General features: G+C 41.8%; 1 protein-coding gene across 4 annotated transcripts; it reads left to right on the forward strand.

Annotated features, from left to right (window-relative positions):
- Positions 1–40,055: 40,055 nt before the first annotated feature.
- Positions 40,056–235,836, forward strand: znf827 (zinc finger protein 827). 4 transcript variants are annotated; one of them, XR_004565337.1, is made up of 15 exons: positions 40,058–40,417; positions 113,377–114,648; positions 119,842–120,014; positions 123,641–124,130; positions 153,548–153,820; positions 190,653–190,895; positions 197,051–197,105; positions 197,282–197,382; positions 207,185–207,322; positions 209,290–209,461; positions 209,833–209,999; positions 214,826–215,035; positions 217,576–217,762; positions 231,711–231,761; positions 232,082–232,144. XR_004565337.1 is itself a non-coding variant. In XM_034188775.1 (15 exons), exons 1-14 carry the CDS (start codon positions 40,375–40,377, stop codon positions 231,757–231,759), a joined length of 3,564 nt encoding a protein of 1,187 aa, XP_034044666.1. In that variant the 5' UTR covers positions 40,059–40,374; the 3' UTR covers positions 231,760–231,761; positions 232,082–232,224. The 4 variants fall into 4 exon arrangements, 3 of the variants coding, with proteins under 3 accessions (XP_034044665.1, XP_034044664.1, XP_034044666.1); XM_034188775.1 differs by having other exon boundaries at positions 40,059–40,417; positions 217,576–217,753; positions 232,082–232,224; XM_034188774.1 differs by lacking the exon at positions 231,711–231,761 and having other exon boundaries at positions 40,056–40,417; positions 209,329–209,461; positions 217,576–217,753; positions 232,082–235,836.
- The last annotated feature ends 49,444 nt before the right edge of the window (positions 235,837–285,280 follow it).

The following is a 285,280-nucleotide window of genomic DNA, read 5'->3' on the forward strand; positions in this document are numbered from 1 at the left end:
TACATAGACCATTATGAAAAAATCAGGTGAAGACATGAAGAAAAATCACTGTAAGACATTTCAATGATACACTCAACAAAAATATAAACGCAACACTTTTGGTTTTGCTCCCATTTTGTATGAGATGAACTCAAAGATCTAAAACTTTTTCCACATACACAATATCACCATTTCCCTCAAATATTGTTCACAAACCAGTCTAAATCTGTGATAGTGAGCACTTCTCCTTTGCTGAGATAATCCATCCCACCTCACAGGTGTGCCATATCAAGATGCTGATTAGACACCATGATTAGTGCACAGGTGTGCCTTAGACTGCCCACAATAAAAGGCCACTCTGAAAGGTGCAGTTTTATCACACAGCACAATGCCACAGATGTCGCAAGATTTGAGGGAGCGTGCAATTGGCATGCTGACAGCAGGAATGTCAACCAGAGCTGTTGCTCGTGTATTGAATGTTCATTTCTCTACCATAAGCCGTCTCCAAAGGCGTTTCAGAGAATTTGGCAGTACATCGAACCAGCCTCACAACCGCAGACCACGTGTAACCACACCAGCCCAGGACCTCCACATCCAGCATGTTTACCTCCAAGATCGTCTGAGACCAGCCACTCGGACAGCTGCTGAAACAATCGGTTTGCATAACCAAAGAATTTCTGCACAAACTGTCAGAAACCGTCTCAAGGAAGCTCATCTGCATGCTCGTCGTCCTCATCAGGGTCTCAACCTGACTCCAGTTCGTCGTTGTAACCGACTTGAGTGGGCAAATGCTCACATTTGCTGGCGTTTGGCACGTTGGAGAGGTGTTCTCTTCATGGATGAATCCCGGTTCACATTGTTCAGGGCAGATGGCAGACAGCGTGTGTGGTGTCATGTGGGTGAGCAGTTTTCTGATGTCAATGTTGTGGATCGATTGGCCCATGGTGGCGGTGGGGTTATGGTATGGGCAGGCGTCTGTTATGGACGAAGAACACAGGTGCATTTTATTGATGGCATTTTGAATGCACAGAGATACCGTGACGAGATCCTGAGGCCCAATGTTGTGCCATACATCCAAGAACATCACCTCATGTTGCAGCAGGATAATGCACGGCCCCATGTTGCAAGGATCTGTACACAATTCTTGGAAGCTGAAAATGTCCCAGTTCTTGCATGGCCGGCATACTCACCGGACATGTCACCCATTGAGCATGTTTGGGATGCTCTGGACCGGCGTATACGACAGCGTGTACCAGTTCCTGCCAATATCCAGCAACTTCGCACAGCCATTGAAGAGGAGTGGACCAACATTCCACAGGCCACAACCTGATCAACTCTATGCGAAGGAGATGTGTTGCACTGCATAAGGCAAATGGTGGTCACACCAGATACTGACTGGTCTCCCCCCCCCCCCCCCCCCCAATAAAGCAAAAGTGCACCTTTCAGAGCGGCCTTTCATTGTGGGCAGTCTAAGGCACACATGTGCACTAATCATGGTGTCTAATCAGCATCTTGATATGGCACACCTGTGAGGTGGGATGGATTATCTCAGCAAAGGAGAAGTGTTCACTATCACAGATTTAGACTGGTTTGTGAACAATATTTGAGGGAAATGGTGATATTGTGTATGTGGAAAAAGTTTTAGATCTTTGAGTTCATCTCATACAAAATGGGAGCAAAACCAAAAGCGTTGCGTTTATATTTTTGTTGAGTGTATATTTATTGTGGTGGCCAAGTAATTTGTGCACTTGCATTCAAAACAGAAGGTTTCCAGTTCAAGACCACCCATGCACTCATATGCCATGTAAAGTGGAGTTGCATCAGTAAAGGCAGACGGTGTAAAACGTGTGCCAAAATCAACATGCAGACCCATATTGGATTTGCTGTGATGACTCAGAGCTGAAAGTTTGTCAACAAGAGATCCCCATAAAGATCCAGATTTCATGGCTCAAAATCTGAATTTTAAGGGGATGCATTTATACTGGGTTAGCGTAAGTTAAAAAATTTGGTTTGAAACCTGCAAGCTCTATTTTTTCACATATTCTGTGAGCACACAAACATAATATTTATTTCTGACAGATACTCAGGTTGCAGATTTGCAATACAATTTGTTAAGTTACGCTCACCCAACATAAGTGAGGAAGCCAGCCAGGATTTACTTCTTGTTAAGAAATATAAACAATATGGTACTATGTGGTAAAGCTCTCTGTTATAAGTGGTTCTCAGTAGCTGAGAGACTGTGAAAGAAAGAGACAAGTGAGGGACGCTACCAAGACACCAAGTCACACAAACATAACTCTGAAGGTATTTGCTGTGGACGAAATGCAAAACTGTACATGCCCGTATATAGAGGGGGTTCAGGGGGTTCAAACGACCCCCCCCCCCCCCCCCCGAGAATTCTGCTGATTTTTTCTGATCTGGATATCAACGTTATGTATTTTCTTTTCATTGATAATAAGCAACAAGCACTAACTGTTACACAGCTATTATCACACACCCTCATGTTTCAATTTCCTCTGCCAGAGTAATCCCTTAAGTGATGAAAGGGGAAACTGCTAGATAAACTTTTCCCATGGGGGTTGAGAATTTTTGCTCCCTGGTCCCTGTCCTCCTCTGATATCAATGTAGACACACAATTACACTTGTCTGGTTTGTAAAAAACATGTTTGTATGTATAAGCTGAGAAATAAAGGGAGCTTCTCCTTCCTGTTGCAAATACTGTAAAGGTGCAAATATTCGTGTGGGATTTATTATGCGAATTTCGCGAGTTAAACAAGGTCGCCAAATTAAATACCGCTATTTTAATACATAACGTACATATACATACATATTCATAATGTAAACGTGAATATTAGTACCGCTAAATACGAGGTCTGTTAGAAAACTATCCGACCTTTTTATTTTTTGCAAAAACTATATGGATTTGAATCATGTGCGCTTGCATCAGCCAAGTTTGAACTTTCGTGCGCATGCTTGAGTTTTTTCACGCCTGTCGGTTGCATCATTCGCAACTGACAGGCAGGTATAAAGTTTGCATTAATGTTATCTTGGTTCTTCCTGGGTGGTTCTTATGGCAACTGATCCAATCTCATGCAAGGACTATTTGTATATAAAAATGTATTTCCTGAAATGATACATTTTGGGTTTCAAATGAAATTTATGTAGCTTTTTACCCCTCGAAATCCTCAAAAAGCTTCTGCTTCGGGGGGCTTTGCCCCCCTGAGCCCCCCACAAAGGCGTTGCCACTCGACCCCACCGGGGGCCCTGCGGCCCACTGGACCCCCAACTCAAGGATTTGAACCCCCCCTTTCACATTCCTATATACGGCCCTGCTGTACATAGTGTAACTTTTGTTTGTTGCATCATCATTCATAGGTTCATGATAGTTTGGAACAGAGAAGAATTTTCTTACAAGAAACCAGATCAAATCTTAGCCAGAGTCTGTTATGTGCCTTCAGGCAAAATGTAGATGAGGCTTCTTTTTAAAGAAAATCATTCTCTTTGCCACTCCACCGTGAAGTTTTTTTGACTGTGTATCATAGCCACAGAAGCCTATAAGTCCTTCATTGGTGGCTTCTCTCACTTGTCTTCTTACTGTACAGTCACTCAGTGTTTTAGAATTGCTAACTGCAAACACATTTTCCATATTGTCTGTATTTCTTAATGATTGATGTCAATGAAAAAAAAAAAAAAAACCATAACAAAACCTGGCTGCAAAAATTCTGATTTATGTGAACATTAATACTTATATTTCGTTTGCCCTGTTACGTGTGGACCCTCCAACAGGAGTGTGTATAAACGTGGCTGTAATAATTCCTAAATGGTCAATGCAGTATTTTTGTTAAACCCCTTGAATTAAAGCTAAACATTTGCACCACAAACACATCTTGATTGTTTCATTTCAGCTCCAAATTCTAAAAAAATAAATAAATTGTATCACTGTCCAAATAATTATCAACATATAAAATTAACACACTATTGTCAACAACTCTAAAATTCTACACTCAAGTGCCAACTAGATAAGATTATTTAAGGGGTTCATGTTTCTGCATGACAGTTGGCATGACTGTAAAAAAAAGAAAAAAAAAGCATGTGCCAAGCAGAGCTGCCAATGCTCAGCATGGCCGGTTTTAATATTTTAAAGTAGTTCATTACAACAGTGTGGGCCAGATAGCCTTTCTGACGTCCAGACAATTGTCTGCAAATGAACAAGATTACATGACAAGCACTGAATGACAGAGCTACCCGTTGCTGCCTACCCTAGCCACTTATCTGATGGTAGCCTAGCAACAGATCCGTGACCTGGCTTTGACCTCCAGCCGATAAGGTCAACACCTGAAGGCTCTGCTATTGGAGGGTTGTCTGAAAGAAAGGCGGAGCTTGAGAGCACATAGAGACAAAGGACTGGCACAGCGAGGGGCGGCTTCCTTTGCATGTCTGCTGAGGAAAAAATAAATAAATTCACATTTAAATTTTTGTGTATAAATGCACGGCCTGTTTAACCGTGTGCATCTGAGGGAAAATAATCATAGAAAGTGATCACAATAAGAAAACGCTTGCTTGTGCCCAAACAGTTTAAGGCAACATTGCTTTATTTTGCTAAGGGGTCAAAACGTTTCCCCACCTTGACAAAGTGGCGGTGAGTTGGGGGGGGGGGTTGCAGCCATAACTGCTCATTATAAAAACTATTGTGGTGACAAATAGAAGAGTCACATTACGAAGGAGGCATTAAATGTGAAATTAATCGAGCAGAGCAGCTCACCCCTGACAGACGTCCTCACTTCTTTGCTATCATTCGTGCACACACACACACACATACACACATCCTCAGCCTCGGTGCAATCGCGGTAATATGCGCGTTAATCCAAATTTTGATAGCAGCAATATCCCACTGCAATAAAGTCAAGCTGAGACTGGTAACACATTAGAGATATCAGAGTATGTTCAGCACGCTCCATTACAATATAAGTTGACATTAATCAGCGGGGTTTCTGCATGCACACACAGACGCATAATAATAATAAAAGTAAGTCATACGCAGACATGTCACTCAGAGTGTTTGAATATTTAAATTGTCTTTGTATTTAAATGATTTTAAACTGCACACTGGGCTTTGCTTCATAAATTAAAATCTGTACAACAAATACTTGTGTATTGACCCCAAAGCACCATTTACATAACATTTTTTTAATTATGGCACAGATAAAAGTGGCTAATATTAGTGAGCGGTGATTCATAGTTGGATTAGAAACAGGTCATTCATTTTCTGAACAAATTAATATCAACCTTAAGCCATTTTAATTTATTTTATTCTCATTTGAGACTTCTCATTTGATTTCTTAAATTGTGACTGTAATTCTTTATGCACTCAGGTACCAGTAGTGGGCAGAACTAACCTAAAAGTTAGCTAATCCACTAACTGAAAAGCTAACTGTGATTATGCTAAACCAAAAAACATTTAAACTAACATTAACCACTAACATACAAATATACGTACATCTTCAACTGCTATTCTGGGATTGGATCGTGGGGGCAGCAGCTCCAGCACGGGACCACGAACTTCCCTTTTCTGGGCCACATTAACCACCTTTGACTGGGGGATACCGAGGTGTTCCCAGGCCTGTCTCTCCACCTTGTCCTGGGTCTTTCCCAGGATCTCCTCCCAGCTGGACGGGCCTGGAACACCTCCCTAGGAAGGCACCCAGGGGGCATCCTTACTAGATGCCCAAACCACCTCAGCTGGCTCCTTTCAACTCGAAGGAGCAGCGGCTCTACTCCAAGCTGCTCACGATAGATAGATAGATAGATAGATAGATAGATAGATAGATAGATAGATAGATAGATAGATAGATAGATAGATAGATAGATAGATAGATAGATAGATAGATAGATAGATAGATAGATAGATAGATAGATAGATAGATAGATAGATAGATAGATAGATAGATAGATAGATAGATAGATAGATAGATAGATCGATCGATCGATGGATCTCGTCATTATGCTTACACATAAAAAAATTCCTTTCGGAAGCTCTCGGCAATCGTCAAAAAAGGAAAACACAGGCAAACAAATATGTACAGAGGATGTATGTATAATATATAAATGCAAATGCAATACACAAATTAAGCATTGGGCATTGGTAAAAAGTGTAAAGTGCAGCATCGTGCCTGGGTGGTGGTGTGAGTGACTGTAGGAAAATGACGTGTGTGTAGAGGGGCAAGGAGCTTAACTGACTACAGAAAGTGATGTGTGTGTGGTGTATATAGGGGTATAGGGACGCTTGGTGACTACAGGAAGATGATATGTGGGAATGTGTGTGTATATACCCAGAAAGTAGGGTGCTTAGGTGACTGTAGGAGAATGATGTGTGGAAATGTGTGTGACTGTGCACAGGGGGAAGTTCTGGGGAAAAAGCAGTCTCTCAGTCTTGTGGTCCGTGTTCTTATGTTCCTGTACCGTTTCCCTGATGGAAGCGGTGCAAACAGTCTATTGCTTGGATGGGTGGGATTTGTTGCAATACGCCTAGCCCTACTCTGGATCTGAACAGCATATATTGAATCCAAATCTGGGAGAGGACCTCCCACAATCCCCTGAGATGTCCTCACCACCCGGGCCAAGTTCTTCCTGTCCTGTGCCGTGCAGCTCCCATGCCACACTGTGGCACTCTGGGAGAAGATGCGCTCTATTATAGCCCTATAAAAGTTTGTGAGCAGCCGAGAGGAAAGTCCAGCCCGTTTCAGTTTCCTGAGGAAAAAAGTCTTTGCTGGGCTTTTGTCACCAGGCAGGATGTGTGCAGAGATCAGGTCAGGTCAGATGTGATGTGGATGCCCAGGAATCTAATGCTGTCCACCTGCTCTACTGCCTCCTCATGGATAAAGAGAGGAGCATGTTCTGTCTTTCTGGATTTCCTGTAGTCCACAATGACTTCCTTGGTCTTACTGATGTTCAGAACCAAGTTATTGGCTGCACACCATCCTGTCAGATGCTGGGTCCCCTCTCGGTAGTGAGCCTCATCATTGTTCAGTATGAGGCCCACCACTGTGGTTTCATCTGCAAACCTGAGGACCAAGTTAGAGGGATGGAAGGATGAGCAGTCATGTGTAAAGAGGGTGACCAAGCTTCTCACCCTATCTCTAAGGGAGACACCAGCCACCCTCCTGAGGAACCCCATATCGTCCGCTTGTACCCGCGATTTACTTGTTTCGGTTATGACCCAACCCTCATGACCATAGGTAAGAGTAGGACTGAAGATTGACCGGTAGATCAAGAGCTTCACCTTTTGGCTCAGCTCCCTTTTCATCACAATAGTGCAGCAGAGTGAATGCTGTACTGCCCCTCCTGCGCCGATTCTCTGGCCAATCCCATGCTCCATTGTCTACTCACTTGTGAACAAGACCCCGAGGTACTTGAACTCTTTCACTTGGGGCAGGAATGCATTCACTACCCGCATTAGGCAATCCATTGATTTTCTGATGAGGACCATGGCTTCAGATTTAGAGGTGCTGATCCTCATCCCAACTGCTTCACACTCGGCTGTGAACCGACCCAGTGAGTGCTGGAGGTCACAGGCTGATGAAACCAACAGGACCTCATCATCTGCAAAAAGCAGTGATGAGACCCTGAGCCCAACAAACTGAACACTCTCCTCCCCCTGACTGCACCTCAATATCCTGTCCATGAATATCACAAACAAGATTGGTGACAAGGCGCAGCCCTCGCAGAGGCCAACCCCCACCGGAAACAAGTCTGACTTACTGCCGAGCAGTGTTGTGAAAAGTAACTTTGACAAGTTACTTTTATAGTTGCTTTATACAGTTGCTTTATGCAGTTACTTCATTAGCAGCATTATGCAATTACTTTATTAGAATCTGCCGAAAACTTGCAACTAAGTAATGTAACCAATAAGGTAACGAGTAATGTAACTTGGTTACTCGTAAGATTGAGCAATCAGCAAAGTAACTAATAGTTACTTTTCTGAGTACTAAATCTTAAAAATAACCAAATTAGATTATGAGTAACTTTATTAATTACATTCAGCAGCTGCTGACAAGGTGTCCGCAGCTGCTAATGAACTAACTGTATGAAGTAACTGTAAAATATAACTGTATAAATTAACTAATGAAGTAACTTTCCAAAGTTACTTTCCCCAACACTGCTGCTGAGTACCTGACCACAGCTCTCGCTTTGTGAGTACAGACATCTTCCACAGTATCTCCTGGGGTACCCGATCATACACCTTCTCCAAGTCCACAAAACAGATGTAGACTGGATGGGCATAATCCCAGGCACCCTCCAGGATCCTTGTGAGAGTGAAGAGCTGGTCTGTTGTTCTACAGCCAGGACAGAATTTGCATTGTTTGTCTTCAATCTGAGGTTCAAACCCTCCTATACTTTACCAGGAAGGCTGAGTTGTGTGATGTCAGTGTAATTGGCACACACTCTTTGGTCCATTAACATGAGCTTTAAGTGTTTACCAGCCTTGGCTAGGGGAAGTAACCTGTGGTGGACTGGTGTTCCACACAGGAATAGCTGTAGACTTTCATGCAATGATATGCAGGGTTAAGCACCAACCCAACGGGCTTCAGGGCCTGTGTAGGCTTTGACAATATTACCCCAGTTACCCCCATTTCATTGGTTACCTATTCTTCTCCGGTAAAATGTTTAAGGTTCTATTGTTAACATGTAAAATTCTGAATGGTCAAGCCCCCTCTAATCCTTTATATCCTTAATTTATATTATATTAATCCTTATATATCTTGCTGTACCAAAGGCAGGATTACTTTGTATTCCACATTCTTCAAATACACCTTTCAGTGCACTGAGATCCACAGTACTATTGCAGCTCACCCACCAACTTCAGCAGCCACACACCTCCTTCGGGGGGACCCTGAAATGTTACAGGGGTGCAGGCATAGAGTGCACCCCCCCCCCCCAATAGGTCAACATAGGTCATAGCTACTGAGAAGAAAATTTAAGTAAGCTATAGAGTCTTGACAGATACCACTATAGATACTGCCCAAACACATAATTGGCCTATTGGAGTGTATAATTAGTTGTCTTGAATTATTGGCTAGTGTTGGACAGTATGTCTCATGGCCATGTTCTCTGAATTGATAACTTCATATCTCCTCTGGAGTGCCATGATCCATACTGTTCTTTTGCTTACTTTTAATTTCAATTTATTTTCATTTATGTAGCACCAAATCACAACAAAGTTGCCTCAAGGTATTTCACACAATTAAGGTCTAACCTTACCAACGCTACACGGACAAAACACAGTTTTACTTTTACACATACCGGTTCAGATATACAACACGAGCAGTCAATGCATATATATATGTCAAATGCAACATTTTTCAACCAATCGCATAACTTTACTGATCCACGCTCAGGACAACGGCCCGCCCATCTGGGTGGGGTTCGAGTGCAGGTGGAAGTAGGGAGAGCGCTGGGTGAGGGCAGCTTGCAAGCTGTTGTAGTGAAGGCATCTTTTAATATGAAATCTAAAATTGAAGTCCGTTTCCTGTCAGTCTTTGAGTCTTGTGTTCTGAGTTCGCTCCCCACATTAAACAACTGGGACCGCCAACACTAGCATCTCACCTTAACTGTCACAATTAAGCCTAACCCTAACCCATGGAGAAAGATTCAGTCTCATCAAACTCTAATTTTGTGTAGTGTTAACGGAGTATAGGACTGTCCTGCCAACAAAGATATTAAATATTAATTCAATGTTAAAATAGTAACACTTTCTCACTGTCAACCCTGTTCTGTTTCTTTCTGTCCAAGCTATTGCCTGGGGGACCTGCTCTCTGCACCTTTTTGGCTGCCAACCAGAGTACAATCAAGCTACTGACACCTACCTTATGGCTGCGATGATGACCAGATCACCTCTTCTGTCTCCTACTCCCATATCTTCAATCTGCTTTGCCCACTCCATTTGGTTCCATGCATTTTGTCCTACTGTATTTGACACCAAGTGAGATTTCTGCTTTTCTCTTCTACCCCTGCTGTGCCCTGACATGGTGTCCAGCTGATCTCCAGTCTACCCCGGGCTGAAGCCCCTGGAAGGTTCAACCAAGTCAGATTAGCCTGGAAAGTGAGACCAGACAAGAGAGTGGCCTTAAGAATTAGTGGTTTTACAGAATATAAGATGAATACTGATAATAATGTAATGGCAAGAAATGCAATTTCCTCAAAGGGTCACAAAGCCGGTTTTAAAGTATGTTGATGTAAGAAATGGGGCACATCAGGGTACGTGGGGACAATAATGTGTTCCCTCTGTTTGGCTCTGTCTACTTTCAGGGAATTAAATAAAAATGGTCACACAAACAGTCACATAGGGAGAGACAGATGTGTTTTACTACATGCATTGTAAAGGAAGGTCAGCTATGACATGTTGGTCATGTGGTGCACGTCTCTGGCTATAATACAGCATGTAGGTACTTGAGTCTTGAGGACCCCAGCTACTGGAAAAGGGCAAAGGAATGCCCACATATCACCAGGCTGCAACAACATGGTTATTTTCAAGAGGTGGGGATGTACCAGTTGACTGTCTGATTGGTTCAGGACCCAATGCGGTTCTATGGTGTGGTCAGTGTGGTGACACATGGCACCATCGCATGCCCCCATATCTTACCTGATCTGCCACAGTTTGTCTGTATGTGTTAGACAAATTGTCCAGGATATATTTTGCTTGTTGCCAAATGTGGGCTTGAGACAACTCAGTCAGATAAATCAGGTACATGGATGGATGTAATGAAAAGAGATAATCAAATAGCCAGGGGCATAAATATGGCTAAATGAATAGCTATTCAGGCCACTTTGGTAATTATTTTTGCTCACCCTGGCCTGCTCCTAGAATAAACAAGCATTTCAGAGTCAGGTGTTATATTGCTTTGTAACATTGCTGTGTGACATATAGTGAGGCTTTTTTTTTTTTTTTTCACTTCGAGTTGGTGTATGTAAACAAACTGCAGTGACAAAAAGCTCTGATAGTTTTGTAAACCATCCCTCATTAGCGGCTGATTCCTTTCAGTTTACATTCGACCTGATTCAATGTAATATTTATGCGGCAGCACTGTGGGGGTGATCGCTCAGCTTGTAAGGATTGGCACTGCGAGCTAAAATAACTCCCTGAGTCAAAGGACCTTCGTTTCCCTACAGAGCCTTTTGAAAGACCTCTGCCCCAGTTCACCCTTGGCAACCTAGGCTCCTCCTCTGTATGTGTGTGTGTGTGCGTGTTGTCTCTTTACTTCAGGGAAACTGTTGAAGGTCAAAGGGCGGGAAGTTGGCTACCTGCCTCTGTCATACTAGTAAAAGTAGCAGAACACAGAGAGAAAGAGAGAAAGTGTGAAAGTCTGCTGCATGTGTGCACGCTTTCCTCCATCAGCTGAATTAACAATAAGGACTCTGGGGCCTAAGTGTAAAATACCAAAAATGATCCAAATGGTTGTCGTTTCATCCTGAGAATCACCCAGTGCTTATGATGGGTTTGTCACTGGTATTTTTGAAGTTTTTGGGAAGCTTTATCTCTTTCTTGGAGTTTGTGCCTGATTAAAGGCAATTATTGCGAAAGGCGTCCGTGTTGTCTCCGACCACAGCGGAATGAGCTGGTTCAGGGCTCTTTCCACTGGTATTTGCTGGAGGCGACAACTCTTCCCGCTCCCTGCATAAATGTGCCAGCCGACGACAAGAACATCGAAGGCCAGGGGGCAAAAAGTGAGTGAACCACCTGCTTCTGTCACGTTGTCAGGATGAAGGTGGACGAGTGCAAACAGGGTGAGGTGTGTGTATGTGCAGGGGTGCCGTTGGAGGGGAGAGATACGGTGTAGGAGGGGGACAGGTGGTAAGCTGGACAGCCCTGGCACAAGCCAACACAGGATTTATCACTCAGCGACAGTCACGGCCGGGCAGGGGACAGATGTTTCTGTTTACCCCGGGGCAACATTTGACTGGACAAGCCTTACATTAGCCCAAACAGCCTACGCAGGACGGGGCCCAAGAGGAGCTCAAGATGCAAAGTCGGAGAAAAGGAGGAGGATGATAAGTTCGCCCCTAAGGCACAAAAGCAAGTTTGCTCATTTCTCTCCAGTCTGCGCTGCACTGCACTAAAACTCATTTAGAACTTAGAACTGTTGTTCCACGGTTGGGCAAACTATTAATAAATAATGGAGAGCGACAACATGAGCAGTTTTTAAAGAAGGTGGCCAACACCATTTATTAGAACCTGAAACATAATACTTGTAATTGATCTCATGGATACACCGTATCTTCACCGTTAGAGAAGAGGTCACAAACACACAACACTTACTGTGGTGTTATTTATTGGCTCTTCTGTGTGTGTGTGTGTGTGTGTGTGTGTGTGTGTGTGTGTGTGTGTGTGTGTGTGTGTGTGTGTGTGTGTGTGTGTGTGTGTGTGTGTGTGTGTGTGTGTGTGTGTGTGTTGTAGCTGGGAGCAAGTGGAGTCAGCAGCAATGAGGAATGACCTTTAGGTTCAACCCTGCATGAGGTCATGTCAGTGACTATCTGCAGACAGTCCCGCTGCCAGCATTACTGCAGACACCTGGCATAGCCGGGGTCAGAGAACAGCATGTGACCTCCCCATGGTGACCAAACTCAACTGGGAGCAAAAACAAGTCAAAACAGCTCATTGCTGGAAATCAACACAGCTTATTCACCAGTTTTGTGGACCTTCTGGTCATTGGGAGAAAAAAAAAAATCTTATTTTTGACAACTCATTCAGAGAAAAAGATCAATTTTAAAGGAGTTGAGATGATGATGGTCTAGAGCAGTGGTGTCCAAATTATTCCAGAAAGGGCCAAAAGGGTGCAGGTTTTTTTTGCAGCCACTGACTTCAGCAGGTGATTTCACTGATTAACATCCCTTTGAACAGGTGGGATGAGTTCATCAGTGAAATCACCTGCTGGAGTCAGTGGCTGCAAAGAAAACCTGCACTCTCTCGGCCCTTTCTGGAATAGTTTGGACACCACTGGTCTAGAGGTTAGAACAGTGGGCTTTTGACCAGAGGATCATCATCTTAATTCCTGAAAGGACCTTAATCCCAACGTTGCTCCCAGTGTGCACTTGAGCTGATATCAGTGTGTGGGTGAATGTGAATCGTCATTATAAAGTGCTTTGAGCAGCTAAATCAGATGGAGAAGTGTTATAGATATGCTGTCCATAAAGTAGTTTGTGGAATGAGGGCTCGGGTTTCCTTTCTTTATACAGGATTGTCTTCATAACCCAGAAGTGAAAGAAAGTCCACAAAAAAAAAAAAAAAACAGCGCACATGACCAACATATGGCAGTTATGAATGAAGGTTTTTACACCCTTTGCCATGTGGGACACCAGTACCATTAGTCTAGGACCTAGATTAGACATGTATGCACATCATTTTGAGAGGATAACTTGACTGTTTGAGACTAATATGACCCCAGTGAGCAACTTGGGATATGTGCTAAAATGTCTATCCAGGACGAACAGCCCAAAAATGACCACATCCTTTTTTGTCCCAAGTGTTACTTCAAATATAGCTGTATTTTCTAAACTGCAGCAGCTACAGATTTTCCAAGGTACTCAAAATGTTCAGAATGACCAGTAAATGTTTAGAAAGTTCATAGAAGAGTGTAAAATTTGAAATTTTGATATTTTAAGAGAAAACCGCTAGAAAACATTAGGTCAATTGACCTACAGACAGTCCGGAATTGCCACATATTTAGAAACTTAAACTTTTTGGGCTTAAATTTCCCTGATAATCTTTAAAACATTTAAGATCTAGATACTGCTGTCTGCTAAAGAAACAAGTTTTATTTTGTTTCATTTTAAATCAAAATTCCATTGATAACAGTATGACTAAAAATAAAATTTCATTATATTTGGCAAATGTTCGTTTTCTTTTGATGTACAGCAATAAGTTGTCCCACTTATTTTAGTAAGTTTCTCTTAAAATATCAAAATAGAAATTTTACTCTTTTCTGTGACCCTCCCAAACATGTATTGGTCATTCTGAACATTTTGAATACCTTGAAAAATCTGTAGCTGCTACAGTTTATCTGTCTGGACTGGCATCTTGTCTAGGGTGTACCCTGCCTCACGCCCTATGAGTGCTGGGATAGGCTCCAGCCTCCCACGACCCGATCTAGGATAAGCAGTTGAAGGTGTGTGTGTGTGTGTGTGTGTGTGTGTGTGTGTGTGTGTGTGTGTGTGTGTGTGTGTGTGTGTGTGTGTGTGTGTGTGTGTGTGTGTGTGTGTGTGTGTGTGTGTGTGTGTGTGCAAACATCGTGTTAGCAAGCAGAAACGAACAATGCACAAAATGCAAATAATGACGTCTTTTGGCCACTGAAAAGATGATGATAGCTGAGGTAAATGTGTAATTAAACACTGGAAAATTCAGCACGTTACTTTTTAAAAATGCAAAAAAATAATTGTTAAAGATAATAATAGACTTACCTTACCTTAAATGAGTTGGCATTGCTGTTCTTGTTGTCTCACACAGTCAAAACAAGTGTTGCTCTGAGTTGTAAAAATGTTATTTCCTCTTTTTATTCCAGAGTGTGACCTTTCAGTTTGAGAGCATGATTTCTGAAATGTACTCATTTTCTAAGACAAAGAACATTTTTTGTCATTCAGAGCTTCTTCTTTTTCAGAGTGTGAATCACAGTAACTCCATTTGCTGTGTCCCATTTCAGCAGCTACATGCATCTAAGGCTGTATTTGAGAGCCACTTCCATGATAAGTGACATGACTATACCATTTTGAAAACTCCTTGGAATGCAGCTGACATGTGCAGCCTTCTTTCCCATGAAAACAAAGGATATTACAGGTCTTTTTTGTTCCAAACAATTCCATGAGTCCCCCCCACCAAAACAAAGACAAAACATGGGGACAAGAAAAGCAAAGACACAATAGTAAAATGTTCTGTAGTCTAGATTGTCTCATTTCAGAATGGTTTGTTTTGGCCTCAGCTGTGTCTAATGTCTGAAGAGTATCATGAGACACAGCTATTCAACGGGTGCAGACCCAGAGTGGGGCAGCACAGTCTCGTTTGAACCACTGCGTGATATCTCGAGATTTGACCACCTCTGAGGACAGACTGCACAAACACAGGATCACTTCTAACAGAAAAATGGTGTACTGTTTAGTTTTCGGTTACAATCACCGAAGCAGTCGCGAAAAGTGCAGTTTCCTTCGGTTACCCAGTGGAGAAGGGAAGACAAGGCAAATGGGAGAGGTTGTGTTGGTAAGTTTAAGCCTGCACACCTTGACAGAGTAGCTGTGTTCTCTCGCCTGCACAACCGCCTGGAAATGTTTGAGCTCCGGGTCATAAACAAACTGCAACACATGTCCACTTTCCGCCACATCTTCATTTTTTTCATTGCATTTTCAGTTTGTTTGCGGTGTAATTTGCCCAAAAACTCAGAGAACGTGCCATGTTTCTGATGGGGACAGACAAGGGCTGTCCACAGATGTAGGATTATTGCATCATATGGGTCATATTTTAACCCATTAGCGCCCACCCTCAAACGAGACTATGGTGCCCAACTGGGACACAGCCATTCAGTATGTAGAGCAGCTTGTTACACATTTTTATAGTGCCATCTTGTGACCATAGATGACATTGCAATTTTTTTTCCATATATAATTCACTTCAAAATATAAGTCACATGACCTCCCAAACTAGTAAAAACAAACAAATACTAGGACTGCAAGCAGTCATGGACAGGCTCTCATGTCCCCGTGCCAACGCCTCACCGGTCCAGCGCAAATTCTGTTCAGGGGCCAACCCTCATCACACATGTGATGTTTCAAGTTAATCAGACAAAGCATGAAGGAGTTATCATAACTTGATGTTCCAGAGCGAAGGGTCAAAATAGCGGCGCCATAGCAGCCACACCCTTCAACGTAGAATAAAGTTTTTATTAACTTTTGATCAGTATAGTCTGTGGATGATCTGAAAGAAATTTGAAGTGCATTGGACAAAATCCCTAGGAGGAGTTCATTCAAATACAACATGTGGAAATCACGCCAAAATGACATGAAAATTTAAAATGGCCAACTTTCTATTTGGAGTAGACCTGTCGTGGCTGCTTTGGTCCCTTGCTCTTGTCTGTCCTTTTTTGTGTGCTGTGTGTCTGTTTCCCCTCCAGGTGGCACGCAAGTAGAGCTGAGGCACCGTTCTCACATTTGAGATTCATCTGCTCCTCACCTGTGACTCATCTGTCTATGATGATCAGCGTTGTACTTAAACCCCGGCTTTCATTTCATCAGTGCCAGAATCTGAGATCAGCTTGAGACCAGATACCAGCCTGATACCAGAACCTACTGAGAGATTTCACTGAGACTTCCTCCGTGTGAATTCTGAGCTTCCCGCAGCTTCTCTTCAAGGTAACCTGGCTGCTATTTTCCGTAATAGAGTTCTCTGACCTTTGGTGTTTCCAGATGCCTTCCTGTGCTGGCGTCCATGCTGCAACGTCTGCTGGCTTCCATGCCACAATGTCCGCTCATTCCTGTATGCTGCCATGCCAATTTAGGAGCACTGCTTACGGAATGCCTATCACCTGGTCTGCGCCCGGGAGGGGGACGAGTGGAAAATGGCCTTCAATACTCTGTTAGGCCACTTCGAGTACCTAATCATGCCCGTCGGTCTCACCAATGCCCCTGCTACTTTCCAGCCATTGGTGAACGATGTCCTCCATGATTTTTTGTATCGGTTCATGTTCGTCTACCTCGACGATATTCTGCTTTTCTCTCCTGATCCTGCCACTCAGATTCAGCATGTTCGGTTAGTCCTCCAGTGACTCCTTGAGAACCGTCTTTTTGTAAAAGCTGAGAAATGTGAGTTTTACCATGATACCGTGTCCTTCCTCGGGTTCATTATTTCTCCGAACCGTATTGAACTAGATCCAGCCAAGGTCAAGGCTGTCACTGACTGATCCATTCCATCTACCAGAAAGCAGCTCCAACAGTTCCTAAGCTTCGCTAATTTCAACCGTCGTTTCATCTGCAAGTACAGTCAGGTCGCCACTCCTCTCACTGCACTCACTTCCTCAAAAGATCCCTTCCAATGGTCTCCTCAAGCTGATACTACTTTTTGCCTCCTTAAGCAGTGTTTCTCTTCTGCTCCTTTCCTTATTCAGCCAGACCTAGACCACCAATTCATAGTCGAAGTGGATGCATCAGATCTTGGGATGGGGGCTGTATTATCTCAAAAGGCAGAGGGGGACAACCGCCTGCACCCATGTGCCTTCTGCTCCCAGTATCTAACTCCCTCTGAGAGAAACTACAATGTCAGCAATGTCAACAGCTGTTGGCAGTCAAAGAAGCCCTGTCAGAGTGGAGACATTGGCTGGAGCTGCAGTGCCATTTAATGTGTGGACAAATCTCAGAAACCTAGAGTACATTCAGTCTGCAAAATGTCTCAACTCCGAGCAAGCCATGTGGTCACTGTTCTTTGGGAGGTTCAGATTCACTATCACTTACCACCCAGGGAAGAGAAATGGGAAACCTGACACCCTTTCGAGACAGTTTGTCTCACCTAACACCACAGGGACCTCGGATCTCATCCTTCCCCTTTCCACGGTTGTGGGGGCTCTTACTTGGGGCATGAAAACAGTCCTGGAGGCCCTGGCTCGCCACCCAGATCCCGGTGGGGGGACCACCAGGACGACTCTTCGGGCCACCAGAAGCCCGGTCTACTGTCATTCAGTTCTGTCATGCTTCCACGCTAGCCTGCCACCCTGGAGTCCACCGAACCTTGAACCTCATCCACCGGCACTTCTGGTGACCCTCTATCCAAGCTGATGTCTGCGAATTTGTTCAAGCCTGTTCCACATGTGCCAGAGGCAAGACTCCACATCATCCTCCTGCCAGACTCCTCCAGCCCCTTCCTACTCCGTGATGCCCGTTGTTCCATATTTGGTTGGATTTAATTTCCAGCCTCCCTCAATCCCAAGGGAACACCACTGTCCTCACGGCCCTGGACTGATTCACCAAGGCAGTCCACTTTGTGGCTCTACAGCTCCCCTCTGCTCAGGAGACTGCGGAGCTCCTCGTCCACCATATTGTCCGGCTGCATGGCATACCCCAGGAAATCATCTCCAACTGAATTCCCCAGTTTACCTCACAAGTCTGGAGAAGTTTCTGTGCTGCCAGTGGGGCCTTGGTCAGCCTGTCTTCCGGGTTCCATCCCCAGACCAATGGACAAGCGGAACGGACCGACCAGGACCTGGAATCTGTACTGAGATGTGTCTTCTTGTCACACCTGAGCCTCCATTTACCCTGGCTGGAATAGGCTCACAACAGTCAAGTCTCATCTGCAACCGAACTCACTCCATTCAAAGTCTGCCTAGGCTACCAATCAATCAATCAATCAACATTTATTTATAAAGTGCTTTACAGCACCGACTGGTGTCCAAAGTGCTTAACATTAAAAACACAAATTTACAAAAATAAAACACATATAAAATAAAATTTTAAAACAACACATAAAAAAGAACATAAAAATAACAGAACATGTCACCTCCCCACTAAGTGTTAAAAGCCAGTTTAAATAAATAAGGCTTTAACTTAGATTTAAAAAGTGCTAGGTCAGGAATAGTACGTAACTCAAGAGGTAGCTCATTCCACAGTCTCGGGCCAGCTACCGCGAAAGCATGATCACCCCAGCATTTATATCTTGACCTTGGAACATCTAAGTAAAGCTGGCCAGGCGCCCTTAATGTCCTACTGTAGGTGCGCAAAGTTAAAATTTCAGACAAGTAGGGAGGTGCAAGGCCATAAATAGCTTTAAAAACAAACATTAAAATTTTAAAATCAATTCTAAAACGAACTGGAAGCCAGTGGAGTGAGTACAGGACGGGCGTAATATGCTCACGTCTAAAAGTGTTTGTCAAAAGACGAGCAGCAGCATTCTGCACCAACTGGAGACGTGCAAGAGACAACTGATTAATACCCGAATAAAGTGCATTACAATAATCAAGTCTGGAGCTGATGAAAGCATGAATGGCCGTCTCAAGATCACGTCTACTGAGAAAGTGCTTTATTTTAGCCAAAAGGCAAAGTTGGAAAAAACTAGCTTTGACAACAGAATTTATCTGTTGATCGAACCTCAAACAGCTGTCAAATATCACTCCCAAATTCTTGACAGCTGGTTTTACATGGTTAGCCAAAGCACCAAAATTTGGTGTTACCACATTTGGTATGCCAGAGCACTCAAACACCATGATCTCAGTTTTACCATCATTCAGGTAAAGGAAGTTTTGGGACAGCCACTGCTTTACATCATGAATACAATTAAATAATGATGACAAAGCATCACTCTCATTAGTTCTCACAGGCAGATAGATTTTCAGATCATCTGCATAACAATGAAAGGACAGGTTGTACTGGGTTATAATTGACCCCAATGGCAGAATGTACAAAGAAAATAGAATCGGCCCAAGGACAGATCCCTGCGGCACTCCACAGCACAGAGGAGCAGTTGATGAGGAAAGGTCCCCAATCATGACAGAAAAGCTCCTTTCAGCCAAATATGATCTAAACCACTTAAGTGCAGTACCATGAATGCCAATAAAATGTTCCAACCGGGAAACAAGTACTGTGTGATCCATAGTATCAAAGGCTGCTGTGAGGTCCAACAGAACTAGCACAGCAGGATTCTCTGCATCCACAGAGTAATATCATTATGAACTTTTAAAAGTGCTGACTCAGTGCTGTGTCACGATCTAAACCCAGACTGGAATTTTTCAAGGATGAGATTGTCTTGTAAAAATGATTGTAACTGTAAAAAGACAACCTTTTCTAAAACCTTAGATAGAAATGGCAGATGAGACACAGGTCTAAAATTGGATAAAACTGATGAGTCCAGGTGAGGTTTTTTAAGAAGAGGTCGAACCACAGCATGTTTAAAAGCAGCTGGAACAGACCCTGATCTAAGACAAGCATTGATAAAAGTTAGGAGACCCGCCCCAACAGTATTAAAAACCTCCTTCAGCACCTTAGCTGGAACAACATCTAAAGGACAACTTGTAGATTTTATGTGTTTTACAACATCAGCGAGAGATGCAAAAGAAATGGGCTCAAACTGTTCGAGCACAGCAGAATGTGCACGAGGAGCAGACAACTCAACATTACAGCTCTGATCAGCGTTGTGTCTGACTGATGAAACCTTATCAATAAAAAACTGAAGAAACTCCTCACAGGTTGTGGTTGTAGCGTCCATCAAAACAGAGGTGTGTGGATTTACAACTGAGTTTATAGTCTGAAATAACACACTGGGACGATGACAACTGCTCGAAATAATATGAGACAGATATTGTGCTTTTGCCTCCTTCACAGCCTTCTGATAGTCAGTTAGACTGTCCCTCAGAAAACCCAGAGACACCTGTAGTTTGTCCTTTTTCCATTTTCTCTCCGCCCGTCTGCAGCGTTGACTGAGGGCACGGGTCGTGGCATTTAACCAGGGGTCGGATTTTGATTTCCTGGATTTGCAGCGCATCGGTGCAACAGAGTCCAAAATTACTGTGCATGTAGAGTGGAAAGAAGAGAGGATGTTATCTGGGAGTAATGGAGAAACCAGTCCATTCATGGCATAAAACTGAGAGTCCATGAAGGCAGCAGCAAAGTCCCCCGCTGTCGAGGAGGTGACCAAACGGCGGCGAGAGACAGGAACAAGTGGCTTACTAGCAGATGGAGGAGCAATAAATTCAAAAACCTCAACCATCCCAGGAAGAAGAAATCTCAGTTCCGTCTGTTCAGCTCCATCTTCAGAAGTGCCATCAGGTATGGAAAACAGTCTGTTCCACCCTGTTGAAGACCCAGGCCCAGACTCGTAGCCATGCAGACCAGCACAGACCAGCCTAGGCAGGAGGTTTGGTTGTCCTCCCGGGACATCCTATTACAGATCGAATCTCCAAAACTGACTCCCCGTTAAATTGGTCCTTTTGTTGTTGACCAGGTAATCAACCTGTGACTCATCGGTCTATGATGATCAGCGGTGTACTTAAACCCAGACTTTCAGTTCATCAGTGCCAGAATCTGAGATCAGCTTGAGACCAGCCTGATACCAGAACCTGCCGAGAGATTTCACAGAGGCTTCCTCAGCGTGAATTCTGTTTCCCGCAGCTTCTCTTCAAGGTAACCTGGCCGCTTTATTTCCTGTAATAGAGTTCTCTGACATTTGGTGTGTCCAGATGCCTTCCTGTGCTGGCTTCCATGCCACAACGTCTGCTGGCTTCCACGCTGCAATGTCAGCTCATTCCTATATGCTGCCACACCAGTTTAGGAGCACTTAGCTGTGGTTCACCTGCCATCTGCCTCCAGAGCACCCCGCTCTACCTCTGTCAGCTATGTTCCTGATCTTCTGCATTCCCGAGATCAAATTCTTATCAAACTCCTGCCTGTGAACTTCTTCTACTTATTCTTGAACTGTATTGAACTGAGTGCTGACCTAATAAGAACTTTCAAGTCATTCCTGAAGCGGAACTCCAGCTAAACTGAACTGCATCATAGTCGCGCTGCTGCTTTATTGCATTACTGACCTTTGAACATTCCTGAACTAAACAACAGTGCTGAGCCTCAGTAGAGAAGCTTGAATCTTCGACTGGATTGGGTTGTTTGACGCGAGGACGTTTCGCTTCAAATCGCAGAAGCTTCCTCAGCTAAAATTCTTGCTCTGGTAATCTGACATCTGTCTTGACTCTTGTAGAGAAGAAAATATTCTTTGTTTTGGAAGTGAAACACTTTCGGTCCCGGCTCTTATTGACACGGGAGCTGAGGGTGATTTCATCGATGCCGGTTTTGCATCCAAGGCTAGGATGTCACTTGAGGCTCTTCCTTCCCCACTGTCGGTGCATGCTTTAGATGGCACACCCCTACCAACCATTACTCACCGTACCGCTCCAGTCACTTTAGTGGTGTCAGGAAATCACCGAGAGATTATTCAGTTTTACGTTATCCCTTCTTCATCCCCCTTGGTTCTAGGCCATCCTTGGGTCTTCAAACACAATCCTGGATACATTGGCAGTCCGGGGTTATCATTCGATGGAGCGAAGCCTGTCTCAAGGGGTGTCTTAGTTCCTCAGTTCCTCAGTTTCAGTAAGGATCGTGCGCTCTCACTTCCTCCTCACCGTCCATATGACTGCGTCTTTGACTTGCTTTCTGGCGCTCCGCTACCTTCGGGTAGGCTGTACAACCTCTCCTGCCTGGAACACGAGTCAATGGAGACCTACATCCGGGACTCCTTGGCTGCTGGGCTGATCTGGCCTTCTTTGTTTCCCCTAGGGGCAGGCTTCTTCTTTGTTGGTAAGAAAGACGGTTCCCTTCGCCCCTGCATTGATTTCCGGGGGCTAAATGCCATAACTGTCCGTAATTGGTACCCACTTCCCCTTTTTGATTCGGCATTTAGCTCCTTGCATGGGGCGACCATATTCACTAAATTGGACCTCCGTAATGCCTACCATCTGGTGCGTGTCCGGGAGGGGGACGAATGGAAGACTGCCTTTAACACACCTTTGGGACATTTTGAGTACCTGGTCATGCCCTTCGGTCTCACTCACGTGCCAGCCACATTCCAGGCGGTGGTCAATGATGTTTTGCGGGACTTTGTGGATCACAACGGTTCGTCTCAGCACCCATTCTCACTCAACCAGACCCGGATCGCCAGCTCATTGTTGAGGTAGATGCCTCGGACTCCGGGCTAGGAGCAGTTTTATCCCAAAGATCCGATAAGGATAACTGAGTACATCCGTGTGCTTACTTTTCACAGCGTCTGACTCGTGCTGAGATAAACTATGACATGGGTAACCGGGAACTCCTAGCCATTAAAGAAGCACTACCCGAGTGGAGACATTGGCTGGGGGGGCCGCAGTCTCATTCATCGTTTGGACAGACCACCGCAATCTGGAATACATACAGTCTGCCAAGCGATTCAACTCCCGGCAAGCCAGGTGGTCAGTGTTCTTTAGTCGATTCAACTTCACTATCTCCTACTGCCCAGGTAGTAAGAACACCAAGCCGGACGCTCTTTCTCACCAGTTCGCTTCATCGACCAAAGCACCTCCAGAGACACCAGAGACCATCCTGCCCTGATCCATGGTTATGAGGGCGCTGACCTGGGATGTCGAGCAAGCCGTCCAGGAAGCCCTCACCCACCATCCAGACCCTGGGGGAGGGCCGCCCGGTCAGCTTTTTGTTCCACCTGAGGTCCGTTCCCAAGTGCTCCAGTTCTGTCACTCCTCTAAACTGTTGTGTCACCCCGGGGTCCACCGCACTCTAGAACTCCTCCATCAATGCTTTTGGTGGCCCTCGGTGCAAGCAGACATTAGGGAGTTTATTCAAGCCTGTTCAGTTTGTGTTCAGGGCAAGACTTCCGATCGACCTCCCTCTGGACTACTTCAACCACTCCCGATTCCAGGCCGCCCTTGGTCACACATTGGAATGGACTTCATCACCGGTCTTCCTTCCTCTTTGCGGGACATACCCCTCCAAATGGATTCGCCCAAACTGGCCCCTAGGTACATTGGACGCTTTGTGATCGACCGGGTGGTCAATCCAGCAGGTCTGGCTCCGGTTGCCCCACTCACTGCGGATCCACCCGGTCTTCCATGTTTCCCGATTGAAGTCAGTACACTCCAGTCTGCTGTGTCCTCCTGCTCCGCCGCCACCCCCTGCCCGGATGGTGGACAGTCATCCGGCATGGACCGTCCAGAAGATCCTGTATGTTCGTTATCGGGGACGGGGCTTCCAGTATCTGGTGGACTGGGAGGGCTACGGGCGAAGAATGCTCCTGGGTCAAGCGGGAGGTGATCCTGGACCCCTCCCTCATCCGGGACTTTTACCGGAATCATCCTGACCATCCTGGTAGGTCGCCTGTGGGCTCCCATTGGGGGGGGTACTGTTGTGGGCTGCCTGCTCTGTTCCTGCTGCTGCTGCTGTTTCTCTCTCTCCTCTGCACAGGTGGCGTGCCTCAAGCTGATCGACACTCCTGATTCACATATCATCAGCACCTGTATATGAACCCCGGCTCTTCATTCCATCCTCGCCAGAATCTCAGCTAATCTTCCATGGGAAGCTTGGCCTCTCTATTTTCCAAAATAGAATACTTTTTACTTTCTGGTGTTTCCACACACCTTCTGTCTGAGCCTCTGCTCAGAGCCAAAATCTTCCTAATTGCTCCTGCATCAAGACCAGATTCACCTGCAGCCTGTGCATGGAGCTCTCACACTCTGCATTTACCAGCTAAGTGTTTGCTCTCCTTTTGCTCATATGAGCTGCTGCTCACCGAACACTGCCTGGAATAATCATATGAACTGAACTGTGAACTTTTCCTGATAAGAACTACTAGCAGATACTGAACTGAATCATTCTGTCTAACTGCCTGCATATCTGGACCAGCTGTGATAGTTTGTCACTGATTGACTATGAGAATCACTTCTGGAAGTGACCGGCTCAGCACTCACTCATCTGTCTCTCCTCCCCAGCCACGTCGACAACTTGCAGGCGGCCACCTGGCTCTGGATCCATCTCATCAGAACTGAAGACATCTGGGCTGCGGTTCCCCTGGTTCCACTGCTGAGCGGGCCAGTCTCTACACGGCTAGATAGCCACACACACTGGCTCATTTTTCATCTTCTGTACTTAAGCTCCTTGTAATAAATCAGTTTTCTAACATACCGTTCTCTGCTCCCTGCTCTTGGGTTCGTCTTCCATCCACGCCGAACCATCACATTAATAAAGAAGTTTAAAGGGTCGCATTATACACTCCTGCAACAAGTCTCACAGGACATGTTGTGACATGCCCAGCTCTTCCACCATTCGGAAGATTCAGGCGGCTTTCAGTGGCTTTTCAGTCGTGTGACTATCCGAGAAATTGTGGAAGACTTCAACACGGTGGCGCTTTTGCTCTGCCATCAGCTTCGTGCCAAAGCCATCAGCATGAATTTCGCTGCAACTCTTTTCATGGCAAAATCTTCTGTCACAGTTGAATGTGTCGAAAAAGTGCTGATGTCCACCTCTTCTGCAATTTTTCGGATATTCACACGACGGTCCCACATCACCACAGCGTTCACTTTGGAATGATCCGGTCATTTCAGCATGTTGATGGCCGCCCGGAGCGTGGCTCGCTCTCCACCATTGTGCGGCCATCTTTAAACCGGTTGTACCGCTACTTAATCTGTGTGATGCCCATAGCATCGTCACTGAAAGCCGTCTGAATAATCTGAATGGTTTCCACCTGGCTGTCGCCCAGTTTCTGGCAAAATTTGATGCAGTCGTGCTGCTCCAGTTGTTCCGCCATTTCCTTGCAAAGAAAAAACGACAAGAGACAACACCCATCCTCACACAAAGGCTGCTTACAAGCAAATGATGCAATCGACAGGCGTGAAAAAACTCACGCATGCGCACGAAGGTTCAAGGTTGGCTCATGCAAGCACACGTGATTCAAATCCATCAGGTTTTTGAAAAAAATAAAAAGGTCTGATACTTTTCTAACAGACCTCGTATATGCACAGTGATAGAACTGTGAGACATTGACATGAAACCCTAACTGTATTTTACTGTAAAACATAAATCAATAAATTTTTCACAGTATGGCCCCTTTAAGTGTTCTGTGATGAGTTTGTCTGGAAAACATTTTGGTGAATTGCATTTATACTGTGAGCTGTTATCATTACAATTGACTAATGTGGTGATGTGACTGAACATGCACAAGGATTTTGTTTTTTTTTTTTGTTTTTTTTTACTGCTTTTTACTGTTTACATGTACTGATTAAACCAACCTGCATGAAAAAGCTGAAAAGGAGAATCCTGGAAAGCCTTTGCATGCTTTTAAAGGCATCATTTCCAACACATTCCCCTCTAATCTATGGTTACGTAACAGAGGCTAAGTTTAATTTATAGCTTTATGACAAAGTATACAATATTGTTCTAAGTGAATTACAGTACAGCTCATGTTATAAGCACGTGTTGGAATTATTCTACCAGTTATTCCAAATAATGATGATGTTTTAGCATGTTGTCAATGAAAATATGAACTATCTGTCAAAAATTAATGTAAGACCAACATGATCATCCCCATAAATGCAACCCCAAATACACAGTAGCGTCATGTCATACTGCAGATTCAGGACTGTACCTTCTTTCTATTTGTGGAACACTTGTCCATTGTCCTCCTGATAGGCCCTGTTTAATCATGTTGTTCTGTTTCCTAATTAGCAGAAATGCAAAGCATCTTTGTCACCTGTGGACAGCCAAGAGGGCTAATTTGGGTTTTTCACTAATTGCCACGGTAACGAGCCTCCTGCACCTCCACTGGGGGTGGGTGGAAGGCATGGCTGGAGGAGGACTGGAGGATGGCAGGATGGAGGGATGAAGACACAGCACTCCTCACACACAGCCGAGGTGTGAAAGAACGCGGCAGGCCAACAGAACGCAGCCTGGAGGAGTCCAACAGCAGGGAGCGGGGGGACAGCCTGCGCTGTGAAAAAGCCCCAACACCCAGCTGAGAGGGAGGAACATTCAGCTCGGGCCAGTTTTGGTCTTTTAACTTTGGTGAGAAGATAGACACACTGGATTGCACTGTTTTTTGTTTTTCTTTTACATCGACACCCATTACGGTTTCACCTGATTTGATGTTGGTTCCCTTTTATTGTTCTTTTAATAGATAGAATAACACAGAAGGCAGGTTTTAAATTAGTAGCTGAATGACACAGGAAGCTCTCAGAGGTGAGGTTAGAAATAAACCAAAGGAGGATGGACGGCGTTTGGTCATTCTCATTTATTGTACCAGCAACTATGTGACAAACCAAATAATAGACTTAGTTTAGATTTAAAAAGTATTTATTTGTAATTGTAAAAGAGCTTATTGATAAGAGGAGATGGTAACCAACCACAGGTGGCTTTAAGGTGGAGCTTGATGGAGCTGTACCCCCCCACTGCCAATAATCTCACCAACATTTATTGACAACTGAGATTCAGAATCCAATTTTCAGCCTCATATTTATCACGGCCATCACTATTCTTCAACGGATCTGGTCATATAGCACCCCCAGGTTCTATAGTACCCATGACATAGTGTTTATACTACATACTTACATACTTATGATCAACTCAGCAAGATCACGCTACTCACATGAAAGAAGTATTTTTTTCATTGCCTGGAGCCTATCCCAGTGGGATTGGGCAGGACGTGCTGTACACCCTGGACAGGTCGCCAGTCTACTCAACAGTATCCAAAAATATGCAAAATATAAAAGAACAATTTGAAATCGACCTTTGACTTTAACCTTCAACCACAGACAAGGTAAAGTCATTACCTGGGTGCACATCAAACATCAAGGCCAGAGGTCAGTTAGTTCACAGGTTAGACCACAAACAAAGAGGTGCTACTCACTGCTCTACCTTTGCTGTTAACCCAGGCCCCATTCAGACTGGGGTTGGCAATCCAGCTCATACTGGATTCAGTCCAGATTGCTTTCTAACCGATTAGCGTTCGGAACTGTTTTTCAAATTCGGCTCATCCTACGCATGCTTCCCAACTCAATCCAGCTCAAGCAGAAAGAGATGTGTCTGAAAGTGAGAGTTGGGGAGTGTGTGCATTTGGATCTGGACATGACAGCGCGGGTGTGTGATATGGACATGGAGTGCAGAAGATAACTGAAACAATACTGCAAATGGTGAGAGAAGCACCTAATTCAGCACAAATACTCCTTAGACATTACTCTTCTGAAAAAAACGATTGGCCACTTGAATTTTCAGTAGGTAGCCAGGTAGGGGTCAATTGAAGAATTACACAGGGGTCGAAATTAAAAGATGCTCCAATCATATTGAAAACTATACCACATTATTTGTCTGATCACAAAGGTTTGACTATCTGTGGACTATCTGTGACTGAATGTTACTGAATTATGGGGTAAAAACAGCAAGAACGGTGACAAAGGTCAATTTTATTTTGTACAGGGGTCAAAAGTTAAAGTTGCTCCAATTTTGATAAAGTGGCGCAAATTATTGGTTGAGCTGATATGATTAATAAATTGAATAGTTTTGACTGTGTTGAATGTTTGGTCAGCAAAGTAAAGGTCAAACAATGTCGACGTCCATTGGATTCCATGACGTGATATGTGGTACTTTGTAACGTGATAACTAAGTATGACACATGATGCAAACATGCACACCATGTGTTGGGGGAGCAGGGGGGGGAGTGGGGGGAGCGCGCAAAACACACACACACATGTTGTGGGGGGAGCCGACACTCTGGCACGCCACATGTGCACTTGGCAACTTCACACTCGTGGGGCACTTAGACACATTTCACATCCAGCTCGACAGTGATCGTCTGCTGACTGTTGTCGTGTTAACAGCATAAATGGCTCCACATTTTTAAGTGCCAAGCGAGCGGTGTTAGATGTCACCTGGAATTTGGCCGACACCTTCCCCAAGAGGGATTGAATGGCTCTTACAGCGCACACTCTGTCTTTCAGCCGCTGGTGTGCACAAATAGTTGTAGCAACAGGTGTACGAGGCCTTGGGGGCAGCTCCAATTTACATGTATTGCATACGATTCCTGCTTCATGCGCAATTTGGCCACATTCGTACTATGTGTGAAGGAGCCCTAAGGAATATTTGTGCCAAATTTGGTGCTTCTGTAGCCATTTGCAGTATTCCCCTGTAAATACTTTATTATCTACTGCACTAATGTGGATGTGTGTGTGTGTGTGTGTGTGTGTGTGTGTGTGTGTGTGTGTGTGTGTGTGTGTGTGTGTGTGTGTGTGTGTGTGTGTGTGTGTGTGTGTACCTGGATGTGACAGCACAGGCGTGTGATCTGCACATGTCACACAGAAGGGAACAATACACTCGATGGATTTTCTTGGCAAGAAGTTGCCACGGAGAAAGCAAGTTGTTCTGTCCTCACCATCCCAGCTGTACTGAACGCCGTCACAATGGTGAGGATGATGTTGGCACATGGCCATAATGAGGACGTTGGACATCATGATTGCTGAGCTAGCCAGATTCTAGCCACATTTGCGTTCAGACCTCGGCAAATCCCACTCAAATTTGGATCAGCACATCTATTGGACTTAAATTTAATTTGCGCCATTTAGATTCAGAAAAAAACCTATCCAGCTTGAGGTGGATTGCCAGCCCCAGTCTGGATAGAATTGTAGTTGGTAGCAACTCTGTCCAGGAACCAGTACCTGGTGAAACTGAACAACAAAAGGATGACAAACGAATGAACTCAATTCAATTTTGTGCAGGATTTACATCCAATAAATATTTGTCGCCCCAATTAAATTACATATTACACAGATGTACTTTGTTTGATGGAAATCGTGTACAAAACTGAATTGAGTTCATCCAATTCATCTTTTTTAGTGCATTTGACAGCAGCCTCTACCCCGACTGCATTTGTTGTTAGAAGTGTAGATTTCCTATTGCTGTACCTACAGGTTTTCAAAAATTTTGTAAATTTGCATTTGTGTCCTGTCACAAAGATGGTTAAGATTTTTTTAAACAATTGCTATTGTTATTTCCATTTGTTGTGTAATGTATGTGTTAATTACCAATGTTTATAGTCCCCATTTAATTTTAAAAAACATAACTACACATTTACTTCAAATTGTGTTATTCCAGCAGTAAAAAACTATGCCCCCATATGCCCACAAATAACCTCTGGAGCCGCCACTGTAGCTGAGTGAATTCTTGCTTTATCTCTGAACTACAACCCACTGTACCTCAAACAAGGCTTTTACTCAAGTGGAGCCGCTCACAGGCCATCAGATCAGACTGTGGTCAGACTGGACAGCTTCCATGTGTAAATGCGAACAGGGCGAGTTGATGTAAAGATCTCTTGGGTTTCAATTTATAAAAAGAAGGTAGAAATTGACCTGTCACAAGGACTGTTATTTAAATCTCAGTTCAAAGAAAAATATGTATTTTCAGAGAAATTACCATGTGGGAAAAATTTTCTACAACTGCTGATGTTTGAGGACTGAAATAAATGTGGCTGAACAGGAATGATTCTTTTAACATTTTATCAGTGAACTACAGGTGACCCCAGTCCAGGTCTGATGTTGAGCGTACGATAAATTGTACAAACTGCGCCGTCTGTAAATGTACATACTTTGATGTTTTCACAACTTAATCAAAGATTACATCATTTCCAGACACCGTGACATAAAGTGGAGCAAGCAGCTCTGTGATATAGAAGCTGAACTACCCATAAAAAAATGAGCTTCATAAAAATGAAGCTGATTGTTTGTTTGACTGTGCTGAATCACATAGTAATATATGAAGATTACAGTGTATTAAACATACAGCATCAACAACTAAGTGTGAGTGTTAATCGCAGAGCGACTGCTTATGCTAATACTAACCGCAGTTAACAGTTTGTGGTTGATGTTGTATGCTTAGCAGTTGTAATCTTCAAATACGACTGTGGGATAAACTACAGTGAAACTAACACTAACTGCTAATGTTAGCCGGGATGGAGCTTTCTACACTCACAGGCCACTTTATTAGGTACACCTGTTCATTTGCTTGTTAACACAATAGCTAGTCAGCCCATCATATGGCAAATCAATGTATTTAGGCATCTAAATGTGGTGAAGATGACTTGCTGAAGTTCAGTCGGAACATCAGAATGGTGAAAAAGGGGATTTAAGTGACTTTGAACGTGGTTGTTGTTGCCAGACGGGCTGGTCTGATTATTTCAGAAACTGCTGAACTACTGGGATTTTCGCAGACAACTATCTCTAGGGTTTACAGAGAATGGTCCAAAAAACAGAAGATATCCAATGAGCAGCAGATGTGTGGAAGAAAATGCCTTGTAGATATCAGAAATCACAGGAGAATGGGCAGACTGGTCGAATGGGCAACTGCATGATGTTTTTGTGTCAATATGGACCAACATCTCTGAGGAAACACCTTGTCGAATCTGTGCCACAAAGATTTAAGACAGTTCTGAAGGCAAAAGGGGGTCCAACCCAGTACTAGCAAGTTGTATCTAATAAAGTGGCTGGTGAGTGTCGTGGCTGTCTTGGTCCCTTGCCCTGTCTGTCATTTTTGCGTGTTGTTCGTCTGTTTCCCCTCCAGGTTTGCACAAGTAGAGCTGAGGTACCGTTCTCACACCTGAGATTCATCTGCTCCTTGCACCTGTGACTCATCTGTCTATGATGAACATTGGTGTACTTAAACCCCGGCTTTCAGCTCATCAGTGCCAGAAACTGACATCAGTTTCAGACCAGATGCCAGCCTGATACCAGAACCTACCGAGAGATTTCACAGAGGCTTCCTCAGCATGAATTCTGAGCTTCCCGCAGCTTCTCATCAAGGTGACCTGGCCGCTCTATTTCCCATAATAGAGTTCTCTGACCTTTGGTGTTTCCAGACGCCTTCCTGTGCTGGCTTCCATGCCGCAATGTCTGCTGGCTTCCACATCGTAACATCCGCTCATTCCTGTATGCTGCCATGCCAATGAAGGAACGCTCAGCTGTGCCACTGTTCACCTGCCGTCTGTCACCAGAGCACCCCGCTCTGGCTTCATCAGATAAGTTTCTGTTTATCTGCTTTCCTGAGATTCTGTTCTCATCAAGCCCCTGCCTGTGAACTTCTTCTGCTTATTCCTGAACTGTACTGAACTGAGTACTGACCTAATAAGAACTTTCAAGTCATTCCTGAAGCTGAACTCCAGCTAAGCTAAACTGCGTCATAGTCACACTGCCGCTTTATTGCATTACTGACCTCTGACCTCTGAACATTCCTGACCTATGAACATTCCTGAACTCAGTATTTTCTGCTATTGAGTCTCCTGTGTTATGAGTGCATTCACTCACCCTTGTCTCCTCGTCTCCTTAGAACGTACCTCCGTCAGCGGCTCTGTTTGCAGCCATCTGGCCCTGGTCCCTGTCCTGGATTCCAATCAGTTCTACTCCACAAGCCTGGTTCCATTTGCACTGGAGATCCCGGCTTCCAGCGCTCGGACCGAGCCCTGTCTTCACTCTCCAGGCTCCCTCATCCAGTTATTTACTTCTGGTGTACATTTATTGTAAATCAATCTTTTGTTCATTCCAGTTCTCATCATTGCTCCCAGCGTTTAGGGTCCTTGCCTGTTTGGTTCGGTTCCACCCGAACCCCTAACCATAACAGGTGAGTATATTGAGTACATTGTAATCACCCTGTCCAGCCATCCATCCTTGAATCTTGTAAGCACAAGTCCTCCTTAACAGTTTGGTGGATTTTAGTGAAAGTTCACACAATGGCAGCACACAATATTAAGACATGCAAGTAGGAAAATAATACTGGTCCAATATTATCAAAGAGAAATAATTAGAATTTTGTATTTATGCATCATATGGTATTAAGTTAATAGCAGCCAGTTTTATCTGTGTAAGCCTGATCCTGTCAGTTCTCAGAAGCTAAGGAGAGTGGGTCCTGGTTAGTACTTGGATGGGAGACCTTTTCAGAAGACCAGGGGCTGTGTGTGTGTTTCTCCAGGTAAAACTGGAGTTGTGTCAGTAGGGTATCTGGCATAGACATTGTGTTGTGTGTTGGGGGGTTTGGCTGGATGTTTTTGTGTTGTTTTCTTTTCTTTGCTCTCCAGGTGGTATGCAAACTGGTTTTTGTCTGTGGAGATGGTGCTGGCAGAAGAGTCCTTCACCCTCATCAGCATTATTAGCTGCACCTGTGGAGGATGTTCACGTGCAGACCTACTGACTCGCAGCACCTGTGGATGATGCTCACGTGTAAACTTAAAGACTTTCAGCTGAAGCAGATAATGAGATGGCATTCTGCATTTAAGCCATGAGTGGTTCAAGCAGAATTGCCGGGAACTCGACCTTGTGACGTTCGTTTGTGAGACGCTGAGGACCACGCCAGGGTTTGACACATCGTGCCTGTGAAGGAGGACGGGTGAGGGACACATGCTGTCAGCACACATCAGAGGTGATTATTGTCTGAATGATCGTTGATAGTAATTTGGCATTTTGTTACGCAGTGTGTTTGAACATTGATGAGAATTGTGCAGTTTGCTTCTCACTGCCGTGGCGTACGGACTGATGATCCTCCACCTGTTGTGAGAAGCTGCTCATTTACATAAAGCTTAAATTCAGACCTGAATGTATTGCTGATAGTGTGTGCCTTTGAAGGATATTTGTTGTAGCTCACCTCACCTTTTCCATCCTACACAGAGTCAGTTTGTCGTGTCCACCTGGGGGGTGTTTGGCGGTGAATCTGAGTCCAGAAGCGCCGAGGCTTCGATCCTTTTGGGCGCTGGAGAGCGCGCCGTCCTTCACTCCGCCAGACAAACCAAATATTTATGTTGTACACTAATTATTGCACTGGAGGGGAAATAAAATTGTTTTGTTTGTGGAACCACTTTCTGGTTATTTAGCGCTGGGTTCGGTCAGACGTTGGTCCGCTCCTCAACCTGCGTCTGCACATAACACATTGTGCCCAATCCCAATGCGGATCTGTACTGGATCCGCTGTGGCAACCCCATACAAATAGGAGCTAGATATTTAGATATACCTTAGTATACTAGCATAGTTCCACTTTAGAATTGAAATATAATATACGAGGTCTTGTTGATCCGGGACGTCGTCCTGTGAAGCTTCATCACGGTGTTGCTTTGCGCCATGCGGCACCGCCGCGACGCGCGGAATTCCTCCGCTCCTCTTTCCATGACAAAAACTCCTGTAACAGTGGAATGTGCCGTTCATTTCAAACTGGACGCTGTGTCCTCTAACTAGCACAGGAATTGCGGAAGACGTGGACATCAGCACTTTTTCGGCACATTGAGACAGACGTGCGGAGGAATTCCGTGCGTCGCAGTGGAGCCACATGGCGCAAAGCAATGCAGTGATGAAGCCTCACAGGACATGTTCTGGCATGTCCAGGCTCATCCACAATTTCTCAGTTAGTCACACGACTGAAAACCCACCGACAGCCATCTGAAAGCCTTCTCAAAGCCGTCCTGTGACACCAACACAAGGTGGTTTTGTGCCGCGCCATGAGCAGCATGGTGGCGCATCCATCCGCTTTTCTTTCCATGAAAAAACTCCTGTAACAGTGGAATGTGCGGAAAAAGTACTGATGTCCACGTCTCCTGTCATTTTTGTGTAAGTCAGACAATGTCCCGGATCAACAAAGCCTTCACATTGGAAATGATCTGGTTGTTTCAGCGGGGTTTCAGCCTGTTGATCGGCGCTCGGAGCACGGCGCACTCCCAGCAGCTGTGGGCGGTCTTTAAACCGGCTGGAGCACTCCTTAATCTGTGTAATCCCCATAAAATCGTCCCTCAAAGCCATTTGAATTTTCCGAATGGTGTCCACCTGGAGGTCTCTCACAGTTTCTGGAAAAAATTGATGCAGCAAAGCTCCAATTTGTTCAGACATTTATTCGCAATAAAAATTCGACGAGAGGGGTGGACCACTGTTCACACAAAGCCTGCTCACAGGTGAATGACGCAACTGACAGGCGTGAAAAAACTCACGCATGCGCACGAAGGTTCAAGCTTGGCTGATGCAATCACACGTGATTCAAATCCATATGGTTTTTGCAAAAAATAAAAAGGTCCTATACTTTTTGGACAGACCTCGTATACCTTACTGAATTTTCATGAAGGGAGATAAGTCTCATCTGATGTCTTCAAGGGGAGAAAATTAGACTTTTCTTGTTTCTAAATACATCATACTTGTCAATTACATTTGACAGACATTGATCACTTTGTTAATTCAAGTGTTTCAACATAGTAGATTTACTTGCATCAATACAGTGGCTTGCAAAAGTATTCAGCCTCTTGGTATTTCATGCAGTTTAATTTGTTTATGGCATTTCAAATACAAAAACTAAATCAGGCTTCTCAATATAAAAATGTCTAAAATTATCTTCCTTAGACTCAAATTGAAAGTAAATTTCTACAACTTGATATAAATTAATCAAAAATATAAAAGCCAAGATGATGGGTTGCATAAGTAATCAGCCCCTTTGGTATACCTGTAAATAATCAGTTTGTCAGTTTTCTTCAGACAAGTCAGGGGATGGATACATGAACATTTACAAGTCATTGAATATGCCTTGAACTTTGTTTACATCAGTTATGAAGAAATACAAACAATGTGGCACTTTATGGTAAATCTGTGTGGAGTAGAGGAGGTGATGGTCTCGTGGTTAAGTGTTGGGCTTGAGACCAGAGGATCCTCGGTTCAAATCCCAGCCTGACCGGAAAATCACTAGGGGCAATTGGGCAAGGTCCTTAATCCCCTAGTTGCTCCCGGTGTGTAGTGGGCGCCTTGCATGGCAGCAGCCTGACATCAGGGTGAATGTGAGGCATTGATGTGTAAAGCGCTTTGATCGTCTGATGCAGATGGAAAAGTGCTATATAAATGCAGTCCTCTTACCATTTACCATTTTATAGACAGTTCTCAAAAACTGAGTGACTGTGCAAAAAGATGAAGAGTGAGGAAAGCCACCAAGACACTCAGACAACCCAGACCTCTTCTGGTTGGTACAGGCTTCTGTGGCTGTGATTGGAGAAATTGCGCATAGTGCATGTTTGTATTTTGTATCATCAGTTTTACAGCTTCACGATGAAGTGGTACAGAGGAGGGTCTTCTTTCACCAAAACATTAAATCTGGGCTTGCATCTCGGATGTACCTTCTGGCAAATTGTAGATGAACTTTCAGGTCTTTTTTTTTTTTTTTTTTTTAATAAAATCCTCTTCTATACCACTTTTGTATTTGAAATGCCATAAACAAATTAAAATGTGTGAAATACCAAAGAGCTGAATATTTTTGCAAGCCACTGTATATAATACATGCAAGCAACAAGTGTGGCAGAGCCCAGGCTGTCACTTTGTGAACTTGATCATAGATCACTACTTTGCCTGGGTGTTTCCAATTTTTCAGTTTTACGGTCAACGAAAATATGTGTGTAATAAAATACAATTTACATGTGTACTGTGTCAAACAAGAAGTTTGTGAGGGAGACTTGGATGAGTATCACTTGCACTGTGACAACCTGGTCTCATAGCAAGTCGTGATTCAGCAGCACAAAATATACATTAATTTATTGGTTTGTGATATCGTGACGAAAAGCACCTCATTGTCGTCACGGCAGCACGAATTCATTCTAATTCATTCCGTGATGGCTGCACGAAATTAAAAGTGAAGCGGGGGAGGGGGGTCGGGGTGGTTATGGTTAGGGTGGGGGGAAAGAGCAAGATTAGGTTATGGTTAAGGTTAGGGTCGGGGTAGGAGTAGGGTTAGGAATAGTGAGTTTAAAAAAACACGTCATGAAAATTTGACTCATTTCGTCACGGGAGCACGAAAAAAAAAAACCAAAAACATGAGACTGGGCTGGCTGAGATGGAGCATCAGCTTCGACATTTTGGCCATGTGGCGCATCTCTGCATGATCCAGCGTGCAGGTACCTGAGTACTGAGAACCCCAGTAGCTGGAGAAGGAAAAGGGGATGCCAATGTTTCACCTGGCTGAGGCAGATAGATGGATGTGGGATGGATGTGCAACTGGACTGGTTGAAATATGCTAAGAAGGCAGCAGGCAAAAACAGAATTGAAATTGATTGTAAAGCATAGTCTCCTGGTATCCATCCGTCTGTGGGAGACGATGGTGTAGCGTCCAGTTTGTTTGTTTTTTGTTTGTTTTTATACACTTTTTCAATTAAATTTCAATTTATTTCATTTATATAGTGCCAAATCACAACAAAGCTGCCTCAAGGTGCTTCACACAAGTAAGGTCTACCTTACCAACCCCTAGAGCAAGCACATAGGTGACAGTTGTAAGGAAAAACTCCCTCCAATGATTTGAGGAAGAAACCTCAAGCAGACCAGGCTCAAAGAGGTGACCCCCTGCTTGGGCCATGCTACCAACACAGTTGACAGTACAAATATATAGGAAATTTTTGTCTTTGTTTCTATCTGCACCTGCTCAAATGACTTATCACTCCAAGGTGCGAATGACAATCTCTGCTGCATTTGTTGCACGTCCTGTGATGCCTACTGAGGCTGCCGCTGTCACTCCTTCCTCCTAGCTCGTTGCTCAGCAAGGCCTTTGTTCTTCTCCTGCTCAGCCCTCTGTGCACCTGTTTTGACAGTAAGGTGCCAGGCTGCATGGTCCTCTGCACACTGCTCCCACATGTTGACACCTATGCTGCACATTTTCATATCCTTCTTGCAGACATCCTTGAAGCACAGGCATGCTCAACCAGTCAATCAAGTGCCCTCTGCCAGATCACTGTACATTAGATCTTTAGGAACGTGTCCCGGATCCATTCTCCTGACATGGCCAAGCCAACAAAGGTGCCTTTCGCCAAGAATGGTGAACATGCTGCTCATGTTGGCACGTTCCAAGACCTCTGTGTTGGACACTTTGTCCTGCCATTTCATGTGCAGAATTTGTCTGAGGCACATCAGATGCTAGCTGTTGAGCTTTTTCTCATGTCTGGTGTAGGCTGTCCATGCCTCACTAGCGTAGAGGAGTGTGCTGAGCACGCAGGTCTGGTAGACGCGCAGTTTTATCTTCTCAATGAGGCTGGAGTTGTTCCAAACTCTCTGGCTTCATCTTGCCATAAGTGCTGCTGCCTTGACAATACTGCTGTTCATCTCTGCATCAATGGAGAGTGAGTTAGAGATGGTTGACCCAAAGTATGTGAAGTGCTCCACGACTTCCACGCTGTACCCATCAATGTCAATGTTCGGGGGAGCAACTGTGCCCTACGCCATGAAGCTTGTCTTCTCCAGACTGATGGTCAGTCCGAAATCCTTGCAGGCATGAGAGATGCGATTAACAAGCTGCTGCAGACCGTCTTGAGAGTGTGATGTCAAGGCTGCATCGTTGGCAAAGAGCATCTCACAGATGAGTACCTCCACAATCTTGGTCTTGGTGCGAAGTCGGGCAATGTTGAAGAGCTTTCTGTCGGCCCTGGTGTGAATGTACACTCCCTCACTGCAATCCTTCAAGACGTACTGGAGGAGCATGGACAAGAAGATTACGAAGAATGTTGGCGCAAGGACACAGCCCTGTTTCACTCCACTGCTAACTACGAAGGCTTCTGATGTTGTGCCATTGAAGCAAACTGTACTGTGCATTTTCTCATGGAATGAAGAGACCACTGCGAAGAGTTTGGGGGACAGCCGATCTTCTGCAGGAGCCTGAAGAGCCGCTTCGACTGACCAGATTGAAAGCCTTGGTCAGGTCAATGAAGGCCATGTAGAGTGGAATTTGCTGCTCTTGACACTTCTCCTGCAGCTGGCGTATTGAAAAGATCATGTCCACCGTAGACCTCCCAGGTCGAAAGCCGCACTGGGACTCTGGGCAAACACGCAAGGCCAAGGTCTGTAGATGTGCTAAGGCAACATGGACGAAGGCCTTCCCAACAGTGCTGTGATGATGCTCACATCTCATGTCCTGGGGACATGTGAGATGTAAGATTTGATTCACCTGACATTTGCCTGGTATTTTTCCAGGAGTTGGCAGAAAGTCCCAAATGTTCCCAAACAGTGGCAAGAGTGGCAAATAGTTGCTAATCATCACAAACATTGTCAATAACATATGAGGGGATACCAAAACGTTTTGAGCCTCAAAAAGAAAGAGCAAGATATTTGTATTTATAATGTTTTATTTTTCAACATAGTCCCCTTCCAACTCCATACACTCTGGTATCTGGTTTGCCAGTCATTGATACCCGATTGGTAGATCTCAACATCTTGGTCCCCTAACCAGCCCTCTGCTGCAGTAGTCAGCTCATCGTCATCCTCAAATCTCTGGCCCTGAAAGGTATTTTGTCAGCCTGGGTAAGAGGTGGAAGTCATTAGGGGCTAGGTCTGGAGAATTGGGTGAGTGAGGAAGAAGTTCATAGCGACACTCGCGCACAGTGTTCATGTCGACCCGGCTGGTGTGGACTGGTGCGTTGTCCTGGTGAAGCAGGATGCTTCGACTGACACTGGACAGTATGTCTCTTCCACACAGTGTTATGACTCAACCACTGAAGTGAGCAATATGATCCTACATGAAATAAGTAGCTAAGGCATTGATGTAGATCAGGTGTGATACATTGTAATATCCGACTGGGAAAAATGTGCGAGGCTCAAAATGTTTTGACATCCCCTCATATGCTAATAGTTGCTAATGTCCACCCATTGTTATTCACAAATATTTGCCCTCATAAATTGTCACTGAATGTCGCTAATGACAGAGGCGAACCCTGCGGGGTATCCAAAAATCGTTCATCATGTTTGTCATCATTCACTGCTCCATGAAATGCTAGCAAGAACATCTATCACGGGTGATGAATTATCTGACAGTGTCAGGCAGCTTTTGACTAGTCATGATCCTTATAATATATTCAATTTATTTAATTTATATAGTGCCAAATCACAACAAAGTTGCCTCAAGGCACTTCACACAAGTAAGGTCTAACCTTACCAACCCCAAGAGCAAGCACACAGGCAACATTGGTAAAGAAAAACTCTCTATGATGATTTGAGGAAGAAACCTCAAGCAGACCAGACATTTCTATACATCGTATAGATTTTAAACCTTTTAATTTATGTACTGCTATCTGTGACGTTTGAAATTTACATGTGATATATGTGTATGTTTATATCTTCTTTTGAAGGCAAAATAAAGAAATCAATTACAGCTGGATGCAGGCAGGCAGTCTGACCGATCATGCCTCCCCCCCATGCAAAATCCTCTCTACGCCCCTGTAAACCTCACAGTTGAAGCGTAAAATACGTGGAACCAGCTTTGGCAGAGGTGTGCACTCTCTTAGTGCTTTGTTGTTATCGTCATGTTTTATATATGTTTTTTAACAGAATTCTTATTTCATTGCTGTTTAGTAATGTGTCTCTATAAATACGTTCCGTTTAGATAAATTATAGTTGTTCTTTTCACAAACGTTAATTCTTGGGGGCACCTTGACCGCGCGCTGCTGCTGCTGCTGCTTCTACTGCTGCTTCTACTGCTGCTCCTGTCGGGCGCGAGCTCCTCCGCGCTGTGTGTGTATATGTTTGTGTGTGTGTGTGCGCGCGCGCAAGGCCCGCGTCTGAGGCGAGCGCGGGAGAGTGAGTGTGTGCGTGCGTGCGTGCGTGCGCCGCGCTGTGCTGTTGCTGCCCTTTGATCCCTGCATTAGTGTTAGTTAGGGGCTCGGAGACACACTTGCACCGAGAGAGCAGCCATAGTCAAGACAAGGCAACAACAACAGCGGCGGCGCCTCCTCCTCCGCCTGTGCTCCCGCTGCCCAACAATCCACTTTAAAGCGAGCAAAGCCAGGTGCACGACCGAGCCCCGGCCATCGCTGGCGCCTCCAGGCTCAATGGGGAAAAACCTTTTTTCTTCCTATCCCCAAACAAGAACGAGAATGTGATTAAAAACGGGGGGAAAATGCCAAGGAGGAAGCAGGAGCAACCCAAGCGCCTGCCTTCACGTAAGTCCCCCCGCTCCGTTTGCGCTATTTTAACCGCTCGAGCGCGTTTTGCGCAGTAGTTTAGGGTTAAAGAGGTGAAACAGACAAAAGCCTCGGCGTAGGTTATTTCTCCTTTTTTAGGTCCGAGCGAGGCAGCCATGTTGGCGGCGGTGGGTAACGTTAGCCAGGCGCCGAGACGTGGCTTTATTAAAAGAGTAGAGGATCGATAAAAGGTCCGGTTCCGCTAAAGGTTGCGGTCAGCCGTTTGCATATGTGTCGGAGTAACGGCTGGGGAGCGTTTTTGGCTCGTGTGTCCACCCTCAAGCTCGGCGGCTTTTCTGGTAGAAAAGGGGGAGGATCTGGGAGTGTGGCCGCAATAAAATGAAGGGTCAGCCGGATCAGACGAGCCGAAGTCTGGCTCCTCGAACCCCGCCGCTCCGCCGCGTTAGCAGTAGCTGCTACGTAGCTCGCTAAAACTGACAAACCCGTCTTTTTTTAAACTTTGCCGACGCCGAATTTGTTGGCGCATGTTTGGTGGTAGACTTTTGGAAAGTGTGGAGTAATTTTTGTCCGCGCTCTCTCTCTCTGTTGTATTTTTCGTTGCTCCCCCTCCCAGCGGCTGTATCAGAGCCATGGTCGGTCACCTGAAGTTCAGGGTTTTTCCCCTCTTTGCAGCCATTCATTGCAGACAAACTGCAATCATTAAAGCAACGTGACAACAATTCTTTAATTCGACGCTCAGATTCCGCCGTGCCGTTGCAGTCGTGTGTTATAAATCCAGCCGCAGTAAGTCAATTTGTGTTGGTTTACTTTTGTTCTTTTTTGACTCTCGTGCTCGTTTTGTGCCAGGCAAGGCAATGAGAAGCAGCAATGACGCTCTCCGGCCGCTAGAGGATTGCTTTTAGACGGTCGTGAGCAATGACAAACCATTATTAAAGGAATTATCACAGTGACAATTTATTTATTAATTAGTTTGTGGTCATTTTTGCTCTGCATACGTAAGTGAACAGCTCACTTAGTCATACTGGCATGCAAATGTATGAATAACTAGTGACTCATCTTTTAAAATCAAGGGTGTCTTAATAAATGTATTGTGGCACTGCTATTTATTTCTTAAATGTCAAATCATACCAACTGTTCAGCATAATCGGATGTGGTTTCAGGACTACTTTTTGTCAAGTATAGAGTAACAACATATGCATTCTTGAACATCACAGTTTGGACCATCCAAAGAGCCGACTTCGCACTTTTGTAAAGTGTACAGAAAGCACTGAAAACACTTTCATTCATTTTTTTAAAGTCTAAAACTCACTTCTTTTGTTTGCCCAGGATTTTTTCTTAAGATTTTTTTTTTCAAACTAGTTTGGGAAGTCCTGCAACTCACATTCAGTGGAGACTTATATGGAAAAAATACTGCATTGTCATCTGTGGCCACAAGATGACACTGTCTTCATGTATAGCAAGCTGCTCCTGTACACTGAATGAGGCATTGTGATTTACACTCCAGAGCAGAAGGTGGCGGTAACACACCATTAAGCTGTATGCCAACTGCTGTAAAGCAAGATCTGAATGAGAGAGATGTTATGTGGCTTAGAGAATGAGTAAATGTAAGAAATCATGTTCTCAAACTGAAAGACAATTACTCAGCACAACCTATGTTTGGATTGTTTGAGAGAATAGGAACAAAGGCAGGTCAGCAAGCCAAATCTAAGATAAGGCTATTTTGTAGTTAAGTTTTAAACATTTTTTACATATTTAGCTCACCTGTTCAGTGGTAAAAAGAAATAGTTTCCTCAAGTTTTACAATAACATTAGCTTCTGTTGGCACAGTGTTTGCCTTATAAATAAATGGGCTGTTTTCAAAATTTTAGTTACATGGCATGTTTACTTTACCTTTTGATTTTTTAAGAAGCCGTTTACTCGTGACAGGAAGCAGTTTGTGTTTTGTGCCTCATACAATAACAGTTAGCTGGAGAACTTCTGCTCACTGTTTCCTTTATAAAAAAAAAAAATTGCATGGATTAAAATAATTTTGCTTCTTGGTGCATGAAGCAGTAAGACCAGGTTTAAACAATGAATGCGAAGTAGTTACAATTTCACAAACATCTGAGAAATTGTAACCACTTTTGCCTTTGTTCCCTGATGTTGACAACTTTTATGTCAGTTGATTAATTGAATAAATATTTCAGTACTCGGCTTATATTTCATTTGTTCTTTTTTGTTTTTTAACACAACTTACACTTTGGGGTGTCATCTTTAAAATACAGCAACATTTGTCATTTCTAAGTTAGATTAAATTTTTTGTAGTTGTTAGGGATAAACCGATAAGTTGATTAACAGAAGTATAACCCTGTAATTTTTTGGGGGGGGGGGGGTCATTAATCAGTCAGCCATTAAGAATAAATAAATGTGTAGTGTACAGATGTCACTCTGTGCACACTTTGTCCTGTCAAATCTCAGAAGCAGAGTACGTTTTGATTAATACTTGGCTGGGAGACTATTCAAGAACACAGGAGCTTCACACGTGCTTCTCCGTGTACAACTGGAGTTGTCAGGAAGCGCATCTGGCATAAAACATTTGCCAAGGTATAGTGTGAATCGCTACTATAACCACTGGGGCAACACTGCAAATGGGGGCATCTGAAAGCAGAAAATTCTTATTTTTATTATTACTTTTATATTTTTAAATAAGTGAGCAACCCTTCACTATTTTGATAAATGTTTTTGATGGTTAGGAAAAATGTTAGACTTTACATAATTCATTTTAGTTTGTCATTTTTACCCGAGGCCATCAAGTATGGCCATTTGGTATTGCGAAGACTTTGTGTCCGTCTGTCTATTCAGCATAAATCTGGTCCTGTACTGCCAGTCTTCAAATTCACAGGGAACATTCTTGGCACACAGACCTTGGATAGTTCAAAGTTGGCTAACCTTGACCTATTTTAAGAGGTTAAAAAGTCACATTCTGTTTCAGTCTGTTCTGTTTTTTGTTTTGAGTGGTGGGGGTGACAGCCAGTCAGACTAGAGCAGCACTGTGTCGTCAGTGGCAGGTCTCATTAAGAATAGTTCATTTATGTGTTTACATAACATGTTTCTCATATATTGTATAAAAGCTCGAGAGAAATAAACACGTCTAAAAATGAAAACGCTGTTTTTGGAACCTAATGACACCTCTGAAGTGATTTACAAGACATTTAGCGGACATTAGCATGGTAATGTCGCAAGATGGTAGCTAGCTGCAAACGCTGTTTCATTTGTGTGTAAGTGTAATGTCTTTGTCATATATAATGTAAAAGCTAGCAAGAAATAATATGAAAGCTCATAAATGTAAGTATTGTTTATGATTGATTGATAGAGGAGCTTTGTTGAACATATACAAATTGTAAGACAGACAATGGGATCTTAATAATTAATGTAAATTACAATAATTGTGTGTTTGTGTGTGTGTGTGTGTGTATATATATACTCAACAAAAATATAAACGCAACACTTTTGGTTTTGCTCCCATTTTGTATGAGATGAACTCAAAGATCTAAAACTTTTTCCACATACACAATATCACCATTTCCCTCAAATATTGTTCACAAACCAGTCGAAATCTGTGATAGTGAGCACTTCTCCTTTGCTGAGATAATCCATCCCACCTCACAGGTGTGCCATACGAAGATGCTGATTAGACACCATGATTAGTGCACATGTGTGCCTTAGACTGCCCACAATAAAAGGCCACTCTGAAAGGTGCAGTTTTGTTTTATTGGGGGGGGATACCAGTCAGTATCTGGTGTGACCACCATATGCCTCATGCAGTGCAACACATCTCCTTCGCATCATCCGTGAAGAGAACACCTCTCCAACGTGCCAAACACCAGCGAATGTGAGCATTTGCCCACTCAAGTCGGTTACGACGACGAACTGGAGTCAGGTCGAGACCCCGATGAGGACCACGAGCATGCAGATGAGCTTCCCTGAGACGGTTTCTGACAGTTTGTGCAGAAATTCTTTGGTTATGCAAACCGATTGTTTCAGCAGCTGTCCGAGTGGCTGGTGTCAGACGATCTTGGAGGTGAACATGCTGGATGTGGAGGTCCTGGGCTGGTGTGGTTACACGTGGTCTGCGGTTGTGAGGCTGGTTGGATGTACTGCCAAATTCTCTGAAACGCCTTTGGAGATGGCTCATGGTAGAGAAATGAACATTCAATACACGAGCAACAGCTCTGGTTGACATTCCTGCTGTCAGCATGCCAATTGCACACTCCCTCAAATCTTGCGACATCTGTGGCATTGTGCTGTGTGATAAAACTGCAGCTTTCAGAGTGGCCTTTTATTGTGGGCAGTCTAAGGCACACCTGTGCACTAATCATGGTGTCTAATCAGCATCTTGGTATGGCACACCTGTGACGTGGGAAGGATTATCTTAGCAAAGGAGAAGTGCTCACTATCTCAGATTTAGACTGGTTTGTGAACAATATTTGAGGGAAATGGTGATATTGTGTATGTGGAAAAAGTTTTAGATCTTTGAGTTCATCTCATACAAAATGGGAGCAAAACCAAAAGTGTTGCGTTTATATTTTTGTTGAGTGTATATATATATGTATATTTAATTGCACAGAGATGCAATTACACAACTACAAATTGTATAGAAGACAGTGCTCATTTGACCAAGGGGAATTTTTAGCATTGCATTATATTTTATCCCAGAATCATGGCAATTTGTGGCGGCATTATGAAAAGTACATTAATCTATGGGCTTGTGACTGGGGCACAAAAATGGAGCACTTTTTGTGACGGGGGCACGAAATGTGGGGTGGCAGGGGGCTGTCTGGGGGATTATGGTTAGAGTTAGGAGAAGGGGAGGATTCTAAGTAGGGGAAAAAAAATTCACGAAATTGGGGAGTTTTTCGTGAGGGGGGCACAAAAAAATGTGAGACTGGGCTGTATATTTGCACTTGATTTGTTACTTATAAGTAATGTTAATCAGATGCAAGTAACGATCATTTTAGCTTCAGTTATATTTACAATTAATCATTTAGTGTATAAAATGTTTGAAGATGAAAGAGAAGTCAACCACTTTTTGACCATTTGTTTTTACTTTTTGTCTGACCCAATTCCCAAAGAAAGTAAATGTAATCAATTTACTCAAGCAGACAAGGATCATCGGCGTTTACGATGTTTATGTTTACGTATATGTAAGAATTAGGAACCAGTAAAGGTGTGCCGCATGACGTTGTTCCCGTCATAAATGACTTGAGCGATCAGTCATTTGTCAAATCTCACGTCAACCCATGTTATGCATGGATTTTTACCCAAGGCCAAAATATGGCCATCGGGAATTGAAAAGACTTTGCGTCCGTCCGACCGTCTGTCTGTGGTTGGCATAGGTCCAGTCCTTTTACTGCCAGGGCCTTCAAATTCACAGGGAACTAGGGATGGGTATCCGGAACCGTTTTTTTTTTCGGGTAACGTTAAGAAATGATACGATCCACCGACATCGATAGCCTTTTTGCGTAACAATTCCTCTATCAGTCCTTCAGAGTGGCTGTTTGTTTTGAGGGTGTTTGTTGGGAAAATGATCATTTATTTCCGTTGATTACAGACCCTCCAGCTCCGTTCTGTTGCTCCGTTGCTGAGTCGAGTCCGGTCAGAATCTATAACTTCAAAGCGAATCGCCATTTAAATCAAATGACACCTCTTTCCAAACGTTGTAATACAAATAATAAACTGCAATTGATCAATTTTTTTTTTTTTTTTCTCTCCCAAAGTGAGACGTCTTGCGCTGATATGCAGCAGCCCAAGACTGTATGGCTACAGACCTGCAGACTCCGGCAGCCAGCTGAGCTCAGCTCAGATGTATGGAGAGACAATCATGCCGTTAATGTCTGAAAGGAAATGCTTTCGACAAAAACTACAGATTTTATTTATTTCTATTTATGTCCAGAGATCAAGGATCCAGTGACCAATTTCATATTTATTTACTTTAAGACTCAGTAAAATGTTGTTGACATAGAAAACCTGTAAAGACTACTTGTACTACACAGAAAATTCACAGGAGGTATTGATAAGGAATAGGATCGATAAGCGAATCAATAATTGTATCGATTAAATCTTATCAATAGCCATCCCTACAAGGAACATTCTTGGGACACAGACCTTGGACAAGTTCATAGATGGCTAACCTTGACCTATTCTAAGAGGTCAAAGGGTCATATTTTGTTTTTCTGTTTCCTGTTTTTATGCTCATACTGCCATGGTTATTTTAGTATTGCGTTATATATATTTTTTGTTGTTACCATTGTCTTCAGTGTGATTAAATAGGCCAGAAACTACAGCGAGTTATCTCAGAAAGACTGACCTCTCAGTGTTGTTGTTGTTGTCACTGTCCATTTGGCTGCTCCCATTTTTGTTCGGGGTCGCCACAGTGGATAGAGCTGCATTCGTATTTGGCACAAGTTTTACGCCGGATGCCCTTCCTGACGCAACTCCAGTGTCACCTGGAGAAACGCACACAGCCGCTGGTGTTCCAAAGAGGTCTCCTATCCAAGTACTAACCAGATGCCGCACTGCTTAGCTTCTGAGATCTGACGGGATCAGGCTAACCCAGAGCAGACCGGTTGCATAAAAGACTGACCTCAGTGTCATTTAGTTATTTATTTATTTAGTTATCATATGCGGTAGGTTATTGAAAAGCCGCGCGCGGGTGTGCGTGCGCAGGAAGAAACTATTCCTGTGTCTCGTTTTGACATATAGAGCCCTGTAACATCGACCAAAGGGGAGGAGTTCAAACAGTGTTTCCAAGGTGTGAGGGGTCTGCAGAGATGTTACCGGCTCACTTCCTGGTCCTGGACCAGTATAAGTCCTGGATGGAGCACAGGCTGGCTCCAATTATTTATTTTTTTGCAGACCTGACAGTTCGTTGAAGGCTGTGCTTGTCATGTTTGGAGGCAGAGGAAAACCAGAAATGGAGATACACAGGACAGACTGGATGATGGTTGTGTCGAAGATGATGAGCAGTTCTTGGGGCAGGTTGAACTTCCTGAGCTGTCTGAGGAAGTAAATCCTCTGCTGTGCCTTTTTTTTTTTTTCTGGTGGAGTCTTATGTGGGAGGTCCACTACAGAGCTTGGGAGATGGTGGATCCCAGGGTTTGCACCTATGTCATTCTGATGCAAAATCAACAAGGTTGAACCCGTTTCATTTCAAAAGACCTGCTCCCATACTGAATTGTGGAGATTGAATACCTTTAGTCATAGATTTGCTTTGTTCACATTGCTTTTTTGAAATATAAAACTACATAATCTTAGACATTCTTTGGGCATAATTTGCCACCCCACCTTTTTAAGCACGCTGTTTGCAGCACACTTGAGTAGCTCCTAAAGTTAGCAGCTATATGTGCTGAATTTGGCACTCATGCAAGGTGGCTTTGCCACGTCAAGGTGCTGGGCCTTAGGAGTCACATTTTTAATTCCTATTGTGGCCCAGGACTAGGGGCCAAAAAATTCTAATGCAAACCCTGATATAAATAAACACAGTGGTCTAAACAATGAGCTGTATGCTCACACCTTTGTAAATGTCAATTTTTTTTATTTATTTTTATTTTTGCTTTCTTTCTCAAGTGACCAACCAGAAGGGTGCTCACAAAGCTTTTGTTTGTGTAATATGAAGATGTGAAATCCAAAACTTCTAACATGTGATAAATGTTTAGATGACAGTTTCTGTTTAGTGAGGCATGAACCAGAGCTGTATTTTACAAACTATTAACAGCAAACTCCCCCAAAGGATTCCCCAAGTGATCATATGCTGACTGTTTCAAAGCAATATTCTGCACAGTGGCAGAGGAGTGAGGAACCAAGACACAGTAAGAGCAGTGACGAAAGTTCTCTGGAAATTACTGGAAAACCAGGTTTTTACTTACGTGGTGAATGTTTCCGGGTTATTTTTGGCAACATATGCCAGAATCCATTCATTCAGTTCATTTCAGTTTCACGCCCAAACAGTTGGTGGCGGTAATGCACCATGTTGGTTTGCAAGCCGTCAATAATTTCCAAAGAAGAAGGGTTATTTTGTTTTGGTTTTGAAAGTTGCTTAAATCATGGTTTACTTTGTTGTGGACATTAAAAGATATGCGCTGTGTTTTTCCTCCAGTTCAGACATGAGTTTACCTCTGTCTGCGAGTCAAACCACAAGATTAATTAGTTTGAGCAACGGACAAAAAAAAATGTCTGAGGTGAGTGAGTGAAAATAATACGTGACATTCGTGCTCTGCTGAAGTTTATTAGCCACATTAGCTTTTTAGCTGCAGCTGATGTTGAATTAGGCACTGTCGAGCTGAGTGTTCAAGCTATTTTTATTTTTTACCAAATAAAGCTACAGTTTAATTATTACTGCTGTAACTACAATAAAACCCTCAAGTTTAAATATTTTTTTTTTCATTTAAAAAATTTTAACTATCAAGTAATCAAAGAAAATAGCACAGTGCTGTTTCATATTTTTTTTTATATTTTAAGAAATATATTTCTAGTCCCACATCAGAAATTTAAAGATTTGCTGAATGAATGAATGAATCTACCATTACTACTACATGTAAACATTACTTTCATGCTATTTCATTGGTCTAAAAATAAAGTTTCTAATCTAAGAAAAGTTTTTTTAACTTCAAAATGTACAGTAATCAGAAATGAATCTTGAAATAAAAACACATTTGTAAGGATTTTAAGGTGGCCAAGAATTTGAAAACAGATTATCGATAGTTCTAAAGCTCCTGTCAAAACTAGGAAAACTGAGTGAGTGAAGATTGAGCAAGTTTGTGCCATAAATACTCCTGTTATTCCATTTGAATTTATGCTGAGAATCATTATTATTTTTGAGTTCTTTTAGTTGTCAGTTCTTTTACGGTGTAGTTTGCTGAACCACAATGTATGATGTTATTATTATTATTAAAGGTCAGTAGCACAATACAAGCTGTGTGAAAAGACAAGAAAAGAAAATTGACCTGACCCCCCCCCCCCCCCAAAAAAATAAATAAATCAATAAATTGGAGCTTTTATTGGAGGGTAAACAGACCAGAAAATGCACCAGAATGTGTCTGACATCTCAAATTTTTGTTATTATTACTGGTTTAAGAATGTTTAATTTTCCACTGTTGCACTTTGTGTGAAATCATTGTCATATCTTATATCATATTGATATGACAATATTGCAGTATGGTAATTTTGCCATATTGAAGGCCTTTTAATTTGCAAAATGGTGCCAAATTCAGTGAGGTTTGAGATTTGAAGTCCTCAGCCAGGTTGAGGACGGAGCCATGTGGTTTAGAACAGTAGACCATGTGGATTCTGTTTGAATATACAGAGCAGTGCTGGTGAGTGATATCCTTTTCATTAAACTTCTTTGCAATTGGGTTGCACCAAAAATACCCTTCACCCACGTATCTGAAATCACGTACCCATGTGTTGGCGCTGATCTGAGGCGTTAGTGTGCCTTGTGAGTACATTTAAAATGAAAGCTTTTTTCTGATTTTAGGAATTGTTTACCTCTTCAGTCAGCAAACTGTCAGAGAAAAGTATGAATTTGTCAGAGGCTTTTTGCTCTTTGTTTTGGATCTTCCCATTGCAGAATGAAAGTGTCACCTCATGCCATTTGTTGTCCGTGTGTTTTCATTATTCAGCCAGCAACAGTCTGTTGGTGTGCCAGCCAAAAAGCACAGTATTGAGCTTCAAACCTCGTCATCTGTGGTGAAAAAGGGCAAACTAATACAGTGGCTTTAATGCTAGAGGTGCTTTATCTTAGTACAGACCCAGATATATGAGTTTTGTAGCCTGGTGCGAACTGTTGTCTGTGCCACAGCTTGTGAAAAGAATGTGTGTGTGTGTGTGTGTGTGCGCGCGTTTGTGCATATGAGAAGATGAACACAATGTACGTGTGTGTGGGTACGTAAGCTGGCTATGGAGGTCACAGTACAGTATGGTGCCTTCATTCTGACAAGTAAACATGACCTTTGGTGCCACAGTGAAAACTGCCATTCTTTATGACCTCGGTGTTATTGTTTGTGTAAATTTGTTGCCTTATTACTCACTCTTAAAAGTCTAGCTTTGTTAAAGTGCTCACAGATGAGTATTTTGTGTTACACGTGAATTGAAAAAAGTGATTTGTGGTGTTTGTCTGCGACTTGGTATTGATTTTGGTATTGCCCTGTCATATCAAATGATTGTCAGTTTTCAAAAATGTTTAATGTGCATAACTATGATTAAAAACAGACTGTCATGAAGATGATTACTGGAAGCATAGTTTGTCCAAAGCATGTATTCCGCCCCCTCCTCTGCTCTTTATTCACATTTTGAAATGGAAGGACTGAACATTTCTGCTCCACCTCATCTGCCAATGGCTGAATGTCTGGGTGGCTCTTTACCTTATTGTAATGGCGGGTCACTGGCTGCCTTCCACTTGCTATGATTATAATGACCTTGGTGGGGCTGGGGCTTGAAAACATTGGATTAAAGGGGAAAGGAAATGCGAGGTAGTTTCCATTTTGCTCATGGCATAAAACTTGTGGGGAATATCTGCCAAGAATCCCCCACCTCATGACTCAAGTTGATGAGGCTCGTGTTTTTGCGATGTCAACCGAATTGAGCTCAAACGAGTAATGATACACTTGCTCTAGAAATTAATTAAAGAGTAGACGTAAGGTGGGTGATTCCTCCCTTCCGTGGTCACAAAGAGGAGCGAAACATGCTTTCAGGAAACATTTATATTCATTGGTTTACCACCTGGATTTAGGAAATCTACCTGTCAGTTTGATCTGTGTCAATCTGTGTATTTAGATCTGTGTAAGATCTGTGTATTTAAAGCAGAATGTGAAATTGTTATGAAAGCATGCATCATGCCTCTGTGCTGAAGCAGCTGCAGTGACTGTTTGGTCCACCAGCTCCACACGTTTAAAGCCAGTCGGACACAATGCACGCACGCTTAGTTGATGACTGGTTTAATTTAACCAGTACAGATCAATCAAAAATGATACTTTGATCTGGCCATGTTTCCAAAAAAAGCCTCATGGTTCTCACTGTTGATGCAACTCAATGACATCATCAGCAAGTGCTATCAAACTTGGTTGGTATCATCAAACACCTACCGCTGAGCAAATTTATATATTCTCTACTCTTTATACCACCTACCCTGATTTCAGGGATTCCATCAAAACGAATGCTTTAATGCCATAGTTCTCAAACTGTGGTACCTCCAGTGGTACGCGGGCTCCCTCTGGTGGTATGCCGAGTCATCCGAACAAACTCATTTTTTGAGGTGTAATTAAGTCAGCTGCTTTATTTCAATTAAGGTTAAAGCTAACTCAACAACTCTTCATTGAATCAGTACAAACAAATGGAGCAGACTCTTAATAATGAAGGCTTTAGCGGCTTTCCAGCTTCGACCCTTAAACAAAACCAATTTGACACCGCTTTCTGCTGAAAGTGAAGGAAATGAAGCAGTGCTTCATAAGACTAATGCGTTCACACTGGGCGCGATCAGACGCTACAAATTCGCGGGGGTCCCGTGGCGATGGACGCGCCTCCTTCGCCCAGTGTGTCGCTCTGCTTGGGTGGACTTTCGCTGTGAAAATTCGCCCCGGTGCGTCATCAAATAGGAGGAGTTTCCATTCCGCTCGGCGTCAAATCATCATAACGGACCTTTCACACGGAGCGAGTTGTTGTGAAAAGCTCCCAATACAGGGAGTATCATTATTTGCTGCAGGAGCTGCGTCTGGATGACGGCCGCTTTCAGCGGTCCTTCTGCCTCTGCGGTACCCAGTTTGAGGACCAACTGTCCCGTTCACGCGCGCACATGTAAACAATAAAAAAAAAGAGAGAAACTCCGCTGCTTGCTGCCGCTCACTCTTCCCCCAAAAAACTGTCATAATTATGTTTAGAAACCAGTCACCATTTGTTTTATTATATATCTGTGTAGTCAATTAATAAAATATTCTCCACACAGACGATTCGCTCGCGCGCGCACGTAAAGAAAAAAAAAGGAAGAAACTCCGCGGCTTGCTGTGAGGCTGCTCCTCGCTCTTTCCCAAAAAAACTGTCATAATTGTCTTTAGAAACCAGTCACCATTTGCTTTATTATACATCTGTGTAGTTAATAAGTAAAATAATCTCCATGGACGATTCCCTCGCGGGCGCACGTAAAATAAAAAGAAAAAGAAACTCCACTCCCCCTGCTGTGGTGCTGCTGCTCGCTCCAAAAACTCTCATAATTGTGAAATAAAGGACAAAAGAGACATAAGTCCTGCTCACAGGCTGCTACCAGAGACAGGACATGTTCACATCTTCAGTCAAACTCCAGACATCTCCACGTCACTACATATCCAGTCCCTGATTGGTCATCGCGGCGCGAACAGACGAAAAAGTTCAGATTTTTCAACTTGGGGAGGAGGGCAACACGACATGACGTGACGCAATATTGCGCTACAAACGCGCAAAACGCTCAATCGCTTCACTTGCGTCACTTCACTCGCGTCCATCGTGTCGCACGGTTTGGCGCCAAAACGCGTCATTACATAGGAATTACTTGGCAACCTGTGGCTGCAGTCGCGCGTGTTGCGCCCGGTGTGAATGCAGCGTTAGAATTGGCTCTGCAGGTGAAGCGATGCTTCGTAAGCATCTGGCTCAGCCCATAGTTATAGAAATATGAGGTCTGTTAGAAAACTATCCGACTTTTTTGCAAAAACTATATGGATTTGAATCGTGCGCTTGCATCAGCCAAGCTTGAACCTTCGTGCGCATGCGTGAGTTTTTTTCACGCCTGTCGGTTGCGTCATTTGCCTGTGAGCACGCTTTGAGTGAGCAGTGGTCCACCCCCCTCGTCGGATTTTTGTGAGGAAAATGTCTGAACGATTTAGAGCTTTGCTGCATCAGATTTTTCCAGAAACTGCGAGAGACAGCCAGGTGGAAACCATTCGGAAGATTCAGATGGCTTTCAGGGATGATTCTATGGGGATCACACAGATTAAGGAGTGTTACAACCGGTTTAAAGACGGCGCACAATGGCGGAGGGTGCGCCGCGCTCCGAGCGGCGATCGACAGGCTGAAACGACCAGATCATTTCCAAACTGAACGCTGTGTTGATCCGGGACGTCGTCTGACTACTACAGAAATGGCAGAAGAGGTGGACATACCACTTTTTCGGCACATTCCACTGTTACAGGAGTTTTTGTCATGGAAAGAGGAGCGGAGGAATTCGCCACGGAGCCGCTAATGGCACGGGACAAAAGCACCTCCGTGTTGGTCTCATAGAACATGTTATAACATGCCCAGCTCTTGCACCATTCAGAAGATTCAGACGGCTTTCAGTGGCTTTTCAGTCGTGTGACTATCTGAGAAATTGTGGACGAGCTGGACATGCCACAACATGTCCTGTGAGGCTTCATCACGGCGTTGCATTTGTCCTGTGCCATTAGCGGCTCTGTCCTGACGCACAAATTCCTCTGCACGTCTTTTTATGACAAAAACTCCCGTAACAGTGGAATGTGCCGAAAAAGTGGTATGTCCACCTCTTCTGCCATTTCTGTAGTAGTCAGACGACGTCCCGGATCAACACAGCGTTCAGTTTGGAAATGATCTGGTCATTTCAGCCTGTCTATCGCCGCTCAGAGCGCGGCGCGCCCTCCGCCATTGTGCGCCGTCTTTAAACCGGTTGTAACACTCCTTAATCTGTGTGATTCCCATAGAATCGTACCTGAAAGCCGTCTGAATCTTACGAATGGTTTCCACTTGGCTGTCTCTCACAGTTTCTGGAAAAATTTGATGCAGCAAAGCTCCAAATCGTTCAGACATTTTCCTCACAATAAAAATCCAACGAGGGGGGTGGACCACTGCTCACTCAAAGCGTGCTCCCAGGCGAATGATGCAACCGACAGGCATGAAAAAACTCACGCATGCGCACGAAGGTTCAAGCTTGGCTGATGCAAGCGCACATGATTCAAATCGATATTGTTTTTGCAAAAAATAAAAAGGTCGGATAGTTTTCTAACAGACCTCGTATAAATGAGTTATATCTATAATGTAACTCTATGTGTTAATGTAACTAACTCTATAATGCCACAGTGTTATGGGCTCGGCTCTGTAAGCAAAGCGAAATGAAGCAATACTTTATAAGAATTGGACTCTGCTAGTACGCGCTTCAAGCCTGGGTCCCACCGAATAATGAAGGATGAATAATGAGCCACACATGGGTGTATCAGCGATTATTCGAAGAATGACCCACGTTTTCATCTGTCACGTATCTGCTATGAAGGTGCCTCTCTGTACCCCTCATGTGCCATGTAGCAGCCTCTAGTGAGCCATGACCGACCTGTCATTAGAGCCTTGAATGGCTCGCATCAGCCACACTAAGCCACGTAGTGCTGTGATAGCGCCATAAGGCCATGTTGGCGCATGTTTAGGCATGGGTTTGGTCCCAGCCTCCAGCCCTCACACAACCTGGTCCCTTTAAAGTGTGGGTTTTCAATTCACAGCAGCATTTAAAGATGTCACATTTTTTTAAATGCAGTCCAAAAATAGATGCTCCAGTACAGTCCCACGGTTGTGCACTGTGCGCCAGGCTGCTGTCCACCTGTAATACACCAGACCAGCTAGAGCCGAACCATGGGTTCCTGGAGAGCCGCCTTTGTGCTCCTCACTGGCTCCGCGGCTCACTGGCTTTATTTCTTCTGCGGCTTTAAACACACACTGTGATCCCACTATAAACTTTGTGTTTGTCTGTTTATTTCTGCAAAATCGCTCTTTTGCGTGCATGCCGCTGTTGTCCATTCCTGGAGAGCCGCCTCTGTGCTCCTTCTCACTGGCTTCCTTTCTGTCTGTGGCTTACTGTCTTTATTTATACCCTGGCTTTAAACACAATCATTTTTACACCGTGATCTGACTTTTAACTTTGTGTTCATCTGTTTATTTCTGCAACATTGCTCTTTTGCGCATGCTGCCGTTCTGCATACAGAATGAGGTGGCCGCTTTAATTATATACACCTGTGGATCACAAAAAAAAAATAAATAAATAATATATATATATATATATATATATATATATATATATATATACACACCCTGGCAAAAATTATGGAATCACCGGCCTCTGAGGATGTTCATTCAGTTGTTTAATTTTGTAGAAAAAGCAGATCACAGACATGACACAAAACTAAAGTCATTTCAAATGGCAACTTTCTGGCTTTAAGAAACACTATAAGAAATCAGGAAAAAAAATTGTGGCAGTCAGTAACGGTTACTTTTTTAGACCAAGCAGAGGGAAAAAAAATATGGAATCATGAAAAACAAAGAACGCTCCAACACATCACTAGTATTTTGTTGCACCACCTCTGGCTATTATAACAGCTTGCAGTCTCTGAGGCATGGACTTAATGAGTGACAAACAGTACTCTTCATCAATCTGGCCCCAACTTTCTCTGATTGCTGTTGCCAGATCAGCTTTGCAGGTTGGAGCCTTGTCATGGACCATTTTCTTCAACTTCCACCAAAGATTTTCAATTGGATTAAGATCCGGACTATTTGCAGGCCATGACATTGACCCTATGTGTCTTTTGCAAGGAATGTTTTCACAGTTTTTGCTCTATGGCAACATGCATTATCAGCTTGAAAAATGATTTCATCATCCCCAAACATCCTTTCAATTGATGGGATAAGAAAAGTGTCCAAAATATCAACGTAAACTTGTGCATTATTGATGATGTAATGACAGCCATCTCCCCAGTGCCTTTACCTGTCATGCAGCACCATATCATCAAAGACTGTGGAAATTTCATGTTATCTTCAGGCAGTCATCTTTATAATCTCATTGGAACGGCACCAAACAAAGTTCCAGCATCATCACCTTGCCCAATGCAGATCGAGATTCATCACTGAATATGACTTTCATCCAGTCATCCACAGTCCACGATTGCTTTTCCTTAGCCCATTGTAACCTTGTTTTTTTCTGTTTAGGTGTTAATGATGGCTTTTGTTTAGCTTTTCTGTATGTAAATCCCATTTCCTTTAGGCGGTTTCTTACAGTTCGGTCACAGACGTTGACTCCAGTTTCCTCCCATTCGTTCCTCATTTGTTTGGTTGTGCATTTTCAATTTTTGAGACATATTGCTTTAAGTTTTCTGTCTTGACGCTTTGATGTCTTCCTTGGTCTACCAGTATGTTTGCCTTTAACAACCTTCCCATGTTGTTTGTATTTGGTCCAGAGTTTAGACACAGCTGACTGTGAACAACCAACATCTTTTGCAGCATTGCGTGATGATTTGCCCTCTTTCAAGAGTTTGATAATCCTCTCCTTTGTTTCAATTGACATCTCTTGTGTTGGAGCCATGATTCATGTCAGTTCACTTGGTGCAACAGCTCTCCAAGGTGTGATCACTCCTTTTTAGATGCAGACTAATGAGCAGATCTGATTTGATGCAGGTGTTTGTTTTGGGGATGAAAATTTACAGGGTGATTCCATAATTTATTCCTCAGAATTGAGTGAGTCCATATTTTTTTTTCCCTCTGCTTGGTCTAAAAAAGTAACCATTACTGACTGCCACAATTTCTTTTCCTGATTTCTTATAGTGTTTCTTAAAGCCAGAAAGTTGCCATTTGAAATGACTTTAGTTTTGTGTCATGTCTGTGATCTGCTTTTTTTCTTCAAAATTAAACAACTGAAGGAACATCCTCAGAGGCTGGTGATTCCATAATTATTGCCAGGGGTTGTGTGTGTGTGTGTGTGTGTGTGTGTGTGTGTGTGTGTGTGTATGTATGTATGTATATATATATATATATATATGTGTATATATATATATATATGTATATATATATTACACGAGGTCTGTCAATAAAGTAACAGTCCTTTTTATTTTTTTCAAAAACTATGGATTTCATTCATATGTTTTTACGTCAGACATGCTTGAACCCTCATGCGCATGCGTGAGTTTTTCCACGCCTGTCGGTGACGTCATTCGCCTGTGAGCACGCCTTGGGAAGGAGTGGTCCTGCCCCCTCGTCGGATTTTCATTGTCTCGACATTGTCTGCTAGATTCTGACACGCCTCCATTTCGGCGTGTCAGAGGACAAGTTTGGACATGTCCAGCTCTACACAATTTCACTGATACTTACTGGACTGGTAAGCATTGAAAGCCGAGATAGACATGTCCAAACCTGTCCTCTGACACGCCGAAACGGAGGTGTTCCTTTGTCTCGCTTCCAAAGCGAATCAGTCTTTCCATGACAAAATCTCTTGTTAAAAGTGAAATCTGCCGGAAAATGGCTGATGTCCAGCTCTTGTGATAACCAGAGAAAGAGCACACGACGGTCTCGTATCCACAGAGCCATCCGTTTAGAAATGGTCCGGTGGCTTGTGCCGCATCGTCGCAGCTCGGAGCGCGGCGCGCCGAGCGTCCGTAAGGGGGTCCTTAAAGCTGTAGTAACAGACCTTATTCTCTGTGAAGCCCGTAAAAGTTTCACCAAAAGCCAGATAAATTTTTCGAATGGTTTCCAGGTGCCAGTCTCTAACAGCTTCTGAAAAAATTCTGATGAAAAAAAGTCCTTTTCATTCCGCCATTTCCAGACAATGAAAATCCGACAAGGGGGCGGGACCACTCCTTCCCAAGGCGTGCTCACAGGCGAATGACGTCACCGACAGGCGTGGAAAAACTCACGCATGCGCACGAGGGTTCAAGCATGTCTGACATAAAAACATATGAATGAAATCCATATAGTTTTTGAAAAAAAAAAAGACTGTTACTTTATTGACAGACCTCGTGTGTGTGTGTATGTATGTATATATATATATATATGTGTGTGTATGTGTGTATGTGTGTATGTATGTGTATATATATATATAATTTCTTCCGCAGCTTACAAGTCACCATGATACAACTTTTAACTTTGTGTTATGTCTTCAAAATCGGTCTTTTGCGTGCTTGTCCTTATGTGTTGCCGCACAGCTCAGCGCTGCTTTTAGTGGCATCACTGGAGTTAATTTCTTCCATGGCTTTAAACACTCATCCGCTTCAGAGTCATCCAAATTTTAACTTTGTGTTCATCCATTATTGACTGAAAAATCACTCTTTTGTGAGCTGGCGTTTTGCCTAAGTGCTCGTTTGGATCAGTGTGCAGTGCGCACACACACTGTTTTATCAAGCTATAAACAAACATTAAACATAGTTACCTTAAGCTGTTGAAAATACATTCCACAGAAGCTATTAGAGGTGTTTTCAGCATCCAAGGTTTGGCAGAAAATGATTAATCCGCTACAAAAGAATTATTTTATATACAGCGTCCAGCGCACAGAGCAGATGGAATTGTGTGCGCAAGAGGGCAGTCGCTCCAAAAATAGCCTCTCAGGTCCTGTGTAGCTGCCAGGCGCACGAATAATGGGCTTTTAGCCGCCTCGTAAGCACCACGCACATGCCTCTAAGTCATTGTGGTAACTCGTACACAAACTGTGCCACGCTGTTGTTGCTAAATTTTGAACTTCTTTGAAATTAGCACCACGCTCAGAGAGGAGCCTCGTTAACTGAAGATAATGCTTCGATAAGATAATGAAGATAAGAGCCACTCAGTCACTATTCTCCCACGATAGTTGAAGAAACCCTCTCGTAGCAAAAAAAAACATGCTGCATGGCTCATTATTCATCCTTCATTATTCGGTGGGACCCAGGCTTCAGATGCCGAGCTGCATATCAGTTTCTGCTGTAACAGACAAATGTGACGGAAAGCAATTATAAATTGATGAAAATCTCCCACATGCATGTAGGCTTATTATGATACATGTATGTGTGCATCAGTTAATTATTCTCAAGCTTTTAACACATGCTTCTTTGTTTATTCAATTTCCACAATAAGGATTTAAATTATTTCCAGACACCGTCTTCCAAAACAAGGGCGTTTTACGCGGGCAACAATTTCCGTCAGGATGTGATGATGAATCCTGATGCAACAGGTCACAATAAGGCTTTTTATTTACTCTGTGTGCTGGTACACATGATGCAAACATAATGCCAGCTGCCACATTTCAGCAATCTGCTCACGACGAAAATAAAATCTGATTAATGATCCAAAAAGACAAAAAAGTATATTGAATTACACTGTTCACAACAGTAACATATCATTAATTGAGTGGCTGAGGTTACAGAGGCAGGGCTATGGTATTGTTTCACCAAAGTTCTGTACATTCAGTGTCTTTGTGCTGATATGACCGAACCCAACCTAACCTGAGTTTCATTTCCAGTGGTGGGCACAGTTCCGCTAACCGTTAATTAGCAAAGCTTTTTTTTTTTTTTTTTTTTTTTTGTTATCGGATTAGCTTTTCAATTTTGAAAACCATCAGTGGATCACTCATGGTTTTACTCATCATCAACTAATTCCGGACAGTTCATCGATATTAACGGTGCCTCTGTCATTTTTACAGAGAAAATATCACACATATGACATATCTTTTAAAAGATTGCGCTAAATTCTAAAGGTTTGAGCTTTTAACAGACACACTTGCTGAAATCCCACAATAGTTTGGTCACAGACAAACTGGACAGCTGAGATTTTCCATTTGGTATGCTTATGTATTTTGGGTCAAGAATACTGCAAAAACAGAACGTTGATAGGACTGTTTCGTCTAAGCCTCGGCGTAATTAGAACAGCACTTGTCAATCATTCATGACAATCCTGATAGGACTAAATGGTCAGGGGACGGACACTACAAAAATTTGGCTTCACTTTTAAGGCTCAGTTCAAAAATTCACCGTGCGATATTGGTATTTTGTAGTAGGTTGGCTTTATCATTTACTATTCCCACTAGGCTTGGAGTCATCATGTAGCCTAGATATCTTATATTTCAATGTGATTTTCCCTGTTAGGGAACCACATAATTGACACAAAGCAAGAAAAAACAACAAAAAAAAATGTAAAAAATCATTTTTAAAATGTTTAATCATGTTTTCCATCTGCACTTTTCTTCTTGAGAACACCTGGAAATCAAAAGAAACATACACTCCTTGTGTTTACATACAATAATTTATTTAAGAATATAAATTTATTTTAGGTGTCAATAGAAGCTGTTAAAAATTGTGAATTTTTATTAGACTCCGTAACGCTCCAAACACAGCCTTTTTGAGACACAAAACGGTGATGTTTGATGAATTGATTTTTTTTTTTCCGGACAGTTTGGTAATCTCTTCCACATGTAACATATCTATCCTAATTACCTTATTATGTACCATTTCAAAGATACTAACCCATAAGAGGCCCCTTGATCTCGGAAAAGGCGCATGTTTTGTTAGGTCGTATCACCCACCCCTTCACAGTGGTGTTAATTAAAATCCTGGCGTCGTCATTGAACAAGACAAGCTATTTGAAAATATCAACATAACGTTTGTACGTGACAATCACATATGTAATTTACAAGTTCAGTTTTAAATGTTTAACAATATTAGCAACATGCTAATGTAGTTAATATCAGTGCATTTGTTGGGAAACTCCATCTTTCTTACCTGATGTCTTTTCTTTCTTACTCATCTGCTAGATTCCTTTTTTGTTAGACAAGCAGTTGTTTTTCCATCTTAAGTCACCAAAATCTTTTTGTAATCTACTACATTTTGGTCACTAACTCTGGTGGTATTTGGTGGCTTCACGGCAAAAGTTTGGGCAAAGAGATACTTCTTGCTGCTCAGGTTCAGTCTGTTTTTCTAAATAAATAAAAATCCTTTTAAGTGCCGGTAGTCACTGTCCACGTTGTAAAATCACTCAGCGTAATTTCTAGCTGCTCCATTTCCTTTCATATACCATGGTTTCTCACCCCCCCCCCCCCCCCAAAAAAAAACAACCAAAAACGTTGAGCTCTTACCAACTTTCCATTCAAATGTAAATCTTGAAAGACCTTGTGTCAGGGCTCCTGTGTTTAAAAAAAAAAAAAAATAGGGGAGATGATGGTTTAGTGGTTAAGCGCTGGGCTTGAGACCAGGGCATACTCTGTTCAAATCCCTGCCTGACCGGAAAAATCATTAAGGGCCCTTGGGCAAGGTCCTTAATGCTCCTGGTGTGTAGTGAGTACCTTGTATGGCAGCACCCTCACATCGGGGTGAATGTGAGGCATTATTTGTAAAGCACTTTGAGTGTCTAATGCAGATGGAAAAGCACTATATAAATGCAGTCCATTTATTATTCTTATTTATTGCACTTTAGGCAGTCATTTGTGTATTTTGTTGTGTATGCTTTTGTTGAGATAATAAAAAATGGTTAATCTTGCAGCCATGCCAATTTTGGCCTGTAGTAATTTAGTTCCAACTAAATAGCAATATTAATCAGATGCTAATATTGTTTGATGTCAGTTCATTGCAAAGTTTATGCTGGAAACTTTTTTTTTCTATTTAGTTGTACATGAAAGAAACACATCTTTTGAACAGAGGTTTATCATAACTATGCTGAGCGCTGAAATGCAGATGGTAAAAGTGTGTGTGTGTGTGTGTGTGTGTGTGTGTGTGTGTGTGTACAGTTACATGTAGCACTTCTAAAATTTGAACCAAAAGAAGAAATAATTGTACAATTTTTACAAGTATGCACTTGTAAATACGTAAAGAGCATTTAGGTATCAGATTAAGCCTGGGCGACTAAATAATCTGAAACGGAGATCGCAATTAAATTAGTGTCAGTTTCAGTGAAAAGCCTTGCACAGTTTCACTCGATCTAACAGCCTGTTGGCTCTAAGACCGCATAGGCTTTGGGGCATGGAAGCTGTCATCCACTTCTCATTTATTCTTGATGAGAACGGAGCATATATGAGCATATACAGCCACCTAGAGAAAAACCATCGCATCCAGCATTTTGTGTCTCCCCGCTCCTCCCCCAGTGCTACATATTTTCTGTGCGGCTGTTCCAAGAGTGAAAATCTCTTCAGAACAATGTTTGCAGTGTCATTGGGCAGCCAGTCAGACAGAGGAAAACTCTTCGCACACCCTCAGGGAAAGAGCAAAGAGCTGGCTTTACCATCCCTCTTTGCAGTTAGCTAATTTAGACAAAAAAAAAGTCATCTGTCCTAGCAGATTGGACAGACACTTTGCTTCTACAGACTGTGTGCTTTGATCACTGTGTGCATTATAAGGTAGTTGTTAGCTGTATGTTGTCATAGGAAAAATGCCCAGGAGGAGCGCTTTTTATTACTGAGGCGCAACCACAGCCAACCAGTCTGCTGTTTTTTGCTTGCATGTCACAGGACATGCACATTTCCTACTAAAAAACTTTTAGTTAATGACTGACAAAGAATTAGTAAAAAGAAAGTTAAAGAAATCATAGAAGCGCTGAATCATGGAACTGGTGAGAAACACAGTGAAGGTGAATGCAAACAAGTGTTCTTCTTTGGGTAGATTTTATTGGTGGTTGTCAAACCGAAGGTTACGTAACGCCCACCTATTGGATCAGAGTGCACAACCGCAGACTGATAGAGAGAGAGAGCGAGAGATGGAGTTAATGTGGAAGTGGTGAAAGCAAGGAAACGCAGAGAAGTTTTAATGGGTTGCAAGCCAAGTTAACTTGTTTCTTTTGTTGAGGTACATATTGTAGTTCAATGTTCTTTTTTTTCTTTAAATAAAATATTCTAAAGTTGAAATAATAAACCCTCTGGTTTCTTCAGATCTCAGTCATTATTCTCTTCAAACTGGCAGCATTACTGAATTATAAATTGTGATGATTCAGATCCTTTTCAGAAAGGTTCTGCATCATCACTGGAGTGCTTTTTTTCCAGGCAACCAATCAGATGGAGCAAAACTTGTCATCCTCACAGAGAAGCTAGTTTTTGCTCTCTCTGTCTAGAATCAGCTGATTTGTCATACAAAAGCTATCACAATAGAAACTATCAACCTTGTCTGTGATAGATTGTACAAAATGCTCTGTTCCTGCTGAGGGTAAGTGCTTTTATCAGTGTGTGCATTATAAACTAGTCATCAGTTGTCATTGCTGTCAATCAAATAATTTGTGATTATAGTCACAGCTTTTAATTTTTTATTTTTTTTGTTATATTTTTGTGGAAGTAAGTTCAAACAATAAATCTTGTGGTTTCTTTAGGCTTGGGTTGGTGATGGTCAAGTGGTTAAATGGTGGGCTTGTACCCCGAGGATCCTCAGTTCAGATCCCTGTCAGACCGAAAAATCACTAAGGGCCCTTGAGCAAGGTCCTTTTTCCCCAAATTGCACACAGTATGTAGTTGAGTCCATTGCATGGCAGAAAGCTGACATCAATGTGTGAATGGGTGAATATATGAGGTATCACTGTTAAGTGCTTTGATCATGAAATTGCTACATAAATGCAGTCCGTTTACCATTCAGTCATTATACTCTAAACTGACAGCACTGTCAAATCATATATATATATACACACACACACACAACCCCTGGCAATAATTATGGAATCACCGGCCTCGGAGGATGTTCCTTCAGTTGTTTAATTTTGTTGAAAAAAAGCAGATCACAGACATGACACAAAACTAAAGTCATTTCAAATGGCAACTTTCTGGCTTTAAGAAACACTATAAGAAATCAGGAAAAAAATTGTGGCAGTCAGTAACGGTTACTTTTTTAGACCAAGCAGAGGGAAAAAAACATATGGACTCACTCAATTCTGAGGAAAAAGTATGGAATCACCCTGTAAATTTTCATCCCCAAAACTAACACCTGCATCAAATCAGATCTGCTCATTAGTCTGCATCTAAAAAGGAGTGATTACACCTTGGAGAGCTGTTGCACCAAGTGGACTGACATGAATCATGGCTCCAACACGAGAGATGTCAATTGAAACAAAGGAGAGGATTATCAAACTCTTAAAAGAGGGTAAATCATCACGCAATGTTGCAAAAGATGTTGGTTGTTCACAGTCAGCTGTGTCTAAACTCTGGACCAAATACAATCAACATGGGAAGGTTGTTAAAGGCAAACATACTGGTAGACCAAGGAAGACATCAAAGCGTCAAGACAAACTTAAGGCAGTATGTCTCAAAAATTGAAAATGCACAACCAAACAAATGAGGAACAAATGGGAGGAAACTGGAGTCAACGTCTGTGACCGAACTGTAAAACTGCCTAAAGGAAATGGGATTTACATACAGAAAAGCTAAACGAAAGCCATCATTAACACCTAAACAGAAAAAACAAGGTTACAATGGGCTAAGGAAAAGCAATCGTGGACTGTGGATGACTGGATGAAAGTCATATTCAGTGATGAATCTCGAATCTGCATTGGGCAAGGTGATGATGCTGGAACTTTTATTTGGTGCTGTTCCAATGAGATTTATAATGATGACTGCCTGAAGAGAACATGTAAATTTCCACAGTCATTGATGATATGGGGCTGCATGTCAAGTAAAGGCACTGGGGAGATGGCTGTCATTATTACATCATCAATAAATGCACAAGTTTACGTTGATATTTTGGACACAGCCTTCACTTTGGAAATTATCTGGTCGTTTCAGCCTGTCGATCGCCGCTGGGAGTGCATCGCGCTCTCAGCCGCTGTGGGCGGTCTTTAAACCGGCTGTAACACTCCTTAATCTGTGTGATCCCCATAAAATCGTCCCTGAAAGCCATCTGAATTTTCCGAATGGTGTCCACCTGGCTGTCTCTCGCAGTTTCTGGAAAAATTTGATGCAGCAAAGCTCCAAATCGTTCAGACATTTTACTCGCAATAAAAATCCGACGAGGGGGGTGGACCACTGCTCACACAAAACCTGCTCACAGGCGAATGACGCAACCGACAGGCGTGAAAAAACTCACGCATGCGCACGAAGGTTCAAGCTTGGCCGATGCATTCACACGTGATTCAAATCCATATGGTTTTTGCAAAAAATAAAAAGGTCGGATAGTTTTCTAACAGACCTCGTGTATATATGTATATGTGTGTGTGTGTGTGTGTGTGTGTGTGTGTGTGTGTGTGTGTATATATATATATATATATATATATATGTATATGTGTATATGTATATGTATATGTGTATATGTGTATATATGTATGTGTATATGTGTATATATGTATATGTATATATATATATGTATATATATAAAAAAAAAAATAGGCACTTCTTGACAGTGTTGGAACAGCGTCTGTGAAGAAATGATGTTGCAGTTGGGCCGTTGCGCTGTTTCCAAGGGTGTGAAAACGATCATTTTTCTACATTCATTGTGGACCCGCTTGTTCTGATTAAGAAGCAGCACGTCCACAATTCAGGTCATCATGATCAACTTGACAGATGTTGATGAATAGACTCTTGTCTGTTGCGGGCAAGACAAGAGAATCGTCTGCTGTTTAATTCACACAGTAGTGTTTTTTTCTTTTCTTTCTTTCCTCATAACGTGCCTTTTCCGCGGAACTGCGCATGAAGGTTCTTTGGTGTGTACTGACTTTTCAGTCATTCTTTTCCACCGGCAGTCACTGCGTGGCTGTGGGAGAAGACTGACTGAAAAACATCAAACATTGAATGTGTTTTGTTTTATTATTTTTTTCAGTATTGTCAGTATGAGCTCAATTTAACACAAAAACTCTAAACTAACAAATGGTATCATCTTGTAACTCACCAAACTAAGAGAATATGCATTAGCAATACATATGGTACACATATGCAATAGGCATTGTGTACCAGATCAATCCAAAACCTTTTGTTTATGTAATATACCACAGACCCTGGCTGCTGCTTGCTCGTTACTGGGATTGTAGCAAGGAATAATCTTAATATCACGTGCAAGATGGGAATTAGGAGCTAATGCGATTGTAGTTCCATGCATGTTAAAATTAACATGTTTTTCAATTGCTTTCATTTCAGAAGCCTAGGTCTGATTGTCACCAAGGCAACTGCTGCTTGTTTTAGATTCTGTATTTAAACATCAGAGGTGCTGATAAGTCTGACCACGATTGTACCTTTTTATTTTTATTTTTTTATTTTTTTGACAGTTGCATTCATTAAGGTATTAAGTTAATTGAATTTAACTCTTTGAAACCTTGGCCCAAGCAAGGCTTGTTTTGAATGTGCTGTGTATAATCCTGGAATCCTGTGTATAAAAACTGGAAGTCAAGGAACTAGTTTTGACGCTACACCATGAGTCATCATTGATTCAATTCATTTCTTTATATATTTAATACACTTTCAGAATACCCTTCTACATGTTCAATTCAGGTACTGTGTCACCATTGGTTATCAATTTAGCAAACGGAAAATAACATTGACTCCCCTCTGCATTTTCAACTTTTTTTCCTTCTTTGTAGAGACTTTGTTTGCAATTTAAACTTTCTGCTGAATAATAAATGATTATTTTCACAGGTCAGAGCCTCAGTATTCAGAAGTGCAAGATACACATGGATAGTTTGATCATGGTTTGCTTGTGATAATAAAATGCTGCAAATTGGGTTAACACTATCACCAGTACCGTGAACATAAGTGAGCAAACAGTATTGAAGCTGGCTGTTGTCGTGCTTTAGCACCATTACAAGGCTCAGCCATACAGGAACGGACTTGTTCTTTCAGGAAAAAAAAAATACAACTGTCTGAGCAAAGAATTACTCGACAGCCTGTTGTAATACAGTTATCTGGAGATCTTTGTCAAGATTATCCCATTGTTAAAAAGGAGAACAATTAGATTTTTTTTGAGTGAAAATACTCCAGTAATTTCCTGAAAATACATCAAATAATAAGAAAAAATAAAAATAAAAAATTAATTAATAAAAAAATAGAAAAGCCAAGATGATGGGTTGCATAAATAATGGGCCCCTTTCATATCATACCTGTAAATAATAATTTTTTTGCCAGTTTTCTTCTGACAAGGCAGGGGATGGAGACATGCACATTTCCAAGTCACTGAATATGTCTTGGACTTTATTTACAACAGTTACGATGAAATGCAAACAGTATGGCACTCTATCGTAAATCTGTGTGGAGTAGACAGTTCTCAAAAACCGAGTGACTGTGCATGAATGAGAAGAGTGAGGAAAGCCACCAAGACACCCAAACAACCCAGAAGAAGTTGTAGGCTTCTGTGGCTGTGATCGGAGAAATTGTACATAGTGCATGTTTTGCATTTTGTATCACCAGTTATACAGCTTCCTGATGAAGTGGTATAGACGAGGGTTTTCTTTCACCAAAACATCAGATCTAGGCTTGCATCTCAGATGTACCTTCTGGCAAATTGTGGTTGAACTATCAGGTTTTCTTTTTAAGACGTCCTGAATTACAAGTACTGTCGGATTAAGAGCTGTCACGATTTTTCCCTGGACTGAAGAAAGCAGCTGGCAGTCTGTACACGCAGAAGTGAATGCTTGGCATCAGATACGGACTACATCGTCAGAATTGTTAGGGGTTATATAAAACAGTGAATGTTTTTTCATTCATGCAATGGATAGAATATTTCATGAAATATTCTTACCACTGCACTCAAACATTCACTATTACGTCCGCGAAGGATGTCAGAAAATCATCGGCATTTATTTATTTGTCTATTAGCAGGATTATGTCAAAACTACTGCACGGATTTTGACTAAAATTTCACCACAGATGCATATTAGGCTGTGGAAGACTCCATTAAGTTCTGGACTTGACCTGGGCTCTGGATCAGGTTTCACTTTATATAGGCTTTGAGGGATTACTGTTAGCAGGAATACGTCAAAACTACTGCAAAGATTTTGATGAACCTTTCACCACAGATACATATTAGGCCATGGAAGACTCCATTAAGGTTTGGAGGTGATCCGGATTCTGGATCAAGATTTCACTTTATATACAGTGCTGTGAAAAAGTTTGCTCCCTTGACCTTTTACATGTTAGATTTTTATTAGGACATCAAAAAACAAAACAAAAAAATCATGCCTTGTATATTAGAATTTCCAAAATCATGTTCTTTAAATTTCACAGTGAAAGTAAATCTCTACAGTTTGATATAAATTAATCAAAAATCTAAAAGCCAAAATGATGGTGTGAATAAGTAAGTGCCCCTTTTAGTATAGCACATGTAAACCATCACTTTTGCATAACATTTTCTTCAGACAAGTCAGGGGATGGATACGTGAACATTCCCAAGACACTGACTATGTCTTGGACATTATTTACATGAATTATGAAGAAATACAAACAGTATAGCACTCCATGGTAAATCTGTGTGGAGTAGATAGTTCTCAAAAACTGAGTGACTGTATAATAAGGTGAAGAGTGAGGAAAGACACCAGGACAACCCTGAAGAAGTGATATTTGTGGCTGTGATTGAAGAGATTGTGCATACTGCAAGTTTTGTATCACCACTCCTGCCTTCATAGTGGAGTTGCACAGAGAATTTTCTTCCAACAAAACACCAAATCTATTCTTGAATCTCCATTGTGCCTTCTGGCAAATTTTAGCTGAACTTTCAAGCATTTTTTTTCTTTTCTTTTTTTTATAGAAATCTTCTATATACCACTTCATCATGAAGCTGTATAACTGGTGATGCAACACTCACAGTTCAGAGCTCTGTTCTTCTCACTCACCTTTCCAATTGTTTGGGAAAACAAAAAGCTCTTGTGTTTTATTTGTGCCATAGTCAGGTATTTCTGCTGTTTACCTCTGCATTTACATTAAGATGTATTTTTTTGCTAGAGGTGTTTTTTTTTTTTTTTTTTTTTTTTTTTTGGTAGCATACATTCAGAAATAAAACTGATGAGTAACCAGAAATAGCTTCACACGTTTAGTTTTCACTGAGTGCAGCGAACTTGCTTCCATTGCAGTCCTCCAAAACAAAAACAACAACAAAAAAAGAAGGAAAAATGGAATGCATCCGGTTCACGGGCCTCGTCTTCATCCTCCACACGCAGGTGTCATCCAGCCTGCTGCACGGGAGGGTCGTTGCTGGCCCCACAGCATTAAATCCAATTCTGCTGTGGTCCTTCAAAAAAAAAAAAGGAAGAAAAATAGAAAAATGCAAAAATCAGGGTCATGTGCCTCCTTCGCCACTGCACAGGACTTGTTCAGTGCAGTGCATGGTGTGTCAGAACCAGCCGGCTGGAGGCTGCTAGACATGCTCGGCCCTTCCAAAAGTGCTGTTGCTCTCCAAATATATAAAAGGAAAAGTATGTTGTAAACCCCTAACAAGGTTCTCTCACATATTTCGCACGTTATGAGTTGTGCAGACAGCATTCACAGGGCTTCATGATGCTTGCGCAGCTGTGAGGGTTTGGCAAGGTTCTTTGTCGCCTAGTCAACTTTAAACTGTACAAACCCTGGTAATGTAACAATATAGCTAAACTGTTTTCAGTTGAAGTTACAGCAAAAACTTTTTTTGCAAGTTGGGATTTTCAGAGCAGCCTAGAATTCTTAGGGGCTGTCTTGTGTTGAACATACTTTCACATGGCACACATGTAGCACATTTGTGCATTTTTTTTTTTTTTTTTTTTTTTTTTTTTTAACCACCTTAGACAGTACTGGCATTTTGTCCTCCCTTTTTTTAAAAAAAAATAAATAAATAAAAGGTATTGAATATTCAAGATAATATACTTTAATTTTTCCGAAGTAACTCATTCATCTCTCCTGACCCAAACGACTGAGGAAAACAATGTGATTAATTCTTCACATTTTAGGTCACATTTTAACCTTCTTTTTTTGTTTTAATTAAGTTAACATATACTTCTGAATATACACCGTGGTTGTTCTCAGTGCAAGTGTGTCATGAGACAGCATAACACTGTTTTTACAAGGGGTGGGAGTCTTTCGACAACTCAAGATTCAATTAATTTATGATTTAGAGGGCTACGATATGATTATCGATGATTTAGATCAGTTTATTTATATAGTGCCAAATCACCACATAAGTTGCCCTAAAGTGCTTCACAGGGGTAAGGTCTAACCTGACCAACTTGCTGCATCATTTTTTTTTATGCCCCACGCTGTGCTTGCGCTACGAGGCAGGGCGTATAGCATCCGGGTTGTCCTTCCGTTAGTTCGTCTGTCCGTCCGTCTGTCTGTCCGGCCGCAATTCGTTCGCCGCAACGTAGCGCGGCACCTATTGCTCGTAAAAAACTTCATATTTGGTGGGTACATGCCTTGGAGGAGTACTTTGTGTGGGTTCGAAGGCCAGTGACTTTGACCTACTTTTGAATGTCACCAGTGGTCACAACTGTCAAATCCTTCGCCGCAAAGTAGCCCGGCACCTATTGCTCGCAGAAACTTCATATTTGGTGGGTACATGCCTTGGAGGAGTACTTCGCATGGGTTCGAAGGCCAGTGACCTTGACTTCCGTTTCAAGGTCACCAGTGGTTGCATTTTTTTTTTTTGAAGGCTGGTGACCGTGACCAACTTTTTATGGTCACTGTTTGTCACATCCTCTAAATAAATATCATGCCAATCTCCAATTTTTTCATTGTATATCCCAGTTTGCATTAAACACATAAGGCTTCAACCAAATACTCACCCCATACAAGTACATATTACTGCACTTTGCATGGAAAATAATACTGCGCTTGGAGCATTTTGTGATGAATGTCTCTTGTTCTATACAGGATTTGTTTTTTCAACTGTGTGATGACTTATTACTTTCCAAATCGTAGTATTTATAATGATATCCAATTAATTCTGTCACAGCTCAGCCATATTTGCCCTGTGTTGCTTTTTTCATTGATTTTAATTTTAAAATCCCAGGGGGGCTGTTGCCCATCCCACCTCCTAAAAGTCAGACACATCTGCAGCTTCTTTCTGCCTTAATGTTCACCTCATTGCGATGTGCATGCACACTGGCTGTGCTGTGCTAATGCACTTTGTACCTGTGTCAGAAAGATTAAAACAAGAATGCAAGCACATGCAGTGCACTGTCCAACATATAATGAAATGAAAATACTGGTGGAGACTATTTTAGAACATAAGACATGATATTCAGTAGCTAATCTATTTGAATTCTTTTTAGCCCTTTATGAAACAACAGAATGAGTCTGCTTTCAGCGGAGCAGTCAGCTGAGCCTTTAAATGTTGGCATAGGGTGAGGATAAAAGCAGAGATTTTCTTTTGTGGTAACTGTTTAGATTGTTCTTAGGTTTGAAATTAAAAACTGCTCAGATTTAGCTAGAACATGTTGCTAGAGGCTTTTTGTCCTGTGTTGTCACATATAATAAAAAAACAGGTGGTTTTTCAGTGTTTTTGTCAGTTACGCAGCATGGAAGCAGTAGCTACTCTGTACACTGTCTCCTCCAGTTTATACAAAGAGAGAAGTTGTAATGAAGCTGTCTGGTAAATGTACTTAAATAGAAAGTACATTATAGGTTCAAAAAGTGACCCAAGTGCTCATTAGCAGTGGCCAGCAGCCGTATACCTACCCCTATATTTAACATTTTGTAAAATTGATTATTGACATTTGTGAATCAATTCCCCCCGTCTTTACAGAAAATTATTGGAAGATCCATTTCTGGCAGTTACGCCATTACTTCTCATAGGTATATTTCCATTTTTGACTTGGTGTGTAAAGGACAGTGGTCAGTTCTGTTTGTCCCTCTCCAGGTGCATTTCCTCTGAGGCACTGTACTGCAGTGATTGGCTCTCTTACCTCACAGCAAGGAGGTTGTGGATTCTGTACCATAAAAGCCTTTCTGTGCAAAGACTGTGTGGCTTTCCTCCTGGCACTCCAGTTTCCTCGCACCTTCAAAGCGTCCATCTCCCAACAGGTGTTGGTGACAGGATCGGCACTCCAGTCACTCCAAAAACATTCACGCATTTGGAAAACACATGAGGTTAGAGACTAGTGTGGTAGTAATGTGTTGTCTTTATTGGGATTCAGCAATGCACACCTGGAAGCATGATTCCCTCAGTGTGAATATGCTGTGTTGTGACCAGCTCTGGTGTTGGTGTGGAAGGGCCCAGGTGTGTGAACTCTACAGGATCTCTCTGGAGCAGCCTTGCTGCTTTCCAAGGTTATAGACTGAATGCTCTGAGGACTTATTTGCTCCTTTTTATTTAAAAAACAAACGACAACAAAAAGGCTATTAGTGTTATGCTAACTAATGTGGGGTCACTTTTTCCATTAAAAGTATATATTTTAATTCTTAGGTAACCATTATTCATAAAAAACAGTTAATTGATTCAAATGAGATTATTGGTCCAATAAAATCAAAAGCGGATGAATGTCCTTATGAGCAGGGGGGAAAGCAGTGCGCGTTCATGTAAATAGCATGTTAAATCCTGACACCTTTTGCCAAATGGTGCTCAGATTGGCTGGAAGCAGGCTGGTGCAGGCTTGGCACAACTCAGGGTCCCAGTTCGGAAACACACTTCAAAATATCAGGAGTTGAGTACTGAGTATATGGAATGTGTTCCCTGCGTTGTCTTGGGCTCACAGAGCTGAACGTGGGAGGAGCCGAGGTGGACAGGAGCCCACTGAGCTCCAAGGGGAAAAAAGATATATTGTATTTTCTCAAGTCGCACCTGTCAAAAAAACATCCCTCTTTAAGAGGAGAAAAAAAAAAATAAAAGTAGCACTGGAGTATGAGTCTCATCTTTTTTCTGTATTATCAGTTTTTTAGTATGGAATTTTTGAGCATTATTGTATTGTACTAATAGTATTGGAATTCATTCTTTTATAATTGCATTTTATTTTGTTTAGTGCTTTAGTTCTTGGAAAAGCCCTGTATGAATAGTTATTATAATTATTCTTGAATGTGTGATTTTTCTTTTCAGTATATAAGTTGCACTGGAGTATAGGTTGGAGGACCCCCCCCCCCCACCAACTAGTAAAAAAAAAAAAAAAGTTATACTCCGGAAAGTACAGGTAACTTTTTATAGTTAAATAGATCTAGAGCTCAGCAAAGTAAGTTTTGTCATTTTTGTGGAAAATCAAAGGGGACTGGATCTTTTTAAAATTTTCAAATTTAGAAATGTTATGTATAAAGAAAACAGCAGAGTAAAGTGTCTTAAATACTCAGCATCACAGTAGAAGTTACTTTTATCAGTATCAGGAAGTCACTGTGCTGTCTGTTAACTTCTCTAAGAGCAGCATCCTCTGCAGGCAGCAGTAGTTGTCCTAGTACCTCCAGCACAGTACCTGCCTGTCTGCCTGATCTCAATCAGAAACCCTCTGTGTGGAATGGAAGTGTCTTAGCCTTGGTAACGATTTTTCCCGTGTTGACAAGTCACAACATGGAGATCTACAGCTCGGAGAGCAGCCCTTTGGCTACACAGAGCCCTGCTTGCACTGAGTAATAGCAATCTCACAGGAGTAGCAGGCTTTCAGCTGGCAGCAGTTCATACGGAACAGCTCGCCGGTGCAGCTGGGAAAGACTGAGGCGGGCGGAGAGGGAGAGAGGAGCTGGTGGTTGTTGCAGTGGAGATGGAGGGAGGGAGGAAATGGAGAGGAAGAGCTGTTAAGAGCTTTGGGCGGTTTCTCTGTTGTTGTACCACACAAGTGCATCCAGGCCCTGCAGGACAAGGCTTTAACAGACATGAGGGATGGAGAGCATGAGAGAAGAGGAGGAGGAGGAGGAGGCGGCGGCGGCAGCGAAGGAGGTGGTGGTCTAGGGAGCTGAAACCGACCAGTCGTGCCAGACGCCTGCACTAAACAGGGATGTGATTTATTGTTGGACTCTGTCTCAGACTTCACTCCTTAAAAAAGACACAAAAATTGCATTGTAGAGTCATGAAGAACTTCCTCAATTGTCTTAAAAAAGAACATGCCTGTGGGCTGTGAAGAAAGGTTTGTCCACGTGGAGCATGTTTAACTAATATGTGAAATCAGAAGAAATTTGAAACTTAAAGTGGTGTGTCTTAATTTTGTTCCATTTGCTGTGTGTTCCGTTGTAGGCTTTTGGCTTTTATTTATTTATTTTTTTCCCGTAAGCGGTGTTCATAAAGCTGCTGTTTTCTGAGATGTGGTGATTCAGTGCAGGTCATCAGTGTATGTGCAGTATATTTTGCTAGGGGGCTTAAAATGGCTTCTGGCCAGCATGTTGATCTTCGTCGCCCTCACTCGCTGCACTCTGTGCGGTGCAGTGCTATGAGATGACCTCACTTCCTGTGTGGGTAGAAGAGGGCAGGAGGCCTCTTACGCACACAGGCATTCACACTCAATCGCTGCCCGGCTCTCACTGGCCTTCAATGCACTAGCTAGCCAGGCCAAACCCTCTCTTCTCCCGGTGTGGAAATGTTTCCACATTGCACATTAGGCAGTCAAGATCAAGGCACAGGCTAATGTCTTTAACTAGCCTGGTTAAGAGCTGGGCATCTGCAGCTTTTTGGGACATAGATCCAGGTTTATGGGAAGATTTAATGTACAGGGAAGGAGGGGGCCGTTGCAGACACAGGATAGTAAGACCATAAGGCAGTGACAGCTCTCTCGGGAAACGATATATCACCTCTAACAGCAGAGTGCAAGCGTTTGGCTGCCGGACAAAAATCCAGAGAAGTTAAAACCATTGATGTGATGTAATCTCTGAGAAAGCCATTGTCAGTGCTGCGTGGGGTTATTTATGATGCTGAAAAATGCAGGTGAGCATCCCCGCTAATTCACCGTTGTAACTGAGGCTTCTGCATTTGCACAGTGTAGAGCTCACCTCTCTCAGTGATTTTAAAATAAAGATACAACTCGGGTCTCATCCTTTCATTGTTTACCAAGGCCTTTTTGGTCACCCAATGTTGCCCTTGTGATACTAATGAGATGTGCTAATATTTAATTCTGTGTGTAGTTCATTGTAACGAGGCAAAGTAACCATTAGGGGAAAAACAAATTAATTTGGACAAAATGGCAGAGGAACATAATTAGCGAGTGAATGCAGGTAGCAAGCGATTGTAAAAGAATCAGATGGCTGATGATTGCCTGTATGTTCTCGCGCCCCATGAGTGTTTTGAACTGAGGCCATGTTGGTTCACATTGCCATGTCATTAATCCCTTGTACTCTACAGGGGAGTGGTCAGCGGCAGATGTATTTGCACTTCCTCCAGAAGGTTTTCTAGATTAACACAAATCCTCTCAGAAAACCCATTTAAAAACCTCATTTGGCACGCATGGCCAGGCATGGTGCTTGTACTGTTGCTGGCCAAAGGCAGTCATCCCTCCCTGTGAATCCCATTCAGACCCCCCCAAAACACATTTTGTTGCTGCCCCCCTACCTAGGTTTTCAGAGTTTAGCCCTATGTTGAAGTGAACAAGGCAGCGTAATTGTTTGCAAACTCTGTTTTTGGTACATTTGCATGTAGCAAGCAGCCACTTTTCCAGTTTCAGTGGTTTGACCTTGTTGTACCTGCCAGCCAGAAATGAGATCATCAGAAGAGTAGACGAGTAGCTGACATCTCTCTTCCACCTACCCGTGGCTTTAAGTGATGGTTGTCATAGCAATCATTATGCCACAGAACAGACTCAGTGGGTGAAGAATGGCTTTGAATGCGGCAGCTCAGGTCACAACCTGGTTATGGTAGAACAGATTGACCACTGAGGGTCGGCTGCAGTACACAGTCTGCACAACGTAAACGGCTGCATACTCGGCATGCCAGGTTCATATAGATTTCATTTTGAGATTGAAATTACTGAGGCGGTGTCTCTTTTTATAGCTTGGGGAAAGCTAGGCAAGTATTGGTGTAACAGAGAGTGAAAGAGCAGCATGGGATGAACAATGCTTCTCATTCCCATCAGCTGCCCTGGCCAGCATTTAACATGGAGATTGGAAACAGAATAAGCTCTCCCCCATTCTCCCTGGACCTGCATGTAAATGAGGTTCGCGGTTAGCATTTCCTGCTGTGCCACGGCGATTCTTCTCCTTTTCTTGCTCCCTCTTTCTCTTTTGTTATTTGATAAAGATAAAGAAAGCACTCCTGCTTTCTTTGGGTATATGCACCTCAACCAATCCTGATTAGTATGCCTGTCCTAAGTGACAGACTGAAATCCAAGCAGGCATTGCCTTGGGCACCTCTGCCAAACCGCCATCAACTCAATACCACCATAAAAATGGCACCACCCCCAGTCTGTCTCCGCTCCTCAATGCTTTTTCCTTTGTCGTACATGCCGAGTGTCTGAAACAACCGGCCTCTTCTTTGCTCTTACACACTGCCCCCTTGCATACATGTGTACGCATATAAAATTACCTCTCGCTCCCCACCTCCCGTTGCGCCTTGGCTTTGTGTCCCTGGGTGGACCGAATGCTACAGTAGTGTCCCTTTGCCAGTAGGGTGATTTACAAACAATACATGGACACTGTACACACTCCCACCTTACATCTTCCTACTCTCTCTCACTTCTCTTCCACAGACACACAATCACCGCGGTGAATAGCTTCAGTATGCCAGAAAACTACACAGCAGGGTGATGGCCTGTTCTTTTCACATTTCTGCCCAAAACTGTACCTATTGTTGCTAATTTCATTAGCTGTTATGCTCTAGTCTTCTTTTTGAAAACGCGAGTGTGACATCCATGTCTTGGTTGAATGAGGATACTTTGCCAGACAGAAGAAAAGTTGATGGAATCAGAATAGTGTGTCGAGTATCTGATAATTAGTGGTTTTGAAAACCACATGAAAAAAAACCCCACATGAAATGATCGGCGTTGTAGTCATGTCATCAAGCACAGTGGGAACATTGGTAAAGAAAACCTCCCTTGGGTGTTCTTCCTTATAGGAAGAAACCTCAAGCAGACCAGACTCAGCGGGGTATGCATCTGCTTTGGCCATACTAACAATAACAAATAAAACAATAGCACAACAAAGAATTGTCAAATATGCAGAGACAAAAATATTTGTAGTTACGCAACCATACATACGTATATATACAGTGCATCTGAAAGGTATTGACACTTCACTTTTTCCACATTTTATCATACTGCCTTATTCCAAAATAAAGTAAATTCGTATTTTCCCTCAAAATTCTACTCACAACAATTTATTTATTTTATTTATTTTTTTAATCACATGTGCATAAGTAGTCACACCCTTTTCTTTATACTTTGTTGATGCACCTTTGGCAGCAATTACAGCCTCAAGACAGCAGGTGGATGATACAGACTGCTGTCAGACGGCCATAAAACACGCTGCAGGCTGTCAATGTCCAAATGTGTGGATGGCAAACATAGCACTGGAGTGCTGTGTTCCTCATGCATATGTGCACGTGCGCTTTGCGCACCTGTGTGGGGCTGCAATTATCACTCGGCCGTCAATTATCACTCAGCTGTGTGTGTGTGTGTGTGTGTGTGTGTGTGTGTGTGTGTGTGTGTGTGTGTGTGTGTGTGTGTGTGTGTGTGTGTGTGTGTGTGTGTGTGTGATAACCAGCTCTTAGCCAGAGAAATTGCACACGACGGTCCCGGCTCCACTGTTGTGTGGGCCGCTGAAGAGGAGGTACTGCTGGCCCACCACCACCAGAGGGCGCCCTGCCTGGAGTGCGGGCTCCAGGCACCAGAGGGCGCTGCCGCCTCACAGGAGCAGCCGGGGTGACAGCTGTCACTTATCACCGACGACAGCTGTCATCAATCATCAGATCTACAGTGGTATATCAGCAAGACGGCATCTCCACCTCATTGCCGAGATATCGTTCTACCTGAAAGGTAATATCCTCAGCCTGACTGCTTGATAGAAAGCCCTTTTTGTGATTTTTGTGAGTGATAACAGACTTTTTCTCCAACGAGAGGTGGAGGTAGCTTCCCTGCCGTGCAGATTGCTGGGTGCAGACGCACCCACGTTTAACTGTGTTTTTGTTCCTCGCCAGCAGTACCAGGTCCGACACGCGGAGGCAGTGGCCACCTGGGAGTTCGGGACTTGGCGGCTCCAGTATTCCCGGGGTCTGGTGGCGGAGGAAATCCTGTGGTTCCGGTTCTGCTTTGGACAGGCGTCTCCTATCCTCAAGCCTGCCCACACGACACCTTGTAATTTGACTTTTGATCTATTGTGTGATCTGTTGTGTTTGTTGTGCACGTTCGCAACAGTAAAGTGTTGTTATTTGACCTATTCCATTGTCCGTTCATTTGCGCCCCCTGTTGTGGGTCCGTGTACTTACACTTTCCCAACAGGATATCTCGGCCAGCGTCATGGATCCCGAGGGGCGTCAACCGGCTGTTGAACGGCCAATGGAAGAACAGGGCTCACAGGCGTCCGCAGGAGGGGTGATCGGTGAGTTGCAGCGGATCCTCACCGCTTTCACGACTCGGTTGGATTTGATGACCGAGCAGAACGTCCTCCTGAACCGCAGGGTGGAGGCTCTCGCCGCGCAGGTGGAAGCGTGCCCTCCGGGCGCCGCTGCGGCTATCCCTCCCGTCGACCCTGTGCGTAACAGTGACGTTCCACTGGTCGTTCAACGACCCCTCCCACCTTCCCCGGAAGCATACATAAGCCCCCCAGAGCCGTACGGAGGCTGTGTGGAGACGTGCGCGGATTTCCTTATGCAGTGTTCGCTCGTCTTCGCACTGCGTCCCGTCATGTACGCGACTGATGCTAGCAAAGTAGCTTATGTGATAAATCTGCTTCGTGGTGAGGCACGCGCTTGGGCCACAGCGCTCTGGGAGCAAAATTCACGGCTCCTTCAGACATATGATGGGTTTGTGAGGGAGTTCAGAACAGTGTTCGATCACCCAAATAGAGGAGAGACCGCTTCGGCCGTGCTACTGTCAATGAGACAGGGGCGCCAGAGCGCAGCTGCCTATGCAGTCGACTTCCGCATCGCGGCTGCGAGGTCAGGCTGGAATAGCACTGCCCTCCGCGCCGCCTTTGTAAACGGACTGTCATTGGTTCTAAAGGAGCACCTGGTGGCTAAGGATGAACCGCGGGATTTAGATGGGCTTATCGATCTCGTCATACGATTAGACAATCGGTTGGAAGAACGCCGTCGGGAACGAGACGAAGGGCGTGGCCGGGCACGCGCCGTCCCTCTCCCTTCCGGTTCCGATCGCGTTCTGCCCTCCCCACGCTCCACGGCCCCTGCGCCTCGTGTGGTTACAGCTCCCCCTGCTGACGAAGCTATGGACACGAGCAGGGCCACATTTAGAGCACCAAGTAGACAGAGGAGGCTGGACCGCGGGGCGTGTTTTGTTTGTGGCTCGATAGAGCATCAATTGAGAGACTGCCCCGAGCGGTTAAACACCAACGCCCGCCCCTAGAGACTGGGCTAGGGGTGGGCCGAGACATTCACGTGGGACACACCCACATTGCCACTCGACTCCCAGTTACAATCCTTTATGAGGATTTAACCCTGAAGGCCCCAGCACTGGTGGACACAGGCTCTGAAGGGAATTTGCTAGACAGCAAATGGGCCAGGGAGATAGGGCTCCCTCTGGTGGCGCTTACCTCGCCTGTGCAGGTGCGGGCACTAGATGGCTCCCTACTCCCTCCAATCACTCACAAGACACCACCAGTAACCCTGGTGGTGTCGGGAAATCACCGGGAGGAGATCGAGTTTTTTGTGACTCCGGCCACCTCCCGTGTGATTTTAGGGTTCCCCTGGATGTTGAAACACAATCCCCGGATCGATTGGCCGTCCGGGGTAGTGGTTCAGTGGAGCGAGACCTGCCATCGGGTATGTTTAGGTTCCTCGGTTCCTCCCGGTTCCCAGGCTAAGGAGGAGGTCAGAGTCCCGCCCAATCTGGGGACGGTGCCGGTGCAGTACCATGACCTTGCGGAGGTGTTTAGCAAGGATCTGGCGCTCACCCTTCCCCCGCACCGCCCGTATGATTGTGCCATTGATTTGGTTCCAGGCGTTGAGTTCCCGTCCAGTAGGCTGTACAACCTCTCACGACCTGAGCGCGAATCAATGGAGACCTACATCCGGGACTCCTTGGCTGCCGGGTTGATCCGGAATTCCACCTCCCCGATGGGTGCGGGTTTCTTTTTTGTGGGGAAAAAGGATGGCGGACTACGTCCATGCATCGATTACAGGGGGCTGAACGAAATCACGGTTCGTAACCGATACCCCTTACCCTTGTTGGATTCTGTGTTCATGCCCCTGCATGGAGCCAAGATATTCACCAAGCTAGATCTTAGGAATGCGTATCACCTGGTTCGGATCCGGAAGGGAGACGAGTGGAAGACGGCATTTAACACACCGTTAGGTCACTTTGAGTACCTGGTCATGCCGTTCGGTCTTACAAACGCTCCCGCGACGTTCCAAGCATTAGTTAATGACGTCTTGCGGGACTTCCTGCACCGATTCGTCTTCGTATATCTGGACGATATACTCATCTTTTCTCCGGATCCTGAGACTCATGTCCGGCATGTACGTCAGGTCCTGCAGCGGTTGTTGGAGAACCGGCTGTTTGTGAAGTGCGAGAAGTGCGAGTTTCACCGCACTTCTTTGTCCTTCCTGGGGTTTATCATTTCCCCTAACTCCGTCGCTCCTGATCCGGCCAAGGTTGCGGCGGTGAGAGACTGGCCCCAACCCACTAGCCGTAGGAAGCTGCAACAGTTCCTCGGCTTTGCTAATTTCTACAGGAGGTTTATCAAGGGCTATAGTCAGGTAGCTAGCCCCCTGACAGCCCTGACCTCACCAAAAGTCCCCTTCACCTGGTCGGATCGTTGCGATGCCGCGTTCAAGGAGTTGAAACGGCGCTTCTCATCTGCACCTGTTCTTGTGCAGCCCGATCCTAGTCGCCAGTTGGTGGTTGAAGTGGACGCCTCAGACTCAGGGATAGGATCTGTGCTCTCCCAGAGCGGGAGGACCGATAAGGTCCTTCACCCGTGTGCCTATTTTTCCCGCAGGTTGACCCCGGCCGAACGGAACTATGACGTCGGCAATCGAGAGCTCCTTGCTGTGAAAGAGGCCCTTGAAGAGTGGAGACATCTGTTGGAGGGAACGTCCGTGCCATTCACGGTTTTCACTGACCACCGGAACCTGGAGTATATCAGGACCGCCAAGCGGCTGAACCCCAGGCAAGCCCGCTGGTCACTGTTCTTCGGCCGTTTTGACTTCCGGATCACCTACCGTCCCGGGACCAAAAACCAGAGATCGGATGCTTTGTCCCGGGTACATGAAGACGAAGTCAAAACGGAGTTGTCGGATCCACCGGAACCCATCATCCCGGAGTCCACTATCGTGGCCACCCTCACCTGGGACGTAGAGAGAACCGTCCGGGAGGCCCTGGCACGAAGCCCGGACCCCGGAACCGGGCCGAAGAATAGACTTTACGTCCCACCAGAAGCTAGGGCTGCAGTCCTGGACTTCTGTCACGGCTCTAAGCTCTCCTGTCATCCAGGGGTGCGAAGAACCGTGGCAGTTGTCCGGCAGCGCTTCTGGTGGGCGTCCCTGGAGGCCGACGTCCGGGATTATATCCAGGCCTGTACCACCTGCGCCAGGGGCAAGGCCGACCATCGCAAGGTTTCGGGATTGCTACAGCCGCTGCCCGTGCCTCATCGCCCCTGGTCTCACATCGGCCTGGATTTTGTCACGTGCCTCCCGCCGTCCCAGGGCAACACCGTCATCCTCACGATAGTGGACCGATTCTCCAAGGCGTCCCACTTCGTGGCCCTCCCGAAGCTCCCAACGGCCCAGGAGACAGCGGACCTCCTGGTCCACCACGTCGTCCGGCTGCATGGGATCCCAACAGACATCGTCTCCGATCGCGGTCCCCAGTTCTCCTCGCACGTCTGGAGGAGCTTCTGCCGGGAACTGGGGGCCACGGTCAGTCTCTCATCCGGGTATCATCCCCAAACCAATGGTCAAGCAGAACGGGCCAACCAAGAGATGGAGCAGACCCTGCGTTGCGTGACAGCCGCGCACCAGGCGGCCTGGAGTACCCATCTGGCCTGGATCGAGTACGCCCACAACAGCCAAGTGTCGTCCGCCACCGGCCTCTCCCCTTTTGAGGTGTGTCTGGGGTATCAGCCCCCGTTGTTCCCGGTGGTTGAGGGAGAGGTCGGTGTGCCCTCGGTCCGGCCCACCTGCGGAAGTGCCGTCGGGTGTGGCGTGCCGCCCGTTCTGCTTTGCTGAGGGCCCGGGTGAGGACAAAGGCCCATGCAGACCGGCGGCGGACCCCGGCTCCTACGTATCGTCCTGGGCAGGAAGTGTGGTTGTCAACCAAGGGCATTCCACTGCAAGTGGCCTCCCCAAAATTACTGGAATGGTACATAGGTCCATTTAAGATTCTCAAGATCATCAGTCCCGCCGCAGTGAGGCTTCAGCTTCCGGCCTCACTGCGGATTCATCCCGTGTTCCACGTGTCCAGGATTAAACCGCATCACACCTCACCCCTCTGCACTCCGGGTCCGACACCACCTCCGGCCCGGATCATCGATGGCGAGCCGGCTTGGACAGTGCGCCGGCTTTTGGATGTCCGACGGATGGGCCGGGGCTTCCAGTCTTTGGTGGATTGGGAGGGGTACGGCCCCGAAGAACGCTCCTGGGTGAAGAAGAGCTTCATCCTGGACCCGGCCCTCCTGGCCGACTTCTACCGCCGCCACCCGGACAAGCCCGTTGAGGGGGGGGTCCTGTTGTGTGGGCCGCTGAAGAGGAGGTACTGCTGGCCCACCACCACCAGAGGGCGCCCTGCCTGGAGTGCGAGCTCCAGGCACCAGAGGGCGCTGCCGCCTCACAGGAGCAGCCAGGGTGACAGCTGTCACTTATCACCGACGACAGCTGTCATCAATCATCAGATCTACAGTGGTATATCAGCAAGACGGCATCTCCACCTCATTGCCGAGATATCGTTCTACCTGAAAGGTAATATCCTCAGCCTGACTGCTTGATAGAAAGCCCTTTTTGTGATTTTTGTGAGTGATAACAGACTTTTTCTCCAACGAGAGGTGGAGGTAGCTTCCCTGCCGTGCAGATTGCTGGGTGCAGATGCACCCACGTTTAACTGTGTTTTTGTTCCTCGCCAGCAGTACCAGGTCCGACACGCGGAGGCAGTGGCCACCTGGGAGTTCGGGACTTGGCGGCTCCAGTATTCCCGGGGTCTGGTGGCGGAGGAAATCGTGTGGTTCCGGTTCTGCTTTGGACAGGCGTCTGCTATCCTCGAGCCTGCCCACACGACACCTTGTAATTTGACCTGTGATCTGTTGTGTTTGTTGTGCACGTTCGCAACAGTAAAGTGTTGTTATTTGACCTATTCCATTGTCCGTTCATTTGCGCCCCCTGTTGTGGGTCCGTGTACTTACACTTTCCCAACATCCACACAGCGATCCGTTTAGAAATGATGTGGTGGTTTCTGCCTCTCGATGGAGGCTTGGAGCGCGGCGCGCCGTGCGCCATTGTGGGCAGTCCTTAAAGCTGTAGTAACACTCCTTATTCTCTGTGAAGCCCGTAAAATTTTCACCGAAAGCCAGATAAATTTTTCGAATGGTTTCCAGCTGCCTGTCTCTAACAGTTTCTGAAAAAAATTCTGATGGAAAAAAACCCAAATCATTCTGCCATTTCCTCGCTATGAAACGACGAGAGGGGTGGAGCAGTGCTCACTCAAAGCCTGCCCACAGGCGAATGACGCAACCGACAGGCGTGGAAAAACTCACGCATGCGCACGAAGGTTCAAGCTTGGCTGACGTAAAAACATATGAATCAAATCCATATATTTTTTGCATAAAATAAAAAGGTCGCATTCTTTTCTCACAGACCTCGTACATGTATTGTTCAGTGAAGTTTTTTGTTTGTTTGTTTTTAAATCTTTCTTTAAGCCACAAATGCAGGACTGAGACAGGATTACATAAATATTGAGCACATCACTTTTGCATTTCTGAGCACCTCACATTTTCCCACCCAACACACCTCACGATTTCCCAAGAGAGGGTTGGGGGGCGGGGTTCGATGAGGACCACTGGGTCTGGAAAATTTTTTTTTAGTGGCAACTGCGTGTATATAAGAGAACAGAGTCAAATATAATTCAGACTCAATTCCTTGTTGAAATGAAGTGGACATGCAATACCACTTTCATTCAGCAGAGGCTACAGTGCATTGCAGACCTCATCTGAGTATTACATAATGTCATCTCCATTTCAAGCAGTCATTTAGAGAAAATAATGATGGACCACAAGAATTTTCCTCAAGATCTAATTGAGCACTGACAAATATTTACTTGTAGTACAAAAATGAAGCATGGGGTGAGTCTTTACATTAATGTTAAGAGGTTGAGATGTGTGGCCAAACGTGTGGTTGCTCAGGCTTAATCCACTTGGTGTCAATCATGCACCACAATCTAATTTGCCAACAAATATTAATTCATAAGAATTCGTGCAAGGGAAAAAAAAAGTTTGTCATATCTTTCTCTTGTTATTGTAAAAACATGCTTTTCATGCTGTGAATGAATAAAAATCACAAGTAAATCAAAATTCTCTGCTTGTCCTTAATAAACTTACATCTGCTACCTAGTACGTACTCTATTTAGCTAATAGTGCCTGCTACTCAAGGGAGCTTGAGGTCCTTGACCAGCCAAATGGTTTAGACGTCTGCATGGTCTTGAACAGTAACTGCGATGCAAAGTGATCATTTGTAGATTCTTCAACAGATCTGTATAAATGAGGAAGAAAAGGGTTTTTTGTCCGATTGCGCATTTATAGTTGAGAAGTAGTCCTAATGTAGGCAGGGCTTGACATTAACGCTTGTCCACTTGACATTGGCGAGTGAGCACTGCTCTTGGACTAGTACTTCATGCTTGTGTCTTACCGATGTGGCAAGTTAATTTTCAGCTGCATTTAGAAAGAAAACTAGTAAAAAAAAAAATCTGTGTAATTCAGTGATGTTACAGGAGCGGCAGCAGCTTTTTTTTTTTTTTTTTTTTTCTCTGATCGACTGCGTGAACATACACATATACCTCAGTGCCTGGATTCAGAACAGAGCACAAATGTTTTAAAAGTACATTATCACACTGCTTCACATTAAATATGCAACATACCTTGATTTTACACACACACATACACACTCATCATCAGCAGCAGCAGCGTGTTTGCTGTTTCAGAACACAGTGCCCCTGGGGTGAAAAGTTTAAAGAAATATGGCTTTCGTTATACTGTCCTTCAAATACGCGTGACGTGTGTTTCTCTTGGATGGCACACGATGGAAAAACATCTTGCTGTAGTACTTTATACATAAGGGAACACGTTTATCCATGTGTTTTTCCCCTTTAAAGCATGGTAGAGCTGGTAAGTTTTCAAACATGCACAAAGGATTGATGTTCCTCTTTATTTAAACCACAGATGCAAATCTATCCTGCCTGGCATAGCGAGTGACCTCTGGAGCTAAATGTAGAGCTGGCCTCTCCAACCCTGCTCCTGGAGGGCACCTGCCCGCCATGTTTTACAGTTCTGTCTATTCCACCCACAGCTAATTAATACAGTCAGGTTTGCTGAGCCAATCAAGAGTAGAATGCCAATGTTAATTGACCAGGTATGACTAGAGCAGGTATGGCTTCGAGGAGCAGGGTGCTAGAGGCCTGGTGTAGAGCCCTGATAGGTCTTGAAGGCCATTGGTGCTGGTGCTTATTCAATATTTTAGGGTGGGTACACTTCCCCGCATAGTCATTCTTTTAAATGTTGAACCACTATTTTAACTATTTCAGACTGTATGTGCTGTAGAAGGTGGAGGCTGCATACATAACTGTCATATTGGCATTGGCAGGGTGTGCTTCAGTATTTGGAACATATTATCTAATTTTATTTTGAATGTACAAAACATTACCATAATCAACTGACTGAGGCAAGCAGACATTATGTCTTCACCTCTCTATGGACATGAAATGGTATCTATATCTATAAAAAGTGCATGGATTTCAGTGAGTAGTTGGACGTTATTAGCCCTGGCACACCTATGGACTCTGAGTGCCCTTCTGAGGCTTGCGATTAGATGGTCATTCCCTATGATCATATCTGATGGCTGATGGTGAGCCTGAGCTATATACGACTGACAAATTAGAGATGGGCCGATCCACATTCTTTTTTCAGTTCCAATCTGATTCTGATACAGAACTACTGATACGATACAATAACTCTTTTTGATCTTGTATGTGCCTTATCGTGCCTCGCAATCACAGGATGCGAATTCTCTCTGTGTTCCAGGGTTATGAGGTCAGCAATTTTTAGCGCCTTTGCCAGTCGTGCACCTACATTGTGGAACAGTTTGATTAATTTAGTTTTTACTGTCAGGCAATAGCATCTGTAATTAAACATTTGTTATATATAAGGCTGCCATGCGTGGTGACTTTGAATGACTTTGTATCACATTTTTACCTGAAGCCAAAATATGGCCATTGGGTATTGCAAACGCTTTGTCTCCGTCTGTCAGTCTGTCTGTCTGTCCAGTCCTGTTACTGCCAGAGTTTTCAAATTCACAGGGAACATTCTTGGGACACAGACTAACCTTGACCTATCTTAAGAGGTCTGAAGGTCACATTCTGTTTCCTGTTTTTATACTCATATGGCCAAGGGTATTTTAACATTGTTTTATTATCCTTTACAGCCTTTGACATTAATGGTTGTCCATTTGTCTGGGACAAGGAAAAATGTGAGCAGCAACACAGATACGCTACAATGTTTCCCAAGTTGGACAAGTCCAATTTGTCTTTCTAAAGTGGTCAAATTATTATTATTATTATTATTATTATTATCTCATTGGGAGATTCAGAGCTTTCCCAGACCATAAATACAGGCAGTCAGGGAAACTGCTGACAATAAGGACAGACCAAGCCCCTGACCAGTTCTGATGGAGGGAACTGAGGTGGAGGCTGTGGATTCCTACAAGAACCTCGGGTTGTGGCTGGATAGCAAACTGGACTGGACAACCACCAACCACCTGTACAGGAAGGTACAGAGCAGACTGTGCTTTCTGAGTATGTTGCGGTCGTTTAACATCTGCAGGAAACTCTTGTGAATGTTCTACCAGTCCGTAGTAGCCAGCATCCTCTTTCGCACCGTGGTGTGCTGGGTGGGCAGCACATACAAGGAGGACACATCCAGTCGTGACAAATTGATCAGGTGGGTTGGACTCTGTGGTTGACATGAAGCTGGACTCTCTGGTGACAGTGGCAGAGAAGAGAACACTGGACAAACTGCTGGGCATTATGGACGATGCCAGTCACCCTCTGCACACAGTCATCAGCAACTAGAGGAGCCTCTTCAGCCACAGACTGCTCCTTCCACAGTGCAGGACCAACAGACTGAAAAACTCCTTTGTCCTTCAGGACATCAGACTACGACTCCTCACTCAGGGAAAGAGGGAGTAACAGAAAGACAGAGGAAGGGAAGGAGATGAGCAGTAGTAGCCAGTAAACCAGTATTGATCAGTATGTCTGGTATTTATATTTGTGTATTTATTACTTTTTTACTTTCACTCTTGATCTTAACTCTACTTTGACCCTGTGTGCTGCTTATCTTGTGTTCTGCTATGCAGTGCTGCTGGAACTTCAGTTTCCCTGAGGGATTTCTTCCCAAGTGATCAATAAAGTTCTGTCTGATTTAATCCAATCTAATCTAGAGCCTGCTGGTTCTAAAATGACTGCATTAGTGACTGATCACATCTGATCCATGATCCGTAAGGACCATATCCCATGGATCGGCACACTGGTGAACCTTGGATTATTTGCAAAACTTATGTAAGTGTAATTTTTGTGTAATCATGACTTCTTTTTAAAGTGGTAACTTTGCTTTCAATGCATTTTCTGTAAAATTACTGCCAGTGGAGGGGCAGCGCATGCATGTCCTGAATGCAGCCTGTGAAAAACAGCCTTGTGTAGCACTGTGGAATGCAGCTTTTCTGCAGAAGCTATATATATATATATATATATATATATATATATATATATATATATATATGAGGTATAAAGTGTGCATCCTCTTGCTTCATCTGCAAGGTGGCGTGACCAGCTAGGGGATCAACACACAGTGCTGTGTGTGTTTTAAGACACAAACACAGCACTTCTTTAAATATGCAATGTCCTTTTTAGATTGAACCACATACATGTTTGATAAAGTGTACTCGATAACTACAGCCAGCGAACCCTGTTTCTCTGCATTTGCACACACACTCTGTGAGCCTCTCGTGCAGGGGCAACCCCCCCAACCCCTTAAAGGTCCACTTCTGTAGCCATTTTAAATACATTTTTTGCAAATAATTATAATGATGATAATAACCAGATTCTTAATCATGTAATACTATCAAATAAGTGCATCATAACCCAACAATTTTACTTGTTAATGGGAGTTAAGTTGTCTTTTAGATTATTTTTCATTAAGTTTAAGAGTGCACATGAATATGAGTACGTCTGTGCAGCCTTGTGGTTTACCTTAACTACTCAGAGGATTAACTCATGCTTCAGAAGGGGATTTGGTAAAAAAATGAAGACATAGCATAACCAGAAATTTTACAGCAAAGTGTGTGTCTGTTGTAATGATAAATCTTGGCACAGAAATTGGGTATTATACATACAGCTTCAACCGCTTATCTGGGATCGAGTCACGGGGCAACAGCTCCAGCAGGGCACCCCAGGCTTCCTTTTCTGGACCACCTTAGCCACCTCTGACTGGGGGATCCTGAGGTGTTCTCAGGCCAGTGCGGAGATATAATCTCTCCACCTAGCCCTGGGTCTTCCCCGGGGTCTCCTCCCAGCTGGACATGCCTGGAACACCTCCCTAGGGAGGCGCCCAGAGGCATCCTTACCAGATGCCTGAACCACCTCAGCTGGCTACTTTCAATGTGAAGGAGCAGCAGCTCTACTCCGAGCTCCCCACGGATGACCAAGCTTCTCACCCTATCTCTAAAGAAGACACCAGCCACCCTCCTGAGGAAACCCATTTCGGCCACTTGTACCTGCAATCTAGTTCTTTTGGTCATGACCCAACCCTCATGACCACAGGTGAGAGTAGGAACGAAGATTAACTGGTAGATCGCGAGCTTCGCCTTTTGGCTGCTTTTTTGTAATAACAGTACAGCAGAGCTAAAGCAATATTGCCCCTGCTGTGCCGATTCTCTGGCCAATCTCACACTCCATTGTCTGCTCACTCGTGAACAAGACTCCGAGATACTTAATTTCCTTCAGTTGGGGCAAGACCGCATTCCCAACCTGGAGGAGGCAATCCATCAGTTTCCTGCTGAGAACCATGGCCTCAGATTTAGAGGTGCTGATCCTCATCCCAGCTGCTTCACCCTCTACTGCGAACCGATCCAGTGAGTGCTGGAGGTCACAGGCTGATGAAGCCAACAGGACCACATCATCTGTTAAAAGCAGTGATGATACCCTGAGCTCACCAAACTGAAGACCTCCCCCTCAATATCCTGCCATGAATATCACAAACAGGATTGGTGACAAGAAGCAGCCCTGGTGGATGTCACCCCCCACTGGAAATGAGTCCGACTTACTGCCGAGCACCCAAACACAGCTCTCGCTTAGTGAGTACAGAGATTGGATGGCTCTAAGAAGGCACCCCCTCACTTCATACTCCCGCAGCACCTCCCACAGTATCTCTTCGGGTACCTGACCATACGCCTTCTCCAAGTCCACAAAACACATGTAGACTAGATGGGCATACTCCCAGGCACCCTCCAGGGTCCTTGTGAGAGTTTGCATTATTCCTCTTCAATCCAGAGTTCGACTATCGGCTGAACTTTACTTTCCAGCACCCTGGAGTAAACTTTACCAGGGAGGCTGAGTTGTGTGATGTACCTTTAATTGGCACACACTCTCTGGTCAAGAAATTGGTGATTTAAAAAAAAAAAAAAAATCTCATGGACCACTACTATGAAATAGTTGACTCTTTGCCAAAGTAATGTCCTTGGGAATACCATTGTGGTTGTTTTATTATTTTGTATTGTATAATTCTGCGTTAGACACAAGCACTGTCTTGTATGTTTTGCATTATTTTTTCCTGTTCAAGGAGATGACACCTTACAGTAAGTAGGTCAGGAAACTCAGCAAGTGGACAGTGTTCACATAACTGTAGGCAGGAGCCGGCATGACAGTTTCACATATAACCTTGGGTAAAAATCAAAAATACCATGGTAAATCATATTATATGGTATTGCACACCTATCGGACACATTAAGTGTAGATATGCACATCTTCGTCTGTCTATAGGTTGATGGGCAAACACCTATGCCACAGAGCCACCTGCTTGCCCATAGTAAGTAGTGGAGAACAAAATGCTCAGATATTTTGCTAATTAGCTGCAATATCTGTATTCTTAGCAAGGCCATAGTCTTTATTTCACCAATATTTCAGCTACCAACCTACCTTGAAGCCAAGAGCTGCAGTGGTCCACTCTTTTCCTCTGTCAGTCAGTCTTTTATAACACACTCTGCACATTAGGTGGCTTACTACCTCCTCTAGTCTGTGGTCATCTGTGTGTAAATGTGTTTTTTGCTGCGCTCATGACAACTAAACTTTGAAATCCGAAGTTGGTAACTTCTGAGCGCCAAAAGCCTACATTCATTTGATGAAGTAACATTTGTTATTGTCTTTATGAGGAACACATAAGTTATTACAGCTGCTTGCTGTGAGGAGTAGCAGTTTTTGAAAAAACTGCAATGCTGGCGACTATGCCAACATACGAGAATGTATAACGAATACAAAAATATCACATACAAAAGCAAATGATTTGTTAAAAGTAATAATGGAGCAATTGTAATACTATTGTCTCAACAGTCATAATTGAGGAGACTATGATTGCCTTTGTTATGATGTCAAGTCGGATAAATCGGCACTGAATATCTGCTGGGTTTCCGAGGGGAAAAAAAATCCAACATGACCTTATGTTTAAATAGTTTTTTCTGAGTTGGAGCTCCTAATTTCTGACTTCATGACATGCCGTAATGTGGCATGAATAACCAAAATATTACCATACTCCTTCAGCCATGCCTCTTGAGTCCATGTTTAATGATGTCGGGCTTGTTTATAGAGCTCATACTGTCATTATGTTTCTGTAGCATTTACGAATTGTGGTATATTGTGAAAGTGTGTTCTTAATTTGGCAGTTTTACTTTCTTCTCACACAGTACCCACACATTAGACAACTAGGCTAACTTTGATCATATGATGATGTAAGAAAATGTAGGACACTGTATCATGAGTCAAAACAAATGTCACTCACTTTGTGCACTTTTGTCAAGCAATTTTTGCTGTTGGTACCTTAGTGTTGCAATTTTCCCTATTTATACAGCAAACTATAGGACGGTGTTACATGAAAATGTTAAATCAGTCTGTATAAGTTGTTAAAGAGTATACCAATATTGTGTATTTGATTAATTGTACAGGCAGGTTCAACTGTAATTGTCTCGCCCCATGTACCCACATTGGTATCAGCATGTTGTTGCATTTGTCGTGGAAATTGAGTCAGTCTTTTCAGGAGTATGATGAAATTAGAGAATTGGCCGTTGCTGCAGGAACTGCAATGGGACTAATTTAATGTACTTTGCTACTTGCAGCCAATAAATCTGAAATAAGTAGGTATTTTTGCTGTTCTGAATCTTCGGGTATAATTTGCTTTGTATAATAAGGTCAGATGAAATTACAAGGTACATGCTGGGTGTGTGAGTGTAATATTTTTTAAAATTTGATCTATTTTCTTGGACAATTGTGAGTCTCGTATTTTGCCAATAAATTAATAAATAAAATATATTTGTGTGTATTAGCAGTGACTGTGCTTGAATGCATGCACGGTAATGAATATACTGGGTTTTTTCTCTCTCTCTCACTCTCTCTCTCTCTTGGGCAGTCAGTAGTTGTCTGCATACCAGGACACAGGCAGGTTTTGCCTGTGTCCTGGTATTTTAATGTAGTTGGTCTCAGCTCAGCATCTAATCAACAACAGAAAGAAATATTTTTGACTGCCTCGCCACTTTTTTAACGAAGGTTTTCCTGGGCCTTATTAAACCTGTCTCACACATACTTCCACTTTTGCATGTGCACAGTTACTTTTGTCTCATTCCACTGTCTGGTTGATTTTAGTTCTACAAGAGCTGGAACATCTCTGGCTGTTGTCATAGTCTTCTACAGGCAAACTGTGCAAATAGTGACAAATCTCTGCGCACAACCTCTCTTCCAGAAGGTCTGTGTAGTTTTTCTAGGACATGCACACATGCACAGGTGCACTTGTAGAATTGACTGTCAGCACAGAGGCCCGCGTGACATATAAATCCACATTACACATACTCTTGCAGACTGTTGGATACCTGTGGACTTATTACACACATTATATATGCAAAACTTGTGACTCCCATGTTCTGCTGTCTCCTTTGTCTTCACCCCTACAATGCAAAGTAAATAATATTCTAAATGATTTCATAGTTGTCATAACAAAATTAACGCCACATATCTGTTCATTAGATGTTTGTTCAAAGCACGTTCAGAAACAGGTTGGTGCAGGTCAGACCTGTAGTTGATTCATTTAAAGGCATGACAGTCAAGTGAGTGAGATTTAGTCATGATTAACACCTCAGCTTCTGCAGCAAAGCTGCAATAGTTAAACCACATCTCTGTTTACAGGAGTTTAGGTCTGTAGCTTTTATGACACATCTGAGGCTATGAGCAAGTATTTTTTTTTTTTTTTTCATGAGATGCTAAAAATATAAGGGAAAAATAAACCAAGGGGCAAAGTGCACTTCATCTCCGATGAGGAATTTTAGAGGTCTGGGGCTCTCAGTCGTCTCATTCTCTTCCAAGAACACTTCTCCTTCCTGTTTCACCTCTGGCAAGCTGCCCAAAGTACCCACAAACCACAGAGGCCAAGGCCAAAAATACGCAGATGGTAATTTGCACAACATTTCAATACAACTCAAACACCATTATATATAGCCCTGTTGCCTGCACCCTGATCCAAACTTTTGAGTATTACCTGACCTCAAATTCAAAGGAAAAGATGGGATTCATGTCATCTTTCTCACAAAGTGTCAGCTGCACAGGATAACTGATAGTTGGAATTGAAAGAACTCTTAATGGTATGCTTGTAAGTGCAGCTAACGTCACCAACTGCACAATGTGACTTGTCTCAGGGATCACTGAACTTTCCCACTTTGTTGTTTGGTGTCATGCATCGTTCGTAATATTTAGCATGAGTGTTGGTGCGTAAAAAAGGATTATTAACTGAGCACGAGGTCTGTACAGGAAAGTATCAGACCAAGATGTTTGCAGTATGTGCAAAAACAGGTGCTAACGAATTATCAAGGATGAACGCTGCGAAAAAGGAACATTGATACGGCTAATATTGTTGGAGACGCTACAGATATTACATAACACTGAACAATGAATGTTGCTAACTGCTTTCTGGACTTGCACACCATTCCAGCAGAGGGCGTAAATCATCTTCATATTATAAGTGTGCATGCATGCTTTTATTTAGTAAGTTCAATATAAGTACATAATATAATTGTAAATATGTTAAAGATACATGGTTGACACAAGAAAGTGAAAACACTTATTTCCGTTGCAGTCCATTTACAAATCAAATGACAGAATAGAAGTAATAATAATAGTATGTATATGATAACAAGAATGTCAACAACTTATAAATACATTAACACAGTAAATTAACATCAAAAAATTATGTAATTAACAGGAAATAAAAGGGTTGAGTAGCTCTTCTAACAATTGTTGAGTTCTAAGAACATTCTGGAATTACATGCCATTCCAACTCATTATATAAACTTTGCATCATTTGTTACTACTCTTGAAAAATATCAGCTACTTATTTTATAAACACTACTCAATCTAGAGCCCGTGGATCCCCACAGGCAACACACTAGTATTCTATTAACTCAAAGAGAACTTTAACCTGGATTTGTGCTGCACTCAACTGCTAAACAGAACCCTCCAATATACACAAGACATAAAATGACACTTTCAGAATTTGTACTTAATAACATCTCATACACTAAAAGTCATATTGCGGATAAACATTTTGCACTGAATTCTTACTCTAATTACACAATTCATGTGGTGTTGAAAAATGTGCATCTTCTGCCATGTGTCCCTGGATTTATTTGAAACCTGTTAACTTTTACGCCATATTTTTATATGCAAACTGCAGATGAGGGAAATGCTTGGAACGAAATGCATGTGCAAGATAACTGGTGTGGCGGAGGGAAGAAGTTCAAGTAAGTGAGAGATTATGGAAAGGGAAGGGATGAGATCCTGATCCAGAACATTCCAATTAATGGAATTACCTTCTTCCTCTGGAGTACTTAGTCATTTGCTGAGACATGAGCTCGCCAGTCAAGCGTCTCTCCCACCATATTGTCCAGCGAGTGCTAATAAGGCAGCCTTGACCGCCGGGCATGGTCATTAGCATAGCCCGCGGCCGTGGCAACCCCCACCGAGCCCCAGCCGGACACTTAATTACTGCTATGGTTCCTTCTTTAGTGTGCACACACTCATTGCCTTCCTTCCTGCATCCCTTCATTCTGCTCCAAGTCCATACCCCATCCCTAACGACACACACGCTCCACCGCCGCCATTCATCGCTCCCATTCATGGAGGGGAAGATGTAAGGATAATCATTTTGGTGGTCTGGATATAATGGCTTTCGTCTTGGTATATTGTGGTTCTCTTTAATGTTATCACACTTTTATGGCTTCGCGGTCAGCAGTCTGCAACTTTTACTGATTTTCTGACCCAAGCCACCCCACTCTCCTATATTCTCTCTGTCGCTCTCTCTCTCATTGCAATATTAGCTCATGGGCATGACTCTCCTTTTGACTTCGGCGCAGTATTGATGCACCCCACTCCAGTCTTAATCGGCTAATGGCCTCCTCTTCTTTCCTTCCCAGCCACATCAACCCCTCCATTATCCATCGCTCCATCCATCCCTTTCTATGCGTCTCCTTTTCCCTGTTCTGTTCGGGTCAGTCAGGCCAATTTTCATGCTTGGCTAAGTCACAGAATAGTTTTGTATGTGTGTCCATGCGAGGTAGAGGGAGGATTGAATAAATGTGGAAAAAGAGAGAGAGAAACTGTTTGTCAGCAGCCTTGAACTAGTCATGTGGTGGGTGACCTGCCGACCTACCTTTACTGCAGTCCCTTATTTTTCTCTCCTTGTTCCAGTACTCACTCCTCTCTTAACAAGAGCTCTTTCCCTGTGACAAGGTTAGCTGAGGTCTGACTGACTGTTGTTGTGAGCGTGTTTGGACGTGCATGCTCTCTCTCTCACTCACACACACATGCGCGCACACACACCCCCCTCTGTCACAGAAAAGCCAAGGCCTGAATAATTCTACCAAGTTCATAAGTGGAGGTTGATGACAGCACTGCATATGTGTGCTGTTTGTAATGTCTGCATATACATACATAGTTATATAGTGTATGGTAAATGGTTTTTAAGACACAGGTCGGATCAGAAAGAAAAAACACATACCACTTTGTTTTCCATTAAAAAAAAAAACAAAAAAAAACTAATAAGCAATAAAAGCAAGGACATTTTCCCTGTGGTCCTGAATGAAAAGTGCAAACAAGGTGTCCACTGTTATATAATATCCATCCATCCATCCATTTTATTCTGCTTTATCCGGAGTCGGGTCGCGGGGGCAGCAGCTCAAGCAAAGCCGCCCAGACCTCCCGATCCACACACACCTCCCCCAGCTCCTCCGGGGGGAACCCCAAGGTGTTCCCAAGCCAGCCGAGAGATGTAGTCCCTCCAGCGTGTCCTGGGTCTTCCCCGGGGCCTCCTCCCAATGGGACGTGCCCGGAACACCTCTCCAGCGAGGCGTCCAGGGGGCATCCGGAAAAGATGCCCGAGCCACCTCAACTGACTCCTTTCGATGTGGAGGAACAGCGGCTCGACTCCGAGCTCCTCCCGAGTGACCGAGCTCCTCACCCTATCTCTAAGGGAGCGCCCAGCCACCCTGCGGAGGAAACGCATCTCGGCCGCTTGTACTCGCGATCTCGTTCTTTCGGTCATGAGCCAAATCTCATGACCATAGGTGAGGATCGGAACGTAGATCGATCGGTAAATCAAGAGCTTTGCCCCCCTACTCAGCTCTCTCTTCACCACGACGGTCTGATACAGCGACCACATCATTGCAGATGCTGCACCGATCCGTCTATCGATCTCACGCTCCATCTGTCCCTCACTCGTGAACAAGACCCCGAGATACTTAAACTCCTCCACTTGAGGCAAGGACGCTCCACCTGCTGATTTTCATCCCGGACGCTTCACACTCGGTTGCAAACCGCCCCAGTGCACGCTGAAGGTCCTGATTTGACGAAGCCAACAGAACCACATCGTCCACAAACAGCAGAGACGAGATTCTGTGTTTACCAAACCAGACCCCCTCTACACCCTGGCTGTGCCTCGAAATTCTGTCCATAAAAATAATGAACTGAACCGGTGACAAAGGGCAGCCCTGGCGGAGGCCAACGTGCACTGGAAACAGGTTTGGCTTACTACCGGCAATGCGAACCAAGCTCCTGCTGCGGTCGTACAGGGACCGGATAGCCCTTAGCAAAGGACCCCGGACCCCGTACTCCCAGAGCACCCCCCACAGGGTGCCCCGAGGGACATGGTCGAACGCCTTCTCCAGATCCACAAAACACATGTGGACTGGTTGGGCGAACTCCCATGAACCCTCGAGCGCCCGATGGAGCGTGTAGAGCTGGTCCAGTGTGCCGCGACCAGGATGAAAACCACACTGCTCCTCCTGAATCTGAGGTTCGACCATTGGTCGAATTCTCCTCTCCAGTACTCTGGAATAGACCTTACCGGGGAGGCTGAGGACTGTGATCCCCCTATAGTTGGAACACACCCTCCAGTCCCCCTTCTTAAACAGAGGGACCACCACCCCGGTCTGTCAATCCAGAGGCACTGTCCCCGATCGCCACACGATGTTGCAGAGGCGTGTCAGCCAAGACAACATCCAGAAACTTAAGGTACTCAGGATGGATTTCATCCACCCCAGGAGCCCTGCCACTGAGGAGCTTTCTAACCACCTCGGTGACTTCGGCCTGGGTAATGGATGAGTCCGCCTCCAAGTCCCCAGTCTCTGCTTCCTCTTCGGAAGACGTGACGATGGGATTGAGGAGATCCTCGAAGTATTCCTTCCACCACCCGGCAACATCCCCAGTCAGGGTCAACAGGGTCAACATTATATAATATTTTAAAACAAAATACTCTAATTACTGTATTAAATTGCAGTATGAGCAGTATCGGTGAATAAAAATAGCCTCTGTCAAAATCATGAAAAAAATGAATAAATGGAGCAGAGCTGATTTTAAGTTTATACCTTCAAATTATTTTTCAAAAATATGAGGATGTCTGTATTGAGAGGGAGCAATAATAATTGTATTTACAATCCTTTCAGGGTAAATACATTCATCTTCTGATCTGATTGACTCAGATTAGTGGTGTTGCCTTGGACAAAGTTGGGAATACTTGTTTTCCGGTGCGGTGGATGTTCTGCCAGCTCAGCTGTGCATGAGCTTTGAGCATGATGCTTCATTGAACAAAGCATCATACTCAAAGCTCAGCTGTGCATGAGCTTTGAGCATGATGCTTTGTTCAATGAGCTCAAAACTGCACAGAGAAGAAACAATACACACTTTATCCTCAACGCATTAAATCTTTGAAAGTCTGCTGGTGTCGCAGACCGAATGGTCCGCCCCTAAAAATTGGTCCACCCTGCCTACTGCGCATGCGTCATTTCAGAGCTCAGCCGCTCGTCTAAGACAGTCTCTTCACCCAAAGCGATCAAATGGATTAATGTGATTATTGACCATCAGATGAAAAGGTAAAACCTCTTATATCATTCTAAAGTCAGTTTTAAGAAGAAACAAGGCCATTTTAAGCCACAACGAGGCGATACTCTGTGACGCTTTGAAATGACTGACGCACAGTGAACGCATCAGCTAGCAGCTTGTGTAGCCGCGGCGCTTTGATTGCTTCCTTAGTCTTTTATGATGAAATAATGCTGAATTTATGTGGAAATGATTGTTGTACAAAAGCTTCAGATATCTGTCACTGAGATGGATGATGACTGGAGTGCAGTTTGAAGCAGAAACGAGGTGATAATCCATGACACATGTGCAGTGAAGACAGGGTCGAGCAGTTTTTAGGGGGGAGCATTTGGTCTGCCACACCGGTTTTTGGATCAAGAACATCGTGAGCATGGAGCAAGCAGTATATGAGGCTGTTTTTAACAGGCTGCTTTCCCAAGTGCACAACATGCACGCGCAGCTGCTTTAACCTCCGCTCAGACTCAAAATTACCACAGTTATCACTTTAAAAACAAGTCACCATCACACAAAATCACACTTATGTAAACTTGGCAATTAATCTGTGGTTCACATGCATGTCAAATCATAGGGGGCAAAGTCCTAGGTTGGGCCTCCTCGTAGCTGGACATGCCTGGAAGACATCCCTAGGGAGCCGACCGGGCGGTATCCTCACCAGATGCCTGAACCACCTCAACTGGCTTCTTTCGATGCAAAGAAGCAACGGTTCTGCTCAGCCCTCCTCCGGGATATTCAAGCTCCTCACCTTGCCTCAGAGTGCAAGCCCAGCTACCCAGTGGAGGAATCTCATTTTTGCTGCTTGTATCCGCAACCTTGTTCTTTTGGTCGTTACCCATAACTCACGTCCGTTGCTAAGGATAGGAGCGTAAATCAGGAGTTTTGCCTTCTGGCTCAGCTCTTTCTTCACCATGACTGTTAGGTACAGTGTCTGTAAGACATCAGACACGTCTTCACTCCCATCTATTATTGATCTCACTCTCCAACTTACTCCCACTCATGAACAAATCCCAGACACACTTAAACTCCTCCACTTGGGACAATAACTGTCCCCTGGCCTAAAGGGGACAATGCACCCTTTTATGACATGAACTAATAAACTCTCAAACTCATTAATAAAAAAATGCGATTTTATACTTAAAATATGGTATCCCAACCCCTACAAAACATACAGCTGTGCCTAAAAATCTGATGGTACCACACATCTTTTTTGTGTGTGCGTGTGTTGACTGTGGACTGTGTAACTAGATGCATATTGAATTACTTGTCTCACTCAAACATCTGACAGATTTCTGGTCAATGATAATCACGGAAGAGCTTTCTCGCAGGCATTTGGGTCCTCTCAGTCCATGTCACTGGTCAGATTCTCAGTTCAAGGCATTGAAGTTTGCTAGTTTCAGCCTTCATGTGGCCTCTGTTCTCAAGATAACTTGCTGGGGCTTTGTTTTTGTCTGTAATGTTGTGACGCTGTACATCGCTGTGGCCTAGAGAGAAAATCCCCCGTTGCTGCACCACTGAATCACCCAAGTGTGAGTGATAACAGATCCAGACTGCTGAGCAGCCTGCAGCTGTTGGTTTCAACATGCAAGTCATCCCCGCCATTACACCGCTAAATGGTCCCCTTTCAGTGGCAGACGCTTGCCGCTTCAGCCCCTCTCTCTGCACTCACATCACTGAGAGAGTTGAATTTACTGTTGCAGAGTCAAACTTTATACCAGAGGCAAAGTAGCGGAATGTGACAGGAAAAATTCCTGATTCTGTATTTGTGATTAAAAGGTGTGCTCCCCATGTTTCTACTGTTGCTTGTCATGCTCATACAATAGTACTCTTAACTAGGGGAGCTAAAATGAAGTTCTCTTGCGTCCTGGACTGTAGACCATGACCTTGGAAAATGTCATGCTGCTTGTGGAGGTGGCTTGTCTGTGTCGCCCAAAGCTGCAGTTGTGCATCAGTGCATGGTAGCATTGTGGAACAAGCCTGGCAGTGGAGTGTTCAGTTATGTCCAACCCTGAGGTTTAAGAGTGAACCAAGGAAGCAAGAGTTCAGCCTCGAAGCTGAGACCTTGGGTCAGCAATCTAGTGATTTCCTTCTAACCACATTACAGCCATTAGTAGCTCTGACTACTTTTTGCATGTCACATTGAAATGGGTCAAGCTCTGCCCTGAATCACTCGATGGCTTTTTCCTATCTCTTCTTTCTTTCTGACCTTGCTCAGGTGGAACAGTAACTTCAGTGAGCATCAAAAATTAGGTTTACAATCAGGATCGTATGATGCTTTACTGTAGCTTTGTTAGATTCTTAAATGAGGAGGAATTTTATGCATGACCGTACTCATTATCTTCTTGTAGTTTGTAGTAGTTGTAAAAAAAAAAAAAAAGAGCTTTGATGAGTTGTATGAGATGCATGTGAGTTAGGGTTGGGAATCAAGAAACCAATTCCACTTGAGGACTGGTCTTTAAATTTTTCAATCCATTGGAATCATATGCCTGAGATGCTGTCAATTTGTCTTGTTAAAGCCTGCAGGGTTTTTTTTATCCCCCTGCTGGCCAAAGGCCCCGAAAGGGGGATTATTTTGTGACTCTGTCTGTCTGTCTGTCTGAACCAGTAATGGTATCAGTGTGCTGAAATCAACTCCTCTCACACTTTTAAGCGGAATTTGGTGAAACCTGATACAAGTCCTTGTTGTAGGTTAGTAATATGGAGTTATAGCACTTGGTTAATAAATCTAGACTGTCTGTTTTTAATGAGTGGGTGCCTGCATTCTTAAATGAACTATCACATACCTTGAAATGTTATCAGAATGTAGCAAGCAATTGTACCAAAGCAGCATTTGCCAGCGGGGGATATTGTGCTCTCAGAGGACTCTTGTCTGACAGTTCCACTTTGCAAAAACTCATGTTTGACATCACATCTGATGCCACGCTGCCAAACTCTTCATCTGGCAACAAGAACTTGAAAATTTGTGTAGGTGCACATTTTTGTAGAGAGAAAATGGAACAGGATAAAAGGATTAGGCATCGATAAGGGAATTAATAAATAACCACACCAGTAACTGGCATTGGTATTGATTAGTCTTATCCATTTTCATCTCTAACCTAAGTATGGATGTTCGGAACCTAGCAAAGCTATTTGAATCAAAGGTAATCAGACTTGTTTATGACTGTTCAACTCAAACTCTTAAAGTCTGCATTATGTCTGACCTTCTGTTTTTTACTCTTACTATCATAAGACAACTTGAAGTGTGCTGCTAAAACTCTGTTTCTGCATGTGATGTTGTGAGTGTATGACCAACTATGGAATTATCAGCTCATCACTGCAGCCTCCCTCAGTAAATACAGGGCTCTATGCTTAGTCCTAGAGGTCACTTGCCATACTGGGCAAATTGGGGGTGGGGTGGGGGGGTGTCCGAGCTGCTTGCAGCATAGCAAATAAACCAATTTAACCAAATATTCCAAAATTATATCATATTGTCTGCTGATATAGACTCCAATCTGATCATTGTATTTTTCTACATATTGCACTTGCACAGAAATATAATACAAGCACATTAAAAATCATTGTACATGTTTGACAAGGTAGCGTTTCTGCCATGCATTTTGGGGAGTCACCTTCAGTGTTGCCACAGTTACTTTGAAAAAGTAATCCATTTACTGATTACCAATTACTCCTTGAAAAAATAACTGTTGCTTTACTGATTACTCAGTTTTAAAAGTAACTAAGTTAGATTACCAGTTACTTTATTAGTTACTTTCAGCAGCTGCTGACAACAACCCCCCACCACCTCATCATGACAATGATAACCTGTTTTGCCAATACTCACTTTAGTCACCCTTTCTTGACTTCAATGAACATAAATACTTGTTTTATAATAATAAAATAGACATCTTTCTTCACCTCATATAACTATTAAATCCTTTTTAAACATTTTAGTTGTTGAAGTTATTAGTAGTAATAGTATGAAAAATGTTTTCAGAAGTGGACCTTTAATCTAGGCCTGGTGTGGGGAAAACGCCCCCTTCCTGCGTGGATTCGCCCCTGACTTGCTGTCTGATCAGAAGAATGGGTAACTTTTATTCATGCAGAAAACACGACCAGATTGACAGGTAAGAAATGTTTATCATCTTTTTTTACATCATGTCATCTTTGGAAAGAGACATTAGGCGCATTTGGGTGGGGGGGAAAAGTATTTAACACATTGCGAATCAGCTGTTTTTAGTGAGGAGACAGAGTGGCACAGAGTTTTAAATAAAAGGGAAAAAAGCTTAAAGATGGCTTTGTAAAGCCATAGCTCTGAGCACTTTGAGAGAAAACTGTTTTTCAACTCCACTGAGCACAGTGGAGGAAAAAAGATCGCGGCTTGCTGAAAGTGGACAGTTCAACGCTGTGCTCCCGACACCAGTGTGAGGTGCTCAGCACTCCCCTTCTGAGCACAGTTTTAATTCTATCGACCCACAATATAAAAATAATAGTAACGCACAGTGATTTGGAGAATTGTCTTTAATCCGAATACTGATTTAGTTAGTTTATCTTTAATCCGATTACTGATTTAGTTAGTTTACTTGTTACTGAAAAAAGTGGTTCGATTAGATTAACTTGTTACTAAGTAACGTGTTACCAGCATCACTGGTCACCTTTTAATAAAAGCTGCTCTTCAGCGTAATACTGATCATATGTTGTTAAAAATATATAAATTCATTTATTATTGCTATGTGCATAATGTCTTCAAAAGTGGATCTGTATTCTCTAAGGGTGGGGGGCTCTTCCCACCCATCACCCACCTGCCTGTGCCCATGTCACAGACAGTCACAGACTATGAGCAGGAGAAAAACCCACACATAGATAAACTTTCTCACTTACAGTAGTGTTCAGAATAATAGTGCTATGTGACTAAAAAGATTAATCCAGGTTTTGAGTATATTTCTTATTGTTACATGGGAAACAAGGTACCCGTAGATTCAGTAAATTCTCAAAAACCCAACAAGACCAAGCATTCATGATATGCACACTCTTAAGGCTATGAAATTGGGCTATTAGTAAAAAAAAAAAAAAAAAAAAAAAAAAAGTAGAAAAGGGGGTGTTCACAATAATAGTAGCATCTGCTGTTGACGCTACAAACTCAAAACTATTTTCAAACTGCTTTTTAGCAATCCTGTGAATCACTAAACTAGTATTTAGTTGTATAACCAGTTTTTCATGATTTCTTCATATCTGCGAGGCATTCATTTTGTTGGTTTGGAACCAAGATTTTGCTAGTTTACTAGTGTGCTTGGGGTCATTGTCTTGTTGAAACACCCATTTCAAGGGCATGTCCTCTTCAGCATAAGGCAGCATGACCTCTTCAAGTATTTTAACATATCCAAACCGATCCATGATACCTGGTATGCGATATATAGGCCCAGCACCATAGTAGGAGAAACATGCCCATATCATGATGCTTGCACCACCATGCTTCACTGTCTTCACTGTGAACTCTGGCTTGAATTCAGAGTTTGGGGGTCGTCTCACAAACTGTCTGCGGCCCTTGGACCCAAAAAGAACAATTTTACTCTCATCAGTCCACAAAATATTCCTCCATTTCTCTTTAGGCCAGTTGATGTGTTCTTTGGCAAATTGTAACCTCTTCTGCACGTCTTTTATTTAACAGAGGGACTTTGCGGGGGATTCTTGCAAATAAATTAGCTTCACACAGGCGTCTTCTAACTGTCACAGCACTTACAGGTAACTCCAGACTGTCTTTGATCATCCTGGAGCTGATCAATGGGTGAGCCTTTGGCATTCTGGTTATTCTTCTATCCATTTTGATGGTTGTTTTCCGTTTTCTTCCACGCGTCTCTGGTTTTTTGTCCATTTTAAAGCATTGGAGATCATTGTAGATGAACAGCCTATAATTCTTTGCGTCTGCATATAAGTTTTCCCCTCTCCAATCAACTTTTTAATCAAACTACGCTGTTCTTCTGAACAGTGTCTTGAACGTCCCATTTTCCTCAGGCTTTCAAAGAGAAAAGCATGTTCAACAGGTGCTGGCTTCATCCTTAAATTGGGGACACCTGATTCACACCTGTTTGTTCCACAAAATTGACGAACTCACTGACTGAATGCCACACTACTATTATTGTGAACACCCCCTTTTCTACTTTTTTTTTTACTAGTAGCCCAATTTCATAGCCTTAAGAGTGTGCATATCATGAATGCTTGGTCTTGTTGGATTTGTGAGAATCTACTGGTACCTTGTTTCCCATGTAACAATAAGAAATATACTCAAAACCTGGATTAATCTTTTTAGTCACATAGCAGTACTATTATTCTGAACACTGCTGTACATCTAAAGCATTATGGCAAGAAGTTTCCATCATGTACCATCCTTGCGAAACGCGTGTAGTACATATTTATGGGACTTCATTTATCCTAACAGTCAATCAGAAAAACGCTTCTTCGCTCCAGGAACATCACTGAAATATATTCATTTTTGACCAGATTTTGTTCTAAAAGGGCCTGAAAATAAACGTGCCATATAAGGCAAGAGAGGGGCATGGAGCACTAGTCTAATAGGACCGTTCACGCGTAAATATCAAGCAGTATTACTACTGAGCCCTGATAAAGACAAGCAGTAGATGTATGGTATCACAGTGGCTCAGTGGTTAGCACAGTAGCCTCACAGCAAGAAGGTCTTGGGTTTGATTTCAACTTCCTTTCTATGTGGGGTTTGCATGTTCCCCCTGTGTCTCTGTGGGTTTCCTCTGGGCTCTCCAGTTTCTTCCCACAATCAAAACATGCACATTGGGTTTTACTTCTTTCTCTGCCCTTGACAGAGGCAAGGCAACATCTGGACTATGGTTGCCCATTGCCCCTAGTGGTTGGATTGTGTTTAATTGTAATTATGATGGGCAACTTTCACATACATTTGCATGTAAACATTGCCTTTACAGTCATTTTACAAAGTTATTACATTGTCATTACCTACTCTCTAAACCCCAATAAAGACAACAAGCAGTGTAGCAGGTAAAAGGAGAAGGAACCCATAAATAATGCAACTTTTCCTTATTGTTTCATTAGTTGGGTTTCCATTAGATTTGTGCAAGTTACCGTATTTTCCGGACTATAAGTCGCACTTTTTTACATGTTTTGGCCGGGGGTGCGACCTATACTCCGGTGTGACTTATAAATGAAAAATATACCGGTAGGATCTCAATTAATTTACTGTAACAAAACAATTTTACGTGACAGAGTCGATCTATGTTTTAAAATGGCCACCAGAAAAGGAAATGCAATGCATCATGGACACTGTAGTATGGCGGCCGTCCTATAAGTCACGCTGGTCGCGATAACCAATCAGAGAACAGAACGTTGGACGCGTATTCCTCACCTCACCCACAGCGTGTGAAGCTGACGAATACGGTGCTTGCTGTTATTCCGGCATGGCGAACAAAACAGCTTCAACCCTTGGATATCAGTGTGAGCAGAGTGTTTAAGTTGACGCTGAGAGCTGCGTGGGAGCTGCGTGGGAGCACCGGGTGAGCGACGGCGGAGGATTAGTGTGTGCACTTGGAAGGAGCTGGCGTCGAAGATTGTGAATAGCGTTTGAAGCAGACGAACATGGTGTTTATTCCAGGACGGCTAACAAAACAGCTTCAACCCTTGGATATCAGTGTGAGCAGAGTTGACGCTGAGAGCTGCATGGGAGCACTGAGCGACGGCGGAGGATTAACATCTGCACTTGGAAGGAGCTGGATCGACAACGCTGGGTGGTCATGAGCTGCGCAGGTAGGTGCTGCATGGTTCGGCTCGCAATGTGGTCCGCAAAATACAAACATATCTGTAGGTAAAATGCAGCTCACGAGAGGGCACTCAAGGCTTGTGTGACTGTTCCTGCGACTTCTGACTACCATAGAAAAATAAAAATTTCAACGTTACTGATAACTTAACAAGACAACGGAGAAGGCCCGAAAAAATGCCACCAAAAAGAAAATCATACTCGGCAGATTGTAAGTTACGACTGGTGAAATATGCATCTGAAAACGGTAGTCGTCACAATATTATCATCTGAACTTTTCATGTTAAGTTAACATACCTATATGTCCATGGGACTTATAGTCTAGTGCAACTTATTTATGGTTTATTTTTCTTTATAATGATAAAGTGGCTGGTGCGACTTATACGCCGGTGCGACTTATTTATGGTTTATTTTTCTTTATAATGGATAAAGTGGCTGGTGCGACTTATACTCCGGTGCGACTTATAGTCCGGAAAATACGGTAAGCAATATATTCATAATTTTGACAAACTTTTGTGAAATAATGTATGTAATGTATCTGCTGGGCTTTGCAGTAACTGTCATTTGAATCTTCATGTGATGGATGTGCTAAATATTGAGATTTTGTTGTAGTTGTTTTCTTAATATTGCTGTAACATCATCTGTTATAAGCTTTAACAAGCTTTCTGACTCGTGCTCTATCCACACACAATTTGGAGGGTAATGGAAAACCAACTTTTATTACTTCCCATATTTTGTGGGGTATAAGTTGAACTGGAGTATTCACTTTTTTCCTGTATACTTTCAGCTCTTTAATTTAGGATTTTTGTGCATTGTTGGAGTGCGCTTTTATTATTCCCCAAAATGCGTCAGAAATTTGTCCAGCTCTTCATCCTCTTCATCCTAACAGCTCTTCATGACTCCAGATGGCTTACGGCGTAGTTGATTTGTTTTTTTTTTGGTGTTAGAATCATCGTCCGTCAGCAAAACAAACTCTGCCATGTTTAGCTAAACTCCATCCGTGCGCGTGCAAAGGTACAAAATAGATGGAACCAAATTAGCATGGTAAATGGTATGAATAATCCATGTCACATGACATACACAGCACCAATCAGATGACAAGGATCTACTCAACCGTTACATAACAAAAGAAGATGCACTGAGTTTGTTTTTAAACTAAATGTTGTCGCCGTGTCAAAGGTTGTGAGGGTGCTAGTGTGAACACGGTCCGTCAGTGTTTGATTGCTGCCTGCATGCAAATGCAGTACGTTGTTTTTATGTTAAGGTGGTCATGACATGCAATGGTACAAAAGGTATGGAACTAAAATTGCACTGTAAATGGAACAAAATTACAAATGGGACAAATGATCAATATCACGTGACATACAAACCACCAATCAAATGACAAGGATCTATCATTTCTTAATAACATTTACATTTACTCTGATGGACTACCCAGCTGTGGGGAATAAGTTTCGTTACAGTAGAAGTCTTTTAGAAAGTGCTGTAACTAGATTTAAGGATATGATTCCTTCTTTATGTTCTCCAATGCCATATACCAACACAGGGCAGAGTAGCTACCTAAACTCTGTGAGTGAGATAGATTATCTCGTCAATAGTTTTATATCCTCATTGAGGACAACTTTGAATGCTGTAGCTCCTCTGAAAAAGAGAGCCTTAAATCAGAAGTGCCTGACTCTGTGGTATAACTCACAAACTCGCAGCTTAAAGCAGATAACCCGTAAGTTGGAGAGGAAATGGCGTCTCACTAATTTAGAAGATCTTCACGTAGCCTGGAAAAAGAGTCTGTTGCTCTAAAAAAAAAAAAGGCCTCCGTAAAGCTAGGACATCTTACTACTCATCACTAATTGAAGAAAATAAGAACAATCCCAGGTTTCTTTTCAGCACTGTAGCCAGGCTGACAGAGTCAGAGCTCTATTGAGCCGAGTATTCCTTTAACTTTAACTAGTAATGACTTCATGACTTTCTTTGCGAATAAAATTTTAACTATTAGAGAAAAAATTACTCATAACCATCCCAAAGACATATCGTTGTCTTTGGCTGCTTTCAGTGATGCCGGTATTTGGTTAGACTCTTTCTCTCTGATTGTTCTGAGTTATTTTCATTAGTTACTTCCTCCAAACCATCAACATGTCTATTAGACCCCATTCCTACCAGGCTGCTCAAGGAAGCCCTACCATTAATTAATGCTTCGATCTTAAATATGATCAATCTATCTTTATTAGTTGGCTATGTACCACAGGCTTTTAAGGTGGCAGTAATTAAACCATTACTTAAAAAGCCATCACTTGACCCAGCTATCTTAGCTAATTATAGGCCAATCTCCAACCTTCCTTTTCTCTTAAAAATTCTTGAAAGGGTAGTTGTAAAACAGCTAACTGATCATCTGCAGAGGAATGATCTATTTGAAGAGTTTCAGTCAGGTTTCAGAATTCATCATAGTACAGAAACAGCATTAGTGAAGGTTACAAATGATCTTCTTATGGCCTCAGACAGTAGACTCATCTCTGTACTTGTTGTGTTAGACCTCAGTGCTGCTTTTGATACTGTTGACCATAAAATTTTATTACAGAAATTAGAGCATGCCATAGGTATTAAAGGCACTGCGCTGCAGTGGTTTGAATCATATTTATCTAATAGATTACAATTTGTTCATGTAAATGGGGAATCTTCTTCACAGACTAAAGTTAATTATGGAGTTCCACAAGGTTCTGTGCTAGGACCAATTTTATTCACTTTATACAGGCAGTATTATTAGACAGCATTGTTTAAATTTTCATTGTTACGCAGATGATACCCAGCTTTATCTATTCATGAAACCAGAGGACACACACCAATTAGCTAAACTGCAGGATTGTCTTACAGACATAAAGACATGGATGACCTCTAATTTCCTGCTTTTAAACTCAGATAAAACTGAAGTTATTGTACTTGGCCCTACAAATCTTAGAAACATGGTGTCTAACCAGATCCTTACTCTGGATGGCATTACCCTGACCTCTAGTAATACTGTGAGAAATCTTGGAGTCATTTTTGATCAGGATATGTCATTCAATGCGCATATTAAACAAATATGTAGGACTGCTTTTTTGCATTTGTGCAATATCTCTAAAATTAGAAAGGTCTTGTCTCAGAGTGATGCTGAAAAACTAATTCATGCATTTCCTCTAGGCTGGACTATTGTAATTCATTATTATCAGGTTGTCCTAAAAGTTCCCTGAAAAGCCTTCAGTTAATTCAAAATGCTGCAGCTAGAGTACTGACAGGGACTAGAAGGGGAGAGCATATCTCACCCATATTGGCCTCTCTTCATTGGCTTCCTGTTAATTCTAGAATAGAATTTAAAATTCTTCTTCTTACTTATAAGGTTTTGAATAATCAGGTCCCATCTTATCTTAGGGACCTCATAGTACCATATCACCCCAATAGAGCGCTTTGCTCTCAGACTGCAGGCTTACTTGTAGTTCCTAGGGTTTGTAAGAGTAGAATGGGAGGCAGAGCCTTCAGCTTTCAGGCTCCTCTCCTGTGGAACCAGCTCCCAATTCGGATCAGGGAGACGGACACCCTCTGTACTTTTAAGATTAGGCTTAAAACTTTCCTTTTTGCTAAAGCTTATAGTTAGGGCTGGATCAGGTGACCCTGAACCATCCCTTAGTTATGCTGCTATAGACTTAGACTGCTGGGGGGGTTCCCATGATGCACTGAGTGTTTCTTTCTCTTTTTGCTCTGTATGCACCACTCTGCATTTAATCATTAGTGATTGATCTCTGCTCCCCTCCACAGCATGTCTTTTTCCTGGTTCTCTCCCTCAGCCCCAACCAGTCCCAGCAGAAGACTGCCCCTCCCTGAGCCTGGTTTTGCTGGAGGTTTCTTCCTGTTAAAAGGGAGTTTTTCCTTCCCACTGTCGCCAAGTGCTTGCCCACAGGGGGTCATTTTGACCGTTGGGGTTTTTCCGTAATTATTGTATGGCTTTGCCTTACAATATAAAGCGCCTTGGGGCAACTGTTTGTTGTGATTTGGCGCTATATAAATAAAATTGATTTGATTTGATTTATTTAGGTGTTATATAGTAAATGAATACATGAACACATATTGATGAACAAACATAATTTCTAGCTTCTCCATTTCCCCTGATATACCACAGTTTGCCCAAAAACACAAATACTGAATGCCTACCAGCTTCATTGGGTATCAGTACTTTGAGGTCAAGTATTGCCTCACACTATGGTGTGTACAAATGAAATTTTTCTTTCTTATTCACAGTGCCTTAAGCAGTCTTTTGTGACGTGTTTATTGTGCATGTTCATATCGCAACTGCAGTTTTTTTTTTTTTAAGTATAAAGTGGGTACATTCTTTATTTTTGCCATGCGATTAACACTGACATTGACGGGAACTGTGGGTATGACTTTGTAGGCATTTTTAAGACACGTGGTATTGACAGATGCTTAATACTAGAGGACTCGACTCCAGTTCCATAGAGCATTAAGTGTCTTTGTTTTTAGTGCACGTGTTGTCAAGATGTGGCAAATATAATTTGTGAGCAAATTGGAGACCGCAGTCTTGTTTGAACCCTCTGTGATATTGAGATTTGACCACTTACGGGGACCCCCATTTATTATATACAAAGCATAACTTCACACGGATAAATGGTGTACTGTTTTGTTTTCTGCTGCAATCGTGGAAAGTTTTTTTTTTTTTTTTTCGGTTCCCAGTGGAGAAGAAAAGATGAAGCAAGTGGGAGACGTCGTGTTGGTAAGTGTTAGCCTACACAGCTAACCAGAGTAGCTCTGTTCTCTCACCTGCAAAACCACCTCGACACATTTGAGCTCTGGTGTCGCAGGCCGAACGGTCCGCCCCTAAAAAAAAAAAAAAAAAAAAAAAAAAAGTCTGCCCGCCTTTTGCATCTGCGCATGCATCATTTCGGATCACAGCTGCACGTCTGAGACGGAGTCTCTTCATCCAAAGCAATCAAGTGGATTAATGGGATTATTACCCATCAGATGCTAAAGGTAAACCCCCTTAAATCATTCTAAAGTCAGTTTTAAGAAGAAACAAGGCCATTTTAAGCAGCAACGAGGCGATACTCTGACGCTTTGAAATGACTGACGCGCAGTGAACGCATCAGCTAGCAGCTTGTGTAGCCGCGGCGCTCTGATTGCTTCCTTCGTCTTTTATGATGAAATAATGCTAAATTTATGTGGAAATGATTGTTGTACAGAAGCTTCGGATATCTGTCACTGAGATAGATGATGACTGGAGTGCAGTATGAAGCAGAAACGAGGTGTTGATTCGTGAACCGCACTATCAGGGGGGACCGATTTTTTGGGGGACCGTTCGGTTGGCAACACGGATCATAAACAAACTGCAACATATGTCCACTTCCCCATGGCATTGTCACTTTTTCTTTGCATTTTCACTTTGTTTATGTGTAATTTGCCCAAAAACCCATTGAAAATGCAGTGGGTGGTAACCCGGAAGTAGAGAAATTACATCATATGCTTCATATTTTACACCTTTAGCACCCACTCCCAAATGAGACTGCCGTGACCTATTCCAGTTCATGTTAGAATTGGTTTGATACCTGTTGCTGCAGGAGAGAGAGGTTTACGGTAGGTTGAGACTGTGGTCACCTTTGTGGACCATGGTGAGCCACATGGCCAGATGTCGGCCAACTATAACAAGCCCAACAGAGTGCTGTGCTGCGTTGCCTGGCAACCATTTTACCTTTTCCTGTAAACAGAGAGCAGCCCCATCAGTCCTCTGTCGCGGTTGTAAGGGTGAAGACGGCTTTCTTGTGTTTGTTGTGTACACATATGTTTAGTTTGCATATTGTGGTATTTGAAATAACTCATTGTTTCACAGTTTTTCTGAATGCCCAGTTTCCCCAGAAATGGGAGTTATCTTATTTATAGTTGCATTTTGAGAAGATTGTGTACAGTCCCCCCCCCCCCCCCCCCCCCCCCCCCCCCCACCTACACACACACACACACACACACACTCCCCCACCCCAAGAAAAGAAAAGGGAAAAAGAAACAAATGAATAATGGCATTTTGTTTGGCTCGGCCTGGTCTATTTGACATATCGTTATGGAGGTTTGTTAAGATGTAACTAGAATATTTGCTTTTCTTTGTTCACCCTTGTCTGGCAAGCTGTAATGTTTTGCTTATGAATATTGATACATGAAGTGTATATTAATGACCCTTGGTGACTTTAACCCTATCCTTATTGGCTCCCCAGTGGTATCTGCAGGCTCATGAATATTAATCTAGTTCTGTAACCTCCATTACCCTAATCTTTGCTGTCTAGCCTCCCAGAAGGACCTGTTGTCATGGTAACCCTTTTGCTAGACTCTTCCAGACCAAGAATGGGGAAAAATATGGTTAAAAAAAAGGACTGAAAAATCCAAATTACTCAAACATCTTGTATGCACCTTGTAGAAAACTGCCGTTAGTGTTGTTTTTTTCTCCTTTTTTTCAAAAAATGTTTAAGTGAATTTTGTTTTTGGAGCTGATGTCTTTGATTTGTGTGTGGCTAGATAATTGAGAATGTTGGGAGCAGTCAAAATCTGAGCCTTCCATGAGCTTATAAGAGGTATAATGCAGTGGTTGTCAGACCATCTAACCTACACATTTCCCACCTCTCCCTGGTCTGCTACAAGCTCATGAGCAATTTCAGGTGTCTGTTAGTACTTCATTCTTTGCACACCTGCACGTTGCAGGTGCACTTTTTTTGCACATCACATGCATTTGCATTCAGGAATGCCCTCAATTAACCATATATGTAACAGAACATCTGTTTGTTGCTTGTGTTCCTCACTGGAACAACTACCATGAAGCTGAAGAAAATTGTTTGTAAAACAGGGATCAAAGTGCTCGTGTGTGGCCACAGCAGGGAGAGACAATGTCTAAAATAAATAAATAAATTGAATAAATGGGCCACAAGGTGGCGACTACCTGTTTACCAGTAGTATTGAATCCATGGTGTCATGTTTCTTAGTTTAGACATAAATATCATTAATGGACTTTATTTTTAAAAAACTTTTAGAGGCTTTAACACGCTTGCTACAAATGATTTATCTTTACAGGTGCCCCAGAATCTTTTGCGCTCCTGTGACATTACTGCACTGCTGTCTTTATGAAGATAAAATCTCTCCTGATAAAATTTGAGAAGCGAAAATAACATTGGGTCTTACTGCAGGAGGAAAGCTATTTTCTTTATGCCCTGTCATAACAGATGGACATTGACATGCTTATTGATGGTCAAAAGCTGCTGTTCACACAGGTGTCTTTTGTAGGTTTTGACACAGTGAGTACAATTGTATACTGACTGACTTCAGGAAATAAAGAACATACTATGTGGATGAGGTTGCATGCTTGTGACATAAACAATGATTTCTACTTGCAGTTCCCCTGTGTAGACATGGCCAGAGTTGTGCTTATATTTACATGCAATTTAAATGTTAAAGTTGACAAATTCCAGTTTGTGTAGAAATGTTCATACACATTGTTTGTTTAAATCTCTGTTGATTAAATGAGGCTCCACTTCTGCAATTCAGATATATCAGTTATGTCCCTTCACTGGTTGAAACCTGTTTATTTTCCCACTGAGTAAATAGCGTTTATTTGCTATTGTTCCAGATGTGGACAGCAATGAAGAAGGAGGGCCTGACGGTGGTCCTGTGGAGGAGGAAGGCTGGTTTGGGAATGCTTCTGATACACGTTCAGAGTCATCATCTTATGGAGACGCCCAAGATGACATCCTCCTGGCTCGATGCTCCTCTCCTGATGAACGACCTGGAGTCGGCATTGGGTCTGGTGACCATGATGTTTGTGGAGGTGAGAGCTCACTTGGTTGCCCTACACCCGTCCATCGTGCCTCTTTGGAACTTCTTGGATTGGATGGAGGTACATTCTCGGCCCAGGACACGCTCTCCTCTGTAGTATCATCACTATATGGAGAGGCAGCATCTCGTGCTCTGGGAAAACCCCTCAGCAGCAACCTCCGGCGTCTCCTAGAGGCTGGCTCGCTTAAACTTGATACTGGGGATCTCCTTGTTCGGTCATCCAGGGGAGGTGCTGAGGGAGAGTCACCTCCAATAGGACTAGCTCCAACGTTGACCCTCTCTCCATCTTCCCATCATGCCCAGCAGTTAAGTGCTCTTGCCCGAAAACTGGCTAATAACAGCAACAGTGGCTCAGCCTCACCAGCCTCCTTGGCACCCTCAATCACCAATATCAAGCAAGAACCTCTTGACCCCTTTAACTCAGTCGCACCTAGCAATGGCAGTGGCTTTGTGTGGGCAGGTGTTGCAGATAAGTGGCCACCAGCTAGCTGCTCAACACCATGTGGCTCCAGTCTATCCCCGGACTCTGCAATCCAAAAATTAAAAGCTGCAGCAAATGCTGTACTTCAAGACAAGAATGCAGTGGCCTCCTCATCAGCAACTTCTTCCACCTCCTCCACCTCTGCCTCATCTGCAGTACCCACTCTTGGTGGGGGTGGTAGGGGAGATGATGTGGTACGCTTTGATGCCTTCAACTCTCCATTTAGCCCTCAGTCGGCGAGCTCCACCCTCGCTGCACTTTCCAAGAAAGTCAGTGAGCGGAGCCAAGCCTCATCAACAGCCAGTGCTGCTAACGACCACCAGACCTCAGCTAGTTCCTTTCTCTCACTTGTGTCAATGACCTCCTCTGCGGCCTTGCTTAAAGAGGTGGCAGCTCGGGCGGCGGGAAACCTGCTTGCAGAGAAGGAGGGTTCTCCCCTGGCCAATGCTGGAATCCTCCAAGAGGATGTAAAACCCCTGTTGGACAAGAACCAGAAGGCGTCCACGCCCTCTACACCCACTCAGACGCTAGAAATGCTGTTGCCATCAACTCCAAAGGGCAGAGGCAAACCCAGCAGCCAAGCAGGTAACCGAAACAAACACTGAACCAATCCAGTAAAACTGTATCACTGTAATAGAGCATCATGTCAGAGATATAATGCCAAGGACACATTTAATAATCCATTCACCATTTATCAGCAAATAACACTACTTGTATTATGAAAGACAGATTAAATGTGTTGTCTGATTACTTTGAGGCAAATACTCTAAAGAAACTGCAATTCCCTGTCAGTAGAATTTCTGTGTTCTCAAGCTGTGCTGGAGAAGCAGGTTTGCTCTTCACCAAAATACAATTACCACAAAAAGTATTGTGGAACTGCTGTGATTTGTTGTCTCTAGATTTGTAATGGTTTTGTTCTCACCTCAGTGGTGCTGAAATTGTGAGTGGTGTAGCCTCAGCTTAACTGACAGCAGAGCGGAGAACATAGCCGAGAGAAAACAGCCCTGGCTGGCCTTCTAGTCTGGGAAATGGTCTGTGGGCTCAACGGGAGGTTCTGACTGAGACCTCACTGCCTTCCCAGACCAGCTCGTTTGTGCTCGGATGTGCACGCTGCCAAAAGGGGGCCGTCAGTATGTGCTCGGCACAGTGGGGATCCCTGGAGTCCATATCCATCTCGGCAATCTCCTCCTGGTTTCGGCCCCCACTAACCAGAGGCCTCTGTACTGATCAGCACACCAGACTTAAGGCCAAACACATCATAGTTTCCACTGACTGGATGCAGATGCATGCACGCACGCTATCTTGCTCACTTTCCCTCTCTCCAATACACACACGGTGTCTCTCTCTCTCTCTCTCTCTCTCTGTTAGCCACAAATGGCCATGCAGTATATTCTGTGTGTACTCAGATGTAGTCGTATAACTGAAGCTAAAAGTGAACAACAATTCTTGCATAGGGAGAGGGAAAGCTTGGGAGTAGCTGCGAACTAAGTAGCCTTTAGGGACAGTGGAAACGGTTTTCTGAGAGATGGATGGGCACTTTTGAGGGATTGTGTCACAACCCCGCCAAATCTAAAATGGCTGGATCAAATTGACTTCAGATGGATGAGGCAGTCGATGTAATATTCTGTGATCTGCATGCTAAAAAGGGGGTCTGCCCGAACCCAAAGCTGTCAAGGTCGAACACTGCTGTAAAAATGCAGGTAGTTGTTTGGTCGCCAGACTGAAAAATGTGACCTTGGTAATTGACTGTGATGCCTCCCCCCCATCCCTTGTGCATTTCACAATGAAACCATAGTCCATTGGTATAAACTATGTCTCATGGATGAGATAGAAATGCTATACATCTCTTAAAAAACAGCAATTTTAATTTCAGTCTGTACAAACCCTAAGACACTAAACATCTTTCTACTCTCATGCTTTATTTCTCCTGTACTCAGCTCAACTTGGAGTAAGCAGAAGTTGTTTTTGCATTGTGGCCGCTGCTGTTCTTGGAGAGGTTGGGCCGCAGATGGCGGTTTATTGTTGCAAATAGGCAGTCTCGAGGTTTTACACCTCAGGTCAATGAATGGCTGAGCACAGTAATTTCACCAAACACTGATTACCAGATGTTTTCAAGGAACAGCACTGGAATACTTATGAAGCCATCCTGACAGGCTCTTGTAGAATTTGTAATGCAATCATGCCTCTTTCTAATAAGACCAATTAAACAGTAATGGATGCCCGATATGAAGCCAACAACAATAATCGAGATACTAAAACATGTCTGAGATTTTACTTCCATTGCTCTATTGCTTCCATCTGGCATTTCTTTTGATAGCTTTCACTCTTAGCCATCTCATTCTAAGCTTTCTCACAAATCTGAGGATAGTCTGAGGTAACACAGCCCACTGTATTCCATTAAGGGCTTTCTGATGACTGAGCCCAATATAAGCAATTAGCATACACATTAACATGGAGCCATTTAACCAAAACAGAAAACCATATCTTTATTTTGCAAAATCGTTTGATATTTCTTGACCAAACCTTAGGTGATAGACACATCTTAAATTTTTATTTTTTTATCTAAGACTTAGATAATATAAATTTAGGGTGTAACAAAAACAGTGAAATCAAAAAATCGTAGTATGTTACAAGTACTGAACTATGTGCTGTGTATCCTTAAAAACCATGAGGTCTTCAACCAATTTTTTCAATTTATATTTTAAATTCATGAATGAAATCATCTTCACAAACTGCACTGATTATGTGCTGCACTATAGTCACAGAGTACAGCATTATTAAAATGCAGACTTTCCTCCTCCATGGGATGATGTGGACTTCATACATGTTTGGTGTTGATTTCACTGACTTTTTTTTGTTGTTGTTGTTGTTGCTGCTGCCTTTTTTTTAAATGAACACAGGATGGGTTAACACTTATGTCTGCCCCCCCCCCCCCCCCCCCCCAAAAAAAAAAAACTATGACAAGAAAACAACTGTGATCCTTGTCAGAACAGCTGACTTTTGCTTTAAAGACTTGTTTGAGCACCGGAGCACCTTAACTAGTTTAAATGAGCTTCAGTACACAGACAGATGTTTGCTAAAAACAGAAAAGTGTGTGTGTGTGGGGGGGGGGGAGACAATGATTCTGGAAGTTTTTCATCCAGGTTTTATCCTTTGATCAGATTTGAAATTGAAATCAGTCCAGGTTCAACTTTTGTTCAGATAAGTTTTGCAGAGGTCATATGGTACGAAGTCAGTTTTTACCTTTTATGCTGCCGTGTATTTAAGGTTTAATCCTTCGGAGTCCACTGTTTTTGACTACTTTTGGGTTTTACCTTCATAATTTACCTTTAATTTACCTTGTTTGGTGTTTTTTTTTTTTTTTATCAGCTTCACCTGTGTGACTTTTCTTTCATTATGACATACTCCATTAACACAGTGAACCTAAATTCACACTAAAACATAAAATTTGAATAGGATTTTTGTTAAACCAGACATGTTTAACAAACCATTTTTATAATGCAAGTATAAATTGTAAATTTAAAAAACATATGCACAAATGTAGCAAACAGCAAAGTTATATACAGCTATTTACATTAATGTTAAATATGTCAAAGTCCCCACAATTCTATTAGCATTTCCAGGCTTACCTGCTACAATCATCATTTAGGACTGACGTAGCTTGTTTTAGACCCCTGTGACATATATAATGGATATACCCCTCAATATTCAAAATTTTTTAAATGAATCTGTATTATAGCTACATCATCAGCTACTATCTGTTTAGCACAACAGCTGAGGCTCCTGTTGATTAAGTGATTTAGTTGCCCTGACCCTTTTTTCCACTTTGTTACATAAAAAAAGTTTAATAATTCTCTTTGTAAGAGGTGTTGTCTTTTGAATTAGAATTATTTTTCAAGAGGCTTGCCTTACACTGTGACTACTATGTTGACATACTGTACCATCAACACAGACTTTGATGGACAGGAGTAACAGGCTCCAGACCCCTGAGACCTTTAACTGGAATAAGTGGGTTTAGAAAATGGACAGATGGATGGATTACATTCATCATTACATTGTCAAAAATGTGTAATGTGTCATCATCTAAACCATTATTTCCCTTTTTTTTCTGAGTTCATGTTAAGGTGGCCATGCATTGTATGTTGCAGCTCTGCTCCATCTACATTATTGTATGTTTCACAGATGGACCACGAGCGCAACACACAGTATGTGGGGTTTGCACTGTGTTCTGCAGATGTTTATAGGTGAATGCAGTGCAATGCAAAGTTTCAAAGTTCTGAAATGATCATACAAATACAGTACAGATGTAGTGTTTTTGCCTGGATTACGGGTCTTTGTATGTGCATACATATAAATGTGTCCTGACAACACAGAATGAAGTAACTGTCAATACTGAGAGATAATAATTTACGAGATTAACCTCAAATGTCTGGATTATTTGCCATCTGCACTCATGTGCACCATTATTCAGCCAAAAGTAAAGCTTTTATCTCACCTTTGGCAGGAACCTCTGGGTTAGTGCCAGTCTCACAGTGTTCTGACACACTGTATATGCAGCATTAAAAAAATTAATTAATTCCAGAATAAGTCTCTCAAAAGTGTCATACAGCAGAAAACTTTGGTGCCCAGGGTCGGGTCCACCTTCTGCTTTTTCTCCTCCTGTGTCAGGCACATCTCTTGGTCCATGACCAACAGCAAAGCTGCACTGCACAACACAAAGCACCATCTCCATATCCACTGCTGCATTGTAGTCAAATTGGTGGAGAAGACCATTATTGAATTGCAGGAAAACTTTGTGTGCACAAAACGCAGAATGATGTCCTGCAAAATGTATGGGGTTTCTCTGAGGTATAATTGGTTCTGTGGCGGCATTGCATCTGCTTCACTTGCAGTAGCGTAAGCAAGGCAGGCACAGCAGTTACCAACCCTGGTCCTCAGGTCACCCTAACCTGCGCATTTTTTTATCTCTCCCTGCTTTGTCATGATCTTATCATATTCAGATGCACTCAGCCAGTCAAGAGCTAAACAGACTCTTGAATGAGCTAATCAGCTTGTGGCAGAACAGGTAGAGATGGAAAAGCTGCAGAGTGGTGGTGGTGGTGGTGGTGGTGGTGGTGGGGGGGGCAGGGTTGGGAACCACTAGTGTATGACTGGCTTTAGACATTTGTTTTTGCTTCTATGATCAAGTTAGTAGCATGATTATAAATACAGCTGAATGTAAAATCATGACCAGTTCTTTCACAGAGCACAAAGGCTAAACCAGGAATGATTTTCAGATCACACCACACTAAACCTGAAACAACACTAAAACTGTAAAATTTTGTGAATTAAAAAAAAAAAAAAACTATAACAGACTCAGGATGACTGCAATACGTTGTGGCTTCAGCTTTTTTGTTTGATATTTTTATTTCAAAATAAATTTAACTAAATATAAATAAATATAAACAAGTCATTCCCTGTGATGGATGGATTATATATGTCAGGAATGTTTAATTCTATAAAAAAGTTGAAATGTAATTTTTTTTTTCTCACTGCTTTTGTGAAGTCATCATTCCAGTTGTACGTTATGGAAAATGGCTGGCAGTTGTATAACATGCACTAATTTTATGAATTTAACTCTATTTGGGTGTAAGATCACATCACAACAACATAATGTATTTTCCACTTCAATAAAAGACATAAGTCTAGCTTCTGAATCTCATTGAGTATTCAATTATGAGCTGTGTTTGAGATAGGTTTATACTTTATAAATGGTAACTGACCTGTGGTTCTCTCAAGGCTCTCCTGAGGATGGTGGCAAACCATTCCAGTGTCCCGTGTGTGGACTGGTCATCAAACGCAAGAGCTACTGGAAAAGACACATGGTCATCCACACAGGCTTGAAAAGTCACCAGTGTCCTTTGTGTCCATTCCGCTGTGCTCGCAAAGACAATCTTAAATCCCACATGAAGGTGAGATTACAGGAATTATAATGCAACTCTACTCCTTACATATCAGATGTAATCAGGGGTTATTATGGCTGTTAAGGTGCCTTGACACTTGCATGAATTTGGTCCCTGCACTGGCACGCAATCTGGCATGACAGTGAGTAAACTTGTTGTAAACTGTACACAGCTGTGTGACAGTGTGCAAAGAAATTTTTAAATGTTCAAAACTTCTGGCACGCATTAATTTTGTGAACTACTTGTGAACATTGCACAACCTCTTCGAAAACACTGTGTGTCATAGCGTGTCAATGCATCTCATTGCAGCAGAGCATCTGAATGAATGAGATGTTAAATCTATAATTAATATAATTTTACAGATACATTATCTAACTCATAAGAATAAATGAAAATGCAACTTTCACCAATCCATTACAATATGTATATTATAAATAATTACCTTTGAGACTATTCCATATGCGTTCTTCACTGCAGCGCGCGCATGAGACAAGCTGCAGCTGTAGATAATTTCTCTGTGCTTCTTGGAGCAGTGAGAGATGGTTTCATCAGCCAAATTCTAAGAGCAAATGTGTTATCGGCTATGAAATGATTATTTTATTTTGTTTTAATATAGTGTGGTGTCAAGTGGGACAAAAGCTGGTCTCACTGGCATGTCGAATTGTGCAGCAGTGCGGGGATCAAATTTGTGCAAGTGTCAAGATGGCTTTAGAATAGAATTATTTCTACAGAATATGCATACCTTGATTACACTTTTAATGTTCACTGGTGTGCAAAAGTTTGTAAAAAAAAAAAAAAAAAAGTGATTTGTCATTCATTTTCTTGTGACATCAAATAATGAAGAATCGAAGCATCTGTATTATAATAGCCAAGTGGCATCTCTGTGCGTGTGTGTGTGTACGCGTGTATGGCTTTGATCACACAAAAACTGGGGAGAGCTGACATTTGCTGTTTGGTATGCTTATGCATTTTGGGTCAAGGATGAACGCAGCTAAAACGGTGATAGGACTAATATTTTTGGAGAAATAAGCAATTTTAGCTAACCATTAAACAATAGATGTTGTGCTGCAATGCACCATGGGAGGTTGGGGTTTTAGGGTTTTAAATGTTATTATTGTGGGTCATGTTAGTTTAACAGTGTTGTTAGTGTTGTTGATTTATTGTGATTTTGTAGTTTTAGGTTTAGTCACTTTAGTTAACCCTCTGGGGTCCGAGGGCATTTTTTTGACAGTTCACTCACCTGGCATAAATGTTTTTTGTTATTGCTGTTAACAGCTCTCCCTGCATCCCACAATCAACTTTTATGTCTCTTTTTTTCAGGGCACTGTACTTTCAGAATATATATGATATAGTTGTATTTTATCAGTGTAATAAAGGTTTACAATCAGAAATAAAGGAAAAGTAAAGGGGAAAATAATTTTCCACACACATTTATTCAAAACACACAGTAAACTATAATAAACAACTGTTTTGACACTTTATAAAGGTAATTTGGGCTCTTGTGTGAAAGACTGTACAACAAAAAGGTTGAAACAATAAACACAAATACATATTTTGAACTATATACAAAATGGTCTATGCGTTTTATTTGTCTTCATCTCAAAGCAATTTCTGTCTACTATTACACAAAGGTCACATCACAAACTTCTACTACTGTGTTTTGGAGTGTTCTGTCCTGCTCTGAAAGCAGCTTTGACACTTTGGCCCATTTACACTCTGAGGAGCGGCCCCTCCCCCCTCGCTCTATTGATATGGTAAACAGTGCTTTACGCCGGAGCGAGAGAGCTTGCCACAGGCTTATTCATTAACATTCACAGGTAATGAGGAGTGGAACATCTCTAAAACTCACACACTCTGTGTTTGAGCATGTGAGATTGTCATCAGAGGCCCTCCATCTGCTCACTTTCACTGATCGCTGTGTGTAATAGTGCAGGGCGCATTGGAGCAAGCAGCCAGATGGGGATTCAGATGGGCCAACTAGTAATAGATGAGTGCTAAAAACGATCTTTGGTTTATCACGTGAGGTAAATCTGCCCTACGATTGGATTTTGGAAAACCATGTGACAGTGAACCAATTCCAATTGGACACTCACATTGCGCACGTCATCACACAGCTTCTGTGAGGAGTACAAAGATGGCCGACGGCTGGCTCGAAAGTCCACGGAGTTACTTTTTTTGCTGAAAAGTTAAGTTTCTATCTCATATCATTAAGTTATTTAGAATTTAGTAAAGCTCGGTCTCAGCCGTCGTATACGACGGCGTCGGCCCCAAAGAGTTATGTTGCCGTTACCATGACTGAGTTCAGGCTCATGTTGCTCACACGAGTGAAATGTATGTTGTGTTTGATCTCTATCCTGTTTGTAGCTGAAATTAGAAGCACCTGCATGCATTATAGACAAAACGGCTGTGTGTGTGTGTGTGTGTGTGTGTGTGTGTGTGTGTGTGTGTGTGTGTGTGTGTGTGTGTGTGTGTGTGTGTGTGCAGCTTCGATCAGGGACAAACAGAGCACATAGTTGCTGTTTGGCATGCTTAGGTTTCTTCCTCAAATCATCAGATGGAGTTTTTCCTGACCAATGTCGCCTATGTGCTTGCTCTAGGGGTTGGTAAGGTTAGATCTTACTTGTGTGAAGTGCCTTGAGGCAGCCTTGTTATGATTTGGCTCTATATAAATGAAATAAATTGAATTGAAATTGAATGATGTATTTTGGGTGAAGGATGCACGCCACCAAAACATAATGCTGATAGGCCTAATAGTTTTGGAGAAGCTCCGAATATTATTGAACATTGCTAATTATATTTTGGACTTGCACGTCTTTCCAGTAGAGGGCAGTAAATCATCTTTATTTTAAAAGCGCAAGTGTAAGTACATATAATTGCAAATATGTAAAAAATAAATAAATAAAATACATATATGACACAAGAAAGTGAAAACACTTATTTCCATTGTGGTTCATTTAAAAATCTAATGGCAAAGAAGAGGTAATAATAAAATAATAATGATAATAACAATAATAATGATAATAGCAATACTGTGTATATGATATCAACAACCTAAACAATTTATAAATACATTAAGACAATAACAGGAAATAATAGGGTTGCATTCCCTTTATAAAAATTGAGGTCTAAGGTTCTAAAAACATTCTGCAGTTCTTAAAAACTGGGTGAATTGTGCAAAATCGAAATTGAGTGCAGCCACCAAAACACCCATTACAACTCTGAAAGTGTTAAAGGCTCATGTGGCTGTGACTGGAGAAATTGTGCATATTGCAACTTTTGTGTCTCCAGAGTAGGGAAACAGAGGATTTCCGAAAAAGAGAGATGTTAGATTTCAGCTAGTTTGCCAGAAGGCATATTGGAGACTAGAACCCAGACTTTATCTGTTGTCTTGTAACAAAACCTTCATCTGTTCCATTCCACCATGATGCTGTGACCAGTGAACACCAGTTTAATATTTTTATTTGTCATGTTGTAGAAAGTCATTTTCACCGAAAGTCTGATGACCATAATTTTAAAACTCCTGCATGAAATTATATGCACTACATGGAAGCTCAGTGATGAATATTTTAGAAAGCAGTGCCTCGTGTTGTCCTGCAGAGATTAGTAGCAATTTGACACCTGCCCTCCTTTTCTAGGTACATCAGCATCAGGACCGAGGTGAGACATTTCAGTGCGAACTTTGCCCTTTCACTTCTTCGCGTCACTTTAGCTTGAAGCTTCACATGCGTTGCCACCAGCACTTTCCCCGCACAGACATCAAGGTGAAAGAGGAGCACACCACCGACACAGAGGGTGAGGGCTCCCTGGTGGGTGACAGCAGCTCTGCAGACCTGAGAGGGACTGAGGCCTCTCCGCTGCACACAGATGCTCAGCAACAGACTTCCTCTCCAGTTGAGGCTTCATCTAACCATGTCCACATCAAGGAGGAGCCACAAGAAAGAGACCTGTCTGTGCTTTCGCCTTTCACCATGTGTAGGGAGCGACCCAGCAGTAGTGCCAACTCATTGGACCTGTCTGGAGTTGGAGTGGGAGTCATATCCAGTCCTAGCGGTCCAACCGCCTCCTCGCTCTTCAGCCCCGATATCACTACCAAGACAGCCACTGACCTGCTGATGAAGTTGTCAGGTGAGCATAAATTGTTTGGAAATTTATGAATGCAATCCAGAAAATTTGTGAATACATACTATACGGCTTTGAGAATGGGTGTATCTATATGCCATCACTGATGATGAAAACTGTTAACCACTGTACTTTTTGTGCTGCAGCTAAGTGTGATTATGTCTACCGGATATGTTGACATTAGCTCCATCAAATAGTATTCCCTTGAGAAACATAACACTGCCTTCCAGGTTATGTGGGAGGTCAGAATTTCCCAGCCTTTGTCCTCAAGGTGTCCCAGCTTTCTGGTACAAAATGTAAACAAGTGGCTGAATGAGCGTTACTACTTTAGTTATCAATGTTTGTGCATAAATGTTAATATACTGACATTAGATACACCTACACTGACTTCATTAGGTAGATGGGTGTCACTATGGTGTTCATAAACTGAGTATTGATGCTGCAAACAAGTAACCTGCTACCATCTGTACACCTTAATTTGTCTGTTAGCTGATTATTTATATCAACACCACACATGCTGCCATATTCAGTGTTATCAAACAAACAAGCACAGGGAATAAATTAGGTATACGTTTCTCAGTCAGATCTTGGACTTAAGTGCTTCTCCAATGCACTTGATTAAGTAAGATGTCAGAAATTTTAAGTTTGTGATATTTGTGTAATGCAGCTTAAGAAACTGGAGGACAATCTGAGCGTGTACCTCTGCCAAGGTCCATCAGTCATCTGTTTACATCCTCATCTCAATAGATGTTACTGAATCCATTACAGATGCATGATAATTTATCATGTCATGTCTGAGGGCTTGGACCTCATGTGCATTCAAGAGTTGTATTTTGTTTGTCCTGTACACACAGAAATTTGACCAGGTTTCTTGATTACCAAATTCCTTTTGATTTGTGTTGGGCGAAACAATGATCTATGCAGGAGCATTTTCATAATCTTCTCTTCAGTTTCTTAATTCCCATGTGCCATGCCAGATTTGGAAAATGCTCATAAATCCAGAAAATTACATAAATTACATATGTAAATGTGCTGATTGGTGTATGTGTGTTCATGAGAAGAGTGAATTACCATAAGTAACATCCTAAAATACCATATAAGGGCATGTGCTCCATACATGTGCTAGATGTGTTCAGTCAACACTGGGATCAGTGACAATGAAGAGGAACTTCACTAATTGGAGAATGATTTCCTGTTACAGAGAAACACAAACCAAAATCTGGATTTTTTTTTTTTTTTAATCATCATAAAAATTCTTGTTTTGAGATGCTACTGTTTTAGGTGCAATAACACAGCCAAAGAATGTGCACAGACTTTGAAAGAAATGCAAAGGGTAGCTGTGTTTGTGGAATTTGGTACAGATGTGCTGCTCTTGTTTGTTGTTGAGAGAAGATGTAAACTGTTGGAGCTGAACTCTGAGCTGCTATAGGAACAGTGGAGTAACAGCTCGCCACATACAGCGTCGATACTGTGCATCCAGAAAGTACTTACTCACAGAGCTTTATTTTTTCGACATTTTATGTTAGTCTTATTCCAAAATGGAGTAAATACATTTTTCTCCTCAACATTCTACTCACAACACCCGATAATGACACCATGAAAAAGGTTCTTTTTTTTTTTTTTTTTTTTTTTTTTTTGCTAATTTACAATTCCAATGACATTGGGACGTTGTGTGAAAATGTAAATAAAAACAAAACACAATGATTTGCAAATCATCTTCAACCTATATTCAATTGAATACACTACAAAAACAAGATATTTAGTGTTCAAACTGATAAACTTTATTGTTTAGTGCAAATATTTGCTCATTTTGAAATGGATGCCTGCAACACGTTTCAAAAAAGCTGGGACAGTGGTATGTTTACCACTGTGTTACATCACCTTTCCTTCTAACAACACTCAATAAGACTACACACAGTCTTACACATCTGTGATGGCACCATCAATGCTGAAAGGTACATCCAGGTTTTGGAGCAACACATGCTGCCATCCAAGCAGCGTCTTTTTCAGGGACGTCCCTGCTTATTTCAGCAAGACAATGCCAAGCCACATTCTGCACATGTTACAACAGCGTGGCTTTGTAGTAAAAGAGTGCGGGTACTAGACTGGCCTGCCTGCAGTCCAGACCTGTCGCACATTGAAAATGTGTGGCGCATTATGAAGCACAAAATACGACAGCAGAGACCCTGGACTGTTGAACAACTGATTCGTACATCAAGCAAGAATGGGAAAGAATTCCACCTACAAAGCTTCAAAGGTGATGTAACACAGTGGTAAACATACCACTGTCCCAGCTTTTTTGAAACGTCTTACAGGCATCCATTTCAAAATGAGCAAATATTTGCACAAAAACAATACACTTTATCAGTTTGAACATTAAAGATCTTGTCTTCGTGGTGTATTCAATTCAATATAGGTTGAAGAGGATTTACAAATCATTGTATTCTGTTTTTTTTACATTTTACACAATGTCCCAATTTCACTGGAATTGGGGTTGTATAAATAAAATGAAAAACTAAGGGCCCGGTCCCACTGGGGAGAGGATTATTTGCGCATGAATTGAGTATACAAATTACGGGCGTTCGTTGTCGTACGTAACGAAAGTGGCCAAAAATGACAAATGTCCCAGGATGAATCACAGATATATTCATAATTTATAGCGAAGATATGATGAACAATCACGGATATATAACGCATGTATTGATGAAACTGATTAGATGCATTGCGATTATCACGGCAGTATTACGGATGTGTTGTGAGTGCATTGTGCACGTGTTGTACGTGCACGGCATCTGCATTGCGGTCATAAAAGAAGCGCACTCAGGTCTTTCGGCATCACTATTCACAACAACACCACAGCCAAAAAATCTCCTTTAACAGTGGAATATCCGGATAAAATGCTGAAACCGACTTCTTCTGAAACTTCTCTGTTCTCTCACGACGTCCTGGATCAATAGAGCCTGAAATGTTGAGGTTTTCAGCTTGAAACAGGCTGACGACGGCGCCTGGGAGTGCTGCACGACGTCTCGCTCCGTGGGAAGTCCTTAAAGCGACAGTATCACCTCAAAATCTCTCATCAGCCGTTAAAATTTTCACCGAAAACCAGCTTAATTTTTCGAACCGTGTCCGCTTCGATGTGTCTCACAGGTTTAGAAAAAATTTTGATCAAACAAAGCGCCAGTCTCAGCAACTTATCAGACAAAGGAATTCCGACGAGGGGCTGGATGACTCCTCCCACAAGGAGTGCTCACAGGCGAATGACGTCACCGACAGGCGTGGAAAAACTCACGCATGCGCACGAGGGTTCAAGCATGTCTGACGTTAAAACATATGAATGAAATCCATATAGTTTTTGAAAAAAATAAAAAGGACCTATGCTTTATTGACAGACCTCGTATAGTACTTTGGGTTTACGTGACATGTTTGTTATGCATTCGCAGATTGTCCACAAATCAGATGTAATACAAATACTTTATTTGTGGCCAATCTGTATGCATTCGCTACAACTTATTTTAGTTTGTGATGTGGACGTGATAGGCACGCTCTATATCTGTTTTACACACTGTCCCAGTCACTGCCAAGCTGCAAATCCCCGTCAGTTACGGATATTAGAGGATAATGGCAGATATACAGCGCATAGATTGAGTATGTATTGAGTATCCGCAACCAAAGTTTTCTGCAGCTCAAAAATCCTGGCAACGGACAAACGTGCCTCTGTGGATAATTGCAGACGTGTGCGGGTGTCGGCCGACTCATACAAGCATGTTTCACTCATATTGTGACTGTTTAGCAAATATGAGCCAATTTTGTGCGCAATCCATACGCAAATCTTCGTAAACGCCAGTGGGACCGGGCCCTAAGAAATCACGCATACGTAAGTATTCACACCCTTTGCTCAGTACTTTGTTGATGCACCTTTGACAGCAATTACAGCCTCAAGTCTTCTTGAATATCATGCGCACCTATCTTTGGGCAGTTTTGCCCATTCCTCTTTGCAGCACCTCTCAAGCGCCATCAGATTGGATGGGGAACATCAGTGCACAGCCATTTTCAGATCTCTCCAGAGATGTTCATTGGGATTCAGGTCTAAGCTCTGGCTAGGCCACTCAAGGACTTTCACAGAGTTGTCCTGAAGCCACTCCTTTGATATCTTGGCTGTGTACTTCGGGTCATTGTCCTGCTGAAAGATGAACTGTCACCCCAGACTTTTTTCATATTGTCATTATTGGTATTGTATGTAGAATTTTGAGGGGAAAATGAATTTCATCCATTTTGGAATAAGGCTGTAATATAAAAAAAAATGTGGAAAACGTGCTGCGCTGTGAATACTTTATGGATGGACCGTATATCAGAATACAGGGACAGGATTACCGGTATGCATATTAAACATCTTATGACAGTACTTCGATAATATCCTGAATATAAAGTGCATACAGGCAGTGTATCAGAAAAGGATTAGGCAACATTTGGGCAGCATGGTGGCTTAGTGGTTAGCACTGTTGCTTCACAGCATGAAGGTCATGGGATCGATTCCCACCTGTGGCCTTTCTGTGTGGAGTTTGTATGTTCTCCCCGTCTTTGCGTGGGTTCCCTCCGGGTGCTTCGGCTTCCTCCCACATCTAAAGACATGCAAGTTAGGTGAATTGGAAACTGTTAATTTTTCAGGTCTCCCTTGTAAAGGAAATCTCTATCTCAGTGGGCGTAACCTCGTTAAATAAAACAATTTGGAGGTCAGAGATCATTTTGATTAGGTGAGGTCAGGTTACAGTGAATGGTGACATAATTGCTTTTACACATGCTGATTCAGCATTTAACGATCAGCCATGTAAGGTGTGAGGGTGCACGACTCTGTTTATATTCATAATTAACATGTCATTCCTTTGGAAAAAAAAAACCAAATGATGTAGATTTTCTGTCATTGTCGAAGTTATAGTATGACATTTTTATAAGCTAATGTAATGATGCAGCATTTTTTTTAATGAACTTAACAAGCTGCTCTAAGGCATGCTGAAGCCAAACCATGTTTAGATGCACTCCCTCACGCTGCTGAATATCAAAGGATGAGCTCTGAGATGATGCCAAGATTGATGGGAAAAGGTTGACCAGGGTTCAGCACTGGGGTCGAGGATATAGCTGCCACTGTTCCACTTAATGCTGTGTAATTAGATTGAGATCTTGAGCAAGGATGAGAGGGGCGGGTGAAAAATCCTCGGAACATTAGATTAATTAAAAATTTATGCATAATTCATAATTAAAAAGGAATTCATAATTTGAGATGATTAGTGCCCTCGGCACCGTCCTGTCACCCTGTCAGGATGCACAGGGACTGGCCTGCCTTAGTTAACTCCCTCTCGATCTCGCATGCCCCAGCTCCACATGGATGCCCCCTGGGTGCCAGTTGTACTCAACTCCCAGACTGCACAATCAAGCATAGGCAAGTCCCAGATGAGCCAATATGGCTCCTTGCAATGTCAGTCCAGTGTCAAGTGGTGGACATTTACTTCAGGGCATCTTTCAAGGGGAGTGAGGGAGGATATAAAAAGAGAGGATGAGACGATAGTGAACTTGAATGTCTGTTGATAGGTTTTAATGAATATTGGTTCCTTGATCACAAAAGTTCTTCCTTTGTTGGAGGATAGAGGGTTATGAAACTTAAAAGAACTGGGCCCAGATCTTTGTGAGACTTAGCCATGCCACAGTGCAGCCAGGGAGAGAGAGGTGAGGAAGTTCCTCCTGGGACCTCTAGACTCTATTTCTTTTGACCTCCCTGCCAACCCAGATTGAGTGTATACACGGGCAGCTCAATCCCTCCTGCTTTTACACTGCTGTCTCTGTGTCTCGATCCCATAAGGCCTGTGAGAGGGGAGGAAGATGTATGAAAAGCTGTAGCAGGAAAGATAAAGAGATAGTGACAGCAAGTCATGGGGGGGGTTGGGGGTGTACGGTAAAGAGGGAGTTGCAGCACTTTCCCCACGCTTTAAAAAAAAACTGTGAACTTTTCCTGACCTCTAACATAATAAGCATATCTTTCTTTTTTTTTTGGTTTGGGGGGGGGGGGGGGGGTGGAGGAGTTGGCAGTCCTGCTTTCCATTGAATGTTATAGTGATACCCTTTGATTCTTATCCTTGCATGCTGACACAACCGTTAGCTATCTAGTGTGATCCACATTTTGATTCAGAGATGAAAGCTACCGAGGCACTTTGAAATGCACAGCCCCTACCCTATGCCCAGTGGACCCTGAGTTAATAATGACAGTGGGCACTGCACACCCTCCAAACACCACCCCGCCCCCCACTGTGGTGACACAGGCACAACGAGTTTGACCCAGGCTTGGTGTGAATAATTGGCATGCAGGAGGCTGTGGGGAGGTGTTGCATCTGTCATGATGCCTCTGCAGTTGTCTTATTTATCTTATTCCTTGGAGAGGATCTTCCATGCTGTGTTTTGTGACAATGCACAGGCAGAATTGAAAATAGTTTACATGGATTACTGTCTAGAAGGGTACCATTCAGAAGTGAGAAGACTTTTTTTTTACGTTGGGAGGTGTTTGCATTGGAATCACAATGTCTAAGCTAGAACCCAGTGGTATTTTAGGTTATAGTTATGGTGATGTTTATTAATGAGTGTACTCAGTACTACGGTCTCCGTGGAAAATATGAGACCAAGACAAGACCTAAGTATTACTTCTAGGAGAAAATACATTTCCAAGTTTCATGACATGTCACACAATGGTAGTGTATTGTGTGAAATATGTGCAAGAAAATAATTCCACTCTAGCGTTTTCAAGGAGAGATAATTGGAATTTTGTGTGCAATTGATACATCGTATGATATTGATTTCATTAGCACAACTTCTGAGATCCTTCTTTTTTTATACATTATGTTCATCAATTACATGTACAAAGGTAGACCCATTCTTAGTTTAGGTTTATTATTTATTAAGCATTGTATAAACTGAGGAAAACTACTGGGCTCAATTCAGTGGTCCACTGCATACCCCCATGTCTGATTCAACAAGGTGGTGCAATTCTTGAACAAATGCTGCAAATCAAAGTTTGCAGCATTTTGAGCCATTTTTCTTTTTCATCTTGTTAAACACTTGTAAGTGTATTTCATACATGCAGTTTTTAAATGACTTCCTTTCAGTTGCTGTTGATATTTCTTGGTCTGCTCTTGGAAAAACATCAGCTAACTTGCTATAGGGTTTAATTTACAAAAGCTAGTGTGTGATAATTTGATTTGTTAATTTGATGATTTGTTTTGCAGAAAAACCTCTCTATGCCATTGCTTCTATATTAAAATGGTTTTAATGTGAAGTACATTTGTTAAAGTTAGTTGGCAGCTGTAGCATTACACATTTAACTTTACAGCCTGCAGCAACAGTAATGACTGTTCATAGCAGCTCTCAATTAATTAGTATTTAAAAAGTACCTTCAGAAAATGCCAGATGCGGTGGACTCCAGCTTTACCCCAGTGGCTTGCCAGGTGGTTGTAACTGTTTGACAGGGAAACCCTGTGCAGGAGGTTGGCTTGTAGAAATACTTGGACTTTCGCTGCACCATTTTTCATCAATCCATGCAAGCCCAAAATATTTTGAAATGTGAGTTTTATCTTTTGTCTTTTTGTGAACATCTTGAATTAATCTGTGCTCCTTGCTTTCCAGCTCTGCATGAGCAGACACAGATGGGCCTTTTGTGTGCGACCTCTGGTCCATACATCCTCACTGCAGCCGTCCGTATCAGTATCCAGTGTCTAGCACACTGTCAGCTATCATTGAGTTCTCAACCTACCCCACGTAGTCTTCTGTATTTTTATTTTTTTTTTCCCTCCGGGAGAAAACAGTTACCAATTGTCAGAGGGGGAGCAGGCCAGTGTGACAGAGGTGGAAAGCTAATGAAGTTATCTGACGGCAGCCATGCCCACAGAGTGAGAGGTGAGGTGGACTGGACAAGCGTCTGGCAGTGAGACGGATGAGGTCTGAGAGGGAGAGAAACGAGAAAGATTGGCAATGGAAGTAACGTTGGTGGCAGGTGTCAGAAGGGTGTGATAACACAGAGACAAACAGATAGCAATGAGAACCAGCTTTACAGTACCATGAACATGGAGCTGACATTGTCCTGGGTCATTTAAAGGCAGGAATATCACTACAGAAAAGCGCAGTCACCTAGAGAAGTCCATTTTCCCCTCAGATCTGTTTTCTCCTCACAAGATGATGTGTCAGAGTGGATTTTGTATTATGATTGGAATATCCTGTAGATGAAAACTGAATGTGTCTGCTTGGCATCTGGGATTTTATTGTTCCTATTGCTACAGTACTCTTGTTATTGAACCATTGGCTTGGAGGGATTAGACTACTTAATAATTCATTGGTCTCTGTAACGGATTCTAAGTGAAAATGCACTCTATTTTTAGTGATAATTCAAAAGGTCAGTGTGAGTGCACATCCCGAGATGTTTTTTGTGGCAGTGAGGCTACAGAGAAGAATTTGAGAATCTAATTTTGTTGGAGTTCGTCTTTACACTCAATTATGTTGGGCACAGCTTCTGTTTTTTGATGCAGTGTAGTTGGACAATTCCATCATCCACCACTGATGGTTGACAGACATCACCATGTGGAGCCACAGTCATGATGCTAAGCCCACCACCTTGCCACACACAAACACACAGTAATTCTATTGTCCCTGTGATAATGTAAATGTTTTGTGAGTATATGTATTTGAAGTTTCAGCCAGAGAGTGCACAAATGAATGATGATGATGTCTTTATTTCTGTAGGAAATAGCTGGGATGTGTTGTGGCAGTCTGTGAACCATGGGCAAGCTGAAACGAGCCAAACAGTCCGTGAGCCATGCACAGGCCAAGTGTCCTGTGGCGAGATACTGTGTTGCTTGGTGCGCAAAGAAATGTCCAATTTTTACTCCGCGCACAGAAAAAATGAACTTGAAGCATCACGAAGAGTTCCACTTTCTGTATAGAAACGTGGCTGGGCACGGGCTGAAATGAGGCATGTGCTTCTGCCAAATGTCTTGATTTTTTTTTTTTTTTTATTATTCCATTTATTTTGGAAGACCAGCATTTCCATAGAATGTAAACCACACAGTTCACATTCCAGCTTGAATCATTCAGAGAGGATGATGTAAAATAAAAAACTTGCGGCCCATGTCCCGTGCTGCAGCCCCTCTTTGCGATGTAAAGTAGACACTGTGGTTTTTCCAGTTAGGTTGACACTGCCCAGCCCCAATGTAATATGACATAGAGTCAGACAGTTGTGGTCATTTGTTTACATACATTGCTCATGGACATGAGTGGCATGGTAATATTGGGCTTTCAGTGATTTCTAGGAGCTGTTCTTTTTCTTGGGCAGGCAGTTTATAATAGAAAATTACCCATGAATTTGGTGCACTAACTTATTTAGTTTGTGATTGGATTTCAGATATCAACACAGGATCAACATTATATATACAGGATATGTTTGCATCACACCCTAATATTTGATTGAATGTTTCACCTTGACAAGATGCTTGTGATCGTAACTGGTCTAGAATTTCTGGTTCAGATATTTGAACTCCTTTTTGGCATAACTGGTAGAGTTTTTTATGTCTGCCAAGGATGTAATGATCTGCATTTATTTATTTGTCTGTTATTAGGATTATGCCAAAACTACTGCACAGATTGTGATTAAGTTGTCAGCACAGATAGATATTAGGCCATGGAAGACTCCACTGAATATTGGCGGTGATCCAGATTCTGGATCAGGAATTCAATTTTTATGATTCACTTCCAATAAATGCAGGCCTATGCCTTGGTGGTTCTTGGGTTGTTTCTAACCATCTGAAAAAATGTCCCGTCAGCTGATGGTGACATTTTTCTTTCTGACTTTGGCAAGTGGCTATACCTCCTTATAACTTTTATTTGCATGAATCTGTGAAGGCTCTCAGTTGTCCAGGTGGTTTCCATAGTAGAGAAGCTTGAATCTTCGACTGGACTAGGTTGCTTGACGCGAGGACATTTCACTTCAAGACAAAAGTCAGACTACCAGAGCAAGAATTTAGCTGAGGAAGCTTCTGCAATTTGAAGCGAAACATCCTCGCATCAAGCAACCCAGTCCAGTCGAAGATTCAAGCTTCTCTACTTTTATTTGCATGAAGTTGTTTGAACTGAAGACCTTGGAATCTGCAGTTGTTTAGAAATGAGTCCAAAGGACGTGCGTTGCGTGCGTGCGTGCGTGCGTGTGTGTGTGTGTGTGTGTGTGTGTGAGAGATTCTCTTTCTCAAATCTGGACAAAGCTCTTAGGTGTTTCTCGTGTAGTGTGTGTGGGTAGTCCAGAAAAGCTACTAACTATTATACATCACTAGGGTTGGGTATCGAGAACCGGTTCTTTTCGGGTATCGTTAAGAAATGATTCAATCCACTGACATCAGTAGCCTTTTTGCTTAACGATTCCCTATTGGTCCTTCAGAGTGGCCGTTGTTTTTGAGGGTGTTTGTCTGGAAAATGATCACGTCTCTATGTTCATTGCAGAACCCCTGCAGGGTCTGTAATCAACCGTTTCTGCAGCATGGCTCTCCTTTGAAGCTTGAAGCAATGAAGCATTGATCCAACCCACTGCTTTGTTTGTTCTTTGTTTCATTTTATGTAAATTTTTCCCTGCTAAAACCCCAAACAGCATATGTCTGTGAGTAATATTTACCTTTTTTATGTTAAACCGACCTGTTATGGTCTTCTGAAACAATTGATAGATGTATTTTATAACTTAAAAACGGGACCAATGCTAACAAGTTAGCATGTCTATGGCGTTTTCAATTTTAAAGTTAGCATTAAGCTGTTTGCATTGCAGCACCTTTGTGTGCATTTGTTTTCTGTATAATTGTCGTAAGAGTCAAATGTATTACAGATCGTAATATTTTTTACATTTATTTTTGTTTATATATTAATAATAATAATAGCAACAACAACAATAGTAATAATAACTAATGCTACAATACAATTTTAGAGAGAGACAAAAAGAACCTGATTAAAAACACAACAGAAAATATAAAACCAACTTAATAATAACTATCCATCCATCCATTTTCTTCCGCTTTATCCAGAGTCGGGTCGCGGGGGCAGCAGCTCAAGCAAACCCGCCCAAACCTCCCGATTCTCACACACACCTCCCCCAGCTCCTCCGGGGGAACCCCAAGGCGTTCCCAAGCCAGCCGAGAGATGTAGTCCCTCCAGCGTGGCCTGCGTCTTCCCCGGGGCCTCCTCCAAGTGGGACGTGCCCGGAACACCTTTCCAGCGAGGCGTCCAGGGGGCATCCGGAAAAGATGCCCGAGCCACCTCAACTGACTCTTTTCGACGTGGAGGAGCAGCGGCTCGACTCGAGCTCCTCTACTTGAGGCAAGGACACTCCACCGACCTGAAGAGGGCAAAGCACCTTTTTCTTGTTCGAGAACCATGGCCTAGGATTTGGAGGTGCTGATTTTCATCCCGGATGCCTCACACTTGGCTGCAAACCGCCCCAGTGCACGCTGAAGGTCCTGATTTGACGAAGCCAACAGAACCACATCACTCGCAAACAGCAGAGACAAGATTCTGTGGTTCCCAAACCAGACCCCCTCTACACCATGGCTGCGCCTAGAAATTCTTTCCATAAAAATAATGAACAGAACCGGTGACAAAGGGCAGCCCTGGCGGAGGCCAACGTGCACTGGAAACAGGTTTGACTTACTACCGGCAATGCGAACCAAGCTCCTGCTGCGGTCGTACAGGGACCGGATAGCCCTTAGCAAAGGACCCCGGACCCCGTACTCCCAGAGCACCCCCCCACAGGGTGCCCCGAGGGACATGGTCGAACGCCTTCTCCAGATCCACAAAACACATGTGGACTGGTTGGGCGAACTCCCATGAACCCTCGAGCACCCAATGGAGCGTGTAGAGCTGGTCCAGTGTGCCATGACCAGAATGAAAACCACACTGCTCCTCCTGAATCCGAGGTTCGACCATCGGTCGAATTCTCCTTTCCAGTACTCTGGAATAGACCTTACCGGGGAGGCTGAGGAGTGTGATCCCCCTATAGTTGGAACACACCCTCCGGTCTCCCTTCTCAAACAGAGGGACCACCACCCCGGTCTGCCAATCCAGAGGCACTGTCCCCGATCGCCACGGGATGTTGCAGAGGCGTGTCAGCCAAGACAGTCCCACAACATCCAGAGACTTAAGGTACTCAGGACGGACTTCATCCACCCCAGGAGCCCTGCTACTGAGGAGCTTTCTAACCACCTCGGTGACTTCGGCCTGGGTAATGGATGAGTCCGCCTCCGAGTCCCCAGTCTCTGCTTCCTCTTCGGAAAACGTGACGATGGGATTGAGGAGATCTCGAAGTATTCCTTCCACCGCCCGACAACATCCCCAGTCAGGGTCAACAGCTCCCCACCCGCACCGTAAACAGTTCTGGTGGAGAGCTGCTTCCTCCTCCTGAGGCATTGGACGGTTTGCCAGAATCTCTTCGAGACTGACCGATAGTCCTCCTCCATGGCCTCCCCGAATTCCTCCCAGACCCAAGTTTTTGCCTCTGCAACCACCTGTCAGCTGCCTCCAGAGTCCCACCTACCAACAAAGATAAGTAGGACTCCTTCTTCAGCTTGATGGCATCCCTTACTTCCGGCGTCCACCACCGGGTTCGGGGATTGCCACTGCAACAGGCACCAGAGACCTTGTGACCACATCTACGAGCGGCCGCATCGACAATGGAGGTGGAGAACATGGTCCACTTGGACTCCATGTCTCTAACCTCCCCCGGGATCTGGGAGCAGCTCTCCTGGAGGTGGGAGTTGAAGACCTCGCTGACAGAGGGTTCCACCAGTCGTTCCCAGCAGACCCTCACGATACGTTTGGGCCTGCCAGTTCTGACCGGCTTCCTCCCCTCCCAGTGGATCCAACTCATCACCAGGTGGTGATCGGTCGACAGCTCTGCCCCTCTCTTCACTCGAGTGTCCGAGACACGTGGCCGAAGGTCAGATGATATGACTACAAAGTCAATCATCGACCTCCTGTTCAGGGTGTCCTGGTGCCACGTGCACTTATGGACACCCTTGTGCTCGAACATGGTGTTCGTGATGGACAAACTGTCACTAGCACAGAAGTCCAACAACTGAACACCACTCGGGTTCAGATTGGGTAGGCCGTGCTTCCCGATCACCCCCCTCCAGGTCTCACTGTCGCTGCCCACGTGGGCGTTGAAATTCTCCAGGAGAACAATGGTGTCCCCAGTCAGAGCGCTATCTAGTACCCCTCCCAAGGACTCCAAGAAGGTTGGGTACTCTGCACTGCCCCTCGGCCCGTAGGCCGAGACAACAGTGAGAGACCTGTCCCCGACCCGAAGGCGTAGGGACGCGACCCTCTCGTTCAATGGAGTGAACTCCAACACATGGTGACTGAGCTGGGGAGCAATAAGCAATGCACCCCCAGCTCTCCGCCTCTCCCCATGGGCAATGCTAGAAAAATGAAGCGTCCAGCTCCTCTCCAGGAGTTGGGTACCAGAGCCCAAGCTGTGCGTGGAGGTGAGCCCGACTGTCTCTAGTCGGTATCTCTCAACCTCCCCTCACAAGCTCAGGCTCCTCCCCCCCCAGCAAGGTGACATTCCACGTCCTAACAGCCAGGGGCTGTGAGCATGGACCGGGCCGCCGGGCCACCCGCCCTCGACCGCCACCCAATTCTCTCTGCACCCGACCCTCATGGCCCCCTCTGCAGGTGGTGGACCCACAGGAGGGCGGACCCACGTTGCTCTTTCAGGCTGAGCCCGGCCGCGCCCCATGGGCTAAGGCCCGACCACCAGGCGCTCGCGCGCGAGCCCCAGCCCCAAGCCTGGCTCCAGGGTGGGGCCCCGGCTCCGCCATACCGGGCGACATCTCGGTCCTTGATTTTTTACTAGTCATGGAGGTTCTGACCTGCCCTTAGTCTGACCCGTCACCTAGGACCTGTTTGCCCCTGGAGACCCTACAAGGGGCACAAAGCCCCCGACAACATAGCTCCTAGGATCATCCGGGTACGCAAACTCCCCCACCACGATAAGGTGGCAGCTAGAGGGGGAGTAATAATAATAACAATAATATATATACACTCAACAAAAATATAAACGCAACACTTTTGGTTTTGCTCCCATTTTGTATGAGATGGACTCAAAGATCTAAAACTTTTTCCACATACACAATATCACCATTTCTCTCAAATATTGTTCACAAACCAGTCTAAATCTGTGATAGTGAGCACTTCTCCTTTGCTGAGATAATCCATCTCACCTCACAGGTGTGCCATACCAAGATGCTGATTAGACACCATGATTAGTGCACAGGTGTGCCTTAGACTGCCCACAATAAAAGGCCACTCTGAAAGGTGCAGTTTTATCACACAGCACAATGCCACAGATGTCGCAAGATTTGAGGGAGCGTGCAATTGGCATGCTGACAGCAGGAATGTCAACCAGAGTTGTTGCTTGTGTATTGAATGTTCATGTCTCTACCATAAGCCGTCTCCAAAGTCGTTTCAGAGAATTTGGCAGTACATCCAACCAGCCTCACAACCGCAGACCACGTGTAACCACACCAGCCCAGGACCTCCACATCCAGCATGTTCACCTCCAAGATCGTCTGACACCAGCCACTCTGACAGCTGCTGAAACAATCGGTTTGCATAACCAAAGAATTTCTGCACAAACTGTCAGAAACCGTCTCAGGGAAGCTCATCTGCATGCTCGTGGTCCTCATCGGGGTCTCGACCTGACTCCAGTTCGTCGTCGTAACCGACTTGAGTGGGCAAATGCTCACATTCGCTGGTGTTTGGCACGTTGGAGAGGTGTTCTCTTCACGGATGATGCGAAGGAGATGTGTTGCACTGCATGAGGCAAATGGTGGTCACACCAGATACTGACTGGTATCCCCCCCCAATAAAACAAAACTGCACCTTTCAGAGTGGCCTTTTATTGTGGGCAGTCTAAGGCACACCTGTGCACTAATCATGGTGTCTAATCAGCATCTTGGTATGGCACACCTGTGAGGTGGGATGGATTATCTCAGCAATGGAGAAGTGCTCACTATCACAGATTTCGACTGGTTTGTGAACAATATTTGAGGGAAATGGTGATATTGTGTATGTGGAAAAAGTTTTAGATCTTTGAGTTCATCTCATACAAAATGGGAGCAAAACCAAAAGTGTTGCATTTATATTTTTGTTGAGTATATATATAAAGAACCTGATTAAAAACACAACAGAAAATATAAAACCAACTAACAATGAACATAAATAAATAACTGTTTCCTGTGAACACTTAGTGACTCTTACACCTCCACTTCATCCCTGTTTCATTTAAGTTTAATGACATTTTGTTTTGGACAAACCATATTTTCAGTTTGTTAATTTCTTCAGTGATTTCCTCCAGAACTATCTGCCAAGCTAGAAAACTGCTGCATCCTAGTAAGAGCAGAATACTACTGGAATGAATTTGAATAAGGAAAGTTGGGGGGGGGGGTTCCTCACCAAAATGGATGCTGCACTCACTGCAGTTTATTGTCTGGAATAGTCCCAGATTGCATTTCGAAGCTTCTGGAATTCAAACATTTGGTGGCGTTGGGGAGTTAATTTTGGGTTACAGCTTTTTTTGTTTTGTTTTTCACCACTTTCATCCCTGAATATGTCGATCGTGAGTCACTTTTGTGCGATTTAAAGTCACTAACTGGGACTCCTGTCTTGTTGCGAGAAAGAAAAGAGAATCGTCCTCTGTTCTGTTCACATAGCTCAAAATGCTGCGCAGCTCCCTGCCGAGGCAAGTTAGAATGATAGAGTCCAGTCGGAATTAATAACTTCAAAGCGAAACACCGTTTAAATCAGTTGACACCTCTTTCCAAATGTTGTAATACAAACAAACTGCAATCGATGAAAATGTTTTTTCCTCCCAAAATGAGACGTCCTGCGCTGACGTGCAGCAGCCAGCAGAGCTCAGCTCAGAGGTATGGAGAGACATTCATGCCAAAATGTCTGAAAGGAAATGCTTTTGACAAAAACTGCAGATTTTGTTTATTTTTATTTATGTCCAGAGATCAAGGATACAGTGACCAATTTCATATTTATTTACTTGAAGACTCAATATAATGTTGTTGACATAGAAAACCTGTAAAGCCTACTTTTAGTACACAGAAAATTCACAAGAGGTATTGATAAGGGAATTGATAAAGAATCGGATCGATAAGCAGAATCGATAATGACATTGATATCGATAAAATTTTATCAATACCCATCCCTATAAGTCACAATCACTAATGGGAATTTAAGAGGTTCTCACACCAAGGAATTTTTAATCTAGGTGTATGTCTGTATAATTTTGACCATGCTGGTTTTGGGGAAATGCTAAATAAATTAAAACGTGTTCCCAGTTGTTGGTGGGGTCTCTTCTCCCCCCCCCTTACAGTTGTATGTTGTCAATCATTCTGCCCCGGCAAAAGAACATTTCAACAAAATCACTGACCAATAATGCCATAGCATTCATGCCTATGATGACTGCATGCAAACATGTTACTACGCACGTGTGATGCTATATGAAGAAAATATGTCTCTAAAGATTTGGATATGTATGTGTTTGTGTGTTGAAAATTAGTGTATTTTTCTGTGTGTTTGTGAGACTGTGACCAAGTGTGCTGTCCCTGTCTGATCCAACATGGCCCAACATGCTTCTAATTAGAGGACGTCCTTCCAGGTGCCGAGCAGGTTATACTTAGCCTGCCCGCTGACATCTGACGGTGTGACATTTCCAGCTGGTGCCATGTGCGACCCTGCACCGCTGCCTCTGAACTTGAAGGTCACCGCCCCCTCTCCCCCTCCTTTACAGCAAAACCCCGGCCTTCTCCTCCTCTCGTAGCGTAGCCTTAGCCCGCCATAGTGTGGCACTGTGACCGCATGGTACCGCACGGGTGGTCAAAACACAAGCACTATCATCTGCTCTTCCTGCCCTATATCCCCTGCCCATGAGCCCTCTATCCCTCTGCCATGGCTCATCATTAATCAGAAGAGCCATACCCAGCACAGATTGATGATGCGGCCAGGGGGTGGCAGGCCTGTGGCAGCTAAAGATGTTAGGTGAGACAGCCGGGTGAGGAGTGGCGCAGATCTCTGCCTGGGCCAGAGGAGACTGGACAGCAGTCGTCCCAAGAGTGATAGCCTCTCTTATGTTTGTGCCCCGTGTGTGTTTGTCAGCTTAGCAGAGAGAGACAACACACATGTTAAGGTGAACAAATTGTTCAAAAACTGTAAAGGTGTCAGGGGTTGTATTGATCGATGTTTTTGATGGTGGGTGCGTGTAGAGCAGACAAATGTAATTTCTCAGCCTTTTTTTTCAGCATTGAACCAAGTTAAAATAGGATTTATTAAACTGGTGTTACAAAATTTCAATGAAGCAGAGACAAGAGCACTCATTTTAAAAAAAAAGTTAAAAATGAGAGCGATTAGCTTAGGAGAGCACTCTCTTTTCTGTATAAAGTCTATACTTTTTATTCACAAGCTGCTCTTTCTCTTTTCTCCACTTCCAAGAATCCAACTTATGAACTGAAATCATTGTAAACCAGATGTTTCTGATTATCAAACTACTGAAGGTGCATGTAAATGTAAGAGATCAGATTATTAGTTGTTTGATTACTGACAGTTATCTGATTATTGTGATCGTTTTAAACGTGCTTACTTACTGGGAGCTCAACTCGACAGAACACCGGGCACCAGTAATAATAGCCCATTGTCCGTTATCTGGCTGTGAAAAAAAACAAGCACACCCTGTCACAAAAATTGTGTACGAGTTCGTGTACCATTTTGAGGACAGTGGCATTTCCAAAATGCCAAAAGAAACAACCAAAAATAAATAAAAAGTGCTTAATTCTTTCATCAAAGCATCAGATCTAGGCTTGCATCTTAGATGTACCTTTCCTGGCCAGTGGTGGGCACAGTTAACCAAAAAGTTGGCTTTGATACTGCTAATCAGCTAACTGAAAAGTTATCTTTTATACATGCTAAACCGATGAACCACCAAAAATTTTATCGGAAGTTACAGCTAACCGCTGTTAACTTTAGGTATCATATCATATCATTAAGTACACTCTCAGCTACTAACAAGCCGATTTTGAGTTTTATCAAATCAAATCAATTTTATTTATATAGCGCCAAATCACAACAAACAGTTGCCCCAAGGTGCTTTATATTGTAAGGCAAAAGCCATACAACAACTACAGAAAAACCCCAACGGTCAAAACGACCCCCTGTGAGCAAGCACTTGGCGACAGTGAGAAGGAAAAACTCCCTTTTAACAGGAAGAAACCTCCAGCAGAACCAGGCTCAGGGAGGGATAGTCTTCTGCTGGGACTGGTTGGGGCTGAGGGGAGAGAATCAGGAAAAAGACATGCTGTGGAAGAGAGCAGAGATCAATCACTAATGATTAAATGCAGAGTGGTGCATACAGAGCAAAAAGAGAAACACTCAGTGCATCATGGGAACCCCCCAGGAGTCTAAGTCTATAGCAGCATAACTAAGGGATGGTTCAGGGTCACCTGATCCAGCCCTAACTATAAGCTTTAGCAAAAAGGAAAGTTTTAAGCCTAATCTTAAAAGTAGAGAGGGTGTCTGTCTCCCTGATCCGAATTGGGAGCTGGTTCCACAGGAGAGGAGCCTGAAAGCTGAAGACTCTGCCTTCCATTCTACTCTTAAAAACCTTAGGAACTACAAGTAAGCCTGCAGTCTGAGAGCGAAGCGCTCTATTGGGGTGATATGGTACTATGAGGTCCCTAAGATAAGATGGGACCTGATTATTCAAAACCTTATAAGTAAGAAGAAGAATTTTAAATTCTATTCTAGAATTAACAGGAAGCCAATGAAGAGAGGCCAATATGGGTGAAATATGCTCTCTCTTTCTAGTCCCCGTCAGTACTCTAGCTGCAGCATTTTGAATTAACTAAAGGCTTTCTCGGGGGAAACTTTTAGGACAACCTGATAATAATGAATTACAATAGTCCAGCCTAGAGGAAATAAATGCATGAATTAGTTTTTCAGCATCACTCTGAGACAAGACCTTTCTGATTTTAGAGATATTGCGCAAATGCAAAAAAGCAGTCCTACATATTTGCTTAATATGCGCATTGAAGGACACAATGACATATTTTACAAAAGCACATTTATTTGTAAACACCAACACACATTACATTAACTTGTGTTGGTTTTTACATAGAATTAACGAATCAACCAATGTGAGCTCAGTTTACCCATAATCCCTTTGGGCATCTGTCTGTGTCAGTGCATTCCTAGTTCACTCAGCTGTAATTGATTTTCTTCAGCAGTGTGGCAACAACAACGACAACAACAAAAAAAAAATCATATTTTAAATTTCCAAATGCTTCTATTCCAAATCCAAAATTATTATTAATATGTATATGTCGCAGACATGAGCAAGCGAAGCTCTTCAGCATCTCGCCATGTCACTTAGGTCCTTCAGACTTTTTTGAGTAAATGCTTCAGGGGAACATTAGCATGGCTAAAACCAATTAGCTTCTGGGTCCCCAGGCTCCTCGCCTTTTTAAGCATTTTCTTTATTTGCCTCTCACATGCCTGGAAGCTCCTCACCATCTAACCATGTCATTGAGGTCCTTCAGACTTCTTTTCAAGAAAATGGTTCTTGGGAGCATGAGCATGGCTAAAACCTTTCAGCTTCTGGGGGGGCAGAGCCCCCCAGACTCCTCGCCTTTTTAAGCATTTTTCACTTTTGCCTTTCAGCTTCTGGGAGAGCGCCACCTCACAGGCTCCCTTATTTACAGCCCTCTTAACCCCCTGCAACTTTAAGCATTTTTTTTTTTCTGTAGATATAAATTAATATTCAAAGTTTCAGCTAATTGACAGTAAGGCTGCACACTGGGGCCAAATTATCATGTCTCAATATTGTTATATCTGTATGATATATGATATGAATATGATTTCACACAAAGTGCAGTAAAAGTGAAAATTAAACATTCTTAAACTTAACAGTTATAATACCACACTCATTTTGCACTCATCATAAGGTTAGGATACAGTGCCCTCTAAAAGTATTGGAACACTTGGTATTTAACACATTTTAATTTGTTTATGCCATTTCAAACAGAAGAAATACAAAATATAAAGAATAAAAATGTTTAAAATTATCTTACTCAAACTGAAAGGCAAATCTCTAAAACTTGATAATACCTGTAAATAATAATCGGTTTTATTGCCAGTTTTCTTCAGACAAGTCAGGGGATGGAAACATGAACATTTCCAAATCACTGAATATGTCTTGGACTTTATTTACATCAATTATGAAGAAATACAAAGGCTTCTTTCACCAAAACATCAAATTTAGGCTTGCATCTCAGATGTACTTTCTGGCAAATTGTAGCTGAACGGTCAAGTCTTCATTTTATGAAAATCTTCCTCTACACCACTTCATCAGGAAGCCTGATTTTTTTTAGTTTTAATTATTTTATGAGGTTGTAGACATTTGCTTTCAGTTTGAGTTTAAGGAAGATAACTTTAGATTTATGTATTTATTTGTATTTGAAATGGCATAAACAAATTAAAATGTGTGAAATGCCAAGTATTCCAATACTTTGGACTACAGTTGGGAAACACTCCGTGGCATGTCTGTTTTTAAGTGAAATGCATCATCCTGGTGTCACTCAGAGATCAAAATTTAGAGGTTATTTAAGTCCTTCAGACAGTAACATTAAGATTTTATTTAATCAGTAGCTGCCTGCTCATTTAAAAATCATTGGAGAAACACGTGTATATATATATATATAAGGCAACCCGAATTAAAGGGGAAATGCCGCTTTTAACAACCTAGACCTCATTTCTGGCATAAAATACAGTCGTTTATACAATACAACAATATAACTTTGGTGTCATTATTAGTCCATGGTTCAAACGATGTGTTCAGTTAAAAGCTGATGCAAACATTTTTCTTCTCCTAAGGTGGATTAGAACTTTTTGTGGTACACAGCACCAGCTACTTGACAGGAAGAACCTAGCAGTCAATATGACTCACTGATTTCAAAGTGCATCTCTTTTCAACCAGATGTGAAGTACTGTGACATGTCAATCATCTGTGTCCAGTCAGATTTCAGGGGAGTCCAGTGCAACCCTGACTTCTGCTGTAGCTCTGTTCATGCCAGGAAGTGTTCAACATTTGACATTTCCTGTTTCACTGTGGACTCAAAATTTGGCACTTCCTGTTTCAGTGCAAACTTTCCACTGAGTTCCCGCGAGATTCCATGGGATCTCATCTGTCAATCCAGGAAGTGTTTGACATTTGTCATTTCCTGTTGAACTGTGGAGTCAAAATTTGGCACTTCCTATTTGGGACTCCTTGTACTATGAGCGAGCTTTGTGGTGCTTTTCTTGTATTTTTTTTTTTTTTTTTTTTTTTTTTTTTTTTTTTAAAGAAACCAATCCCTTATCAAGACAATAATCCAGTTGTGAGGATTCACAGTGCATCACCAGTGGTCTCTTGCAAGGGGCACTTCTGTGGCAAATGAGTGATTATTTAGGAAGACTAAAATGATTATCATTTGCATTGTGAGGGAGCGCCTGTTTTGACATTTTTCGCCACGTGGTGTGTTTCTCTGTGCCTGATCTAGCACATAGGTGCCTGAGTGTTGAGGACCGCACTATGTGGAAGCCAAGGGGGTGCCCACATTTCACATGGCTGCAGCAGATACATGCTTACATGGTAAGAGGTTGGGGTGGACTAGTTTGCTGCCTGGGTAGTTGCCATCCAGGACCCAGGGAAGTTCCTTTGTGTCGCACATGCAAGTTTGGGGGAAGAACAAAAAAACCTGTCATGTTGTAACTGTCATCAGTCAGTCCTCATCATGATGTAGTGATTATTTAAGTTTCTTGTGAAAAAGCTTTCTTATAAATCAGGTCACAGTAGTGTGACACTCTTCTTCAAACCTTCCTCACATTCCCTCAGAGAAGACATTGGAACTAAGAGCTCACATGGCTTTATGCAGACATGTACCACTTATTTTTAAAGTTATCTTTGCAGCTTCTCTGGTGCTTAATGACGTTTAAGTTTTTTTTTTTTCCCCCCTAACATTCAGTGAGCTATGTTTTTTGTAAACCTTATCTTTAGTGATATAGTAGTGTTGCTGGAGATGCTGAGAGACATAACGAAGAGGCGCTTGCTCTGCTGTTCTTTTCTTGGCAGCTATCTGATGTTGCTCTATGTCTAATTATTAATTATTCATCTGAGGCGGATTAGATGTGGCCCAGTTTCTCTTGAAAATGACTTTAGAGCAAATGGATCCATGTGACAGTTTTCTGCTTAACCTATGCTACATACTGCAAAGATCGCAGATGAGGCTTCAGCCGATTGTTGTCACACTGCAGAAGGACAGAAATTGTTTCATGTCGTTGTATCTAACAATAATTCAGATGACACAGACAAAGAAGAACTTCATCCAGACTCTTAAGTGGAATGGAGTTGAGAATAAAGTGTGCAGACATTAAGTGGGTAGAAGGACTCTATGAAAGGCAAAAGAGGAAGGACGGGAAATTAGGATTTATTGTGGAAGTGATGGAGGCCTGAAGCAAAGGACAACACCTCACCTGTGGTGTCTGTTAAAGCAATGGAAGTGTAAAAATGGGTTTCAACTCTCTTTTAATAAACTTGCATCATCTTCCATTTGATTTGAATTGTCATATCTCATAGGTTATGATGGACCGTCTTCCTCACTCCTATTAAGATACTGTGCGGAAGAAATGATATGTTGTCTTTCGATAGTTGACATTGCATGTCTTTGTTAGTTTGCATATGTTAGCAAAACATTACATTTAAGATGGTTGCTTTTCTTGACATGAAGGACCAGTATTATACAGTTCCACACTTAACCTTTTGATGCATGCAAATGTTTATTTTTCATTCAACATTTTACAACAGATGTTGCAACAGAAAAGATGCAGAGGATGTGTATCTTGTTATCACTGGGTTCACGTTATAAATTAGCGGTCAAAAAAACTCAAAGCCTCCCAAGTGTATTTGAGGTAACAGAGTTGGCAATAGGGCTCTATATTTTCTCAAAACTCCATGCAGTACGTTGGACTCCATATGCATCACGATATCAGTGCATTTATGTGCTTAATACTGCTTCTATAAATATCTAAATGCATTAATAAATTAGTGTTTGCAGCGTATGTGTAACCCAGCATTTTAATACTTTAGTTATATTGATGTATGTATGTTGTATTAGTGTTGTATGTGTGTGTGCGCGTGTTTGGTTTTGAACATTTCCCCTTTTCTTTGCCTTTGCCCTGTCCCAAATTGACATCACAGCCTACATGTTTGTTTGACCCGATTACTCACCCCAAGAGCCTTAATCATTTTCATATTTTTATGGCTTTCTTAACCGTAACTGGCCTGATGTTAAAGCCTGAACCCCAAACAGACCCAGTTATGCCCTTGCTTAGATATTGTTTTTTTAAAGGTATTGCTTCACATCCCAATTTACTGTAGTTATGCAGAAAAGTTAAAGTAGACCTGCATTGAAATAAATGTGGTCAGATTTCAGAAAGAAATAGCTGATATGTATTTATAAGACCCTTGTGAATGCAGTAAAGTAAATCTGTAAGCCCAAATTTGTAATTCAGCGGAGAAATCTTCGTTTGAAAATGACAAATTTGCAGCTAAAATTTAGCCCTCCGCAAAAACAGTTTGTACATCCGGATCATTTCCATGACGTCGGGGACAAGACGACGTACTCCCGCCTTCAGTCCGATCCCGCATTGAAATTGATTTTATCTGTTAGTAATGTTACTGTTATACACATCCTGGTTTCAACATCCAAAAGTAAGCTGCAATGAATGTGAGATACAGCTCTGCATGCTCAGATCAGCGGCGACATCGACAGCGGGCGCCGTTCTTCCCAGACGCCTTGCTCTCACTGCCTCTGATGCGCTTACCGAGTGGATGCGCTCGTTAAATGCCGCCGTGGGCCACTCACACCCCCGTGTCTGCTGTGCAGCCGCAGACACGGCTCTGTCTACTGAATGGAGGTGCAGCTAACTTGGCACAAGTCCAGAGACTGCGCTCGCCGTTTTGATGCGGAGTGGCCGGTGACACCTGTTGCTGCAAGGACAGACATCTTGAGGCAAAATACGCAGCGCCGCACGTCTCGGTAATCAGAGCTGCAGAGCTCCGTGGCCACTGAGAGAGGTTTATATCTTTTTAATGACTTGAATTCTTTGTGGGTCTCGCCTCCGTACCCCGCGACGGTAACATCGGAGGCGAAAGACAGTAGATTTTCAATGCAACACCACTCAATCAAACGGGCGAATAATTTTCAAGCACAAATAAAGGAAATGTGTACTCACCAAGCGTACCGCAAGACAATATGAAGTTTTAAAAAAGTATATCCTTCTGTATAAGACAATAAAAAGGTGCAGATGCAAACTGACGTAAATCCACAAATTACAGTTGGCGCGCGCAATGCATGCTGGGATAGGGTCTTCTCCCTGACGTCTCGGCAACATCCCGAATGTGATGACAGTTTTGCGGAGGGCTAAATTTTAGCTGTAAATTTCTCATTTTTAAATGATTTCTCCGTTGAATGACAGATCTGGGCTTGCAGATTTACTTTACTACATTCAGAAGGATCTTATGTGTAAATATAAGTCATTTTTGGTCCAACGATCTGACTGCATTTATTTCAATGCAGGTCTACTTTAAGTAAACATGTTTTTAAATAGCTCATCAATGCAAATTAGTGCAGAATTGTAGTAAAATTTAGGTATAGAGTAATGTTGATTAAACATTTTAGTTGTGAAAAATATTAGTAGTAGTAGTAGTAGTAGTAGTAGCAGTAGTAGTAGTAGCAGCAGCAGCATGAGAAAATGTCTTCAAAAGTGGACTTTTACTCCATACCCCTGGGTTATACATGCTGTGAGAAGGAAAACTGGGAAAATGCGTGTATTTATGTGGAAAGCACAACCTGACTGATAAGGTTTTATCCATGCTTTTATCTCATACCATCCTCAGAAACAGACATTGGGTGTATTATGCATTAGTTTTTTATTTATTTTTTTTACAACCCCAGTTCCAGTGAAGTTGGGATGTTTTGTGAAATGTAAATAAAAACAGAATACAATGATTTGCAAATCCTCTTCAGCCTATATTCAATTGAATACACCACAAAGACAAGATATTTAATGTTCAAACTGATAGACTTTTTTGTTTTTGTGCAAATATTTGCTCATTTTGAAATGGATGCCTGCAACACCCTTCAAAAAAGCTGGGACAGGGGCAACAAAAGACTGGGAAAGTTGATGAATGCTCAAAGAACACCTATTTGGAACATTCCACCTGTGATTGGGTTAATTGGAAAAAGGTGACTGTCATGATTGGGTATAAAAAGAGCATCCCCAAAAGGCTCAGCCATTCACAAGCAAAGATGGGGCGAGGATCACCACTTTGTGAACAACTGCATGGAAAAAATAGTCCAACAGTTTAAGAACAACGTTTCTTAACGTTTAATTGCAAGGAATTTAGGGATTCCATCATCTGCAGTCCATAATATAGTCAGATGATTCAGAGAATCTGGAGAACTTTGTACGCGTAAGCGGTACAAAGAGAGGCGCTTCACTGTTGGTTTTCAGCCGAAAACCAACATTGAACTCCTGTGACCTTCGATCCCTCAGGCGGCACTGCATTAAAAACCGACATCATTGTGTAAAGGATCTTACCGTGTGGGCTCAGGAACACTTCAGAGAACCATTGTCAGTTAACACAGTTCGTCGCAACATCTACAAGTGCAAGTCAAAACTCTACCATGCAAAGCGAATGCCATACATCAACAACATCCAGAAACGCCGCCGCCTGCTCTGAGCCCGAGCTCATTTGAAATGGACAGATGCAAAGTGGAAAAGTGTGCTGTGGTCTGATGAGTCCACATTTCAAATTGTTTTTGGAAATCATGGATGTCGTGTCCTCCAGACAAAAGAGGAAGAAGACCATCCAGATTGTTACCAGCGCAAAGTTCAGAAGCCAGCATCTGTGATGATATGGGGTGTGTTAGTGCCCATGGCATGGACAACTTACACATCTGTGATGGCACCATCAATGCTGAAAGGTACATCCAGGTTTTGGAGCAACACATGCTGCCATCCAAGCAACGTCTTTTTCAGGGACATCTCTGCTTATTTCAGCAAGACAGTGCTAAGCCACATTCTGCATGTGATACAACAGCGTGGCTTTGTAGTAAAAGAATGTGGGTACTAGACTGGCCTGCCTGCAGTCCAGACCTGTCGCCCATTGAAAATGTGTGGCGCATTATGAAGCGCAAAATATGACAGCGGAGACCCCGGACTGTTGAACAACTGAAGTCGTACATCAAGCAAGAATGGGAAAGAATTCCACCTACAAAGCTTCAACAATTAGTGTCCTCGGTTCCCAAACACTTATTGAGTGTTGTTAGAAGGAAAGGTGATGTAACACAGTGGTAAACATACCACTGTCCCAGCTTTTTTGAAACGTGTTGCAGGCATCCATTTCAAAAGAGCAAATATTCGCACAAAAACAAGTTTATCAGTTTGAGCATTAAATATCTTGTCTTTGTGGTGTATTCAATTGAATATAGGTTAAAGAGGATTTGCAAATCATTGTATTCTGTTTTTATTTACATTTTACCAAACGTTCCAACTTAATTGGAATTGTGATTGTAACTCTCTGCAGGTGTGCGGCTTTATTTTTAGCTTCTGCTTTAGCCGTGCTTACACTGGCAGAGGATACGCATAGACTTTGAAAGAAAAGCAGTGTCAGTATGGTTGTAAAACAAACCATGGATGTGCTGCTCATTGAGTCACCACCGTGCTGTGAGACACAACAAGACCATGCAAAGTTTTTTTTTTTTTTCTTTCCACTCTGAACTGCTGCAAAAACAGTGGACTGGCTGCTCTCCATATCCAGGACTGACATATCGAAATTATGGGGACAGGATTTCTTGTGCACGTACCGAACATCTTAAACCAATATTTTGATATCGTGATCCAGTGTCGCAGACCAAACAGTTCCCCCTTAAAATCGGTCTGCCCTGCTTTCACTGCGCATGCATCATTTCTGGGCGTCACCAGCATTTCGCAGATTACCACCTCATTTCTGCTTAAAGTTTCACTCCAGTCATCATCGGTCTCAGCGACAGATATCTGAAGCTTTTGTACAATCACTCATCTTCAACTGCTTATCCGGGATCCTCCCAGATGGATGTGCCTGGAACACCTCCCTAGGGCGGCACACATGGCGCATCCTTACAGATGCCCAAACCACCTCAGCTGGCTCTTTTTCAACGTGAAAGAGCAATGGCTTTACTCCGAGCTCCCCACAGATGCCAAGCTTCTCACTTTATCTCTAAGGGAGATACCAGCCACTCTCCTAAAGAATCCCATTTCGGCCGTTGTACCTGCGATTTAGTTCTTTCGGTCATGACCCAACCCTCATGGCCATAGGTGAGAGTACAAATGAAGATTGACCAGTAGGTCGAGAGCTTCACCTTTTGCCTCTGCTACCTTTTCGTCACAACGGTACGGCAGAGCGCATGCAATACCACCCATGCTGTGCCAATTTTCCAGCCAATCTCACGCTCCATTGTCCCCTCACTTGTGAACAAGACCCTGAGGTACTTGAACTCCTTCACTTGGGGTAAGAACTCATTCCCTACCCGGAGTAGGTCATCCATCGGTTTTCTGCTGAGAACCATTGCCTCAGATTTAGAGGTGCAGAGCCTCATCCCAAACACTTCACACTCAGCTGCGAACAGATCCAGTGACTGTTGGAGGTCACAAGCCGATGAAGCAAACAGTACCTGCAAAAAGCAGTGATGAGACCCTAAGCCCACCAAACTGGAAATCCTCCTCCCCCTGTCTATGAATATCACAAACAGGACTGTTGACAAAGCGCAGCCCTGGCGGAGGCCAACCCCCACTGGAAAAGAGTCAGACTTACTGCCGAGCATCCAAACACATCTCTCACTTTGTGCGTACAGAGACTGGATGGCCCTGAAAAGGGACCCCCTCACTCCATGGTCCTACAGCACCTTTTCCAAGTCCACAAAACGCATGTAGACTGGATGAGCATACTCCCAGGCACCCTCCAGGATCCTTGTGAGAGTGAACAGCTGGTCAGGTGTTCCATGACCAGGACAGAAACCCGCATTGTACCTCTTCAGTCAGAGGTTGATTATCAGCCGAACTCTCTTTTCCAGCACCCTGGAGTAGACTTTACTAGGGAGGCCGAGTAGTGTGATGCCCCTGTAATTGTCACACACTCTCTGGTCCCCCTTTTTAAATATGGGGACCACCACCCCAGTTTGCACTCCTTAGACACTGTCCCAAACCTAAATGCAATGTTGAAGAGACGTGTCATCCAAGACAGGGAAATTGATGAAAATCCTCCATCAGCTTCCGGCTTTGCCCCTGCTATAGAGGGCGCTCCGGTCTGATGCAGGAGTTCTCAGTGTTCCTTCCAGCGACATATTGCATCCTCAGTTGAGGTCAACACAGTCCCATCCTTACTGTAGACACTGGATGGATCCCTGTTTTCCCTCCTGAGGTGCCTCACGGTTTGCCAGAAGCACCTTGGTGCCGACCGAAAGTCCTTCTCCATGGTGCTCCGAACTTCCTTCCACACCTGCTGCTTTCCCTCCCCACAGCAGAGTCTGCTGCCCTTCAGGCCTGTTGGTACCTTGCAACTGCCTCCGGAGTCCTCCAACATAGCATATCCCGGAAGGACTCCTTAAGTTGGACGGCTTCCCTGACCACCAGTGTTCACCACGGTGTTCGAGGGTTGCCATCCCTTGAGGCACCTAAGACCTTCAGGCTGCAGCTCCCCGCTACAACAATCATTTCCACATAAATTCAGCATTATTGTGTAATATAAGAAGAGGAAGCGATCCGAGTGCCGCAGCAACACAAGCTGCTAGCTGCTGCGTTGACTGTGCCTCCGTCATTTTAAAGCGTCACCGATTATTGGCTTGTTTCTGCTTAAAGCGGCCTTGTTTCTGCTTAAAACTGACTTTAGAATGATTTAAGAGGTTTTACCTTATCTGATAGTTGAATAATCCCATTATTCCATTTGATCGCTTTGGGTGAAGAGATTCCATCTCAGACAAGCTGCTGTGGTCTCAAATGACGCATGAGCAGTAGAGGCAGGGGGGACCCATTTTTAGGGGGGACGGTTCGGTCTGCGACACCAGTATAAACCTCTACTTGGCAACTTATCCAACAAACTGTACTTGTTTGAATACATAAAGGATTTAATCACATGCTATGTCCAACCTTCCTCCCCCTAAAAACAAAAAAACATCATCATCAAAAAACAAACTTCTCAACTAATATCTGATTCTGTGTTTTGACTGTAGCAGCCAACCAGAGAGAGACAATGAAATCTCCATTCCACCTGAAGGAGGAGCCCAAGACAGAGGAAGTACTGAGTCCTAGACCGGCTTCCCAGAACCAGGTTCAATCAAGCTTCCCAGCAGCTTTCTGCCAGGATGGACTGCCGGGAGCTGCAGGAGCCACAGAGCACCCGGGGCCTCACAAACCAAGAGAGGGAAGCCCCGTGGCCAAAAAGAGTTTGCTGAGCCAGGATATCAACATTAAGGTGGCTTCTGAGCTGCTGATTAAGCTTTCAGGTAGATGTTTGTGTTTATTTGTGTGCATGTGTGTGATGAGAATTTGCAAATGGGCTTTATAGAGTAAGCTATACAGGAATGGTTTACATACAAATGCACCCACCCAAAGTCAATGCATCCTCCAAATCTGCAGACAGCAGTTCATTCTGTTTAAGCAGTATGTATTGGATTTACACTGTTTTTTTCTTTATATAATTGCTTTATATGTGCAGATATGCTTAAAGTTAAACCAGAATTTTATTGCAGTTCTGTTTCCTGCTACAGCTTACAGACTTGATCTATAAATGGAATACCTCTTTACTGAAAGATAGGAAAAAAGTAGTCCTTAATTTGAGAAATTTTGTTGATGTATTAAGTTTTTTTGAGCACCACCTGTCTTTGCATATGGTGTCTTGATTCTGTATCCATGTAGATGGGAACTTTGTTCTCTTTAGAGTTAGGGATGACCATAACCCTGGATGATGCTGCCAGCCAGACGATGGCATGCAGCGTGAACAACTCAGTTTGAATCACAACAAGCTGTGTATTGCTTATGATACTGAACAAATGCCAGAACTAAAGTTTTTAGCGGACTAAATGATCCAAGTGTTCTGTCAAAGATTTGTCTCTTTATGTACATGGCACTTCAACCACTGTGATGAACAAACCATTCCTGTTGGTTTAATGAGTCAGCGTCCATCTGATTTACTGACATGATCAAATCTTGGCAGCTTTTTACAACCTCAAATCAGGAAAAAGTTGGGTCAATAGGGGAGGGGTGAACCAAAAATAAATAAATAAATAAATTAAGCAATGATTTTTACATTTACTTGGACTTGCATTCCATTGCAGACACTATGAACCCAACAGATTTCATTTTGGGGTTTTTTTTCTGGTCAACTTAATTTCATTTGCTAATATAATCCAACTCTCCATTTAAGGCCTGCAGCACACAGCAAAAAAAACAAAAAACAAGTTGGGACACAAAAGCATTTGCCACATTGTAGTCTTGCCATTTCTTCTCATGAATGAATGAATGAATTTATTCAGCACGCACATAAACAAAACAAAATACCAACATAAACTCTTACTAACATACATAAAAAACAAACAAAAGAAAAATACAACAATAACTCAGTTTCTCAAATTAGGTGCAGCTGAAAGGGCATGGGCTGAAGCAAAAGCTTGTAAACGCCCACCCCGTACACCGTACACCCGTTACCATCCACAGTTAAATACACTCAAATAAGATAGAAATCAGAAAATAACATAACTAAACAGAATAGAACAATTTCATATTTACATTTTACATTTACATTTTATATCTACATTAGAATATAGTTAGGTACTAACAATTGCATCAATGGCATTCCATTATTTTCAATTCATTTAAAGTTTAACACATTTTTACCTTCTAAGCAATTACAAATAGTCTTGCACCCTGATCATTACTGACATAATGTCATACACCAAGTACTGTTCAATGTCTATGCAATCGTCTACACTTCTTACTAACTCTAACATTTTTACTCGTTTGTGTACTGTGCTAACATAATTTCTTTATATTTCTTTTTGAACTTATAAATGTTTCCACACAATTTAATGTGGTTATCCAAATGATTCCATAATTTAACTCCACATACCGACACACACCAACTTTTCAGAGTAGTTCTTACATAATTTACTATAAAGTTACCACATTCCCTCAATCCATACTGTCCTTCTCTCTTACAGAACAGTTTCTGTATATTACATGGCAGTTCATTTTTATTGGCTTTAAACATTAGTAATGCAGTATGAAACTTTACCAGATCAGTCATTTTTAATAATTTTGACCTGATAAACAATTAATTTGTGTGGTCTAGATATCCTACTTTATGCAAAATTCTAACTGCGCGTTTTTGTAATATAACGAGGGGATGAAGTGAACTCTTATAGTTGTTACCCCATACTTCTATACAGTAAGTTAAATAAGGTAAAATCAATGTACAATATAACACTCGAAGGGCATCATGCTCCAACAAATATTTAACTTTATTAATAACTGCGAGACTTTTGGAAACTTTACTCTGTATATATCTAATGTGCTTTTTCCAACTTATTTTTTCATCTATTATTACACCAAGAAATTTACATTCTGATACTCTTTCAATTTGGACACCATTTATACATATCTTTATCTCAGAGTTTACTTTGTAATTTCCGAAAAACATTATTTTAGTTTTATCTAGATTTAAAGATAATTTATTTGTGTCCATCCAACTTTTTAGTTTATTCAATTCCTCATTAATAATACGGGTAAGTTCACTATAATTTTCATTTGCATAAAATATGTTTGTGTCATCCGCAAATAAAATCATTCTCATCACTTTGGATATATTAAATGTCATTTATATATAAATTAAATAACTTTGCTCCCAAAATTAAACCTTGGGGTACTCCGCATAAAATCTCTAAGTTATTTGATGTAAACTCACCCATTTTCACAAACTGCTTTCTCTCCGTTAAGTAACTGTGTATCCATTGCAGTGCAACTCCCCTAACACCATACATTTCTAATTTTTTAATCAAAATTGAATGATTAAGAGTATCAAAAGCTTTCTTTAAGTCTATAAAAATGCCAACTGCATATTTCTTTCTCTCTATAGTATTGGTTATCTCCTCTATGGTTTCAATTACTGCCATTGAAGTGGACCGCGTACTCCTAAAACCATATTGGCATTCATTAAGAATTTCATACTTTCCAATAAATGACGCTAATCTATTATCATATAGCTTTTCCAAAATTTTAGAGAATTGTGGGAGTAAAGAAACTGGTCTATAGTTTGTAAAAGTGTTTATCTCCACTTTTAAATAGAAGGACAACTTTAGCCATTTTCATTTTGCTTGGAAATTTTCCCGTTATAAAAGATAAATTACAAATATATACAAGTGGTTTGACAATACTTTCTATTACTTTTTTAACCAGTATCATATTAATATCTTGAAAATCAGTTGAAGATTTACTTTTAAATTTTCTAACAATAGTAATAATTTCAAGTTCATCTACAGGAGAGAGGAAAAAATGAATTTCTATTTCTCTTAATAAGTATTGGAGAATCAGGACCTTTACCAGAAATTTTATTGGCCAAATCCGGGCCAATATTAACAAAAAAATCATTAAAATGATTTACAGTTTCACTCATCTCATAGTTATCTTTATCCTTCTCAATAAAATAATCTGGATATATCGTTTTTCTCCTTCCATGCTGCATAAGATCTTTTAATATTCCCCAAACCTTTTTTGTATCACATTTATTCCTTTCCAGTTGTTTTCTATAATATAATTTTTTACTAGTTCTTAATAGCTCTGTTAGTTTATTCTTATATAACTTATATTTTCTTTCAGCTTCCTTAGTTTTCAATTTAATAAATATTTTGTAAAGACTATTTTTCATTCTACAAGCATTCTGTAGACTTTTGGTCATCCAAGGACATTCCACAAATCTTTTTTTACAACTATATTTCTTAATTGGACAGTGTGTGTCATATAATTCCATAAATATCTCCATAAACATACTATAAGCCCTGTCCACCTCTTTCTCACAATAAATTAAGTTCCAATCCTGGGAATTTAAATCATTGTTCAGGGATTTAATTGCTTCCTCCGAACAAACCCGTTTATAGATGTGTTTTTTCCCTCTACAATCTGTAATTTTGTTGTTATATATAATAAACACTGGTAAATGGTCCGATATATCACAGACCATTAGGCCGCCTGTAATGTCATTCATAGTGCTATTTGTGAAGATGTTATCAATTAAAGTGGAACTGTGATCTGTTACCCTGCTAGGTCTAGTTATAGTCGGATAAAGGCTCATGCCAAACATCATATTAAGAAAATCATTAGTCCATTTGTGCTTTGTGTGATTTAGTATATCTATATTAAAATCTCCACATATAAACATAGTTTTATTTTCCTTCTTTGAAAATATTTTTCCTACACAGTCAATGAATAATTCTACATCAGTTCCTGGAGGCCGATACAAACAACTCACAATTACATTTCTCTCCGTATCATTATGGATTTCAATTGTAACAACTTCTAAAACATTATCTATAGCCAGAGTCATATCCTCTACTAATTTAAACCTAATGCTATTATGAATATATAGTGCCACTCCTCCACCTATTTTATTTTTCCTATTAACATACTTAAGTTCATATTCTTCTATTTCAAAGTCAATACCTTTGTCCTCATTAAACCACGTTTCTGACAAAGCAATTATACTAAATGGATGTGCAAACTGCTGTATATATTCTTTGATAACATTAAAATTAGCATACATACTTCTACAGTTAAAGTGGATAATTGACAGTTTTTCCTTCATTGTCATAGCATGTAGAAAATCATCAACAGTATAATATTTAGAATCAACATTAAATGTAGAGTAAAAAGTATTACCTGGATCTAGTTCATTTTCTAAGTCTTGAAAATTATAATCAGTATATGAAAATAGATTCAGTTGCTCCAAATGCATTGTCCTTTGATATAATTCTGAATCTGTACTCATCTTTTTTTTTAATAAAAATGAATTCTACACTATTAGTAATAATCGATCAAGAAATTACCATCTCTTGATTCATCTTTGTCTTTGTGTTCATCAAAGGCTCAAAATTCACCAGTAACTAAATCTCTAGTAGTAGTAGTAGTAGTAGTAGTAGTAGCAGTAGTAGTAGACGTCCCCTCATAAATATCTAAGTCACTGAGGTTCTTAACCACCAACACCTTAGCCTCCTCCGGTGACCCATTGAGCTTAATAAAGACTTTACAGTTATTTACCCAAGTGCTTTGGATCTTTTTTAGTTTCCTCAGGTGTCTGGCTTTTCTGGCAATTTCGGCATTTTTCCATGTCAGGTGATTGTTCATATAGACATTAGTACCTTTCAGTTTTCTTCCTTGTTTAATTAAGGTAATCTTTTTCTTGAGATTTGCAAAACGTAATATCATTGCTGGCACGTCCTCTCGTCTTCTTCTCGGTAATGTGTGACGGCTTCCAAATCACTTACATCCAGTGACATATCGTGCACATTAAGAAAGGCTGCTACCTGTTGCTCAATAGAGCTTGACTCTTCCTCACTGGGCTCATTCTGTTTGTTATTCGCAATCACCGCATGAGCATACGACCTGGGTTTGATCTTAAACCCCGTGATCATGGGTGTTCAGTAGCCTTGCCTGGTGCCCTTGCCCTTTATGCAGTGAAATTCCTCCCGATTCCTTGAATTGTTTAGTGATATCATGCACTGTAAAGGGAGAAATATCCAAATACTTTTGACTCTTTCTTTGAGGATCATTGTTTTAAACATTCAGTTATTTTCTCATGCATTTGTTGACAAACTGGAGAGCCTCCGCTCATCTTTTCTCCCCAACGGCTCTGTCTTTCATGAATACTGCTTTTGTACCCGATCATAATTATCATCACCTTTTGACGTCATCTGTTTGAAATAACATATTGTTGTTTTTTTATTATTATAACACATTATATAACACATTACTAGCTCTAAATTGCCCCCGCCCCATCTTTTTTTAAATGCAGGAATTGCAGAACTTAAATGCAGGAATAGATGTATATTATTAAATAAAATAAATTTGACTGCACAAAACATGAAATATCTTTGGTTCATACAGTCTGTAATGCAACAGAAGTCAAAGTAAATGTCAGTTTTTATTTATTTATTTATTTATTAAATTCACATTTTCCATACTGTCATGTCTTTTTCTGATTTGGGGTTGTATCAGTAAGATCAAGGAACTGAGCCAAGAGCAAGGAATGAACAACAAACAGTATGAACTGCTCCAAGGACAAAGAAGATGAGATGAACAGAATAAAATCAAATTTAGCCAAATGAGCCAAAAAGCATTTTGTTCCTTCAGGGTGTAGCTGTGGGACTGAGTTATGAGCCAGTGATGGATATAAATAACCTGGAAATCTTACAGAATAGAGAGATAATTGAATAACTTGTAATTGAACTAATCCTAAAGGAGCAGCTCTATAAAACAACTTTGTCATTACAACGTACACTGGGCCCTGCTTCCAGCCTGCACAAAGTGGCATACAACGGAACACAAGTGTTATTTGTAGTCTCCACACAACGTGCTTATGGTTTTTACGCCCATTGCACACATGTTCTAAATCACCCTGAATTAATCCACTTGTGCCCATCTGGGGGTGTTTGTCTAAAACTAAGGTGTGGTCAAGCACAGAACTCATATTATCTGCCACCGGAAAGCATTTGCAACATAGACCAGGAAAAAAAAAATTGGTTTAAAATCCAGCACAGGATATTTCAGCTGTTAAAAGAAAGCAACAGCCAGAAAAGCTCACAGGGCAGGTTCACCACATGTGCACACTCTGGACACAGGGATATGCATAATAAAACAAAAACACAAAAAATGAGCAACAAAATAAAAGTAATAACGAATGGAAAAAATCCTAAACTTTAATAACTCTGTTCCTCATCTTCATGCTGATTTTCTCTTCCCTCATGGCTGGAGCTGTGTGGAAATCTATTGGATGAACAGAGGAGATTGTTTTTACAGAGGGTCCAGACTTTAATCATGGAAATAAATATGAATAGGAATCAAGAACCTGTTCCAAATTTTTCAGTTTATCAAAATCTTATGCTGCAGACATCATCAATTCCTCTCATCAATGCTGGCATGTTTTTCTGACAGTTCAGTTGTGCAAAAACTCATGCATTTGTGATATCAGTTGTGACTTTGTGATGCGAAATTCTGTATCTGGCAACAAGAGAACTGCTATACTGATGCTGATCTACATTTTTCCACACGGCAAGTTCATCAGTAATCAGTAAGGCCCCATTTAAAAAAAAAAAAAACACACACACACATTAGTTTATCATCCCTGCCCACATGCTGAAATCGGCCTGCTTAGTTTTTATTTATTTATTTTTTAATTATTATTTTTTGCGAAGTTCATTGAGGGCAGTACAGCTGATACAAGAACTGGCACATCCGCTAGGTGGCGAGTATGCTTTGGCCAAAGATGGCCGAAGTTTACCGAGCCAGGCCTGGAACATGCCAGTTGTCATTGACAACCACACAGTCAGTTGCGCTGTGTCACTCACACAGTATGATGTTTATCACGCAACTAGCGTGCGGTACACAGACTGTATTCAACATGGAAACAAGATTTGTTTTAAAAATATCTGATATTTTCAGTTTCTCACTTGGTATGCAGGTGCTGTAAGTGTTTTTCAGGTTTGAAATGACATTGTGTGTACCTGTTTCGAAGAAAAAAAATTAATATATAAAATAAAATCTGCCTGTCCTCACCACTTTTTCTGACGTAAAGGATGATGAACTGTTTTTTGTTTTTTTTTTGTTTTTTTATGGGGCCTAAAGAAATTGATAAAGAATAGGACTGATAGAATTCTAGTTTAACACAAGAACATAGGCTGCTTTTATATATATATATATATATATATATATATATATATATATATGCACAGCAACTTGCGCTTTGATGCAAAAGCACAAACATCAATTATACTTTTCAGCTTTTACAGAAAGGCAGCTCACATCTTTCCTAAAGTGCACAGCATGCAGGGTGGCAAATGTCCCCTTAAAGACAGACTGAACAGTTTTTCATTTACCTTAATAAGTATTGCAGGCAACAGGTTTCTGTACTTCCACTTGTTCAGGAATTTCCATGTGACATCTCTCACAAAGGCTGAAACAGCTTCACTTTGGTTAGTGAACACAGCAGTGGATGCCAGTGGGGTTATTCCAGCTGTCACAGAAGTCCAGTGTTATGTCTCTTCTGCCTGCAGATTCCACATGCTGTGCACTCGAACCTGTTTCCTCCACAGAAAACCACTCACTTGTTTTTCCTCTGAATAGCACACTACGTCTGAGCACATCCCAGCCTTTAACCCTCAAGCGACCAAGCTGTTTTAACGACTAGTATGACCGATTGGGATTATTTATGACCTCATTGACATTATATTGGAATACTTCTATATAAAAGATTGTTTTAGGGTTCTTCATATTTAATCCACTCTCTAATATATTTGTCCGTCGTCCTTTTCATCCTCACTCTGCGCATCAAGAATCAGTCTCAATACTTGTGCAGCTGTAAGTCTTGCTGTTCTAGGTCTGTTGGCCATGCTTCCTTGCAAAACAGTAAAATATAATGAATAGAGTTGTCAAATTGCAATACCATCTGAAGCTATAATGTCGAAAATCTCATAGATCTTCCCACAAGTTTGGATTATATTTGCCACACAGATCGGCCAATCCTTGCAAAATTCTATGAACAAATGCAGGACAAATACGATTGATTACGTAGATTGAGAAATTCATGGTAGGCAGCTTTTTCTGTTAAAAAAAAAAAAATTAACAAAAAAAAAACTGATGAACAAAAAGATATGCCTGGAGTCATAAATGGTAAATGCACTGCATTTATATAGCGCTTTTCCTAGCGCTTTTCCTTCTGCATCAGACGCTTAAAGCGCTTTACACATCAGTGCCTCACATTCACCCGATGTCAGGCTGCTGGCCTGCAAGGTGCCCATTACACACCGGGAGCAACTAGGTTAGTGATTTTCCAGTCAGGCTGGGATTTGAACCGAGGATCCTCTGGTCTCAAGCCCAACCCTTTAACCACTAGACCATCACCTCCCCATAAATCACCCCACTCGGTCACTTGAGGGTTAAAGAAAATGAATTCCTTGCCTATAAGTAATGTGGAACATTAATTCGGTGCCCTTGTGCCCAGCACTGTGTTTTGTGTTGATATTTCCCCTGGTTAAATAGCAGTGTGGGCGGACACACCATAGATCTTCTTGTTCAAAACTCGTGGACAGTGTGCCATAGTTTGTCAAGACAAGACCCAATGGCTTTCTTAAACATGGACTTTTTATAAATGAGCTACAAAGCAGTGAGTAGTGTTAGCAGCACAGCTTCTTCGTGTGCTAGCTTGTTAGCTTTTCAGTTGTGCCAGCATCTCTTTAAAGGACTATCTTTTCACTGCTGCTGTTACAGTCAGGGCATGCTTGGGAGCATGCCGTGGTACTACATATTGTCTCATCCACCACATTTCGGTATTGTCTTGGGTCCTGTTTGGTAACCACCCAGGCGCATCACCTGTCCGTCCCCACCTCCTGAAACTAACCGTCTAGCTGCTGTAGACAGGTGATACGTGGGCGACAACTTGGCCTTTTCCACTTGCTGGGGTCCTTGGCATCATGCTCAGGGAAGCGCACCACATGGACAAAGTGTTGCAGCTGATGTTCCCTCACAATGCAAGTAGTTTTGCTTCATCTATGTTTCCCTAAGTAACTGCAAATTTAACACAGCCATTCCAAAAAAAAAAAAGCTGTCTTGGTGGTTTATAGGATCCTGTTACTAGTGTTGCTTTGTTTACATTGGGTCTCTGTGCACCTGCTGGGTCAGCTGTCAGTCAGATGGAGATGCCAAGTCTCTGTCGCAGGCAGTGTTTCTGGTATGACTCCAAAAACAGGTTTCCTCCTTTTCAGTAATAATATAATTTATGTCAAAACAACAACGTGGACAAGTTTTGTGTGTGTGTGTGTGTGTGTGTGTGAAAAAGATTTTTATTTATTTTCTTTTGAGCTTTCAGTATGTAAATGGTCACCACTAAACAGAAAGACTTCATGTCTTGGTATTTGTTGTGTTTCCGATTAGCCAGTGGCACCCCAGAAAGCTATGTGTGGGCAGAGTGTTGTATCACTGACTGCCTTAAAAATAAAAAACTAAGAAATCACATAAGTGTACATAAGTATGTATGTACATAAGTAATCACACCCTTTGCTCAATACATTCTTGGTGCACCTTTGGCAGTAATTACAGCCTCTAGTCTTCTTAAATATCATGCCACAATCTTGACGCACCTATCTTTGGGCAGTTTTGCTCATTCCTCTTTGTAGCACCTCTTAAGCTCCAATCAGGTTGGCTGGGGAGTGTCAGTGATTTTCAGATCTCTCCACAGATGTGCAGTCAGATTCAGGTCTGGGCTCTGGCCTGGCCACTCAAGGACATTCACAGAGTTGCCTTGAAGCCACTTCTTTGATATCTTGGCTGTGTGTTTAGGGTCATTGTCCTGCTGAAAGATGAACCGTTGCCCCAGCCTGAGGTCAAGAGCGCCCTGGTGCAGGTTCTCATCCAGGATGTCTCTGTACATTGCTGCATTCATCTTTCCCTCAATCCTGATGAGTCTCCCAGTTCCTGCTGCTGAAAAACATCCCCACAGCATGATGCTGCCACCACCATGCTTCCCTGTAGGGATGGTGCCTGGTTTCTCATGGTCTGAGAGTCCTTCAGGTGCCTTTTGGCAAACTTCAGGTGGGCTGTCATGTGCCTTTTACTCAGGAGTGGCTTCCATCTGGCCACTCTACCATACAGGGCTGATTGATAGATTGCTGTAGAGATTGTTGTCCTTTTCCTCTCTCCACAGAGGAATACTAGCACTCTGACAGAGTGAACATCGGGTTCTTGGTCACCTCCCTGACTAAGGATCTTCTCACCTGATTGTTCAGTTTAAGCCCCGTTTACACAGTGCCGGTAAGAGCTCCCGGAAGCGTCCCGGAAGAGTTTTTGGCTCCTCCGGGCCTTCTTAAGGTTCACACGCCGTTGTTAACACCGGCGCTAGGGGGCGTGGCTTAGTTCACCGGGAATCACCTTAGTTTACGGGGAATTGTCGAAAAAATTATTCAACATGTTGAATAATTCCGGGAGCGCTCCTGGAGAAGACCGGAGAATTCATGTGACGACGGAGACAACGCGAACAACGGAGTTTGATACTTTTTAATCGCTGTTTCATCCTGTAGTGCCGCAGTTTACGCCGCCGTTATTCGGCGGCCGGCGTTGTATCCATAATCAGCGGCGTTTAGAACGGCGACAGAGGCGGTCAAAATGGCGGCGCTAGAGGACAGTACGCCGTTCTATATGCCACCTCCCGGTTAAAACGGCGTTCCAGTATAAAAAGTATAGTATAAAAAAGAAGAAACAGAAGAAGAAGAAGAAAAAACAGAAGAAGAAACAGAAGAAGAAGAAGAAAAATAGAAGAAGAAACAGAAGAAGAAGAAGAAAAAATAGAAGAAGAAACAGATAATAATAATAATAGTAATAAAAAAAATATGATCCTGGAGTAACGCAGGATTTACCCTGTTTGCCTGGGTAAAAACCTGGGTATTAACCAGTGGTATACAGGGCTTTATCAGCATCAGCAGAACACTGCCGTTCTCACCCGCGTCTTAACCTGCGATTGTAAGGGATAGAACTGGGTATTAACCCCCGTTGCCTGACGTGTGCCGGATGCTACGGCGTCAAAACATCACTTTATTTGGCGGATTTAGCTGCGTTTTATCCGCCTATTTGCAGATAGTACAGTGGTCAAAACGCCGGCAAAGTGCTCCACCCCTTTCCACCGCGAAAACAGCCGAAACTACCGCGAACTTCAGTCTACGTACTACCCGCCGACTAAACCGTCTGTGTGTAAACGGGGCTTTAGAGGGGTGGCCAGCTGTAGGATGAGTCCTGGTGCAGCCAAACGTCTTCCATTTACCGATGATGGAGGCCACTGTACTCAATGGGGACCTTCAAAGCAGCAGACGTGGTTCTGTACCCTTCCCCAGATTTGTGCCTCGAGACAATCATGTCTCTGAGGTCCACAGACAATTCCTTTGACTTCATGCTTTGTTTGTGCTCTGACATGCACTGTCAACTGTGGGACCTCATATGTAGACAGGTGTGTCTTTCCAAATCATGCCCAATCAACTGAATTTACCCCAGGTGGACTCCAGTTAAGCTGTATAAACATCTCAAGGATGACCTGTGGAAATAGGATGTACCTGAGCTCAATTTTGAGCTTTCTGGCAAAGGCTATGGATACTTCTGTACATGTGATTTCTTAATGTTTTTATTTTTAATCATTTGCAAAAACTATAAAAAGAAAAACCTGAAAAAAGTGAAAGCACTGTGAATACTTTACGGATGCACCATACTTTTTCATGCTGAAACTGAGGCTTCTCCAAGGTTAGCAAAGTGCGCCTGAGTGGAAAAAGCTGAGTGGAAAAGCTTATCTGGAGCAAGTCTTTGTTTCTCTGAAGCCTCTGTTTGTTTGTCTTGAGCCTTCATTTAATTTCTGCCACCCGAAATGTGGATGACTCAGTCAGTGTCACTTCTGCTGTATTATGTACAGAGACTTGTTGTTTCTTCTCAAGGTTCTTCTGCAAAATGTTGTCAAGACTGGGTGGTACTTAAAACTCAGCTGGCAGACTGGTAACGGCCTTTGCTGGGAAGTAACCTGTGTCGGACTGGTGTCCAGTCCAGGGGGAGTCGTGGGCTCTTATCTGCTTCACACTGTGGAATCCGGGGATAAGCACCGGCACCAATGCGCCTTAAGGCGCAGGCCTTATTGGACTTAATTCTCTCTCTCTCTCTCTTTTGTCCATTAGAGAATGATTTATCCTACACAGCCTCTGGTTTGATGATCATATTGACCAGTTTTAAGGCAGACACTGTAAACCATAGATTACTGTATTATGTACCACTTTACTCAGAATTATGTAAATGGTAATTGGTATTTTTCAATCACTACACACTTTGTGTAGCTGTTTAATGAAATTTGAAGCTGCTGTTTATTTTATCCTCAATCTGCAATTGCCATTGAATGCCCGCTCTAGTTCAAGTGTGTTATGGACAGCTGTTTGTCTGCTGTGTGTGTGTCTCCTCACTTCAGATGGATGGAGCGTGTCCCAGCAGTCCTAGGGTGTGAGGCAGGGTACACCCTGGACAGGATGGCAATGTTTTACAGGGCCACATAGATAGAGACAAATGCATTCACAGGCACACTTCCAGTCAATTTAAAGGTCACAGTTCACATTACATGCATGTGCTTGGACCCAGAGCACCTGAAGGAAACTCACGCAAACACGGGGAGAACATGCAAACTCCACACAGAAAGGACCAGGTGGGAAACAATCCTGCGACCTTCTTGCTGTGAGGCAACAGTGCTAACCACTAAGTCACTGTGCCGCCCACATACAAATTAGATACACTCAACAGAAATACTGGAGAACCGACTTTTTAGATGGTCATTTGTACAATTAGCTGCACAACAAGCTATATTATCTCAAATATTTGTAACAAAATGCTTAGAAAGGATAAACGTAGTTGGTCCTAGAGAGGTTGTGCAGATGGCCCGCTGAGTCACACTACCTGTTACTAAATGCAACCACGGCAATTCTTCATAGCATTACAGCTTAAAATATCTTGAATTGATGAGTTATATAATTCACTCGCCCACATGGTTCATGAAGGAGTAAACTAGCTATCGAGACCTTAACAGTTTTTGTAAACATGTTTAAGTCTGCTGTAAATTTGGTGATTTTTTTGTTTTTTGTTTTTTTTTTTACATGGGGGTCTACGGACAGTGTCTCACTTTTGGAGCCGGCCTCAAGTGGCCATTCAAGGAACTGAAACATTTGCCACTTCTGCATTTGCTTCATTCAACAGGGTGGGAAGTTGTGGCCTGCTCCACAGGCAACAACCGTGAACCAGGCAAAATGAAGATAACTTTCTACTCAATGCTTATAGGTGTTTCCTGCATAATTTGAGCCAGAAACCTTGCATGATTAAATCCAGATTACAACCCCCAATTCCAATGAAGTTGGAATGTTGTGTAAAATGTAAATTAAAAACAGATTGCAATGATTTGCAAATCCTCTTCAACCTATATTCAATTGAATACACCATAAAGACAAGATATTTAATGTTTAAACTGGTAAACTTTATCATTTTTGTGCAAATATTTGCTCATTTTGAAATGGATGCCTGCAACATGTTTCAAAAAAGTTGGGACGGTAACAAAAGACTGGGAAAGTTGATGAATGCTCAAAGAACACCAAATTGGAAACAGGTGAGTGTCATGATTGGATATAAAAGGAGAATCCCCAAAAGGCTCAGCCGTTCATAAGCAAAGATGGGGCGAGGATCACCATTTTGTGAACAACTGCGTGAAAAAATAGTCCAGCAGTTTAAGAACAATGTTTCTCAATGTTCAATTTCAAGGAATTTAGGGATTCCATCATCTACAGTCCATAATATAATCAGTAGATTCAGAGAATCTGGGGAACTTTCTACGCGTAAGCGGCAAGGCTGAAAACCAACATTGAATGCCTGTGACCTTTGATCCCTCAGGCGGCACTGCATTAAAACCCAACATCATTGTGTAAAGGATCTTACCATGTGGGCTCAGGAACACTTCAGAAAACCATTGTCAGTTAACACAGTTCGTCGCTACATCTACAAGTGCAAGTTAAAACTCTACCATGGAAAGCAAAAGCCATACATCAACAACATCCAGAAACACCGCCACCTTCCCTGGGCCCGAGCTCATTTGAAATTGACAGATGTAAAGTGGAAAGGTTTGCTGTGGTCTGATGAGTCCACATTTCAAATTGTTTTTGGAAATCATGGATGTCGTGTCCTCTGGACAAAAGAGGAAAAAAAAAATCCAGATTATTACCAGCGCCAAGTTCAAAGGCCAGCATCTGTGATGGTATGGAGGTGTGTTAGTGCCCATGGCATGGACAACTTACACATCTGTGATGGTACATCAATGCTGAAAGGTACATCCAGGTTTTGGAGCAACACATGCTGCCATCCAAGCAACGTCTTTTTCAGGGACGTCCCTGCTCATTTGAGCAAGACAGTGCCAAGCCACATTCTACACGTGTTACAACAGCGTGGCTTCGTAGTAAAAGAGTGCGGGTACTAGACTGGCCTGCCTGCAGTCAAGACCTGTCACCCATTGAAAATGTGTGGCGCATTATGAAGCACAAAATACGACAATGGAGACCCTGAACTGTTGAATAACTGAAGCCGTACATCAAGCAAGAATGAGAAAGAATTCCACCTACAAAGCTTCAACAATTAGTGTCCTCAGGTCCCAAACACTTATTGAGTGTTGTTAGAAGGAAAGGTGATGTAACACAGTGGTAAACATACCACTGTCCCAGCTTTTTTGAAATATGTTGCAGGTATCCATTTCAAAATTAGCAAATGTTTTGACAAAAACAATCAAGTTTATCAGTTTGAACATTAAGTATCTTGTCTTTGTGGTGTATTCAATTGAATATAGGTTGAAGAGGATTTGCAGATCATTGTATTCTATTTTTATTTACATTTTACACAATGTCCCATCTTCATTGGAATTGTGGTTGTAAGTTTGTTTCAAAGCCACACTGCACAGCTCAGGTGTGGGAACATTTTGGGTTTAAGCCAAATGAGAGAGGAGATTCAATTAACTCAAATGTGGTGGCATGTCAGATGCAATTTTTGTGACTAGAGTAAGAAATCCCAATTTATTTATCATTTAGCTTGCGTGAGTTAATTTACTTTGTTTTATTTATTTAGTATTTTCCATCACATTGTGATTCTGTTTGAATATTTTAAAGAATTAAAGGTTCATCGCTCTTTAAAAGGCTGGACTTGCATTAATATGCTCTTATATTTTCATTACATCAGTGGTATAAAGTGGTCCTAAAATGACTAATTTATTGCAGTTACTTCTGGGACTATATATTGTCCAACGAAAGTAGTTATTTTGACTGGTGTAAGTGGCGTAGTTCAGCATTGCTGCTCTTTATTCTGCCAGTGTGAGCCTGCTGGACCGACACCTCACACATTGGTTGCCATTGTTCTCCGTGGGTCGACTGGTGTTCAGACTGACTCACGCTGGCTTGGAGCTTTGTGGTATTACACGTGCTGCTCTGCTGCCTGCCCCCAGGTCACGTTTTCCTGAGTGCGCATGCCCTTTTGTGTGTATGCTTTAGGAAGATAGAGATGACATGGTTCATAGTTAAAAACGCTAGGGAAAAATATATATATACTGATCCATGTGTAGGCAAAACCAAAGGAAAAATGGGCAGTATATCCAGTAATCCCTGCACTTTTTGTTTCTTCACTTGTAGCGATGTTTTGCCGCTCTTCGCATTGAGTTTACTGCACTAGTTTACGCTGGTCTCGAGCAGCGATGCAAGCACGCTTCCCCTCCCATCACTTACACTAGCTTTGTAAGGTTGACCTAGGTTAGGGAAAGATTCTGCAGCGTTCATCCGTCCGTTGGCTCCCTCTGCCCCCTCACACAGTCCTTGAAGCACAGTGCCGTCAATTGCCATGGCAACAGTGGAGGCAGTAGATGGAGAGGGCTGTCTAGAGTGACAGCATTGACAAGAGTCTGGACCCTTAAATGACCCTGGCGGGGGGAGGGAAAGAGGAGAAAAGATGGTAAGGAGCGCAAGAGAGAGCCACGGAAAGGTCAGTGCTGTTACAGTCACGTGTGATTACAGTCACGAGGTTCAAGGGCATGTACATCGTAAAATTTGTCTGCCCCTGTTGAAGGTTATCTGCAGCAAACAATAACCTACTATGGCCACTTTCGTAGGGGAATTATACTGAGATTTAGGTTATGCATTTTAACTGTTCAAAACATCATTTATATATTTGAAAATGTATATATTTCTCATTCTGAACCAATACAGTAAATAGGGACAGTGTAATTACATTCCAGCACTTCATTCCTCCTTGACAATGGTGTTGGACACTCGGTGCAAGTGAGGTTGTCGTCATTACTGCCCATTGTGCCATAACATGGGTTGCATCATCTCTCAAACTAGGTCATTTCTTCTCTTCTGTCCCCTATTACCCCGCTCTTCTCTCTTCCTTATCAAACAGTGGTTGGTCATTTTGAGTTGCCTTGCTCACATTACTTCCCCACATCTGTTCAAAACCAGGCTGGCGGTATCTGGGGGCTAATTATGCCAGGCTAAATACTCCCTGGTGCCAGTGGCTAATACGTACCAGCAGATGGGCACTGGTGTTGCAGGTCGAGGGAGGGATAACGTCATAGGAAGGGGTGGGATGGTGTTGCAGGGTCCTAGGTGGTGCCCTGGCAGACTGGCATCATGTGGGCAAACAGCCGTGCCACCAGCTTACTATCTAGCCATCCTCACCATATTGTAGGTGTAAAATTGCATGTTGTGTTCATTTAAATCATTCCTGATGAACAGAGCTTCCATGTCTGATGATATTTTATAGGTCCTGCACTTTGTACATTTGTTGTTAGCTTGCCAGTTCGAACTCAGTCAAACAAACCCGCCTACTAGTTCTGTGGTGAAAACATTTGGGGGAATACTAATTTAATTCACACATCAAAAACAGAAACGAGAACTGTAGGTAATTGTTGGAGTCTTTTCTGATTACCAGCAAAATACAGTTTCAATTTTCATCATTGTTTTCTATTATCCTGGTTAGGTACGCCGGCTTCTGAGATAAATACCTGTCTCTTTTTGCTAGCTAGAGGCTTGACCTTCACCACCCACTCATTTAGTTTGTGTTTACTGTACTCTGTTATTTTGCACTGTGCAGGTAGCATTTGACAGTGGCTGCTCATGGTTTTACACGAAAATGCAGTGTTTTTATTTTGTATGAGCCCAGTGTGACTGGAAGCTGCATAGTGGGTGTTAATTTCCAGTTACTTCATTCTATATTAATATAACAAATTACTCTACTTAGATTGCACATGAATTTTTGCTTGGATGCAAGGACTTTTTTTTTTTAAATTTTTTTTTTTTTTTTAAGTGTTGGATAATCACAGCCCACCCCCACCTCTTCCCACCACCGCCATTAGGTCTTTGATTTACTGAACAAATGTACACCTTCCTCTTGTGTTAAAATAAACCTTTTGTCACATCATACACATTATACAGTAATATTCAAAAGTTTGGACACACTTTCCCACTGGAATTTACATGTGAAATACATATTTCACATGTAAACTTATTAAATTTAGAATATTGCGTATTCTTGAGAATTTAATAGTTCTTTGAAAGGATGTACTCGCATTTTTGTGCTATATTATTATATCTTTGCCATGAAATGGTCTTAAAGCAGCATTGACAATAATACAGCAATATTATCTTTTATCACATTATTTTACTGAGGCAAAATATTATCTAGCAAAATCTGTTATCGTGACGAGACTATACTTGAAATGAGAACGCTGACCGGTTCAACTATCATAACCCCAAAACAATTAATTGCTGATTTGACTTGACGACAAATGTTTGATTGCTACTTTAATAACTGGGTAATCTTTTTTTTATTATTTCAAGGAAAATGAGAAAATAAAAGATAAAATGTAATATAGTGTAATTGTAGAATTTAAAATGTCTTCATCAAAAATAAATGTAAACAAAACTCTTTTATAATCAGAATATTTAATAAAACTGTCCACTCCCGGCATATTTACATACATACTGTTTGTATTTCTTAATGATTGATTTAAATGAAGTCTAAGATGTGTTCAGTGACATAAAATATATATTCATATATCCATATTCTGATCTGTCTAAAGTAAATCCTGAAGGTGATGATGTACTGTAAAGCTTTCAAAAGCTGTTGTGTAAAGTTTGTATCTTTTTATTTCAGTATTTGAAATCATTTTTGTTGTCACTTTATTACATATTACAATTATACTCCACTCTAGTTGTATAACAATAGAGTAGTATTGATGTGTACCATTATTATATACCACTCTGTAATAATTTTGAGGAGGTTTGGCCTCAGGCAAGTAGAAATAAGTAAAATGACATCTTCACTTTGGGAGTCCAGAAATGATGCGTTTGTTTATTTTTATGCAGTCATTATACTTGATGTACACCTGATCCCATCAGATATCAAATCAAATCAATTTTATTTATATAGCATCAAATCACAACAAACAGTTGCCCCAAGGCGCTTTATATTGTAAGGCAAAGCCATACAATAATTACGGAAAAACCCCAACGGTCAAAACGACCCCCTGTGAGCAAGCACTTGGCGACAGTGGGAAGGAAAAACTCCCTTTTAACAGGAAGAAACCTCCAGCAGAACCAGGCTCAGGGAGGGGCAGTATTCTGCTGGGACTGGTTGGGGCTAAGGGAGAGAATCAGGAAAAAGACATGCTGTGGAGGGGAGCAGAGATCAGTCACTAATGATTAAATGCAAAGTGGTGCATACAGAGCAAAAAGAGAAAGAAACACTCAGTGCATCATGGGAACCCCCCAGCAGTCTAAGTCTATAGCAGCATAACTAAGGGATGGTTCAGGGTCACCTGATCCAGCCCTAACTATAAGCTTTAGCAAAAAGGAAAGTTTTAAGCCTAATCTTAAAAGTAGAGAGGGTGTCTGTCTCCCTGATCCGAATTGGGAGCTGGTTCCAGAGGAGAGGAGCCTGAAAGCTGAAGGCTCTGCCTCCCATTCTAGGAACTACAAGTAAGCCTGCAGTCTGAGAGCGAAGCGCTCTATTGGGGTGATATGGTACAATGAGGTCCCTAAGATAAGATGGGACCTGATTAGTCAAAACCTTATAAGTAAGAAGAAGAATTTTAAATTCTATTCTAGAATTAACAGGAAGCCAATGAAGAGAGGCCAATATGGGTGAAATATGCTCTCTCCTTCTAGTCCCCATCAGTACTCTAGCTGCAGCATTTTGAATTAACTGAAGGCTTTTCAGGGAACTTTTAGGACAACCTGATAATAATGAATTACAATAGTCCAGCCTAGAGGAAATAAATGCATGAATTAGTTTTTCAGCATCACTCTGAGACAAGACCTTTCTAATTTTAGAGAAATTGCACAAATGCAAAAAAGCAGTCCTACATATTTGTTTAATATGCGCATTGAATGACATATCCTGTTTCTAAGATTTGTGGGGGCCAAGTACAATAACTTCAGTTTTATCTGAGTTTAAAAGCAGGAAATTAGAGGTCATCCATGTCTTTATGTCTGTAAGACAATCCTGCAGTTTAGCTAATTGGTGTGTGTCCTCTGGCTTCATGGATAGATAAAGCTGGGTATCATCTGGGTAACAATGAAAATTTAAGCAATGCTGTCTAATAATACTGCCTAAGGGAAGCATGTATAAAGTGAATAAAATTGGTCCTAGCACAGAACCTTGTGGAACTCCATAATTAACCTTAGTCTGTGAAGAAGATTCCCCATTTACATGAACAAATTGTAATCTATTAGATAAATATGATTCAAACCACCGCAGCGCAGTGCCTTTAATACCTATGGCATGCTCTAATCTCTGTAATAAAATTTTATGGTCAACAGTATCAAAAGCAACACTGAGGTCTAATGCCGCGTTCACACCGGGCGCAATCAGACGCTACAAATTTGCGTGGGTCGCCAGGCGACGGACGCGCCTCCTTCGCCCGGTGTGTCGCTCTGCTTGGGTGGACTTTCGCTGCGAAAATTTGCCCCGGTGTGTCATCAAATAGGAGGAGCTTCCATTCCGCTTGCCGGCTCCGGTTGTCAGTCAAGCTAACATGACGGACCTTGATCACATGGAGCGAGTTGTTGTGAAAAGCTCCCAATACAGAGAGTGCACATGTAAACAATTAAAAAAAAAAAAAAAAAAAACTCTGCTGCTTGCTGCAGCTGGCTCTTCACCCAAAAAACGCTGTCATAACTGTGTTTAGAAACCAGTCACATCTGTGTAGTTAATTAATAAAATATTCTCTACAGACGATTCGCTTGCGCGCACGTAAAAAAAAGAAAAGGAAAAAGCTCCGCTCCCCGCTGCTGCTCGCTCCAAAAACTCTGTCATAATTGTGTTTAGAAACCAGTCACCATTTGCTTTATACAGGTGTGTAGTTAATAAGTAAAATAATCTCCAGGACGATTCACGCGCGCACGTAATATAAAAAGAAACTCCGCTCCCCGCTGCTGTGGTGCTGCTGTTCGCTCCAACAACTCTGTCATGATTGTGAAATAAAGGACAAAAGAGACATACGTCCTGCTCACAGGCTGCTACCAGATACAGGACATGTTCACATCTTCAGTCAAACTCCAGACATCTCCACGTCACTACATATTCAGTCCCTGATTGGTCATCGCGGCGCGACGAGACGAAAAAGTTCAGATTTTTGAACTTGGGGAGGAGGGCGACGTGACGCGACGCAATATCGCGCCACAAACGCGCAAGATGCTCAAAATCGCTTCACTCGCCTCCATCGTGTCGCGCTGCACGGTTTGGCGCCAAAACGCATCCTTAAATAGGGATTACATGGCAACCTGTGGCTGCAGTTGCTCGCGTCGCGCCCGGTGTGAACGCGGCATAACAGAACAAGCACAGAGATGAGTCCACTGTCTGAGGCCATAAGAAGATCATTTGTAACCGTCACTAATGCTGTTTCTGTACTATGATGAATTCTAAACCCTGACTGAAACTCTTCAAATAGACCATTCCTCTGCAGATGATCAGTTAGCTGTTTTACAAGTACCCTTTCAAGAACTTTTGAGAGAAAAGGAAGGTTGGAGATTGGCCTATAATTAGCTAAGATAGCTGGGTCAAGTGATGGCTTTTTAAGTAATGGTTTAATTACTGCCACCTTAAAAGCCTGTGGTACATAGCCAACTAATAAAGATAGATTGATCATATTTAAAATCGAAGCATTAATTAATGGTAGGGCTTCCTTGAGCAGACTGGTAGGAATGGGGTCTAATAGACATGTTGATGGTTTGGAGGAAGTAACTAATGAAAATAACTCAGAACAATCAGAGAGAAAGAGTCTAACCAAATACTGGCATCACTGAAAGCAGCCAAAGAGAATGATATGTCTTTGGGATGGTTATGAGTAATTTGTCTAATAGTTAAAATTTTATTAGCAAAGAAAGTCATGAAGTCATTACTAGTTAAAGTTAATGGAATACTTGGCTCAATAGAGCTCTGACTCTTTGTCAGCCTGGCTACAGTGCTGAAAAGAAACCTGGGGTTCTTATTTTCTTCAATTGGTGATTAGTAGTAAGATGTCCTAGCTTTACGGAGGGCTTTTTTATAGAGCAACAGACTCTTTTTCCAGGCTAAGTGAAGATCTTCTAAATTAGTGAGACGCCATTTCCTCTCCAACTTACGGGTTATCTGCTTTAAGCTGCGAGTTTGTGAGTTATACCACGGAGTCAGGCACTTCTGATTTAAGGCTCTCTTTTTCAGAGGAGCTACAGCATTCAAAGTTGTCCTCAATGAGGATATAAAACTATTGACGAGATAATCCATCTCACTCAGAGTTTAGGTAGCTACTCTGCCCTGTGTTGGTATATGGCATTGGAGAACATAAAGAATGAATCATATCCTTAAACCTAGTTACAGCGCTTTCTGAAAGACTTCTACTGTAATGAAACTTATTCCCCACTGCTGGGTAGTCCATCAGAGTAAATGTAAATGTTGTTAAGAAATGATCAGACAGAAGGGGGTTTTCAGGGAATACTGTTAAGTCTTCAATTTCCATACCATAAGTCAGAACAAGATCTAAGGTATGATTAAAGTGGTGGGTGGACTCATTTACATTTTGAGCAAAGCCAATCAAGTCTAACAATAGATTAAATGCAGTGTTGAGACTGTCATTCTCAGCATCTGTGTGGATGTTAAAATCGCCCACTATAATTATCTTATCTGAGCTAAGCACTAAGTCAGACAAAAGGTCCGAAAATTCACAGAGAAACTCACAGTAACGACCAGGTGGACGATAGATAACAACAAAACTGGTTTTTGGGACTTCCAATTTGGATGGACGAGACTAAGAGTCAAGCTTTCAAATGAATTAAAGCTCTGTCTGGGTTTTTGATTAATTAATAAGCTGGAGTGGAAGATTGCTGCTAACCCTCCACCTCGGCCCGTGCTACGAGTGTTCTGGCAGTTAGTGTGACTCGGGGGTGTTGACTCATTTAAACTAACATATTCATCCTGCTGTAACCAGGTTTCTGTAAGGCAGAATAAATCAATATGTTGATCAATTATTATATCATTTACTAACAGGGACTTAGAAGAGAGAGATCTAATGTTTAATAGACCACATTTAACTGTTTTAGTCTGTGGTGCAGTTGAAGGTGCTATATTATTTTTTCTTTTTGAATTTTTATGCTTAAATATATTTTTGCTGGTTATTGGTGGTCTGGGAGCAGGCACCGTCTCTACGGGGATGGGGTAATGAGGGGATGGCAGGGGGAAAGCAGCAAGCAGAGTAGGTCCTGATTTGTACTTGGCTGGGAGACCGCTTGTGAAGCCCAGGGGATGTGTGAGTTTTTCCATGTAGAATTGGAGCTATGTCAGGAAGGGCACATGGTGCAGAATTTGTGCCAATTCCCAATGTGGATCTGGACTGTATTCACTGTGACAACCCTGAACAACCGAGCACAGCCAAAAAGACCAACAAGAACAGCAGTCATGTATTTATTTCTGTTTTCTGATCTTTTTAAAAAGAATTTATAATGATAAAAAAGAAGTTGTTCATGTCATAGGAACAGTTGAAAGTGAGGAAAATGCAGCATGTGACTGTTTGTTTTTTGTGCTGGGTAATAACACTGATATGACAAAGAAAACTAATCTTTTCATGCAAATTCTAATCATTTTATTGAAGGGATTGCCTGTTTTAATAGCCGACGTGAGAATGTGACATTGAACCAGATTAGTAAAAAAAAATTAAAAATACACAAAACATTTTGCCTGCTTATTTCCAGTGATTGTAATCCTGATGATTTATCTTACAGACTCATGAGATTCAGAATTGTGATGCAAAGAAAAGATGATTATAGGCAGCATATCTTACAGTACATGTACTTATATTGTCTGTAACTCATCATTCTAATTCATATTGGTGGTATATTGCTGGCAAACTTCATGTAAAGCTCTATATTGCTCTGACCGCGACCTCACCACAACCCCTCAGTGTGCTCACTCAGTGACCTCCCTCACTCCCAACCTACTTACCTCCTTATCTTTTTCTCTCTCTTACTCCTCATTACTGCCTACAGTTCTAATGCAAAGAGATTTGCTTTGTTCCCCCTTCAGTATCTGTTTCCTGGGTTACCAGTATGAATGGATGATAAAATGATTTTCCCTGTCGTCCAGTTTGTTATTTTGGAATGTCAATTCAGCCATGTTTCATTAAAATGCATCATACATCAGTGTCAGCTATTTACTTTCCCAGTGTTGGATGAGACGGTGCCCAAAACACAGTAGCCATGTCCAGCTGGCTGTTTTGATTTGACCGCCCATGTAAGGATGGGCGGTACACTGTCGTAGTAATCATCAGTGTATGTGCAGCATGAGATGAATTGCACAGTATTGTCAATACCATGATAAATCAGGCCAACAAGAACCTTTGTCAGGCCAGAAATATTTTTATTGATGCCAAGGAAAATAATGGCAGTGAAAATCATGAAAAAATAATGCCAAATATCTATTCATTTGGATATAAATATAATTTCGATGTGTCTTCAGCTCAGATCAGCAGTGCAGCACTGAGACTGTGAGGATTCTACCCGTTTTTATGTTCTGGTTTGCACCATTTAAGAGTCAAAGCACCTGTTACATATTTTTATAGATGTAACACTAATTTTCACATGAAAACCAAGCAGTCATGCTTAAACTGTAATTCTGTTTAATGAACCAGTGGCCTTTTCTGCTGTTGTCTTTTTTAAACCTTAACCTATAAAACCCAGGGGCCCCTGGGGCTGGGGGCTGTGGTGTTTTCAGCCAAAAAAAAAAAAAAGTTTACAACCATGCTAAACATGTAGCAACCATGGCATGTTGCATATCCACATAACGGTTAGAAGCTCTACTAAAAGCCAAAAAAAACATTTCTACTGAAGCAAAACAAAATTCTAAAACCAAACAACTAAACGAACAAGCAGGAGGAAAAAGACGCTAATGGTACACACCAACAAAGCCGACACATGCGTTTGCGCTACTTCATGCTACCGATATAAACAGTACACCATATGAAAGAGAAGGTTCCACAGATGACAGCGGTATATGTTTTATCACTGTGTGTCCAAAATTCACCGACCCAACAGCTAAAAAAAAATCCACTAAAAATAAACTTCACTTCACACAGCAATAACCAGAAATTACATCCTACCTTTGCTGTTTTGTGATCATAAATCACGTTCCAGTGCAAAACTTCATTAGAAACGGGAAATGCTATGCCCCCGTGTCACACTGAAATGATTCCGGAGTGGTTTTGCCAACTTTTTGCTCCGGGAGATGGAGCACAATGTGGAGTAAAGCAGGGATTTCTCATGATTCTTTGTTGTGATTGCCGAATGATGTTGCTGATATAGATTTGGGGACTGCATCTCAATTCTATTGGCTCTGCTGGTTTGACAGAGGTGTCAGTCATCCAAATAGACCAGTGGGTTCCGAGATAATGCCATGTTTACCAGTCTTTGTGTGTTCAGAGGTACACTGAGCATTATGCAGGGGGATGTAGAGGACTTTTGTGTGGTGAATTTTTTCAAAACACCCACCCCCCATGGATGGAATGAATACCTTTTGTGACACAAGTGAAGCAAAATTAGTAGTATAATTTGGTACCTGAGAAATACTAGATGGCACACATTGTGCCAAAATGGTCCATTTGGAGAGTCCACCTAAATATTACTCAACACATACTTCTCCAGAACTTCTCTGCTTCTGTTTTTGGCATCATCTTTGGTGTGCAGTTAGCGGTCAGACATTGTAATATGATTTTTTTCAAGGTTTTGGATGGTAGCCGCATTATTCCAAAGGACAATTCACCCTAAAGCTGTACTTTTATTTTTTTTTAGGCGCAAATGATTTTTTTTTTTTTTTGTCGTACCATCTTCATTTACTCTGACTCAAACATATATATATATATATATATATATATATACTGATTCTTAGACCTCTGCAGTACTCTGAGGTGCTACCTGTATTATGATACCAAGATAATACAAATACAGTGGTCCCTCGCTATAACGCGGTTCACCTTTCGTGGCCTCGCAGTTTCACAGATTTTTTTTGTGTGTGTGTGTGCAATTTTGCATGCTTTTTTTTTTATACAGCGCATTGTGTTCTGCGTCCTTATCAGGCGGCCGGGCCTGGCACCGGTCGGCATCACCGCGATTGCCCTCACTGCCTCCGATGCCTCCAGGCCACTCACACCGCCCTCCTGTCTGCTGTGCGCATAAAGTGTGTAGTGAGGGGTTTTACAGCCTTAAAACATCTATAATAATTGCAAAAAATAGCGCTGACTACTTTGCGGATTTCGCTTATCGCGGGTTATTTTTAGAACGTAACTCTCATGATAAACGAGGGACCACTGTAATCCTTGTAGTTTCTGAGATATACAGTGCATCCTGAAAGTATTCACGGCACTTCACTTTTTCTCACATTTTGTGTTACAGCCTTATTCCAAAATGGATGAAATTCTTTTTTTTTTTTTTATCTTTTATCAAAATACTCCATAATAACAATGTGAAAAGAAATTGGGGTTGTTTAGATTTTTGCAAATTTATTAAAAGATTTTTTAAAAAAAAATCACGAGTACATAAGTATTCACAGCCTTTGCCATGAAGCTCAAAGTTGAGCTCAGGTGCACCTTGTTTCCACTGATCATCTTTGAGATGTTTCTACAGCTTAATCAAAGTCCACCTGGAGTAAATTCAGTTGATTGGACTTGATTTGTAAAGGCACACACCTGTCTGTATATAAGGTTCCACAGTTGACAGCGTATGTCAGAGCACAAACCAAGCATGAAGCCAAAGCTAATTGTCTGTAGACCTCCGAGACAGGATTGTCTCAAGTCACAACTCTGGGGAAGGGCACAGAAACATTTCTGCTGCTTTGAAGGTCCCAATGAGCACAGTGGCCTCTATCATCCGTAAATGGAAAAAGTTTGGATCAACCAGGTCTCTTTCTAGAGCTGGCCGCCCATCTAAACTCAACGATTGGGGAAGAAGGGCCTTAGTCAGGGAGGTGAGCAAGAACCCGGTGGTCACGGAGCCCCAGCCTTCCTCTTTGTAGAGAGGAGAACCTTCCAGAAGGGCAACTATTTCTGCAGCAATTCACCAATCAGCCCTGGTAGAGGGGCCAGACGGAAGCCACTCCTTAGTAAAAGGCAGATGGCAGCTTGCTTGGAGTTTGCAAAAGGCACATGAAGGACTCTCAGACCATGAGAAACAAAATTCTCTGGTCTGATGAGACAAAGATTGAAGTCTTTGGCATTGGCAAAGGCTTCAATGAAATAATGAATTCATGAATGAATGAATGAATGCCAGGCATTATGCTTGGAGAAAACCATGCACCCACCGCTCATCACCTAGTCAATACCATACAGTGATGCATGATGGTGGCAGCATCATGCCGGGGGGATGTTTTTAGCAGCAGGAACAGGGAGACTAGTCAGGATTGAGGGAAAGATGAATGCAGCAATGTACAGAGACATCCTGGTTGAAAACTTGCAGCAGAGGGCTCTGACCTCAGAGTGGGGCGACAGTTCATCTTTCAGCATGACAGTGACCCTAAGCACACAGCCAAAGGAGTGGCTTCATAGCAACTCTGTGAATGTCCTGGAGTGGCCCTGCCAGAGCCCAGACCTGAATCCAGTTGAACATCTCTGGAGAGATCTGAAAATGGCTGTGCACTGACGCTCCCCATCCAACCTGATGGCACTTGAGAGGTGCTGCAAAGAGGAATGGGCAGAACTGCCCAAAGATAGGTACACCAAGCTTGTGACATCATATTCAAGAAGACTTGAGGCTGTAATTGTTGCCAAAGGTGCGTCAACAAAGTATTGAGCAAAGGGTGTGAATACTTATGTACACGTGATTTCTTAGCTTCTTATTTTTAATAAATTTGCAAAACTTCCTAAAAAAACAAAAACAAACAAAAAAAAAAAACTTATTTCATGTTATCATTATGGGGTGTTGTGATTAGAATTTTTAGGGGAAAAAAGGAATTTGCTCTATTTTGGAATAAGGCTGTAACATCACAAAATGTTGAAAAAAGTGAAGCGCTGTGAATATTTTCTGGATACACTGTACAGCCACGTGATTAACGCAATTTGCAGCATTCATTTAATCGTTATTGAGTCTAAGAAATGAGACCCTAGTTGCAAGTTTTACATACCAAAATAATAGTCACAAGGGGGGCAGTCTGCTGATATCTTTTGGCTTTTTGAATATTAAAGGACTATTAACTGAGCACAAGGTCTGTACGAGAAAATATCAGAATGAGGTTTTGACAGTGGCAGTGAGAGCTGTGTTTTCATCTTGTTGGTCTATATTTTGCATGTCCACTTTGAGCTCATTTGCCAATCAATTCCTCCAATTCACACTCCTCAGTGTAATAAAATTTGATCGGAGATGGTCCTCTTTGTTGCTCAGTTTCTTTGTTTGCTTTTTGTTTGGTTTTGTTTCGCACCGTGAAAACTGTAAACAGTCGCAAATCTGACACGCGATCTGGACTGATTGTCATGGGTAATGGTCTGATATGGGAAAACATCAGACCGGAAATCAGCCAATCAGAGCGCATACTGTTGTAGCCATATAATAAAACGCCTTACTAATCTTGGATCAGTTGCAGCTAACACTTATACTTATAGATTTCTCTAGGTCCACCTTGTAGTGGCCGCATGTGGCTCCTTATGGGCTGTTGATCAAGCATGCTGGTCTGAAGTCAGATGTAGCTGCAGTTTGCAACTGTTGGTGGACTGAACTACTGAAAGATAGCTGGTTGAGGATCAATTGTAGCAGCAGCTGTCTGTGAAGTCTGCAGGCAAGACTGCTGTGACTCCCACATGACATGCAGTCTCCACACTGCAGCCTTTGAAGCGCCTGAACTCTTCACCCCTGTCTGAGCAGGTCTGCACGAAAGCAGGAGAATAGAGAGATTGAGACGGAGAAGGATGGGGGCAGGGATAGAGAGATGTGGAATAACAGCATGATGAAGAGCTAGAATGGGATGGCAAGAGGAGGAGAGGTGGAGAGGTTGTCATTTAGGCTCCAGTCATTTCTCGTCCTTCTATCATCTCCCAGCTCTTCTCTCTCATCCCACTTTCTTCTTTCCTCTCTTACCCTGAGGTGTTCTTTTCTGGCACAGTTTGACAGTTCCTCCCCCTGTTATCCTTTTTCTTTGTCTCTCCCTCTGCCTGTCTCCCTGACTGCCTGTCTTTTGGAATTTTTTTTGTTCTAACGCTGCCTATTTATCAATGTGCACTGCAGTAAGATGGCTGTGCATGTGTGGCCTGTGACTAAATGTAGATGCATATCTTTTTTTAAATCTTCTAGCAATACTCACATCTAAACTGGTTCAAGGTGACACCAGAGGTCAAGTTTGATTACCACAAGCATCACATCCCAGAAATCATACTTATTAATTTTCTTACTTTTCTTCATTACTTATTAATTTTCACAAAAACTGAGGGGTGTAGTGTCAAGGGAATAAAAGAATGTATAGTGTATTTAGACCGACTTGACCTGCAGATCCCATTTACACGCCGTACAAAAATGTGCAGTCGTTTCATTTGCAACCTTTTATGCCTGATAGTCAGCACTTAGAGACATGTTTTAGCCCGTTTAATACATATGAACTTGCCATCAAACAGGTTGTCCTTGATTGCAGAAGCCAATGTACCTCTTCAGGAAAAAAGCTGGTGTGGATTTGTTTAATGCCTGAAATGAATTGAAAAGGGCATCTCTTAATTCATCAACCATGCACCAGCCACTTGAACAAAGATGTGTGATGCCCTATTCGGACGGGATTAATTTTGTACATGGAGTTCAGGGAAAGTAATTATTAGCAGAGTTCATTGGTTTACAAATAATGAATGTTTGAGTGCAATGGGAGGAATATTTCATGAGGTGAAAGATGAAGTGTTCCATTCAACAAGGCTCGTTGAATGGAACACTTCATCTTCCACCTCATGAAATACAAAAAATTACCAAACATAAGTTTGTAAAATGAATCCCATTTGAATAAATCTTAACCAGTACATATTGTTTTATTTTCTCTGACTGATCAAACAAGTCTTCTGATGAAAACACCCAGATGTATCACATTTCTAGGTCTTATCAACAGTATATATTTATATTTACTGACTAGATTTTGAATAAAAAGTAGAATTTAAGCAAAGACTAGACGTGTCAACAGGTCCCTTGGAGTATCTACCAGCATTCCCATGCAGTGCATGCATCACGCACAAAAATGAGCATACATGCAAAATTCTAACACTGTATGCGTACCTGCATGTAGAGATGCAGGCAGCATCACAGATGGATGAAATAAATCATTATTGAGTAAATTATGAGCTATATTCTCTGAAATGTGAACATCTTTAAAACTTAATTTTCCTCACGCAGTATTTTACATACGTCTTACTAGGCTGGTCAGTTGTTGGGTCCATTTCGGCCACATACACTCGACTGTCACTCAAGAAAGAAAAAATGGTGTTGCACTATTACACAGGCTGAAATTCTGTCAGTGTATTCTGAACATGTTCTGAAACTCTTACTATTGTACAACCCCTGGCAAAAATTATGGAATCACCGGCCTCTGAGGATGTTCATTCAGTTGTTTAATTTTGTAGAAAAAAAGCAGATCACAGACATGACACAAAACTAAAGTCATTTCAAATGGCAACTTTCTGGCTTTAAGAAACACTATAAGAAATCAAGAAAAAAAATTGTGGCAGTCAGTAACGGTTACTTTTTTAGACCAAGCAGAGGGAAAAAAATATGGACTCACTCAATTCCATGGAATAAATTATGGAATCACCCTGTAAATTTTCATCCCCAAAACTAACACCTGCATGAAATCAGATCTGCTCGTTAGTCTGCATCTAAAAAGGAGTGATCACACCTTGGAAAGCTGTTGCACCAAGTGGACTGACATGAATCATGGCTCCAACACGAGCGATGTCAATTGAAACAAAGGAAAGGATTATCAAACTCTTAAAAGAGGGTAAATCATCACGCAATGTTGCAAAAGATGTTGGTTGTTCACGGTCAGCTGTGTCTAAACTCTGGACCAAATACAGACAACATGGGAAGGTTGTTAAAGGCAAACATACTGGTAGACCAAGGAAGACATCAAAGCGTCAAGACAGTCTCAAAAATCGAAAATGCACAACAAAACAAATGAGGAACGAATGGGAGGAAACTGGAATCAACGTCTGTGACCGAACTGTAAGAAACCGCCTGAAGGAAATGGGATTTACATACAGAAAAGCTAAACGAAAGCCATCATTAACACCTAAACAGAAAAAAACAAGGTTACAATGGGCTAAGGAAAAGCAATCGTGGACTGTGGATGACTGGATGAAAGTCATATTCAGTGATGAATCTCGAATCTGCATTGGGCAAGGTGATGATGCTGGAACTTTTGTTTGGTGCCGTTCCTATGAGATTTATAATATTATTATTATGTAAATTTCCACAGTCATTGATGATATGGGGCTGCATGTCAGGTAAAGGCACTGGGGAGATGGCTGTCATTACATCATCAATAAATGCACAAGTTTACGTTGATATTTTGACACTTTTCTTATCCCATCAATTGAAAGGATGTTTGGGGATGATGAAATAATTTTTCAAAATGATAATGCATCTTGCCATAGAGCAAAAACTGTGAAAACATTCCTTGCAAAAAGACACATAGGGTCAATGTCATGGCCTGCAAATAGTCCGGATCTTAATCCAATTGAAAATCTCCAACCTGCCAAGCTGATCTGGCAACAGCAATCAGAGAAAGTTGGAGCCAGATAGATGAAGAGTACTGTTTGTCACTCATTAAGTCCATGCCTCAGAGACTGCAAGCTGTTATAAAAGCCAGAGGTGGTGCAACAAAATACTAGTGATGTGTTGGAGCGTTCTTTTGTTTTTCATGATTCCATAATTTTTTCCTCAGAATTGAGTGATTCCATATTTTTTTTCCCTCTGCTTGGTCTAAAAAAGTAACCGTTACTGACTGCCACAGTTTTTTTTTTTCCTGATTTCTTATAGTGTTTCTTAAAGCCAGAAAGTTGCCATTTGAAATGGCTTTAGTTTTGTGTCATGTCTGTGATCTGCTTTTTTTCTACAAAATTAAACAACTGAATGAACATCCTCCGAGGCCGGTGATTCCATAATTTTTGCCAGGGGTTGTACTCTCACTATAATGCTATGAGAAAATTAGTTTTCTGCCATTTTAACTCAAGCGTGGTGGTGCATACAGTTGCATTTAGGGGACATGTTTGTGCTTTGTCATGCTCACAACGCATTGCTCACTGCATCTAGATAAAAACAATAAACAAAAAAAATTTTTTTTAAATTCTATGTCTATGTGAAACCTTTTGTTTTGTGTCTGCATGAAAGGTGGTCAGAGCACATGCTCTGCTAAGAAGAGTATGTAGAGCGCATGCAACCCCCCCCCCCCCCAAAAAAAAGACAGAAAACCTGAAGCCACATGAAATTACTGTAGTGATGAATCTATTTTTTTTCCCCCAGAGCTCAGAACACCAGTGTTGCCAACTGAACAGTCCCCCCCTAAAAATCAGTCTGCCTTTTGCATGTACGCATGCATCATTAGCTGCGCTTCACAGATTAAAACCTCATTTCTGCTTAAAATTGCACTCTAGTCATCATCTATCTCAGCGGCAGATAACTAAAGCTTTTGTACAACAATCATTTCCACATAAATTCAGCATTATTTCTTCATAAAAGACAGATGAAGCAATCATGGCCCTAGCTGATGTGTTCACTGTGCGTCAGTTATTTCCGAGCCTCACGGAATTTCATCAGGTTTCTGCTTAAAACTGACTTTAGAAAGATTTAAGAGGTTTTACCTTTATCATCTGATGGTTAATAATCCTATTAATCCATTTGATTGCTTTGGGTGAGGAGACTCTGTCTCAGAAGTGCTGCTGTGGTCTGAAATGGCGCATGCGCAGATGCAAAAGGCGGACCGATTTTTAGGGGCCAACTGTTCGGTCTGCGACACCGGATTTTAGTTTATTTTTTGTTTTTTTGTTTTGTTTTTTGTTTTTTGCCAAGTTGTGCTTGAGAATTATTTAACCACAACTTTTAAACAGAGATTCACTGTAATAATATTTGTAAAATGTAAACCTTTATATTTCAGTAACACTTCATTTTATTATTTTTTTACTGGATATCTTTTGTTTTAATTTATAACTAAAGTGTTGATAGCCATTTATTTATTTCTGTCACTTTTTGTTCTTGTTGAGTTATTTAGAGTTAGTATTTTTTTCCCTGATTGACACAATATTTGTCTTGTTTCTTCAGTTAGTCTGTGTTTGGGTCGGTTCTCGGTTTCTTTGACTTTCTCTTGATTTGTAGTACATTCATAACTGGCTTTTATTTAGTGGCAGCCTTTCATGGTCTGGAAAAAATATTGTTAAATGACTCATGGAATCATGATAAATTCAGTATTTTACAAGTGTTTTTGAATCATGTGACTGTGTCAAAGAATTATAGTCCGCTGTGGCTCAATGTCCAAATTCTATGTTTGCCTTCTGCAAATGAACAATTAAACAAGCGAGAGATTAAACAATATTATTAATTTTTTGTGAGTTATTGGGATCTTTTGTTGTACCCCCAAAATATCCACTGTACCCCAAATTTTCATGACCAGTTGGTACATGTAACCGCAGTTATCACAAGGAGTGGGAATGCTGACCTACTTACACCGATATTTTTTGAGCTGGTTCTGTGGGGTATCGCGATGCTTCTACACCAGAAGGTGATGACATCTTAATGCGTAAATACTCAACTACACCGGCTTGATTCACACGAACTGAGGAGTTGCTTTTCAGTACTTCAGTACATTGGGTCATGACTTTGACCAAAAAGCTGCAGCTATTATCAGTGTGGGATTGAGGGGGTATTTTCTTTATTTATTTTGTGACAGGCTCACTTTTGATCTGGACTTCTATGATGTGGTGTTTGTATTTCAGTAACAGTGTGCTTAGGATCAAATGGTGTGTTATCACTCTGTGTTGTATACTTTTTGTGAGGGAGTGAGTGATCTCTCAGCATTGGCTCTTTGGGATTGGGAATGTTGTTATCCCACAGCTCAGCATTCAGGCACTTATAGTGTCATATTGTAGCACAGCGTTGTCGTCGGCCTCTTGTTTGGGGTGGCGATCCACTGATGGACCATTGCATGTCCCTTGTTTGAACCTCACTCTACAGTGCCGACTACTTCACTGCTCTCCTCCACTTCTCTCCCCTTCTGTCAGCCTCCCCTAGGTTACTTTTGGCCAGCTCTGGCTACATGATTAAGGGATTAGTGGAGCTGATGGTTGAATGTGTCCCTCACACTGCTGCTCTCAATAAAACAGATATCTTATGAAGTTAATTCATCCACATAATCAGCATAGTGCTCTGTATTCTGGTTAACTATATATACTGTACTGTCCAAAAGTCTTCACCACTTACAGTAAGCAACTTCTTTGAAATGCCCAAATATTAACGTAAAATGAAACTGTTGTTATTTTAAAGGGTAATGATGCCATTTTTCAATATCATCTCATTTTAGATGTTTTGTCACTTGGCACAATATTTTTAGCAATTCCCATTTAGATTGCAAACACTGTCACAGACTAACCAGCTGTATAGCAACACGTGTATAGCACTCAGGATAAATTGCTTCTTGTTGCCACCAAACAGGTAAAAATATTTGTAAAACTGTCTGGTAGTGTGGAGATGGTAAAATGACATTTACACAATTAACTACTTACCTTAGCCTTATAGCTGTTGGCCAGTGCTGCAGTGCATTGAGGCATTACAGGCTATTTGCTCATGAGAGACTGTGCTTTGCAAAACAAATGTCCTGTGGAGAAAAACTGTGCTGCTCAGCACGTAACGAAATGTCCAATTTGCATGCTGCACACAGAAGAAACTCAAGATCTCAGGAAGAGCTCATGTGCTTGAACAGAGATGTGGCTGAAACGAGGCACACATCCTGGTCGAATGTCTTGATTTTTAATTTCATTTTTTAGGGATTTCAGCATCTCCATAAAAGCACACAGTTCACATTCATACATTTAACATCCTGAGGATGACACAAAGAGTGTAAAACTTATTTCTGTTGTGGTCCATGGCCCGTGGTGTCCTTGGCTATGTCGCCATCTCCCAGTTTCATTGTCTATCACAGTGTTCTAATGTCAACATTGTGATTATCCCATTAAATTTATATCACCCAGCTCTACTGGTGAATACATGTTAAGATGTGGTGGTCAAGGCTTTCTGTGTCTGTTGAGCATCTGCCAATAAATTTGATCTGACATTTAGTTGAATTTTTTTTTTCTCCGCCCCATTATATAATATAGATGCACAATCAGCACAAGATTGAAATTGGCATGATCGGACTTGATCTTGGCTCTGCCAATCATCTTGACACATTCCCAACACATGCCTTTGTCTTCTTGAATATTTTTTGCCTGCTCAATTTGCCGAACCTTTTGAACTTGGAATAAGTGAGCCAACAGCAGTTCTACCAGTTCAGGGTGTTGCTGATATGCTGTGATAGAAAATTAATAGATATATCAGCGTCTGTTCACCTCCTCCACTTATTATAAACATTCTTAAAGGCTCACTTAGTTTACATACATATATTGTTCTAGTGTCCTTCCTGCTTGCTTCATTGAATCTGCATAAGGAGTTGAAGTCCTCCCTAAGATGTGCGTGACCTCGCAGTGCCCTCGTGCCCTAATAATCACACGGCTAGATGCTAACCAGCTCAGCTCAGCTTTGCAGGCAGCACTCATATTTTGACACTTAATCTGTCTTGTTTTAGTTCCATGCATACAGCAGCTGTAAACATACTGTACTGCACAGTTTGATTTTTAACATTTTATATATGTTAGTAGAAAATTCATTCATTCATTCATCTTCTACCGCTTAGTCCAATTGGAAATAATTTAATTTGTTCAAGATATTGTGAATGCATCTGACTGGTACTTTGAAAGAATAAAGTAATTGTTTAAGGTGAGCATGAATTGAGCTTTAATTTGTTGTGCAGGTACAGTTTAATCATATGAATTGATTTTCAAGCATGCTCACACATTTCAATACATTCCATTCATCATATTGCAGAGCAGATATCGCAGAAGGGGAGAACACGTGCTACGAATATGTAAGCCTGGGTTTTAATTACCTGTGTGTGTTATTGTGCAAGACGTTTCATCTGCTTTGTCCCAGTCTGACCACCTATAAAGCGTGTCAGCCATTGCTGGAGAAGTAACCTATGATGGACTGGTGTCCAGTCCAGGGGAAGTCATAGACGTTTCACACTGCAGTATCCAGGAATAAGCACTGGCACGAATGTCAGAGCCAGTATAGGACATTTTTTCTTCTTTTTCTTCTTCCTCCTCCATTCACCATGGTTAAATTGAAAGAGTTTAACATTTTAAGACATGTAACTTTCATTTTGCTTCTGTTTCATCTGTGTTGATATACTTAGGTTTTATTGAATGCACTTATTTGAGCTGTAGTAAATATTTTAACCAAAAATATAGAAACTGTATATTATCTTGTCTTCTCCTAAAAAATGGCTACGTTTGTGGAAGAAATTAGGTTGTTCTCAGTGTTATTCCTGAAACATCAAGAAAAAGTGTTGACTTTTCATTACAAAACAACCCAGTACAAATTACAGTCCATACAAGAGAGAGAGAGAAAATAGACAAGAGAGAAAATAGACACAAAGGCTGATCATCTTGGGAAGTTTATTATATATATATATATATATATATATATATATATATATATATATATATATATATATATATATATATATATATATATGTGTGTACATTATACTAAACTAAAGTAACTAATACTAAATGGCTTTTCTTTAAATTTTACAAGTGTATTTCCTTTTATTTATTTATTTTTTTTTTTTTCTGGGAATTGTAGTTTGATGCCATAGTCTCTGATTAAAGCTTAATTAGTTTTTATCTTTTGCCCCAATCATCTTTTACAGAGAACAACAAAGATGCTCAGTACCCAAAGGTGAAAGTAAAGGCAGAGCCTATGGAGGTGGACCCAGCCCCCACAGAACTCAGCCCTCCTGCCTCTCACCTGCTGACCTTCAGCACTTTAGGGGCAAGTGAGAAGAGTGAGCCAATGACTAACCTCCCTGAGACGTTGGCTTGGCCCCAGAAAGATCTCTTCTCCCAGGATATATCGGTCAAAATGGCCTCTGAGCTTCTCTTCAAACTGTCAGGTATGATCCTTCTTCAACCAGAACATGCACAAACACACACGTGTCCTGTTCAGTATACACTGCCACTGTAAATACATGTTCACAGTAACACATTTGGCTCTGCAGTGCAGTCAGGGATCAAAAGTGCTCAAACGTTTACATACCCTGACAGAATTTTTAAGAGAATATGAATAATAACACACAAACTTTATATATATATATATATATATATATATATATATGTGTGTATACGTACGTACGTGTGTGTGTGTGTGTACACACACATATATATAATATCTATCCTCCTTGTTCACCGTTTAGAAAGTGACATTGGAGAAGCTGATCAGGGTTTTGTTTGCTAGATTAGACCATATTTGAGTCTAATTTTAAGTGTGGATACACAGTCGGGTAGATTCTACAGCAAATCAAAGCAACAAAATACGTGCCGAACGCTGAGCAATGCAAAAAGCCCATTTGAACTGTAAGCTTGTTAGTTCCCACTGAATCAGGATAGATAAGCTATCAAGCTACTGCTAGCATGAATAATATAACTTAGTTAATTAAAGAGCAGTTTGCATCACAGCCTGCTGGTTTGTTTGTGTTGGTGTTATCACAATGCAAACTCAACACTACATTTATTTGCAAATGAGCTTCTGTAACTATGGCTAGGCTAGGTGGCTACATCCATATGGGTTGGACTTCAAATTAATACTCAGATCTTTGGTATGACGTAATTCACTCGGTCACAACCTGTTGAACAGACATGTAATGGTAATGACTCTAGCACGCCTGTGGGGAGGAACCTGAGACGTCACTTCCCTTTTTGGGCCAGTGTCCAGCATGGGGTAGACTGAGGCAGAGGTTTTTGGGTTCCTTTATTTTGGAACCTGAGCAGATTAGGAAACTAAAGTTAAGAAACCTGGTATCCTTTATCAAGGGTACCAAAAGGTTTAACTAAGAAAGTTCATTTTGGGGAGAGCAATGGCCCTTTTGTGGCCTACGCTCTGCTGGGCTGATAATCCACCCTCTCTTTCCTAACCCTAACCATTCACGAGCTAACTCTTGCCATTTGTACCATGTTCTTGGAAAACGTTTGACACTAGCATCACTCCACATGCAGCCAGGACTGAAATAAAGGCATCTGCCTTATCTTGACCCTAAACTGTAAGATGTTGATTCTCAGTTTGGCACCTTCCCCTAATTTGAATCCAAATATGGCTCAAATACACCGTCCAGGTCATGTAATAGTGATCCAATTTTGCGTTCCAAAGGTCATTACATATCAGTATTAGTCATCTTGGACGTTCACAAAAGTCCCTCAGCTCTACTGTCAGTCACTGTAAAAATCGAACCCCTTATCAGATACACAGTTATGTTTTGCTTGTTTGATTTCTGGATGGAAATGTGTTTCAATGGGAGGGAGGCCAGATGTATCAGCCAGAGTACATGAAATATGAGCGCTCAGATTTGTCTGGTTACCCGGATAAGGTGTGTCCATCGCACCCCAGAGAATAGCAAAGCCTTTGGACAGGAAACAAACTGCATCTAAATAGAATAAGTGTGTACAGCAGTTTCTTGTGGCAAACCTAGACCATTGTTCACATTACTGCCAACCACCCAAAGATGCCATTTCATATTTCACATGGACACACTGGCAGAAGATCGTTTGTAGGAACATTTGCCACCAGATTGTCCAGTGGTTGAACCAAAGAGGTTACAGGTTTGATAACTTGTCTGAGTGATGGGCAGAAAAACAAGCGAGACACTGTGATGAGTGACTGTCGGAGGAGTTTCTTCTCTTTTCACTTCTCTTCTCTTACTTTGGGAGTATTTTTGCAATGTTTTGTTGTATTTTGAATTCAGAGTCAAGGGCAAAGGCGCGACTTGTCCTGCAGGCTTTGTCTGAAGTTCATTTGCACATTTTATTACTTTATTACTTTCTACTGCTGTGAAAAATGAACATACTGTCCACTGACCTGATTTCAGACTGAACACTGCCACTTTCCCTCTTTATACAAATGTAAGTAAGTCCCTTCGGCTGCTCCCTTGTTTTTACTCCAAATCAACATGCAGATCTGAGATGGATGTGTTTTTTATGCCATATGCCCTTCCTGACGCAACTCCACATTACATGGAGAAATGTGGCGGGAGGGGTTTGAACCGGGAACCTTCCGCACTGAAACAAACTGCACAGAGGAGCATGGGAAAAAAGTTTTTTTTTTGTTTTGTTTTTTAGTAAGACACAGTCTTGTTCACTTGTTTGATAAATCACAGAAATATTCTATAGAATGCTCTCTTGCCAAAATATATAATAGCTGCAGCCTTGTTTTTAAGATCCAAACATCTGAATGGACAAAATATCAGAGAAACTTGCTACATGAACATTTGAAAAGTTTCTGCAGATGGTCTGATCCTCATTTCCTTCATTTTCCAACATTAAACTGCTAGTGTTTGACGTGTAAGTGATTATTATCCGTGCATCCACTGCTCCTCTGTATCGTTGTTCCATGAATAAAACACTATTGAGACGAAAGGTTTTCTTTCAAATATAGAAAACGAGTGCCTGTAAAATTTATTTTCTCTTGCTCTAACACATTCGCACATTGACACCCCCCCTCCCCCAAGCACAATCTTGTATATACACCTTTACACAATCACATAAGGCCCCATAGGGCATTGTGTCTGCACAAATGCCCCCTCTTCGTTCCTCCTCTCCTCCTCTCTCTCCCCCTTGACTCGTTTTCAGACATGCCGGCTCAAGCACACTTGGCTGCACACGCTCTCCCCCTGCACTTCCCCTCCCTCCTGCCTTTACATTTCTCCCGTGCGGCATCTCCATGGCAACATGGAAAGAGACCTCTGTCCTTGGCGAGCAGTGTGACTGAGTGGGGTGGGGTTTTTTGGGGTGGGGGGGGCAGCAGAGGATAAGGAGGTCAGTGGGGGTACACACTATGCCCACCCATGTAGCCAGTGCATCGCTAACCTGGCAACAGTAACCGCCCCCCTCGTAGAAGCGGGTTCTGTGTTACAATGTGAGGGGGGCTGGAACAGAGAGGGTTGCTGTCACACAATGAGCAATCAATATGAATTACCCAGAGCAGTCGGACCTCAGAGACACATCAGTAGCAAGGTCGCGCTGAACACTGAGATGGTTGCAGCTTTGAAATTCACTTCAGCACGTTGCCTTGAAGCTCTGGCATATGGCTCCTTTCTCAGGAACTTTGTATAGGGCTCTTTATGGCTGAATACTAAACGTGCACACAGTTGTAAGCCAGGTATTGGGCGATACTGGTTGAATTCTTAAATAACTTTTAAGGATGAGCCACTCCATAAAAGCAAAGACCAGTGGCTACATAAATGTGTGTTCACACCTGTAATTTGTTTGTGTAAAGACGGACCACAGACCAAAGTCTTAGTGTCACATTTCTCACACAGTTCATTGACACACTGCAATATTTCAAAGCAAGTCAAACCATCTAAATGAATGCACCCTGTCCTGTCATTGATCAGAAATATAGTTTATGTTCCTGTGTTAGTCTGAAAACGTGAGGCACTAATATGAGTGCGACAATCAGGTACACAAGTTATTTAGGCAGTGACACAACTTATGTCACTTGGCCTCTGCAGAGCAGCTGAAGCACAAACACATATATCAGATGTGTGCAGTAATAATGTCCAGTTCAATGGCCTTACAATAAATCTTAGTGTACTGAAGCTTTTTTTTTTTCTTTACCTTGTGTTACAAGGATCAGTCAAACTATACTGAACTTTGAAAAGACTGTTGGTGTTTTTATTGATCTACACTGGAATTCTTCTGAAAATTGTGACAATCACCAACAGCTGTGCAGGTATACTTTTTTTTTTTTTTTTTTTACAGTTCTTACAGCTGGGCTCAATGTTGGCTCACAGGTCACCAAGCCCACAGGTGTGCCCCTGCTGGCAGGGCAAATCTGTGCTTACCTAACAGAGTTACACGTAATCCAGTCCAGCATTTTGGCTCATACAGTTTTTGTTTCTGTGTTCTACATGTGAAGCAAAGGCTTTGGAATGTTTGTTACAATTACAAGATGAGTAATGTACCCTGTACGTCAGTTTTTTTTCTCATTATTAGACTCTTCTTGATATCTACAGTAAGATGCATTTATTTTTGTGCACTACGACCTATGGACCTCTCCCAGCTGAGCAGCAACATGCACTTCTGGAGAGCATTTGTTTCCCAATTTAATTAAGGCTGTTCAGAGCGCCTGAACTGTTTCACATACAAATAAAGACTCGCCACCATCCTCCATTTTTGTACTCTGGCTGACACTCCTTGAAGTACTGTACATATTCATCAGTGCTCAATTTGGTCTCTGAGGAAATCCCGAGGCAAACAAATAAATATTTACATTACAGCAGGGACAGTGGAATGGGAACTTTTCAAGTTGCATCACCATCTTGAAACAGAGACTTCGGTTAGGGAGCCTCTCGCTCGCGTGTTTGGCGTCATTAGAAACAGCTTGTTATGATGCTTCATGGAGCGGCTGACCGATCGGTTGTTGTGACGCATCACGGAGCGGCTGACCCATCGGTTGTTGTGACGCATCACGGAGCGGCTGACCCATCGGTTGTTGTGACGCATCACGGAGCGGCTGACCCATCGAAGCTGGTCGCCTGTTAAACGATTTCTCTGAAAGTCAGTGTAAGTCCAGATTTCTTGTTTCATTTTGGCTTCGGTGTCCTTCGTTAGTGTCGTGTGACCGGGGCTTTACATTCGTTGCTAGGAAAGTTCAACAACCAAAATACCAACGTTCTGGGCGCAGTGAACATGTTTTCACTATTTGATTTCTTTGTGTGACTGACATCATTATTCAAACATTCAAAACGCTAGTCCTACCTCCACACTACTCCAACCACACACAAGAAAGTTTCTTGACAGTTCTTGTTGAACGAAACCACATCTCCCTAACCAGAAAGAGTTGTGACGTCATCACACATGCGCACAGGTGCTGCTCTAGTGGCAACTTGAAAATCCCCCATTAGTGTGTGTGTGTGGCAAGCAGGGGGTATGGCATCTCAAAGGTCTCTCCTCATTGTGATGTTGGTTAGGCATCTGTGATGAATGATAGAATCGTTCAACTACCCAGCCCTCTTCGGTGTGCACTCATATCTGCTCTGTACAGAAGAGGAGGAGGGTGGAGGGAGCATGCAACAGGTTGGCCCCGTCTGCGCTGCAGATGTCCAGCAAGAAGAAAAAAAATGCATAAATTTGCCACAGCTCACAGCGATCCAACCACTGCTTTCTGTGCACAAGATACAATTTATTAGCACCATTTGATGAATTAAGTTTCTACATTTGATGAGTTTGTGGGTTGTGCTGGGCTGAGTGCACACACTGCACACTAAATTGTGAGGGACCCTGAGGAAGAGACGTTTTTGTGAATAATAAGCACATGAGTACATTCATTCAGCACAGAATACATTGTGTTCGCTCAGAGATACGTGTGCATGTGCAGGAATGAATGTCTTGGCCGTATGTGCCGAGAAAATTAACTTGTGTGCACAAATACAATCAAGCTGTAGGAATTTTTATATATATATATATATATATATATATATATATATATATATAATAACTGGTACTCATGGTGCTTGTGCATGCTAAAAATTAATGGTGCACAGCAGAAAACACAAAGGAAGCACTTCATAGTAGGAAGCAATGACAGATTGTAGGAAAAGTGTTTCCCTCTGCCGTGCTGTGCATCAATGATTTTTAGCACACATGAGCACCATGAGTACCAGTTATGTGCACCCATATATATATATATATATATATATATATATATATATATATATATGTGTGTGTATATATATATATATATATATATATGTGTGTGTATATATATATATATATATATGTGTGTGTATATATATATATATATATATATATGTGTGTGTGTGTATATATATATATATATATATATGTGTGTGTATATATATATATATATATATATATATATATATATATATATATATATATATATATTGTGACCGACTGGCGTCCTGTCCAGGGTGTACCCCGCCTTGCGCTCTGACTGTTGGGATAGGCTCCAGCCCCCCTCCTTAATTGGACTAAGCGGTTGAATCAAAGATAAACTTTAATTTCTGAGTGTACTTTTTTTTTGGTCATTTTGCAGAAAAAGTCAGCAAAGCCAATAACCATAAGGACAACAACATGGTGGGAATACATAGGTGAGTCAGTGCCACCTTGTATGCTTCTTGTTTTGCTGTTGACAGATTTCCTAAATTTTATATTGCATTGTTTTTTTTTTCTCAGAATGAATTGCATTCATTTTTTTTTCTTTTTCAAAAAAAAAAATGTTTTATTGTCACAGTTGTTGGTTTCATTTGTTGTTTTCTACCTTTAGTCCATTCTTGGATGAGTGCTTCAGACAATCACCCTTTAACTCGCACTCCAAGAACTCTTCACCTGCGGAGGCCAGCTCCTCTGCGAGGGCCACATTCCACGGTAAGGCACATGTATATTACTCACATCACAGGTACATCGCTACGAGATCAGAGAAATTCCTGTGTGTCTCCTCCCACTTTCTTGTATCCATGTGATGTCTTGGCTTGAATTGTTCTGTTTTAGCCACAGTGTTTATTCCAGTGGTAAACAAGACTGTGAAAAATTCAGAATCTCAGCAGTGCAGGACCGTCTGAATTCTCACTGTCCTAGATGACATGAAAAGACTGTTTGAAGTCAGATAGTGACATATTTATCTTCCCTGGGTTGTCTACTTGGGACAAAATTTTCACTGAAGGATTACAGTTGTGGTGGGAAATTTACATACATTTACCACTGACCTGAAAGTCACAGCAACATTAGGGGTTCAGTGATTTATTTGACCTCTGGGGCAAAATGATTGAACTATGTATCTGATATAAAAAGGGTTTGTTTGGCAGCACTCATTGAATTGACCACCCGACTACAATGGGGAACATCCAAGCAGCTCAGTGTTTGAGCATGCATGTTTTTGACCCCTGCATTTATAATTTGGACTCTTGTGCACGAAATTCTGGGAGTTCTTCTTTTTCTGTCAAAGATGCTGCTCCAGGAAAAGCACAATTCAGAGAAATCATTGAACGCCCGTGGCATTCATGTTATTGATGAGTGTAGGTAAATTGGTTGGGTATTAGTTCACAGATGTATGTTGTAATCAACGTTGTGTCTGTGTGTGCATAAGCCCAAGACTATTGATCTTATTGATCAACAATAAGTAGTACAGCAAGGTATAAATATGCACAGCTGGGTGTAGAACATGTGAAATCCATCTCTGTATCACTGGTCTTGTGACCATCAAGCAAAACGGTTAAAAAGGGAAGAAAACAAATATCCATTAAAAGAAACTAACTACAAAACAGCAGTCAAATATAACCCCCCCCCCCCCCCCCAAAAAAAAAGCCCAGACCCTCACACAATTTATATTGTTATGAAAGCACACATTTTCACTATTTACTGGTATTGCACTGTTAGCAGTGCACTGTACTATATTATATATATATATATATATATATATTTTTTTTTTTTTTTTTTATTTATTTATTTTTTTAATACCTCATATAGACAAAGCCAGAATCATTCTTTTGGTGTATTTGGAAATAACAGCACCCAGATTTTTTGTTTTTGTTTTTTTTTTCTTTTTTCATGAGTATGAAGAGGACAATTCTGATTTCCACTAGTCAGTTGAAATTAAAGATGATCTTATTTGACCTACATGAACATTCTTTTCAGAACAAAGCATCTGTCAACATGTTTAATCATTGTGTTTATTGGACTATAAAAAATTAAGAGATGCAGCTATACATAAACGCTCATTACACACCTTCAGTCACACACACACGATCTTCATCACGTTCCTTCAACTGTAAATAAAGCCGTGTACACTGTCTCTGGAAAGTATTCACAGTGCTTCACTTTTTCCACATTTTGTTATGTTAGTCTTATTTCAAAATGGATGAAATTCATTTTCCCCCTTAAAATTCTGCTTTTTGTTAAATTTTTGCAAATTTATTAAAAATAAAAAAATAAAAAAACACGTGGACATAAGTATTCACATCCTTTGCGCAATATTTTGTTGATGCATCTTTGGCAGCAATTACAGCTTCAAGCCTTCTTGAATATGGTGCCACAAACTTGGTGCAGCTGTGTTTGGGCAGTTTTGCTCATTTCTCTTTCCAGCACCTCTCAGGCTCCATCAGGTTGGATGGGGAGTGTCAGTGCACAACCATTTTCAGATCCTTCCAGAGATGTTCAATCAAATTCAGGTCTGGGCTCTGGCTGGACCACTCAAGGACATTCACAGAGTTGTCCTGAAGCCACTCCTTTGATATCTTGGCTTTGTGCTTTGGGTCATTGCCCTGCTGAAAGATGAACTGTCGCCCCAGTCTGAGGTCAAGAGCGCTCTGGAGCAGGTTTTCATCCAGGATGTCTCTGTGCATTGCTGCATTCATCTTTCTCTCAATCCTGACTAGTCTCCCAGTTCCTGCTGCTAAAAAACATTCCCACAGCATGATGCTGCCACCATCATGCATCACTGTAGGGATGGTGCCTGGTTTCCTCCAAATATGACACCTAGCATTCACACCAAACAGTTCAATCTTTGTCTCATCAGACCAGAGAATTTTATTTCTCATGGTCTGAGAGTCCTTCAGGTGCTTTTTGGCAAACTCTAGGTGGGCTGCCATGTGCCTTTTACTAAGGAGTGGCTTCTGTGTGGCCACTCTACCATACAGGGCTGATTGGTGAATTGTTGCAGAGATGGTTGTTCTTCTGGAAGGGTCTCTTCTCTCCACGGAGGACTGCTGGAGCTCTGACAGAGTGACCATGGGGTTGTTGGTCCTCCCTGACTAAGGTCCTTCTGCCCCGATCGCTCACTTTAAATTGGCAGCCAGTTCTAGGAAGAGTGCTGGTGGATCCAAACTTCTTCCATTTACAGTCGATGGAGGCCACTATGCTCATTGGGACCTTCAAAGCAGCAGAAATGTTTGTGTACCCTTCCACAGATTTGTGTCTTGAGACAATCCTGTCTCGGAGGTCTACAAACAATTCCTTTGACTTGGTTTGTGCTCTGACATGTACTGTCAATTGTGGGACCTTATATGTAGACAGGTGTGTGCCTTTCGAAATCATGTCCAATCAACTGAATTTACCTCAGGTGGACTCCAATTAAGCGGTAGAAACATCTCAAGGATGATCAGCGGAAACAGGTTGCACCTGAGCTCAATTTTAAACTTCATGGCAAAGGCTGTGAATACTTGTATACATGTGATTTCTTTTTTATTTTTAATAAATTTGCAAAAATCAAAAAATTAAAATAAAAAGCTTTTTCACATTGTCATTATGGGGTTTTGTGTGTTGAATTGTGAGGGGGGAAAATTAATTTAATTGATTTTGGAATAAGGCTGTAACATAAAATGTGGGGAAAAAATGAAAGCGCTGTACGTACACACCTTAGATTACAACTAGCCAATTTTATCGTTGTGTGGCGTCTTCATCCGATTGCTCTGGTATGTGCACTCCCCCCAGGTTCATGCTTAGAGTTCCGTCAGGCCTTTCTGCATTTTCACACATTTCCCCATCCTGCAAGCCTCTGCCCAGGGCATCCCCTTTCTCCCTCTGCTCTCCTCTTTCCTGGCATGTGAGAACTTCCTTTCGTGTTCCTTTGGCAGTGAGAGATCCAGAGGTTAATTAGCTTGTGCCAAGTTTGCCTGTCCCTCTGCCAGTTAATGAAAATCTGATTGGCTTCTGGGTGTCAAGAGTGTTCTGAAAGTTAATTCGCCAGTCTACCTTTGGTTTCCCTTATGTGTTTAAGCTTCAGGACCAGCTTTTGCTGCTTTCTCTTGCATTGTTGTGCAGTTTTCATCCTTTTCTCTACTTTACATCTTCAGATTCATCCATGTTTGGTGTTCTGTGTTGTTTAATATGTCTTAGTTGTGTTCTTCTCCCTGTGTATATCATCATCGCATTCCAAAGCATTTGTAGCTATAGCTGTATGTGGGCAGACCTTTACCAAACACCTTTTCTATACAAAGGTCTTTTTTTAGTGACCACGTTCATTCCACCTTTCCAGCATTTGCCATTTTGTCTTGGACTCAACATTCATCATCATAAGTTCATTTGTATGTTGAATTCGCATTATCACATGATGTGCTATTTACCTTTAGCATGGAGATGATGTTTTCAGTCTGTTTTTGTCGGCCTGTTATTAGGTTATCTCATAAACAGAAGAAGGAATTTCCAGTAAATTTGATTCAGGACTCCAGAAAGGACTCCAGATTTAGATTTTCAGCCAAGAGGTTTATTTAGAATTTTAGCCATGTTGCTTCAATAATCATTTCCATCAAGGAATATTTGTTTTTATTTATTTATTTATTTATTTACACAAAGTGAGGAAAATAAGTATTTGAACACCCTGTGATTTTGCAAGTTCTCCCACTTAGAAATCTTGGAGGGGTCTGAAATTTTCATCTTAGGTGCATGTCCACTATGAGAGACGGAAATCACAATGTATGATTTTTTTTTTAAATAATTTATTTGTATGTTACTGCTGCAAATAAGTATTTGAACACCTGTGAAAATCAATGTTAATATTTGGTACAGTAGCCTTTGTTTGCAATTACAGAGGTCAAACGTTTCCTGTAGTTTTTCACCAGGTTTGCACACACTGCAGCAGGGATTTTGGTCCACTCCTCCATACAGATCTTCTCCAAATCTTTCAGGTTTGGAGTTTCAGCTCCCTCCAAAGATTTTCTATTGAGTTCAGGTCTGGAGACTGGCCAGGCCACTCTAGGACCTTGAAATGCTTCTTACGGAGCCCCTCCTTAGTTGCCCTGGCTGTGTGTTTGGGGGTCACTGTCATGCTGGAAGACCCAGCCATGACCCATCTTCAGTGCTCTTACTGAGTGAAGGAGGTTGTTTGCCAAAATCTCGCAATATTTGACCCCATCCATCCTCCCTTCAATACGGTGCAGTCGTCCTGTCCCCTTTGCAGAAGAGCACCCCAGAGTATGATGTTTCCACCCCCATGCTTCACGGTTGGGATGTTCTCATCCTCTAAACATGGTAAGTGAAGTTGATTCCAAAAACATCTATTCTGGTCTCATCTGACCACATGACCTTCTCCCATGCCTCCTCTGGATCATCCAGATGGTCACTGGTGAACTTCAAACAGGCCTGGACATGTGCTGGCTTGAGCAGGGGGACCTTGCTGCCCTGCAGGATTTTAAACCATGACAGCATCATGTGTTACTAATGTAATCTTTGTGACTGTGGTCCCAGCTCTCTTCAGTTCATTGACCAGGTCCTCCTGTGTAGTTCTGAGCTTTCTCAGAATCATCCTTAACCCACAAAGTGAGATCTTGCATGGAATTCCAGACCGAGGGAGATTGACAGTCATCTTGTGTTTCTTCCACTTTCTAATAAATAATCATAACAGTTGTTGTCTTCTACCAAGCTGCTTGCCTGTTGTCCTGTAGTCCATCCCAGCCTTGTGCAGGTCTACAGTTTTGTCCCTGGTGTCCTTAAACAGCTCTTTGGTCTTGGCTATGGTGGACAGATTGGAGTGTGATTGATTGTGTGAACAGGTGTCTTTTATACAGGTAACAAGTTCAAACTGGTATAGTTAACACAGGTAAAGAGTGCAGAATAAGAGGGTTTCTTAAAGAAAAATTAACAGGTTTGTGTGAGCCAGAATTCTTGCTGGTTGGTAGGTGTTCAAATACTTATTTGCAGCAGTAACATACAAATAAATTATTTAAAAATCATACATTGTGATTTCCGGATTTTTTTTTTTTTTTTTTTAGATTATGTCTCTCACAGTGGACATGCACCTAAGATGAAAATTTCAGACCCCTCCATGATTGATAGCTCAAAAGGGCAAAAAGGATTTAAAAGGACATTTAAAAGGATTTTTAAAATATTGGGGGAGAAAAGTAGGACTTTTGTCAAACTTGCCTTTCAGCTTTTTTCCCTGATTCCTTTGATCCTGACCCTGTCGTTGATCTCTGATTCTGCTTCTTTGTTCTTTGTACACTGCGGTTTGTTTGTGAGCCAGATATTTTGAAATGGTGTAAACAGAGGAATAGGAACAGAAGAACACAACCTACAGTGCTCCAATCAGTCATAACATTCAGGATCATGATCAGTCATCATTGAGGAGCAAGAAACAAAGGGCTGCATTAATGATCAAAGGCCAGCACTGAGAATCAAAAGTGCCATACGTGTTTACCCATAGGTGTACTTTGGCCGAGATCCAGATGATGACCTGGATCTGGTGGACAAAAATGTGTTTTTTGATAGGGGTGGCCACTAGAATGGACGTGGAATTTGGTTTTGAACTTCAATTGAAACTAGAAGGGAACATGGGGCCTTGGTAGTGGTATGCATTCCCCACATCCTTCGTTTTATAACATCTCTCATTGATTTCTGTTGGTTGTGATTTGGTGAAATGGTGACCTTGCGTGCACCTTGTCAGCTGAAGCCTTTTAAACAGAGGACTGTTGGGCCTTGGCAAAGGCATGGATTCTTTAAGTTTCTTCCAGTAGCACTCCTTATTTATTTGTGTAATGATTGATGTAGTCTTCAAGCCAGATTCTTAATAAATTCAGAGAGTAATGTATAATTTTACACATTCGTGGATTGTGGCGGATTTGCCAATGTTGTTAAATGTTAAACTCAAAGAAAATGTTAAATGTTTTAACCTCCTAAGATCCAAACTTGAACAGGAATTGGGTTTTGGGAAAAGGGTGCCCTTGTATGTGGATACAGGGTCTCAGGAGGTTAATTATGCTCAACAATACTTTGAATGCAGCAGTGAAAAAAAGACCAGTGTATTTAACATGTTTGATATGTTGACTTTTGCATCAAAAATCAAGGAGTGTTCCACTCCACTCGTGCACCATGGGCTACATCCGACTTCTATACGCACATAGTGCTGGGAGTGAGCCTCTCTTTGTCCCACAGTGGTCGGTGGGGCTGTGTGAGTGAAAGCTGGAAGTCTGGAGGGGAGCGAGACCCGTCTCATTTTGGTGAGACGCCCCGTGCTCCTCCCTGGACATTCATCTAGGAGCACCTTAGGGGAAAATCCATGATTACAGTGCGTTATCTTTGGCTAACCTCAGCCCACTTCTTTATATGGAAGTGTGTGTGTGTATATATATATATATATATATATATATAAAATATAAAACAATTTAGACACCTGATCTTTTGTCGTAATTATGAGATCAGTGTTTGAGCTTTTTTTTTTTAATCACCGGATTCCAATACGCTTCCGTAGTTGAGGACCCCAGCAACTGGAAAAGGCTAAGGGGATTCCTCTGTCTCCCCATGCTGCAGCAGATAGGTGGTTGCTTTCGCGATGTGGGAATGGACTGGTTATCTGCCTCCATGGTTGCTATCCAGGGCTCAAGGCAGTTCTGTAGTGTGGTGGATGCCGCACATGTGCATGCTCACAGATCTGACCTGTGTTTCAACACCTATCTGGCTGATTGAGTGTGAGGAACCACAAAAATACACATTGCCTTTGCTGATGTGTTGCTTAGCTGACAGGCAAGTGTTCCTTTAGTGTACTCTTGTGGCGCACAGTTACAACCACACATACACTTACTCACCCTTCTTACACTGGTGAGTCAGAACTGCAGTGAGAAGGGGTTTGCATGATGTCCGCCTCGTTAGCAATAGGATGCTTTAAACTAAAATAAAGACCCCAGCAGCAGCTCATTTAAGACTGTAGACTGCAGTCTTCTGCTTACTTCTGGAAGACTGAATTTTTAAGGGATCATTGCTCACATACAGTGTCCTCCAAAAGTGATGGAACACTTGGTATTTCACACATTTTAATCAGTTTTATTGCCAGTTTTCTTCAGACAAGTCAGGGGATGCATACATGAACATTTCCAAGTCACTGAATATGTCTTGGACTTTATTTACATCAATTATGAAGAAATACAAACAGTATGGCACTCTGTGGTAAATCTGTATGGAGTAGACAGTTAGAAGACCTGAATGTTCAGCTACAATTTGCCAGAAGGTACATCTGAGATACAAGCCTAAATTTGATGTTTTCCTGAAAGAAAATCTATGCTTATGTATTTTGGGTCAAGAATGAATGCCGCCAAAACAGAATGTTGATAGAGCTGATATTTTTGGAAAATTTATGGATATTAGCTAATAACACTGAACAATGGACATTGCTAATTACATTCCAAACTCACATGCCCTTCCAGCAGGGGCAGTAAATTATCTTTATATTAAAAGTGTGTGTGCGTGCATGATTTTATTTAGTATGTTCAATGTAAGTACATAATATAATTGTAAATATGTTAAAAATAAATGGATAACACAAGAAAGTGGTCCATTAAAAAAAAAAAATCAAATGACAAAATAGAATAATATATATTATTAATAGTAATAATAATAATGATAATAATAGTGTGTATATGACAATAAGAACCTGAACAATTTATAAATATATTAAGACAGTAAATTAATATGAAAAAAATGAATTAACAGGAAATAAAAGGGTTGACTTCTTCTAAAAACTGTTGAGGTCTAAAGTTCTGAAAAACATTCTGGACTGGCATGCCATTCCAACTCATTATAGAAACTTTGCTTAATTTATTACCACCTTTGAAAAATGTCAGCTACCAATTTTATAAACACTACCCAATCTAGAGCCCATGGATCCCCACGGGCAACACCCTAGTACTGCCATATAAGATTGCTGGTGTCGTGTACAGAGATGCAAGGTTTCAGACCTTTGCGCGGGGGGGGTCTTTGTTCGATTCTGGATGTCTCATGTTTGTCCAAACAGTAAAAAGCATCTGAATAATTTAATTTCACCTCTGCATGTCTTCATTAATTATGTGAAATTACTGCATTGTCCCATGATCATTCTGTTGTTCTCTGAGCTTTTCTCTTTCATCATGCTTTGTCACATGTAATAAAATCTTTTTCAAGTCAGTGTCATTAAATCGCACATTTCTGGTTTGATGCTGAAGATTTACATTTATGTTAAAATATTTATTGTTTGAAATACATATTGTGATGTGGAAAAAGTACAGGATTTTACATCCTATCACTTGAATAGTTCTATTTGGAAAGAACAACTCATTCTACAAAGTTTAGGGTGATTTTGAAAGGTAGTGCATCTGCACAGAAAATAAAACTGATCAATTAAAAAAGAAGTTTATAGTTAAATCAAAACAAATTACTTGTCTTGTTGCTCAGCGTCATCGTTTCTGTACTTGATCTAATTCAGCTGATGTTGGTTTTGTTTTTTAAGCCAGTTTAAGCCAGCCAGCTTCTTTCAAAAATATGACTCAAAGAAAACTTGGGTCCTTCCATTCTGACATTTCGCAATAAAAGGGTTAAGCACTCAGTGCTGACCAGCGGGAACGTACATCAACTTTTAGCATTTTGTGAAGTGAAATAGTTAATAATATCATACTTTTGAGGTTATTTTGGGATGTTTGGGACATGTGCCCAGGACCTTCCTTCCTTATAATTTAATCCTGACAGGCACAGACGAGCACCACAAGATAGTGACAACTTGCAGTTAAATTGACGTGCAACGTCTGGATGTTGCTTACAGGCAGGAAAACCTGAATTCATGCAAGAACCTTTAAATTGGAGTAAATTATGTTCATTTAACAGAGTTCTTTGGTAGATTAATTATGGAAGATGAGAACTGTGTAGGGTTTTTTAAATAAGCAACAAAAAAGTTGTAGGGTGACAACTATTGCTCACATTCTAGTGACTATGTTCAAACGATATATGGTGCAGCTCTATTTCTTACTGTGGTATTCAGGAAGTGGAGAATTGGTATCAGCGAGTTTTACATGGCACATAAAAGTGGATAATATACCAGCTTTTCTGTGCCAATAATGGAAACAATAGTAAGTCCGTACTCCGCTGCCATTCCCGGAGACGGACTGAATTTCAGAATATATTTAAGAAACAGTAATTACATGTACCTGGGTGGTACCCAGTTTGCTTTTTCTGCATTTGATTGGCGTAAAAGCTCATGAAGGATAGATAAAATTCAAATTTCAGTCATGCAGCTTCAACAAAATTAACATGCATTCAGAGAACATGTCAGTCAGCAAATGGCAGCGCCGTGAACAGTATAAGTGTTTATTGTGTCGTCATCTTTTCCAGAAGCATAATTCACAGCCTGTGTTCCATTTGCAGGTACTGTTGTGGATATTCTGGTCAGCAGTGAATCATGAATTTTTTATTTCCCCCCCCCCTCGCTCTTGTGTTTCAGACTTAGAAAAGAATGATGGGGAGCAGGGAAACGGGATTGCCATGTGGAGACAGAACGAACAGCTCTATCCGTGTCCCGTTTGTGGGAAGGTGTTTGGTCGACAGCAAACCCTTTCTAGACACCTGTCTCTACACACAGGTAAACACATACACAACAACATTGCACGTGTGCACCAGCTGTTTGTTTTGTGTTTGCGGTGCTCAGTGTCTGTAAATAACGCTGACTAGACCAGATTACCCTCCCTTCAGAGAGATTACCACCCTGATTAGTCTCAGTGGGAAAACGCCCATCTAATTTACTGGTTCGAAGGATGCTTCACAGAGGACGTGCACGCACACAGAGTCCAGCCCTCCAGTAATTCTGGCACAGCTACAAATGGTTCCCACTCCTCAGGATGATGCTGTTCACTCCCTTGTGTCCTGATTACACAGTGTTTTAAAACTTTACCCCTCAGAACCAGCAGTCGCTCCCTGATGCCGGACGCCCCCATCCTCTCCAGTCCATCATCCAGCCCAGTTATTTTTTTGGGGGGGGGGGTGGGATTCTAGCAATTTAGCACTGAATTAGAAGTTGATGTAACCTATTTGGGACAACAGAAAAATCACAAACAGATTCATGTACAAAATGCCCTCACACAATTGGTGATGCTCTGTCTCTCTCTCTCTCTCTCTCTCTCTCTCTCACACACATGCACGCACGCACGCACACACACCATCTGAGGAGACTGTTGGCTGGGAACAGCTCGGCCACACCACAGAGAGCAGAAGCAGGGGCATATGTCAGTGTGATGGTCTTTTTGGTATCCCCAGCGACATAAAGGTTGCCTGGCTTCGTGTCCTTGGGGCAAATTGTGCATGTGGGAGAGAGTGTGTATTTTCTTTTTTTCATGAAGGCACTTGATATTTACACATAGGCAAGCCTGTGTACAGTTACATTCACGATGCATCCGGTTGTCTCTCTCAACGTGTAGTCAGAAACCAAGTGTATTTCTGGCCATAGGGTGTTTGGTGTACATATCTGCATGTTATGGGGATGAAGTGATTTTTCTGGTGAACATAGTTACTTACCAACAATACATGGTAGACATTTAAGATTAACGCCATTTGTTGTGCACATTTGCATATTAATAAAGGTAAAGTGTTTCTTTCCTCAAACAGTCACTATTTGAATATTTTTCATCATTTTTAATTTCTAAATTTGTGTGTATTACAACATAACATAAATAACTTCATATACAATTCTACAGTATTTTTTGACAGCCATAACTTAAGAATGTTAGTCACAGTATGTGGTGTTGAAACACCTGCAGTGTTTCCTGTAGGATTGCCTTGTTTTCCCAACGGTCAGGCCCAGAAGACAACACTGGACCTTTTGAAATTTCCTCATTCAATTAGTACATTTTTAAGCTTAAATAATAAGTGTTGAGATCATGTGTCCTACCAAAACTATGTAAAGCCACTTTAGACACTTAGTAATTCTGTGTTTTAATTGTACTCTGGGCACATAGTTTTAAATGGCTAAAATAATTTTTGTTTTGTGTGTGTGTGGTTTTTGTTTTTTTCACTGTTTGCTGTACAGTAAGATATGCTTTTGTTATAATGCTTTTATTGTCAAGCACATTCAGTAGCTTTACACATTTAACTTTAATATCTGCAACAGCAAAGATGATCAGAACTTTTGACAGACTTGATTCTTATCACTAAAATGTTCTTTCAGACGATTTTAGGCCTGGTGGCACTTGGCTGACAGCTGGTGTCCTGGCGAGCCTATAACATGGAGAAAGCCTGTGATAACTCAAGTGCTTATTTGCAAATGCTGCATTTCATCAAAGTTCTTGGGTACTTAAAATCTGGCAGGAAATTTGCCATTTGAGCTGCATCTTGGTTTATTATAGTGTGTTGTTGAAGCTGCTGTTTTGCCATCTTGTGATATCCACAGGAATGTCAGAGTGACAGGGTTTGTCATATATAATTAACTAACGTTGTGCTCAGATGAAGTTGAAGTTTGTTAAAGTCAGGTTTAAAACAGATCCAAGGCAGGTTGACTTGCTGAGATTGTGTGTGTGGGTGTGGTGTGTGTGGGTGTGTGTGTGTGTTCCGCTGCAGAAGAGAGGAAGTACAAGTGTCACCTGTGTCCTTATGCAGCCAAGTGCAGAGGTAACCTCAATCAACACCTGACCATCCATTCTGTCAAGCTGGTCAACACAGACACTGACCAGATCGTCTGTGCGGTGACCGCCGACTCTGCTGAGCGGAACAACTACCCGTACCACTACAGGTAGTACTAAAACCAGCACATACCAACATGTTCACCACAGCAGAAGCCAATATCACAGAAGACCATTGGTCCAAAAAAAAAGACTTTTTTTATTGATGACTATGTGACCTGATGTCCAATTAAATACTCTGGTATTTTGTTCATTATTTTCTCAGTATTTTTTTTTTCTTCTCATTTTTGTTATTTGCGTGTATGTGTGTGTGTGTCTGCCATTTTGTGTTCTCTCTTCTGCTTATATGAAAAAGAGGTGAATCTTGACATATGTGCTTTGTGGAATTACTTTTTTGATATCCTTTTTGCAGTTATATAAAGGCTAATGGTGTCTTATTCTGGCCGCCGTCCTTTCTTTTCCTCCTCTGTTCTCTGTCCAGCTGCCATGTGTGTGGTTTCCAGACGGAGCTGAACGCCCAGTTTGTCAGCCACATGTCGCTCCATGTGGATAAGGAGCAGTGGATGTTCTCGCTGTGCTGCAGCGTGTGTGACTACGTTTGCATGGAGGAGAACGGCATGAAGAACCACATTAGTACTGTGCACGCAGGTAAGAGAGTGACCGATGGTGGGCAGGAATCCTCCAGTCATGAGTAATCACAAACGACTCCGCTGTGCCTCAGTGAAATGTCTCAGACCTCTTGTTTTTGCAGCCTCCTCAGAAATGTTTTGAATAGTGGCAAAGTACAGGATTCATCTTCGGCAAATGAGGCTTTTTCAAAATTGCTCTCACATGTTGCAGAGTGGGTGGCAACATTTCCCATCATGGCTCTTGTTCATAACACAGGCTGGAAATACTGTGCAGTCCCTGACGAATTTACAGTACACATTTTCTGTCGTTTTCTTCTCCAACACATTAGATCTATTTTGCCATCCAGCAGGTGGCAGGCACATCTTTGAAATATTACATAGGCAAAAACAATATACATTAAAGTGCATCAAATGCAAAAAGATTTGTTCTCCTTATATGTTCTTTAATTTGGTGACTTGTGTCACACATTTTATTGTTAACAAACTGGAGAGGGTGGAATCATTTATTTATTTATCTATTCACTTACTGCATTTTACAGAGGGCATGAAGAGTCTTTTCCACAGTGGTGGTGGCCAACCGGTTAGTGCGCTTGTTGGCTTTTTCTGCCCGTGGTCCATGTTGTCAGGAAAGGCATCCGGCATGATTTGCTGTGATGACCTTTTTTATTTTTTATTTTTTTTTGGGGGGGGGGCTGCTGATGGAACTTACCTGCACTTTTTTCAAAGTGTATGAATAAATTTAACTTTATCTCCAAATAGTGCAAGTTAATTTGCTTTATGAAATTAGAGCAATAAATAATGAGCATAAATATATAAAAATAAGAGGAAAGTTAATAAGTTATAGTGTATGTGGTGACACCAGGGGTCAAAGTGCCACATGAGGCACATGCAAAAAAAAAAAAAAATTTCTTTGTTTTTTTTAATCTACTGTTATGGTTAATATTATTATGGGAGTTTTAAAGACTATTTAAAATTAGTATTCTGTAATTTTAACAGAGTTAATTTGTTCCAGTCTTTTTGGAATTATTTTTGTTGTTTCTAAAAGTCAACAGTATGTGACTGGGATAGAGCTAAATAAGTAGTCAAATTCTTTAAGCTTGTTATTGGAAATGTGTCTTAATTGTTTACAAATGGAGTGCATCCTTCACAGTTGTGTTTTTACGAAATGGAGGTTACTCATTACTTTTACACAGACGTAGGATTAATTTCTTTGCATGGAAGATGCTGTTCTCTATGGGATTGCTTCTGGACAACATTTTTGTGCCTGGTACCTTTCCTGGTACAAACCCTCTGTGTACAGGTTTGATACGTGTATCAATTTGAGCTTGTTTGTACTCTGATTAAATTAAGTTGCATATCTTGAACTGTAGACCCACACATAGATGGGCAGAATTTACACAAGCTGATATTCAAATGTATGTAAACTCCAGATGGCCATCAGATTCTAACCTGGTACATTTCAGTGTCATTTCAGAGGACACGTATCAACAGCTTTGATCTTCACAACTCGAGTTGGACTTTCAAAGCTGGGGGTTTGACCCTCTTGGTTGAAAAGTTGTTGTTTGTTTTTTTTCTCCCTCCAAAGCAGCTTTGTCCAGTTTTTTCTTTGACTTTTTGCTCTGCCAATATTCTTAAATGTGTGTGTATGTGGGTGGGATTGTCCAGCCCAGACAGCTGAGAGGTCTTTCAGAGGCCGCGGTGGCCTTGTTTATCTGAGCAGGTTGGTCCTTATCGTGCCTGGGGGGGGGGAATCAATACGCCTTGGATTCTTTGGAAACGAGGTGGGTTTATGATGCTACTGTGGCCATTTTTTAACTCTTCGAGTTGAGCTGGGCATTTGTCTAAGTCTTGCATGACAATACACAAGAAATGCAGTCAAGTGCCTTACGGTTCCCTCTGAATTGTGGTGTACAGGTACAGGGCAGAGTTATCCTGTGACCCTGTGCAAAACAAGAAGACTGGGCCATTACCAGTGATGGCAAATGTGGCTATCGGACCTGTAGTCCACACAAAATACTTTATTTATATTAAACCTCGTCATACTAATAGTATTATTATTAACAACAACAATAGTCAAAACATAGCATTACTATGAAACACTCTTGTTCAGCAGCTTTATTATATTTTAAGTGTTGCTTAAACTCATCATTGTATTTTTGGGGCAATATTTGTTTCTTTGTCACAACCTCTTGTCAAAGAACAGGTAACTCGGCGGGATAAGGAGTTAAGGTACCAGTATGTAGACCTGGGTTTGATTTCCCTTCATGCTGTCTGTGATGAGACAACTTCTTCTTGATTGACTCAGTCCATCCAGCTTTAAATGGCTACTGACCTTGGCTGGATAGGTAGCCTGTCTTAAGCAAACTTTTAAGGACAACCTCAAGACCCATTTGTACAGGCTTAACTAGTTTTATGTTATTGCTGTTTTTAGTTTCTGTGTTTCTCAGAATTACTGTAAAGCACTTTGTGATTTTATGTTGGAAGGTGCTGTACAAATAAGCTTTACTGACTTACTTAAGGTACCTTGACACTTGCATGAATTTGATCCCTACACTGGCATGTAATCTGCTGTACCGGAGAGTAAACTTATAAACTGTGCGCGGCTGCGTGCAAGTGCACAAAGAAAATTTTCAAAATCTCTGGTACGCATTAATTTTGCTACACGTGAACATTGTGCAAACTACAACCCCAATTCCAATGAAGTTGGGACGTTGTATAAAATGTAAATAAAAACAGAATACAATGATTTGCATTGTATTGTGATTTGCATTGTATTCTGACACAATGACTGCAAGTCATTGTCAGTGTAGTGCAGCTCATCTGAGCGATTATGACAAAATGTTAGCTACAATAAACATATTTTTACAGATACTCATAAGAAGGAATGAAAATGCAACTGTTTTACCAAGCCATAACAATATAGATATTACAAATAATTACCTTTGAGACTATTCCAAATATGTTCTCCACGTCATGAAGCACACTAGGAAAAAAAAAGTCCCAGCTGTAGAAAATTCCTCTGATTCCAGGAGTGATTAGAGGTGGTTTCCAAAGTCAAGTTCTGAGAGCAAATGATTAATCTGCTACGAAATAATTATTTTATATAACAGAGCTTCCAGTGGCGTCCAGCAGATCAAATTGGCACGAAGAATTGCGTGGCAGTGCAGGGGTCAAATGCGTGCAAGTGTCAAGGTGCCTTTACTTACTTACAATGGACTGGTTATCCCATCCAGGCAAGTTGTAAATTAATCCGCTTCACACTACGGAATCTGGGGATAGGCATGGGCACCAATGGGCTTCAGGACCTATGAAGGACTAACTTCTTTTTCTTTGACATGACCTCTGTTCAAAATTTAAAATAATGAAACAAAAGATTTTAAAATTAGCATAAAGTAACCGAAACTTATATCTATAATCATGAAAATAGTGTAATCCCATTAGCACCAAGTTGGCAGGTACAATTCAGTTTACTTATACAGCTCCAAATTACGACAAAGCTGCCTCAAGACACTTCACACGAATAAGGTCTAACCTTACCAACCCCCCTGAGCAAGCACACAGGTGACAGTGGTAAGGAAAAACTCCCTGTGATGATGTTGAGGAAGGAACCTCAAGTATACCAGACTCAGAGGGATGACCCACTGCTTAGGCCATTCTAACAGTTACAAGGTTTGTACAAAGATTTACCAAGCTGAAGAAACAGGAAACAGAAAAACCAAATTAGCCTACTTTGTCTTAACAGACATTTGTGTCATCAAGTTAAAATTCTGGGTAATTTATATCCATTCAGCCGGGTATTTTGCGTCACTTCTGATGGACAAAGCCCCCTGTTGCCACAGTGGCAATACGTAGATACTACGGTGCGTGATCTCCTGTGATAAGCACTGGCTAGATTTCATTTGCACGTTTGGGAGGATCGTGAACATTCTGCCTCTGTTGACATGCACCCTGAAAACAACACTTTTTCTTTTCATTAATGTCATGAACACTCATTTACAGAAGAATGTAAAAGAGAAAATTTAATGTTTTTCAGTTAAGGTGTACTTCAAGGTCAATGCACAACAGCATCCTTTTTCTCTCTCTCTGCTTATATTCTGTGGCATTAGCCTTTTGGATATCGTAAGACAAGGCAAGTAGACAATAAATACTGCAGCAGAAGAGATAAGCTTTTTCAAGCTGGTTCAATACTGTATTCACAATGCTGCCAAGACTCTGCTGTAAATGACCCTGGTGCATTCAGATTTGATTGAAGGTAATTAATCATATCTTCTATTACTTTGATTCTTTGTGTTAAACGTGTGTGCTGCATGATTAAGGTGGTGTGTGTTCAGTGCTTGTATTAAAAAGGTAGATCAACCATTTCACTCCATGTGCAGCCTTTTCTTCTCTTTTCAGTCCCTCCTCAGTGAATGCCCTTTGTTGAGCTGTGCCCTGAGATGCTCCCGCCATCTTAGCTCCTTCGACCATGACCCACGCGCCTCACCTCTCTTTCTCTCCCCCTCCCCTTCTAAATCTCTCTCTTTCCAGTGAATTGCAGACTTAGAGAAGGGGATCAATAAAAGCCCACTGCATTTTGATTGGACTGGCAGCAGGGCTTCAGTTGGAGAGCAGAACGATGCAGCAGAGGCTGCTTGTATTCCGCGTGCATGCTAATGTGTGTTATGTACTCGATGTAAAGCAGGCAGGCCACCCAACACCATTTTTTCTGCATTAGGTGTGCAGTCTGTAGCTTTTCACACATGATGTCATTTCAGAATGAGCTGGGTTGAATCTGCACACGTGTGGGTAACGCAAACAATGAACACGAGAATCATCGTTTGTCACTTTGTGCATTCTTGTACCCAGGTTTGAACTCAAGGAGTCCACTAAGTGAGACCAAGAGTACCTCCTCTTCCCTCTCAGCTCTCAGTGATTCACTCAACAGCTCTGAGGGTGGCGATCTCGCCCCCAGTAATGAAGAACTCAAGAGTCTGCTAGCCCCGCCCTCCTCTGCAGGTAGCCAATCCAGCTCTGGAAGCCACTCAGGATCAGGAACTGAGGAGAAGTCTGAAAAAGGCAAGAAATTGTAGGATTTACTTTTCAATCTGAAATACCTTGATAAATATTACAGGATTTAGAGTAGGTAGCTCAGTGGGATAAAGAACTGGACTAACAGTATGTAGACCTGGGTTTGATTCCAGGCCATGCCACTTGTGTGTCCTTGGACTAGATACTTTATCTGCATTGTCTCTCAATGAATACCAGTGTTTCTGATGGAACCAGACTTTTTATGAACAGTACATTTACATGATTAAATAACAGTGTAAACCACAGCAGCCAAGTCAGGGGATACAAAGTCTCTAATAAACATCTTCTGCTAAAGGATGGTAGTGATTACAAAATAAAATGTTACAATTATTTATTCTTTGGAAATTTGTTTATACTGGGTTGATGTCACAATGTAGTAATTATCTTGTAATTGCGAGACACAATTATGAGAGTTTAAATCATAATAGGGGGATTGTATACCTGCCGTATTGGATTTTGGCCACGCAGGGGAATGTGGGAGATGTATGCCTGCTGCAGACACACTCAGGAAATCAACAAAAGGCTCAAAATGGCAGGGATTACTTGTGTCCTTGCATGCTTCACTAACCATCTCAGGGATAAATGTAATGTTTTAGGTTTTTTCCTAAATATGCAACACTTAGAAACAAGTGGATTCGCAGTAATGGAAGGGCTGGAAATAAGCGCAAGTTTAGTAAGTTCAAGATGACATCAACCCACAGAGTCTGCAGCAGCCAGAAAACGTACATGGTGGACACACCAACGGTTTTTCCACTCAAGCCACTTCCATCAAAGCCACCTATATAGTAGGACAAAGCTGTCCTGCCGCATTTGAAACAACTCTGAAACTTGAAACATCTTTCTTTCCCCGGAGGTTCAGAGTCCCATCACTCACACAAAGTAATAACTCCTAGAAGCAAGTTAGTCGGGACTCACCTTTCTATCAGATCCTTTTTCTTGTCTTTTAAACTTGCAATTCTGGACTTTAGCCATCTTTTAAGTTCTGCTACTGTTGCTGCCATGAATGGTGAGTTAGTAATAGCTCCAGGTACACCTTCTGTGTCCAAAATTATGTTAAAAGTACCGCATCCCTCTTTGTTGATATACATGGATGGCGGTGTAGGCATCCAGATTAGCCCATGATGCATTGCGTGAGGGCTGCTTCTGGACATGCGCACTCCCCCTATTACAAGGTAGGTCTAAGTCATAGCAATGACCTGAAACATAATTATGTAATGTTAAGTCAAAATTAAGAGCAGCTCAGTTACACTTAGGAGCCAGGAGAAGTCATAAGTATGAGAGGCTAATAGATATAGTAAAACACTCTTAAACCATCATCGTATAAACCAGATATTCGCACTCACCGGACAAAAGCAAAAGTCTCAATACTTTTGCCTGGTTTTCCCTGTAATAAACACCATATACTAATGCTCTCCAGAAGCATTTACTGGAAAAAAGTCTCAAGTCCTAAATGACATGGTGAGATGCTGAAGAGCTTCGCTCGTTTGTGTCTGCGACATATATATATTACATATAGTGGGTTTTGTCCATTTTATACATACAACAGATTTTGATTATAACGGACAAAATTCGCTGGTCCACCTGAATCCCTTATATGTGTGTGTTTTTTACTGTATTTACAAGCTGTAAAATCAGAATTATTTCATTTTTATAATTTTATTAAAATAAAATTTGTGTGGGCCTGATGTTGGCCTTGCATCATAGACACCTGTGCCAATCATCTCAAGCTTCGCAGAGGTACCATATTTTCCAGGCTCGCTCTCTCTCTCTCTCTCTCTCTCTCTCTCTCTGTATATAATTAAACTTTTTAATTGATTATACATATTTAAAACATTACATTTAGCCTTACCATAGACTAGTCATCCTCACTGTCCTCTGGCTGTCCCATAAAGTACAAACTTGAGTGTTTAAGTCTGAAGGTTATTCTCTCTTTAGTCAAGAACCCTGGTCTTTGAGTTTGTGAACATGATTTATTAATTTCACTCATTCTCTAAAACCCTGGACATCCTTCTCATTCTTCTTGCTTGAAGGCAGTTAGCATGCAACTTAATGGAACATTACTGCATTACTGCCACCTTCTGCTGTGGAGTGTGGATCAGACAGTTCCTCATTCATATCGGTATACAAGAGCAAATTGTCATGTGTGGCTGTAGGTGGTAATGCAGTATTTTAAATATATAGGTTGCTTTGAAATATAAGTCATAGGACAGGCCAGATGATTTTTTTTTTCCATGTGTAACAGTCTGAATTATTTTGGCTTCTCCCATTTTACTCAGGGCTGCCACAGCAGATGTGGTATGGCTCTGCATGTTGATTTAGCACATTTTACATTGGACACCTCTCCGATACAACTCCAGATTTACAAAGAGAGTGACGTCAAACCAGCGACCTTCCTATCAGAAAACAAGCACTACTGTGCTGGTCAGAACTCACGACCCTGAAAAGACCTGCTAATGTTACAAAATATCTGAATAACTGATTATCTTGTGGGACTGAACTCTTCCTCTCCTCCTTTCACTCTTCTTCAGGTTTCGAGTGTGTCTTCTGCAATTTTGTGTGCAAGACGCGCAGCATGTACGAACGACACCTGCAGATCCACCTCATCACACGCATGTTTGAGTGCGATGTCTGCCACAAATTCCTGAAGACACCCGAGCAGCTGCTGGAACACAAAAAGTGCCACACCGTCCCCTCCGGAGGGCTCAAGTAAGGAAAGCAAGTACAGACAGATGTTCCTATCTCCACCCGTCTTCCCCAACATCACCCACCCTTCACTCATTCACTACACAAAGACACACACACACACACACTCTCATCATATTCACAGACTAATGCTTGGAGTGTGCTCATGGCTTTGAAGGAGAACTGAAGTTTGTATTTGGAATCAGTTTGAAAATGGACACAAATATCCCAAAATCCAACAGTGGTTTCAGTTATTTTATGTTACATGCGCCGTATGTATTGTAACATGCATCAGGTCACTTCAGACACTAAGCATTTAAAGTGTAACTGTGAGGGCTGGGATCTAATCCCAGTCAGTTGGCTCATGTTTGAATTGTGGCTCAGGCTACGTGAGTGTGCGTCAGATAGTGAAAATAAAAAAAAGCACGACATGGCGACTATCCAGAGACGATGAGGAAGTTACCAGGTAGCCGTAGGCAGTGTTGCCACAGTTACTTTGAAAAAGTAATTCAATTACTGATTACTGATTACTCCTTGAAAAAGTAACTTGGTTACTTTACTGATTACTCAATTGTAAAAGTAACTAAGTTAGATTACTAGTTACTTTTTTAATTACTTTCCCCAGCTGCCGACAACAACCCTCTGCCACCTCAACATGACAGTAATACTTGTTTTGCCAAAACTCACTTTATAGTCACCCTTTTGTGACTTCAATGAAAATAAATACTTGTCTTATGAAAAGTAAAATAAAGATCTCTTTCTTGACCTCATATTTAACTGTTGACAACACTGTACCAGTAAAACTTGCAATTTCTAACCTACATTGTTTATAAATGTAACTATTAAATTCTTTCTAACATTTAAATTCTCTGTAAACATTTTACTTGTCAAAATTATTATTATTATAAGTAGTATTAGTAGTTGTAGTTAAAAAAGGCTTCAAAACTAGACCTTTAGGGTTGTTGTGGGGGGGCACATCCTTGCCCCACGCCCCCATTCCATCTGGATTCGCCCCTGTTTTGGCATTTGAGCACAAAGAATGGATAACATTTATTTATGCAGAAAACATGACCAGATTTACAGGTAAGAAAGTTTTATTGTGTTTTCACATCATGTGGTCCTCAGAAAGAGAGTTTAGGTGCATTTGAGTGGAAAATAGTGTTAGTTGTTGACGCGTCGCGGAGGATCAGCTGTTTTTAGCGAGCAGATACAGAGCAGCTCAGCTCAGAATTCTTAATAAAGGAGAAAAAAAGCAAAAAAATGTCTTTGTAAAGCTCAGTGCAGGTGTGCTGTTGTCACCGCGCTTTAAGAGGCGAGGACGAGTCGTAGCTGCTGCAGAATACTGCGGATGAAAAGCTCACAGCTCACTTAAAGTGGGCAGTGCAGTCGAACCCCGACCCCCTGCCCACGGACCAAGTTTAATGCTGCTATCGACCCACAATGTAAAAATAATAGTAACGCACAGTGACTTGGAGAAGTAATTTTAATCTGATTACTGATTTGGAAAGATTAACGCGTTAATTACTCATTACGTTAAAAAAAAAAGTGGTCAGATTAGAGTAACTCGTTATCGGCATCACTGGCCGTAGGCTAACTGTAAATGCGCTAAAAATTTTCACTCTAGCTGACATGACAGTGAAAACGGCCGCAAAACTCTGTTCATCATCCACATCTTCCTGCACAGTCTGTTTCTGACCATGTCTGTTTTATGACAATGCAGCATTACCAAGGGTGTTGGCAAACATTATTTTTCAGTGTTTATTGAAAAACAGCTACCAAGTTTGTTATACTGTCACGATATCAGGAGAATCAACAATTCAGTTATATTTGATTTGAAATGGAAAATTCATATTTTTCTAAAGCAGGAAAGGATAGTTTATCAGAAATTTCATCCTTTTAATGTGGAACTATGCCATCAACGTGTGAAATGCAGTAATTAAATGGAAAACAAATGAGTTTATCCTCTTCGGTTTGTTAATGTAATAAGTGAAAAACAGTAAATGCTCTCATCTTGACTCTGCAAATTAAAAGAGCATATAGTGAAGATAAAATGATTAGATGTTGATGAACTTTGATGCACCAGAACAATTCAAAAAGCAACATTGTTTTGCTTACGTAATGTCTCATAGACTTGTCTGCCACCTGCTGGACATGTCTGGGGTTTAAGTTAACTGAGTTTCTTCATTTACCTTTAGTCCGGTGGCCACTCAGGATGTCACTCCTCACATGATGTTATGGCATCTTTCACTTGAGTGTGTTCAGTAATGCTGTGCAAACCAAATGCTGTTTAAAAACAAATCTAATAATGCTTCATATTTATCACTTTTGGTATAATTTCTGACTGTTGATGAGAAATCATACAGGATTTGACTGTTATGCTATGTTTTGATGTAATGCATCAGAATCCACCTGAGATCATATAGAAGTTTCCGATTTCCTAGGGGCGGTCCCCCAAATGAGTGTTGCAGCTAACACCCCTGTGTCACCTTGACAATTTAGCCAGCATATGCCGACCATATTAAAAAGGCTGGCATGCGCCTATTAAGTTAGCACGCTGATATACGTTGTAATACGGCGAGTACCTCGAAAAATTTTGGGCATGCACAATATTTTTGACGTATGCCAGCGTATGACTCGTACGTTCCGCAAATACGGAATGTAAATTGTAGGTAAGTTATGCTATTGTTGATACACCTTTCTTGTAATTTACTCGTAAGTAGAAATACATCCATTACTGCTGTCCATTGGCTGAAAGCTGCAGTCCTCATGCAAACAGACCGTTTCCAATATTAAAGCCATTCACACATTGAGTAAACTAATATTACCTGTTACATCGTTTCAGTCAGATTCATCATCACAGCTTTACGAAAATGTATCCACATAAAGCATCCTGATTATGGAAAACATCGTCTGAAAATACAGTTCCTTGTTGTGGCTGAAGAAACATAGTTTTTAAAAGAAGTTCCTCTGTGGTTTTTCTGCTCCCTGTGCATATATGAACCAGGCAGGGGGACCAATCAGACCGTAACACCGACAACAAGCCAATTAACTTGTTTTAGAAGTTGAAAGAGTCACAGCGCCTTGTTCATTCACGTCAGTGTTTACCACAGCCATCAGTCGATAATTCTGCACTCTGCATGCAATGAAAATAAATCCCATGATCCACCAAGTCTAAAATATAACAAAATAAAATAATGTTAAATTACTCAGTTTTGCCTCCGTGTGGAGAAGAGCTGCCGTGCGACAGTGTACGCACGCTCAGTGACATGCTCATCAATATTTAAATGTTCCACCTGCCAAACAAAAGTGTTTTGCCGGTGTTCTGTCGAGATGAGATTCCTCGTGTAACTGCACATGCATGCACTGAAAAAATTACTTGACGAAGTTCACTTATTTTGATGGGCAAGTAAATGTATAAATTGTTCATCCGAACATAGTAATGTATAAAATCTACTCACTATAAAACGATAAGTATTTTTAACCTGGAGTTAGCTTATTTCGACAGGCAAAATATACATATACATACATTTATGCTCCTAACGTAAAATACAGAAAATGTTTTACTTACTAGGCTATAAATACACTGAATACAATTAATAAAAAAATACTTTAACTCGGAAAAAACAAAACAAAATGCGCATGCGCAGTTGTACGTCGAGCAAGTTACATCATCTCCACATGTGCAGTTGCGCGAGGCACCTCATCTCGACGGGTGATGTCTTCAAGTCCAGGGTAGAGCGATGTGCGCATGCATGCACAGTAGCGCGACGCACCTTATCTCGACGTTCACCTCATCTCGACAGGACACTGGCAGTAGAGATGCAAACCAAGCCAGACTTAACTGTTCCACCCCGTAACATACCATGCAGCACCGACCTGGACCACTCGGTATAAACGGGGCTGTCGGCGTACGCTGGCTAAATCGCCATGGTGTGACAGCTGCATAATTTATTAGATGTACGCTTGCGTATGCCAGCGTTTTTAATACGGTAAGCATACGCTTGCTAAATCGTCAAGATATGACAGGGGTCCTAACAATTATTATTTTTATATAATCAATTTAATTGCATTTAACTAGTTTGTCATAAACAGTACTTATTTTGCAAATAAAAAAAATTCAAAATATAAAGGATAGAAAAGTGTCAAAAATCAAAAAGGCATTTATGGAAAAAAATCTAGATGAAAATCTTGCAAACAGCTTTGATTCTTCCTGAGACACAAAAACAGAAAATAAAATAGATTTCGCTGGTCTACAACTAACTATTATTTACATTGTTAATTAATGTTGTGATATAGTCTGTCCATTAGTTGTTTGGCCCATAAAAATATCAAAATGATAGAGAGTAATATCGATGTTCCCCAAAGTCCACAATGATATCAAATGTACTGTTTTGTCTACAGTTTCAATTTTCAGTTTCAATTGTCCAAATACAGTTCAAAGATGTTCAGTTTACTGTCAGAGAGGAGGACCGAAACCAGAAAATATTTGCATTTTAACAAACTGAAATCAGATACTTTTGACATTAAACACACACACACACACACACACACAATAAATCAATTACTAAAACAGCTGACAAATAATCTGTTAATCAGTAGATGTTGTGGCTCTAACCCACTGGTCCCACTGACTTAAAGAAAATCTGATTTATTTATTTTTGTAGAAGAAAATTGAAACCCTTTTTATATTGTGCATGGGGTGAGCAAATTGTTATTGAGATAAACAAAGCTCCATCTTGAGCTCCTGAATCCAGTTCTCTTAATAAACCAAATATGGCCTCATAATCCAGGCTGGAGCACACTGGGGCAATGGACACGGCTGGTTTCAATTAAAACAAGCTCTCAGCAACACTTCAGTAGTCAGTCACATCCATCTGTGACATTTTGTTGTTACAAACCTGCTGTATTGACACTAAGAACACAGCATTTTTAATCAACAAACATCTCCATGCAGCCAATACGTTGATACGCGTCACTTGGCCTTAGAGTGCTGAATTTGACGGGTAGAGCAGTGAGCCTCCTCATGTTTACTGTCATCTCCATCGTCCTATAGGAGCCTTTGTTGTTCTGTAACACATGTCTGTCTCATTTCAGGCCCGGCACACTTACATAAAGCCCATCTGTTGACCTCAGTATTCACCACACTGATGAAGTTAGTTTTAATCCCATCACAGGAATGACTCACACAAAAATGTTACACTCTGTTCCATAGTCTTACCATTCTCTTGCCTAATTAAATGCAATTTGAAGAGAAGTCCTCCTGTGAAGTATAAGGTACATTTTCATATGCATATCTTTTATATATATAAATTTACTGTCATTAAATAAAAAAGTTAACTGCAATATTTCAGTAAGATTGATTTCCCCACTTCATAAAATTAGCAGAATTCCTGTGGTCTTAGCATCAGATTTGGCAAATTAACAAAAAACAAAAAGGAAATATATTGTAAAGTCTAGAAAATTACACAGTTTATTTGTTGCTAGACCCATAAGTATGTGGACAGGGACACTTTTGTATGAATACATATTTTGTGCCTCTGTACAACACCACAATGGAGATGAAATTAATGAAGATGTGCGTGTAGTGCCGACTTTCAGCTTTAACTCAAGAGTTTTAATAAAAAAGTTACTGCATTAACCATTTAGGAATTACAGCAGCTTTTACATATTGGCCCCCATTTTCATGGCCGTGAGTACCCATGTTTTCCAGAGTGTACAGTGTATCCAGAAAGCATTCAGAGCTTCACTTTTTCCACACTTTGTTAGCCTTATTCCAAATAGATGAAATTCATTTTTTACTCAAAATTCTACACACAATACCCCATAATGACAGTGTGAAATTTTATTCACTTTATACATGCTTCCCTTAGGCAGTATTATTAGACGGCATTGCTTAAATTTTCATTGTTACGCAGATGATACCCAGCTTTATCTATCCATGAAGCCAGAGGACACACACCAATTAGCTAAACTGCAGGATTGTCTTACAGACATAAAGACATGGATGACCTCTAATTTCCTGCTTTTAAACTCAGATAAAACTGAAGTTATTGTACTTGGCCCCACAAATCTTAGAAACATGGTGTCTAACCAGATCCTTACTCTGGATGGCATTACCCTGACCTCTAGTAATACTGTGAGAAATCTTGGAGTCATTTTTGATCAGGATATGTCCTTCAATGCACATATTAAGCAAATATGTAGGACTGCTTTTTTGCATTTGCGCAATATCTCTAAAATTAGAAAGGTCTTGTCTCAGAGTGATGCTGAAAAACTAATTCATGTATTTATTTCCTCTAGGCTGGACTATTGTAATTCATTATTATCAGGTTGTCCTAAAAGTTCCCTGAAAAGCCTTCAGTTAATTCAAAATGCTGCAGCTAGAGTACTGACGGGGACTAGAAGGAGAGAGCATATTTCACCCATATTGGCCTCTCTTCATTGGCTTCCTGTTAATTCTAGAATAGAATTTAAAATTCTTCTTCTTACTTATAAGGTTTTGAATAATCAGGTCCCATCTTATTTTAGGGACCTCATAGTAGACCTCATAGTCCCAGCAGAAGACTGCCCCTCCCTGAGCCTGGTTCTGCTGGAGGTTTCTTCCTGTTAAAAGGGAGTTTTTCCTTCCCACTGTTGCCAAGTGCTTGCTCACAGGGGGTCGTTTTGACCGTTGGGGTTTTTCCGTAATTATTGTATGGCTTTGCCTTACAATATAAAGCGCCTTGGGGCAACTGTTTGTTGTGATTTGGCGCTATATAAATAAAATTGATTTGATTTGAAAAAAGTTTTTTTTAATTAGATTTTTCATTTAAAAAAAAACCTAAGAAATCACATGTACCTACGTATTCACAACCTTTGCCATGAAGCTCAAAATTGAGCTCAGGTGTACTTGTTTCCACTGATCCTCCTTGAGATGTTTCTACAGCTTAATTGGAGTCCACCTGGGGTAAATTCAGTTGATTGGACATGATTTGGAAAGGCACACCCCTGTCTACACATGAGGTCCCACAGCTAACAGTGCATGTCAGAGCACAAACCAAGCATGAAGTCAAAGGAATTGTCTGTAGACCACCAAGACAGGATTGTCTCAAGGCACAAATCTGGGGAAGGATACAGAAACATTTCTGCTGCTTTGAAGGTCCCAATGAGCACAGTGGCCTCCATCATGCGTAACTGGAAGACGTTTGGATCTACCAGGACTCTTCCTAGAGCTGGCCGCCCATCTAAACTCTGAAGGGCCTTAGTCAGTGAGGTGACCAAGAACCTGATAGTCACGTTGTCAGAGCTCCAGCATTCCTTTGTGGGGAGAGGAGAACCTTCCAGGAGGACAACCATCTCCACAGCAATCCACCAATCCGGCCTGTATAGTAGAGTGGCTGGATGGAAGCCAGTCCTTAGTAAAAGGCACATTGCAGCGCACCTGGAATTTGCACAAAGGCACCTGAAGGACTCTCAGATTGTGAGATAATAGAATTTTCTGCTGTGATGAGACAAAGATTAAGCTTTAGAGGACTGTTGACTTCAGACTTGGGCGACTGTTCATCTTTCAGCAGGAAAAAGACCCTAAGCACACAGCCAAGATATCAAAGGAGTGGCTTCAGGACAACTCTGTGAATGTTCTTGAGTGGCCCAGCCAGAGCCCAGACCTGAATCTGATTGAACATCTCTGGAGAGATCTGAAAATGGCTGTGCACTGTTGTTCCCCATCCAACCTGATGGATCTTGAGAGGTGCTACAAAGAGGAATGGGCAAAACTGCCCAAAAATACCTGTGCCAAGCTTGTGGCTTCATATTCAAGATGACTTGTGGCTGTAATTGATACCAAAGGTGCACCAACAAATTATTGAGCAAAAGGTGCCAATACTACGTACACTACGTACTATGTACACGTGATTTCTTAGTTTTTTATTTTTGATAAATTTGCAAAAATTTCAAAATAATGTTTTTCATGTTGTCATTATGGGGTGGTGTGAGTAGAATTTTGAGGGAAAAAAATTAATGTACTCCATTTTGGAATAAGGCTGTAACATAAAATGTGGAAAAAGTGAAGCGCTGTGAATACTTTCTGGATGCACTGTAAGTTGCAACGGGGTATAAAGCTCAAACATTTTTTCAAAATTATTTATTAGTACTGCAAACCCTTTGTTAGCAATCAGAAGTTAACAACCTAATTAATGTTTGTGTACCAGTCACAGTATGCAAGTAACGTGCAGTGTATCCTCAAATATTTGAAAACTTGGTGCATTATTAATTCATAACAAAAACAATTTTTGAAAGATAATAGACTTACCATAGCTAAGCTGACTCGCTGTTGTTCTTGTTGTCTAACACAGTCTAAGCAAGGGTTGTATTGAGCAGTATAAAAGTTCTTTTCCCTTTTAAGCACGGTCTTGCAGGTGCAGAAATCATTTCTTAAATTTACTCATTCGCTAAGAATTTTTCTTTTTCCCCAGAGTGAATTGCAGTCCTTCATTCAGTGTGTGTGTGTGTGTGTGTGTGTGTGTGTGTGTGTGTGTGTGTGTGTGTGTGTGTGTGTGTACGTGTACATGAACAGCTTGTTGTGCTTGTAGATGGTGCCATCTTGTGATCATAGATGATAATGCAATATTTTTTAATATATATGTTACTTTCATATGCAAGGTGAAGAACCTCCCAAACTTATAAATATAAGGATTACTGTTAATACAAATCAAAACATTTACAGCCACATTTCTTGGATGCCTAAATATTTCCAAGTTAATAAACATGTCTTGGACTTCATTTCCATCAATCATTAAGAAATACAAACAGTATGGTACTGTATGATAAGTTAGACAAGAGGAGGCAGTTTCTACAAACTGAATGAAGGTGCAATAAGGAGTCATTGACACACCCATGACAACTCTGGAGGAGTTACAGACGTCTGTGGCTGTGATTGGACAAAGTGGAGATAGTCCAACTTTTGTCTAGTGCAGCAGCAGTCACAGCTTGATGGTGGAGTGGAACAAAGAAGCTGATGTTTTACATCTTTTTAAGAAAGTCCTTCTCTGTGTCACTGACACAAAGCTGTATAACTACTGGTGCTGCTGATAAAAAAAACAAAAGCAGCACAATGTACAGTAGTGTTCAGAATAATAGTAGTGCTATGTGACTAAAAAGATTAATCCAGGTTTTGAGTATATTTCTTATTGTTACATGGGAAACAAGGTACCAGTAGATTCAGTAGATTCTCACAAATCCAACAAGACCAAGCATTCATGATATGCACACTCTTAAGGCTATGAAATTGGGTTATTAGTAAAACAGTAGAAAAGGGGGTGTTCACAATAATAGTAGTGTGGCATTCAGTCAGTGAGTTTGTCAATTTTGTGGAACAAACAGGTGTGAATCAGGTGTCCCCTATGTAAGGATGAAGCCAGCACCTGAACATGCTTTTCTCTTTGAAAGCCTGAGGAAAATGGGACGTTCAAGACATTGTTCAGAAGAACAGCGTAGTTTGATTTAAAAAGTTGGAGAGGGGAAAACTTACACGCAGGTGCAAAAAATTATAGGCTGTTCATCTACAATGATCTCCAATGCTTTAAAATGTACAAAAAAAAACCAGAGACGCGTGGAAGAAAACGGAAAACAACCATCAAAATGGATAGAAGAATAACCGGAATGGCAAAGGCTCACCCATTGATCAGATCCAGGATGATCAAAGACAGTCTGAAGTTACCTGTAAGTGCTGTGACAGTTAGAAGACACCTGTGTGAAGCTAATTTATTTGCAAGAATCCCCCGCAAAGTCCCTCTGTTAAATAAAAGACGTGCAGAAGAGGTTACAATTTGCCAAAGAACACATCAACTGGCCTAAAGAGAAATGGAGGAATATTTTGTGGACTGATGAGAGTAAAATTGTTCTTTTTGGGTCCAAGGGCCGCAGACAGTTTGTGAGACGACCCCCAAACTCTGAATTCAAGCCACAGTTCACAGTGAAGACAGTGAAGCATGGTGGTGCAAGCATCATGATATGGGCATGTTTCTCCTACTATGGTGTTGGGCCTATATATCACATACCAGGTATCACAGATCAGTTTGGATATGTCAAAATACTTGAAGAGGTCATGTTGCCTTATGCTGAAGAGGACATGCCCTTGAAATGGGTGTTTCAACAAGACAATGACCCCAAGCACACTAGTAAACGAGCAAAATCTTGGTTCCAAACCTGTAACACTGACAGAGTTGTTGCAGTTGTCTTGGTTCTTTCACTTGTCTGTCTTGTACGGTCACTGTGATTTTAAGAACTACTAACTCCAGGTGGATTTACCATATTATCTCCTGGCGTGTCTGAAAAACTGGCTTTAAAATGGGTTATGTGTGTTAATAATCTCACAGTTTGTCCAGTTGATTTGGCCTCTGAGATGGAGGGACTGTGTATAAAACTCGCTGTAATACCTAAATGGTTAATGTAGTATTTGTGGTAAAACACTTGAATTAAACTCAGTCTACACTACAGGCACATCTTGATTCTTTTGTGTCATCTCCACACATTTTGGCAGTGTACAGATGCAAATTACAACTTTGTCCAAATACTTGCAGACCTGAATGTTCTTCCCTTTCTTAAGGAGTAACTGGACAGTTGGCTGTTTAATTGACTGTCTTTATTATTTTACACTGAAGTAAGCAAACGCCTACAGCGTCTGCTCTGCATGTTTTCCAACTCTCCCTGCTCCACCCACTGTTAAGTCAGGTGAGCTCACTCAATCAAGAGCTCAATCAGCTGTGGTTGCAGCAGGTACTGATGGAAAACTTGCAGGGCAGGTGACCTCCAGGAGCAGGTTGTTGACCCCCTGGCCGAGAGTTTAAGTGTTATGTTTGGGTTTTGGTTAAGAGAAATTGCACAGAACTGTCACTACCTTTGAACTGAGCCACCATTAGGATGAACCAAACCAAAAAATCCATCAAAGGGAGAGACGGAGCAGAAATATAGCGTTAGGCTTCAACTGTTTGGATCCATCCTAAAAAGAAAGAACATAGAAGTGAGTTAGGAAACAGCTGGCCAGATCAAGAACATCCTCCAGCCATATTCTGAGGTTTACTTCAAAGATGTTAAACTAGAGTAGTTGTATCATTACAGTAACCTGCTGTCGTGGATGGCTACGAAAAAAACTTCTCCCATGTACAAGCATTTATAGACCTGACAGTAATTGCATGTATTTAAAGGGATTACGTATGAAATTGTGTGTTTTCTTTCACTGAACATCTCTTTGAGTTGTACTTAGTTAGCGGTCAGAACTCTTGGACAGTACTGAGGGACATCTTGGGACAGATGCATCTTGTGTACATGCAAATGTTGCCTCATCATTTAAAGCTGCAGTAAGCGAAGAACAACTCATGATGTGTTTTAAAACTTCATTTCCAGTAACTCGATTCATTCCATGTTTTGAGTCCCCACACCTTCAGCCTGTGCATGTGCAGAACCATGATTATCATTATGATTCTCCCCTCATCATGTCATGAACACACATCTGTATACTATCTATTCTTCTGTATAGACAGTCGCATTAGGATGTCCTCAACATTGCCGAATGTCTGGAGAGTAGCATTTCATTAAATCATGTCGGCGACAACGTTTGAGTGAGTTGCGTTTTAAACAAACACAAAATGAGTCCCTTTGTAGATGATCAAACTGCAGTATTACAGCATTATTACTGTTAATTGTGGACTTGTTGCTTAGCTGTGCTGAGTGAGTGAATACATTCAGTGCGAAACCAGATTAACCTGAAATACGAGGTCTGTTAGAAAAGTATCGGACCTTTTTATTTTTTGCAAAAACCTGATGGATTTGAATCACGTGTGCTTGCATGAGCCAACCTTGAACCTTCGTGCGCATGCGTGAACTTTTTCACCCCTGTCGATTACTTCATTTCCTGGTAAGCAGCCTTTGTGTGGGACGTGTGCAGCGCACTCGGCGGATTTTCATTTCAAGGAAAAAGACGGAACGACTGGAGCAGCGCTGCATCAAATTTTGCCAGAAACTGGGCGACAGCCAGGTGGAAACCATTCGGATGATTCAGACGGCTTTCGGTGACGATGCTTTGGGCATCACACAGATTAAGGAGCGGTACAACCGGTTTAAAGACGTCCGTACAACGGTGGAGAGCGAGCCACGCTCCGGTCGGCCATCAACATGCTGAAATGACCAGATCATTTCCAAAGTGAACGCTGTGGTGATGCGGGACCATCGTGTGACTATCCGAGAAATTGCGGAAGAGGTGGACATCTGCATTTTTTCAGTACATTCCACAGTGACAGAAGATTTGGCCATGAAAAGATTGGTGGTGAAATTCATGCTGCTGCTGACGGCGGCGCAGAAGCGCCTCTGTGTTGGAAGTCTCACAGGACATGCTGTGACATGCCCAGCTCTTCCACAATTTCACAGATAGTCACACGACTGAAAAGTCACCGAAGCCGTCTGAATCATCCGAATGGTTTCCACCTGGCTGTCGCCCAGTTTCTGGCAAAATTTGATGCGGTGCTGCTCTAGTTGTTCTGTCTTTTTCCTTGAAACGAAAATCCGCCGAGCGCACTGCACATCCTCACACAAAGGCTGCTTACCAGCAAATGATGCAATCTACAGGCGTGAAAAAGTTCACGCATGCACACAAAGGTTCAAAGTTTGCTCATGCAAGCACACGTGATTCAAATCCATCAGGTTTTTGCAAAAAATAAAAAGGTCCGATACTTTTCTAACAGACCTCGTATGTCTATGTTAACGTTGTATATTAAACTGGCAACTTGCTAACGCGAGAGAAATGTGCGTTTTTCCACCATCATAGAGCAACTGCGTTTTGAATGAGCATCTTTGAGAGATGGTAAATGGACAGGGGTGGAATGATACATTGTGTTTTGTGATAATCATATCATGGGGCTTGTATCGAATTGTATTGTTTTTTAATTATTATTGTGATAACATGAAATGTCGACTACTGCATGGAAGAAATAATGACCTCCTGCAAAAGAATCATAAATGACTTATAAAATACACAAATAGGAAGTGGGTCATTTCAGTTTATACTTCAGAATGGTTTTCTTGAAACATTCACCTTTAAATACTTTCTCTGTAATTATATATTGGGATATGTATCGAATCGCGATAAGTATATTGTGATATGTATCGTATTGTGAGCTCATGTATCGTTCCACCCCTGTAAATAGACACAGCACTTTTTATGCTCAGGGTGCTTTACAATGATTCACACATGCATACAAAACTAAAGCTCCGCTCAAATTTCGTTGTGTGCACTGTGTCCAGGGAGTGTTTCACCTGAAATTGCATTGCATACGCCCCATATATGAATCGTTTTCATGGACTGATTGTGTGGTCATGAAATAAGGACTTACATAATTTTGGCAGCACATGCAGCCACGGGCAAAGACAAACACTATTCTGAGCTCAATGAACGTATTTGTTTTTTTTTTTATTCACATAAATACCCAACATCAAGTCATCGTTTATCATGTTATTTTTGATCATTTGTGCCCACGTGGCAGTTTCGCACAGATGCAATGGAACAAATCAAATGGAGGAAATGGTCTTTTGCGTGCACACAGCTACATTGGTGCGCACTGTGACGTGTAATCTGCAGTACGGTTATGTTGAGGCGTAACTGCATCGTGTAGCGAGTGGTCGGCTTTATGTAATAAAATGTGTTTCAACCTTTTTCTGGTACTGTGAAATACAGACACTCCCTAAATTTATGTAAACCACATTTATATTCAATTTAAGAGGTGGGATTGAGCAAACAGCTGTAGTAAGTTAATGGACCTGAACGTTTAAACCCCCGCTGGGATCAGAATGTTTTTTTTGTTTGTTTTTTGTTGTTGTTGTTAATTTCCAGACTAGTGTGTACACTGGTATGCACTTGAGCTATATGACGTGTTTCTATATAGTGTGTAGAAAGAGCCAGTGAGGGCCTGAAACCATTTCGAGGTTTTTCTGAGGTCATTCTGTTCTGCAGGGTTTGTGAAGCGCTTTGGGGCCCAGAGCAGATGAAAGGTGCTATTTAAATGTAAGTGCCACTCCATCTCGTCATTTCCCTTCATGTCCTATTGCTACAATCTTTTCTTCAGCCTGCCACCTACTCCCCCTCCCCTCCTTCTTCCCCCCTACCCCCCCTCACACCTCATTTCTCCCACCATTAAATAGAACATCTACCACCATGAGCACATAGAACGGACGTGCACTTTTCATTTACCTGTTGCTCTCCTCTTCATTCCTTTGTGTTGTTAAAATTCAAGTTGTGGGTTGTGGTTCTTCAACTTCCCCTTCAATTCGTTTGTGTGTTCTTCCCCCCACCCCCACCCCCACCCCACCCCTTGCACTGTCTAGGTGCCCTTTCTGCATCTATTCCACTAACCGTCCAGCGGCCATACAGTGCCACCTTAAGACGCACTGTAAGATGGAGTACCGCTGCCGCATCTGCCGGGCACTGTGGCCCGACCAGGCCTCACTGGATGCTCACATGCGTGGCCACCGCCTGGGCAACCACTACAAGTGTGATCAGTGCGGCTACTTATCCAAGACGGCCAACAAGCTGATTGAGCATGTGCGCGTGCACACGGGCGAGCGGCCATTCCACTGCGACCGCTGCTCTTATAGCTGCAAGCGCAAGGACAACCTCAACCTGCACAAGAAGCTGAAGCACGCGCCACGTCAGACTTTCGGCTGCCACGAGTGCCCTTTCAGCACCACACACCCCTTTGTCTTCAGCCGCCACCTCAAGAAACACCAGGGTGGGGGAGCAGGGGGACTGGACGGAGGAGGAGAAGCAGAGGAGGATGAGGAGGAGCTGCCGCTAGAGGGTACATCACCGGGTGGGTCGACAGCACAGAAGGGGCGGGAGCCGTTTGTTTTTGGTGGCGGGAGCAGTGGGGGGAGCGGAAGCAGCAGCCCATTAATGAGTTTGACGGCCTCCCAGGCCCTCCAGTCTGTCGCCCTGTCAGTTACACTGGGGAGGGCCCACCCGCCTGACAGCGCCGCCCCTGTACCTCGTCACTGCTTAGCTAGCACTAATGGCAGCAATGTTCCCAGAAACCCCAGCACCCCGAGTGGGGGCGCCCTCCCCTCTATCGTCTCTCCTTCCTCTCACTGCATCTTGGAGCAGTACAGGAACTGTGAGCAGGCTCACCTGATCCCCCTCACCACCTTGTTCACCCACAACAGCCGCTACACATTCCATTCGCACCTCCACCCCAGCTGCCGGCGTGCCACGTCTCCTTTCCGCTTCTCCTCCAGCTCCGTGTCCCCCTCTCATTCTCCCTCACCTACTGCCCACAAACACTCCTTCCTGGCCTACCTGGGACTGATGAAGAGGGCCAAAACTGTTTGACCTCACTCGCCTCCTTTGCTCACTCTCTACCCTCAATCCACGGACTGTGGCGTCGGTCACGCTGGACCACTGCAGCAGGAGTGACGTCTTTTCCAATCAAACCAGCAGAATAAGCTGGACCAGACAAACATATAAAAAAATAATAAATTTATAAGAGAAAAATGCTGTACATACTAAAAAATGCATTTATATCAAAAAGCTGCTTTTCTTATCAGTTCTATTCATTGAATTATTACTGTTTCAGCTATTACTCTAGTACCTATTTCTGTTTTTAAATGTCTGAATGACTTGGACCCAATTGCATTATTTGAGGAAACTAACGTATCTCGGTTTTATAGATATTTTTTTCTTTAGTTGTTTGACACGATAAAAGTTGAAAAAGAAAAACAAGTTGCAACTGCTATATTTTAGTGCATTTTTGTCTATTGGTATTATGCATCAAAATAGCATGCCTGTTTCTGTGTTTCGATTAGCTTTTGACGTCAATGGGAAGCTAATTTGACATAGCTTGACGTGTTGGCAGCGTGACATGGACAGAGCCAATGAAAGACACGTTCCCAAAGCGGCGCCTCAAACCACGCACTTATTTATCAATCTTGTACATAGTTTTGTAGCCCTGCCCTTTTCCATTATTTAGACTTATTTTTTTTCGTATTATGGTGAAACCATATTATGCATAGTTGCTGTCGGATGTCCACTCTGTCTCAGAATAAATGTTGCCTGTTGAGGACAGTTTTAAACTCACAAAAGAGGAAAACAAGCTGTGATTATGTAAATACGGAAAATGTTCAGCCTAACCTCATGACAAAAAAACAAAACTTTTATTACGCTGAATTTATTTTAATTCAAATGTAAAAGGTTCTCCGATGCATTTGCACTCGCACGCGAGTCATCCTCCAGAGGTTTATTGCTGAGACCAGGTGCGTATCTGTGCGACGTTATATGCAGAGCTACGTATCACGCACCGACACATAGAAGAGATATATAATTGTTTTGTGGAGGTGAGCAGCTCGCGGTCAGTTCGCTGCCTGCAGCACGCATCACCACAGGCCGATTCAATGGTGCTTTTTGGAGCTTTTTTTGTAATTTTGTGTACAAAAAAAAAAGAAACTGTTCCAAAATGACTTGAATGAATGTATTTTTGTTTATGTACATGAAACCGTGATACAGAAGGTTTTCTGGGCGGGTAAAGACAGAAGATGACTTTGGTGTGTGGTGGCCTTCTGTGTCTGTCTTTTTTTTTTTTCTTTCATCTTTTAACTGAGCCTTTTACATCATATGAAATTTTCTACTAACAGTGATAATAACCCGTTGTTGAGAAAAGCTCCTGTAGGTGCAATGAAGAAGCTCGCTTGTAAAGCGTCCACGGCTTCTTTCAGGCCGGCAGACACGGTACTGCTTTGTATCCAGCTAGATTTCTTTTTCTTTATTTTACTTGCACTTAATGTGGCTACATGGAAGCCAAAAGCACTTAAACCCTTAATTTTCCTCTTTTTTTTTTTGTGCAAAATTAGATCCACCAACTTACCGTCATGTGTTGTAGTCAGTGGCTGAATGGCTCAATCAGCTCTCCAAGTTTTCTCCTGAAGCAGAAACTGGGGAAAGTAAATGAAGACAAATTGCATGAATTAGACGGTAGAGGCCGAGCTCTCCCTGGGAACTAAAGGACCCAGGCTAAATTGTTAGCACCAATTTTGCACAGTGCTGCACTTTTGATTCTGAGAATATGTATTTATTCGTACAGTTCTAACATGCTCAAAAAAAAAGTGGCGACGTGGCATCCGTATAAGCATTTTACTTTGAAAAAGCTTTACCCGTTACAGATAGGTCTCCAAGCAAAAATCCCTTATTTTTGTAAAGGGATTGATTTGTTTTTTTTCTCTCTCATCTTTTCCTCACATTTGTTTTAATCATGCATTTTCTTATGAATTATTTTTTTACTGAATTGGTGTCAAATGTCAGATTGGAAAGAAAAGGCGCATTTATCAAGAAACCAAAATGGGACTCGGCACAGGACGTGATGTTAGGATGGAATCCGTCACGTCCCATTTGTTTGCTCTGTACCACCCGCGTGGCGTAAGGATCATCTGCCGGATACGCCTCCCCCTCTGCTTGTGCTTTCTACGTTATCTTTTGTACTCTAGTGCCACTTGGTGGAAGGAAACCACCTGAGACTTCTGAGAACGAGTGAAACTAATCATCAGGGTCCAACAAAGAAGTGTCCACTTTTCTTTTTTTCTTCCTCCACTGTCTGCCTTTTAATCCATTGTCATATGTGGCTGCACTTCATGTTAAAAAGGCAGCACGGCTCCCTTTAATTTTAAGCACTTATGTTTATTTTGTCCAGCTATGCTTTTTTTTTTTTTAAAGCCCAGCTTTCTTTTCAGCACTTAAGTGTCCGTGACATTGCCCCTTTTTTCAGAACACATAATTATGTCTGTCCCACATTTGCATTGAGTTAGCACCATACCACACTGTCTACAATCAGTTCTCTTTACGTTTGACTGTTTTTTATGATCACAAAAGGCTCAAACATGTTTTTGGCACTTGGTAAAGACTGGGATGTGCTGTACAAAGCTTTTTTTTATTATTGTTATTATTACTCCGTTGTTAAGGCTGTACAGGGTTGTGACAATAACTGGTAAATAGATCATTTGTACTTTTTTGGTTTTGTATTTGTTTGGCATTATTTTATGTTCAACTTGCCAGATCTAAATGTAACAGGATATGAAAGTAAAGCTTACATCAAATATTACCTCGCCTGCCTGTCATCTCCTTACTGTGTGCTGCTGGGGATCACCTCTGTTTATTAATGGGATTATATTCATTTACAATTACATATCAGTTTTATATTAAAACATTCAAAAATACCTGTAATGGTAATTAATTATAGAAATGTTCTTATAAATTAAAAAGTCTGAAATACAAAATATATTGTTTGAAATGAGCATGACGGCCTGGTGTATTTCTTCCACTAGAGCCCGAAGAGATCACAAAAGTGGAAGACATTTTGGGAGAAATTTCCTCCTGTCTGAATGCAAAAGAAACTGCATCTGCCCCATGTAAACCTTAGTGATCTCTAAACACGGCGGTACGGGAGCTACAGAGAGCTACTGGGTCAACTATGCCTTCACTGTGCCATTACAGCAATAAACTGTCTCCCCCCCCCATGATATCTGAGACACAAGTGTCACATGAGCTCACAAAGCACCAACATTGACCTTTGACCTGCAGAATATCTGTCCCATTAGACTATCAATTTGGCGGGAACCACGGATTCCTTAGAAATAAATGTGATACTCTTGTTACGGAGTATTGCAACACAAAAATGGTGTTAGATGACGGAATGGCCCATTGCAGCTTAATTCTATCAAAACTTATTGGTCAAGATGTAGTATAACCTTTAAAGCTATACACACACCAACAACAAAAAAAGAGGAAACTATTTCTGCTGTCGGCATGCTGAAACTGCAGAATATCACCCATTTATAACAACATACCGTTAATTCTTCTGTGCAGCTTGAAGCAGTCTAAATCTGAATGATGGTTGAAATCTGTATGAATCTTCTGTAAGAACACAAACAGGAAAAACATACTAACACAATAAGAGTAGCTTAATTCAGAGGTAATGCAGTAGTAAGCGTTAACAGTGACTTAACCACTGAGTGTATTTAGTAGTCATTTGTTAATGTGTTGAGTATCTCTAAATTACTAGATGCAGAAATGAATATCTTAGTTAGCATGAAAAACCATTAATGATTTAGTAATAATGATATGAGCGAAGCGATGTACAGTGGCACAAAGCTCGCTCATGATACAGGGAGTCCCAAACAGATAGCGCCAAATTTGGAGTCCACAGTGAAACATGAAATGTCAAATGTTGAGCACTTCTTGGCATGGGTGGAGTTAGAGCGGAGGCCAGAGTTCCCCTGAAATCTGATTGGACACAGATGATTGACCTGTCACAGCACCAAACATCTGGTTGAAAAGAGCTGCATTTTGAAATCAGTGACACATATTGACTGCTAGGTTCCTCCTGTACAGTAGTGAGCACTGTGTACCACAAAAAGTTCTAATCCACCTTAGTAGGAAAAGAAAAATGTTTGCTTCAGATTTGAAATGAACACGTTGTTTGAGCCACAGACTAATAATGACACCAAAGTTACATTATTGAGTAAACAACCTTATTTTATGCCAGAAATGAAGTCCAGGTGGTTAAAAGCGGCCTCACCGACCGAATGGTCCCCCCTAAAAATCGATTGGCCCTGCCTTCACTGTGTGTGCATCATTACCTGCCATTCACTCTAGTCATCATCCATCTCTGCAACAGATATCTGAAGCTTTTGTACAACAAACATTTCCACATAAATTCAGCATTATTTTATCATAAAAGACGGAGGAAGTGATCAGAGCGCCGCGGCTACACAAGCTGCTAGCGTCTGCGTCATTGCTGCTTAAAACTGACTTTAGAATGATTTAAGAGGTTTTACCTTGTCATGTGATGGTTAATAATCCCATTAATCCATTTGTTCGCTTTGGGTGAAGAGACCGTCTCAGACGAGCGTGTGCAGTGGAGGCGGAGCGGACCATTTAGTCTGCGACAGCGGCATTTCACCTTTAATTCGAGTTGCTTTACATATGTGTGCGTCTCCAGTGATTTTTAAACGAGTAGGCAGCTGTTGATTCATGAGATATAATGTGTAGACGCTCAGGCTGAAAGAAATGCAGGTAATTTACTCCTCGGTTCTGTATAAAACCTGTGTAACCTCTTAACTTTGCTCTCTGAAGGACTTCTTTTTAAATAAGCTCTTAATTTTGCTGTCTGAGTGACACACCAGTGACACAACTTTAGATAAATAAATCTAAAGTTATCTTCCTTAAACTCAAACTGAAAGCAAATCTGTACAACTTGATATAAATTAATTAAAAATATAAAATCCAGCTTCTTGATGAAGTGTAGAGGAAGATTTTCTTAAAAAGAACACCCGATAGTTCAGAAGCAATTTACCAGAAAGTACATCTGAGATGAAAGCCTAGATTTAATGTTTTGGTGAAAGAAACTTTTGTATTTTTTCATAATTTATATAAATAAAGTCTAAGACATATTCAGTGACTTGGAAATGTTCATGTTTTCATCCCCTGACTTGTCTGAAGAAAACTGCAATAAAACTGATTATTATTTACAGATATTGTCAGGTTTTAGAGATCTGCGTTCAGTTTGGGTTTGAGGAAAATAATTTTAGAAATTTTTATTCAGCTTATGATAAGTGCAAAAATAAGTGTGGTATTATTAATGTTTTGTTTAAGAATGTTTAATTTTCGCTGTTGCTGTGAAGTCATAGTCATATAGTATATCATATTGATATGACAATATTGAGATACGATAATTTGGCCATAGTGTACAGCCCTACTGTCAAATAGCTGAAAACTTAATATTAATTTACATCTACATGAAACAAAATGCTTAAAGTGGCAGGGGGTTAAGAGGGCTGTAAATTAGGGAAGTCTGGGGGGGGGTGCAACTCAGAATCTGAAAGGTTTTAGCCATGTTAATGCTTCCCTGAAGCATTTGCTCAAAAGAAACTCTGAAGGACCTAAATGACATGGCGGGATTCTGAAGAGCTTCGCTCGCTCATGTCTGCGACATATACATATTATTAATGAGTACTTATTACCGCATTAATATGAACACCGATAATAAATGGCTGCAAAAGTCTGTTAATTACCACATTAAATCACATGAACACTTAATAAATGATTGCTAAACAGTTAATTAATTCTTAGTGCATTAACTAACATGGCCTATTAATAAATGATTACTAAACAATTTATTAATGAGTTCTTATTACTGCATTAAATAACAATAAATGACTAGTAGTTAATTCATTCTTATCGCATTAACTAACATGAACACTAATATGGACATGTCGCAGACATGAACAAGCGAAGCCCTGCCTTTTTAAGCTTTTTTTTTTTGCCTTTCACTCCCTCCCCCAATTACAGCCGTCTTAACCCTCTGCCACTTTAAGCATTTTCTTAATGCAGATGTAAATTAATATTCAAAGATTTCAGCTAGTTGACAGTAGGGCTGCACAATATCACCAAATTACCATATGTCAATATTGTCATATCAATACGATATGAGTATGATTTCACACAAAGTACAGCAACAGTGAAAATTAAACATTTGTAAACAAAACCTCTCTTCATTGGCTTCCTGTTAATTCTAGAATAGAATTTAAAATTCTTCTTCTTACTTATAAGGTTTTGAATAATCAGGTCCCATCTTATCTTAGGGACCTCATAGTACCATATCACCACAATAGAGCGCTTCACTCTCAGACTGCAGGCTTACTTGTAGTTCCTAGGGTTTGTAAGAGTAGAATGGGAGGCAGAGCCTTCAGCTTTCAGGCTCCTCTCCTGTGGAACCAGCTCCCAATTCGGATCAGGGAGACAGACACCCTCTCTACTTTTAAGATTACGCTTAAAACTTTCCTTTTTGCTAAAGCTTCTAGTTAGGGCTGGATCAGGTGACCCTGAACCATCCCTTAGTTATGCTGCTATAGACTTAGACTGCTGGGGGGTTCCCATGATGCACTGAGTGTTTCTTTCTCTTTTTGCTCTGTATGCACCACTCTGCATTTAATCATTAGTGATTGATCTCTGCTCCCCTCCACAGCATGTCTTTTTCCTGGTTCCCTCCCTCAGCCCCAACCAGTCCCAGCAGAAGACTGCCCCTCCCTGAGCCTGGTTCTGCTGGAGGTTTCTTCCTGTTAAAAGGGAGTTTTTCCTTCCCACTGTCGCCAAGTGCTTGCTCACAGGGGGTCGTTTTGACCGTTGGGGTTTTTACGTAATTATTGTATGGCTTTGCTTTACAATATAAAGCGCCTTGGGGCAACTGTTTGTTGTGATTTGGCGCTATTCAAATCAAATCAATTTTATTTATAAACAGCAATAATACCACACTCATTTTGCACTCATCATAAGGTTAGGATAGAGTGCCCTTCAAAAGTATTGGAACACTCGGTATTTCACACATTTTAATTTGTTGTTTCATTTGTTTTATATTTTTTATTAATTTATATCAAGTTGTAGAGATATGCTCTCAGTTTGAATTTAAAGAAGTTTAGATTTATGTGAAGTTGTGTCACTGGTGTGTCAGACAGCGAAATTAAGAGGTCATGTAAAAATCCTTCAGAGAGCAAAATTAAGAGGTTACGCAGTTTTCATACAAAACAGAGGAGTAAATTACCTGTATTAATTTCAGCCTGAGTGTCTTCACATTGTATCATGAATCAACAGCTGCCTGCTAGTTTAATATCACTGGAGAAACATATAAGACAACCTGAATTAAAGGAGAAATTGTCAGGATTTCCCTCAGAGCCTGGTTTTAACTCTGTTTTACCAGTGTCATGTGTTAGTTTCTCCACTAGATGGCGCCCTCAATTTTGTTTCACACCTGGATCAGATGAGTGAATGATTATTGATTGACTATTTAAACCCTGACTTTCTGTTCATGTATTTGCCAGATACTTGGGTGCCATGTTTGTCTGTTGCCTTGCTTGCCTCATTTTGCCTCGCCAGCTTCCAGAGCCACCTTCGATGATCCAGGCAGTCTCCAAGAGGATCAAACCTGAATGCCGCCTGTGACCTTGATTGCGTCTTCCAGCTGTGTATTTAAGATGCTGAAGCGTCCTGCAGCAAAAGCTCAGGTAACCTGGCCTCCCCTCTAATTCCCGTATTAGAGCAAACTCTTTTCCTGATGTTCCAGATGATTCCGGTACAGCTCCCAAGTGGACCTGGATCCTGGCTCTGACTACCTGCACAGCAACGTCACTTTGGAACTCCTCGGCTTTTGGCACAGAGCACGTCTCGACTACACGCCAGTTAAGTTCCTCCTCATCTCAGTGACATCCCGTTCTCACTTATTCCTGTTTGTGACTGTGCTATGATGAAGAACTGTTCCAAGAACTCTTCCTAAGAACCGCATGAATTCTGATATTAAACAATTGAAAACCCAGCTGTATCAAGTCCTGCTTAATTGAAACTGTGTTACAACATGCAGCACTTGACCTCTGGATACAACTTATGAACTATGAACAATTCCTGAACAGTAAACTTTATTTCCTGACCTCTGAAACAACCTGTGCTAAACCTTTTATGAACTGTGACTGTTTTGAGGCTCCACTGTTACGAGTGCTTCCACTCACCCTGTGTGTCTTTATTCCCCATATTTCCTGGCCTCGGAGGCAAGCGTTCCACCTCGTCCTGAACTCTAAAACTTTAGTTGATATCCTTGAAGACTGGCTTGCAGCTCCCTCAGTTCACCGCCAGGAGGCAGGCCATCTCTCCACATTTCAGGCACCCCAGTGCAGCGCTTTTACTTTCTTATAAATAATTATATTTTCCTTGTACTCTTCTTTGTGTCCAGTTCCCTGCATTTGGGTCCATTGCCTGCAACGGTTTCGTCCCACCTGAACCTCTAACCATAACAGAAATGCTGCTTTTAACAACCTGGACCTCATTTCTGGCATAAAATATGGTCATTTGCTCACCACTATAACTTTGGTGTCGTTATTTGTCCATGGTTCTTCTACTAAGGTGGATTAGAACTTTTTGTGGTACATAGCACCAACTACTGTACAGGAGGAACCTCGCAGTCAATATGTGTCACTGATTTCCAAATGCAGCTCTTTTCAACTGGACGTGCGGTGCCGTGACATGTTAATCATCTGTGTCCAATCAGATTTCAAGGGAGTCCCGGCCTCCACTCTAGCAGCACCCATGCCAGAAAGTGTTCAACATTTAACATTTCCTGTTTCACTGTGGACTCAAAATTTGGCATTTCCTGTTTCATTCTCAACTTGCCACTCAATTCCGGTGATATCCTATGAGATCTCGTCTCATGGGATCCAGGAAGTGTTCAAGATTTGACATTTCCTGTTTCACTGTGGACTCAAAATTTGGCACTTCCTGTTTCAGTGTGAACTTGCCAGTCAGTTCCCATGAGATGTCGCCTGTCAATGCAGGAATTGCTGATCGAGGAAGTGTTTAACATTTGCGTGGCGTGGCACTTTCGCTCATATTGAATGATTACTAAGTAGTTAACTGTTAATGAATTCTTATTGCATTAACATGGGCACTATTAATAAATGGTTACTAAACAATGAACTATTAATGAATTCTTATTACTGCATTAACATGAAGACCAGTAATAAATGACTGCAAAACAGTTCTCTTAACTCGCTGTTAATTACCACATTAAATAACATGATCAGTTAACTGTTTAGTAATCATTTGTTGGTAATTAATTCTTATTGTATTAGCTAACATGGACACTATTAATAAATGATTACTAAACAATTAACTATTAAATCACAGGAGCACTTAATAAATGATTACTAAATAGATAATTAACTGTTGAGTTCTTATTACTGTATTAAATAACACAAACACATTAATAAATGATTAGCAAACAGTTAACTTAATGAATTCTTATTACTGCGTTAAATCAGATGAACACTTAATCAGTTACTAAACAGTTAACTGTTAATGAATTGTTATTGTATTAACTAACATGGGCACTATTAAATGATTATTAAACAGTTAATTAGCTATTAATGAATTCTTATTACTGCATTAAAATCACATAACACTTAAATTATTACTAAATAGTTTAGTTAACAAATTAACATTAACAAATAAATACTAAACAGTTAACTTTTTATTCACAGATAGTTGATCACTGCATTACTCAATATGACCACATTAATGTACGATTACTTCTAACAGTATGCTGAAGTATATTACCACATTAACTGTCAATTAATGAACGTTTATTGTAAACTTACCGCACAAACTAACCAGACATTTTTAAAAATCATTCATTTTTAAGCCTCAAGTAAAAAAAAAAATTACCCCCCCACCACACACACACACACCCAATTACACACACAGTTCCACGTATAAACTAATTATGGTTATAACTAGTTTTGTCTCCTTTCCACTTTTAGTGTCTAAAATTTCACAAGGGGGGGCTTAAAAAAATCTCACTTCCACATCGGTCAAGGTGGCATCTTAATGACTTTTTGTTTTCTTGACAGAAAAAAAAGTTTAAAACAGCGAAGAGCAAATACTAACATGCATGAAATGTAACAGGAGGGTCATTCCATGTCAATTTAACAAATATTTGAGGGGCCTCATGCACTGTGTCTCAGATTTTCTTTAAATTTTAATAAAATATTCCCAGACTATTCAGAACAACAAATCTGAAGTTTGAGGTCTGTAGGCCAAGTAGTTTCTGAGATATGGCCAATTTAGTGTGCATGGAATCTGCGTTTTTTTTAAGGCAAAAATTACGGCTGTCATTTCTGGAGCCATGTTCAAGGTAGAATATCTCAATAAATAATGGACTTAGAAGCCTGAGATTTTCTGTGGCAGTTGTCATGGACACCCAGACTTGGAGTATAGTTAAATAACAGACACTGACACTAAACCGTGACGTTTATGTATGCTCAACAGAGGTGTCAAGTAACGAAGTACAAATACTTCGTTACTGTACTTAAGTACACTTTTTAGGTATCTATACTTTACTCCATTACTTATTTTTCTGCCTACTTCTGACTTCTACTCATTACATTTTCACACAAGTATCTGTACTTTCTATTCCTTACATTTTTAAAACAAACAGCCTCGTTACTCTTGTCTTCAGTTTAATGTTTATATATATATTTCCCGTCATGTGCGCCTGTAATCAACTTTTCTGTAGCGCGGCTTTGCTTTGAACCGTGAACCAATCGAAGCAGTGGTTCGCAGATTGAAGCAATGCTTCGACCTATTGCTTCGTTTATTCTTTCTTTCTTTCGTTTAATTTTCCCCTGCTAAAACCCTAAAGAGCATACGTCTGTGAGTATTATTTACCTTTTCTATGTTAAACCGACCTGTTATGGTCTTCTGAAACAGCTGATAGATGTATTTTATAACTTAAAAACGGGAGCGATGCTAACGCGTTAGCATGTCTATGGCATTTTCAATGTTAAAACTTAGCATTAAGCAACTGCAGCTGTCATCACGTTCGGGTGCATTTGTTTTCAAATTGTAATATTTCTTAAATTAATTTTTTGTTTATATATTAATAATCTAATGATTATTATATACAATTTTAGAGAAAGAGGCAAAAAGAACCTGAATAGAAACACAAGAGAAAATATAAAAGCAACTAACAATGAACATACATAAATAAATACATACATACAGAAATAAGTGTTTCCTGTGAACACCTAGTGACTGTCACACCTCCATTTCATCCCTGTCTTATTTAAGTTTAATGACAGTTTGTTTCGGTCAAACCATATTTTCAGTTTGTTAATTTCTTCAGTGATTTCCTCCATAACTATCTGACAAACTAGAAAACTGCTGCATCCTAGTAAGAGCAGAATACTACTGGAATGAATTTGAACAAGGAAAGTTGTGTTTTTTTGTTTTTTTTTCCCCACTAAATGGATGCTGCACTCAGTGCAGTTTATTGTCTGGAATAGTCCCAGGTTGCATTTCAGAGCTTCTAGAATTGAAACATTTTCGTGCAGGTGGTGTTGGGGGGTAATTTTGGGTTTTGGGTCTTGGGCCACATGTAGAACAAATCAGTTTTTAAATTAAGCTTTCAATTCATATAGTGGCATCTACCTTTTTTTTTTTCTTTTTTTTTAAGGTTACTTTATACTTTTATACTTTAAGTAGGTTTTGGTGCACATACTTTTTCACTTTTACTTGAGTAAAGAGGTCGAGTTGATACTTCAACTTTTACCAGAGTGTTTTTAAACTGCAGTATCTATACTTCTACTTAAGTAACAAATGTGTGTACTTTTGACACCACTGATGCTCAAACTATGGAAAATATTACACTGACTTTGCGAGCATCCACGTTTGAGACACTGAAGCATGCCATTACACTTGATGAAGCCTTTCCATTTCTTGGCTCCTTAATGCCAGCTATACTGGCTATGAAATATGATGAGCAATGCAGTGAATGAGGTACTGCATGTCTGGACATGTTAAAAGCTGCTGCTGTCAGTCTGGTTGGAGTCAGAATGGCTGCACATCTTCCTCCCTGTTCTTTTTGGTCTGATGAAAGTAAATGTCATCACACTTCTTTCTGCAGGTGAGTAGTTTGATGATCTACATTTCAAATGTCTTTAAACAGACACTGAATGCAGTTTTTCCTATTGGTATTGATCAGTCTTGTCAGAGTCATGTAATGTTTTGGAATAATACTTTTTAATTTCATGGTTTCTTGTAGGAAACAAGGGGTCAATCCCATTACAAACTTAGATGATGCAATAACAGAACTTCTGCTTTGCAGAACAGGCACATCACACAACCTCACACTCATCATGCAGATAGATATAAGCCTAGTAACTGTGGAAACCTTGGGGAATCCCCCTGGCAGATCTATGTGCAAGCATTCTGGGGTGTGCCATGAATCATATGAATGCAGTGTGCACACAATTAAAATGAAACAGTCATTTCAGCACTAGAAATACATTTGCGAGTGCACAAATTAGCCATAATTGGATGCTTAAATTAACCAGGAAGGAGTTTCATAAAGAAGGCCATATTTATAACACAAAGCAGATATCAATACCTTCAAAATGGAATCAGTTTGAAGAGTTTTATTTACTGCCCACATGAGCTTTTCTTCTAATAAAATTTGACCACAAAATGCTTTTTTCAGATTTCATACGTTTCTCCCACAATAACTGTTTACCACAGATATGCCAAATTTACATATATCATAGCCAGTATAGCTGGTATTAAGGAGCCAAGAAATGGAAAGGCTTCTTAGAGTGTAATGGTATGCTTCAGTGTCTCAAACATGGATGCTCACAATAGTCAATGTAATATTGTCCGTAGTTTGAGTATACATTCACAGTTTAGTGTCAATGTTTGTTGTTTGACTATAGTCCAAGTCTGGGTGTCCCTGACAGCTGCCACAGAAAAGTTCAGGCCTGTAAGTCCATTATTTGCTGAGATATTCTACCTTGAACATGGCTCCAGAAATGGTGGCCATAATTTTTGCCTAAAAACGGCAGACCCCATGCACACTAAATTGGCCATATCTCAGAAACTACTTGGCCTACAATCCTCAAACTTCAGATTTGTTGTTCTGAATAGTCTGGGAATATTTGATTAAAATTTGAAGAAAATCTGAGACAAAGTGCGTGGGGCCCTCAATGAAATGACATGGAATGACCCAGGACAATCCTGTTTACAAATGAGAATGGCACTCTGAGCTCGTATCTCTGTGAGGGGAATGAAGCCTGTGGAGAGAATATGACAATTCATTTCATACGTTACATATTTGTAATATTATAATGCCTTTAAAATTGAGATCTGTTTACAGATCTCAATTTTAAAGAGAGATTACATGGCTAGCCCTGTGATAGACTAGCATCCTGTCCAGGGTGTAACCCCCCCCCCCCCCCCCCACACACACACACACACACACTCCCCGTGACCCTTAACTGGAGTAAGCGGGTATAGAAAGTAGGTGGATGGATTACAAGGCTAATTTGACAATAGTTGTGGATGACTCCAAAATGTTAAAAATTAACTGACCCAAAACATTGACTAAATACTATAAAATGCTTTACCTCCTCATCCATTTTTTTTCAGGAGAGGCAAGTGAAGAACCCCATGACCCCTGTAACTGAAGCACAAAACAGATGTTTGAAAAACTGTTACCACTGTGCAAAAGAAATTTAACAGATGTGACCAAAGAATGTGTAGCTATTAATGTTTTTACAGACTGTTGGTTGATATAGTCTTTCTAAACAAAGCCACAAACAAGTAAATTTTGACAGAAATGAGGTCAAAATAATATAAAAACAAATAATACTAAAACTTGCACTCATCTGCCCGGCGCTTTCTGAGGAGTTTCATCAAATTGTGTTTTAATGGATTCATTGTGCCACTCAGTGATTAGAAAAGCAACAGACAAATGTCAAAGGCATAATCTCTACAATCACATCCACTGAAGACTGTATCACGGACTGGATATAATGCAGGATCAAAAAACAGCGATCAGAATCAAAGTTCATTCATCAGGATCAAATCTCAGCAACTACAATGAAATCTCAGTGATCCAGATCAAAGATGAGTGATTCCAAAATCAAAGAGGGCTGTTTATGTTCAAAGGCCATGGGGTTAGGATGAAAAATCAGCAATTAGTACATAATGGCATGATCAAAGATAAGTGATCAGAATCAAAGTTGAGTAATTAGAATCAATTCTCAATAATTCAATCAAAACTCAGCAATAAGGATCAACCATTATCATTTGGATCAAAGAACAGGGGTTAGGATCAAAGTTCAGTCATCAGGATTAATGACCAGAAACAAAAATCATGATCTGATCAGCTATCAGAGCAATTAGGATCAAGTGTTTAGGATCCCATGATTATCTATAAATAGGTAAACTCCATAGCCAACTCCAGATCATATAGATGTACACTCAACAAAAATATAAATGCAACACTTTTGGTTTTGCTCCCATTTTGTATGAGATGAACTCAAAGATCTAAAACTTTTTCCACATACACAATATCACCATTTCCCTCAAAATATTGTTCACAAACCAGTCTAAATCTGTGATAGTGAGCACTTCTCCTTTGCTGAGATAATCCATCCCACCTCACAGGTGTGCCATATCAAGATGCTGATTAGACACCATGATTAGTGCACAGGTGTGCCTTAGACTGCCCACAATAAAAGGCCACTCTGAAAGGTGCAGTTTTGTTTTATTGGGGGGGGATACCAGTCAGTATCTGGTGTGACCACCATTTGCCTCATGCAGTGCAACACATCTCCTTCGCATAGAGTTGATCAGGTTGTCAATTGTGGCCTGTGGAATGTTGGTCCACTCCTCTTCAATGGCTGTGCGAAGTTACTGGATATTGGCAGGAACTGGTACACGCTGTCGTATACGCCGGTCCAGAGCATCCCAAACATGCTCAATGGGTGACATGTCCGGTGAGTATGCCGGCCATGCAAGAACTGGGACATTTTTCAGCTTCCAAGAATTGTGTACAGATCCTTGCAACATGGGGCCGTGCATTATCCTGCTGCAACATGAGGTGATGTTCTTGGATGTATGGCACAACAATGGGCCTCAGGATCTCGTCACGGTATCTCTGTGCATTCAAAATGCCATCAATAAAATGCACCTGTGTTCTTCGTCCATAACAGATGCCTGCCCATACCATAACTCCACCGCCACCATGGGCCACTCGATCCACAACATTGACATCAGAAAACCGCTCACCCACACGACGCCACACACGTTATCTGCCATCTGCCCTGGACAGTGTGAACCGGGATTCATCCATGAAGAGAACACCTCTCCAACGTGCCAAACACCAGCGAATGTGAGCATTTGCCCACTCAAGTCGGTTACGACGACGAACTGGAGTCAGGTCGAGACCCCGATGAGGACGACGAGCATGCAGATGAGCTTCCCTGAGACAGTTTCTGACAGTTTGTGCAGAAATTCTTTGGCTATGCAAACCGATTGTTTCAGCAGCTGTCTGAGTGGCTGGTCTCAGACGATCTTGGAGGTGAACATGCTGGATGTGGAGGTCCTGGGCTGGTGTGGTTACACGTGGTCTGCGGTTGTGAGGCTGGTTGATGTACTGCCAAATTCTCTGAAACGCCTTTGGAGACGGCTTATGGTAGAGAAATGAACATTCAATACATGAGCAACAGCTCTGGTTGACATTCCTGCTGTCAGCATGCCAACTGCACACTCCCTCAAATCTTGCGACATCTGTGGCATTGTGCTGTGTGATAAAACTGCACCTTTCAGAGTGGCCTTTTATTGTGGGCAGTCTAAGGCACACCTGTGCACTAATCATGGTGTCTAATCAGCATCTTGATATGGCACACCTGTGAGGTGGGATGGATTATCTCAGCAAAGGAGAAGTGCTCACTATCACAGATTTAGACTGGTTTGTGAACAATATTTGAGGGAAATGGTGATATTGTGTATGTGGAAAAAGTTTTAGATCTTTGAGTTCATCTCATACAAAATGGGAGCAAAACCAAAAGTGTTGCGTTTATATTTTTGTTGAGTATACTTTGAGACTCGAAGTGGACTGCTGGATTAGAGTCTGATTTGAGGTCGTGGTAACGGTATGAGCTCCATTAAATGCCCTTGTAGTTTATAAAATGTCGTCATAATAATGAGTGGAACCCGGCTGATGTGGAGCTGGTGTTTTTATTAGGCCGACGGGAGGCCCGTCTCTGTTTTGTAGTAATGAAAGTTACAGCACGTTCTCGGCCAGCCAAAGGTTGGCCCTGCCTAATGAAAACAGATGAAGCAGAGATAAAGTGTTTGCCAACATTAAGGCACTCATTTATCACCGTTAGCCCCCGAGCTATGGAACACCTTGGTCTGGAGCTGTGCTTTAACAGGCCTCTGACTCACAGCACCCTGGTGGCTTGCTGCAGCCTTGCGGGCACATGCACACCTCCGTCCCCCGCCTCCGCCGATAACGCTGCCGTTCCTCCACGGCACTTTCGCCGGGTTTAATTTCAGCGGCGAGAAAAAGAAAGAAGTTTCAGTAAAACCTTTATCAGATGGAAAAGGATTTGGCCGTCCTTGCGGGACGTTCGCCGCCGCGCCCTTGGCATTGACCCATGTGGGTTCAACAGCCATCCAAATCTGAATCTCTTCTGTTGAGCAGTGGTGGCGTTCTCATCTAGCTGCTCATCTTGTGTATTAATGAATCTTTTCGCCTGTGTTTAAAGCTGCTTAATTAAGTTCAAAGAGGCGCTCGGGGCGCCGCGCGCCTGCTCAGCTGACCTCCCTATGAGTGGAAGTGTTGATTAGGAAGTGAAGAGACACAGCCACTGCAGGGGATGCCTATTGATTCAGAGGATACAAACCTCATTTGGATATGTTGATCGCGAGCACGGCGGCTGTTTTTCTTCATTTGGCGGAGAGCAACAACTCCATCCCTACGCTGACAGCTCAACGAAATTGTCAACTAAGCACGGAATCTCTGTGATAAGAACAAACAGCAGAGTTTTCCCTCATCCCAATAATAGCCGTTCACCCCGGCCAGAGCTGTCTGCACAGTGTCGACCTTTTGACACCACCTCGTGAAAGTTGGCCGCTGTCGATCGATAGCGTGTTAGCTTTTTGTTTGTAGGTTCAGGCTGCCTTGGCTTTATTACAGCTGCTGAGAGTCATGGGGGAGTCGTGCACGGCTTTCTGAGAGAGGAGCTCACTCTTGTTTGCCAAAAGTGTAATCCTGCCGTGACCCTGCGTGACCCCGCCCTGAGAGGAAAGCTGCTTAGACAGAAGTGCGTGTCTGTGGGAACTCCCCGGTCGCTCTCGGCCCGTCTCCGTTTTCCTACGTCTACCTTATCCATGTCTCCTCACCCTTCTTCTGTATGTTTTCAGTTTTCTATCCATCCCTTTTGCAGTAAATTCTGTTCTGGCCTCCTCTCTCTCCGCCACCAGACTTTTTTCCAGAATCCTGCTGCGCCACATGCACCATCAGGATGTGAAGGATCATTCTTTCTTCTTTTTGTTTGCCAAATGGAATCAGAGCTTGTTTAGATGTATTTATTTAGCTTTTCAGAAGCTGCAGCATCGATGGCGTGCGGCCTTCAGCACGGCCTGCAGTGCAGCAGAGCAGCTCCGTGCTTAAGGAAACCAAGACTGAGACACAGGTCTGACTCCCGTTCATGATACCTATCTACCTCACCAGATGTGGTGATGCAGTTGTGTCGTGGCAAAAGCTGTACGCATCTGAATCGTTTTTGTTTTAAATCCTGTAGTACGTGGTGATAGGAGTTGTGTTCTCCTCCCACATCACCATGCCTGATGCAGGAGTTCTCAGCCAATCAGCAGCTGATGTTCAGATTCAAGATTCAGTGGCTCTGTCGCCGCTTCACAATTGGCACACGAGTGGATCCAGGCCCCGTTCTAAAGGGCAAAGCTATAAAACAGGGAGTGGATGTCAGAGCCTGGGAAGTGACGTTCCACTGAAGCTGCTCACTGTGTTACAAACGCATATATCATTTTGTATGTTTTCTTTTATCATTTCTGAATAAAATGCTTATTTCTGATTGTGTGTAGTCTCTGAACTTATGTTAAGGTGCAGCTAACTGACAGTAACTTTGAGCACTAGGTTAAAAATGGTAAATGGACTGCATTTATATAGTGCTTTTCCATCTCCATCAGACGCTCAGAGCGCTTTACAATAATGCCTCACATTCACCCCGATGTGAGGGTGCTGCCATACAAGGCCCTCACTACATAGCAGGAGCAACTAGGGGATTAAAGACCTTGCCCAATTTTCCAGCCAGGCTGGAATTTGAACCAAGGATCTTCTGGTCTCAAGCCCAACGCCTTAACCACTAGACCATCACCTCCCCTAAAAATCTGTCAATTATACCCCCAGCCCAGGTTGTCACATAAGCCTTCCAAAAAAGCTTAAAACCTCAGAACCTCTCAGGTGCAAAGCCCCCTGGGACCCGCCTAAACGAGGCGCTGCCTCTGCACCGCATTTTGGGGGGGCACCCATATCCCCAATTCTGGGCCTGGACTTATGACAGCCTCACTCTTACGCTGTCAAAACTCGTGGTGAGAACCCTGCATGGGCTTGTGGGGCTGCCAGTTGGAACTGGGTCGCTGGTGATTATTGATGATGGAAGCAGCATAATGAATTCTGATATGTAACTGGTTCTGCTACCTGCTCCGATTCAACCAAATGCTGCCAAACTGACAGGACAACACTTTAAATTGCAGCGGTATAATGACCTCAAATGTACTGTCAAAGCAACCCAAGAGCATCTCGAGGCAAACAAATGGAATCTTCTTCAGTGCAAGTCAGTCACCTGACCTCAACCCAGTAAAGCCGCTTTTCACTTCCTGAAGACAAACCTGAAAGTATCAAGAACCACAAACAAACAGCGACTGAAGGGAGCTGCAGTAAAGACCAGGCAAGGTACCTTAAAAGGACAAAACTCAACATTTGGTGATGTTCACGGGTTCCAGAGCTCAGCTCATCATTGGCTGCAAAGGATTTTCAGCCAAGTAGTAAAAATAATCCTTATATTTACCATTACGTTAGTTTGTGGCATTACTTTTATCCTATGAAAATGGAGGGACTGGGTAAAAATGTAATTCTTTAATGTTACGTCATCTCAGCCAACGTCTGTAGACAATAACTCAAAAACCAATCTGGTACATCTCCAAATTAAAAGGGCATATAATGACGACAAACCGTCTGTGAAATAAGCATGTCGCCATGCTGGTATGTCTGCCAACTGCTGGATGCTGTGCTCACCTTAATAACTGATATTTTATTAATTGCCTGAGTGAAATCTGTCCTAATCACAGGCATTTCAACATTATCTAATCACTAGAAGCAGTGGGTGGCCACTGAGCAGCGTCAGAGGACTAACTCCAGATCTTCACATGCTGCCTTGGTTGCAGGCTGTGAAAGAAGCATCAACCTAATGAGCATGTTCTGATAGTGGAAGGAAGCCAGAGCGCCCAACGGCCCAATGGAAACCCATGCAGACACAGGGGCACCATGTAGAGTCCACACAGTAAGGAAATAGGCATTACTCGATTCAACCTCCAGACAGTTTAGCTGTGAAGCAAGAATGCTAACCACTATATCATCTTGTTTGCAACTGAGGGCACAAATATGATGCCCACTCTATCGGCAAATATGCTACGAAATATACAACAGAAGGGTAAACAACTAAATGCAAATTAAAGAACTATTTTGTCTCAGTTCAGGATCGGCATCCTTAGAAGGCTGCAATCTATGAAGATCTGGCCTTCTGAGACTGCGGAGGCTGAACCAAACTTTCTGAAATGAGATGGTCTCGCGCACAGAGTATTTTGAGATTGCTTCATTAGCTTATCCCGCCTCTACCCCACTGTCAAGCAACCTTAACAGCTGCACCCTACAAGCCAGCGTAGTGGGTGTAACCAGTAGTTTAGCAATAGTTTTTTTTAAATAACTATTAATATTTCTAAACATTATTTATTTGGAATTATACATATGGAGCCTGAAATTGTTCTTTTGTTTTTCATGTTTACCAACTTTTTTTTTGTCTTTTAAAGCAAAACAAGCCTCTTGGGGTTGTTTGGGCTGAGAAGCGTACACCTGCTGTACCCTTTTGTTATCGGGAGTGAAAGGCTGCATCCCTCAGCCACATGTCAAGGAGTCTTTGAAATGAGACGGCCTCATCACGCCACTATGGTGTATGTGGTCAACGAATGCAGCCTTCGAAGGATGCGGCCCCTGAACTGAGACACAATGAATGCGTAAATGGGGATGATAACAAAACAATTTCTTAGTACTACAAACTACAGTACTCGCAGCAAAGTGGACACAATGTTTCAACACTTTTGAAACGTGTTTTAAAAGTTGTTCCCGAGTCTGCATGATAAGTACGACATTGCATGCTATGCTGCCACCTGTTCAACACTGGCATCTGTTGGATGGCTCAGGAATGTGCATCCATATCAAAGGATGAATTTCATTTTCAAAGGCAAGAGTCAGTGCGAGTCTGTACGTGCACTAGCATAACCAGAAAGTCTAGACTGGCACAGGGGCAAAATGAACAAAAATCCTCACTGTCCAAATACCTATGGCCTCAGCTGTATTCAACCTGAACAAGCATGTCACATTCAAGCTTGTACAAACCGTCCCCCACCCCCAGTGCCAGATAATCGCTCGAACAACGCACACCTGAGGCCGAACTGCAAGAGCGGCGGCCGTGTGCCGCTTGTTGCTCATTTGCAGGCAGGACTGGACATGTGTTGTGGGACGTGTCTTCGCATGCTTGTGCCTGTTGATGCTTGGCCCAGGGGCATAGTGTCACTGCTTGCCTGGCGCCCCACTGCGCCCGCTACCCAAACCATGGTCTGAGATGTCACTCGGTGGGGGTCGTCATCAATCTGATTCCAGAAGCACGGCGGGGGTTTTGGGTAAGCAGCGAGGAGGAAGTCGTCTCCGAGCCTGGCATATCCAGATTTAGGGCAGGAGGGGCAGATCCAAACACCCTGCCGGCTGCTGCCACAAATACAAACTGAGTGCTTGGCTACTCCAAGTGGATGACAAAAATACAGACGATGGCGAGGAGGAGGAGGAGGGTTAAGGGGCAGCTCTTCTTAAGCGTGATCATGTTTTTGAAACAGAGAGGACACAAGCCGGCTAACTCCCCTGTTGTTAAGCTCTGCTGTTACCATGGCATTCCATGACAGTCACCAAGCAGAGGTTACTCCGTTTCTAAGGGCAACAGTCGGAGCTGCGCTTCATTCACATCTCCTGTGACACCGAACCTGGAGATATTTCCCAACACTTCTCAGCGAGTTAAAGTTCAGCTCGAACAGCGTGAGGCCTTCGCTTACATGCATCAGCTCACACTCTGAATGGCTTCGCCCAGGGGACCGGAAGATTTCAATGATTTGGAGTCTGCCGAGCCCTGAAGTGAGGACATTTAGTTAGTAAAATCTTCGCAGAATAGCCCAAGGTCAAGCCCAAACTAATCAGGCTCCTCATTTCCCTCGATGGTGTAATGAAGCGGAACAGTGACCCCTGCTGACCTCAGGAATCAGAAGCAGGCAATCCGGCCTGGAGACCAATTAACCAAACGTAACGGCAAATATTAGAACAAATACATTCCGGCAGTGCGGGAAAGCAGCACCTAAACAAAGTTTATTACACACAAACTGTCATAAATCCTAAAGATGATTTATACTGAGTGTTGATTACAACCTGGTTAGCTCTCCTAATTATCTCACGCACTTGAGCTTTTAATGATTTTCATGATTCAATTATCCCTAACTGAATTCCCATCTTCAATCAATTAAAGCTGCTGTTGCACATTCATCCATCTTCCAATCAGGATGTCGGGAATCCCTTCATCCGTTCTCATTTGAGGAGCGAGCGGGTCAAACAGATTAGTAGAGATCACATCAGTAACAGACCATTTTTCCCCACATTTTCAAACCTGTCACTTTGTTTCTCAGCGAGTGGTGAGGACTTTGGTTGCGTGAATCAGTCCACACGACTTGCTTGCAAAAAGTGCCATTGAATTTGTAGAGTGCAGCCTTTATTATCCACGGGAACAATGTGGGTCTGCCAGGGCCGAAACAAACGACCGCTGTGCCTGTGATTAACGTGAGTTCTGTTCAAGCCCACACAGTAAATGCAGAAGTGTGTTTCAAAACCCTTCATCCTGCTCGCCTCTGCTGGTCATTATGAATCCCGGTGTGAAGGTGAGCCATGACACACAAAAAGCCGAGCAACCAACACGTGCAGTTTGGCACCATCTGGTGGACACCTGGTTGAATAGAAAGACACTAGAAGGACACTGTGCACTAAAAGTCCTCGGCAAAGGTCCAACAGCACTCCGTTAATCTGCTTTTAAAGGAGAACTCTGCTTTTTTTTCCCTCCATATTTTTAGATGTTTTAGAGTTCATGTTTCACATGGGAGAAATTTTTTTTTAATAAGTATAGTACTGATTTAGAACACAAACACCATCACGGGGTAAATGGTTACATAATCTAATTGCACAGGACAAGCTAATGATACTCATTAAACCACTTCTGGTCTCCACTGAACAGGCAAAAATGTCATTAGAAGTGTTGAGGATACCTACAGAGGTAAATGCTCACAGGTTTTCCACAATAAATGTAAAGAAATGCTTTAAAATTACCGATTATGCAGTTAGCCGCTTACCTTAGCATCTCAGTTCCTCCGTGGTGCTGCCGTCTGTGAGTCAGTTGTCGATGAGGATTTCATTCTGCTACCAACAGGAACCAGTACCTCATCAACAACTGACTTGCAATTACTGAGCAGAGGCCGGTGCCATTGAACAGGCAGGAGGCGGCCGTTTTAAAAAGTTACTTTACATTTAATGACGTACACATGCACCTGATCTCTGCACAGACCCTATGCATGCTACCAAACACTTCTCGTGACATTTTCAAGTGTACAGTGGCAACAAGAAGTAGATTACCGTGACTATTTTTAGCTTGCCCCCAAAATGACATGATGCAGCCAATTAGCCTGTAATGGTGTTCGTGTTCGAAATCAAAACTGCACCAAATAAAATAGTTTTTGTCCTGAGTGAAAACATGAACCCAAAATAATCTCGGAATAGATTACAGTATTTGGGGTCATCATTTCTCCACATCACAAATCATTAAAAATAAATAAATAAATGACACGTAGAAATACTAAAAGATAAAAATTTTAAACACAAAAGTATTCATTAAAATATTGTTACTAGAATCTGAGCAACGTCTGCTCACCTACGCATTCCAGATCTTTGGCCTGATTCCCACCAAACTTGGCATGTGGATGAAGGCTGAAGCCAGCATTGCCCTTAAATGGTCTGTTTAGTAAAGGTTCAAGGTCAGGAACACCCTAGTAAATACACACGAGGTTATTATCAAAAGTTCTAATATGACTGAGCTTGTAAAAAGTGAACTTGACATTGAATTTAAATTTTTGTTTGCCATATCTGCCTCAAAAACTATGAGATTCCTTCACCCTTTTGAGATTCTTAGTGACAGGCAGACAAACAAATCAACAGGGATCAAAAAGGCAAATTTTAGATCTCCTGCATTCACTTTTTCACCTAGATCTCCTCCAAATGTGATCAAGTGTTATTTAAGGTTAGACTGCTGAGCCTATCCCAGCAGTCATAGGGCGTGAGGCGCAGTACAGTGACAGAACATCAGCCTATCACAGGGCTTACTCCTATACCAATCAATCAAAAACAATGCTTTGATCGGACCAGATTCTGATCCCTGCCTTTGGCTTGAACCATCCTTATTTAGCAAGAGTACTATGACAGAACACTGGTATCGGCGTCAGTGTGTTGAGAAATCTGTTGCAGAGGAAAACCCTAACATAATAAAGTTAACAAAACTTGTAATAAAAATGCAAATCCTGAATGATTTAGTCACAAAAAGCTCAAATTGTTCCTGTATGATCAAACGCACGTCAGGGTTGGTCTTATATAGCTTTTTTCCCCTCTTTCAGCAGTAAAGCCGTGTTGGGTAATGAATGCAGCCTGGTTCAGCTGGTTAAGAGGAAAATGAGACAAAGCAGAGTAATGCTGCCAAGGTGCCCGGGTAGTCCTTTAACCCTGATTGGTAAAGACAGAGACTGAGGGCAGAGCAGTTTTTCACGTTGTGCTCTTTCCATCCCCATTATGTCTTCTGTCTTATCTCAAGATGGTTTTGTTGAAAGACTTTAGCATTGTTCAAAGCATAAATACCAATCTGTGCACACAATGACACTGAAGATTAGGCTGGGTGTTTAATCACTGCAGCACCAAAATCATTTAACAGCTGCACCAAATGCTGCATTCAGGGCTGTCCTAGTTTAGTTAGATGGACACACACACACACACACACACACACACACACACACACACACACACACACACACACACACACACACACACACACACACACACACACACACACACACAAAAGGCCCAAACGCTCAACTATCCAGACATAAAACTGACTCTGAGCTCTTGGTGTAGCAGGTCTTTTCTCTTCCTGGCACCGTTTTTAATAGAGCTCCCCCTGGAGTAGCAGTGGAACGGCTATCACAACAATTACACTGACAGCTCTTTCTAAAGTGCTCTTGATTTATTTGATTTAGTGAAGATTAATGGCTCTCCCTCTGAGGAGGCCTGGCTGAGATGTGCAGCAGGACACTTAATGTCAGAAGCACAGGTGCACAAATAAAGTGCAGGAGATGCACACATCCAAAATACATAAGCGTGTAATCCTTTAGCAAACTTCAAACCAACATTTCTTTAGTCTCTTCACACACACGTCCCTCGGTTTTTGAAAATATGAGGGGAAATGTGGCGTTTTTCTCTTTCTCTCTCTTTCATATCAGAAGCCCAGCTGTGGACCTCTCCGTATGTACAGTGCATCTGGAAAGTATTCACTTTTTTCCACATTTTATGTTACAGCCTTATTCCAAAATGGAATAAGGCTTTTGCTGCTTCTGTCTGGCCTCTCTACCACACAGGCCTGATTGGTGGATTGCTGCAGAGATTGTTGTCCTGGAAGGCTTTCCTCTCTACACAGAGGAATGCTGGAGCTTTGACAGAGTAACCATTGGGTTCTTGGTCACCTCCCTGACTAAGGTCCTTCTCCCCTGATCACTCAGTTTAGACGGACAGCCAGCTCCAGGGAGAGTCCTGGTGGATCCACACTTCTTCCATTTACAGATTGGGACCTCCAAGGCAGCACAAACGTTTCTGTACCCTTCCCCAGATTTGTGCATCGAGACGATCCTGTCTCAGAGGAATACAGACAATTCCTTTAACTTCATGTTTGGTTTGTGCTCTGACATGCACTGTCACCTGTGGGACCTTATATGTAGATGGGTGTGTGTCTTTCTAAATCATATCCAACCAACTGAATTTACTTCAGGTGGACTCCAATTAAGACGCAGCAACATCTCAAGGATGATCAGTGGAAACAGAATGCACCTGAAGTCAAATCTGAGCTTCATGGCAAAGGCTGTGAATACTTATATAAATGTGATTTCTTAGTTGCTATTTTATTGTATACATTTGCAAAAATCTAAAAACAAAAAACAACAACAAAAACCCTGTTTTTACATTGTCATTATGGAGTACTGTGTAACAGAAATTTAAAAACAAGATATTTCAGGAAATAATTTTGCTTGTACTAAGAGAATCAGTCGTGTACAGAAGAGATGCCATTATCGTACTTGGTGTTGTGAAAGTGACATGACACGGACCCACAACAGGGGGCGTTAATGAACGGACAATGGATAAGCCAAAAAGTAGCAATTTAATGTTGTGAATCGCACAACAACGTACAGACAATAACAATATGGTGACTGTCAATCATACACCAGGTGACGTGTGGGCAGGCTCGACGATAGACGACGCCTGGAGAGAGAAGAGCCGGATCCCCACTCAGCTTCCACCACCAACGGAGCTGAAGAACACCGGAGCCGCCAAGCCCTGCGCCCCAGGTGGCCGCTGTCTTCAGCAGTCAGACCCGGTACTGCTGGCAGAGAACAAAGACAGTCCAGATGAGTGTGAGTTCGCACACTCAATAATCCACAGTCTGTCTTAAGTAAAGGAGGGAAAACCTCCACCTCCAATCACACACACTCGTGCAGCTCCTGGTCAACCACTTATCTGAGTTGGGGTGTGAGGCGAAGCCGTCGCTGTCACACCAAACGCCAATCCTCCAGATAAGGAAACACTCCAGGAAAACGGCTGCAAATAGAAGTTCAGGTTAAACACACACAGTGTCAGTCAGCAGAGAAATTACCTGAATGGTAGTCGATTTCTCGGCGAGGAGGTGGAGTTGCAGTCCGGTCTTTGTAGTGGTGATGATGGGTGACAGTTTGTGTTGATTGTTGACAGCTGTCACCTCCAGCAAAGCCGACGCCCTCTCGTGCTTGAAGCCCGCACTTCAAGCAGGGCGCCATCTTGTGGTGGTGGGCCAGCAGTACCTCCTCTTCAGCGGCCCACACAACACTTGGTTTAAAAACACTATGCCATGTGCAAGCAATTTTTGGTATATATAAACAAACAACAACAAAAAAAAAAACAAACAAATAAACATTGACAGTGATTTTGAGTCTTGACCTTTTATTCAAATCAACTGATTTCTTGGGTAGGTTTACCCAACAAAAACATCAAGTTTGATTATAATCAGGTAGGTACAGTAGAATTTAACTCAAACCTTTTCACATGTCCCGCATCCAGTAACCATGAACTTTGACCTTCCGGTTCAAAATCAGTGTACTTCTTGGGGTTGTGCTACTGAACATCCACATCAAGTTTGACAACAGCTGGGTGCGTACAGCAGATGTTATTGCACTCAGAATCATTTTTAGGGTAACAATGCTTCTAATGTACTTCACATTTGGCCACCCCCAAAACACACACACACATATATACACAATTTTTTTTTATGATTTTCCTTTATAAATCATTGGTTGTCTGGATCAGAAATTCCAGTTAAATATATCATATAGCAGACGAACACACTGATATTTTAGAAGTGAAATGAAGTTTCTAGTATTTACAGAAAGTGTGCAATAACTATTTAAACAAAATTGGGTAGGTGCATAAATTTGGGCACCCTTGCCATTTTATTGATTTGAATACATGAAGCACTAATTACTGGAACACAAAATTGATTTGGTAAGCTCACTGACCCGTGACCTCCTTACACAGGTGAATCTATTCATGAGAAAGGGTATTTAATGTGGCCATTTGCAAATGTTTCCCCTCTTTGCATTTCTGCTAATGAGTGGCAACATGGGAGCCTCTAAACAACTCTCACATGACCTGAAAACACAGATTGTTCAACATTATGGTTTAGGGGAAGGATACAAAAAGCTACAGTAGTGTTCAGAATAATAGTAGTGCTATGTGACTAAAAAGATTAATCCAGGTTTTGAGTATATTTCTTATTGTTACATGGGAAACAAGGTACCAGTAGATTCAGTAGATTCTCACAAATCCAACAAGACCAAGCATTCATGATATGCACACTCTTAAGGCTATGAAATTGGGCTATTAGTAAAAAAAAGTAGAAAAGGGGGTGTTCACAATAATAGTAGTGTGGCATTCAGTCAGTGAGTTCGTCAGTTTTGTGGAACAAACAGGTGTGAATCAGATGTCCCCTAATTAAGGATGAAGCCAGCACCTGTTGAACATGCTTTTCTCTTTGAAAGCCTGAGGAAAATGGGACGTTCAAGACATTGTTCAGAAGAACAGCGTAGTTTGATTAAAAAGTTGATTGGAGAAGGGAAAACGTATATGCAGGTGCAAAAAATTATAGGCTGTTCATCTACAATGATCTCCAATGCTTTAAAATGGACAAAAAAAAACAGAGATGCATGGAAGAAAACGGAAAACAACCATTAAAATGGATAGAAGAATAACCAGAATGGCAAAGGCTCACCCACTGATCAGCTCCAGGATGCTCAAAGACAGTCTGGAGTTACCTGTAAGTGCTGTGACTGTTAGAAGACGCCTGTGTGAAGCTAATTTATTTGCAAGAATTCCCCGCAAAGTCCCTCTGTTAAATAAAACACGTGCAGAAGAGGTTACAATTTGCCAAAGAACACATCAACTGGCCTAAAGAGAAATGGAGGAATATTTTGTGGACTGATGAGTGTAAAATTGTTCTTTTGGGGTCCAAGGGCCGCAGACAGTTTGTGAGACGACCCCCAAACTCTGAATTCAAGCCATAGTTCACAGTGAAGACAGTGAAGCATGGTGGTGAAAGCATCATGATATGGGTATGTTTCTCCTACTATGGTGTTGGGCCTATATATCGCATTCCAGGTATCATGGATTAGTTTGGATATGTCAAAATACTTGAAGAGGTCATGTTGCCTTATGCTGAAGAGGACATGCCCTTGAAATGGGTGTTTCAACAAGACAATGACCCCAATAACACTAGTAAACAAGCAAAATCTTAGTTCCAAACCAACAAAATTAATGCCTCGCAGATGTGAAGAAATCATGAAAAACTGTGGTTATACAACTAAATGCTAGTTTAGTGATTCACAGGATTGCTAAAAAAGCAGTTTGAACATAACAGTTTTGAGTTTGTAGCATCAAGAGCAGATGCTACTATTATTGTGAACACCCCCTTTTCTACTTTTTTTTTACTAATAGCCCAATTTCATAGCCTCAAGAGTGTGCATATCATGAATGCTTCGTCTTGTTGGATTTGTGAGAATCTACTGAATCTACTGGTACCTTGTTTCCCATGTAACAATAAGAAATATACTCAAAACCTGGATTGATCTTTTTAGTCACATAGCACTACTATTATTCTGAACACTACTGTATCTCATAGATTTCAGCAGCCAGTTTCCGCTGAGGAACATAGTGAGGAAATGGAAGACCACAGGTAAAGTACTAGTTAAGGCCTGAAGTAGCAAGCCAAGAAAAATCTCAGATAAGCTGAAGTGAAGGATGGTGAGAACTGTCACAGTCAACCAGCAGACCTGCTCCAAAGACCTACAACATGATCTTGCTGCAGATAGTGTCTCTGTGCATCGTTCAACTATACAGCGCACTTTGCACAAGGAGATGCTGTATGATGCTGTAATGATGCCTTTTTCTGCATACACGCCACAAACAGAGTCACTTGAGGTATGCTGTAGCACATTTGGACAAGCCAGCTTCATTTTGGAATAAGGTGCTGTGGACTGATTAAACTAAAATTGAGTTATTTGTACAATATAAGGGGCAGTATGCATGGCTGAAAAAGAAAACAGCATTCCAAGAAAAACACTTGCTACCTACAGTAAAATTAGGAGATGTTCCATCATGTTGTGTGGCTGTGTGGCCAGTGCAGGTACTGGGAATGTTGTTAAAGTTGAGGGTCACATGAATTCCAGTCAACAGCAGCAGATTCTTGAGAACAATGTTCATGAATGTGACAAAGTTGAAGTTGCACCGGAGCTGGATCTTTCAACAAGAAATCGACCCTAAACACTGCTCAAAATCTACTAAGGCATTTATGCAGAGGAACAAGTACAAGGTTCTGGAATGGCCATCTCAGTCCCCAGACCTGGATATGATTGAAAATCTGTGGTGTGATTTTAAGCGGGCTGTCCATGCTTGGAAACAAACAAACCTGTAGGAAGCATTAAGAGGCTGTTATTTCTGCAAAAGGAGGAGCTACTAAATACTGATGTATTTTTTCTGTTGGGGTGCCCAAATTTATGCACCTGTCTAATTTTGTTTAAAGAATTATTGCACACTTTCTGTAATCCTATAAACTTCATTTCACTTCTCAATTATCACTGTGTTTGTCTGCTATATGACATATTTAACTGAAATTTCTGATCCAGACAACCAATAATTTATAAAAGGAAAATTATCAGGGAGGAGACCCTGGGCAAGACCCAGAACACGCTGGAGGGACTACATCTCTCGGCTGGCTTGGGAATGCCTCGGGGTTCCCCCAGAGGAGCTGGGGGAGGTGTGTGTGGATCGGGAGGGCTGGGCAGCTTTGCTTGAGCTGCTGCCCCCATGACCCGACTCTGAATAAAGCAGAAGAATATGGATGGATAGATGAAAATTATCAGGGGTGCCCAAACTTTTGCATACAACTGTGTGTACTGATAAATAAAACACAATACTAAAGTACCCTCGACTGTATGAGCATAAAAATAGGAAACGCAACATATATTCACTTGGCCAACTCATGCAGTAACTCCAATATACTGCCCTGGTGGACAAACCCAACATGAAATGTCCCTTACCAAAAAGTAGTACATGCAAGTATGTTTCAAGTATACTTCCAGTTTACTTTTTATATACTTATCAGTACTATGTTTTGGTAAGGGGTGACCTTTTGATCCTGAAAGTAGGCCAAGGTCAGCTACCTTCAATGTCCTGCAAGTTCACTATCCTGAGATTACATCTTGTAAATGTAATAGTCACAACAGAGAGAATGGATGTAATGAAAGAAAGAGTGTAGAAAGAATATGACCATTTCACCACTTAAAATGAGTCAAGATTAGCCATCTTTGAACTTGTCCAAGGTCTGTGTCTCAGGAATGCTCCCTGTGAATTTGAAGACCCTGGCAGTAATAGGACTGGAGTTATGCTGACAACAGACAGACTGACCGATAGACAAAGGGATGCAAAGTCTTCATAATACCCTATGGCCATATTTTAGCCATGGGTAAAAATCAGCAGACATTGATGCTACTGGGCCCAACCATGCCCTTAAAAATGTCAAGTTAAGTTGTTCATTGGTTTCCTGAAAGTGTTGGAAGCAAGGAATAGATGAATATACCAATGGACAGATAGATGGTGAACATGATGGTGAACCTACCATCCCTGGTTCTCAAGACCAGGCACCTAAGTGGCTCTACTCTACTCTTTTCTACTCTTCTATTTTACTCTTCCTTTTTAGATATTTAGATATACCTTAGTATACTAGCATAGTTCCACCTTAGAACTGGAATATAATATATAAGATATACCTTACTGAATTTTCATGAAGACAGTGCTCCTCAAGCCTTGGAGGGCTGGGGGCTAATATGTTTACTCTGGCTGACAAGGTGGTTGCGCCTTCTTAACGCATGTTGGACCCATTCAGATGAGAATGGTGGATGCGGGGGAAACCTGCATCATCAATGTTCATGTGATTGTGGTCTGCCCCAAAATGGCAAACTCTACCTCCACATACATTACTGTTATTTTGGTGGAGTCGTTTGCTGAATTATCCTGGGGATTGTAAATAGTTTTGGGTGACATACTAAGTATGCACCACCACAAGACATAAGCATACTGCCACATAAATCCAGGAAAACCCCAGTCGAGAAAAAAAAAAAAAGAATGGGAAAGAAAAATGAAGTCACATTAAGATTCTCTTGGCTGGAACGCATTACTTAGGTTCATCATGGTAAGATGTACCCAAGCAAAGCAGACCTTTCCCTGAGACGAAGGAGAAGAACAGGCACAATAGACCAAAGAAGTTCTCTTGTGAAGAATGTAGGTCACCTGATGAAGATATCTGAGATCAGCTGAATCCAGGCCTCTGGTAATATGCCTCAGTGTGCTGAATGTTTACATAATGTTGGGTGTTGATGTGGTTTTGTTCAAATCTGGTTCCAGACCAAGTGTCTAAATTTTGTTCACAAATTCTTCATCATTAAGGTATTTGGATATTTTTCACATTTTGGCCTAATATCAGGTGAAAGTATCTGACAGACTTGAAACCTTTACACACAGTAAACTATTGTCTGGGCATGAGTTCTAAAACATTTTTAAATAATTGTTAACCACTACAAGAGCCTTTAACAGAATATATGATTGTATTTTGTTTAATTTATTTTGGCGTAATTTGAAAAAAGTTAAGTACATCAAATCATACCACCTGTACCAGGTTACCGGTAAAGCTAATCAAACCATCAACCCTGTGCCATTATGTTCGATGCTTGCTGTTACTGAACCATTTCAATATCAGATCATTGACTCTGCTGATCGAGTGCCTCTTCTGGAGTCTGGAACTAAGTACCTATTGACCGTAAAGTGTCAAACTACCAGACAGTATTGAGCTGCTTAGCATCGTTAGCTATCGAAGATCAGTCAGACGCAAGTCCACATCTGCTTCTAGAATATTTCCAGAGGCGATCAATTAATCTAATCTATATTATACAACCCCAATTCCAATGAAGTTGGGACATTGCGTGAAATGTAAATGAAAACATAATACAATGATTTGCAAATCCTCTTCAACCTATATTCAATTGAATACACCACAAAGACAAGATATTTCATGTTCAAACTGATAGACTTTTTTGTTATTGTGCAAATATTTGCTCATTTTGAAATGGATGCCTGCAACACGTTTCAAAAAAGCTGGGACAGGGGCAACAAAAGACTGGGAAAGTTGAGGAATGCATAAAGAACACCTGTTTGGAACGTTCCACAGGTGAACAGATTAATTGGAAACAGGTGAGTGTCATGATTGGGGATAAAATGAGCATCCCCAAAAGGCTCAGCCATTCACAAGCAAAGATGGGGCAAGGATCACCACTTTGTGAACTGCATGAAAAAATAGTCCAACAGTTTAAGAACAAGATTTCTCAACATTCAGTTGCAAGGAATTTAGGGATTCCATCATCTACAGTCCATAATATAATCAGAAGATTCAGAGAATCTGGAGATCGTTCTACACGTAAGCGACAAGGCTGAAAACCAACACTGAATGCCTGTGACCTTTGATCCCTCAGGCGGCACTACACTAAAAACTGACATCATTGTGTAAAGGATCTTACTGCGTGGGCTCAGGAACACTTCAGAAAACCATTGTCAGTTAACACAGTTCGTTGCTACATCTACAAGTGCAAGTTAAAACTCTACCATGCAAAGCGAAAGCCACACATCAACAACATCCAGAAACACCGCCGCCTTATCTGCTTGAGCTCATTTGAAATGGACAGACACAAAGTGGAAAAGTGTGCCGTGATCAGATGAGTCCACATTTCACATTGTTTTTGGAAATCATGGATGTCGTGTTCTCCAGACAAAAGAGGAAAAAGACCGTTCAGGTTATTACCAGCGCAAAGTTCAAAAGCCAGCATCTGAGATGGTATGGGGGCAACTTACACATCTGTGATGGCACCATCAATGCTGAAAGGTACATCCAGATTTTGGAGCAACACATGCTGCCATACAAGCAACGTCTTTTTCAGGGACGTCCCTGCTTATTTCAGCAAGACAATGCCAAGCCACATTTTGCACGTGATGCAACAGCGTGGCTTTGTAGTAAAAGAGTGCGGGTACTAGACTGGCCTGCCTGCAATCCAGACCTGTCGCCCATTGAAAATGTGCGGCACATTATGAAGCACAAAATACAACAACAGAGACCCTGGACTGTTGAACAACTGAAGTCGTACATCAAACAAGAATGAGAAAGAATTCCACTTACAAAGGTTCAACAATTAGTGTCTTCAGTTCCCAAATGCTTATTGAATGTTGTTAGAAGGAAAGGTGAGAAAACACAGTGGTAAACATACCACTGTCCCAGCTTTTTTGAAACGCGTTTCTGGCATCCATTTCAAAATGAGCAAATATTTGCGCAAAAACAATAAAGTTTATCAGTTTGAACATTAAATTTCTTGTCTTTGTGGTGTATTCAAGTGACTATAGGTTGAAGAGGATTTGTAAATCATTGTATTCTGTTTTTTTTTTTACATTTTACAGTATGTCCCAACTTCATTGGAATTGGGGTTGTAATAGCTAAGTGGCCTCTGTGTGCATATGTGCCAGTGTATGGCTTCATTCACGCAAAAACCAGGGAGAGCTGACATTTGCCGTTTGGTATGCTTATGTATTTTGGGTCAAGGATGAACCCTGGGAAAACGGGAAGTTGATAGGACAAATATTTTTGGAGAAATGACCAATTGTAGCTAACCAGTAAACAATGGACATGGTGCTGCAATGCACCATGGGAGTTCAAGCTTTGAGGTTGTTAGCGTTATTGATTTATTGAGTTTTTGTAGGTCAATTGGTTTAGACAGTTTGAGTCTCATGTTGCTGTCACCATGAGTGACTTATGTGTCATGTTGGTACCATAACTGAAATGTGTAGTGTTTTTAATGTCCACTGCCACCGTCTTTGTTTGTCAAATTAAAGGCACCTGCTCACAGCAGCTGTGCGTGCATGTATCTTTGATCATAGAGAAACTGTGGAGAGCTGACATTTGCTGTTTGGTATGCTCATGTATTTTGCATCAAGGATGAACTGCAAAAACGGAACAATGGATGTTGTTAACTATTTTCTGGACTCACACGCCTTTCGAGCAGGAGGTGGTAAGTCATGTTTATATTAAAAGCGAGAGTGTGGTGAGTGATTTTATTTAGTAAGTTCAATGTAAGTACATAATATAATTGTAAATATGTTAAAAATACATGGATGTACGTAATGGCGCAGGGCACATGGAGCCCAATAGTATGTACTCATTGGAGCACCCAGGGGGCTATTAAAAGGGGCCAACTAGTAACATATCACTCCTGAAAACAATCTTTGGCTTTTCACGTGAGGTAAATCTGCCCTATGATTGGATTTTGGAAAACCATGTGATGGTGAACCAATTCCAATTGGACAGTCACATTGCGCACGTCATCACACAGCTTCTATGAGGAGTACAAAAATGGCCGATGGCTAGCTCGAAAGTCTGTGGAGTTAACTTTTTAGCAAAAAAAAAAAAAAAAAAAGTAAGTTTCTATCTCATACCATTAAAACGTTATTTACAGTGAGGAGGATGGGTGTTTGAGTGCCCTGCGGTTTTGCGGGTTCTCCCACTTGGAAATCGTGGAGGGGTCTGGGGTTTTCATCTTGGGTGCATGTCCACTGTGAGAGACATAATCTAGAAGAAAAATCCAGAAATCACAATGTATGATTTTTTATTTATTTTTTTTTTTGCAGGGGTGGTGGCCAAGTGGTTAATGCACTTGGTTTCAGTGCAGAAGGTTCCGGGTTCAAATCCTACCCCTACCACATTTCTCCATGAAATGTGGAGTTGCGTCAGGAAGGGCATCCGGCGTAAAACCTGTGCCAATTCAACATGCAGATCCACCTGGGATTTGCTGTGGCGACCCCGAGTGCAAACAAGGGAGCAGCCGAAGGGACTTACTTACATGGATGACATGGATGGTTCCATTGTGGTCGATTTAAAAATCAAGTGACAAAATAGAAGTAAAAATAAAATAAAATAATGACAATAGTTGGTCTATGATAACAAGAACCTAAACAATTTATAAATACATTAAGACAGCAAATTAACATAAAAAAATTACATAATTAACAGGAAACAAAAGAGTTAAGTTGCTCTTCTTAATTGATGGCCTAAGGTTCTAAAAACATTCTGAACTCTCATGACATTCATACTCATTATACAAGCTTTGCTTAGTTTATTACCACCCTTGAAAAATCTCAGCTACCTATTTTATAAACACTACTCAATCTACAGCCCGTGGATCCCACGGGCAACATACTGGGTCTGCTTATAAGCAAGACTGTGATCTCTGACTGTTTTGTTCTTTTGCTGGTTATATTTTGCTCTCTGCACTGAATAAATATAGCAGCATGAAAATATCAACTGCATTTATCCACGTGTTTCCAGCGCTCGCTGCTGGAGGGAGACACCTGCCCCTCCAATGCCTGACACAAAGCCCCTGCTAGCTGACACACAGTTGTCACACCAGCGGTCCGGTGTGGTCTAGTGTGGCTGGCACTGACACCTACCCATCTGTCAGAGTTGACACATCCTCTCCCACATCGCTTGTTTAAGAGGACAAAATGTGGTATGGTGTCCTGGCAAAGCTCCTCTAAATGTCAATCTGGCACAAAAACCCGTGCCGGCCCCTCGGCCTTCACAGGCCAGTTACGTGCGGGTTCGCTGCCCCGGACCAGAGAGGAAGCCAGAAACATGCTACGGTAACACAACTGCTGATCAAGTACCGGGGCGCTACCATCTTGTCCTGGATGGACAGCTTGTTCGGTCAGGTGCAGAATGACAGTTCTCATTAAAAGGCCCTGAACCCAACAGGAGGAGTTAATGCAGGACAGCTGGACAGAAATGAGATGTCTAAACTGCAGAATACATCGGGAGGTGTTCTGAGGCCAAACTGGTAAATCTCTAATAAATGAAAATAACTTGGCATTTATTATTTTACAACAACAACAGAAGGAAAAGCACACGGGGAACATATTTTCTGCTCTTTGAGAAGACTGTTTTGATGCTGGCTGCCCCTGCAGCCCCCTCAGGGCGGCAGCTGTGAGTGGTCATTAACACAAAGACCAGAACGTGGCAGGAGGCAGAGGAGTCCATCAGTAGTTAACAGTTACGGCCTCCTTCTCTGCGCTAAACAAGAACAAACAGGGCATCCCTACTGGTTGCCATGGTTGCAAAAAAGAGCATTGTGTAAGGTCTTTGGTTAAAAAAAACAGAATGGGGAAGGTGTGTTTTTTCTACTCCATTGTGCCTCATACTTCACTTTTGCTGAATGCGAGGTTGAGACCATCACGGCTGTCTGGCAGTTATCCACGCACGGCAGAGTGTGGCACCCACGCACAGTAGAGTCATGGACAGGTGTGACAGGCTGACCCGCATGTGTTACCAGCGAGAGTGTGCGACCCGGCATTAACTGTCATATCACGGGCCGCTCGGAGCTCTCCAGCACCAACCTGAGCAGACCAATGGGTAGCCAGACATAATGGAACCTGGCAACAGGGCAATGAGGGGTCACTCAGGAGGCATTGGAGGGGGGTGTGCTGGATGACAGGTGGACATGTGTGTGGATGAAGGCAGGAGAGTGAGAAAAAGAATAAAAAACTTTACTATAGCGCAGGGAGCGGTGGAAATAATGATGTTGGAGCAAATAGGTTAATCACAGAGTGGAGATAAAAGAGAGATAAGGTGAGGAGGGCAGCCGGTCTCCACGCACACGACCTACGCTGGCCGATGATGAAAACTAAAAAATTATGTAGACAGGAAGACATGCACTCTGATTTTCAGCCTTGGGCACATTCGGGTGCAAAACTCAGCAACGAACAAGGCCGACCGCCTCGCATCACTCGCGTCATCACTATTTTTTTTTTTTTTTTGTAAGCGCAATTTATCTTTGCATTGAAGTTGTCAGGGCTTTTGAGGATGACCTGCTGTCCTGCAGAGGCGGAACAGCTGAATTCACTTCGGCAGACCGGATTAAGAGTGATTGTATTTTGTGTCCTGAGGAGGCGCTACCTGCCATATTAAGAGGTCTCATTAACACGGCCGCCGCGGGCTGTGCCGAGTGCCGCCACAGGCAGTTAAAAAATAATGGAGACATTATCAACCCTAATGCCTTGTACCTGGAGTGGAGGAGATTTTATAATTACTACGATGATGGGCCACAGGCTGACAGTTGTGGAAAAGGTTGGAGGAAGATAACCCTTTTTCTGACCAGATCCCGATGTGACTTCTTTTTATTTATTTATTTTTTTGATCAGCCACTGCACGCTGGAGCCTGAGCAGCTGGATTTCATTAATTGAGTGCTGGCAGCATTCTGCTCTGGCGACAGGGGTGAGTCACACTGGTGGGATTGGTCCACTCTGCCTGATATCATCTTCCAACCATAACTGCAAATAATTATTCACTCAAAGCCATTACCAAGGGTCAGTCAAGTTCTCCAGTCAGTCCTAAAGTCCAATTACTGGCGCCGAGACTGTTCATGCCTTCCGAGAGAGGAAGGCCCGACCCAGAGCCTGCCCACATAGAAACCACTACAGTGTGCCTGTGTGGGAGAATGAGCCTCCTCAGGTGGGTAATAAAGCAGAGGTCTGCCCTGGAGGGATTCATTGAGAAAATGTCCACCAGTAGAATACAGCAACAACTGCTGTACAGCGAGCAAGAGCACCAAAGAGTGGCAGTGACGTCCATCTCAGCTGCACCATTATCGAGAGCATCTTTGTATCGTTTTACAGCAGACTTGAAAGTGAGCCGTGAGCCTGGAGGAAATGTTTCCCGCAGACTCATCTGTCACTACAGAGAGACAGCAGAGCAGCCAGCCGAGTCGGAGCGGGTGGGCTGCAAGGCGGGAGGCGAGGGGGTGTGTGACTAGGGATGGATGGGTCGTATGTATGTAACAAGATGTGGAGGAGGTTAGTGGGAAAAGTGTGTGTGTGTGTGTGTAAGCTGTGCAAGAGGAGCTCTGTCGTGGTTTGTGCTCATACATGAAGAGAGGATGAGGCAAAGCTTCGTGGATTGGCAGCGTGTGACTGTTGTCACACCGCACAAACACACAGTTGCCAAACTGACGTGGCAGGAACACAAGTGTGACATTTCCATCACCCTCAGGCTTCCCTCTCACTCTGCCATAACCTGAAAACAACCATAACACGAGGACACTCAGTTATAACCTCCATCTCGTCCATAAAGTTGGGCACTGCACCCCACTGTGTTTCACGTAGTGTTATTGCTCACTGAAAAGTAGACAAGCACCCCAACAAAGATATGAATGTGTTAAATTAGAGTACAAAAACCTGAAAACAACAATTTGGACAAACTGTAATGTGGATAACTTTGTTCTCATCTTTTCTTGTCATTCACAATGATGGTTTGAGAAGTTCAAATCTGTATACACAATGTCACATAACAGACTACTGAGATCAGATGCAGGATATGGTATGGCTATTTAAATTTTGCACCCTAACCACACTGACAGAGACTCTGGCTACATCTGAATACACATTTTGTCTTAGACGGTACATCTCAGTATGTCACAATCTGCAGATTATCCAAATACTTAGTCGGCATTTAGTAGTGGTCAAACAGTACCCTAGGGTGACCCTTTTTTACATCTGAATTGTGTCCCTACTACATGCTCACTGACTTCCACTAGGTACTGCAGTAGAGATTGGCTAGTAAATTCCTAATTGATGTCAGTATGCAGTAAGTACTCGGATGTAGGATTTGATATTTGCTTTCCATCATCTTTTTTTCTTTATTTATTTGGAACCCCATTAGCTTCCACAAAGTGGTTGCTAGTCTTCCTGGGGTCCAATAACTTAAAATCGCAATGCAATTACATTTCAGCAATAAATAATACAATTAAAGTCACAACTACATTTCAATAAATAATACACACAATTAACAAATTCAACTCATGATCCTTCACATTAAACTCAGTCCAAAATCTATACTTTTTAATTCATTCATACAATTTAGTTTTAAAATCTTTTTAAAATAATATCTAGTTTATTTGCCATAAACCTCCAGACAAATGGTTCCATGCCTCTGAGGATCTAAATAACACTGTTCTGCTCATACAGTTGGACTTTGGGAAACATACGATCAAATGACCAAGGCTAACCTGCTGAGTAACATGCTGATGACAGTGGCCACTGTACACCAATTTATCTACAAAGACAGTTGGATATCCTTTAAATATAGCAGTGTGCATATGACATGTATGTTTATATTTAACTTATCCTGTACCTTTAGCCACCCTAAGGTGGTGTGCATCTCATTCACACACGTTCTATAAGAACAACCAAGGGCTACCCTGGCAGCTTTATTCTGCGCGAGCTGCAATTTTCTCAGGTGCCCCCCTAGACAAAATGACCGAGCAGTACTCCAGATGTGACAAAACCAGGGACTGAACCACTAACCTCATGACCAAGGGTGAACAGTATGGTGCACACCTTCGAGCCAAAGCGACACCTCTGCCCATCCTGGACACAATATGATTGATCTGATCAGACCATAAGAGCTGATTATCTAATTTAACTCCCAAAAGTTTAGTCTTGGACACTTGCTCTATTGTAATTGCATCAATAGTCAAATTTAAGTCACAAGGTCTATTTAAAATATATTTTTATATTTACTGAAAACAATACATTTGGTTTTAGAAATATTCAGAACCAATTTAATCTCCTTAACCCAATTAATAATGACGTTGAGTTGCGTTTATAAGTTTTGGCCAAGATTAGTTATTGAATGAGATGCACAGAACAAAGTTACATCATCCGCATATAATACTACATCCGCAGTCATAACATCATTAGGCAGATCATTTACAAAAACTGAAAATAATAGTGGACCCAAACAGCTACCCTGTGGAATACCACATGAAAAGTGTTTGTGATTAGAAAAACTTCCATTAAAAAATACTTGCTGAGTTCTGTCAGTAAGGTAACTTCTTATCAGTGAGAGACATAGATGATAGCCCATAACATTTTAGCTTCATCAACAAGATTTCATGGTCAATTACATGAAACGCAGCTGTAAAGTCTCGACGTACGGCACCCACTAGTTTTCTGTCATCCATGTCAGTTAACCACTGATCCACCATGTGCACTAATGCAGTACTAGTTGAATGACAATTTTACCTAAGATGTCCATAAGAGTGTTCAAAGAAATATTTACATCTTCCTCCTGAAGAACTGCTGACCAATTTGAACATTTAATATCAACAAATGGGGTAAAACCACTTATAGGATCTGCGATAAATGATCCGCCCACCAGATTTCTGCATTTATGTTCTCCTTGCTACAGCGATCAAGTTGTTTTAAAACCTTCTACAGGTTTTAAAACATGTCAGATCACGGTACAAACATTGGACTCTCAGAATTTCCCCACTTTTACATAAAAGTTTCAGTAATTATGGACCTTTGATATGTTAGCCCACCCACCCCTAATTCACTCCCTCTCCTACATGATTGCCTTTGTTCCAATAAATTTTCTACAATTTTTTATTTTTGTTTAAACTGAGCAGAATATCAATCAATCAATCAACTTTTTTCTTATATAGCGCCAAATCACAACAAACAGTTGCCCCAAGGCGCTCCATATTGCAAGGCAAGGCCATACAATAATTATGAAAAACCCCAACGGTCAAAACGACCCCCTATGAGCAAGCACTTGGCAACACTAGGAAGGAAAAACTCCCTTTTAACAGGAAGAAACCTCCAGCAGAACCAGGCTCAGGGAGGGGCAGTCTTCTGCTGAGACTGGTTGGGGCTGAGGGAAAAAAACAGGAAAAAGACATGCCGTGAAGGGGGGCAGAGATCGATCACTAATGATTAAATGCAGAGTGATGCATACGGAGCAAAAAGAGAAAGAAACAGTGCATCATGGGAACCCCCCCACAATCTACGTCTAAAGCAGCATAACCAAGGGATGGTCCAGGGTCACCCGATCCAGCCCTAACTATAAGCCTTAGCGAAAAGGAAAGTTTTAAGCCTAATCTTAAAAGTAGAGAGGGTATCTGTCTCCCTGATCTGAATTGGGAGCTGGTTCCACAGGAGAGGAGCCTGAAAGCTGAAGGCTCTGCCTCCCATTCTACTCTTACAAACCCTAAGAACTACAAGTAAGCCCGCAGTCTGAGAACGAAGCGCTCTAATGGGGTAATATGGTACTACGAGGTCCCTAAGATAAGATGGGACCTGATTATTCAAAACCTTATAAGTAAGAAGAAGAATTTTAAATTCTATTCTAGAATTAACAGGAAGCCAATGAAGAGAGGCCAACACGGGTGAGATATGCTCTCTCCTGCTAGTCCCCGTCAGTACTCTAGCTGCAGCATTCTGAACCAACTGAAGGCTTTTTAGGGAACTTTTAGGACAACCTGATAATAATGAATTACAATAGTCCAGCCTAGAGGAAATAAATGCATGAATTAGTTTTTCAGCATCACTCTGAGACAAGACCTTTCTGATTTTAGAGATATTGCGTAAATGCAAAAAGGCAGTCCTACATATTTGTTTAATATGCGCTTTGAATGACATATCCTGATCAAAAATGACTCCAAGATTTCTCACAGTATTACTAGAGATCAGGGAAATGCCATCCAGAGTAACGATCTGGTTAGACACCATGCTTCTAAGATTTGTGGGGCCAAGTACAATAACTTCAGTTTTATCTGAGTTTAAAAGCAGGAAATTAGAGGTCATCCATGTCTTTATGTCTGTAAGACAATCCTGCAGTTTAGCTAATTGGTGTGTATCCTCTGGCTTCATGGATAGATAAAGCTGGGTATCATCTGCGTAACAATGAAAATTTAAGCAATACCGTCTAATAATACTGCCTAAGGGAAGCATGTATAAAGTGAATAAAATTGGTCCTAGCACAGAGCCTTGTGGAACTCCATAATTAACCTTAGTCTGTGAAGAAGATTCCCCATTTACATGAACAAACTGTAATCTATTAGACAAATATGATTCAAACCACCGCAGCACAGTGCCTTTAATACCTATGACATGCTCTAATCTCTGTAATAAAATTTTATGGTCAACAGTATCAAAAGCAGCACTGAGGTCCAACAGAACAAGCACAGAGATAAGTCCACTGTCCGAAGCCATAAAAAGAATCTTTGAGAGAAAAGGAAGGTTGGAAATTGGCCTATAATTAGCTAAGATAGCTGGGTCAAGTGATGGCTTTTTAAGTAATGGTTTAATTACTGCCACCTTAAAGGCCTGTGGTACATAACCAACTAACAAAGATAGATTGATCATATTTAAGATTGAAGCATTAAATAATGGTAGGACTTCCTTGAGCAGCCTGGCAGGAATGGGGTCCAATAAACATGCCAATGGTTTGGACGAAGCAACCAATGAAAATAACTCAGACAGAACAACCGGAGAGAAAGAGTCTAACCAAATACCGGCATCACTGAAAGCAGCCAAAGATAACGATACATCTTTGGGATGGTTATGAGTAATTTTTTCTCTAATAGTCAAAATTTTGTTAGCAAAGAAAGTCATGAAGTCATTACTAGTTAAAGTTAATGGAATACTCAGCTCAATAGAGCTCTGACTCTTTGTCAGCCTAGCTACAGTGCTGAAAAGAAACCTGAGGTTATTCTTATTTTCTTCAATTAGTGATGAGTAGAAAGATGTCCTAGCTTTACGGAGGGCTTTTTTATAGAGCAACAAACTCTTTTTCCAGGCTAAGTGAAGATCTTCTAAATTAGTGAGACGCCATTTCCTCTCCAACTTACAGGTTATCTGCTTTAAGCTACGAGTTTGTGAGTTATACCACGGAGTCAGACACTTCTGATTTAAAGCTCTCTTTTTCAGAGGAGCTACAGCATCCAAAGTTGTCTTCAAAGAGGATGTAAAACTATTGACGAGATACTCTAACTCCCTTACAGAGTTTAGGTAGCTACTCTGCTCTGTGTTGGTATATGACATTAGAGAACATAACGAAGGAATCATATCCTTAAACCTAGTTACAGCGCTTTCTGAAAGACTTCTAGTGTAATGAAACTTATTCCCCACTGCAGGGTAGTCCATCAGGGTAAATGTAAATGTTATTAAAAAATGATCAGACAGAAGGGAGTTTTCAGGGAATACTGTTAAGTCTTCTATTTCCATACCATAAGTCAGAACAAGATCTAAGATATGATTAAAGTGGTGGGTGGACTCATTTACTTTTTGAGCAAAGCCGATAGAGTCTAATAATAGATTAAATGCAGTGTTGAGGCTGTCATTCTCAGCATCTGTGTGGATATTAAAATCACCCACTATAATTATCTTATCTGAGCTAAGCACTAAGTCAGACAAAAGGTCTGAAAATTCACAGAGAAACTCACAGTAACGACCAGGTGGACGATAGATAATAACAAATAAAACTGTTTTTTGGGACTTCCAATTTGGATGGACAAGACTAAGAGTCAAGCTTTCAAATGAATTAAAGCTCTGTCTAGGTTTTTGATTAATTAATAAGCTGGAATGGAAGATTGCTGCTAATCCTCCGCCACGGCCCGTGCTACGAGCATTCTGACAGTTAGTGTGACTCGGGGGTGTTGACTCATTTAAACTAACATATTCATCCTGCTGTAACCAGGTTTCTGTTAGGCAGAATAAATCAATACGTTGATCAATTATTATATCATTTACCAACAGGGACTTAGAAGAGAGAGACCTAATGTTTAATAGACCACATTTAACTGTTTTAGTCTGTGGTGCAATTGAAGGTGCTATATTATTTTTTCTTTTTGAATTTTTATGCTTAAATAGATTTTTGCTGGTTATTGGTGGTCTGGGAGCAGGCACCGTCTCAAAATATACCCTAACTTACTATGTTAGGGTAAAAGTTGCATGTTCAATAGAAATTTTTTTTTTATTTAATCTGCAGTCATCAATGTCTGCAACTACAATTGTGGCCAAAGGTTTACATACACAAGAAGATGAACCTCATGGTAATATTGGGCTTTCAGCAATGTCTAAACTGTTCTTTCTCTCCGGCAGAAACATACTTTTTTTAAAGTATGTTTAAATTTATTTTAGGTTGTCTGAAATCACCAAAGATCGCCATTTGCAAACAGGGTTAAAGATACACATGCGCCCACTTAGATTATTAATTCAGTGATGTGGAAAGTTCTGCTATTTTGCCAAAGCCGCTTAAATTCATATTACTGATTATGCCTGATGACAGCTGGTAGGTTCTCTGTGCCAAGATGAAAAGGGCTTGTTTGATGCCACTCACTGGTGTTAGCTGCACTCACTAAAATGAGGAAGTCCAAGGAACTCAGTACAGATCTGAGAAAGAGGATGTAGATTTACACAAGTCAATGTTTCTTACAACTGCAGATTCCAGCACCATCCGTTCATAGAGCTGTATGAGTTGGTAGGTGTGCCACTTTGCCAAGGTTTGGGAAGAGACCCAAATGGTCACCATCCACTACGGAAATCAGTTTGGATAGTCGGGAACAACTCAGGCACCACTATAAGGCAGACATGGGATCAAATACTTTGCATTGTATTTAAATACAAATACAAGTGCTTCAGATTTTTGAATTCCAAATACAAATACTTTGTACTTATTCCAAATACAAATACTTTATATTTTGAGTATTTCAAATACAAATACTTTCTATGATCTAGAAACAACAAATCAAGACAAAAGCTGATAAACCATGACAATTTATTGTGAAAATAGCATGACCAAATACTATTGATAAGTAAAGGATTGAATGTTTTATCACAAATTCATTATTATAATATCACAGGCAATAATCAAACTATCACAATCTATATTCAACACGGTGTCACAGAGATTCCCAAGTTTGAAAAGTATTTGAAAAAGTATTTGGAAATACTTGGGATCGGCGATGTATTTGAAATACAAATACAAATACTTTGAATTCAAAATCAGAAAACACAAATACAAATACTCCGAAAAATGTATTTAAGTATTTCCAAGTACAAATACTTTTGTATTTGGCCTCATGTCTGCTATAAGGCAAGGGCCTGTCATGAACTAGAAACTGCTAGAACACCAGTGTCATGGTTTACAGTCCAAAGGTATTACATTGCCATTGGAGGTTGCCATTGAAGAAAAAAGCCCCTACTGCAAAAGTTGCACCTTAAAACTTGGCTAAAGGAGGTGATCACAAAAAACAACAAAACAAAAAAAAAAAAAACAACTTTTAGATCAGGAGTCACCAGTCCTGCTCCTTAACGTTACCTGACCTGCATGTTTTCCGTGTCTTTCTTAGCACTTGACTGGCTGAGCACAAATGACCAGTGGTGGGCACAGTTTCGCTAATCCGCTAAGCGCTAATTAGCAAAGCTAACTTTTTCACTAGCGGATAACCTTTTCAGCTAACTTTGAAAACCATCATCGGACCAATTGGCTTCCGCTAAATGTAGTTCTGCTAACATTTTTTTGCTGGCATAGTGAGTAAAGCTTAACAGACAAAAACATTTGTAAACTCTAAAATCATACATATTACTTCCTGTCTGCTGTGTGTTTTGCAACAGTCAGGCCGCTGTGAGGAGATCAGCCCTCCCCAGCAGAAGGGGAAGGGGCAGCTGCATCAAAAAAAGTGTCATTTACTTTTCACACACAACAAAAGACACGGTGGCAGGAGAGATCAAACGCAAGACACTTTTCACTCATGGTCACAACATAACTCTTCACCAAACTAACTACACTACTTGAACTATCAAAACACATCTATAACACCGCTAAATCGACATGTACTACAGTAATAATTAAAAAAAAAGACCCAAACCCTGAACTCCCATAATGCATTGCAGTAGTGATCAACAACGTGTTTGCTTTAAGACCACGTGTACATGCAAATCTTTACTTGTTTTAAGTGAAAAGACACTTATTTATGGAGTTAAATGTGTCTCATTAATACCTGCAAATGCACAGAGGTTGATCTACAAATAGTCCTTGATTTGCACGTGTTTTGTGATCCACAAACACAAATTTCCTATTTGGAACTTGTGTTTTGGTTTTTTACAAATAAATGTGTATTTGTAAACATGTAATTTTTTTTTCATTTGTTAAAAAAGGCATTTGCAAAACTGAAAATTTTGTTTGTCAAGTGTGAGTCAGCATTTGTGGATCACCAATCACATGCATTCATCGCTTTGCTCACTTACGCAATACTGAGACATTCTGTGTGCAAATCTGCATTTGAGATTCATATGTTGGTCGCTATTTACACTCCCATCCAGTAGATGGCAGTGTTCTATGCATTTTGACGGGGGGAGTCTTCCTGTAACTCCCCCCCCCCCCCGAGTGAGATGTTGTACAGTCTGATAGCCTGAGGGACAAAGGGGTTTTTCAGTCTGTTGGTCCTGCACTTGGGCCTGTGGCTGAACAGACTCTTCTGGTTGCTGATGATGGTGTACAGAGGGTGACTGGCATCATACATAATGTCCAGCGGTTTGTCCAGTGTTCTCTTCTCTCACAGTCACTAGAGTCCAGCTTCATGCCAACCACTGAACCAGCCCACCTGATCAGTTTGTCCAGCCTGGATGTGTCCTTCTTGGATGTGCTGCTCCCCCACCCACCGGCACATCGGGGTGTAAAAGAGGATGCTGGCTACCATGGACTGGTAGAACATCCACAGGAGTAGATGTGAATGAGACACCAAAATTAAGAAAAGTTCAAGGAAACACACGGATAGACAGAATGTAGCGCAGTGTGCGTAACTGTGGTTGGGTTCCTCTTGCTGTAAGTGAATTTGTAAATTTGACATGCAGATTTTGAAAATGAGACTAATAGGTTAAAGTGATACACATCATTAAAGTGTATACTTCTACCAAGGACCAATAGTTCATTGGGTAGCTGGGCTACAAATCTTTGTGTCATCATTAGGCAATTTTCTGAAAAGTGCTCTGGGTTGCAGTGTTGAAAAGGAAAATGATTAAAATGGAATCAACTCTTTCCTGTCATAAGTTCCTCTTATTCACATTATTTACTCAAATTCTGTTAGCTTTTAGATATTTTTCATATAAGCAATCTCTTCCTTCTGTTGGCTATAAGAATTTCACTGAAAAAAAAAACATTTACATTACAAGTATTTTATTATAGTTATTCTGTCCACAGCCTGACAGACAAACAACCTGAAGTGAAAACACAGTCTTCCTTCATGGAGGTAATGATGCCGACACAACCGCACGCCCACAAAGCAAAAACGTCTGTTCCTGTCACAATACCATTGTGTTGTTTACTGACATTTGTAGGAGCCCATTGTTTGTGGCTTATTTCAGACTTTGAGGTTTTGATGGGAAAAGATGTTTATTTTTATTTTTTTTTGGGGGGGGGGGGGGTGTGCAATTGCAATAGCATGAGGGCACTGTTCGTTTAGCTGTGTGCCAGGAAAGTATTTTGTCTTCAGACTGCTGAGGCAAAGAAAGCCTGTCAGTGTAAACCCCTCCACTAAACATAAAATAAAACCCCAACAAAGAGCCAGTCTCTGTCCTCTGCTTACATTCAAGAGCGCCAGCGAAATGCTAAACACATGTGGACGGCCCCACTGTGTTTAGGCTAAAATGGCCAAACACAATCCGGCAGCATTTGAGTTAATCTTGCTTAGTGAAACCGCATGGTGTTGTTTACACTGGAGGCTGCTCGTGTACGTATATGCACATGTGCAGGGAAAGAACTCGCTGTTCCCTTTGCAAAGCCAGAGTGGCTACACCGTGTATGTTTGTGTCAGCAATGATGGACGAGAAGGGTGTTACTCAGTCCTAATGGATTCATCTGCATTCAAGGGGCATTCTTCCTCTTGTGCACAGGCGAGACCAAACCAGCAGCGACCTGGGAGCCTATCCAGTGATTGTGCTGTGGGCGTTCTGGTTCAGGATTTCAACAGCAGACCAGAAAGGACAAGATTGAATTAGTGCTGAAGTAACAACTTTTCTGTGCAAAATGCAGAAGAAAGAGCATAGATTCAACCTCTGCTCCCGTTGTTCTTTTCTGTACATTTGCACTGAGAATAACTAAAGGTTGGCACACGGGCAAGGACTACAGGACTGCAAGTGCTCCAGGAGAGTGGCAGCTGCTGACGTACTCACCTCTCAGTGACCTGACACCCTGGGCAACCTCAATAAAGAATGCATGGAGGGCAAGAGGCAGGGACGTTAGGAAAGGGAGGCTGGTTGGCACCAAGGGGCTCAGCCATTAGGATAATGAATCCTGGAACTGAGTGGGCTTGGGAGACCTCTACTGGTTGAAGAAAACACAAACAAGCACTAAAACAGGTAGAAAGAACAGCGTTGGGAAAGAACACAAATTTAGTCTCCTCCTGCTATTGTATATTACAAAATAGGATCTCGTCTCGATCTTAGAGATTCTTCAAACAACAATCAGAGGAGAAAAGCACACCTTCACTCCATGATGAGGGCTCACAAGGCAACAAGACTTTATAATGAGGAAGAGGCTTCCAATCCAGAGCCTTAGGCAACCCTGCACTGTAGATTTTACATACAGTATATGGTACAACAAAGGTACTTGCAGTTGGTTAAGAGTTGGGCTAGTCAACCTCTTTTTAGCTGAACAATATGTGAGGTATCAGTATTAAAGGTCAGAAATCTATGATTTAAAATACAATGCAGTCCAATCAAACATACACTATAAAACCGGAGTGTGATCAGATGTAAAATCAAACCCAGGCACATTGCAACTGTCCCGGAGCAAGACTAATATGCAAGTTTTCAATAACTTCCTGGACTTGCCCACCAGGAGTGTGTCTGTATGTAATGAAAACATTTAAATTTTAAGACATTCTCTTACGTTGGCACATTCATGTCTCTGGGTCCTCAGCCTTTGAGATCGAGAGACACCAGACAAGAATCTGTGGAGTCATGAGGTTGTTGTTTCGCAATCCAGATGCCTTTGCAGCAGAACAAAGGTCCATGTCTTCATGGTCCTGGTCCTTCCAGTCTTGCTGTATGATAATGAGATGTGAATGCTAACTAGTGACCTAAGGTAGTGACTGAATGTCCCGGAAAGAATAGAAGGCCTGTTCAGAGGAATGACTTTGTATCAAAAGAAGAGACTAAAATGAGGCAAATCACTTACGGTGTGTGGTAACAATCAGCCATATAGTGCATTTCTCTGTGTTTGATACAGCACACAGGTGCCTCAGTGCTGACAACCTCAGCAACTGAAGCAGGCCAAGGAGACATCCACACGTCACCTGCTTGCAACAGATGGATGTGTTGTGTGTTGGGGGGGTTTGGCTGGACAAGGTTGGGTTGTTTTGTGTTTATTTTCCTTCCCAGGTGATTTGGGGCTGTTCGCTGAGGAAAATGTGTTGCAGAAGAGTCTCTCTCCTCTGTTACGATGATTGGCTGCACCTGTTGCATTCTCGTGCAGCTCTCTATCAGGACAATCCACGACACCTGTGATGTTCACGTGCAGATCTGAGGACTTCCAGCTGGTACCAATGTAGTGATGAAGAACTACATTTAAACCAGCAGTGAGTTGGATAAGATTGCCGGAGAATACGACCTTGTGACGACCGTGTGGGGACGCTGAGGGCCATTTCAGAGTCTGACATCGCGCCTGTGAAGGAGGACGAGGGTGAGAGGCAAACGTTGTCAGCACACGACAGAGGTGAATATTCTGAAAAGTTTATCCGTGAATGTAAATTGGCGTTTATACGCAGCTATAAGTAATTATTGGTGGAAATTGTTTGGCGTGCTCCTCACGGCAGTGGCGTGCGGATTAATGATCCTCCACTAGCTGTGAGCAGCAGCCTCTTTGAACTAAGTTTGAAACAAGACCTAAACGTGTAGCTGATAAGTTTGCCTCTAAACAATATTTCGTAGTAATAAGTGTTGAATAATCTCATCTCTGTTCCACCTTCGCAGAGTACAGTCTGGGAAAGTCATCTGGGGGGGGGGGGGGGTGCTGGCGGAACTCCTGAGTCCTGAACATTCGGACTCCGACTATTGAGATGCTGAGACAGCGCGCCGCCTTTTCACCTCACCAGAACTATAATTATTTAGTATTTCATGTATAGCACAAAGGGAGAAAAATAAATGTCTTCTTTTTGGAACTGCTTCTGTTTATTTCATGCTGGGTTCAGTCAGATACTGGACCGCTCCTCAATCCGCGTCTTATCCATAACAGGATGGTTACTTTTGAGATGTGGGGCTGGACAGGTTGTCTGCCATTCAGCAATCCAGGGTGTTCCATAGTGTGGTGGATGTACTGATGCAGGACACTACCACTGCACACTCCTGACCTGACAGTACATAATGCCTCAAAGGAACGCAGAAATGGATGAGTTGGACTTTGTAGATTTCGGTGCTCTGGGATCTAATTGTTGCTTTAAGAATTTGCTGTGAATAATCATATAGAGACTAAGCCAGACAACGATGAAAATTTTTTTAACTCAAAATGCTTTTAGAGTGTAAAACGTTCATCTACTTGGCTCTTGGTTGGGTTTATTTAGATCAAAGGTCTTGCATTCTTTTTACAACTGGTTGCAAATACATTCAAGAATCTTTGCTACAGAACACTTGGACCTTTGACTTTACAAAACAGTCATTTCGATTTGTTTAGCCACAAAGCAGACATTAACTAATAAATGTAGTACTCCATGAACTCTTAAGTGGAGTCACACAACCAGTTTGTGTCTGGATGGATGAAAAACATCGATGCCCAGAGCCCAGTGTACTCACACTATAAAGGTGTCAGGTACGAGTTTTGCTGGATACTTACTTTTCCAAGGATTATGAAACATAAATAAAATAAAAAAAATTGTCACACATCAATTTTTTTTTTAATGCACAGCCAAAGACAGGAGCCAAATTCTTAGTGTGTGTGAGAGAAACATGGCTAATAAAACACATTTTGATTCTTAAGAAAGATTTCAGTTTTATTGCCAGATTTTCAGTGGGTCAACAACACCATGGATGTTTCCAGAAGATTCCAGAAACTGATGGAATTAGTTTTAAAGGTTTCTAAATGACTGACATAATTTGGTGTTAATCAGGGACCCTTTGGTTGTATTTAAGGGCCCACCTGTAGAACCAGGCTTCTTGCTTTTAAAGCAGGGTTTTGTTTTTTTTTTACAGAATGAAGTCAAGTCACTGGGTGCACACTTCTGGCACTCTCCAAGTCTGATTTGTCATTGGGTGCCATCTCAAATGTTTATGGTACGGTACTATGAGCAAAGTAGTCAAATATGCAAAATATAAGAACCTTGGGCCCAAAAAGACTTCAAATCATTGCGAAAGAAGGAGGCCCAAATTAATACCCAGAAAATAACTTTTGCTTTTAGGGTCCAGCAGACCACCAGGATCACAACTACAAATTTGAAAGAGTTGGAGGCATCAAATAGAAATACGATTGTCCACCTTTACAAAGGCACTCCTAACCATAGCCTAAAAGGCAACTGACCACAGAGGAAGCTACTGATCTTAAATTGACATAAAAGGGTTTTTTGTGGGGGGGGGGGGGGGGTCATCTTTGTCCTAGTGATCATCTGTAAACTTTTGTTGAGCTTTTGGAAACTACACAGCTACGTATATTGACTTCAGAGATTGTGATCGACTGTCAAGAAAGCAGGTTATCTGCAAAAGCTGTTTAAATGAGCACTATAACAACTGGACACAAGCAACAGAGGCCGGAGTGGCCACGATGACCCCATGACAAACCATAAGACTTCACGAGCAACATGATCCTTCAGTCTGTCTTGATTTTATGTTATGGTGATTGCACATGTTAAAAGATTCACATAACCCATAATATGAGGTTCCCTAGTCCTCAACTGTATCTACCAGAAACCAAAATATCACAGCTAAATGTGGTGTAGTTTTTAAATCAGAGTCACTAATATTCCTGACCCCCTC

Source organism: Thalassophryne amazonica, chromosome 15 (genome assembly GCF_902500255.1).
Source record: "Thalassophryne amazonica chromosome 15, fThaAma1.1, whole genome shotgun sequence".
Taxonomy (NCBI): domain Eukaryota; kingdom Metazoa; phylum Chordata; class Actinopteri; order Batrachoidiformes; family Batrachoididae; genus Thalassophryne; species Thalassophryne amazonica.

Excerpts from the sequence above, each read along its gene's own strand:
- znf827 (XM_034188773.1), top strand. The coding sequence starts at position 40,375 with ATGCCAAGGAGGAAGCAGGAGCAACCCAAGCGCCTGCCTTCAC. Across the intron at positions 120,015-123,640 it reads ATCTTAAATCCCACATGAAG|GTACATCAGCATCAGGACCG; the intron begins GTGAGATTACAG and ends CTCCTTTTCTAG. Across the intron at positions 209,462-209,832 it reads AACTACCCGTACCACTACAG|CTGCCATGTGTGTGGTTTCC; the intron begins GTAGTACTAAAA and ends TTCTCTGTCCAG.